Source organism: Delphinus delphis, chromosome 3, assembly GCF_949987515.2.
Source record: "Delphinus delphis chromosome 3, mDelDel1.2, whole genome shotgun sequence".
Taxonomy (NCBI): domain Eukaryota; kingdom Metazoa; phylum Chordata; class Mammalia; order Artiodactyla; family Delphinidae; genus Delphinus; species Delphinus delphis.
In genome coordinates, this window is record NC_082685.1 from 20,684,521 (window position 1) to 20,972,878 (window position 288,358).

The window sequence follows — 288,358 nt, forward strand, 5'->3', positions numbered from 1 at the left end:
TCGTTGTGAAATAGATCGTGTGGAAGTAGATGAGGTGAAGGGTAAGAACTTATTTTCTCCTCGATCTTTCAGGCTCACTCCCAGAGCTCTTCTCTGATCTACTATTAACTGTCTCCTGTCCCTCTCGATGTTTCCTGCGCATACACAGGTTAGGTGTTGAGAGATTGTTCACAAGTTTGACCAGGAGGTCTGAGCTGCCTTTCCTTTCCCTCACATGGGTCTGGGAGCTTGCTAATGAAGCCATAAGAGTAAACATGATCCTCATTAAAATATTTTATTGAGCACTTTCCTCAAAACAGTTTACCCTCTTGAAAAGTAGCTAACGTGGAGTGCTTACTATGTGCCAAGTGTGGTTCTAAGCGGTTGTTGTGGATTAACTCACTTCACTCCATGCCATTTACTCACGTGGAGGCAGAGAATCCTCTAGGGAGGGTGGCTCCGCCTCACCGAGCATCTCCCTCCTGGAGGGGAGCGCTGTGTCCACACTGATACACGTGGCCGAGACCTGGAGCTTGGAACCCTCCGTGGCCTCAGCAGCCATGTCATCAGGACCACACTCACCATACTTGATCTCCCCTGAATTTCTGAAATAGGCAAGTTGGCATCTGGTACTATATGGTTCTCACCCTTGACTGTGTGTTAAAGTCACCTGCAGAATGAAAGCGAGCCTGCCTCATTCTCCAGCTCTGGTTTAAGAAGTTGGTGGCCCGGGCAAAGGCAGTTTTACAGTTTTAAAAGCACCCCCACTCCCGCCCGAGGGTTCTCATGAGTATCCAGGCTTGAGAACCAGCAGGTGTTAAGGTACTGATTTGAAGGCAGAGGTTAAAGTGATGGTGCTGGTCTGTGCTTGACTCAGGGGCTTGTTTGCATCCCTTTCAAAGTTCACACCCAGAGGTGCTTCCTCAGAAGATTAGTTGGTTAGATGTGTGTTCTTAATCTGTCTTTTCACACATATGGGATCATGATGCTGTAACCTACATTTTTCCCAAGTGTGTTTAAAAATTGAATTATTTGATCGTTTGAAAGTTACATATAAATTTATATCCCTGGAGCTGCTGTGCAGTATGGGAAAAAACATTGCCGACATGCTTGCATACCTCTTTGTCCCCTGCCTTAAACCTGTGTCCTTCCCCCCAGAGGTGACTGCCCCTGGTTCTGACTTTTTATGTGCTTCTGAAAAATTCTACCATGGAAGTATGTATACCTAAGTACATAGTATTATTTTGCATTTTTAAAAATTATAAATGGCACACAGATGTATTCCTCAAAGTTTATTTATTTATTTATTTTTGGCCGCACAGCACGGTTTGTGGGATCTTAGTTCCCCAACCAGAGACTGAACCCTCGCCCTCAACAGTGAAAGCACAGGCTCCTAACCACTGGACCGCCAGGGAATTCCCTTCCTCAGCATTTAAAATTCAGCATTGTTTGTGAGCCTTTGGACCTCATGTAGCTCAAGATGTGGCCTGAGCAGACTCTAGTTCTCCATTCTGCACTGTTGGACATTTAGGCAGTTTCCAGGTTTTTCCCTTAGAGCGCTGCTCTAAACATTTGTGAGCAGTCTTTACGCACAAGTGTGCAGGAGCTACTGTTGTAACCCATGTGCGTTTCAGTTTTACTACAGGTCAGGGTGCTCTCCAAAGGGGGTTGCATCCATTCTGCACCCATCTTGGCTGCCAGCTACCTGCCACTTCTTAGCACTTGATGTCATCAGAGTGCTTAATTTTTGATAGTCTGCTGGGTGCAAAAGTTTTTTTGTTTTTTAACATCTTTATTGGAGTATAATTGCTTTACAGGGTGCAGAAGTTTTAATTTGTGTTTCTCTTCTAGTCAGTGGAGGATCTTTGTATCCTCAAAGAGGCATCAAGAGCTTGGAATGCCCTATGGTTGGTGCTCAGGCCTGTGAGAAGGTGGGAACTAGCAGATACTTGGACTCCAAAGGAGGCACAGCCTGGGCGGGGAGGAAGTGCAGTACAGACACTGATGGACAGGGCAAGGTCTGTGCCGCTGAAGAGGCTGGAGCCAGCTGGCTACTGCTGCCGGCCTTGGAGAAAAGGAAATCAGCCCCTTCTGCCTTCTGCTTCCAATCTGCATCTAGTACTTTCCAACAGCAGAACCCAGCAGGAGGCTGGCTGGTTAAGGAGGCTGTGAAACGTAATTTACATAGTTCCAGACCCAGAATCACAAAACAGTATAGAAAAGTGGGCTTGTGGCTTAGAGGCGATGATGAATAACCCGCAGGCAGCAGGCTGCTGGCCGCGAGGCTGCCTGGAGGGTGGCACACCAGGGTCCCTGGACCTGCCACTGCTGAAGCGGGCATTCACAAGGAGAGAAATCAACTTCCATGCATGTGTTGTTTCCTTTTATTCATGGTTGAACCTAATTCTAACTCGTGCAAGTGTAATCAGAGGGAGAATCTAATATGTAGAAGGAGGAAATACATTAAATGGCTAAGTTGGTAAATTTAGGAGAAATTTCACCAGTCATTGAGAATGTGGGAGGGAGTGGATCTCATGGAGAGGGAAGGTTAGGAGGGAAAGGGGCAAACCCTGCACTGCCTTGCCGGAAGCCTTGCAGGGGAGATGATGATTCATAATAAACTGGGTGGCTTGGGGCAGACCCTCCCAGTCTCAGCTTTACCTGAACCGGGGTCCTCTAGGGATCCTGTGGTAATAATCTTGCCCTCACCACCATCCTGGGAGGGGTGGAACAGAAAACCAACAGAAATTATTTGGGATTTTGGTTTTAAACTGCTACTTTAAAAATATGCACTGACTTGCCTTCCTTGTCTCTTTGCTCTCCAATTCTTGTGTCCCAGGTCCTCCTTTTGTGTTTTTGGGTTTTGTTTTGTGGCACATGCCCTTTAGAAACTCTCTTAGAGATGGTTCAGGGGAGGTTATCATTCTGAACTCCCCTCTGCCTGAAAATAGGTTTATTTTGATCTTATACTTGTGTTTAGTGTTGCCAACTAGAAGTCTGACGTCATCTTCTGATTCTTGTTCCTCTTGAGTAGGTTCTTCTTTCTGGAAGTTTTTAGGAGTAGTTATCTTTGGTGATTGGAAACATTGCCAGGATATGTCCAGATTTGAGTCTTTTTTTTTTTCTCCTACTTGGCACTGGGGAATCCTCTTTCGATTTGAAACTTGTGTCTTTTTTCAGCTCTGGGAAATTTTCTCCTGTTATCGTTTATTATTTACTCTTCTGATGACCTACTATGTTGGTTCTACAACACTGCCCCGAGGTCTTTGATGTTTCTCCCCTCAAGAGGTAGGGTCCATGTTCTCTTTCCCCCTCCTTGAGTCTGGCGGGTTTGTGATTGCTTCCATTAGTGGAGTATGGCAGAGGTGACATGCTGTGACTTCCAATGCCGGGCCATAAAGGCCAGGCAGCTTCACCTGCTTATCTGGGACACTGGCCCTTGGAGGCACTTTGGAAGCAGGCCTACCTTCTGAAGCCCCAGACCGGGGAGCCCTGGGCAGGCCTCCAGGTGACAGTCCCAGCTGGTCCCCTTCCTTAGCCATCGGAGCCCAGATGTGTGAGGGAAGAAGCCATCTGGGCTCCCACATCAGCTGTTGAGGTCATCCCAGCAGAAGCCCCAGACGTTGTGGAGCAGATGAGGAGCAATCTGTGCTCTTTTCATATCCCTGACCCACAGAATCCATGAGCATAAAAAAGGATTGCTGGGAATTCCCTGGTGGTCCAGTGGTTAGGGCTCCGTGCTTTCACTGCATGGGGCACAGGTCTGATCACTGGTCAGGAAACTAAAATCCCATGTGCCATGCGACACAGCCAAAAAAAAAAAAAAAAAAACATTCCAAATGCCCATCAATAGGTGAATGAATAAACAAATCGTTAGAAAAAAAGGGGGGGAGATTGCTGTTTTACACCACCAAGCTTTGGGTGGGCTTTTATGCAGTAGTAGATAATTGGAGCATACACACACCCCCACCCCTCCTCACCATCTCCTGATTCTCTCCTTCTAAGCTCCATTCGAGGGGAAAAAGTGTTGAAGTGGCCTTGGCCTTAATCATCCTGTGGTCTTGTGCTCTCGGTCATCTGATCGTTGGAAAACAGACATTTCCTACAGCAGATGTGAGCCTTTTGCCAATGCCTTATGTTGACTCTGCCGTTCAGATTGGTGATGTTTGGACTAATGTTGTACTGACCCTTGGAGACATGGCACCACCACTCTGGCCTCCTCCCACTTCTGGCAGGAAAGGGCAGTCCCTGCACATACAGGGCCACAGGGATGCATTATCAGGATAAGTGGCTGCTGACCTATCCCACCTACTTTAACATACCACAAGCATGCTGTGCAACTAGTAACCAGAGACGTTCTTCAGAGCATTGGGTGCCGAAGCCCAGGTCTTTGAGGACCGTGAGCGTTCCCCTTTCCAGTCTTGGGAAGGTTGGGTACAAAAATCCAAGCGATCAGCATAAGGTAGACTATGGCTCTCAGAGTGGGGTCCCAGAGGCACCAGGCCTACTGACCCAAACTGTTGGGGGCGGTGCCTGGGAATCTGCATTTTTAATAAGCATGTGAGGGGAGGCCTGTGCACACCACAGGTTGAGTCATGCTGTCCGAGTTAGCATTCTCTGGTGGCTTACACAAACCCACTACAAAACATTCTGAAAACCTATGATAATAGTAAAACAATCCAATAAAAGTAATGCTTTATCTGGTCTAGAATGAAACTGGGGAAATTTCAATATTCATCATCTTGGACACAAAATCCATTTGGTAATGGTATTCCCTACTCTCCCCCAGAAGGCAGACAAGCACAATATTGAAACTCTAAAGCCCATCCATCTCCTTAGCCAATCTCCACTTAAGGGTGGGTGCAAGGAACAGGGTTGGGATAAGCCCCAGAAAGCGCCCCCTGGTGGCTCATTCCTGCTAACACTCCAGAGTCAAATATGGAATCACTTACTAAGAAAATTTGCAAACTGAGGATGGAATCCAGTTGGAATTTTAATCTCATATTTTCTATCTCAGAGACCCAATGTCAGAGTTCTCTCAGTTTCCGAGAGCACAGCCTCCCTTGAAGGGAACTTCATTCGAGGGAGAGCCCCCAATTTTTCCTGGGCTGGTTTTTGAAGCCCCAGAGTTGTGGGTTGGAGCTACACTTTAAGCCAGCTCTGCAGCCTTGAGCGATCTGATTCAGGATTTTGATAAGGAGACTCTCTAAAATCTACTTATAGAAATTTCAACCTGGAATGCAAAAATAAACGTTTTTAGGATGCAGTCTAATTCTTAACATCATTACTTGAATTGCTTATGTTTCTGTTCATCCCTGCACATGATTTGGAAACAAATTTAATATCACCCAGAGTGTGCACAGCAATACAAGTTCCCTTAAATAAGCCAGTTCGCCATTTAAGTAAGAGGGTATCATCCCCCTGATGCAAGAGAGTCATGCCCCAGAAATGTTTATGACTGAAAAAGGATGAGACCCTCTCAAAGTAGAAACTTATCATATCAGGAACTGAAGTTTTCACCAAGGAAAGAAAAGACTGTGCTAAAAACAATCATGTGTGTTAATTGAAATAATTTATACGTAGTATCAATTCTGTTCTGTGTTTAAAAACAGAAATAATACATGCAGTTATTTAAAAATCAAATATACCGGGCTTCCCTGGTGGCACAGTGGTTGAGAGTCCGCCTGCCGATGCAGGGGACGTGGGTTCATGCCCCGGTCCGGGAAGATCCCACATGCCGTGGAGTGGCTGCGCCCGTGAGCCATCGCCGCTGAGCCTGCGCCTCCAGAACCTGTGCTCCGCAACGGGAGAGGCCACAACAGTGAGAGGCCCGCGTACCGCAAAAAAAAAACCCCAAAAAACCAAAATCAAATATACCACGCACCGCAATGAAGAGTAGCCCCTGCTGGCCACAACTAGAGAAAGCCCGTGCGCAGCCAAAAATAAATAAATAAATAAATAATAAAATAAAAATCAAATATACCAAAGGCCATAGCAGCAGCAACAAAAATGACCACTCTCCCATGATCCCAGTTCCCTCCAGGGACAGTGATTTTCAACTCTTTTAGCTCTCTCTCCTGGCAGTTACTTTTGTATTTCTAAATGATATGCCTGTTTTGTCTTAATTTGTAAGTGTTCAGCATTATATATTCACTTCCTTGTGTGATGCTTGAGGTTTAGCTCTTTTACATCCGCCTTCTCTCCAACCTCCAAGTGTGATTATGTCCCTATTTTTAGCTAAATACATGATAATTATCAAGATGCAAATGTATTCTACTCTCAAGCCAGGTAGAGCGCCCCAGATACAGCACCCCGATTGTGCAGCTTTGAATTTTTTCTTGAGTTGACACTTGCCTCATTTTTAACTTGGAATATTTCCCATGTACAAATCCTCAGTCCTTCCGAAAGCTCCTTCACGTCATCTCCGCCTCCTTTCCCAGTCGTTCCCTCTCCGGCCCAGGGTGGCTGCCCGATGCCCAGGTCTTGGTTCTTTGCCCTCCTGAGTTGGAGCCACTTCTCCAGGGCCTCATTCTCTCTCTTCCCAGGCACAGCTTCCTAGTTTTGCTAGAATCTAAACTCTGACTCCTGGTGTGACCTTGGGTTCTCTTTCTACTCCCAACTCTAGAATAACCATAGACAGAACTCTAATCAAGCATCTACCTCAGGCTGTTACATGCACCCAACAGCTCCAGGCCCCTCCTTCCCAAACACACTGTAAAGAAAGTACTTTAACCTATACAACGTTATGTCAATTGTACCTCTGCAAAGCTGGGGGGAATTACATGAAATTTTAGATTGAAATAGTGACAAATGCGGTGGTTATAGACATATGGCTGTGCTTGAATCCTTCCTTCATCCTTTTCCAGATGTAGGAAAGGAGCAAGTCCAAATCCTGTGTGTCTCAGCGTAATCTTAAATAGGGGGTCATGTTACTGTCTGCCTCAGGACTGCTGGGAGTAATGCATGCATGAACCCATTACACGGAGTAATGTCTGTCTGCTACAGACGGAGCCCCCAGTAACTGTTGCCATTATTAAAAATTATTCTCATGCTAATTCTTTCTATTTTGTAACATAGACTCTCCGGTTGTGCAGATTAGTTTTGTGTCCCTCAGAAAAGTTGGTAGTTTTCTGTTTAAAAATTTCTATTTCTCATTACTTTCTTTTTCTTTTTTTGGCTGCGTTGGGTCTCCACCGCTGCGTGCGGACTTTCTCTAGTCGTGGCGAGCGAGGGCCACTCTTCGTTGCGGTGCCCAGGCTTCTCATTGCAGTGGCCTCTCTCATTGCAGAGCACAGGCTCTACGTGCGCGGGCCTCAGTAGCTGTGGCACGCGGGCTTCGGTAGCCGTAGCTCACGGACTCTAGAGCACAGGCTCAGCAGTTGTGGCGCACGGGCTTAGCTGCTCTGCGGCATGTGGGATCTTCCTGGACCAGGGCTTGAACCCGTGTCCCCTGCATTGGCAGGCGGATTCCCAACCACTGCGCCACCAGGGAAGCCCTCTCATGACTTTTATTCTAATTATTTTATTGTATGTTGAACTCAATCTAGTTTATTAAATCTTTTCTGTTATATTTTCTCATTTCTCTTTTAAAAATAGGCGATTTTTGTTTTGAATTAATTGAAATCCAGTATCTTTTTTACTTTCTAGTCATATCACCCTCAAACAATAAAAGATTTTCTATCTAAAAAGTAAAAGAAAGAAGGGCTTCATACATTGCAGTTGGGAGACTGCTAGCTGTCTCCTGGATACGTACTGTCTCCTTCTTCCCTCCTGTCAAAACCTAGATTTAATCTGGGGTGACCTTTTCTATCTCTCTTCCTGATGGTGGTTAGAAGTTAGTGGGAGTCATCAGGTGGTGCTTCTAGAATGTTCTTTGAAGAGGCTGGCTCAGCTGGAAGATCAACCTTCTGCCCCTGCCCCTGCTCCTTCTTGGGATGCCCACCTAATGTTTGGAAGTGCAGTGGCCATCTAAGACCATGAGGTGAACTTCAGAATGGCATCCCATGCTAGGGATGGCCTAGCAGAAAGGCAGAAGGAGCTGCTGGCTGCAGCCGTTCAGCTCCGCACACCTGATGCTGAACACTTCCTCTACCTGAGAGAAAAACAATATATAACAAAACAGAAACAGACTGGGACTTCCCTGGTGGTCCGGTGGTGAAGACTTTGCACTTCCACTGCAGGGGGATGCGGGTTCCAGTCCCTGGTCAGGGATCTAAGATCCCGCATGCCACGCGGCAGCTCAAAAAAACAAAAAGAAAAACAAAAAAAGAAACAGACTCACAGATACAGAGAACAAACTAGTGGTTACCGCAGGGGAGGGGGAGGGGAGGGGCAAAATCGGTGAAGGGGATTACGAGATACAAATTACTATGTATAAAATAAATAAGATACAAGGATGTAATGTACAGCACAGGGGATATAATCACTATGTTATAATAACTTTGTATGGTATGCAATCTATAAAAATATCGAATCACTGTTGTACACCTGAAACTAATATAATTTTGTAAGTCAACCATACTTCAATTAAAAAAATTAAAAGCCCTATGTGATTAAACCACAGATTGGCCTCTGTCACCAGCAGCCTGACTCAGTTTCTAACGGATGCGTGAGAGACTTCAATTATTTAATGAAAAGACTGCTTTCCCTAAAGGATGATTCTGAAGAGTCCCAGTTAACTATGAAGTGATGTACATTTACCCAAAAATGTGTCTGGGAGCTAATTCTTAACTCAGAAAGATTCAAGCCCTATTTGTTTTTTATTTATTTATTTTTATTGAAGTATAGTTGATTTACAATGTGGTGTTAATTTCTGCTGTACAACTAAGTGATTCAGTTATACATATATATGCATTCTTCTTTTAATGTTTATTTTCTTATTAGTCATCCATTTTATACACATCAGTGTATACATGTCAATCCCTATATGCATTCTTTTTTAAAATATTCTTTTCCATTATGGTTTATCATAGGGTATTAAATATAGTTTTCTCGTGCTATACAGTGGGATCAAGCTGTATTTGAAAGTAGAAAAGGAATCGCCGCATTTTCATGAAAAATGTTTACGATTCTGCAGTTATGTCTTGTATGCTCTGAGTCTCACCTAAGGGCTCGCGCATTTTACTCAGCTGTGATACCCCTCATCCTGTGTGCAGGGCGGTGTGGGGAGATGGCTCACCTGGCTCTCCCGCAAGCCCTTCCAGGTGTGCAGGGGCAGAACCCTGCTGGCATTTCTGCTTCTGTTTCCCATGCCTTTCCCATTTCCCTGAAGTTTTTCAGTGCTCTCCCCTCTACTCCCCCGAATGTTTGCGGCCCAACTTACTCTGGTCTGCCCCTGGATCTGTTCACTATTGTAGAGCAAATTACACGCCCACCTCCCCAGACCACACAGATGGAAACCAGTGTCTTATTTTAGTTCTCTTTCCTTGAGTGCTATCTACTTCTGAACAGTCTTATCCTGTGGGTTTGGGGGTTTTGTTTTTTTCTGCTTTAGTTTTTCTGTTAGTCTGTACTCAACTTCCCGAAATTTCTCTCAACATTATGGGGTGTGTGTGTGTGTGTGTGTGTGTGTTTTCTAATTAATGGGGTTTTTGGAGAGGGGAGAATTAGACACACGTGCCTTCTGTTGGGATCTGGTCTGTATTATTCTTCTGGCAATCAGTTGAGCTTTTCTTTGTGATGTAAAATGTAGATAAGCTCTTGCATTGTGATTGTACAGTTGGTCTTCAGAGGTGGAGCTGATCTGTTTGCGTTAGATCAACCTTATTCTATTGCTCAGATACTCTATATTTTTCCTTTTTGTGGTTTGTGTGATGAACAATGAGAAAAAACAAATGAGGTTGTTTGTTTTAGAGTACTGTTGGTATTTCTGATAACTTTTTTTTTTTTTTTTTTTTGCGGTATGCGGGCCTCTCACTGCTGTGGCCTCTCCTGTTGCGGAGCACAGGCTCCGGACGCGCAGGCCCAGCGGCCACGGCTCACGGGCCCAGCCGCTCCGCGGTATGTGGGATCTTCCCGGACTGGGGCATGAAGCCGCGCCCCCTGCATCGGCAGGCGGACCCTCAACCACTGCGCCACCAGGGAAGCCCTCTGATAACTTTTTATTCATGCATAACCATAGGTGGTATTTTTTTAATGTTTTTTTTTCTAAGAGGCGTATGAAGAAGCGCTTGACTTTCTTCTTGTCTGTCTCTAGTCTTTAGTTTACCAGGCTGTCCTTATACTAACTAGAATGAAGCAGTCTTTGAGTGATTATATTGTTCCAACTGAATGAAAACAATCAGTACTAAGGAAAAATATCCATTGGGAGATCATGTAGATTACAGGCTAATAATTAGGGGAGATCTTAATAAGATATTGATTCTTTGAAAATAGGACATATTGACTTGCCTTTATCTACAAAACCACCCAGATTTGTGGTCAAATGTTAAACAAACTGCCTGTGCTAAGTCACTTTACTTAAAAAAAAATGTTTAATAAAATGTATATAAACATTAAATTGACCATTTTAACCATTTTTCAGCATACAGCTCAGTGGCATTAAGTTTTGCATTCACAGTTTTGTGCAACCATCACCACCATCTGTCTCTAGAATTTTTTCTTCATCCCAAACTGAAACTCTGTACCCATTAAACAGTAACTCCTCTTTCCCCGCTGCCCCAGCCCCTGTGAACCTCTATTCTACTTACTTTCTCTTAATTTGCCTATTCTAGATTCCACATTTAGTGGAATCATGTAATATTTATCCTTTCGGGTCTGGCTTATTTCATTTCACATGTTTTCAAGGTTAGGATTAGGGCTTCAATGTCACCAAGGTTAAAAAGTATCAGAATATGATGACCAAATAATATTCCATTATATGGATAGACCACATTTTGTTTATCTATTCATCTGCTGTTAGACACTTGGGTTGCTTCCACCTTTTGGCTATGGTGAATAAGGCTGCTGTGAATGTGGGTGGACAAGTGTCTGAGTCCCTACTTTCACATCTTTTGGGGATAAACCTAAGGGTAGAATTGCTGGGTCATATAGTAATTCTGTGTTTAACTTTTTGAGGAACCTTCAAACAGGTGACCTGACTTCGCATGGTGCTGTAACCACTGGCATAGGCCCAGTCAGTCGGCCCTCCTTCCTGCAGGGTATTGCTGGATAGACCAGACTTGTGACCATGCCGTGCCCAAGCCGTGTCCCACTCACTCAGGGCTGGCTGCCCTCCCTGGGAGCACACGTGGAAAAGATACCTGTAAAGTGTTTCAGGAAGCAGGCCTGCTGTTGGTTTGATGGTCCATGAATTCCCAGCCTATGGGCAGTAAGGAGGTCACTTCCTGGCAAGTCAGGCATGTTGGTGAACTTGGGATCTCAAGAAAGACGAGGAACTGCTGAGGATCTTAGATAATACTTCCTGCTTGACGGAAGTTGTGAAAACTATGACCATGGGGGCTTTACCAAGCCCCAGCCTCAGTGCCAAGGTCAAGTTTTGTCAACTGCCTAAAGAGACTCTAAGTATTAAACAACAACTTTTGTTCCACCTCTGTAGGGAAAACATGCCAAATAGTACTGCACAGCAAGGTAATTATACACATTGAAAAACATGGTGAAGGTTCTTACCTCACTGGTGGAATTATTGGTTCCCTGACATGGTCTCAGGATGAACGGGTTGGCTTTTCCAAGGAGCAGTGTTGTTGGTGATGGAGCTGTAATTGTCCGAGGTACTTGCATGTGCTTTTGGATCATAGTATCTCATTGAGCAAATTCTGTTCAGTCCAAGCCTCTACCTTGACAGGCACACGGTCCTAGGACAGACGGAAACCAAGCAACTCTTCGTACCGGATGCCCTAGGGCACCTCCTCCATCCTCTTGGCTATTTTGAACCTCAGTGGCCTACAGAGGTGACCAAGTCCATGACACCCCCTTGTATTTATTGACTTCCCTGCCTCTCACTCTCATTTCCTTGGCCTCCATTTCTGTTTCGTTGGATTGTTTCTCAAAATAACGCACTTGCACACAAGCCCTGGCTGCAGCCACCACTTTCAAGGGTGGGGAGGACCTGGCCTAGAAGCCCATCTAGTCCAGCCTAAACCCTGATACCTAATACTTGTTCCCATCCCTGCCAAATGCAGAATATGACCAAAAGGGGAAACTGAGGAAGGCCCTGACCACAGTAAGTGTTGGACTCCATCTTTGCTTGGTTTCCTGCTCTGGGTTGGTTTTGTCAACATCAGCAGAGAACAGACAGCCCAGCTTTCAGAAAAAACAAAGTGTAATAGACTGGATCAACCAACACAGTCCTTTGGAAAACCACAAGTTCACAGATCAGTAACCAGCCCAAGCTGTGCACTGCTGCACCCAACCAGTTCTGAATGGACCACCCACGGGCTTCACTAATGGACCATTCAATTTTGTGTGTGGATTTTGGTTTTTGATCTTTTGGCTTTTGTAAGCCTTGCCTTTGTGCTTTGTTCAGGAGAAAGTCTTAAGAGAGACTGTTCTCTCTGGCATGAAAAACATCAGTCCTATGGTCCCCATGCTCCAGCCTCAGGGAACCACTTTTTAAACTCCTCTAGTTGTTTCTTCCAACCCAGGATAATAGTGGTGGGAGGACACAGGCCCACAGAGAGGCAGAGACCTAAGGAGCACCTGGCCCAGATGAGAGCAAGATGACACAGGACTCGGGTTTGGGGCTTGGGGTGGGTGTAGATCTTAGGCGCAGCATCATATCCTGGGGACAGAACATTTGAGAAGAGAAATGTGTTAGGTTAAGAAAAATGCACACAGAATATATTTGGCTTTAGGGTTTATTAAGGTGTATGTACGTCATGAGATGAGCTTAGAAATAGTCTATGATATATCTGGAGAAACAGAATTAATAGATTTGTGAGGACATAGCTTGGTCCATGTACTGGTTTTCTTTTCTTTTTTTCATGTACTTGTTTTCTGTTGCTGCTGTAACAAATGTCTGCAAACGTGGTGGCTTAAACAACACAAGTTTAGTTCTTGCAGTTGTGTTGGTCAGAAGCCCAACCAACTGAAATCAAGGTGTCACCGGGGCCACAATCCTTTCTGGAGGCTCTAGGGGAGAACGGTGTGCTTGCTTATCCAGGTTGTGCCAGGATTCACTTCCTTGCGGACATAGGGCTGAGTCCCTGCTTCCTTGCTGGCTGTCAGCTTAGGGCCATCTCCCGCTTCCAGAGGCCACCCGCATTCCTTGGGTCGTGACCTGCTTTCTCCATCTTCAAAGCCCGCAATAGTGGACAAGTCCTTCTTACACTTTGAACCTCTTCCATCATCACATCTCTCCGACTTCTGCTGCTGCTTTTGAGAGCCCATGTCATTACATTGGGCCAACATGGATAATCCAGGATAATCACCCTATTTTAAGGTCAGGTGATTAGCCATCCTAATTCCCCTTTTGCGATGTAACATTAACATATTCACGTGTGTGATGCCAGGGATTAGGATGTGGGTATCTCTGGGGACCATCATTCTTATTACCATGGTCCATAAGCTGAGACCTGGGTAAAGGTCTCGCCTGGACTGCTGAGTATTTATATTCAACAACTGCTGGGAGGGCAGAAGCCAGGATCACAGAGTAGCTGCCCTGAGCAGAGGCTCCCCTGGGTCTGAACTGCACAGATATCAGGGCCTTTCCTACTGTTTGGATTTTTTTCCACCATAGTCTAGTCTTGCCCCCTTTAGAACTTCTTCTCAATGGAATCATACAGTATAATTTTTTGTGTAAGGCCATTTTCACTCAGAATAATGTTTTTGAGATCCATCTCTGCTGTTGTGTGTCTTAGCAACAACATGTAAAGATCAGCCACAGATTGGGAGATGGTTTTCACAGATACGTGTCAAAGAACTTGATCTAGAGCATATAAAGAGCTCTTAACACTCAATAATAATAGTGGTTTTTTTATATAAGTGGGGTGAATCTACATGCATTGTTCTATTGCTAGTTTTTATACTTAATAAATAGATTGTGGGTGTTGTAGGCTAAATATTGGCTTCCCCAAAGATGTCCACATCCTAATCCCCCAAAACCTGTGACTATGTTACTTTAGATGGCAAAGGAACTTTGCAGTTGTGATTAAGGATCTTGGGGATGGGAAAACTGTCCCAGGTTACCTGGTTGGGCCCAATGTAATCACAGTGACCTTAGAAAAGGGAGGCAGGAGGGTGAGAGTCAGAGGAAAACAGATTTGAAGACGTTACATTTTTGGCTTTGAAGATGGAGGAATGGGTTACAAGCCAAGGAACGCAGGTGGCTTTAGAAGATGGAAAAGGCGAGGAAATGAATGACCCTCTAGAGTGTGTAGAGGGAACCCAGCCCTGCTGTCTCCTTGATTTTAGCCTAGTGAGATTTCTGATCTACAGAACTATAAGATAATAAATTTGTGTTGTTTTAAGCCAATAAAATTCCACACAAAAGGCAGTAATAAGACAGTTGATCCAATAATACAAGTGCAAAAGATTTGAACATATGCTTAACAAAAGAAGACATACAGATGGCCAATAAGTACATGAAAAATACTCAACATCGTTGGCCCTGCCTGCTTCTCTGGGCCTTTCTCTCCAAGAAAAAATACTGAATCTTCTCAGTTTCCTTTCACTTTATTTATGATGTCCTTTGAAGAACAAAAGTGTTACATTTTTTAAAAATAAAATTTTAATTTCAGAACAGTTTTACAGAAAATTTGCAAAGATAGTACAAAGAATTCCCATATACGCTACACCCAGTTTCCTGTGTTATTAACATCTTACATTGGTATGGTACATTTGTTACAATTAATTAACCAATATTGATGCTTTATTCAGATTTCTTTAGTTTTTACCTAGTGTCCTGCTTCCGTGCCAGGATCCCATCCAGGGCACCACGTTACATTTAGTGATTGTGTCTCCTTAGGCTCCTCTGGGCTGTGACGATTTCTCAGACTTTCCTTGTTCTTGATGACCTTGACAATTTTGAGGAATACTGGTCAGGTATTTTTTAAAATGTCCCTTAGTTTGGGTTTATCTGATGTATTTCTCTTAATTAGACTGGAGTTAAGTGTTTTTCTGGAGCAAGACCACAGAGGCAAAGTGCCATTTTCGTTACATCGCATTAAGGGTACATACTCTCAACATGATTTATCAGTGTTGATGTTGAACTTGACCACTGGGCTGAGGTAGTGTTTGTCAGGTAAAGTTGCTCTCTCCCCCACCCCCTTTCCATACTGTCCTCTTTGGAAAAAAATCACTATGTGCAGCCAACATTTAAGGACTGTGGAGTTATGCCAACTCCTTGAGGGCAGAATAGCTACATAAATTATTTAGAATGCTTCTGCATGGGTGACTTGTCTCCTCTTCTCATTTATTTATTTATTTATTCAATCATTTATTTATATCAGTATAGACACATCAATATTTATTTTTATACACCAATACAACTTTATTTATTTTGTTGCTCAGATTGTTCCAGCTCTGCTTTGAGTTGGTCCTGGGTTCCTTTGACATTATTCCCATCACTCTGTGTGTGTGTGTGTGTGTGTGTGTGTGTCACTTCTTTACTTTCTGGCACTATAAGATGTTTCAGTCTCATCTTGTATAAATTCTACCTGGTAGTACTAGAATCAGCCATTTCTCCAAGGAGCCCTGGTTCCTTTTACTGGAGAATGGTATTTGAAACCAAGATCTCAGTACTAGATGTACACTCAAAATTTTAAATTTTTATGAAGTTCAATTTATTTGTTTTTTCTTTTGTGCTTTTGGTGTCATATCTAAAGAGGCTTCGCCTAACCTAACTTCATTCTAAGAATTTTATAGTGTTACTTTTTTCATCTAGGCCCATGATCCATTCTGAGTTCATTTTTATGCATGGTGTAAGGAAGAGCCTAGAGCCCGTGCTCCACAACAAGAGAAGCCACCGCAATGAGAGGCCCACATACTGCAACAAAGAGTAGCCCTCGCTCGCCACAACTAGAGAAAGCCCGTGCGCAGCAATGAACACCCAATGCAGCCAAAAAATAAAATAAAATAAATAAATTTTTAAAAATCAATTGATATTTCTTCAATTCTTTTTTTTCTTCATAAATTTATTTATGTATTTATTTTTGGCTTAGAGCACGGGCTCTAAGCATGTGGGCTCAGTAGTTGTGGCACATGGGCTCAGTAGTTGTGGGTCATGGGCTCTAGAGCGCAGGCTCAGTAGTTGTGGCTTGTGGGCTCTAGAGCACAGGCTCAGTAGTTGTGACGCACGGGCGTAGTTGCTCCGTGGCATGTGGGATCTTCCCGGGCCAGGGCTCGAACCCCTTTCCCCGGCATTGGCAGGTGGATTCTTAACCACTGTGCCACCAGGGAAGCCCCTTCTTCAATTCTTGAATGTATAATTGGAAAAGACACAGCTGGCAACTCGAAGAATGTTGATGTTGGCTCCCTGACCCATGGAGTGAAAGCTGCCATGGTGGGGAACTAAGTGTAAGCACCAGAAACTTCCCCTCTGTACCAAAATAAGAACACAGAAACAATACTGCATCCCAGGGGTAATTGCAGAGGTTAATGCCACATCCCCATTTAACTCAGCTGTTTGGATGGTGCAGAAGTCAGATGGAACTTGGAGAATGACTGGCCTGTCATAAACTTAATCCATTGGTGACTCGGATTGCATCTGCTGTCCCAGGTGTAGTATCTTCACTGGAGCAAGTCAGCACAGCTCCTGCCACTTGGTAGCTATTGATCTAGCTCATGCCTTTTTCTCTATACCCATTTGTAAGGACCTCCAGAGGCAGTTTTTTTCATCTGCTGCAACCAACAGCCCACCTTCAGTCTTGCCTCAGGGCTATGTCAGCTCTCCTGTTCTGCCATAATATGATCTATAGACCGCTTGACCACCTTGACATCCCATAAGACATCACAATGATCCTCTACGTTGGCATGCTGCTGATCGGTCTGATGAACAGGAAACAGCAAATACTTCAGATATCTTAATAAGATGTACACAAATCATATGCTGAGCAATAAACCTCATACAATTTCAGGGGTCCACCACTTCCTCACTTGGGGGCTTTGATGATCTGGAGCATGTCAAGATATCTCTTCTCAGATAAAAGACAAATGTACCTTACACAACCTACCACCAAAAAAAAAAAAAAGGCACAATTCTTGGTGAGTCTTTTCAGACGGGGGAGACAACACACACCATGTTTGTGTGTGATCCTTTGCCCAACTGCGAGCCACCTGGAAAGCTCCCAGTTTTGAGAGGAGACCAGAGCAATGGCAGGCTGTGCAGCAGTAAAATCTGCTCCAACACTTGGGCCTCATGATCCAGCAGAACCAAATGACACTTTCAATGTCTGTGGCAAATAGGAATGCTGTGCGGAGCTTCTGGAAAGCACCAAGAGGACAATTATAGCACAGACCTCAGGATTTTAGAGCAAATTCACCCCCTCCTTTTCATATAACCATTCTCCTTTTGAGAAACAGCTTCTGGCTTTGGGTCAGAAAGGCCAAACCATGGGACATCAGGTGATGATGCAGCCTGAGTTTCCCATGACATACTTGGCATTGTTTTCCTTATGTGTAAAGTTGGGTGCACACAGCAGCAATAGAGCAGCAGTGGCAATGGCAAATTAGAGAGTGAGCCTGGGCGTGTCCAAAGGTACATGTAGGGTACACAAGGAGGTGGCTTGGACTCCTTCACTGCCAATTCCTGCTGCGTTGCCTCCTGTCCCTCAGTCCAGGCCTGTGACTTTATGGGAATTCTTCATGGCCAGTTGACCAAGGGAGAAAGAACTTGGTTTACAGATGGTCTGCATGAGAAGCTTTTGGCATCCAGAAGTGGACAGCTCCAGTGCTACAGCCCTACTGTAGGTCAGAAATCTCACTGGCTAAATCAAGGGGACAGCAGGGCTGGGTTTCTCCTAGACACTCTAAGGGGTCATCCATTTCCTTGCCTTGTCCAGCTTCTAGAAGCCACCTGCATTACTTGGCTTATAACCTCTTCCTCCATCTTCAAAGCCAATAGTATAACATCTTCAAATCTGTTTTTCTCTTGACTCTGACCCTTCTGAATTGGGATCAGTGGTGAAGAGAAATCCTCTGGGCAGCACATCTGATTGTGCACTTTGTCTGGAGTGAGAAATGGCCAGAATAATGGGTGTAACCTGATGTACGGGCAGTGGCTAATGATTTGGCTGGATTCTCATGGTCTTAAGAGGATCAGAATGGGAAAATTAATAATGAGGATGTCTGGAGAAGAAGTATATGTATGGACATTTGGAAGGGAACAGACTGTGAAGGTTTTTGTGTTCTGTGTGGATGCCCACAAAAGGGCATCCGTGCAGAGGAGGCCTTTCATAATCAGGTGGAAAAAATGAGACATTCTGTGGGTGTCCATCAACATTTTCCCAGCCATAGCAGGCTCAATGGACCCATGAGCAAAGTGGCCAGAGTGGCAGCAGTGGAGCCTGGGCAGGGTTCAGTACCATGGACTTCCCCTGACCATACCTGACTGGGGTAATGCTGCCGCCGAGTGACCCATATGACAACTGCAGAGACCAGCCCTGAGTCCCTGATGAAGGAGGAGTAGCCATCCACCTGGTTTCTATTTGATTACAGTGTACGTCTTATCACAGAGGGGACAGAAATTCACCCTTACTGAAATAGACACAAACCCTCAATCTAGATATGAGACTAGATGTGTCTTCCTTGCCCCTGATACTTCTTTCAGCTCCACTATTCTGGACTCACACAGTGATCTACCCACTGTCATGGTACTCTGCACAGCGTTGCTTCTGACCAAGGAATTAATTCCACAGCAAAGAAGCAGCATTGGGCCCACTACTGGTCTTGTTACCAAGTCCAAGCTCCTACAGCTCCAATAAGTCGAGAGACGAGGTGTTGGGGCAAGGAATAGCAACTTTATTCGGAAAGCCAGCAGACTGAGAAGATGACTAGTGTCCCAAAGGACCATTTTACCCGAGTTAGAATTCAGGCTTCTTTTATTCTAAAAGGGGAGGGGGTGTGTGACTGGTTGCTGTACACTTCTTGGTGCCATATTCCCTTAATCCTTTGTTCTTGCAGCTCTCAGCATAAGTCTGGTCACAATGTTCCTGTAAACCTCCAACAAGACAATTGTTATTTTCTGTTCTGCAACTTTTTATCTCTATATGAATGGAAAAGTGTTATACCTTTAAAGGTCAAGCCTGGAAGGCAGAGCATTGAGAAAGGCCTATTATGTATATTTCAGGCTCTAGGCAACACTCTTTCAACAGGCAACAGGGCACAAAGGTTAGAGCTAAAGGAATAGATCCAATATGCAGTCAGGTTTGTTCTTCTCTGTCACAGCCTTACCACATACTCTGTCACCCAGGAGTGGCTGACCCAGTGGAAATGTGGAATAGCTCTCTGAAGACTTAGCTATGGTACCTTCTGGGAGACAACACTGCAAAAGAATGGGGTTCTGTCATACAGAATTCTGAGGCCATTATATGGTGCTGTTACCCTCAGAGCTATGAGTCTGAAAATCAAGGTGTGGAAGGGGCATGATTGTACCAATAATTATGCCCAATAATGAGGACTATAGTGGCTTTGCAAGTCTTCTTTTTGATGTCTATATGTGAGTGTTTATTTGTATATGCTACTTTCTTTTTTTTTTTAAGTTTTTTAGAAAGTTTTATTTATTTATTTATTTATTTAGGCTGCATTGGGTCTTCATTGCTGTGCGTGGGCTTTCTCTAGTTGTGGCAAGCAGGGGCTACTCTTCGTTGCGGTGCCCAGGCTTCTTACTGCAGTGGCTTCTCTTGTTGTGGAGCACGGGCTCTAAGCACGTGATCTTCAGTAGTTGTGGCTCGCAGGCTCCAGAGCGCAGGCTTAGTAGTTGTGACTCACGGGCTTAGCTGCTCCGCGGCATGTGGGATCTTCCCGGACCAGGGCTCGAGCCCGTGCCCCCTGCATTGGCAGGCGGATTCTTAACCACTGCGCCACCAGGGAAGTCCCTCTTGTTTTTCTTTATTCCAATTATTATGTCCAAATGGTTGGAGATTAAGTTTACAATTTACTTTTTAGGTAACAATATTCAGTGGGGCTGTGACCTGAGTTTGAGGAGTAATTACTATAGCCAGTAATGGATATGGTGATTGTTGGGACAGTGCTTCTTCTTGTGCTGAGGAAAGAGTGATAATAACTTCTTCCCTTGTAGAAAGGACAGCTGTATGTTGGTGGAATGCAGAGTTGATTTGTTGTCATACAGAAGTTTAATCTATATAGAAGGCTGCCTGTAGAAGCTGAGTAGCCAGGAGGTAGACTGTGTCAGTTATCAATTTATTGCATCTTAGCTCCGAATCCAGCCTTCATTGCCTTGCTTGGAATATTGGAGCTGGACCCTGCAGACATTTTTCTTTGCCCTCTGCCATGATAATAAGCTCTGTCAGTAGAAGGAGCTGGACAGATACTATGGGAGGAAGGGGCTTCTCTTCATGGTCAAGATGTGTCTTTTTTCTTCTGCTGCAACAGTGCAGCAGTTTGTGTGCAAGACATTCAGGGGTGCTCATCTTCCAGAAAATTTTGTAGCAAGTTACAGCTCACAGTTCCCTGCCTACCGTCTGTGGCCCAACAGGACCTGAGCATGGGCTTCCAGCTTGCTAGTTCTGGCCAGTAGTTACCTGCCTACCACCCTCGGTCCAGCAGATGTGGACCAGCTGTGGCCTGAGACAGGTCAATAAAAATTCTTCACCATCGAGTGAGCTGCAGTCACACCCTCTCCAAGGATGTCTAAATCCCAGCCTTTGATAAAGGATCCCCCCAACTAAGTTTGTTCCATCCATAGGTATTCTCTCTCAGCCTAGGGTATTCTTTAGAATTCTCTTTTATTTTCTATTAGTAGTTAATTCCCTGTAAATAGCTAATAATTCTTTACATTAAACTTTCTCTGTTCACATTTCCCTGTTTGGTTTTGGTCTTCTGGCCAGACCCTGACTGATACAGGCAAGCAACTCTCTTGGGCTTATAATCCCAAGAGATAGCAGAGGTCTACTATCACTGGGGGAGGGGCGGGAAAATCCTCCAAAGAACAACCACAATATTAAGCAGATTCTGAGTGCCACAGGGAGAAGGGCCAGGGATACTTAGAAGGTGCATCCTTGGGCTTCCCTGGTGGTGCAGTGGTTAAGAAACCTCCTGCCAATGCACGGGTTTGATCCCTGGTCCAGGAAGATCCCACATGCTGCAGAGCAACTAAGCCCGTGTACCACAACTACTGAGCCTGCGCTCTAGGGCCCGCGAGCCACAACTACTGAGCCTGAGTGCCACAACTACTGAAGCCCGCACACCTAGAGCCCATGCTCCACAACAAGAGAAGCCACTGCAATGAGAAGCCCGTGCACCGCAATGAAGAGTAGCCCCCACTCACCACAACTAGAGAAAGCCCGCACACAGCAATGAAGACCCAATGCAGACAAAAAAAAAAAAAACTTAAAAAATAAAGAAGCTACATCCCCAAGGCCCAAGCAGATAGGACCTGCCTAAGTCTGCATGTGGACCAGGACAACAGTAGAGCTCCCTGCCCCACCACAAGCATAGCATCCAGTCAGAGAAATAGCAGCCTATCACTGAGGAAGGGGCAAGAGGATAAAGAGAGACCGTCTCTGTGGCACAGGTGGGTAGGAAAAGATGAAAGCTCAGGGGGAATAAGGAATACTAAGAAAAACCTCTCTGGCATTTCAAACATTATCCTAAGCATTAGGCACCAGCAGCCCTCTGCTAGAAGAATTTGAAACCTGTGGTACACTTCAGGTAAAAAGAGCAACTGTAAAATGCAATCTCAGCCCAACTCCTGCCTAGCTGGACTTAAGTCACCATATTAACAGCCTGACTGAAGAAGAGGTGTGGCCATTTCCAGGTATAAAAACTATTTACTGCAGTTTCTTCTGTTTTACCCTTGATGTCTTATTATTCAATGAGAAAATTATTAGTAAACATAAAAAGTGAGAATAAAACAATCCATCGTTAAGAGATAAAGCTGTGAACAGACCAGACGTAGAGATGACAGGGACTCTAACTATGGTTAGTATGTTAAAGATATAGTGGAAATGTTATACAACGTGCAAGGACAGACGGGGAACTTCAGAAGAGACAGAACCAAAAGGATAAGTCAAATGGAAATACTAGAAGTAAAAACCATGAAATCAGAGATGAAGAATTCCTTCAGTGGATTCACTAGTCAGATTGACTCAGTGAACTTGAAAATCGGTCAATAGAAAGCATCCAAACAGAAATTCAAAGAGAAAAAAGGTAGGAAAAAAATCACAACAGAACAGAGTAACCATGAGTATGAGACAATATCAAGTGGTCTAACATTGTGTAACTGGAGTTCCAGAAGGAGAAGAGAGAAAAGTGGCAGAAGAAATATTTGAAGAGGTAATGACTGAGAATTTTCCAAAACTGATGAGGGACATCAAGCCACATATCCATAAAATTCAGAGAACCCCAAGCAGGCTAAGGCTTCTCCTCTTCAGAATAAAAAACAAATACAGAGAAACAACATAGTAAATCTGCTGAAAACCAAAGATGGAGAAAATCTGGAAAGCAGTGGGTAGGGGAGAGACACATTACATACAGAGGAACAAAGATAAGAATTATAGCATATTTCTCATCAGAAACTATGTAGGCCAGAATAAATGGGCAACACGTTTGAAGTACTGAAAGATAAAAAGCTGTCAACCCCAAATGCCGTACCCAGTATAAATATCTTTCAAAAGTGAAAGTAAAGAATTTTTCTGACAAGCAACAGCTGAGAGAATTCATTGCTAGCACATCTGCATTACAAGAAATATTAAAGGAAGTTCTTCAGGCAGAAGGAATATGATTATGATAACTGAAAGAGATATTGGTCAACCCAAAGAAATGAAGAGTACCAGAATGGTAAAAATAAATAAAGGTAGAAAATTATATTTCTCATTTTAATCATGTTAGAAAGTAAATAACTATCCAAAGCAAAAAGAGTAACACTATATTCTGGAGTTGATACCATATGTAAAAGTAAAATGTATGAAAACCATAGCACAAAGGATGGAAGGAAGGAACTGGAAGTATACTCTTGTAAGTTTCTTACACTGTATGTGAAGTGACACAATATTATCTGAAGGTAGACTGTGATAGGTCAAAATATATATATTGTAAACCCTAAGGCAACCAGTATTTTTTTAAGTATAATAGCAAGCCAATAATGAAACTAAATACAGTCATTTTAAAAACTCAGAAGTTAATTCAAAAAGTACAGATGGAACAAGTAGAAAACAACTTTCACGATGTAGCTTTAAATCCAGCAATATTATTAATTACATTAAATGTGAATGGTCTAAACAACACAATTATTAGCCCCAAAACGTATCCAATTATTAGATTAGATAAAAAAGCAAACCCAACTAGTTGCTTTCTACAAGAAATGCACTTTTTTTTTCTTTTTCTTGGCTGCACCATGTGGCTTGCAGGATCTTAGTTCCCCTACCAGGGATCAAACCCTCACCCTGGCAGTGAAAGCACTGAGTCGTAACCAGTGGACCGCTAGGAAGTTCTCAAGAAATACACTTTAAATATATAGACACAGGTAGGTTAAAAGTAAGAGGATGGAAACATTAATCAAGGGAATATTGGGCTTATATGTGGAATCTAAAAATATGGTACAAATGAACTTATTTACAAAACAACAATAGAGTCACAGATGTAGAAAACAAACTTTTGGTTACCAGAGGGGAAAGGGTGGGGGGGGATAAATTGGGAGATTGGAATTGACATATACACACTACTATATATAAAATAGATAACTAATAATGACCTACTGCATAGCCCAGGGAACTGTACTCAATACTCTGTAATGACGTATATGGGGAAAGAATCTAAAAAAGAGTGGATATATGTATATGTATAACTGATTCATTTGGCTGTACACCTGAAACTAACACAACATTGTAAATCAACCATATTCCAGTTAAAAAAAATTGGATTGGATATATAAATATTAGACCAAGTAGATGTCATTCTAAGGATTATTACTGGGGATAATTAGGGTCAGTGATAAGATGATCAATTTATCAAGAAGTCATAACAATCCTATGTGTACATGAACCTTCAAAACACATGATGCAAAACTGATAGAATTCAAAGGAGAAATAGAGAAATTCATAATTATACTTGAAGACACTCTTTACAAATTAAACAGAAAAAAACCAGAGTAATAATAAAGAAGACCTGAACAACACTATCAACTTGGCCTAACATTTATAGGACACTTTCCTGAAAACAGCAGAATGCATATTCTGAAAACAGGTACATGTGGAACATTTACCAAGATAGACTGCTGGGCCGTGAAACAAAGAATTTAAATCATGAAAATATGGTCTATGGCCACAAAGGAACTGAATTAGAAATAATTCACAGAAAAATATCTGGAAAATTCCCCAATATTTGGAAATTTGAAAAAAACTTCTGAATAAACATGCAAGCTTCTAAATAACAAATACAGCAATGTATAAAAAGGATAATACATTATGACCAAAGGAAGGAGGCAGTTATCCCAAAAATGCAAGGTTGGTTCAACATTATAAAATCAGTTACTGTAATTTGCTATATCAACAGACCAAAGAATAAAAATCATAGGATCATGTCAAAAGCTGCAGAAAATGCATTTGACAAAATTCATTATCATTTATGATTAAAAAACTAAGCAAACTAGAAATGAGATCTTCTTCAACCTGATAAAGGAATCTATGAAATTTCTACAGCTACATCATTCTTAATGGTGAAAGACTGGATGCTTCTCTACTAAGTTCAGGGACAAAGCAAGGATGTCCAGTCTCATGACTTTTATTCAGCACTGTACTGGGAGTACTAGCTAATGTAATAAGGCAAGAAAAAATAAAGTCATATAGATCAGGGGTCCCCAACCCCCAGGCCGCGGACTGCTACCGGTCTGCAGGTTAGGAACCAGGCCGCACAGCAGGAGGTGAGCAGCTGGCCAACGAGTGAAGCTTCATCTGCCGCTCCCTATCACTCTCATTACCACCTGAACCAAACCATCCCCACCTTTCCCCCCTGCCCGCCCACCACATACATGGAAAAACTGTCTTCCGCGAAACTGGCCCCTGGCGCCTAAAAGGTTGGGGACCGCTGACATAGATTATAAAGATACAAAACACAGACTACATGATTGTAGTCCTACCTAGAAAACCCTAAAGACTACAAAAAATTACTAAAATCAATGTGAGTTTAGCAAAGTTACAGGTTACACGGTCAAAATACAAAAAAAATCAGTTGTATTTGTACACACTAGCAACAAACACTTGGAAATTGAATTTTAAAATAAAAACCAGTACTGTTTATAATAGTGCTGAAAATTGTAAGATATTTAGGAAAAAATCTATCAAAATATATGTAAGAATTGTATGCTGAAAACTACAAAATATCTGTGGGACTAATCAAAGAAATGCTCAATATATGAAGAGATATATAGTATTCATGAATGAGAAAACTCAATATTGTTAAGATTTCAATTCTTTGTAAATTGATCTATAGATGCATACAACCTCACCAAAAAAATCAGCAATTTTATTTGTAGAAATTGAAAAGCTGCTTCTAAAATTGAAATGGAACAGTAAAGACCTAGAACAGCCCAAACAATTTTGAAAAATGAGAACAAATTTGGAGCACTCATTGCCCCTGATTTCAAGACTTATTCTAAAGCTATAGTAGTAGCCATAGTAGACACTGTGGTATTGGCTAAAGGATGGACATATAGTGGAAGACAATAGAATCTAGAAATAGATCCATACATATGTGATCAATTGATTTTTGACAAAGGTACAAGAGTAATTTAATGGAGAATGGATAGTCTTTTTAAAAATGGTGCTGGAACAACTGGACGTCCACACAGTTTTACATTTAGGTTGATGATCCATATATAAACATACTTTTGTATGTGGATTATCAACCTAAATGTAAAACCTAAAACTATAAAATGTCTAGAAGAAAATCTTTGTGATTTTGGGGTTAGACAAAGACTTCTTGGGAGTATCATACAAAGCAAGACAAATGGGAGCAACATTTTGTTTTGTTTTGTTTTGTTTTTTTGCGGTATGCGGGCCTCTCACTGTTGTGGCCTCTCCCGTCGCGGAGCACAGGCTCCAGACACGCAGGCTCAGCGGCCATGGCTCACGGGCCCAGCCACTCCGCGGCATGTGGGATATTCCCGGATCGGGGCATGAACCCGTGTCCCCTGCATCGGCAGGCGGACTCTCAACCACTGTGCCACCAGGGAAGCCTGAGCTGGAGACTTTTTAGTGCAGGGAGCAGGAGAAGGTGGGGAGAGCCTTCAGACCAAGTTGCAGGCCAGACACCTGTGCACAGAGAGAGGGAAGAATGAAGAGCCGGGTGGGAAAGTCTCAGACTGCAGCACGGTTCCAAGAAAGATTCAGTCAAGCATTAGAGGAGTTCTCAAGCCCAAAGGGAGACTCATCTTGCCTGAATGGGTCTGCCTTTCTACCCAAAGGTAGACTTGTGGTCAGGCTTTGGCTCGGGGACGTGGGGCTCTAGTGAAAGCTTGGCAGTGGGTCCAGAGAGCGAGAGGCAGGGACCATTTTCACACTCTCCAACCAGCATACACTCACAGCCACGACAGTCCACTTGTTGCACCACACAGATCTCCAGGCTCAGGAAGGACCTCCTCCATGGGTCCTGTTGGCCTCTTGTCTTGCAGGAGGATAACTTAGAAAAGGAAGGTTAGTGAGACAAACTACACTCACCGTTGCCTGCAGTTGGTGTCAGGGCTGCAGCTAGTTTCCATCCTCACCTTCTTCCAGTATCCACTGTAAGTTTTCCTCATCCTCAGCTATCACCTTAACAGGTCTTGGTGGCTTATCTGGTGATGTAACCCAAACCCTCATTTCTGAGAGATCTGGATTCCTGATAATCACACCTTTCTCAGGCCAGTCTTGCTGCCTGTGAACAGTAATTGGACTCCATTCTCAAGGGCTTGGGGAGAGCCAGACCCAGATGTTCCTGTTTCATTAAACGTTGAGCCACTGGTCTCCAGGGATGGCCCCTGACATCCCACTGGGTCAGGGGACGAATGGTGACAGTAACAAGCAGACAACGGCAAAGAGGTTTGCCACCCGAAAAATGACGTTTGTAGGGTGCCATGGTCCCTTGAGGAGTATACTCTCACACTGACTCCACGAATGGCCCGTGACACACGAGAGAGCAGGTAGTGGAGTACTCTCCCACTACTCCACAGAACAGGCCAGAATTTTGACTCAGCAAAGCTCAAAGGGAAAAGGGGTGGTGGTTTATCAAGTGCCCCAGGAGCATATAACATCCCAGACACTAGGCACTTTCTATAAATGACTCAGTCAGCCCCACCAATGGTCTGCTGCCTGGTCAGTGGATCAGACTTATCTCATGGCACCAGGAGTGAAGTCACTCTTTGTCCTCTGTAGGGACTATTTGTAGGGACTATAGTTATAGGTAACTATACAGTTACCTGTACACCCCCAGGCACTCTGTCCTGGACCCTGGGTGCTTTGCCTACATGGAGAAAGATGCCCCTCGGCACTCAGTCTCAGACACTTGACACTGTAGCCTATGCAGCAGCTCAGGGAGGACTCAGCTTTTCATGATCCACAATTTAGGTTGGAATTCCTTAGCAGCACCCCACAAAAACCAATATGGTGCAACAGCCAACAAGAGGCAGGCACACCAACAACCAGCAGTGCCTTCCTGGCAATTGCTGCTGCCTGTTGGATCCAGTTAGTAAGCCAAGAGCAGTTTGTAACTATCCTGCTCCAATTGTTAGAGTTCCTGGGATTTGTTTTAATCAAGTATTGTAAGACACACAGACAGGAAATGACCGTCATGAAGGAATAAGTTAATACTCAGAGTCCCTAGAAACTGGAGGCATGCCAGGCCATGAAGGGCCACACGGGGTTAAACTTCAGGTGGTTTCAGTCTCCTAAAATGGATTGGGAAGCATTCCCTCCTTGGTCAGGAGGCAGAGGGGGAAATATGGGCAAAAGCCTGTATTGCGGTTTCTGCAGGAGGGAATGGGTGAGGTGGGGTAAGTAGGCTTAGAATTGGCTAATTTGAATAATTTCAGTGGGCTGTCCAGCGCTGTCTGTTAACTGGCTCTGGGGTGATCAGGGAAGGGGAGGGGGGTGATCAGGGAAGGGGGAAGGTGACCCAGAGTGTAAGGGGGGTGGTGTGGGCTCCAGATTGGTTGGTTTGAGTATGAAAGGTGTACTCGCAGATGAGTCGCTCACTGTCTCTAGGAATTGGGAGAGACGGTGGGGTATGATGAAGCTTTCATTCCTGGAGGGCCATGTGTTCACCATGGTACAGAACTGCAGCTATGCCGTGATCAGTTACTGGAGGCAAAAGTCAATAATGGGAGTTAGAAATGATAGAATCCACTCCCAAGGAGTTGGTTCACTGGATGCATAGGGAAATGCAAAGTAACAAGAAATAAGTGAATTACACTCTGCCTTGTGTTATCTGTAATAGCTACAATGAAAGCAAAAGAGAGTGTTGAGGCAGATCCTGAGACTGGACCAAGCTTGGATTACAGTTGGTCTGAGCTATAGACAGTAGTCTTAGGGCCACTATCGAAGGGAAAAATGATACTGAAACAACAAACAGTGAAGATGGTTGGAATGAGTCACGAGAGACTGGGGAAAAACAAAGGGAGGGTCATGGGACGCATCCTAGCAGCATGGAAATCTGTCAATGATTATTTAGTGATGGGATGAATAAGGCAGACCTTTATGGGGGTCAAAACAAAGGTCATAATCCAGCACTCTTGGAAGTTTTGTGGACTGATGAGAGCCCTGATATATATATATTTATTTATTTAAATATGGAATGCTTCACAAATTTGCATGTCATCCTTGTGCAGGGGCCATGCCAATCTTCTCTGTATCGTTCCAATTTTAGTATATGTGCTGCTGAAGCGAGCAGGAGCTCCAATAATGAAGGGCCGTAAATAAGTCTGCTTTATTTACCCTCGTATGGAGGAATTTTAAAAGCTGGAAGGCAAAGATGGCTAGAGACCTCCAATTACCTGGGGCAATGGTCCTGCAGTTTAATCAAGATAAAGACTGACCCCTGCTGGAGGCCCAAAGCCATATGGACTTGAGTGAGTAAAATGGTCAGAGGATGCTGAAGAGACTTTTCTGGGACTCCTTGTTATGGGACCCCCCCCCGCCATGCACTGTGATTCCAAAATCTGTATGTGAAGTCCTAACAGTGCTATAGCTAGATTGTGAGGATATAGGAATGCAGTGGTTGATGGGATAAAGGTGAAAGTTTGGATGAAAATTGAAGGTGTGAACAGACTATGTGAAGTGGTTGCATCTTCTTTACCTGAATGTATTATGGGGATGGATATTGTGTCTGACTGCGGAAAGCTTCCCCTACCAGCGTTGTAAATCAGAAGGCATGGAAATCTACCCTTCCTCCAGTATTGATTGAACACACTCAGTGGGAACCAGTGAGATTGCCAGAGCCCAACAGGTTGTTAATTTGCTGTACCAAAGCCCGGTGTGGAGTGCAGACTGGAGTTTACAGCAAAAGCCTGTGAGTGCCACCTAGTGGCAACTTCTGGGATTTGGGACCAGAATATTTGCATTTGAGAGAAAATCAGTACTAACTAGCTTGCTTTTGGACTCTGAGATTTCCCCTGTGACTGAGGGACATAAAATAACCTTGAAACCTGAAACACCCACAATTCCTTGGGTGATGTTGGAGAGATGCTCTAATGGGGAGGGCAATGCCCAGGAGGGTCGCATCATACAATAGAAATGGTACAGGAACGTGCTACCAGAGAAGGGAAGGGTGTACTCACTCTTTTCCTCCAGTGCTGACTCTGGAACCACCTGAGGAACTGCTGGATCCTATGGCCACAGGGCTACTTGGCCAGTGCCCTATGAACAGCCCTCCACTGACCACCAAAGAGCTGCTTGGTTTGTGGATGGTAGTTCCATGGTGAGTGGACAGCTTCCTGTTTGGAAGGAAGATAGAAGAAAATCTTTGGTAGAAAATTTGACTTTCTTTGATAGAAGAAAATCAAAGCAAATCAACTCAGGGAGCCAGATTGCTTTTTCCCTAGCAGTGATGGAAGAATTGGATAATAGTAAAAAGCCCTTATATTTGGGTTTTTACCGACTCACAGACAGGGGCCAATGGCCTGACCATATGGTCAGGCAGAGGGCAATGCAAAACTGACCTATTAACAGGATGACCATATGGGGCACAGCCCTGTGGAAACCATTATGGGAATTTGAGGGGTGCATTAAAATAGTATGTGATGCCCATCAGAAGAACCCCTTCCAGGTTTGGAAGATGATTTGAATTAACAAGTAGGTTTCCTGAGGTGCTCACTTGAGGTGGCCGCCTGGGTTCATGAAGTGGGTGGACAGAGATGTCATCCTCAGAGTAAGTTTTATGGAGAAGTGAACAGACAATTCAAACTTTTTTAAATTGAAGTATAGTTGATTTACAATGTTGTGTTAGTTTCAGGTGCACAGAAAAGTGATTCATTTATATATACATATATAAAACTAAAATAATCTGAAAAGGAATATATATATATATATATATATTCCTTTTCAGGTTATTTTCCATTAGAGGTTATTACAAGATATTGCATACAATTCCCTGTGCTATACAGTAGGACCTTGTTGTTTACCTATTTTATATAAAGTAGTATGTATCTGTTAATCCCAAACTCTTAATTTATCCCTCCCCACCCCCTTTCTTCTTTGGTAACCATAAACTTGTTTTCTATGTCTGTGAGTCTGTTTGTGTTTCATAAATACGTTCATTTGTACCACTGTTTTAGATTCCACATGTAAGTGATATCATATGGTATTTGTCTTCCTCTGGCTTACTTCACTTAGTATGATAATCTCTAGGTCTAACCATGTTGCTGCAAATGGCGATATTTCATTCTTTTTATGGCTATATTCCACTGTATATATGTACCACATCTTCTTTATCCATTCATCTGTCAGTGGGCAGTTAGGTTGCTTCCATGTCTTGGCTATTGTACATAATGCTACTATGAACATTGGGGTGTGTGTATCTTTTCGAATTAGAGTTTTCTCTGGGTGTATGCCCAGGAGTGGGATTGCTGGATCATATGATAACTCTATTTTTAGTTTTTAAGGCCTCTATACTGTTCTCCATAGTGGCTGTATCAATTTATATTCCCACCAACAGTGTAGGAGGGCTCTCTTTTTTCCACACCCTCTCCAACATTTATTATTTGTGGACTTTTTGAGATGGACATTCTGACTGGTGTGAGGTGATACCTCACTGTAGTTTTGATTTCCATTTCTCTAATTAGCAATGTGAAACTTTTTTTTTTTGTCTAAAACGCGGAGAAATAAAGGCATGAAGGGCTGGTTTATACACCATTATGAGTGTGCACTCACAGTCAGCATGGGGGGGGGCAAGGGATAGTCCCCACTAGATAGATCCTCTGCTTTTGGGGGAGTGGTACTTGGGGAAGAGGAGGTGGGAAGGGTGGTATAACTGGTATAACTATACTTTTTTTCTTTTTTCCTCACATCACCTCAACCTCTTTTGTCCTACCTGATGCAGTGGTCCCGGGGCAAGGGCTGCAACTGCAGGTGCTGGAAGCAGATATGATCCCTAAGAAACTGTCACTATACCTTTAAACCTTTATGTCAGATTCCTAAGGATCTGATGGTGTGGGTTGTGCCTTCACCCCATCTGGCAAAATTGGCACTGAGAGTGAATGCAGCTATATTGCTTAGTAATTGGGATGGCCCACCAGTTCTGTACCCTTTTAACCCTACCCCACAGGAGTGAGAGTGGCCTGTGGGAGGGCAAGTGCTAGACTAGACTTGTATTTTTTTAAATTAATTAATTTATTTATTTTTGGCTGCATTGAGTCTTCGCTGCTGTGTGCGGGCTTTCTCCAGTTGCAGCGAGTGGGGGCCACTATTCGTTACGGTGTGCGGGCTTCTCATTGCAATGGCTTCCCTTGCTGCAGAGCACGGGCTCCAGGTGCGTGGGCCCCAGTAGTTGCAGCGCGCAGGCTCAGTAGTTGTGGCATGCGGGCTCAGCAGTTGTGGCTCACGGGCTCCAGAACGCAGGCTCAGTAGTTGTGGCACACAGGCTTAGTTGCTCCACGGCATGTGGGGTCCTCACAGACCAGGGTTCGAACCCTTGTCCCCTGCATTGGCAGGCAGACTCCCAACCACTGTGCCACCAGGGAAGTCCCATAGACTTGTATTGCTGCTGACAATCTGGACCAGCACAGTGGCCACCCCTAACGCCCTCTCCCAAAGTGGGAAAGTTAGGGTATGAATGGAGAGGAGGAGGAGGAATGGTAGCTGAGCATAAAGTTTAATGGTTTTTGCAATGAGAGAAATCCAATATTACACTGGTGCCTTGGGAGAGGCTCAGAGTGAGACGTTATTGTCTCTTAGCTCGGTTACACCAGAATGCCTGAAAGGATGATGACATGTTGCTGAGACCACTCCTGCGTTTGGAGCCTAAAATAATTGAATGGAAGTCTGCAAACCTGAATGACATCCATCACTCTGGGAGACATTTCTATAACCGGACTAATTGTTAATGGCCGAGTGGGACTCTGGTCATGTGCCAGAGCTTTTCAGGTCACGTCTGCTGCCACACTGAGGATAGGGTATAACACTGGCCTTGTTATGATACTGATATTCATAGTCAAATGTATTGGGAAATTGAGTTAAAGCCCCCTAAGGAAGTAAAACAGGTGGAAAATGACTGGCCTGAGGAAGGACTGGCTTTACCTAATCATCAGCTAATTTCTATGCTAAATAGTTCTGCACACGTTTATCATAAGATACAAGGGGGAAATTAATAATTGAATTAGTACAAAAATATGAAAATGTATGTACTGGCTTTATAGGACAGATAGTTGTTTTCTTAAGTCTATCCCTATACCAACACTGGCCCCCCAACTCTTAGGCAATAGGATCATTTTGCTGTAAGAGTCTTGGCCAAAAGCAAGGGGTGGCCTGTGTCCTAAAGAATTTAACTTTGCCCCAGAAGAGGTCTGGATTTTGCCCTCAGGTTCTGGGTGATATCTTTGTTTCTCCTAAATTATGCCTTATTCTCTGGGGGCCTTGGGCTAGCCAGAGAACAAGGCATAATTTAGGGTGGGTGCTGACTACACCTTAGGGTGGGGACAGGTCACACCAGAAAGACCACACAGGTGATTTAGGGTTACATGGTATCAGTTGATCTGGAGACTGAGATTAACCAATCAATCAATCGCGCCTAAGTAATGGAGCCCCTAAAACTGAATACTGAGGCTCAGAATAGCCTCCCTAGTTCACAGTAGTCTGTGTATATTGTCACATGTTGATACTGGGAAAGTAATATGTCCTGACTACACAGAAAGCAGGAGCAGAAGTCCCACATTTCTTTTTTTTTTATTTTTAACTTAAGTTAATTTTTATTTATTTATTTTTTGGTTGCATTGGGTCATCATTGCTGTGTGCGGGCTCTCTCTAGTTATGGACAGTGGGGGCTACTCTTCATTGTGGTGCACAGGTTTCTCATTGCGGTGGCTTCTCTTGTTGCAGAGCATGGGCTCTAGGTGCACAGGCTTCAGTAGTTGTGGCACATGGGCTCAGTAGTTGTGGCTTATGGGCTCTAGAGCGCAGGCTCAGTAGTTGTGGTGCACTGGCTTAGTTGCTCCACGGCATGTGAGATCTTCCTGGACCAGGGCTCGAACCCGTGTCCCCTGCATTGGCAGGCGGATTCTTAACCACTGCGCCACCAGGGAAGTCCCAAGTCCCACATTTCATACTTCCCCAGACTCATGAGCTTCTTCCCTTGGCTAATCTTAATCTGTATCCCTTCCCTGTAAGAAACTGTATAATACGGTGTTTATAGTGAGTATAATAGCTTTGAGTGGGTTCTGTGAGTCCCAGAAAACTGTCATCCCCAACAGTGGTTTTGAGAAACCCCTGAACTTGCAGTTAGGGTCAGAAGTGATGGTGGTCTTGTGTGGAGTGTGTTCCTTCTAACTGTACAGTTCGCTAAACTTCTCACAAAGCTCAGCTCAAGAGGAATCTGAATGATGGGCCTCTCCCTCTGACTGCCAGATAGGTAAGGACTTGCACTCTTAAGAAAATAACCAAAACAAAGCAAAACAATATATACCTCAATATGGTTATACTCCATTACATTTTCCCTCACTTTTATATTCTAGAATCAGTAAAAAATTATAAGACATGAGAAGAAGCAAGAAAATGTGCTTTAATTTTAAAGAGAAAACAGAGTCAATAGAAGTCCCCTCCACATAAAAAAAAAAAAAACAAAATGCCAAGTTATTGATATTAGCAGACAAGGACATACAACAACTATTATAAATATATAAAATACTTAATGGGAAAAGAACAATAATTGGGTTAGAGAAGGGGGAATAATGAGTTGAATAGTGTCCCTCAAAAATTCATGTTCACCCAGAACCTTTGAATGTGACCTAATTTGGAAATAGGGTCCTTACAGATATGGTTATAAAATGAGGTCAGCTTGGGCCCTAATCCAGTGACTGGTGTCCTTATAAGAAGAGGGAAGTTTGGGACTTCCCTGGTGGTCCAGTGGGTAAGAGTTCACGCTCCCAATGCAGGGGGCCTGGGTTTGATCCCTGCTCGGGGAACTAGATCCTGCATGCATGCCGCAACTGAGTTTGCATGCTGAAACTAAGAAGTCAGCATTGCCGCACTAAGAAGCCCACATGCCGCAACTAAAGATCCCATGTGCTGCAACTAAGACCCAGTGCAGCCAAAATAAATAAATAAATAAATATTTAAAAAAAAAAAAAGAAGAGGGAAGTTTGGACACAGAGAGACACAGGGGAGAATGCCTTGTGAAGATGGAGGCAGAGACTGAAGTGATGCATCTGCAAGCCAAGGAAAACCAAGAATTGCTGGCGGCCCCAGAGGTGAGGAGAGAGGCCTGAGACAGATGTTCCCTCAGGAGGGAACCAACTCTGCTGGCACCTGGAGTTTGGACTTCTCCAGAACTGTGAGAGAACAAATTGCTATTTTTGTAAGCCACTCAGTTATAATACTTTGTTATGGAAGCCCTAGGAAATTAACACGTGGGATAATGAGATATTCTGGGATATGGATAGAAAACTTTCAGAAAATGACTAAGTGGAAATTCTAGATCTGAAAAATATGATAGCTGAAATAAAAACCACAATGGATGGGCTAAACACCAAATTGGATGTTACAGAAGAAAGAATGAGCAAACTTGAAGACAAGTAAATAGAACTTATCCACATTGAAGCAGAGAGTAAAAAAACACATAAATACATTAACAGCATCAATTACCCTTGATATACTATGAAACTGGGAAACATACATGAAATTGAGGTCAAAGAGATGAGAGACAGAATAGGGGAGGAAAAAATATTTGAAGAAATAAAGATTGAAAAATGTTCCAGAAGCTCAAAACACACCAAGCAAGACAAACATAAAGAAAACCACACGCAGGTGTATCATATCCAACAGCTGAAAATCAAAGATAAAGAGAAAATATTAAAACAAAATAGATCTTTACAGACTCGCTGGTCCCTGACAGCACATGACCCACAAGAGGCCCTAGTATGCAGATGAGGATGTGACAGTGAGTTTGGAGTGGCATTCAACTCTGGAGGTAACAGAAGCACCAAGCAGAAACTCTTAGAGAAGCTGAAAGAAGCTAAAGCATTTAAGAACATATTAAATGGTTATCACTTCTTATCTTGGGATGTTCTCAAATATCATAGTATGAGATGGTGGCAATGTGGATATAAGATCAAAGAAAGATGGCGGCAACAGGCCATGGTGCACCTCTGCAGTCTGCTGTCCATCTCCACAGGCACCTCCTACCTCCACAGGTCCCACCCAAGGATTCTCAGAGCTGCAGGAATGATATTTTTTTCCAACTTCTTTCCTCATGTACCTTCTTTTTTTTTTTTTTTTTTTTTTGCGGTACGCGGTCCTCTCACTGCTGTGGCCTCTCCCGTTGCGGAGTACAGGCTCCGGAGACACAGGCTCAGTGGCCATGGCTCACGGGCTCAGCCGCCCCGCGGCATGTGGGATCCTCCCGGACCGGGGCACGAACCCATGTCCCCTGCATCAGCAGGCGGACTCTCAACAACTGCGCCACCAGGGAAGCCCCCATGTACCTTCTTGAGGGCTGTGGTAAACTATTTCTCTGTAGTAAAAAATATCCGTGATACTGCCTCTCTCTACTGCCTCTCTCACGTCTAAGATGGCAGTATTTAAATCGCTTATATTGGACTTTCCTGGTGGCGCAGTGGTTGAGAGTCCGCCTGCCGATGCAAGAGACACGGGTTCGTGCCCCAGTCCGGGAAGATCTCACATGCCTCGGAGCGGCTAGGCCCGTGAGCCATAGGTGCTGAGCCTGCGTGTCCGGAGCCTGTGCTCCACAATGAGAGAGGCCACAATAGTGAGAGGCCCGCGTACCGCAAAAAAAAAAAAAAAGCTTACATTTAATGTACTGTCATATTTCCAAAATTATTTACATGGTAAAATAAAAATATACTCTTTGAATCTGCAAAAAAAAAAAAAAAAAGAAATAGAGGAAAAAGACACATTACATATGTGGGGGGAGAGCGATAAGAATTCCAGCTGACTTGGAAAAGAAATACTAGTCAGAAGGCAAATGAGTGACATAACTAAAGTGCTGAAAGGCAGTCAACCTAGAATCTTATATGTAGTGTAAATATGCTTCCAAAATGAAGATGAAATAATACATTTTCAGTCAACAAAAGCTGGTAGAATGTGTTGTTAAAAGTCCCACACTATAAGAAACGCCAAAGGCAGTTCCTTTGGTTGAAGGAAAATGGTACCAGGTTAAACCCAGCTCTACAGGACAGAATGAAGAATGCTGGAAATGGTAAAGTGTAATGAAATATAAAAGATTGCTTATTCTTAATTTTTAAAAAGTCAATTGACTGTTTAAAGCAGGATTATAGCAATGTTTTAGGAATTTTAACACATATAGAAATAAAATATATAACAACAGTAGTAAAAATGGTGGTAGAGAGTAAAAGGGAGCATAATGGTATGTTTCTTACATTATGTTTAAAATTGTATAATATTAATTCAAGGTAGACTGTGATAATTTAAAGACATATATTATTATAGTTCTTTTTTTAAAAATTAATTTATTTTGGCTGTGCCATGTCTTAGTTGCAGCACTCGGGATCTTCACTGTGGCGTGCAGGATCTTTAGTTGCGGCATGCATGTGGAATCTAGTTTCCTGACCAGGGATCGAACCCGGGTCCCCTGCATTGGGAGCACGGACTCTTACCCACTGGACCACCAGGGAAGTCCCAAGATATATATATATATATATATATATATATATTTTTTTTTTTTTTTTTTTTTGCGGTATGCAGGCCTCTCTCACTGTTGTGGCCTCTCCCGTTGTGGAGCACAGGCTCCGGACGCGCAGGCTCAGCGGCCATGGCTCACGGGCCCAGCTGCTCCGCGGCATGTGGGATCTTCCCAGACCCGGGCACGAACCCATGTCCACTGCATCGGCAGACGGACTCTCAACCACTGTGCCACCAGGGAAGCCCAGATATATATTATTATAGTTGTTAAAGTGAACACTTGAAAGACCACTTGAAAGAGGTAATGATAAGAAGCCAATCGTAGATACACAATGGAAGTCTGATAAAGACAAATAATCCAAAAGCAGTCAGAAAAGGAAGGAAAAGGGGAAAAGGACAGATGGGACAAATACAAAATAAAAATCAAAATGATAGACCTAAAATCAACTATGTCAAAATAATTTTATTAAACACAATTCAAAGGCAGAGATTATCAGACCACAGGGGGTGAACTCCCCAATCATATGCTATTTGCAAGATAAACATATTAAATACTGACACTGTTAGGTTAAGGGTAAAAAGATGGGAAAAAACACACTATGAGAACACTAATCAAAAGCTGTTGTGACTATATTAATATCAAAATAGTATTAAAGAAAAGAAGATTGCCAAAGATAAAGAGGGATTTTTCAGAATACAAAAATAATTAGGTCAACAAGAAGATATAACAATCATAAATGCATATGCACCTAGAGTTTCACAACATATAAAGTAAAATGTGACAGAACTAGAGAGATAAATAGACAATCCACAATTAAATTTGGAGATTTTTAAAACTTATCTCTTGGGCTTCCCTGATGGCGCAGTGGTTGAGAGTCCGCCTGCCGATGCAGGGGACACGGGTCCGATTCCTGGTCTGGGAAGATCCCACATGCCGCGGAGCGGCTGGGCCCGTGAGCCATGGCCGCTGAACCTGAGCGTCCGGAGCCTGTGCTCCGCAACGGGAGAGGCCACAGCAGTGAGAGCCCCGCGCGTACCGCAAAACAAACGAAAAACCTTATCTCTCAGTACTTGATAGAACTAGTAGACAAAACAAAATCAGTAAGGATATAAACTTTTTCTCTTTTTTGCAACACAATGAACCAACTTAATTTTTTTAAATTAAATTAAATTTTTTGGTTTTGTTGGGTCTTTGTTGCTGCGCGTGGGCTTTCTCTAGTTGTGGCGAGCGGGGGCTACGCTTCATTGCGGTGCGTGGGCTTCTCATTGCGGTGGCTTCTTTTGCTGCGGAGCATGGGCTCTAGGGCGCACGGCCTTCAGTAGTTGCAGCACACGGGCTCAGTAGTTGTGGGGCGCAGGCTTTAGGGCGCGCAGGCTTCAGTAGTTGTGGTGCATGGGCTTAGTTGCTCTGCGGCAGGTGGGATCTTCCCAGACCAGGAATCGGACCCGTGTCCCCTGCACTGGCAGGTGGATTCTTAACCACTGTGCCACCAGGGAAGTCCAACCAACTTAATTTGACACTTTGAGAACACTACACATAACAACCGGAGGATGCACGTTATTTTTACATGCCTATGAACCTTCATCAAGATAGATCATGTACTGGACCATACAACCTTGATAAATTTCAAATGATCAAAATCATAAGAGTATATTCTCTAACCACCATAGAATTAAATTACAAACCAATAAAAAAAGACATCTAGAAAATTCCCAAATATTTGGACATTATGGAAAACACTTCAGATTACCCACAGGTCTCAGGTCAAAGAAAAATTCTGAAAATATCTCTATGTGGATGAAAAACAAAATAAAACAAAACTATAACACATCAAAGTTTTTGGGATGCAGTGAAAGCAATGTGCAGAAAAGAAGAAAGGAATAAAGTGAATTATGTACATTTCCATCTTAAGAAACAAAGGAGCAAAAGAAATCCAAAGTTGATTCTTTAAACAAATTAACAAAATTGATAAACTCTCAGAAAGACGGGCGGGGGAGAGAGAGAGAAACTACCTATATCAGGAATAAAAAAGTGGACATACTACAGGTCCTACAGAGGCCTTTTCCCGGTGACCTCATCCAGGGTAACTGGGACTGTAGTCTAGCCAGGCCTGGCCTCATGGCCTATTCCGCTGCACTTAAAGAGGGAGCAGCTAGCCTCCCTGACTCTGTCAATCACTGTGTTGTGCAGCTCCTGACAACATGCCTGGGGGGTGTGGCATTCCAACTGTGGCCTCCAAGTTGGGGGCCTGTTGACTGCTACAACACCAGCCTCTTATGCACATAGAGACCCAGGCCCACCAAGGCCCACAGCCCCCTGCTCCTCCACTATAGCCTGGCCAGGCCCCTTTCTTATCACTGGAAGCCACAGTGGTTATAGTCAGACAGAGGTGGCTGACCCTGAGGGACACAGGGCCACTGCTGCTTTCAGAAGGGTGCTCTGAAAACTGGAGGCCTGAGAACTTCCTGGAGGAAGTGACAGTTAAGCCAAGCTGGCAGAGGCAGGGAAATGGGCAGGGGCAGGGTGTGTGGCCTGACATGGCAGGAGGAGGGGCACAGCCCAGCTTGAACTTTGTCCTGAGGGCCGAGGGACTCCTGGTGGGCCTTTCAGCAGGGGTACAACCTGGTTAGCTCAGTGACAAAGGAATGCTACTCTCTGGGAAGAGGGGAGGATGAGTGAAGTGGGAGAGGCTGGGACAGGGAGCATAGGGAGGGGGCTGGGCAGGGTCGGGGGTCTGAGCCAGGCCCTAGCTCCAATACTGCCCCAACTCCCACCTCCCCTCCTGCTGTTACTCTCAGCTGCGGGGAAGGAAGTGAAAGGGTTCTAGGGGAACAGCAGGAGCCATCTCCTCAGGCATCCTGTACTTAGGGTGGGAGAGGATGGTGAGCCTGGTGCCAAGGCCCTGCAAGCTGCCCTCTTCAAGGAGTCCTACTGGGGCAGGACAGCAGGGTAGGGGTCTCCTTCTCCTCTCGCACTCAGGGCACAGAGGCAGACACTGTCCCTTGGAGCCCAGAGGATACTGGTTTCTGACAGAACCTGCACTGAAGTGCAGGCAGCATAGCCACAATTAGTGTAGGCAGGAAGGGCCAAGGGGTGGGGAGACAGCAGGGAGGCCACAGGCTGCAGTGTGCAGGCTGGACCATGCAGGACCTGGGGGTCTGGGGAAGAGGTTCTAAGACCAGTCACTGCTGAGGGGGCAAGAGCCTTGGAGGCCTCTGTCCAGCCCTGTGCAGATGGCACTAGCACTAGCATTTTCTCAGAGGGGCCCAGAAGGGCATCCAAGGGCTTGGGGCAGGAGCCCCATCCTCTCCACCTGCCTGCTCCCTGGGAAGGATTGCTTCCTGCTCCTCTGGCTAGTGGCCCTGGCCCAATTCATGGGAGCCCTGAGGCCATGTTGTTCCCTAGCTCGAATCCTACCCTCCTAGGACGAAGTCCAAACTCCTCAATGCGGTTACTTCAGCTCCCCTTGCAGCCCCTGCCTCACTTCCACAGCCTCCAGCTGGAGCAGCCCTAACTCTTTTTATAAGAGCTCCCTCCCTCTGCTGGGAGCTCTCCTCCTTCAGACACTCCCCCACAACCCTGCCCCAATCCTACCCCTGCTCCAAGGCTGGGCCACCTGGGTCCCAGATATCTGACTAGTGGGTTTGTGCCTACACTGTGTGGGTGCTGACTTTAGTGAAATGAAATTGGAAATTCATTCACAAGTCTTGTGACTCCTTTCTTCAGACGTAACTAATTGCAGGTGGGGGTTTGGGGAACACTTCAGCCTGTTCTGGGCCCTGCCAGCCTCTCCAGTGTCAGCCTGCTCCATGCTCTTTGATCTCTCTATGCTGGCCACATTGGCCTCTTTCCATCTGCATACATTCCTTTCAGCCTCAGGGACTTTGCACATGCTGTTAGTGTGACTGGGATTCTACATTCCTCCTATACATAGATAAAACCTACTCATCCACCTCCCCAGAAAAACCTTCTTTGACCTCCCTGATTAGGTCAAATGCTCCTTAGGACGTGCCCTTACATTGTGTCTTTTCCTGTGAGGACCTGTCAGAGCATATCTCTACTGTGTGATTACTATGTCGGTCTCTCTGCCCCTCACCTGAGAGCTCTGCAGAGGCGAGAACCCTGTCTGGTTTTGCCCACGCTTGTATTCTCCAGCTCCCAGCACAGTGCCTAAGGTCCAGCAAGTGCTCAGCAAATATTTCATGAGTGAATGGATGGGTGTAGGGGTGGATAGTCCCAGGCAGCAGTTCTGGCTGGGCATGTCAGTGACTCCTCTGGAATTGACTCTTAGAGAAACTCAAAGGTTTTTTTCCAAGGAACTGAGGACTGACTGCCATGTGCCATGTGTTTACCCAGGACTGTCTCTTTATAGAGAATCTAGTTCCTCCTTCTCCCTCCTCTCCATTTCCAGGTCACAGATTCAGCCCCAGCCTGGCAGTAATGCTCCACCCTGTAACAGCTGCTTTTATCTTCCAGTCTCCACCCTTAGACTGTCACTGTCCCTGAAGGTGTGGCTACACCTACTGGTGCTGCCCCTAGAAATCACCGCATCATCTTCTTTGGGAGGCTAGAAAGTCACGTTAGAGAAGGGCTCATGGGGACTTCCCTGGTGGTCCACTGGTTAAGACTCCACGCTCCCAAAGCAAGGGGCCCGGGTTCCATCCCTGGTCAGGGAGCGAGATCCCGCACACTGCAACTAAGACCCGGCGCAGCTAAATAAACAAATAAATATTGAAAAAAAAAAAAGAAGAGCTCATGGACTGAGTAAGGCATCCAGGGGCTCTGTGGGAGGAAGAAGCCTGCGTGAGGTTGCAACAGGCCTTGGAAATGCACGGCATAGGCGTGGTCTCTGATCTTTCAACGACGCTGTCTCAGGGCTTCCCGAGCTTACGGGAGGGAGGGCACTTCCCGAGTCACACAGCTGAGAAGTAGCGGTGACAGGACAGGAACTCAACTCTGTTGACTCCAGAACCCAGGACTCTGAAGCAAGCCAGTTCTCAAGTTGCTACCCTTCTGACGTTTTCGTAGCAACAATAGCTTCCCTGCAGATGAGGAGGAGGAGCCCAGCGGGGGCTACGGGGGCAGATGGCAAGCAGGCAAGGGCACAGACCCTGGAGCGCAGGAGCCAGGTCCGCGCCCCCTACCCCGGCGCTTGCGCACTGGGCCCTGTTCCCCGCTCAACCCCGCCCCCATAGCCAGGGTTTTCAAATTTGAAACCTGCTCCTTTTCCCGCCCGAACGTGTTGACCAGCAGCGGGAGAGGGCGGAGCCGCACGCAGCCAATAGTGCCTGAGAGGCCCCCTGCCCCGCCCCCAAGGTGACGTCCGCGAGCCTCAAGAGGCAAAGAGCAAATGGGCGAGGGTGCCCGCCGGCCCCACCTCCGTGGCGCCCACGTGCAGCGGCGGAGCCAGGGGCCTCCCCGGGACCACTGGCCCCCAGAGCACCACTCAGTGTGCGGGCCTCTTGCCACCAGCACGGGGCTGGAGACTGAGGCCCAGAAAAGCCAAGTAACCGGCGCTGGGTCGCTGAGCGAAGCGGCAAGACGCAGCACAACCCCACCCCCACCCCCAGCCCGGGAGTTCGCCCAAGGGCCGGGCCTGGATCCGGCGCCCATAGAAGCCCTACGGGAGTCCTAGGGGTTGGGCGGGCTCGCGGAGGGTGGGCTGCGGTTCCCGGGCGCGCTCCAGGGGCGGGGCCAAGAGCTGGGCTGTCCCGGGGCGGGGCGTTCCGGGGGCGGGCCGGGCGTCTGTGTTTGTTGCACCGTGTCAGTTACATTGTAACAAAAGTGGTGCAGCCGCTGCTCCGGCCAGCATCCTAGGCCCGCCCGCAGCCAGCTGTCGCCGACATGGAACCCGTGGCCAGCAACATCCAGGTCTTGCTGCAGGCGGCGGAGTTCCTGGAGCGCCGTGAGAGAGGTGAGGAAGAACCCTTGGTCGGACTCCAGGCGGCGACCTCGCTGACACTGGCCTGGCCTGGACTTGGCTCCCAACTTGGATGCATGGCCTTAGGGCAGTAGTCCTGGGGCACCCCCGCCCTCAATTTAGGGGTCCGCGGGCAGTGGGGCTGGAGGGGGTGGGGAAATGGCCCTGTAGCCAAAAGCCCCTCCCTGACCGTGCCGTGCCAGGGGATCCCGCTGGAACTAGCCCCAGCCTGACGTGGGCGGGGGCTGTCTCTCGCAGAGGCAGAGCATGGCTATGCGTCCCTGTGCCCACACCGAAGTCCGGGCCCAGTCCACAGGAGGAGGAAGCGGTCTCCCCAAGCTCCTGGCGCGCTGGACAGTGGGCGGTGAGGAGGGCCTGGGGCAGCGGGGAATGGGGGGGGATGGACGCCGTCCTTCATCGGACCCCTCCACTGCCACCTTCCTCCTTATTGCTCGCATCTTCTGGGCCAGGTACCCTGCTCTGAAGGCATTCAGACACCTCCTGCCGTTTCCCCATCCCCCAAACACACACTCTTCGTTCAAGGACTATTTCTCGAGGACCCCTGATGTGTTTGGAACGGTGAATAGTTCTGGGTCCTGCTTCCACTCACACTCCTAATACACCACATATCAAACCACTCGCTTTCCCCCACAGGCTTTCTCCTTTTCTCTCCTACTCTCAACCCTTTGCACACTGTTCCCCCCAATTTGAATGCCTCTCCCCCCACTACCCATTTTGGGCAACTTGTGTTGCTGGGCTCAGCTCACATGTCACCTGTTCAGGAAGCCCTTCCTGATTGCTGCTAAGGGGCCTCCTTTGGACCCCACAGTCACCTGGGCAGGCCTCCTGTCTCTGCCTCTGCCTGGGACTCAGGTGCCTGAGGCCAGCACAAGGTCCCCACAGTGGGCTAGTTTGGGATACACATCTGTAGTGAATTTTGAGGCCCTGGGAGCCCTGGGACTGAAGGTGTGGGCAGTAGCTGACACCCCCTCACCCCATCCTCCCTGGCATTGGCAGGTCTGTGCACAACGAGCTGGAGAAGCGCAGGTGAGTCCCAACCCTGCCCTGATAGCACCAGGCCCCAGGAACTGCCTCCCTCTGGCCTTCCCTCCCCTGCCGTCCCTCATCTGGCCAGCAAGCCTGGGCTGGCACTGCCCTCTAGACCCCTTCCCCCACAGGAGGGCCCAGCTGAAGCGGTGCCTGGAGCAGCTGAAGCAGCAGATGCCCCTGGGGGCTGACTGTGCCCGATACACCACACTGAGCCTTCTGCGCAGGGCCAGGATGCACATCCAGGTAAGAAGCTACTCTGGCGCCCCAGGGCCAGCTTGCCAGGATGCTTGGAAAGGGGTAGTAGGGAGGGGCTGGGTGGAACTGGGGAGAGAGGTCTGAGGTGATAGCCCAACTGCCTGACATTGGACAGTTCTCTGTGCTTTTAGTTTCCAAATTTGTTCAGTAGGAATAAAAGCAGAAAATAACTCAGGATTGTTCTGAGGCTTTAAGCAAGTTCCTCCAATAAAAGTTCACTTGTTATTACAGCAATTATTACTTGGATCCCAACTGTGAGACCCTGAGCGAGTTATGTAGTCTCTCTGGACTTCATTTCCTCCTCTGTATGGGGGGCATTCTGTGAGGGGTCAGGTGTAAGGGTCCCTCGGACTGGAGAGGGCTGTTTCTTGCTCTTCCTCTCCCCCATCCTTGAAGGCCTCCTGTTCTCGGCGGTTGGGTGAGGGGCGGGGGGGTGTCCCAACGCTGCTTTGGGAGGCAGCTCCAGAGGCCAGGAGGGGGAAAGTACCAAGAGGACGCCAGTGAGCCACCCTCCCAAGGCTCTTGCTGCTGCCCGGGCTGAGCTCAGCGCCCCCTGATGGATGGGAGTGGGGTGTGCTGACTCAAGCACAAGGCAGCTCCACAGAGTGGGGATTAGAAGGGACTTGGAAACAATAGAGGCCTCTTCCTGCTCTCCTGGCCCTTTTGACAGAGGAAGAAATGGAGGCAGAGCCGGCTGATGAGAGGCAGATTCAGAACCGAGGCCTAGGTCTCCTGACTTGCATTCTTTTCTTCAACAAGTGAGCACCTGCTCTGCCAGGCCCTGTTGTGGGCACAGGGGGCAGTGGCAGAGACAGATGGAGGTGCCATGCAGCAAATAAATCGTGGTGTGGAAACTGTCAGCACTGTCCCAAAGGTGCCTGCATTCTCCTCATTGTGGCTGAATAACACCCTGGCCAGATAGCCGGCTCCAGTTTCTCACATGGAGTTGCTGATTTGGTTCCTGGAGGGATGATGTGTGACCTTGGGTGCTGGCTGGCCCGTGGGCAGGACCTAGGGATTGCTCCTTCCTTGAAGCCCCATCACCCCTCTCCTGGACTCCCTGCTTCCTGTTTTGCCTCCACCTGGCTGCCCTCCCCACCTTGCCCTAGAATGTTCTCTTTTTTTTTGCGGTACGCGGACCTCTCACTGCTGTGGCCTCTCCCGTTGAGGAGCACAGGCTCCGGACGTGCAGGCCCAGTGGCCATGGCTCAAGGGCCCAGCCGCTCGCGGCATGTGGGATCTTCCCGGACCGGGGCACGAACCCGTGTCCCCTGCATCGGCAGGCGGACTCTCAACCACTGCGCCACCAGGGAAGCCCCCTAGAATGTTCTTTGTACCACATAGATCTGTCCAGGTCTGCCTCCTGCTGAAAACCTTCCATGGCTCCTGACAAGGACAGTTTCAGTTTCTTTCTTCCTGTGATACTCAAGGCCCTTCACAACACAGGCCTTGCCACTGGTCTCATCTTTCCCCATTCCGCACCAAAAAAGCTGAACTCTCCATGCTTTTCCCATTTTCTCTCTGCCTGGATGCTTCTTCCTCCCCTATCTTTGCCTGGGCAGCTCTTATTCATTCATCTACTCCCAGTCCAAATGCCCCCTCACCCAATTCTCCCCTTCTTGCTGACTGAATGCAGGCTTCCGTCCATTGAGGACCCTGATGGGAGAACCCTTGGTCCTCCAGTCCCTGGAACTCAGGGCTGGCAGAGCTTGCGTGGGGGCAGCAGAAGGGGACTAATGCTGAAGACTTAGGACTCCTGGGAGGGTCTTGAGGAGTTACAAACTGGTAGCCTTTGTTTGGTCTGTAGTTTTCTAAAAATTTAAATTAGTTGGCAGCACTTAAAAGGACATTTGACATGAAAAAATGTGATCTCCCTGCTTCTCTTTAAAAAACTGGGTGATCTGGCAACACTGGGCCTGTTTCCATGTGGCAGTAATTGGCCTGGGCCACTGCCTTGAGCCTTAGTATGCACTCGCTAGTGTGCCCCAGTCCCCCACAGTCCCTGTTGCCTGACACCAGACACTCCACTCATTCACATCATTTGACTGGGCCCCGAGGGCCTTTGAGATTGTGGTGCCCTCCCTTCCCCACCCATCTGGACAGACTTCCTGGGCCATTTACATGGGACAGAAGGGCAGGAGGGCCTAGCTTCCTGTAGGATGTGGGAGCGACCCTCTGGGGCCCAGATCTAGTGAGCCCGTGTGGAGCAAGCAGTCACCACGTGGCCAAGGTTCGCCGTTAAGTGGTGTTGGGCTGAGGCCCGAGACCCCAGGTAGCTGACCCCAGCCCCTTGCTCCCTCGGATCTGCAGAAGCTGGAGGAGCAGGAGCAGCGGGCCCGGCGGCTCAAGGAGAAGCTGCGCAGCAAGCAGCAGAGCCTGCGGCAGCAGCTGGAGCAGCTCCGGGGGCTGGCCGGGGCGGGCGAGCGCGAGCGGCTGCGAGCAGACAGCCTGGACTCCTCAGGCCTCTCCTCTGAGCGCTCCGACTCAGACCAAGGTAAGTGCCCTCAAGCGGAGGGGTCGAGTGGGCTGAGTGGCCCAGTCCCCTGACTGGCCTGCTCCCCGTGCAGAGGAGCTGGAGGTGGACGTGGAGAGCCTGGTGTTCGGGGGCGAGGCTGAGCTGCTGCGGGGCTTCAGCGCGGGCCAGGAGCACAGCTACTCACACAGCAGCAGCACCTGGCTATGACCCTCACCTCCTGGAGCGACCTCTGCCCTCAGCCCACCCTCTGCTCTGCCAGGCTGGAGCCCTCACCAAGCCTCCAGGGCTGCTCAGAGTACTGCTGGAATGGACTAAAAGGACCGTGTGGGAACAGGTGCTCCCCGTACCTTGCTGCTGGCTGCTGGCAGTCCCACCTAGGACGGGGCGCCGAGCCCTCCTGAGCCCTGCAGGGCAGGCAGCTTGGGCCCAGGCCACCCTTCCAGGCGTTTTTTGTAGCACTTGGCTCTGCTGTCCACAGGGGCAGGAAGCCTCTTGGGTCCTCATGTTCCTTCCTAAACAAGGGCCCCTGGCCTTTGCCCTCCACATACTATATTTTCATTAAAAGCCTCTTTCTTAACTTCCTGTCCATGGTCTTGCCTGGTGAGAATGGGGGAACTCCCAGCCACAAACTGGAAAAGAGGAAATGAGATCCATAGCCACCATAAACACTGCTGTCCACACCGGGCAGTGCCCCTTTACTCCTCACAACTCGGAGGCCTCAGTCCCTGTCTGTCACAGTGGGACTGAGGCTGAGTGACGTGACCCGCCTGAGGTCCAAAGCCAGGAAACAGTTGAGTCAAGATTTGAACCAAAGCTTTCTGACTCCAGAGCTGGGGCCAACTGAATTCAACAAGTATTTATTGAGTGCCTGTTATGTGCAAGATTTTGTTTCAGGTACTTGGGACACATCAGAAAATAAAACAAAGGTCCCTGCCCTCATGGAGCTTACAGTCTAGCGTTTATGACCACTTCACCTGGACGTGACCCTGCGCAAGTCACTGTACCTCTATCTTCAGCCACCTGATGCAGGAATAAGCAGGCCCAGCTCAGACATGGGTAACGGCCTGGTGTGCTGGAGAAGCCAAACAACACACCCACCCCCAGCCCACCACCCAGACAGTAGACAGGGCTGGAAGCTGACTTTTAATAATAAAGTACAAGGAGGAAAGAGCACAGGGACTGGAGCAAGTGGTCTGCTGTGCTGTGGCCCCAGGGCCTGGGCTGGCTACACAAACTGCTGCTGCTGCTGCTGCTTCTTGGTGGCTGCCTTGCTGGCAAGGTCCTTGGCCTTCTCTGTAGCTGCCAGTGCCGTTTCCTTGGCCTTCTCCTTGGCTTCCTTGGCTGTTTCAACAAGGGTTTTGGGAGGGGCCTCACCTGGAGCAAAGGGTGGGGACTGGTTTCAAAGAATGCCAAGACCCACCTAAATCACCTCCCAGGACATTCATTTCCTGTGCACCAGGCCCTGAAGGAAATACCCAGGGTACAGATGAGTTGCTCAGAGTAGGGTGGTGACAGCTCCAGGCTCCAGCCCAGGCAGGGCAGTTAGGACTTGACTCAGCCTCTGCCTGTGTGCAGAACCCTCACCTTGCAGCTTGGCCAAGATGTATTCAAAACCCTTCATAGTCTTGGTCACGTTGCTTTTGAACCGGGCGAGACCAAATTCCTGGCAAAAGATGAGAAGGGGAAGGATTCTGAGCTGCCCACTGAACCCCAGCCTGGACTCTATGTTACATGCCCTGGGCCCCAGAGCCCCAGCACCACAACAACGCTGCTCACCTGGACAGCTCTGGAGACGCCGAACAAGCTAGAGGAGACCCAGGCTTCCCGGCAGATTTCGGTCCAGCCGCTGTTATCAGAGTTCACACGGTAAACACATCGTTCCTCTACCACCTGTGCAGGCAGTCAAGCCAACCACAATTGTGTGGGAGTCCTTCACTTTGCCAGCTTGCACATAAATTTGATTCCCTGCCTCTTTTCACTAGGGAAAGCAATAAAATGAAAACCGATTCCTTTCCCTTACTGTATTCCCAAGCTGCACTTTGGGAAGAGAGTAAGAAGATGAAAAAAAGTCATTTTGCTCTCTAAAAACCTCTCTTCTGACCCTTCAAACGAAAAGCTACATGGACTCTTGAGATCAGCAGAGGGCCTTCCAGCTCCATCCTGGATGTTTTGTACCTTTACATCTAGACATGTGTGGTGTTTTCAACCTGGCTTCCACCCACTTTGGCCCTTGAGCTCCTGACAATCCAAAAAAAAAAGAAAAATCCGGCAACCACCACAGCTCATTATCAGAGAGGAGAAAGTGGACCTGCACTTCCAAGAGAAACACTTAAGACACCTGTCACAGCTGGACTGAAAGACATTTCTTAGAGCTGGATCTTTTCTTTGTAATTTACAAAACACAGTTGTAGTGCCCTCAGGGCAGTCAGCTGTGAGGCCCTCAGATAACTCAGGGGCAGAGCATTAAGCTGCCTACTCACTCTGTGACTTCCCCTCTCTGGACTTCACTTTCCTCTTTGCACAATAGAGAGTAATACCCACCTCCCTGTGTTATTGTGAAGATTAACTGAGAAAGAAAATAACAGTTCTCTGGAAGCTTTTAGGGTACTCACAGGTGAGAAGATACTGTAGGATGTTCCTTAAACCAAACCACAGGTTTTCAAGCCTTTTTTATTTTTTTTAAAGCAAAGGTATATGCAACCCTTTTCCCCTGAAATCTCAGGCAGAAATCCACTACATAAGACAGATAAAAGACTCTAGTCAAACTGGTGCAAGGGGCCCAGATCCTCCCCCTCTAAGGTACATGCAAGGTACCCTTTATGGCTTGACAGATTCCTATTTGAAAACCACTGCCTCCCTCCGTCCCTCAGCATTATGCCTGTGGCCCAACCTGCACACATGCCAGGCACAGTGTGAGTGCTCTGCATTTAGTACTTACAATGACTCTGTAAAACAGGTAACCCCCTCCACCACTGTATGAATGAGTCAAAACACAGGTCCAGAGAAGATGACCAGCTGAAGAGATCATCTGAGTTTGTACTCTAGCGCCAACACTCCTCAGATCTGCTTGGATCATAGAAGCTCCCTCATGGCTCCCTAGCCACATGTACCTGGAGCTCTCTAGTTCTGGGGGAACCAAGAGGGAGGGGTCTCACCATCAGCCGCGCATGGTTGATGTTCCAGGTGAAGGTGGTCATGGTCTGGTTCTGTGGGTCCACAATAGAATCCTCCAGGATGTACACTGAGTGAGCAACATTGGCAGGAAATAGTCGCTCAGCCCAGCGGGGCATCCTGTTCGTCTTGGTCAGGAGTCGCCGGGACAGGAGCTTCTGGTCAGGGGTCACCTCCCGGTGCACTATGTCTTCCGTCAAGACATGTTTGCTGCAGGTGTCAGGGTGAAGGTGACCCTCAGGAGCCTGGCCCTAAGAGACTGCCTGTTGCGGTTCCCATCTGGAGCCTCCAGGTCCAGAATGACCATGACTTTCCCCAAACTTGCAGAGTGATCTGTGTTGTGGCTCAGACCTGAACTAGAGTCCCTTGAGCCTAACCCAGGGCAAATTCCAACTCCCGCCTCCTCGCTGACCTGGATTCCTAGGCCTTCCAGCAGGGCTGGACCTCATGATTTATTGCACCACTGGAGAGCGTCATGGCAGAGAAGTAGACAAGCGCCCGGATTTCCAACCCCAAGATCCCTCCCCAGCTCCGGTGCCGCCGCCTCTTCCTGTCTCACCACCCTGAGATGAGAGAACCTTTCACTAGGGCCTCAAGTAAACTACTGCCCAGACCCAGCCTCCTTCCAGTACTAGCCTGGCCGCTTCCCCGATAGGTCCTCTCGTCCTAAACGTGGCCACGGCTCCGGCGATCCCCCCACTCGAGGTCGAGTCTTTCCCGGCCCCCACACTCCGATCTCCAAACAGCGAGGTGGGAGGGTTGCTCTTTCCAGGGCCACGTACCTATAGGGATTCGGGTACCGCTGCCAGAAGGCAGCGAACACTTGGTCCCAGGAACTCCGGAGCACGCTCTGGCCCAGGAAATACTTCACCATTGTCCAGGCCGGGCGGGCTCAGTGCCCGCGCAACATCAGGGGTGCGGAGCCCGGGGGGCACGCGGAGACCGGGCTGGAGCTCGACGCTCGGCCGCCAAGCTAGCAGCTCAGTCACTCCAGCGCCGCACCCAAAGAGGCGCCACCGCCGCCATGAGGATTTGTCTGGCCGCGCGCCACTTCCGGCGCAGCCGCGCACTGCCCACCTCTTCCGGCGCCTGCCCAAGTGACCGGGCGGCCCCGCCTCCCCAGCCTCTACCTCCTACCCCGACGCGGGAGTCGCGGTGCTCCGGGCCGGAGCCAGGTTGGAGGGACCCTTCCCAGGCTCTGTGGGGAAACCGTGCCGGAGCGGCCCCTAAGCCGGGCGGGCAAGCGAGTAGCGGAGCGAGCTAGCGACCCGGACGCCGGCGTTGAGTGCGCTTCACCGCACGCTCCCAGGCCGCCCCGGGTCCTGGGCTCTCAGAAGGAGGATCAGCACCCGGGGCCGAAGAGCGGGGGCGGACGGAGGCGTTGCTGTAGCTCAATATCGTCGCGGCGTCTGGAGCCTTAGATTGGCGGCTGGGGTCGGGGACTGAGGCTCGGGCGCTGCCTTTCGTAGTGGAGATCCGGTTTGCCTCCCGCCCCCGCTCAGGACCCTGAAGCGGGTGAGGCAGCCCCGGGAGCATGAGCGGGCAGCGTGTGGACGTCAAGGTGGTGATGCTGGGCAAGGAGTACGTGGGCAAGACAAGCCTGGTGGAGCGATACGTGCACGATCGCTTCCTGGTGGGGCCCTATCAGAACGTGAGTGCGCCCGACGCGGCCCAGCACGGGTGGGAGGGGGCTAACCCGCATCCGAGGCCCTGATTGCTTCCCCTTGGTTGCAGACCATTGGGGCCGCCTTCGTGGCCAAGGTGATGTCCGTCGGAGACCGGACGGTGACTTTGGGTATTTGGGTAAGTTCTCTGGGCAAGTCCTGGGAAAACCCATTCCTGAGGAGGCGTAGGTCCTGCCTATTAATGGCTGACTTGTGGCCTCACAGGCCATTTCTGTTCTCTAGACCACAGTTTAAAAACGGGGTCTGGAGAACGTGGCATTAGTTTGCAGTTTTGGGGAGTAGCTCAGCAACTCAGGCCAGGGCTGAGCCTCCCCCTGCCCTTCAGGACACAGCAGGCTCTGAGCGCTATGAGGCCATGAGCCGAATCTACTATCGGGGCGCCAAGGCTGCCATCGTTTGCTATGGTAAGGATGGTTTTGGCCTGTTTCTCAAACAAGAAGGGGAGGGTGCCAGGCTGGCATTACAGAACAGCTTCTGACCCTTGGTTGTGTTTCCTGCGTGTCCCACACCAAGACCTGACGGACAGCAGCAGCTTTGAACGGGCAAAGTTCTGGGTGAAGGAACTGCGCAACCTAGAGGAGGTAGGTGGCCCGACCTCACCAATAGACGAGACGGGCTGGGGATCTGGTGGTCCGAGGGGGGTGACCCTCACCTTGTCTTCTGCTCCAGGGCTGTAAGATCTACTTGTGTGGCACCAAGAGTGACCTGCTGGAGGAGGACAGGCGGCGCCGACGTGTGGACTTCCACGACGTCCAGGACTATGCAGACAGTAGCTGCTCCTTAGCTCCCTAGGGCTGGGGGAGGGAAGTGGCTACTTGGGTGGGTCACAGAAAATAGGGACTGCCTTGGCTACCATGGCAAGATCCTCCATGGGAAGACTTTCTCTGGCCTCCCTGAATCTGTGGGGTTCAGAAGATTCCCTGTACTGCTAGCCTTCCCCTTTGTCTGTGTCCACCTAATTCTCAGGTATGAGGCTTTAAACACTTCTCTTTACAGATATCAAAGCTCAGCTCTTTGAAACATCCAGCAAGACAGGCCAGAGTGTGGGTGAGTGCTGTTCTGGGCCTCACAGCAGAACACGCAAGGGCAACAAGGGAGACAGAGAAAAGCCTAGAGGGCTGGTTACTTGGGTGATCCCAGGGCCACTGGCATTTGATCCTCACCTATCACCCTTTTTCCTGCCAGATGAGCTCTTCCAGAAAGTAGCAGAGGATTACGTCAGTGTGGCCGCCTTCCAGGTGATGACAGGTGTGTCCTTCCCTAGCTCCTGTGGAGACTTCCTCTAGGCCCACAGCATCTGGCCCCCTTCATGAGTTACCTGATCCCCCAATAGAATGATGCTGAGCTGCCACCTCTCTCTCTGACAGAGGACAAGGGCGTGGACCTGGGCCAGAAGGCAAACCCCTACTTCTACAGCTGTTGTCATCACTGAGTCACCACTCACCTGGCCTGGGGGAATTAAAGGAATTCCCCCAGAGAGGCTGGACCTAGCTTTTGTCTGGGCTTGGGTGATCACACGTCTGAGCTACCCTGGGTCCCCATGGCGGCAGAGGTGGCACCTGCCTGTGCTGGCCCATGGAACAGAGGCAGCATTTGGGCTGACTAATGGGCACAAGGAGGGTAAGGGCTGATTTGGACCCCAGGCTTCTGCCCTGGACAGCACTTGTGTCTACAAATTATTTAAGTGGCTTCTGATTTGTAAATAAAATCAATGCACTGTGAATCACACTCAACCCCTTTCCCTGCTGTGTGGATTGGGTGTCAAGATACCTAGTACTTTCTGGGGCCACCTGGCGGCCCTCGCTTCCTATATCAAGGCTCCTCTTAGCTCTTACTTTCCTTTGGAAACCAACTGGCTTCACCCCAGGGTTGCAGCTGAGACAATGGAGAAGCAGAAGGGCCCTTTCCTATTCCTTAGTGGGGGGAAAGGTAGGGCGAGAAGCTGGGGTTGGGGCAGTGCAAAGCTCACACTTCCTTCTTGGTGCTAAGAGCAAGGAAGGCACTGAAGTAGTATCCAGAGATCAAAGGATCAAGCACTTCTACCTCAGACTGGTTGGCTCTACTGCACCTCTGTCATGTCTAAGTCCATGAGTCATGCCTGTGGCTCAGATCCTAAGCTTCCTAGCAACACCCTATAATGTGGCTTAACAGAAAAATCATAGGTTCTGCAAGACTTAGAAAGGTTTTATGGATCCAGATTGGGATCCAACTCAGCTACTCAGAAAAGGGACTTAAACTTGGCCTGTGTTTCTCATCCGTAAAATGAAGTGACCACTACCCAGTTCAGGACTTGAAGATCATGAGTGAAAAGTAACTGTAGGACTAAATGCTTGTCTTCCCACACTCTTCCCTGGGGTAGAAAGTTCAGGACTAAGTCAGAAGGGAAGCAGATTCCCAGGGGTTCCTGAAAGTGTATTTTTGGGCCTTGGACGTCCAGATATTTCTGAAGAATCAGATGTTACTGTAGACAGGACCAACCCTTCAACCAAAAGGAAGCATATGGCAGCCTTTTCTGTTATGGGATGCTCAGCCCCTTTGCCTCACTTTACCATTTTAGGCCTAGGCTGAGTCCTCTGCAGTGCCCAGCACCTGCTCTAAAAAACTAAAAACTTGGCCAAAATGTCTAGACTCACACTCAGAAAGTGCTTTGGTTCCACTTCCTTTTTAAAAACCTCAAAATACCCTTCCTTCGTGGGTGATGGAGGCTTCCTGTGTAGGGACTGAAACTGATGCCAGCCACTCACAAAAGCAGCAGAAAGACATTCTGACAGCTGTGGCTACTGGGAGGAAACCCACACCACTCCCATGAGGTGCTTGGAGGAAGGGCTCAGTTCCGTGTCCCTGGGAACTACCTCAGGGGCTGGCTTCTGCTCTCACCCCAAACCCATCCTCCCTCCTGTTAGGCTACATCTCCCCACGGACAACAAAACAAAACACAGGGCAAGGGCCATAAGAGTAAAGTTAAACTTTACTTTACAGTAATTTTTTTCTATATACAAAGAATTACAGTACATGTTTATGGGGACTCCTAGCACAGGGCTCCCCTCTTTTTCACTAAGAGTTCCACTTATCACTGACAATCTATTGGGGTGAAGGGGGGCAAAAAAAGTGATGGACCTCAGCTGACACCCCCTCTGCCCCTTTCTTAAAAATATAAAGATAGATCTCTATTGTCAGCTTGTTTTTTTGCCAAGACTTAGCTGCTCTTCCATGAGCTCCTGTGTGCTGCACTCGCCCGTCTTCCAACACTCTCACCTACATGCACACACAGGCAGCACCCACCTCAGACCTAGAGACCACCTGTTCTCTGCCCCTACCCTGGAAGTCTAAAGCACCAGAACCACTCATTTCTGCTCCTAACTCCCTAGGCTCACCTCCTGTCCAAAAAGCTTTGCTCGATTTCCAGGGTGTTACACCTGAAGCCCTCAACAGCCTGATGTTTTGAGAGTCATGGGAAAGTAGCTCTAGAAAAGGGACCATATGAGTTTAACATGTGCTATTTTTGCTTATGTTGATAGGAAACATTTCTCCCCAGGCTGTGGATTTCTAATTAAAATAAACTCTTTCCACTTCCTTAAGAAATATTACCCTTAATCTTCATAAGCAATAGAGGTGCTCCCATGAGAGTGGAAGAGGTAGAGAGGGGCAGAAGGTAGCTGAGGGAGACCCCACACTTGGAGCTCTCTACCAACCTGTTCAGGCAGTGTGGACAGAGGCTATGGACAAGGTGACACCAGCCCTGAGAAACTCAATGGCCACCCTCATCTGGAAACAGCATCTCTTCCACCTCTGGACTGCACTGGACTATTTCAGGGTCAGATGCAAGATTCACCAAGGCTCTACCTTCCCCTCCTCTAATAAAGCCTCAAGGAAACTACATAAGATCTCTTCTTCCCAAACAGGAATCTGGGTTTCTCAAGTCACCAGTCCCTCAACCCTTGGCAGTGCTTATTTATACCAGGAAATTAGCACCATCATTGCATTTTTTGTGTGTGTACAAAGCAATTACCTATTCTTTTTTTCAATTTATACTACAGCAACCTCTGGCCCTGCTGCACTAACTCTAGGAAGCTCAGCTGAGAGCTAACTGTCCACAGCCAAGGAAAGTCTCGTGCAGCAGCTACCCAGCTCTAAATGATCTGGAATGTCTAACACATGGAACAGCCCAAACATTATTCAGCAGGAAAAGGGGCTTGTGGCAGCTCCTTTCCTGCCATGATCTCAGAGAAGTAAGGACACTGGGCTACTCTGACCTCCTGACAGACCCCAAGAGGATGACAGTGTCCCCCAAAGAAGCCTTAGGAGAAAACCTGCTTTATAGGAGCTGATGGGGGGAAAAAAAATCCATCCACATTTAGTGCTCTCCTGATTCTTCTCCACAGGGGAAGCTGCCAGGACCAGCCTTCCTTCCTGCCACTCTGTTCTCACGAGGCAACCTGGGAGTCCAGCTCTTGTGAGTAGACGCTACCAAGCCTGGAAAAGGATCGCTGATGCACTTCATGCCCTGACTGTAGTGTGGGGTGGAGGATGTAAAGAATAGAATAATTATTTTCATCAATGCTAAAGATGTAGATTTGGTAGTTGTTCAGAAGAGGATCGACACAGTGATTTAAATCACTTCAAACTCAGTAACTTCAGGGGGAAGCAGACATTTAAAAACTTGGATGCTTTTGTAGCAGTGACAACTATTTTGCTATTAGAATGGGTTTGCTCCAGTAGAGAAGCAAATGAGGCTTTGAATTCAAATTTCAACAGTTTCCATAATTTTTTCTGACTTAACAGGGCCAGGACAGGTATTAGTTCTCTAACTACCTATGGAAGCTATGGCTTACCCCTCAGAAAGGCTTCCTGGGGAACTGGCTTAAAGGCAGACGCTCTATTGAGATCCTGATTTACAAGCACTTGGCCAAATGCCAAAATAGCATCCTACACAAAGATCAGGAGTTTCTAAGAGTAAAGATTTCCTTTTAACTGCCAAGTCACACCCCCTGGAGAAAAGGTCTCAGTATAGGTTCCAGGAGAATCCCCTAAGGATGGCAAGGTCACCCCCTGCAAAGGGTCATGCAAGAGTCTCACTTCCCAAAAGTCCTTCCGACTCTGCTTCTAATTGTATAGTGACTGCTTTCATGATGTTAACAATCTAGTATCAAATGCTATCAGTGGGCCTGAGAGTTGAACATCTAATTTCCAATCAACCTAAGAGAGTCTTACAATGGCCCTCATGAAAGCCAGGCTGGCTGTCCATCCATTTAAATAAACAGCTTCAGAAGTTGTTTCCTACGCAGGTCTGGAAGGAAGCTTTCCAGTGAATGGGAGAATGGAAAAAACTGAAACAAAACCACAAAGTGGCCCACCTTTCCCTCACTCCTTCCTGTCCTGTGAGACATATCTAGAGTGGCTGTCAAGTCAATTACCTACCAAAGCCTACATAAGAGAAGCTCCTTCAGGATCAAACTTCTCCACTTAAAAATTTTACATAGCCTGCACACCCCACCCCCCAACAAAATTCACAGTTTATTTCATGAAACAAAGAGCTACGGTAATTTAACACACAACACAGTGGAAAGAGATTCTGACAGCGCAGTGCGGATATCTTTTTCTGATCACAACTACAGATGACAGGAGAAAAAAAGGGCACAGGACTGGCACCAAGCAAATCCTACTCATACAACCTAAGAGAATAGGGAAAGGGACCTACTAGCTGCAGTTATATACTTATTATTCTCACACATGATAAATACTTAATATAATGAACTTTAATGTTCTGGGTGGATTTCTTTAAAAATATCTTTTCCATGGTTTAAAATTTTTTTAAAAGAAAATAAGATGCTTTGTTTTCTCTTCCTCTAAAACAAAGAGCTTTTCCTCTCTGATGATGTGGGAAGAGAGACAGGATGAAAGGGGAGAACTAGGCAGGTGGAATTTATAGAGGAGAGTCCGAGGTCTAAGTGAGATGCAAGAATAGGCCCCTAAACTCAGGGCAGCCCTGCCCAGCCTCATGCCTCTGCCTGAGTTCAAATGTCTCAACCCCAGAGACAGACTTTGGGAAATAAAAGCAAATTCTTTTTTAAATCTTTATATAAAGCGCAAATGCTTCTATAACAACAGTTGTTCCCTCCTTAGAAGTATGGGAGTAACCTCAATAGAAACTCAGGAGGAGGAAATTGGGACAAAATACAGAATCCTGTTGAGGGTGTAAAAGCCATAACTGAGACAGAAATGGCCAGGAGACCTTGGGGCCAGGAGATGGCCTGTTGGCTAAAGCTGCTGGCTAAGTTGGCAAAGCAGAGAGGTAAACATGTTTGGTCTAGGGACAAAGAGGGGGTGGGTGAATGGGAAGGAACTGGCCAAACAGCAATTCCTGTTGGCAGTCAGTGAGCTGGGTGAATGGTAGGGCAGGGTAGCACCAACAGATTTCCCAGCCCTTGGGCCCCAGCTCAGGGCAGCAGTAACAGATAATCAGCAGTTATGAGGAGTCATTTCTTGGACTGGACGTTGCTCTAAACGCCACATCTTGCCAGTCATGGGGAAGGGTTCTGGCTTGCCTTTGAGCTAAGTCAGCAGGCAGGTGTTCTCAATACAGAGCACAGCATTTCTCAGGAAGAGGGTGGTAGAATCCACTAGTGAAGAAGACTCCCTCCATTCAGGTAGGAGGGCAAAGGATCAGGAGAGAAGTAATTTCTTGCCAGGATCTGGCACTCTCCCTGAGCTGGTGGTGGATCTAGCCCAGAGCTTGCCAGAGATTCCCTAGGTCTACTGCCCGAGACTCTGAAATCTGAAAGCACCTGAGTGTTTGGGGGACAGGCATGGGGTGGGTTGATGTAAAAGGAGGAAAATCTGTAGAAAAGAAAGGTAAGCTTGCCAATTGCCTTCTTACACTGAGGGAAAGCTGTGTCCTCACAGAGCCCAGCCCCCCAACCAACTGCTCCACCAAGGACAGATCTTTAGACTCTCCAGAGCCCAGACAGAAGCAGCAGAGGCTGCCCAGCCAACAGGCCCTACCTGCCTATAGAGGAGACCTCTGCATGAGTGTACACGCATGCACATACACACAGGCACACCTGACCAGGAGACACTCAAAACAACCACTTCTGGGGCCACAAAGGGCATGACAAAATGAGCCCAGAGCCCCAAGGCCCCTCAAACTTCCTGTTATTTCCTGGTCAAAGGTTCTTTAAAAATAACCTGGGAACCCAGGCAAGCATGTTAGGCTCACAGGGATCAGGTCTTATTTATCTCTGTATCTCCTGCCAGTGACTAGCACCAGGCCTAGCACACATGAATGTTCAAGAAATCACCACCGATTTGAATGGGTATCAGTTCCTCCCAAGGGTTCATCAGGTACCCTCAGTGGGGCTTGGTAGGGCTAGAGAAATAGCTTTGAGAGCCCCGCTACCTTCAACCTGACCAGTGGAATCGAATCCCATGCTTGACTCCAGAGTGGACTTTTTATTTCAAGTTCACCATGAGTAACGGTTGGGGGAAAGAGACCCGAGTCTGTCTGTCTCCTTGGCTGGGGCCCACTTGGATTTCCATACATGGTTCACACAACCACAAGCCCCCACTGGCTAATGTAGCAAGAGTTCTGAATGTTGGGATATAAGGAGAGAATATCAGTGGAAAAGTGTTGGGGTCTGTTTTTTAAGAGGGAAAAATAAGATTTTTCCCTTCCCCAAGAACCCTGGGGGCAGCTGGTCTGGTCATGTGGCATTTACTGGTATTATTTCTGTTCTGACTCTGCACACTTGTGACTGGAAGGAGCCTGGTTAAGAGCTGGAAGGGTATTTTGCTCTGATTTAGGGTCTTGCCCTCTTCCAAGAGACCAGCAAGTCTGTGCCAATGTCTGTGTGCTCCCAGAGGACCAGCAAGACTGTGCCAGTGTCTGTCCAGCCACCATGGGCCAGAGCCCTGGCCCTGGTGAGGCCTTGCCCAAGGCCCAGGGACTCTGCTCTGTGGTTGCCAACTTCTTCTCTTCAGTGGAGAGGGAGGATGGGGCCTTCCCAAGAGGCCTGAAGGACTGCCCACTCTTGGCAGCAAGTCCAGGTAGTTGCTGGCCTCCGGCCATCTGCTTCACCTGCTTCACCAGGCCTGGTGCTTGGCTGGGAGGCCCTGGGGTCTGCTCAGCCCCTGCAGGTGCTCTTCCTGAGGCCTGAGTTGCTGGCTCATACAAAAAAGCCTTGGCAGGGGGCTGAGAAAGAAGTCTGGCCTGGGTGAGTGATTTAACAGCTTGCCAGGAGTGCTCTGAAGGGGCCGCTGCTTTGCCCGGTGGCTGAAGGACAGGATCTGACACAATGCCTCTCTCAATGGCTCGTGACATCTGTCCCAGACCTTTGCTGGCAGGCCACGAGCTCGACTCCAACACTGGCATCTTCTCATCAACCTGTGGTGTGATCTCATGGGGAGAAGCTCCCCGTTCCTTCTGGCGAGGAGTTAGGTCTATGAGATCCATCACCAAAGCAGCTCTATTTTTTGACTGAGTATTCTGGTCCACAGGCCTCAGTGCTTTTTCTTTAGCTACCAGGGTCTGGACCACAGCTGATAGTACTTTGTCAGGAGGTGGGAGTCTCTGGGACAAAGAGGCATGGGATTTTTCAGAGGGCCTGTCTGAAGTCTGGGGTTTGGGACCGCTGGTGACTAGCAGTTTGTCTGGCTGCGGAAGTCTCAGGCCAGTAGGGACAGGGGTTTTCTCCAGTGACTGGGGCCTTGGGCTGGCAGCACCTATGGATTTATCCAGCCTTGGGTCAGCTGTCCCCAGAGGTCTTTCCAGTGGTTGTGACCTGACTGAGGGTGAGGAGCTTGGGCCGGTCACTGGAGAGGGTTTGTCAGATAGTTGGGGTCTTGGTCCTGCCATTGCAGGTGGCCTGTCCAATGGCTTCTGGCTGGATACCAAAGATTGGGGTTTGGTCCCTGACCCAGCAAGGTCCCTGACCCTATCTACAGGCTGGGGCCTGGAGTCAGTTCTATCAGGAGGCCTTTCAGGCAGCGGTGGCCTCTGACAAGTCCCTGCCAGAGCTTTTCTGGACAGCGACAGCGTCTGGTTGGTGTCAGCAGATGGCTTGTCCGACATCTTGGGCCCCTGAGCAGCTACTCCTGATGATTGCTCTGCCAGGTGAGTGCCTGGGCCTGGAGGCAGCGGTACTGTAGGAGGTACATACTCACGGATCTCCCCAGGTTCCAGAGGGTTGGGCCCACAGGGATCATGCTCAGTACAAGACAGACGCCCATCCAGTTTGGAGATGAAGAGCATCCCTTCCCGATGCTGCTTACAAAAGGAGCTGGGACACATCTCACAGAAGGAGGCTGCTTCCTTTCCGCAGATGTCACACTGATGCCAAGGACACTCCCATTTCCCTGAAAACACAGGTGTGAAACAAAGGCTTAGGAAAACAAGACATGCATATGAGATGGGTCATGGCTCTGGAACTAAGTCAAAGGAGTGATTTCAAACTGCTGCCTTCTGCAGAGAGCTCATGCCACTTGCCCACCTCCCCTCCCCCAGGATCTCAGCTTTACTTTCTGCAAAATGCATAAAAATAACAGCCAACTATCAAGTAGCAACTGAGCATCAGTTAAAACCCAAGCAGGAGTAAAAAACAACAAAAAGAACCCAAGCAGGAGTAAACCCTGATTTCTACAACTATTTCCAACAAGGAGAAAAGCAACAACAATAAAACAAAACCCAAAGCTCCCCTTAGATGGAATGTGAAGATATTACTTTCATATTTTTACAAACTCCATTTGTCCTGTACAACCTTTAAATATTCAACCCTATGGGGAAAATCTCAGCCAATTAAACTGCTTATTTGGTTATTACTAGGAACAGGGAGCAGATACACAAAGGTGAAAAATGGAAGCAGATTTACCTTTGCTCAATGTTAAGTCTGGAAACTAGCACAAACTTTACCTGTGTTGTCCACACAGAATCAGCAGGAAAGACCCAAAGCCAACCCAAGCTGCTCTCTTTTACCCTCATTTCATGATACCCGAATCTCTGCCATGGACAGTGTTCCATCCCAGCTCCTTCCAAGTAAACTATGCTAGAGCTCACTCCTGGCTCATTGGCAAGATCAGTTCTATCACAACCTGTGCCAGCTACGGCCCTGAGTAATTGCTTCTGAAACAATTCCCCATTTCCATTTCCTGGCACTGAGGTCAGTGTTATGGCCTTGCCCCTACACTACCTTAGTTTCTATTATTTCATTACCCTGGCAACCACATATTGAAGGAAACCTAATTTGGGGACAAACTCCTGTCATTCCCACCCCTCTCTACGGGTTGCTGGGAGGATAAAATAACATAAAATGCTTGACAGAGCGAGTGAGTTTCTGTTCCCTTCTCTATAACCTAGGATTCTAAGCCTTTGTTGTCATTTATTTTGACACCTCTCAACACTATGCATGGAAAGACCAAAGGGCTCTGAGAATTCTGGCAGAGAACAAGGAGAACTCTAAATGGATTTTGGCACCAACCTGCTGGTCGCTTGGTTAGATTGAGACAGTCTGCATGGTAAACTTTGGGGCAGCCTGGCTTCTTACAGGAGACGAGCTGGCCAGCATCCCCACAGCTGAAACACTCATCCTCTCGCTCCTTTGTGATTTCACCCTGGGTCCTGCGCTTCCCCTGTTGCTTCTTCTTGAATTTCTTTGACTTTTCCTCTGTGGCAATGGGTTGATTCTAGAGGTCAAATATTGTCGACACATTAGTTGTATGATCTTGACCAGGTTAACTATCCTCTCTGAGCTTCAGACTCTCCTCTGGGAAGACACAGTCCTCATAGACTACTGTGAAGTTAAGAGAAAATGCAGGAAAAGCACTGGGCATATCATAGGTACCCAATGAATGGTAGCATGAATTTTATCTGGTATCAACTACTCCTACCACTTGAGCGAATTAAGAGAGAAATGTGCTGCTTTCTGTTGATACATAAGACTGGTATTAAAGATCATCCTTTAACAGTAAGTTTTATTTTTATTCTTATGTTTGTCTAATTTCAAAAACTAAGGAAGACTTCTCTGGGTGTATGTGTCACACACATTTCTTAACTTATTCAACAAACCTTCACTGAGCACTTAGTATGAGCCATGTGCTAGGAAGACACAGAAAACTAATTTGTGGCCCTTGCTCTTGACAAGCTATGCATCTTTACCTAAGTCAGTTTAGGTTCATGTCCACCACTCCCCAAGATAGATCCTGGTGCAGCCCACAGGTCTACTCTGTGCTCCCTGCAGACCACACTTGGTCATCAAAATGCATGGTTTTCATCACATTATTTATCTCAGCCTAGGAACATCCAGGACCAATCCAATTTATTGCCAGCCCACAGTGATCTCCTCCCATTTCTAAACTTCTGCTCCCGAATTTCCCTTTCACTGATTCATGTGTGAAATGCTACACAGACCCTAAAGATATAGAAACTGACATCCCTAGTGCACCTAACACCATTAAACTCTGTTACTATTTTAATTTATAGGGACTAAGTCAACCGCACATCTTAAGGAACAAGACCATTTAACCAACTAACTAAACAAAATACAAAATCCAATATAAATTTTCTTATTTAATAAATAAAAGAATAATCACTGGGTGTTCTTCATTTATTATAGCTCAAAATGATTACCCTCTTTAGCTAGTGGTTTCCATGCTAATTTGCATTTTTCAGTTCTTAATGTTGACTTCACAATCAAACAAGCATAATGGGAAATACCCAATTGGAGTCACGGTGTAGTCTACTTTGCATCAAAATTAAATTTCAATTTTCAGCATGCTGTTACTTACGATAGAGAAATCTGGAAGCATCCAGATGTTCATCTATTATGGTTCATCCATTATATAAAAATTTAAACAGTCACTAAAAATGATGGTTATGAAAATTATGTAACAGCAAGGAAAAATGTATAATATTTAAGAATTATAAACAATTCTTAACAGTTATAGAATTATAATTCAGTTAAAGTACACATAAAAAACCAGGAAGTTTATACTGGTACATGGTTAAGATTAAAGGTCCTTAAAAAAAAAAAAAGTTCTATGTTTATCTACAGTCTTATAGTACATTTAGAATCTTAAATTCAATATCAGATTCTTTGATATCTTTAAAAAGGCAAAAAGAGACACAGAGACTGAGAATCTTTCTTAGGAAATGTAAGATCAACTAAGACCAATAAAAGACATGGGAAGTAATCTACAGGTTCCTATTTTACAGTTTTATGTTTAAAAGGTACCTTTGGCCTTACACCCAAAAAGCCACTGCAGTTCGGAGCTCCACATTTGCAAACAGTCTTTCCATTCCCAAGACATTCTAGGTTGTAGTTGAAGGTAAGTTCAGTGCCTGCATAAAAGACCATGAAAATATTAATATCTATGGCTTTAATTACATTATTTCTCTATTAATCACAAAAGGCAGACTTCCAAGAGAACAGATGAATTTTTAAAAGAGGATTAAAAGGATTAACTCTAATCACACTGTATTATTAACATACTAATAAATCCTAATCATATAACATTATTAATGAGCTAATATAACTTAATAACAGAAAAACTTACATGACTTAACAAGTAATTTTTTTTAAGATTTTTTTGATGTGGACCATTTTTAAAGTCTTTATTGAATTTGTTACAATATTGCTTCCGTTTTACCTTTTGGTTTCCTGGCTGCGAGGCATGTGGGATCTTAGCTCCCCGACCAGGGATCAAACATGCACCCCCTGCACTGGAAGGCGAAGTCTTAACCACTGGACCTCCAGGGAAGTCCCAACAAGTAATATTTAAAATAACTTTTACTATAGATGTGTTAATCCCAAATTGTTTTTTATTTTTTTCTAACCATTCAGATTCAAAATATATTATTTCATTACCAAAAACAGACAAACAGCAATTTATTGTGCACTGATGTGCCAGGCACTGGGAAAGCAAGTATGAAGGAAACCTGTCATCTGTGCCAAGGTGAGTACATCTTACCAGGCAGCACTTAAGGGAGAGAGACATGTCAATACAGAATAATACCAGAGAACTCTAGACCACAAGACCTAAGCCCTGGCTATACATCCCAGTTACACCACAATCTAGCTGGCTGATTTGAGCCGAAGAGTCCATTTATTAAATGCAGATAACAATCTCACAAGCTTACTGAGAATGACATAATGTACATAGCAGAAATTTGTAAACTTTAATAGGAGATGTACAAATTTAAGGTAAAAAAGTCCCCTTTCTGTCACAAGTGCATTTCATCAAAACTGAGAGCAAATAAATCACACATTCAAACTCAAAGCATGTTAGGGAAAGCCTAACAAATAGAAGAATTTTATACAGACATACAAAGAGGTTATCTCTGGGTGGGGGTCATGGCTTACCGTTAATGTACAAAGTGATAATTGTTCAGTCAAAATTGTCAAAACTTAGGAAGATTTCCCTTTGCAGAATGACAAATCTTCTATCAGTGAGACTAATTAATATATACAGTTTTTCATCTAATATTGGAAACAATTATTTTTTAATTTGGTTGAGCAAATTATAAAGCAGCTGGCTTATATTTAGGAGTTCATATGGTACAAATGCTAGAATCATTTGTGGCCTGGTAAGAGGCTCACATTGTGAGGAGCCTGTAGGAACCAAGACTGACCAAGGTAACAGCAGGGTCACATCTCCCCTCCCCACTGTGAACTTATTGTACTGAATGATGGGTAATTCTATTCACACTAATCTTATTTAAAAATTTATGAGCATATAGCTGAATTTTCATATATTTAATGTGCTTACAGTGCAACTCAACCACAAGATAGCAAGATACTTGGCATAACTTGCTGCTCACTCAGCATCCACTGTGTAAACAAAACCACACAAGGAGATAAATCAGAAGGTATCATCAGTGTGCATACAGGAAAGCCATTCTAGAAAACAGTCCAAAATACAATAATCTGCAATCTGGGGGATGGCAAATGGCACTGGAGAAGAGATAAACAAGGAGTGAGTATGACACATTGAAGACAGAAAGTAACAGGTATGTGAAGAGCCCATGAGGTTGGATGTGTAAGGAGGAGAGCAAGCTTAAAGTTCTGATTCCATTCGCAAGGCTGAAGCTCCTATGGGCACTCTGCATGGCAATGAGCACATTCTGTCTCAATTCCCCCACCTACCCTTGCAGACTGGGAGGACAAAAATAAGGTCTGTCAATTCCCACACCATTCTACCTGAGCTGAATGAATATGGGAGAAGAGAAATTTGTGGCTAGACATGGTAGAAGAGGCCATCCCCATGGACACAGACTAAAGTTCAAAGTAGAAGTGTGGTACTAAAAGCAGTCAGGACAGAGATAAGAACTGAAGTCACATGGCTAACATTTAAGTAATTAATACAGAGGAACACTGCCCCTCCCTCCCCCAGTGTGGTTACAGAGAAAAATGGAGAAAAGAATGAGAGATATATCAGATCCAAGAATCCAAGTAACACAGATAATGCTACCAAATACTTTACAGTACTTTTGTAAGGATTAAATGAGACAATATGCTTGGAACAGTGTCTGGCATTGGATAAATGGTAGCTCTTACACACTCACTTGATAATTCCTGTTACAAAGCAGAAATCTACCCAATTTACTCTGAAGCCATCCATTCCAAAAATTTGATACAACTTACTGATTTTAAAAATCACTATCTTTTAGTCCAATAGAGCACAGTGCACAGTGATGCTCAAGCATTGTTACTTTCATCATTAAATACTTTTATGTGAAGCAATGCAAAACAGTGGCTCAATTTTTAAAATATGAAAACTGTCAGAGCCTTTAAAATTCTAAAGAGCCTAAAAGACTCCTGGGCAGCAGTATATTTAAATTATAGAGAAATAGATATATCGGGGCGGGGGGGCGGGGGGTGTTGGGTGTTATCCACAGATTGAAAAAAAGAAAAGGCAACAGACAAAAAGCTGACAAAATTGCTCTTTAATTACTTTATCTTGATTAGTGTTTGCTGAGGTAAACGACACTGACTGGGCAAAGCAGAATGCTCATATGGGATTTCTGCTTTGAAAGTCATTGGACTACGCTACTGTCAATTACAAACTACCCAGGCCAGTCTGATCTCATTTTGAGTTAGGAGAGTGATCCTAAAAATGCTTTGTTAGTATTCCTGCAAAACTTATTTTGAAAAATTATATACATCCTTATACATTCAAACTTATACAAGTCTAAATATTTTAAAAAATCATGCAATTTAGAGGGTGTCATATGTATATGTATATACGATATGCTTACAACTTTTTCATCAAAACCTTGACACTAAATTTTAAGCTCCTTTAATTGATGGAAAATATCCATCATATAACTTTACTTTCAAACCTCTTAGCCCTATCAGGTTTACTTTCAATTCAAATAAACATCTTAATATTGTGCTGATTACAACTACCTCACTTCTACACTCTGAATTCTCAGAGACGTAATAGGCATCTAGGCAGGCCACAACATAGCTGTGCATTCTCCAAATGTCCAGTTCTTTGAGACCCAAGAGGTGAGGGTTTTTGTTTTTCTTAGCCTTGGGCTCATAAACCATAAAATTCAGATGGGTAAGAGGTGGATATTTGGTTTATAAAGTGGATGAAGGGCAACTGTAAAAGGAGACCTGGACTGCTGACACTTTCTAAGGCAGACCAATTTTTTTAAAAAATAAATTTATTTATTTCTGGCTGCGTGGGGTCTTCATTGCTGCGCACGGGCTTCCTCTAGTTGCGGCGAGCGGGGGCTACTCTTCGTTGCAGTGCACGGGCTTCTCATTGCGGTGGCTTCTCTTGTTGCGGAGCACAGGCTGTAGGCGCGCGGGCTTCAGTAGTTGTGGCACGCGGGTTCAGTAGTTGTGACACACGGGCTTAGTTGCTCCGCGGCATGTGGGATCTTCCCGGACCAGGGATCGAACCCGTGTTCCCTGCATTGGCAGGCGAATTCTTAACCACTGTGCCACCAGGGAAAGTCCTAAGGCAGACCAATTTTTAAGGAGTTCATATAAAGGCTATGGAAAAGGTCTGGAAATTTATTCCTTTAAAACCATCCAGGAAATTCCCTGGTGGTCCAGTGGTTAGGACTTGGTGCTTTCACTGTGGTGGCCCCTGGTTCAATCCCTGGTCGGGGAACTAAGATCCCACAAGCCATGTGGCACGGCCAGAAAAAAACAAACAAACAAAAAAAACCCAAACATCCATGCCCAAACCTTGAAGACATCATGCTAAGTAAAAATGAGCTAGCCACAACAAAACAAATATTGTATGACTGCACTTACATGAGATTCCCAGAGTAGCTAAAAAAATCACAGAGACAGAAGATAAAATGGTGGTTGCCCGGGGCTCGGGGAGCGGGGAAATGAGGGAGTTATTGGTTAATGGGTATCTTCAGTTGGAGAAGATAAAAAGTTCTGGAGATAGATGGTGGTGATGGTTGCACAACAATGTGAATGGACTTAATGCCACTGAACCGTACACTTAAAAATGGCTGAAATGGTAAATTTTATGTAACGTGTATTTTACCATACCACCACCAACAAAAAAAATACCTGGTACATGCTAAGTACCACCTGGAAAGTCTTTTATGTATCCTTGGGAATTTGCAACCTCATTTTGGATTATAGAACATATGGGATTTTTAGATAATAAAAACTGAAATCCCATTCCTAGCTCCAGAATCCTTAAATAATTCTTACCTGCTTTAATGTCACTCAAGGCAAAAAGGCCAACACGGGTATCTCCATTCACAGACCACTTCTGTGTTTCACAGTTGGGCTGGCAGCAATGATTCATGAATCGAGCATAGTTTCCTTTGGGACCAGCATCAATAATACGATCCTAGAATTTCAAGAGATGCTGTTCAGCAGACCTCTACTATTATTGATTAAAATTAGAGTGATAATAAATAAGCTGGAGTTTCTATTTGTAAAGTTTGATTCTTCCAGAGGGGTGGTCTCAGAGTGTAGTCCCTTGACCAGCACTAGTATCACCACCTCGGAATCCGTTAGAAATGCAAATTCTTGGGTTGCACTCCAGATATACTAAAGCAGAAACTCTGAGGCCCAGCAATCTGTGTTAAGCCCACTAGGTGATTATGATATATGCTAAAGTTTGAGGACCACCATCCTAGAAACAGTAGCTTGTTCCATTCTCTAAATTAGGTAGTCCTGAACCCTGGCTACACATCAGAAATCACCTAATATTTTAATAATGACATCAAGACCCCATCCCGAATGAAGATCAAGAGTATCTTGAGGTGAGAATCTCACAATCCATAAAAGTACAACTCGGTAAATACAAAGTTTCACACCAAGAAAGGTCTATTATAAAAGTTAAAGGAGGGTGGGGGAGAGGAACCTAGCAGAACATAATACTCAGGTACAAAGAGGAATCTCAGTATACACAGAAACAAAACACATTAGGATGCTGGAATTAGAAATAAATCCCATAAACAACAAGGTCCTACTGTATAGCACAGGGAACTATATTCAATATCTGGTGATAAATCATAATGCAAAAGAATATATATGTATAACTGAATCACTTTGCTATACAGCAGAAATTAATACAACATTGTAAACGAAATATACTTCTATAAAATATTAAAAAATAAATTTAAAATAAATAAATAAAACATGTTGGAAACACACACATACAAAAAAAGAAATCCCAAATATAATTCTAGACACCAGTGAAATGTAACTCATCAGAAATTCCAATAATTGGAGAGCTGACTTGGGTTTGTAAGCTGAGTTCTATAGTCAATTTATATGACCTTCTCAATGCACTAATTAAATACGAACAAATCAGTGTCTCAATCTGTAAAATAAAAAGTAAAAGAATTATTATTTTTCTGGCTTCAAGTTTTAATCTTATAGGAAAAACACTAAAAGACATAATCACTTACATTGGACACTGAAAAATAATGCTAAAAGCAGCTGTATTGCCTTTTGCCATGGATGTACAGCTAGAAATGAGCAACCTTACCTAACTCCAGGACCCTGATCAAGCAATCCCTATGAATATGGGGGAAAGACACTGTTTTGGACAGTGTATGACATGCCTATGAACACTATAGCTGGGACAACACTAATTCACAATCTTATAACAGTGGAAATAACACTTTTCATTACTTACTTTGTCTAAAGTGAGCATATAGAAATTAGTGATATCGTGTTCTTGGGCATAACGGATTCGAGCTCTGCACTCTTCTTCATCTATTAGCTCACCCACATATTCATTGACAAATTCACCCTGCAACAAGAAATAGCTCTTCACTTAAGTGACAAAAAGCATAACTGTGTTCACAGGTATACCTTATTTTAAAAAATTAATGAAAACAACAGATTCTCCAAAGCAATTCATGCACATTTAACTAGTCACTTTAACAAAGGTTTATTCAAGAAACCACATAATATAAATATGATACTTCAACTATTTGAAAATATGAACCATCTCCCCACTCCTACCACAGCCAACAGCAGAAAACTTGGGATACACCTTAAGATCAACCAAAATAAAAGTAAGTAAACTAAAGCTCCACTATAATGGTGATATGGATAGTTGATCCCTTTACCTGTCCAAGAACCTAAAAGTCAATTTCGCTAAACTATCCTCTTTTTCCTTGGAGCATGCCCTGCCTACTGCCCTTCCACCACATTTCACATCACTGTCCTCCTGACTCACTATACAATAGTCATACTGGCTTTCTCTCATGCTGTTCCCTCTACCTGAAATGCTTGAACACTCAACCAGCCTAAGCCAACAATTACTTATGTTTCAAGCCTCAATTTAAAACATTCTCAGGGGGCTTCCCTGGTGGCGCAGTGGTTGAGAGTCCACTTGCTGATGCTGGGGACACGGGTTCGTACCCCGGTCCGGGAAGATCCCACGTGCCATGGAGCGGCTGGGCCCGTGAGCCATGGCCACTGAGCCTGCAAGTCCGGAGCCTGTGCTCCGCAGCGGGAGAGGCCACAATAGTGAGAGGCCCACGTACCGCTAAAAAAAAAAAAAAAAAAAAAAAAAAACCACATTCTCAGGGACTTCCCTGGTGGTGCAGTGGTTAAGACTCCACACTCCCAATGCAGGGGGCCCGGGTTCGATCCCTGGTCAGGGAACTAGATCCCACATGCATGCCGCAACTAAGAGTTCACATGCCACAACTAAGAAGCCCATGTGACACAACTAAGGAGCCCTTGAGCTGCAACTAAGGAGCCTGCCTGCTGCAACTAAGCGCAACAACAACAACAACAACAACAAAAAAATTAAAATTCTCAGAGACAAGCTAGTTTCAGGCCCTTTGCCACATGCCTCCAGAACCCTTTGTGTTTCCACATTGGGTGATTACTTGTTCAATGTCTCTCCGCATCTAGAATGTAAACTGTATGAAAGCATGGACCATGTCTCTCTTACTGAGCACTGCATCACACAGCAACATGCCTGACACACAGACAATATATAATGGTTACTTAGCAAATGACTAAAATAGACCACCCCATATTCACTTCCTTTCCTAGAAACAAACTTCAATAAAATTCTTCAGAAGGTATAACCAGAGTAAGGTTTATTCTATTAAAATGTCAAATATAATTTATTCTACTCAAAGACTGTACAATACCATCTATTTATTAGAAACCTGCAGGTCCTTCCAAGTTTCAAGTTGAAGATGTTACTGCATTTTCATTAGAGAAGACCTAATCCTCTTCTCCTGCATGTTCCATGAACCCAAACCTATTTTTCTCTCAGTAAAAATAGATTTTATTTTATTAGTTGGTGATTAACACCACTGTATCATGCTCTCACTATCCTAACTACAGGTTCCAGGATTTCCGCAAACGAGCAAACAAGTATCTCTATGAATTTCCCTCATTTTTATCATTCTCATACATAGTGAACATGATCAATACTTGAACTTTAGAAATAAAGGAGACCATCTATTTTCAAGCCTCTAATTTCTGGAAGGATTGGCAAGATATAAAAATAAGGTTAATCCTCACACAATATTATTTTCCTCCATGATCAATTTTCTCATATTCATCAAGAACAATTACTCATATTAAGCAACTGCAAAGAAAAAAAATCTGAAAATTAAGAATAGGTTTCTTCACCTTTTTGATATCTGTTTTTGTCCGGAGACCCCAGCCCCTCTGTAATGTGCGAAAAATTTCAACCTCTGGATACTGGCGCTTAGTAAAGCACTGGTTTTGGCAGCGCCCTCCAGCAGGACATACTGTGGGGTGACACTCATAGAGCAGCATGCGGTTGATGCACTCGGAGTCTATCCCACAGGGGTTCTCATCAGTAGCTTTACAGTTGCAACGGGGAATTTCAGACAAGTCTGCAGTGAAGATCTGTACCCTGCCAATAGGACGGTTCACCTGGAGTAGAAACACATACTATAGTATAGCAGGCAAGTCAACACAAGACAATTTAGGACCTATGAAAGGCATATTTCTTTCCTTTAAAGTCACATGCCACATTTTACATGATTTTGAATTATCAAGATTTAGCAGAATTATTCACAATAACTTAAATGTGGCAACAACACAAGTGTCCACCGACGAATGAATAAGCAAAATGTGGTAAAAATAATATAATCTCATTCAGCCTAAAAAGGAAGGAAATTTTGACACACGATATACAACATGGATGAACCCGGAGGATATTATGTTAAATGAAATAAGCCAGTCAAAACAGACAAATACTGATTCTACTTAGATACAAAGAGACAGAAAGTAGAATAATAGTTGCCAGGGGCTGAGAGGAGGGGAAAATGGGAAGCTACTGTTTACTGGGGTATAGATTTCAGTTTTACAAAATGTAGAGTTCTAGAGATGGATGGTGGCAACGGTTGCAAAACATTACAAATGCATTTAATACCACTGAACTGTATACTTAAATATGGTTAAGATCAAAAATTTTATGTTATCTGTATTTTACCACAATCAAAAAACTGGAGGAGGGCTTCCCTGGTGGCGCAGTGGTTGAAAGTTCGCCTGCTGATGCAGGGGACACGGGTTCGTGCCCTGGTCTGGGAAGATCCCACATGCCGTGGAGCAGCTAGGCCCGTGAGCCAGGGTCGCTGAGCCTGTGTGTCCGGGGCCTGTGCTCCGCAACAGGAGAGGCCACAACAGTGAGAGGCCCGCGTAGAGCAAAAAAACAAAAACCAAAAAAAAAAACCTGGAGGAAATAAAGATTTAGGCAATTTGACATAAAAATAAAGCCTCACTTGATACGCAAAATGTAAATACCACAAATTTAAAAAATTCATCTCTTAAAAAAAATCATAATTTCAAGGCTGGTAAGCCAAGTAAATTGTAAAATGAGTTTCTGCTATTGCCACATGGTGGCGCCACTTTAGCTGCTACATTAAAAAAAAAAATCACCATTCTCAACTGATATTTAACATGAAAAGGTCTCTGAGCAATCAGAGTCCTGTTTGTGAAGATGTATTTTAATATTGACTATCATAACTTGAAATCTTTTTAATAGACTATAGCAATGTCACCCAGGCATTCATTTTTAGTGGTGCTAGTACTGAAAACCACCGTGAAAATCCAGTGTGGTAAAACATAGAGGCCAAACAATTTCTGTGATTCTGAAGCCATTAGAATTTTCACAAATACTAACAACAATGTGGAGAAAAAAAAAAAGGATGTTCCACAACAGAGATGGATTTGTGCACTATAAGAATGGTCTCCCCTAATTGGGGAGGGAGGGAGAGGGGGAGAGAGAGAGGGAGAGAGAAGGAGGGAAGGAGGGAGGGAGGGAGGGAGGGAGGGAGGGAGTATGTGGGGGGCACTGGGGAGTGGGAGTTTGGGGTTAGCAGATGCAAACTATTATGTATAGAGTGGATAATAACAAGGTCCTACTGTATAGCACAGGGAACTGTATTCAATATCCTGAGATAAAACCATAATTAAAAAGAATATATATATATGTGTATAACTGACTCATTTTGCTGTATGGCAGAAATTAACACAACATTGTAAATCAACTATACTTCAATAAAATAAAATAAAAACGAGTCTCCCCTACTTGATATTATTTCAGTGGGAACAGTCAAACCACGAGTCTTCAAAAACCCATCCTATACATAAAATTTGACTCCTCAGGAACTGCATGATTTTGACAAGTCACTTTTACTTGCAAGACTGTTGTGGGGAATAATCTGTTTGTAGAAGTATACTGCCCTCAAACGTTCTCCAGAACAACTTAAAATGACGTAAGTCTCACTGCCAGATCTCTTCCCAGCTTCTTTAAAATACTGATAAACAGTATTAACTTGTTAATGGAGGAACACCCTCACCATATGCAACTGGAAGTCACAAACCTACTGAGTAAGGCAAATTCTAAGGCATAAACAACGGCTGAGCTCAATCACCTGAGACTACAGGTCCTACATAAGGCATCTGAATATTCACCTCTGATTCAAGGTGAATACCTTTACCTGACTGACACACTGGCATCCAAAAAAAGTTTCATCCTACTCCTTTTCTCTCTATAAAGGTATGTTTCAATCATTCCTCCTTGACATATGATCTAACCTGTTATTAATCCCAAATAAGTTTCTTGCCTAACACAACATAAAGCAAAAACAAAACCCCACACATGGTTAAGTTAAGAACAACACAGATATGTAATTGTAGTATTTACACTTGCTCTAGATCAGGGATTGACAAACTTTTTCTGTAAAGGGCCAGACAGTAAGTATTTTATCTTTTGCAAGCCATAGATCTCTGGTGCATGTTGCTCAACTCTGCCACTATAGCTCGAAAGCAGCAATAGACAATATGTAAATGAATAAGCATAGCTGTGTGTCAATAAAGCTTTAATTATGGACACTAATATTTAAATTTTATAAAATCTTCATGTGTCAGGAAATAGTCTGTAAAAAACAAATTTTCCCAACCATACATAGTAGGCCAGATTTGGCCCATGGACCATAGTTTGCCAACCCCTATTCTAAATCTTTTTCCTGGAAATACGTTTTTGTTTTAAAGGTGGAGGAAAGAAGTTGGTGTCTAAATTCTGTGATTAGATCATGTATGGGACGTTAGTTGGTTTCTCAATATACAGGTTCAATACGGTTGACGGGCTACTCTGAAGGGCCTAACTTCTGCTATATGTGACATCTACGACTGTGGAAACAAATTACTTTCCCTTTTTCTGAGGATGAACTACACCTCAGTGTTATGTCTCCATGCACAGTAACTCCATTTAACTCTCAGTTTTACCATCAGGGTCCATTTAGACCCAATTTTAGGTTTTGTTTTGTTTTGTTTTTTTCCCAACAGTTTTAACTATTCGTAAGGATTGATATTTTATATTTTATGACACTTTCTCAGAGGTCTTTCAAAAAATCAAGAAGAAACTTTACTTATTAAAAAAACTCATTCTATATTGCAACTACTAGGCAGGTCCATTAGACTTTTATAAATCTAATCTTTATTATGGAGTTTTAGTGTTCTTACTTTTCCTATATCTCATAATTCTTTACTAATTCATCATCACTCTTTGTTACTCATCAATGATTGCCAACTATGCTAAAAAAGAAAAAAATAATAAGTGGAATGACAGAATCATAAAAACATGATGCAACAGTGAAACAGTCACAGTTTAGTTTCTGCACTGCATTACCCAAAGTACTACATCTTCTCTCCAGAAAGTATAAAAGACTGGAGATAACATCTTTCAGTCTACTTTTAGTAGGGTTGCTAGATTTAGCAAGTAAAAATCCAGGATACCCAACTGAATTTGAATTTCAGATAAAAAACAAATTGATTTTTAGTTTAAGTACGTCCCATGGAATACTTGGGACATACTTAACACACTAGACTCTAAAAATTGATCTCTAAGTGAAAATCTCAGACTTCAGAAACTCGAAAAAAAAAATCAATGAGTACACAAATAATGCTTCTCTAATGACAAAAAATATATATATATATGGTCTTCCCAACCAGGAATGACATCATCACAAATATCTTGCAACAAGAACTTGGGCAATCTCATTTTGTTAATAGAGCTTATAGTATTCTTTCATGTGGTCTGATATTTGAGCACCAAAACTAACTTGATTAAAAGGTTTTTAAAAACGAGGTTTCAGTAAATACTTACTAAAATTCCTAATAAGTTTTTTCCTCACTATTCCTTTATTTTTACTTCTGTGAAGTATTTATAAAAATGACTTAACAATATAAAGGGTCTACTGGACCCAGATGAGAAATGATGATGACTGTTTTACCAGGTACACTAGCATCAGGTACACTTAACATGTATTCTTGTGACCTTGGGAATCCTAGTCACACTGGCCACCTAAAATATCTTTACTATTAGCCATTACGAGAAGACTTACCATGTGTATTATTCACACTATCTCAGGGCCATTTATCATTTTTTATCAAGGCTCTTTTTTCCCTTTCAAACCACAAGGTTCGTTGACTGTGAACAGAATCTATTCCAATCCACTTTATGAAAAGACTTTCGAAAGCAACAGGAACAACACTGTATCAACACACAACTAATTTTATAAAGTGCACACAATGTGCTAGAAATGGTGCTCTGGCACTTTTTTCTTATCTTCTTTCAAGCTCATACCTCTACCTAAAAGCAACTGTGCTTGCGCTTCCAGTTCTCCTCATGAACAGAGCGGGAAGCAGGCAAGCTATTACAGGGTCTCTCCTGAGGTCTTTTCTCACCTTTATATGTTTATAAGGCGGTGGCTTCTTGTCATTCTTTCGATCTTCCTGCAGCTGTCTTAGCTCTTTTTGGGCCTTTAACTCCTCAAACCTTGCTGCAGCTTCCTGAAGAGCTAAGAAAACATATAGCACAGTCACTTAATCTCTGGGTAGTGTTACTTATTTCGCTTTTTCCCCCTTTTAAATTGGAGAAAATTCACGTTTTAGACAAAAATCTAAGACATATATATGATTTCTATTTTCTAGTAAGTTACAGTCCCCAGAGTGTTCATATATGGCATTAAAATAAAACATAATCCATCATTAAATGGCACTATACAGACTACCAGTGTCAGAGGAAAACTTAAAACAAAAAACAAAGCTAAATAATTTGAAAAAGCCCACATATAACATCTCCTAACAACAACTAGACTGCATCTGCTCAGCAAAGTCACTGCCTTTAAGCCTTTTTCCTCAGTTTTGAGTTTTCTGCTTCCACAAATAATGTGCCTCCTAGGTGTCCAGGTAACATGCTGTGTTCCTTTGGAAGAAATTAAAATTAGAAGTTTTCCTTTCCTTCTTCCCTATTGTCTGGAGCACCTATCCTACTCTTCTCCTAAAGCTCATTCTGTAAATATCAGTTATTAGCCTAATACAAAGATAGATCTTTGCAGCTAATCTGCATACAAGTCCTGAACTTTCATATGTTTAAAAGATTGTAGTGTCTGAAAAGTCTGAAAAAAATCTTAATCTCATTCTTCTCCGCTTAAAACAAAATTTTAATTCATTATTCTTGACTCAGGTTAAAAACTCTTTAAAGAATTCCAAATTTTCCCACTTTCCTCTCTGTAGTTTTCCCCAAGCTGTGCCAGTTCTTTAAAGAAAATCTCCCCTCTAATCCACACCCCTTTCTCCATTTCCTTGTCACCATCTAGCAGACTTGATGTTGCCTGGAGTTGTTCCCTCCTTCATTCATCCTATTATTCAGCACGTCCTACCTAGTTTATCTACTTAATGTCTATCTAGTACCCATCATCCTCTCGACTCCATGCGCTATTCTCTGTGACAGTCTCATTATCTCTGCCTGAAATTACTAAAAACAGCCATCTCGCTGACATTCCTGGCTACAACCTCTCACTTTCTACGGTCCTGACATTCTAGTCAGACTGAGATTTCTAAAATCTGCTCTGACCATGTAACTTAGCCACCTTTTCAGTAAAGCAGTCCAGTGTTCCCCCAACCCCGTGCTTAAACCACAGCAAATACTTGGAGGTCACTAACTCATCACGTTCGACTCAATGTGTGCTTTCACATAGGCTGTCTTTTTGTTACAACATTTAAGTTGTTAACTTCCTCACAGTCAGTGTAGGGGTTAAGAGTTTGGATTCTGGAGCCCAACTATACTAGAGTTTGAAACCTTTCTCTATGACTTACTGGCACTGGAACCTTGTGCAACAAATTTAACCTTTTTTTTTTTTTTGGCCACGCCACGCAGCTTTCGGGATCTTAGTTTCCTGACTAGGGACTGAACCCGGGCCCTGGCAGTGAAAGCACGGAGTCCTAACCACTGGACCACCAGGGAATTCCCCAAATTTAATTTTTATGTGCCTCAATTTCCTCACCTATGAGATAAAGATAATGGCATCTAACTTATAGGGTTGCTGCAAAGACTTAAAGCAGAAAACACACTTTGAACGGGGCCTGGCAATCAACAACTGGCAACCGTTATTATAGTTCTTCTTCAAAGTATCACTTAAGAAAGAAGCCATCCATGACTTCCAAACCTTGATCCCCAGCACTGTTTTGCTTCCTCTTGGTCTGCTCCCACAGCATACCATGCACACTTCTGCCACAGCACTCTCGAAGAATGGCATTTTGACTACCTGTATCTGTGTCCAATTCCCCCACAAAACTGTGTGTTCCTTGAAGGCAGAGGCCAGCCTAAGGTCAAGGTACAGAAAGAGCAGAATTGCAGAGCTTCAGCAGGCTCAGACTTGCGATATTGCCTACACTCCACTTTCGTCCCCAGCCTTGACGGTGGCCAGCTCTGTGCAAAGATGTTGGTCATTTGGTCCCTGACCATCTGAGACTATAAGACTCAAGACCCAAACTCCTGTAGTATTAGTACTGATAGTGCCTATCTGCACAGAAAGCACACTGTCAACAGGTAAGTGAGGACCCCTGAAATAACATGAGGGCAACAAAACCTCTGTTGAACTTTTTTCTTATGGACATCATTCTCATTCCCCATCCAGGAAGTTTCACCTGCTTAGAATTTTATGGCACCTCACCAGGAAGTTTCACTTGCTTAAAATCCCCTCTTCACCTCACCATGCAAACAAAATCTTATACTTCAGTGTCCAAATATATTCAAATAACAAGAGATACCTGTATTGCCTTTCAAAGAACAGCTAAAGGAAGAAGCTAATTATCATTGATGGGATACCAACTATATGCCCTTCAGGATGATTTTTGTATTATCTCATTGAATTCTCAAAGCAACCCTTACTCGTTATATTGGCAGAGAGAATGCTGTCAACCCCTCCTGGCCTCAAATACCCCCTCTCTCCTTCACTGTTAGGCCAGCTTACAAAAACCTCTTTGATTAGAACATTTATGCGCCTTTACCATCTTACGTTGCTCTATAATTTTGGGTGAATTTTATTTCTTCTCAACAAACTAAACAAACAAACAAACACCTCCTTGGAACAAATGTGGCTCTGCTAGATATTCTTGCCCTTGCCTTGCAAACTGTAGTGTTTATTCTACAAAACAGTTTCAAAGTTCTGGTACCTACCTGATGAGACACTGACAAAACAGAATTGGTAAGATAAGGAACTTCCCTTAAGGAAATTCTAGTTAAGTAAAGGTTAGGTTCAAAACTAATGAACTACATGGGTCAACTTCTCTGTAAAATCCTGTAGCCACAGCCACATACTGCCCCGGAAGGCAGAACATAGCTGCTAACAGAGCATATATGAATTCTAAAACATACAATTCTAACAGAGAGCAGATACGTGGGCAACAGAGGTCTGTGTTGGCCTGAGAAACAAAAAGGATAGATAAAGTTACCTTTTTTATATGTACCGTCCACTCCTTTGCCCATCTTATCCTTGCTGCTCACATCCCCCTCCATGTAGGGAAAGACTCGGGCCTGGTGAGTCCACAGATAGTCATTAGACCCAAAGAAGAGCACAGGGAACTCGCCCACATCATGTCTCATCTTGTCAATATTGGAAGGTACAGCTCGAGGATGGCAGATCTCAGCTGGCCACCACCTGGGAAAGGTGAAAAGAAGGAAGGAAACCTCTAGAAGGCTGCAAGGAATGAAAAAGAATCCTACTTTTGGGACAGGAATAAGGAAAAGCAATGTCTCTCTAACCCACATTAATGTCCGACCCAGAGCATTCTTACAATCTAACTAGAGAAGAAACAAGCAGTATGTGCCAAAAGGCTGAAGATGCCCACCCTCACGCACATGCTCAAATATACACACACACACTCCCTTAGACCGTTGTTCTACTTCAAGGAATCTATAAAAGGAAATAATTAGAGATATGAACAAAACTTTATGACTATAATGTCCATTGAAGTATTATCTGTAAGAATGAAAACCTGGAAAAATTTTAAATGTTCAACAGTTAAGGGAACGACAGATGCTATACAATGAGATACAAATTGGCCTTTGAGAAGGAAACTACTACAACGACTTTTAGGAAGACAATTTGGCATTAGCTATTAAAGCTGGAAACCCTGACCCTGCTATTCTATCCTGAGAATGGCCTAGAGAAGCTCCCATGCATGTACACCATGAAACATTGATAAAATATTGATAGTCCAAACGTGAATGTGAGAATGGATAAATAACTACACCACACTGTATGACTATATAAAGGAACACTGTAGAAAAGTGAAGTACGAATGAGCTAGAGCACTGCACTAACCATAATATATCTCAGGAGTGTAACAGTGAATGAAAAAAGCAAGCTGCAGGAAAATACAGCAACAATTCCTTTATATAAAGATCTAAAACATACAGAACAAAACACACATGTGGTAAACCTATATAACCAGGCAAAGAAATAAAAAACATAAAATGCAGTACAAGGTGCCAGTAAAGTACTATTTTTTTTAACTGGGAGGTACATACACAAGTGTTTCTTTAAAATCAAGCACGTTATAATATTTTTTGTACATTCCATATCCAATAAAAATAATTTTAAAAAGAAAAAGCAAGAAACAAAACTGGGTACAAAGAACGATAAGGCTAATTAATTATGTTGAAGGTGCATGTATTGGTGTGTCTGCAAGTAAATATGCCAAAATGTTAGCGATGTCTCTTCCTTGTTTGTGAGATTATGGGTTTGTTTTAATTTATAAAGTTCCTACAGAGGATATATATTATTCCTATAATTGCAAAGCATAAAACAAAGTCTTTTTCTTCTATAATGGATATTCCTATAATTGCAAAACATAAAGCAAAGTTTTTTTCTTCTATAATGGAAAATTAATGGGGGAGGGGGTGAACCTTGTTTAATCAGACCATTTTTTAAAAAAAGTTAAGCACAAGAAACAGAGGCTGGTAAAAGAACTAAGTGCCAGTCTCCTTCATGCTTACTTACCTGTATCGTCCAACTTTTACCCAGACAATTTCCCTGTAATGTGGCTTTTTGCCTGCCTTACAGTCATTGCAATACCAGTTTCCTTCAGGGATATCAATGTTCAGGCATTCACGATGAAAAGCAGCAGGGCAAGAATCACAGCACAGAAGGCTGCCTCCTGTGGGAATCAAAAAATCTGGCACTAGCATCACAAGGCTGCATATAACGACCCAGCTGAAACAGCTCTTGCTCAGCTCCTAACCAATTATTTATCTCCCAGCCAAGGGCTTAGTAATTTAATTATTCAGAAAGACTTTTCTGCAAGAGTATTCCTTCTCCAATGTACTTGAACCACACCCCCGGGGGTCTGTCAGATTTTACCCTTATTGGCAAAATTAGGTTAGGGCAATGAGGGCAGAAGTAAACCTCTAAAAGTCATATATGTACACACACACACACCCCACACACACGTCTTCCTCTTCATTAAGAGACAACACACTATAAAGAGAATATTAATGATACACAATGCCAGAGTATAAAGAGCACAAGCTTTAACTGATGTCAGACTGGAGCTCTAAGATCATATGACTTTGGGGAATTCTCTTTCTTTGCTGAGTTTTAATTTCTTCAGTGGTAAGGTATTTTCTACAATGAACAATAAATAATCACACCTGTTTGAGAACTAAATAAGTTAAATAAATTGCCTAGTAGTGTCTGACACGTAAGTAGTCTCCACAAGGCCAGTTTCTTCCCTCTTTTTAAATTACATTTTAATCTTTTTTGTTTGGCACTCTCACAACACCTAAAGGCCCTCTGCAGAATAACATTTATAAATGCATAAACATAATACACAAAAGAACATAGATTATATTAAAATGATCAGAATGTTAGAACGAGAGATTAGAGTTATATATGTTTCCTTGTAATGCACAAATAAGAAGACGTAGCAGTAGTAATGACTGGAAACAAGACTTCAAGATATGTACAACAAAATTCACTGGTGACAAAAATCACAGGTACTAATGTTCTTTGTAGCCTAAACTTCAGTTAGGTATAAGATCTACCCTCTCCATCCAAGTTTTCGGATACCAGATTAATTACATATATTGCAGTGATGATGAATTTCCACTTCTTAAAAGATTTTTACCCAAAGTGCCTCACTTTACATATCTGAATCTGAAATCCTCATGGTTGCAGATAATAAAGAATTTCAGGTAAAGAGGTTTCACATTTAAGGAATACAATAAATGCCTTATTTATCTTATGCCAGAAATGAGCATGCTTCAAACATGCTAGACTCAAGCACGTAATTCCAAGTTTCATCCTGAAGAGACAGTGAGGGATAAAGTCATAAGCAAGGTATATACTCATGTCTATCTTCTTGGTTTCACTGTGCTTCTCTTTCCTCATAAAAACCTATGAAAAACTTAATTTTCATCCTTAAACGATTTCTACCGTGCCTTTTCTTTTTCTCAATAATCGAGAGCAGGCTCTTAAAACAAGCTTTGCGGTGTTTGTTTTGTTGGGGACAGGGATGTGCTTTTGAGACCCAACTCCTGCTTCAACTAGAGAAGCTCTCCTTTTACCTGTGTTGTACGCTGGAGATTGTACACCTCAGATTCAGAGTGAGGTTTCATTTGGGAAGAAGGTCTGTTGCTACAAGTTCCAAGAACTTGTTTACTCAATACATATAGCCTGTACTCTATGCTTTCAAAGTCATATTTTGCTATTCTTGTGCATTTTGTGGATGAGGTAAACAATCTTTGCATGGGACACAGAGTGACACACAGTCACATAAGTGACTGCCCCAGTAATGGGATACCTTCTACAACATTCCTCTCGATGCTTAGTTATCTGCTGAGTTCAAAATTTGATTAATAACAATTTGCCAACTACATGGCCTTGGTAGAAAAATCTTCCTTTTACTAAGCTGACATTCATGACAACTAAAACTATGTCATGTACAATAAGGCATTTGAATTAGGCCTTCAAAGAAGGCATGAAAAGAAATCTGGACAGAAGAATAACCAGTGAAGAACAGTCAATGGTGGCAAGCACAACAATTTTGCAGGGAAGGACATAATGGGATGAGCTAAGGGAGAATATGAAGAAAGAAATTGACAGGATTAGTCTGGGTGATGAGTGGGAGGCAGGCAGGAGGGTCTGTCTGGTAGGAGTAAAGGAAACATATAGGAGAAAGACAGGAAGACGAAAAGAGGGAAAACCACATGAACCATCATAAGAAACCAAAAGATGAAAAGGTGATATTTGGTAGAAGACAGTAAGAGAAAATAGAGTTTAAACATATTGTTGAATTCTAAGAAATGATTATTTCCAATTTAGCGATTTACCATACTATTACCATAACACTCTGATAACCACCTTCGGTTTTCTCCTATACATGAACAAACAAAATGTCCCAAGACTCTACTCTTTCCTTGTCTTCTAACAGCAAGATGATCCTAGATAGTGGGATCAACAGTTCTTAGGCTTTTTGGCCTCACGAACACTTTATAGTTTTGAAAAATAAGGAGATTCCCAGAGAGCTTTTGGTTTTTTTTGTTTTGTTTTGCGGTACGCGGGCCTCTCACTGCCGTGGCCTCTCCCGCTGCAGAGCACAGGCTCCGGACGCGCAGGCTCAGCGGCCACGGCTCACGGGCCCAGCCGCTCCGCGGCACGTGGGATCCTCCCGGACCGGGGCACGAACCCTTGTCCCCTGCATCGGCAGGCGGACTCTCAATCACTGTGCCACCAGGTAAGCCCCGAGCTTTTGTGTTTATGGGCTAAAAATACTGATTAATTCATTTAAAAGTAACAATAAATCTATTATGTTAACATAAATCACATTTTTATGAATAACTATATTTTCCAAAATGAACATTTTTAATAAGCTCAGTGTTCTACATTTTATTTTATTTTTGTTCTTCTTTTAAATTGAAGTGTAGTTGATTTAGAGTATTTCAGGTATACAGCAAAGTGATTCACTTATACATACACACACACACACACACACATATGTATTCTTTTTCAGATTCTTTTCCATTACAGGTTATTACAAAATACTGAATATAGTTCCCTGTGATATACAGTAGGAGCCTGTTGTTTATCTATTTCATATATGTGTACGTGTTAATCCAAAATTCCCAATTTATCCCTTCCCTCCCTTTTCCCTTTGGTAACCATAAGATTGTTTTCTATGTCTGTGAGTCTATTTCTGTTTTGTAAATAGGCTCATTTGTATCATTTTTTTAGACTCTCCATATTAGTGATATCATATGATATTTGTCTTTCTCTGACTGACTGACTTCACTTAGTATGATAATCTATCTCTAGGTCTATCCATGTTGCTGCAAATGGCATTATTCATTCTTTTTTATGGCTGAGTAATATTCCACTGTGTGTGTGTGTGCACATGCATGTGTATGTGTGTGTGTGTGTGTGTGTGTGTGTATATATATATATATATATATATATATATATATACACACACACCACATCTTCCTTCTCCATTCATCTGTCGATGGACACTTAAGTTGCTCCCATATCTTGGCTATTGTAAATGGTGCTATGAACACTGGGGTGCATGTATCTTTTTGAATTAGAATTTTCATCTTTTTTAGACATGTGCCCAAGAGTGGGATTGCTGGATCATATGGTAACTTTATTTTTAGTTGTTTTTTTTTTTTTGCGGTACACAGGCCTCTCACTGCTGTGGCCTCTGCCGTTGTGGAGCACAGGCCCTGGATGCACAGGCTCGGCGGCCATGGCTCACGGGCCCAGCCGCTCCACGGCATGTGGGATCCTCCCGGACCGGGGCACGAACCCACTTCCCCAGCATCAGCAGGCAGACTCTCAACCACTCTGCCACCAGGGAAGCCCTATTTTTAGTTTTTTTAAGGAACCTCCATACTGTTCTCCATAGTGGCTGCACCAATTTACATTCTACCAACAGTGTAGGAGGGTTCCCTTTTCTCCACACCCTCTCTTCAGCACTTGTTATTTGCAGACTTTTTGATGATGGCCATTCTGACCAGTGTCAGTGACGATCATATTTTTTTGCAGATATTTTTACTTAAATCTGTTGTAAAATGTTGTCTGGTTGATGTATATGAAGAAAATCTGGTCTCTCACAGATAAACAGGTGGAAAATGGCGTATTTTAATAACCTGTTCAATAACTACATATTCTTTGATACTATACACTAAAACTTCACAGGGTAAACCTTAGTTGCAGTGTCTAATCTGAAACTGTATCAATATACTATTGATATGTTACTAATAGCTACTAATGTAACTATTACATTAAAATTCTTTTATCTGTCTTGCACTTTGAATGGATCTTTTACATACGCATGGTTTTTAACATCATGCATTGTTCATGTGGAAAATATTGGTTTGCTGAGTCTGGTAATCTTCCAAATGTTGATCTATTTCGTTATGTAATACTAAAATGTCACATTTATTAATATCCCCATGATTTCATCAGTAAATACTAGGAAGCAGTTAAGCTCAGGGTGGGTAGATGACAGTTTTCCAAAATTCTAATTTTCACTTAAGAACTCAAATTTTATCATTGGCAACAATTTGCCAGTTGTTTTTCCTTGAATTGACAGGCTCCTTTTTATCCATTTTCAAGAAATGTCTGACAAATATCCAAGTATGAAGAGCCATAGTTTTTTAGTAATTTTTAAAATTAATTTATTTTTATTGGAGTATAGTTGATTTACATTTTTAGTAATGTTTAAGACTAAAAATGGTGTTCCATGAACAAGGCAGCCAGTTCAGATTGCAACTCAATTGCATGAGTGCTTTAACTTAAGATAACCACCAGTATGCAACAGAACTGCTTTATGTATACCTCCCATTTTATCACACCGAATATTAAAACAATGTTCACATGACAGTTGAGATTTAATACATTTTACTTACTTTTTAAAATCGAGGACATAGTTATGTGAAATGTCCAAGTTTTCACTGCAAGTGTGTGGTGACACAGAATTCAATGACTGCTATTACTTGTGCAGTTTAGAGCCATCACCCTGATTTGCACTAAGGTGCTAGCAGTTTTACTCACTATTGGCTTTGCACCATCTGTGCAAATGTCAACAAAGAAAAAAGGCAAGTAACATCTTGGTATTATTATGAAAAGAATTATGATCTCATGGAGGCTCCTGAAAGGGTCTCTGGATCTTCTCCACTTCCCAAAGATCAAGATCTGAGAGCCACTGCTGCAGCTACTAAGTTTTCTTGGGGACTAAGTTTTCATTATGAGTATCCATTATTATGCCACAAGTTAGGACTGCCAACACAAAGGAACCTCTACTCTGAAAACATTTCATTCCACTATGGAATGAAAAACAGTCTAATGCTGAAACTGTTTCATCTCCCCATCTTCACAAAACATGTAAAATTTTTAGAGCCTACATTTCAGCCTCCCAGACATCTATTTTCATTCTAAGAGCAGAATTATAGAATGTTGTATCTAAATGCTATTAAGTATCAAAATTCTCTTTAACTTTCTTCTAAACAAAAGACAGGTGGTATAATGATAAACAGGCAGCAGTGTTCACCACAGTTTTATAAGGAACAGATATTATAAAAGCAAAGAGGAATGTATGATACAGGAGAATCACAAAGCTAACATATCTAAAACCAAAAACAGCACAGTACTTTGTGCACTAAAACATCCCTAACTATATCAAAATTCCACCCACATGATTGCACTTAATACTCTATTTTATTTATTCTATATTAGAACTAGTTTGAGGATTACAACTATGTCCTGATGCAAACTCTAGTCATGTTACATAAATCTTAAGAGCAACAACAGCAACAACAAAAAAGTCCCTATTGACCATTTTCAATCATATAAAGGAGTCATAAAACTTCTTTTATGGCTTTAGCACTATTTAGTATATCCCAATTTCTCAAAAGGGATGCTAATTCAATTACACATGTTGACTCTTTTAAAATTAGTCCTTCAGAATGTTCATAACCAGCCAAATTTTTGTGAAATTGTATCACCAATAAGTAGATCTTAAAAAACAGAAAAATCAAGGAAATTGTTTCCCCCAAATTACTAATCAACAAAATTTAGTCAATTTGAAAAGGAAATGAAAAAACTGTATAAGAGAACTGGTGCCACCCTCAACACTAGAAAACAGGGGAGCAATGTCCACAAAAGTTTTGGAAAAAGAACAAGCAGTCTAAGATCTTATAGTAACCCAATGTGTGCTTCTAGAACAGAGGCAAATGAAGAACCGTCTCAAGCAGAGAAATGTAGGACCTGTGGGTGTTTCTCAGAAGTTCAGCCAACCAAGAGAAAAATTTAAATAAGGAATTCAGAACTACAAGCACCCCAGTAAATAGACTGGTGGAGTACTAAATCCTCCACTTAACAAAATAGCAAAAATCAGGCTGTGAGGAATGGAAAGGAAAGAAAATGTTTAAGAAGGATAATATTGACGTTGCTCTAAATTAGGAGAAGTATGTTTTAAGTAGGGGTTGGAGAGGGGGGAGATACAGATAAAGATATAAAATTTATTTGTCCTCCACTGAAGACCTTGTAGGAACTATTATCCCTTACAGTGAGAAAATATTTAACAGAAGTTCATAAATTCTTTTACTTTCACCTTGTTTATTCCCTTTAAACTAATATAAAATTGATTTTAGAAAAACCACACACAATTACCTGATAACAGCATCTTCTAGACTTGTCCCTATCCAGATATCTACCCCTTCTATCTGCTTATATGCACATATGTCTGGAGTATTATCACTTAATATTAAGCAATGGTTTTTTCTGATGTAGGACTTGGGGTTATCTAAGGTTTTTAAAATTTCTTTCTTATTTTATTTTTTTACCTCCAGTTTTTTTTTTTTTTTTTTGTGGTACGCAGGCCTCTCACTGTTGTGGCCTCTCCCGTTGCGGAGCACAGGCTCCGGACGCACAGGCTCAGCGGCCATGGCTCACGGGCCCAGCCACTCCGCGGGATCTTCCTGGACCGGGGCACGAACCCGTGTCCCCTCCATCAGCAGGCAGACTCTCAACCACTGCGCCACCAGGGAAGCCCTACCTCCAGTTTATTTTTTTACTTTTTTCCCCAGCTTTATTGAGATATCATTAACATATAATATTGTGTAGACTTAAAGTGTACAATATATATGTACTTGATATGTGCATATACCGTGAAGTGATCACCACAATAAGATTAGGTAACATATTCAACAACTCACATAGTTAAAATTTTAAGGGGTGTGTGTGTGCGTGTGTGTGTGTGTGTGTGTGTGAGACAGAGAGAGAGGGAGAGGGAAGGAGGGAGGGAGGGGGAGAGAGAGAGAGAGAGAGAGAGAGAGAGAACTTAGAAGATCTACTCTCACAGCAACTTTCAAATATACAATACAGTATTGTTAACTATAGTCACCATGCTGTGTATTACATCCCCCAAATTTATTCATCTTATAACTGGAAGTTTGTACCTTCTGACCACATTCCCCCATTTTCTAAAAACAATTTTGTTTCCTTTCTCTTTTCTTTAAGTTGCTTCAATTGTTTATCATTTTGTTAAAATTAAGTCATTATTCAAAATAACAAAAATAAAACCCTCTCTATTGGGGAACAAAACCACTGTACTGTTATGTTATCAATAATTAAGAACATCACTTCCCAGTATTTCTTCTAATGGCAATGTGAAGAAAACTATACTTTTGTTTCAATTAAAATACTGCATTCATCTCTTTTTAGACTATTCATACATCAGGAAGTCATGTCTTACCTTCTGAGCATACAAAACACCAGCTAACATTAACATGCTCATGATTTCGGCAGCCACGTCTGGGGGTAAAGTGATTGGGGCAGATGATGCTATTGGATGCAAGGATCTTTGACCCAGCAGCCAGGCAAAAATCATTGGCATGGTATGCCACTGGGCAGCGGACACAGCGCATCAGTCGACCTAAAAATAAGAAAAAAACCAGGGAGAGACAAAAGAAAAAGGGATTAAACATAAAAACGATGTGAGTTATTCAAGTTTATTTGCTAGCACTGGGAAAATGCCACAAACAAATGGAAGCACTACTAGATCAAGAGACCTTAAACACCCAATTCCCTAAGAAAAGCTCAGATGGGAACTATATGATAAATGGCCTTAAGGAGTCCAATCTCACAACAGTAAGTGAGTCTACCTCAACAAGAATAAGCCCTACTCAAACCACTGTCCTGACTGGAAAACAGAATCAGCTGCAGACGAAACGGTGGGGGTTGGTGTGTGTGTACAATCAGATTAAAAGACCAGATGGGAGAAACACTAATGCTTGCTTTCCTTGGCTGGTACTCTGTGATTCTTAAAGCCTTTTAGGTGAATGAATGAACCTCTCTACCTCCACCCCCCCATGAGATATATCCTCTAACATACTTTACAAACTAAAAACCACTACCCAAACCACCCCAATGCTACCTACAATAGCAGCTGAAAAGGAGAAGGTAGCTGATGGTTAAGCTGCAATTTTGATCAAGCATGTTACTGTACTTAGGACTGACAAGATCTATAGTGCCAGGAAATCATCTTACAGAAGATATCGCCAGTCTGATTAAAAGAAAAGTCAACACTGCCACATTTTTCCTGCCAAATCCCCTTTGGGAGAAGTGGGCTCTTTGGGCCTACAAGCATTTAATAGTAGAGATACAATAGTTGGCTTTCAGAGAAATCAGTAAGAGACCCACTAGTACTGAGCAGAAAGAAATGATTGGGGCTTCCCTAGTGGCACAGTGGTTAAGAATCCGCCTGCCAATGCAGGGGACACGAGGTCAAGCCTTGGTCTGGGAAGACCCCTCTTGCCGCAGAGCAACTAAGCCTGTGAGCCACAACTACTGAGCCTGCTCTCTAGAGCCCACGTGCCACAACTACTGAGCCTGCGTGCCACAACTACTGAAGCCTGCATGCGCCTAGAGCCTTTGCTCCACAGTAAGAGAAGTCACCGCAATGAGAAGCGCCCTTGCACCACAATGAAGAGCAGCGCCCGCTCGCCACAATTAGAGAAAGCCCACACGCAGCAACAAAGACCCAACGCAGAAATAGATAGATAGAATCCGCCTGCCAATGCAGGGGACACGGGTTCAAACCCTGGTCCGGGAAGATCCCACATGCTGCGGAGCAACTAAGCCCCTGCACACAACTACTGAGCCTGCACTCGAGAGCCCGTGAGCCACAACTACTTAGCCCACGCGCCTACACCCCATGCTCCACAAGAGAAGCCACTGCAATGAGAAGCCTGCGCACCGCAAGGAAGAGTAGCCCCCGCTCGCAGCAACTAGAGAAAGCCTGCACGCAGCAACAAAGACCCAATGCATCCAGGGGGAAAAAAAAAATCAATAAATTTATTTTAAAAAAAAAAGAAAGAAATGATTGTTTCCCCACTGGGAATGGATTTAGAAACTTGAGTTTATCTGCACCCACATAATAGTTTTGGAAACCTCAGCTCTCAAGCTAACCATGAAGCAGGAAAAAATTTTCTGGATAGGAATTTCCATTTAAAAAAATAAAACAAATCAGCACAAAACAAAAACCTCAATTCTGCCCTATATGCATGTCTGAATGATATCACATCTGATAACCATACATATAAGGGCCCACAGAAGAAGAATACACTTTATTCTGATGAAGGAAGACATCCAGCAGAGGAAAGTCCCTGGTGGTCCAGTGGTTAGGATGCTGTACTTTCACTGCAGAGGGCGCGGGTTCAATCCCTGTTTGGAGAACTAAGATCACACAAGCCACATGGCGCAGCGCAGAACAGAACAAAACAAAACAAGATGTCCAGCAGAACACCTTTTCAAACTAAATGTCACATGAATTCCAAATATTTAAAACTACCACATAATGCCGGGGGTTCCATAAAGCACATGTAAAAATGTGGTGACTGCTAAATTTGTCCATTACTCTCTTATCTCTCACATAAAATGCTGGTACTCTGACAAAAGCTAGAGGCTATGAAGAGATATGCCAGATAGCATCTGAAACATCCATTGCCAATGAGACTGAGGTTCTATAATTAGATTGGTCTACACAAACCCATACCTTTAGATGCAGAAACACTGGCTGGATTAGCAGCATGGCAGGTTATACATATGTGGAGGGAACACCGGAAGCCCTTGTTCTGCAAGACAGTGGGTGGGTATTTCTGGACACACTCTTCATGGTAAAACTTTCCACATAAGGGCAGAAGGCACCTTTTAACATCTTCCCCACTCTGCTTGCATACAAAACAGGTATGTATTCCTAGGAAACAGGAAGAAACAAATGAATACTAACTCAAGAATTCACTCAATGCTAAACCATTAGATGAAAAGTTAGTGAGTACACAATTCTGCACCAAATTCCAACATGGGGTGGGGGTGGAGGGTGCCCACACCACAAAGCAATTCTCTGATACCATCTGGTATCCTACAATTCAACTCAATTCTGACACCATCTACTTGGAGATAATATCAGATCCCACAGATTAAGTAAGGGTTCAGTCCTACAAGACTGCCTCCCACCCCAACCCTTACCAGTTCTAAGTCAAGGCTGTCATCTGTACTTCTGACCAACTGGCTATAAATCAGAGGTTGGGTTCAATTAACTTGCAAGAGTGGGTCACAGAACTCAGAGAAACACTTTACTTACTAGATCATCAGTTTACTAAAAAATGATGTAGTTCAGGAACAGCTAGTTAAAAGAAATGCATAGAGTAAGGTACGGGGAAAGGGCTCAGAGCTTCCAGGGCCTCTCCAAGCATGCCACTCTCCCCTAATCTCCATGTGTTCACCAACCCAGAAGCTCTCCAAACCCCATCCTTTTGGGTTTTAATGGAGGCCACATTACATAGGCACGACTGATTAAATCACTGGCAATTGAGGACTAATCCAACCTCCAGCACTCTCCCCTCCAAAAAGGTCAGGGGGAGATGGAACCCTCTAATCACATGGTTGGTTCTCCTGGCAACCAGCTCCCATCCTTAGCTAGTTCCAAAAGTCATCTCTCATTAACATAAAAAAAGATACATCTTTATAGCCCTCATCACTTAGGAAATTTCAAGGGTTTCAGGAGCTCTGTGCCAGAAACTGGACAAAGACCAAATATGTATTTATTAAAAATCAAATTTATTAAAAATCACATTGTTGTAAAAAACAAAAATAATTGGGTGAGGGGAATAGTACTGTTGTAGATTAAGAGAAGTTTAAGAGATGAATTTTTTAATTAAAAAATACGATACAGGGACATTATTTGGATCTTGATTCAAAACACTATAAAACAATATATTTTGAGACAAAGTGGGAAAATTTGAAAGTGGGACTGGGTAGTTGATGACACATAGGAGTCATTGTATACAATGGATATATATTTTTAAAATGTTAAAAAAAATATGCTAGTTACATATATTTTGAACTATATGAGTAAAATGAGGCAAGAAGTTGATAACTACTGAAGCTAAGTGATGAATATGTTGAGATTCTTTATACTGTTCTCTCTACTTCTGTATATGTCTGAGGATTTCTGTAATAAAAAGTTTAAGAGAAAAAAAAAATTCTACCTCTCGCTGGGAAGCAAAACAATGTAAGGGAAAGAGCCCAGGCTTGAGGGACAGACAGACCTGAACACGAATCCTGCCTTTGGCAGCTGCTGGAAATAGGAACACAGTAAAATAATCCACCTCATCTTTATAAACAGTGAGATCACCAACTAATAATAATTTTAGAAAAAAATTTTAAATAAGTATTTGAAAAGAAGCAATCTACTGCCTGATACTGAATAACTGGCAGCCAATACTTAACTGGAGTAGCCTAAATTATGGTGTGGTCATCCTACTATAGGAAAACAGGGTGACCCAGAAGAAATAGTAAATGACTCCTTTATTCTTACTCTATACACCTTTACTAAAACTAGGGTAAAATTTTCTACCCTCAAAAATAATAACCTCTCTTTACCTCACATAACATATAAAACTTAATTCAATATAGATCACAGACCTAAATGTGAAACTAAAATTAAAAAATTTTCAGCAGAAAACAAAATCTTTGTGACATTGGGTTAAGCAAGATTTCTTAACCAAAGTCCATTAAAAAAATTTGATAAACTAGACTTCTTCAAAATCAAAAACTTTTGCTCTTCAAAGGATACCATTGAGAAAATTAGAAAACAAGCCACAGATTGGAAGAATAATTTGGAAAGTATATATCTGATAAAGGACTTGTAGCCAGAATACATATAAAGAACTCTTAAAACTCAACAGTAAGAGAACAACCCAGGACTTCCCTGGTGGTGCAGTGGTTAAGAAGGCGCCTGCCACTGCAGGGGACACGGGTTCGAGCGCTGGTCCGGGAAGATCCCACATGCCGCGGAGCAACTAAGCCCATGCACCAAAACTACTGAGCCTACACTCTAGAGCCCGCGAGCCACAACTACTGAAGCCCGCGCGCCTAGAGCTTGCGCTCCGCAACAAGAGAAAAACACCACAATGAGAAGCCCGCACACTGCAATGAAGAGTGAGTAGCCCCCGCTCGTCAACTAGAGAAAGCCCACGCACAGCAACGAAGACCCAACACAGCCGTAAATAAATAAATTTATAGGGAGAAAAAAAACCCAAATTAAAAAAAAATTTTGAACACTCTTCCTCAAAGAAGACAGAAAAATAAGCACATAAAAAGATGTGCAACATCATTCATCATTAGTGAAATACACATTAAAACCACAATAAAATACCACTACACATCTGTCAGAATGGCTAAAATTAAAAAGACTGACAATACCAAATGTTGATGAAGATGTGGCAGAATTAAAACTCTCACAGACTACCGATGGGAATATAAAATGGTACAAACACTTTGGATGTTCCTTGAAAAGTTAAGCCTACCATATGCAGCCATTCTGCTGTTAGATATTTACACAACAGAAAAGAAAGTGTATCCATACAAAGGATACACAGTGCTTTATTTATAATAGCCAAACCTGAGAACTATCCAAATGTACATCAATAGATGAGTGGATAAACAAACTCTTATATCCATACAATGGAATACCACTTGGCAATAAAAAGAATGAATTCTCAATACCTGCAACAATGTTGTTTAATCTCAAAGTAACTAGGCTGAGTGATGGTTTCAAAGGTGTATGTACACAAACACACACCAAAACGTCACAGTGTACACTTTGTGTAGTTTACTGTACATCAATTACACCTCAATAAAGCTGTTTTAAGAAAGAAAATGAATTACTGATACACACATCAACACAGATGAGTCTCAAAAACATGCTGAGCCAGACACAAACTCTAAAAAAAAGGCAAATCTAATGTGCTCTGAACAGAAAGCAGGTCACTGTTTAACCTGAAATTGGTGATGGGGGTGAAGGGGTGAGGTGCAAAAAAGACTGACTGGGTCTGATCACAAAGGAACTTTCTGGTGTGGGTGTATACATTTTATCGAAACCTATCAAAACATACATTAAAAGGGGTACATTTATAGTAGGCAAATTACTCTTCAATTAAGTTGATTTTTTAAAAAAGTAGTTCTGCCTTAGATTAGCCTGGTTCAGAGAATATCACATCATAATAAAGATGAGACTAGCAAAACTGGATCACTGGTACAAAAGGCAGGAAGATCTCTCTAAATGGTTATCATCAAAAAATCCACAAACAATAAATACTGGAGAGGGTGTGGAGAGAAGGGAACCCTCCTACACTGTTGGTGGGAATGTAAATTGGTACAGCCAGTATGGAGAACAGTACGAAGGTTCCTTAAAAACTAAAACTAGAACCACCATATCATCCTGCAATCCCACTCCTGGGCATTTGTCTGGAGAAAACATGGTCTGAAAGTATACATGCACCCCAATCTTCACTGCAGCACTAGCAGTGATAGCCAAGACATGGAAGCATCCTAAATGTCCATCAACAGAAGAATGGATAAAGAAGATGTGGTACATATATACAATGGAATATTACTCAGCCATTAAAAAGAATGAAATAATGCCATTTGCAGCAACATGGATGGACCTAGAAATTGTCATACTGAGTGAAGTAAGTCAGAGAAAGACAAATATCATATGATATCGCTTATATGCGGAATCTAAAAAAAATGATACAAATGAACTTATTTACAAAACAGAAACAGACTTAGAGAAGGAACTTATGGTTACCAGGAGGGAAGAGTTGCGGGGAGGGATAGTTAGGGAGCTTGGGATTGACACTGTACTCACTGCTATATTTAAAATTTGAAAAAGAATAGATATATGTATAACTGAATCACTTTGCTGTACAACTGATATAACACAACATTGTTAATCAACTATACTCAAATATAAAATAAGAAGTTAAAAAAATTTAAAAAAAAAAGAAGAAGAAGATCTTTCTAAGAAAATTAGGGCAATAGAGATATGCACGTATCTAAAATTTGTTTCTAAATTTTAATTACAGGGCCGGGACACCATATGGCACATAATGATCAAAAGCCCAACGTGTGTAGAAGGCAAAATAACCCCACAACTATCTTGTCTTCCAGCTTTTGTACCTACACTGCTGAAAGTGGTAGCAGAAAGATGAAATAACTCAATCTGACATGGCCATCTATTTACAGACACAAGTTAATTTCACCTCTTATTTCCCACAGGGGCTAGTCTAAGCCTACACTCTTCCCTTCAGGTTATAAACAATTTTTTTCCACCATTCTCACCAAGCCAAGGAAAAACCTCAGTGTTCATCTCCCTCACAATTACATGGTACATTCCCTTTTAATCTTTTTATCTCTTCAAGATTATCCTCTCCTGTCCCTGTGACTGTACTCCAATTATTCCCCCTCCTGTTACGGAAATTTATTTCCCTACACAATTCTTAACCTTCATCCTACTCAAGATGTTCTTCCTCCTGACCCTCTAATATCCTCCCTTCAGCTACTGCTCCCTTTTCCACTGAAGTCAAGCTTCTGTAAGAAATAGTGTATACTGCTACCCATTCATCTTTCAGTTTGGATTAGTAAGGCACTCTCTCACTGCCAAATACAATAGATCCCCTTTTCACTCTAGAACCTCCTTGGTCTGTTTGCCCCATCTGCCTCTGCTGATGACACCCCATCCCCATGGCTTCACAGACATTCCTTCTTGAGTAGCTCCTCCTCACCCTCCAGTAGCCCCTTTTAAGTGGATATCCCCCAGTAGTGTCATTAGCCCTCTTCTCACTCTACAGACGCTTTCTCTTTGGGCAGCATCATGCTATGGTTTTTAATGACTTACGAGCATAAAATCTTTACTGTCAACCCTAATTTCTTTACTACTTTCATACTGTAACATCCATTCATAATGCTGAAAAAAGAGCAATCTCCTTGAGAGAGCACAGCTGTGAGGTGCTTTACAGGCTGGTCTCATCTGACCATTCCTAGTTTCTGACCCAATCCGTATATTGTAACTCTCACAAAATAGCTCTCTTCTTTTTGCTAAGCAGTTTTACTGATGTATAATATACACAGAAAAGTGCACACATTATAAGTTCACAAATAATCATGAAGTGAACATATTTCTTGATCACCACTCAGATCAAGAAACATAAAATATCATCAGTAACCCAGAAGTCCTCCTCGTCACTACCTATGCCTCACCTCTTCCCTAAAATATCTTAAAATATCTTAAACTCCAAACATACTGACCTATATGCTTCCTGTTCCCCAAATATTTCATACTTACTTTATTAGACCTTCTATCCTTCCCCTCCACACACCAATTTCTATTTCTCTCTTAAAAGCAAACTCAGATATCTTCCTCTGTAGCACTGGTGCATCTTCATTCACACAGCACTTTAACATTCACAACAACACGTTTTGCACTGTATTATACTATACATTCATTATTCACTTGAGTTTTTTTGAAGGCAAAGACCACAGAGCACCTATCTCTATGTCTGTAGGAATTAGCCCAGTATTGCCACAAAAAAAAGTGTCTCCAATAAATGATTTTTTCCTAAAAAACTTGAAACTCAAACCTTCCTTGGAAGAAGACCTTTCTCTAACTACTTTACCTGTGCGACATTCATTGCAGATAAATTTTCCTCTGGGCATTTCAGTTAATCCAAGGCACTCCAGGTGGAAAGCCCCACAGCACTGAGCCTCACATAATAGCAGCTCACCCAGTTTCTCACAGTTCTGTTAAGAGAAAGAAAACAGATCTGTCTATAGAAAAAGATTTTTAAAAATCCCAAGCAGAAGGTCTTCATTAAAGCAAAAGTTAAGAAGCAGCTTTGCCAGAAACAAAAAATCCCACCATTCATTCAGCTAGTATTTAATGATTACCTCCTCTATGCCAGGTACCACAGGTCCCTGGCTCCCATCATTCTTATACTCTAAGGATACAAAGATATAAGTAAACAATTAAACAAACAAAAGATATCAGAAGATGTAAGTATTTGGGTAGAGCCCTCAAACAACAACTTTGGATTGGGTGATTAGGAATGACTTCTTAGACTGGGCTCTGAATGACAAGTCAGCCACATGATCTGAAGAAGGGACCAAGAAGGCAGAAAGTACAGAAAGCCCACAGACAGGAAAAATCATGGCATTCCTATGAATCACAATGAAAGCCAGTGTCACTGGACAAAAGTGAACAAAAGTTAGAAGTGGTAGAAATGAAGTAAGAAAAAGGCAAGCAAGGGCCTGACTGTGTGGCCTTACAGATTACGGTACAGAGTTTCAGATTTTATTCTAATTGCAAAGGTGTGCCATTATAATGAGCGCTGTACCAAGGGAAGGCTGAAATCAGGTATTCATCTAAAAACAGATCCCTATGACTGCTACATGAAAAATTTCAAGAGTAAAAAGGTGAGAGGAAAAGCAGAGATAATCAAACAGGTTACTGCAATGGTTCAAGCAAGAGATACTGGCCAGCTGGGACTTGGGTCGTAACAGTCCAGAAGGGCCCTGATTAAGATTTGAACAATCCCTGAGATACACCTAGAACCATATTAAAATCAGAGAGATCACCTTTCTGAGACAATCTCACTAAAACAGGGTGTCAATGATGATACAGCCTTAGGAAATAAAGATCGGGATCTGTTGCTTTTGAAAACGTTGTATGATTTATGAAAATTCTGCACATTCCCAACATTTGTTACTTTTCACCCCTCTAATATCCTGACTTGTTTCCCCATAGTGATTAGCAGAAAAATGATAAAAATCAAAAAACTCTTATACTTATTCTGTAAGACAAGAAAGGGGGAAAGATGGCCAGGCAAGTCTAATATCCTCAAGAACCCAAAGAAACAGAACAGGTCTTGGCCACTTAACATCAAAGCTTAAATAAGCAAACGAGTAGGAGAGCTTTGGGAATAAAAGGCCAGAGGCAGCCAGGGATTAAAAGGGGACCCCAAGGGATTCTGAGCTAGTCTTTCATGTTTGGCTCTCCCATGATCTACTATTCATGACCAAAAATTGACAAATGCCATAAATGTTACATGTTTTGTTTTGTATATTCAGACTGCCAGCAACATCAGCTTTCCTGCACGATAAACAAATTCGCCTTCATCACTTAAACAGGAAAACTTCAATTACAGTATGTACTGAGGAATAAATTTTTCAAATTAACCAAATGTTACAGACTAACCCTTTAATTGGGATGAGCATGTAATTCATCCTTCAAACTAGGACACTTGAGCATGAAAGGAGGTGCTATTAATAAATTATACAAGCACAACAGATTTAAACAAAGACTGATCCAAACAAACCAGGACCATGGGTTACAATACCTTCTTATATGACAATCTTTGTGGGCTTAACAGTCTCTGAGGAGTAACACTGTTTGCGAGCAGGTCTGAATATAATCAACCTTCTTTATATAGCAGTGAAATGAACAGACAAAGAAACTGAGTTGAAATTATACTGACCATAATAATATTCTAGGCCTGGGGAAATTTTATTTTTTAGCAGTTTCAATTAGAAAAAAAAAAACACTAATATTTTCAACTTTTTATATGCCAGTTTTTAAGTATTTACAAGGTTAAATCAAGACCATGAAAAGAGAATATAACCAATGCATCCATTTAACTGACTCTACTCCCAAGTAAGATAAAGGCATTTGACATTAAAGTGGAGGCACATTTCACAGAGAAGCAAGACAACACAGTGGTTAAGACTCAAAACCCAGATTGCCTGGGTTTGAATACTGGCTTCACTGAGTGACTACAAGCAAGCTATTTAACCTCCCTGTACCTCAATTTTCTTATCTATAAAACAAGGATAATAATGATCCTCTATCTTATGAGATTGTTATGATAACTAAATGATGTAATATTTACAAAGTGAATGGAAAAACACTTGACACAGTAAAAAAACACTGTATAAATGTTTATTAAATAAATAGAAAAATACAGGTGGTAGGTTCTCTAAAGTCAGTACTTTAAAGCAGAAAAAAAACCAAAAACAACAACAAAAACAAAACACACACACACACACACACACACACACACACAAACCCAACAATCTATGTGAAAATTCTCCTTGAAAAATTCCTTAGAAACCCAAACATTCTCACACCATGAGAGATGCAGGAAAATTATCTTTGGCTGAGCAACCACAGATTCACCCCTTCCATCTCAGACCTACTTCAGGGCATCTACCCAGGGGCAACACTAAATATTTCTCTTCTTTTTTTGTGGGAAGAGAGAAGAGTTAAATCCTTAAAGTAAGTGATTCCACTGGAATCATCCAAGAGAATTTTTACTCTAACCATGACTAGGTCATCAAGAGACTGGAGAGGACTTCTCTTAAAAGATAAGCATGCAATTCAAATGCAAGTGGGCAAACATTCTCTACCTGACAAACATTCTCCTTGAGTGCAGCTCCTCCTCCTCGTTCACCCTGCAGTTTTTTAGATACAGGCATTCCGTGGTCATTTTCTACACCCTCCTCAATGGTTTCCTTGGGGCTTGCAGCTGTCCTGTGTGTCATCAGTTCTCCCTTGCAGAGAAAAAATAACGCCCCACATCTATATTATTGATGTCTCCTCCATCTGACCCCCTCCCTCTGGGCTGCTATTTGTCTAGCCATTAAGCACTTACAGATGTTCAGCCAATCACGTGGGCGGACTGCATGCAATGTTAGTTCTAACCCTGCTGTGATTGGGCGGGTAGTGGGCGCCTCATGCCCTGCCACTAACTGCTCTGAGGCTGTTCCACTGGAACTTTTTGAGCTGTTCCATTTTAAGGTTTCACTAAGGGAGAGAAAACATTCTTAAGTTTATTTGATTACTTATTTGTCCTTCCAAGATCAGTGTTTCCTAAATAATGCCCCCCTTGGGCATTCTATTCAAATTGTCCTGGAAAGAAACACTCTGCATCAAAATATGTGATGCTGACCTGACTTGTTCTAATTCTCTTTTAACCTGAGTTGGAAAGCTAGGGGTAGCATCAATGGCTGCACTGATGCTCTTCAAGAAAATGGCTTTAAACCTCTGTTTCCTAAAAGTCGCTGTTTACAAACATTACTCTAAAATTAAGCAGTTGGTAGTCTCAATAAATAAGCAAATGAGTTTTTCCCCTAACTGCAGTCTCAACTTTTAAAGGGCAATACCAAGTTCATCTGGATTATATAGTTACTTGATATTGTGCTCTCTGGTTTTAGAACAAGTTTACTTCATGATGAAACAGTTATGTATTTCATCTGACACCTAGAGCATGGGGTGTGATCTTTTAAAAAGGTCACACCTACAGCTGCCATAGTGCTTTGACTTATTTCTACTAGAATCAGATTCATCTTTTTCTCCAGGATTCCTTATCACTACTAGCTGTTTCAACAGAATACTATTTTTAGGTAAACTCAAAGGGAAAAGGGATGTGGCCTCTACTGTGAAAAGCAGCTTCGCTTTGGAAGGTCAAAAGATGAAGAACTGCATAATACCTCGGAGCTTGGAGTTTCTTTTGATGAGTTGTCATTTTTCACTTTTTTACAATGCACCTTGGCTGTAGCATGTCTCTGTCGTTTTCGCTTCCTTGGTTTATCAAACAGCTTGGTGGTGCCTAGGACAGGAAAACAGGTGTTACCTGCTGGCTGATTACATGCATATGTCCAAGAACTCCTATCCTCAACTAAAGGGACCTCACAGAATTATGGAATGTTAGAGTAAACACCAACCTTAATTTTAATTCTCCAACTTTGTAGATGAGGAAAACAAGGGCAGAGGAAAAAAAAAAAGACTTACCCATTAGTATATAACTAGTTGGGGAAATGGCTACATATATAAAAATTCTGCCTCATATGGATTAAATAGTAAACATACAGGTTATTAAAGCAATTTCATTTTATATGATTGAAATGAAAGACTTTCTAGTTCCACAAAGGACTTTAATATCCTACAGATGGAGAGGAAATGCATTTAGTAGTCAGGAAAAGATACTAAAACCTGGCCTCCAAGATTAAAGACAATAAATTATATCACTCTATGATTTAAGGATTAAGACAAAAACATGAAATACATAAGATCTGACTTATACGAGGAGAGAAAAATACCTCCCTCCTCCAACCAATACATTTTTGGCCAAAAGGATATTCATGCAGGGACTTCCCTGGTGGGGCAGTGTTTTAAGAATCTGTCTGCAAATGCAGGGGACATGGGCTTGAGCCCTGGTCCGGGAAGATCCCACATGCCGCGGAGCAACTAAGCCCGTGCGCCACAACTACTGAGCCTGTGCTGTAGAGCCCATGAGCCACAACTACTGAGCCTGTGAGCCACAACTACTGAGCCCGTGTGCCACAACTACTGAACCCATGCGCCTAGAGCCCATGCTCCGCAACAAGAGAAGCCACCGCGATGAGAAGCCTGCGCACCACAAGGAAGAACAGCCCCCGCTTACCACAACTAGAGAAAGCCCGCGCGCAGCAACGAAGACCCAACACAGCCAAAAATAAATAAACAAATAAACGGGGTTTTTTTAATTAAAAAAAAAGGATATTCATGCAGCGGTACTATAATCCTGAATATGAATGCCTAATCTTGACATATTTAGAAAATGGAATTTAGTCTCTCACTCATTTTTTATTATACGTATTTCAACTCTTTGTTATAGAAACATTAAGAGGAATCTTTAAAGAGATATTCTGTAAAATGTTCCAGGATATTTAAGCTAGGTATCAAATACTTTGGAAGACTGCTTTAGGGCTCTCTTCTTGATCTGCCTGATCGAGATGGAGAAGCTCTGCTATCAAAGCTGCTGACAGCCTAAGACTAAAAGGGAAGAGTTAATATGATGGCAGAATAAAGCTTCAAAATTCTCACAAGTTGAAACATTTAGATGAAATTTACAGAGGATAAAGTGCAGGTTGTAGGTTTTACAGAAAACTAAAGTACAAATGTATAGGGAAAGAGCTGATATTATTTTGAAAGCAGTTTTTTTTTTTTTTTAAATCAAGCAAACAAGTTGACCAACCTATATTATAATTGCATACAGGGTTAAAATAAGTTAACATATCGTTTAATTTACTTGCTAAAAAACTTAATAATCACAGATCACATTCAAAGAAGTGTACATTTAAGACCACATAAAATATAATCTCCCCTAATATCCTTTGCTGATAGATCATATCTGATGCAGCGTGCTCAAATCTAAGCTAATATTTCAGGAATGACACCAATCAATAAATGGCATAGGCAGACAAAATGATCAAAGGGATAGAAAGAATTGGTATGGAGAAACACAGGGTGGATAATGAGACAGTAGTGTGGCAATAAATTTGGTCATGTCTGGATATAGTTCCCCAACCCTTCCAACCTCTTTCATCTTCGTGCTTATTCTACAAGACAGGGATAATATGAGTAATATCCTAATTCATTGTAATGCTTTAGATTCATCAGAGGTAACAGTCCTTACACAAAGAAACTGGTAGAGTAGATACTTAAACTATGATTATTTTATCTGTTATTGAATGAAGGGCTGCCCATTCCTGCTGTGGGCAGAAATAAGATGACCAAGCAGAGGTTCCAGGAAACAGATTCCAATTTAATCTAGAAGATTCCCAAGGCCTTTGAAAGCAGCCATAATAGACTAGGCTCAAATGTAAGCTCTCTTTTTCAAGCATATGTTCATTGACCAAAGGTCACAGGTGTGATATAAGAAAGTAAGACTATGAAAGACTTGTTTAAGACGATTTGCAATTTCCCCCTCAACTCAAATTCTGTTATTTTCTGTCCTATAGGAATCAAAGCCAAGAAAGTAATGATGCAGTATGGAGAATTATCTAATAAGAAAATTAAGGAGCTGATTTTTCTTTATTGTTCCCAACATTTCCTTAACACTAATTCTAATTCCATTTAACTAACTTCAGTATAAAGTTGGAAATGAATCAATACAATTTTCTAGTGTCATATGCAGTTTTAGGAAGCATATATTGGGCAAACAAGTCTTAGAACTTGCAACCTTACTAGTCCTGCTTAGTAACTTTTCTCGTTAACTGACAGGGTACTTCACACTTATTTTTGCAATACAGTTCTTAAATCTCAAAAACACTCACCTCCACCAAACTCTTTAGAACGAGATGCAGCACATGATTCAGTAATGTCATTCTCCAAGTGACCAGCTTCATAACACTACAAATAAGTAAAATGCATCATGTTTTACAAAGGAATAGAAAACAAACCCTTTATACTATGTGCCAAAAGCTGAACTGTCTATTGCCAAAGATACAGAATCTTGGCTGTTTTTAACAATTAAAGGAACAATATAATAGTAAAGGGTTGAACAGAAACTTTGTGGGGAAAAGCATGAGATTTGGGTTTTTTTCATGCTCTAAAACTCAAAACCACCAACCACATACTCCAGTGGGGGGACTACGGACAACGACTGGCTTACTCAGAGACTCCCAATATATAAAGCAGATATAGAACACTGCTCTGATTAAAGTGGGAGAGAAAGAGAAAAAGTATGTGCTTATAGACCCACCAGCTCAATTCTGTTCCACACCACGGTGTATTTAAAATCTTCCTTCTTAATGTTATACTTACAGCCACTGGATTTTACACAGACTTATTTACTTGATGAATTCTAAATATTAAAAAGCTCTGAATCATGGAAAGTCTTTCTAATTTAAGTTGCTGCAGATTAATATAAATTAAAGCAACACTGAAACTAAAAACAAAACACTTAACATTGGGGATTCCCTGGTGGTCCAGCGGTTGGGACTCCACGCTTTCACTGCCAAGGGCCCCTGGTCAGGGAACTAACTAGGATTCCACAAGCCACGTGGCATGGCCAAAAACAAAAACAAAAAAACAACAAGAAAAACCTTAAACGTCAAGAGTAACTCACTACACATTTTATTCCCCTACTACTAATGCTTGTATGAATTAGTTCTATTCCAAGAAAATGTCTTCTCCTACAAGAATAATATTCTTCATCATGACTGTAAAACAAAATTTAGCGGTCACAAAAGTCAATATAATGGATGCTATTCTTGCTATGAAGTTCCCAAGTCTGAGGTTAAAACAAGATAAAATGCAGCTGTGAATTTCTGAACACTTATTATATACATTAATAAATCATAAGAATGTTCCTCATGTTCAGTGTAGATCAGAGTCTTATGAAGTCAAATAAAATGAAGGAGGAAATGTTAGGTACCTAGTTAAATGGAACAAAACACTAGTAGACAAACCCACAAAATAGACTGCATAATTTAAAGAAAACTACCATCTACATTACTTAGATAAGCAATTTATACTTCACTGTTTAACATTCACCCAAAAGCTGTGATGCAAAAACAATCAGAATGTTCCCAAAACTACAGAGAGTGATACAGAAAAAATTTTCATTTCTGATGTCAACAATTTTATAAGTTAAAATAGAAATAACAGCATGCACACGCACGCACGCACACACACCCCCCACACTACACTACATGAATAAAATTCCATCTGCTCTGCTTAGAATAAAAAAAGGGACCTCCCTGGTGGTCCAGTGATTAAGACTCTGTGCTTTTATTAAGATCCCGTGTGCCGCGAGGCACGGCTGAAAAATAATGATAATAATAATAATAAAATATATTTTTAAAAAAACCCACAGAACTCTGTAAGTGCCTTGGAGGACATGTCAAAGATGCCAGTAACTTACTTTATGCATAATCTGGTAGGATATGCATTAAGTCTGTGCACTCTTTTTTTCTTTTTTTAACATCTTTATTGGGGTATAATTGCTTTACAATGGTGTGTTAGTTTCTGCTTTATAACAAAGGTCTGTGCACTCTTAAGTTACCACTACCTCAACAGACAATCCCTCTTTCTCTAACCCACTGATTGATCCATCCAAAGACAAGGTGTGGCCTGCCTGGTAACCCATGGTGTAGTCCCAAGATGGAGCTGAATCATGGTTTCAACCTGATGGCAAAATATACCTCACAGTAAGCAGGACCTTAACTGTGAAGCTGACTAGGTCAGATAGCAGAACTCACTTCTAAAACAGAAAAGAGGTCACTTTTCTCCAGGGTCCAGGTCTAGCCATCACCAATAACTCTGGTTTTCTCTTGTTCTAGCACCAAATATGATGCCTATCTCCCTACCAAGAAAGGCTGAAATTCAACAGTGACAGTTATTAATTATACCTAATGCTTAAAGAGACCAAAAATATGAGAGACAGAGAACTGGATGGCTAACAGAGATTTTTAACTAATGGTGCTAAAACAATTGCACATCCACTTCAAAACTCCATCTCAAAAAATGAAGAACTGTATATAAATCAAAACCATAAAACTCCTAAAACAAAACACAGAAAGTATATCTCTGTGTTGATGTGGTAGGCAAAGATTTCTTGAAATAGACACAAAATATAAATAAAAGAAAAAACAAACTTTTAAAAATTCTTTCTCATGAAAGACTAAGGAAATGAATACGCAAGCATCAGACTGGGAAAAAATATTTAAAGCACATATATCTGACAAAAGACTTGTATCCCAAATATAAAGGCACTCCTAAAAAAGCAACCATAAAAACAATGAAGAGCCCAATCAAAAATATAAGTGTGCTTGAACAGTCGTTTGATAAGATATAGGAATGGCCAGTAAGCACATACTAAGGGGCTCAAAATCAATAATCATTAGGAAATACAAATTAAAAACATGATTAGATATCATTTCATATCCACTAGAATGGCTAAACTTAAAATGACTGACAATCCAAATGCTATTAAAGATGTGGAGCAACTGAACTCTGATATACCACTGGCGGGAACGTGAAGTTGTACAACCACTTTGGAGAAGTGTTTGGCAATTTCTTTAAAAGGGATATATTCATGAGCCAGCAATCCCACCCCTAAGTATTTACACCACCAAGAAAAATGAAAATATATGTACACAAACAGACTCAGAATATTCATACCAGCCTTATGATTAATAGCCCTCAAATGAAAAAATGCAAATGTGCATCAACAGGAGAAAGGACAAGCAAATTGTACTTGAACTACTACTGAAATAGCATCCTTGTGGATGTATCTCAAATACATGTGTTGAATAAAAGAAGCCAGTTAACAAAAACAAAACAACATATACGACATTCACGAACAAGCAAAACTTATCTATAGTAACGGAAGTTAGAAAATTTTGCCTCTTGAAGAGATGAGAATGGGGAGTTGAGTGAAAAGGGGAACAAGAAAACTTCCAGGGGTGATAGATATAGAGCATATTTAGTTTGGGTGGTACTTAACATGGTATATACAACTGTCTAGAGCCATGAAACAGAACAATTAAGATCTGTGCATTTTATTGGTGTAAATTAAATCTCAAAGAGTTCTGGGACACTTTCGCCTATATAAATTAAAATTATCAACTAAATCATGCTTTTTATCCCCTTAGGGAAAAAATTAACCCACAAACACGACAAGTTAAATTTCAGATTAGAAAACTGCACTTGGCAGAGCAAGGTCATACAAATTATACAATTTTAAAGGTTATACTCCATTTACAGTTATTAAAAAACAAATTAACACTATTTTTTAAGTAATCCAGTCTCAAAAACATGGAGGATTCAAAATTCATCTTATTCCTTCAAATCATTAACTTATATATGCCAATTATAGCTCCATAAAGGCGGGGGGGGGGGGTCATTCACTTAACTCGCCTGAATTCTTACTTTCAATGACATTTGCAGCACCTCACCTCTAGCAGTAAGACAACAGCCTCCCATGACTCACCCTGTAAAATACCATTAAATTTATCACCTGATTGCAAACGTCACTTCCACACTCAAAATGTGCAACTGAATCCCAGTTTCCCTGGCCCTTCCCATCTACCTCTGCCAACAATCTTGCGCAGTGGCTAAGATTTGAATAATATAAATCCAGGAGAGAAAGCACTGCAGAAGATGACCACAGCCTTACTAGAGTGTGGGGTACAATGAAAGGATAGTGAGTTAGAGACACATTGTCACTGAAGGTTGCACAAACTGCAGAGAGAGTTCAGAGGGCAGGAGATGAGTCTAAGAACCACCAAAAAGTCCATGTCATAAAACGGCTTTGAGAAGAACAAAGGAACTAAAGTACATAATGTGACTCTTTAAATAAGGTATAAAAACACAAATAAATTAAATTTTACATTTACAGATGTGTGACTAACAAAAACTAGGAGCCTTAATATAGGATTAAAGGATAGAAGTTTGCTACAGCTAAGGAAAGAATTCCAAAAACTCTATTTATGATTTGATTACAATCTGCATTTTTTCTTTAAAGAAAAAGAATTTTTTAAAATAGGAAATCTGTGCAACTTACAACTGAATTTATAACATATACACTGAGTTACTCCTCAAATACAAAGAGAGCAGGATGTATCCTAAGGAATCAATATCCAGTTATCATCCATTATAGAATTAGAAAATCATATTTCCAACTACAATTTAATGATGCCTTCTTGGCTAATGGAAACCACGTTTGCAAAACTGAAGATCAAGTGTTTCTGCCTGGATTATAGCTGAGCTAGGTCTTTTCTGAGGTATTATGCAGACACGGCAATGGCATAAGAGTAGGTTAGTGGCTTGTAGAGACAGAAGTGAAGTAGAAATCAGGTAAGAGGTTTCCAGCCCAGAAAAGAAATTACAACAAACACAAACTTTACTCAACTTTAAAGCTTTTTTCATTTTCACTTGAAAAGAAAATCTAAAATCAAGTGATACACATTTTCCGTACAAATGCAAAACAGCCTCTTAATGTAGGATCTCTCAGATCACCAAGTGTACTCTGACATTCTATAATTTCTATGTATATGTGCACTGATGTCATAAGTATTACTAAAAGATTTGTTTTTAAAATCCCCTATTTCCTGGATTAAACCCTATTTTAGAATTGACTAAAATAACATACCTTTTTAGTAAGGCCAAGTTCCCCTTTCTTGGGCATAAATCCAGGGTCTAAATCATTGGATTCAAGAAGTTTCTTAGTTGGTTTTCTCTGACGCTTACTTTCATAATTTCCTGAAATGCATGTATCTTTTCATTAGATGATTTAGAAACTGGGCACAAGCTAATTTTTTAAAAACCTATATATATATATATATAATTAGTCATTTTTTTATATTTTTCTCAAAATATAAAAAATAAGTCATTTTAAAATATTTTTCTCATCATCTTGTGGGGAGGGACAAGGTAAACATTATTCTAAAATACTAGTTAACATAAAACAAGAAAATATTTCTCAATACAGATACAAACTAATGTGAGGATGTTCTTATGTCAGAGTGTGTGTGTGTGTATGTATACACACTTACTAAAAACCATATATGTTGATACATTTTTTAAAAATCACAAATGAACTAAGGAGAAATCAAAAGGGCAAAACTCCCTTTAGAGCAATCAACTGGTGGTAAGAACAAAAGGAGAAGTGAGGTAAAGTAGAGCCTGAATTCTGGGCATAAATAGACCAGGATTAGAATTCTTGTTCTGTTCCTAAATAAGTAAAAGACACTTGTTTACTTTGTAGGACTGCTCTTAGCAATTATATAAAAGAGCCTAATAACACAGTTTGGCACATAATGGGCAATGAGGTGGTAACTATCTTTATTATTCTTTTTGATTCCACCTTACTTGATTATGCACAATTGGGATCCCTTTTTAAAGAATAACATCACAAGCCACTGTTGGGAATGTAAAAAAGTTACATCCAGGGCTTCCCTGGTGGCACAGTGGTTGAGAGTCTGCCTGCCAATGCAGGGGACACGGGTTCGTGCCCCGGTCTGGGAAGATCCCACATGCCGCGGAGCGGCTGGGCCAGTGAGCCATGTCCGCTGAGCCTGCGCGTCCGGAGCCTGTGCTCCGCAACAGGAGAGGCCACAACAGTGAGAGGCCCACATACCACAAAAAAAAAAAAAAAGTTACATCCAAAATTTTCCTTGGCTGACTACAATACTCAAGTCAGAAGGTTACTCCAATTAAAAAAAAAAAAAAAAAAGTCAGAAGGTGAATTAGAGACAGTATGTTGTTTAGATTCAATTCTCACCAGGTGACATGTTTATACAGAATGATAAAGTGAAAAGAAATTGGTAATTAACTTCAAGGGAGTATTCACACTCAGCTGCTTGCTATGTGTCAGGTAAATTTCTTTATACATTGCATCACAGTCTCCATTTTATACATCGAGGAAACAAGTTCAGAGGTTAAACAACTTCCCAAATAACACAAAGATTGGTAAAGTCAGCATCTGAAGTATAATTTTTATGTGTTTACTCCACTAGTATGCAGTGCCCCTCCCCCAAACCCTGTTACCCTGGGTGTTGATTCACACTGTGGTTGATCAATAATCATGAAGAGCAATAACACTGAAAGAAAGTAGTTTGTAAAAAATATGTCTTCCTGACAGTACACCAATTAATGGTCATTAACTATATCCAATTAGCCAGTATTAGGGATTTCCCAGAATCAAAGTGGGTAGTTCGCTGTACAGAAATACACTACTGGCTTTCCATCAAAACATACTAAAATCTCCTGCTTCCTCTAATTATATCCACTTATATACTGAGACCCATCCCCATCTTACCTGGTGTTTTAACTAGCAATTCCTCAGACTCAAGGGCAGGCCGTGGAGAGACTTCCGGAGCCACAGGCACAGACAAGGTCAGCTGTGGCAACTCAGCATGTCCACCTCCAAGTTCTGACTGAGCCAAGGGCCCTTCCAAAAACGGAGCCTCCCTTTCAAGAACTGGAGGCTCTTCTTTGGTTGATATCAAAGAATTCTCATCCACCTGTTTGTTCTGAGCACTAGATCGACACCGGGCTAAAAGGCTTTCCTCTTCACGGCGGGAACTTACCTATGGGCAAAAGATAAACGTGGAATCCATAGGCCAAAGTCATTATAATTTAAGTGTCAAAAAGAATAATGTACTTATAAAGGAATGAAATTCTGACACGTGCTACAAATGGATGAAACTTGAAGACAACATTACACTAACTGAAATAAGCCAGACAAAAAAGGACAAATATTGTATGATTCCACTTATATGAGGTACCTAGAATGGTAAAATTCATAGAGACAGAAAACAGAATGGTGGTTGTCAGGGGCTAAAGGTATGGGGAAGTGGGAAGTTATTTTTTAATAGACACAAGAGTTTCAGTGTGGGGCCATGAAAAATTTCTGAAGATAATGGGTAGTGGTGATAATGGTAGTGGTTGCATAATGATGTGGGTGTACTGAATGCCACAGAACTGTACACTAAAAAATGGCTAAAGTTGTAAATTTTATGTTATATATATTTTACTATAATTTTTTTAAAGGGTAAAAATGTCATTGGATTGAGATACACTGAAGCTATAAAAATTCATTAAAGCCATAGTGATAATCTTAAAAAAAAGAAAAAGGGCTTCCCTGGTGGCGCAGTGGTTGGGGGTCCGCCTGCCGATGCAGGGGATGCAGGTTCGTGCCTCAGTCCGGGAAGATCCCACATGCCGCGGAGCGGCTGGGCCCGTGAGCCATGGCTGCTGAGCCTGTGCGTCCGGAGCCTGTGTTCCGCGGCGGGAGAGGCCACAACAGTGAGAGGCCCACGTACCGCAAAAAATATAAATAAATAAAAGAAAAAAGAAAAAAAAAAAGATTCCCTAATATATCATCGATAAAAGCAGCTAATAATAAACTTCCAAAGTTGAGTTGGTAAATTAACGGGAAAGCAATACATGCCTTTCATGTATTTCAGTACTATAAAATGACAGACTGACAGATAATATAAGTAGAAGAAATAATAAAATCTGAAAATCTTCATTTTGTAACCCCAAATGAAATTATTCATATAGAAAAGGATGTACAATTGATATTTTTTAAAAAAACATCAGGGAAATGGCTGATGGGGAACAAGACATTCTCTTGGAGCCGAAGTAATTATACATATACTGCTGCTTGATCAAAAGAGGTAAAACGTAACTGAAAAGAGAAATCAGTTAGTCACTGTGGTGAACTATTGAAGGTTAAATACCTTCCAATGTCATACAACATATGAAACCTACCATATAATCTAGCCAAAAATGTTTAACTTGAATGTATCAAATTGTTACTTATTAACTACTACCTAAAAGGGAACATAGACGCAATCACACAAATCAAGAAGGCAGATACTCTAAATGTGTTGCTCTCATTGCTTACATACGGTCATGAAAAGGGGGGACTGTCCTGGATTTAAGGTGATTTAAGAAATGTAACAACCAGATATAATGTGTAGTCCTAGACTGGATCTTGGTTTGGATAAATTAAATGTAAAGGTTATGAAATAATTGGGGAAATCTGAACATGGATTTGTTATTAGATAAACTGACCTTAATAGATATGACCATGATAAATTGGTTGTGAAGAAAAATGTTGTTTCTTAGAGGTGCATGTTATTTAGGGACGTGGAGTCAAAATATCTCTAACTTACTCTAAAATACTTTGAGTTTAAAGAAATTGAATTTAAAAATAAAGCATATAAGGTATTGTAACATTTGTTTGTAGAATTAGGATCATACTATTCTTTTTAATACCCTGTATTTTTTACTAAACATTTTATCATAACAATATTCCTAAATCAAATACATTTTGAAAGCAAAGGGGGAAAATACACTATATATACACACACTATACACACATAGTACATAAACTCATTTATACATTTCCTGTATAACTAGTACAGGCTAAGTACTGTGCCAGAAGCTGGAAAAAAAACCCTGAAAAACAAGATCCCAGTTAAGGAAATTATTGTCCCATGAAGATAAAATATGATATTGAAGGGAAAATTGCAGTATCCTAAAAGAACTGATGAAAGGTTGTTGAAATGGTGGAATGTACCTTGTGCACCTGTTCCTGTACCTTCTTTTGTTTTTTCTTAGGAGCAAATATCTGATCATATTCTTCTGTATATTCCAGAAGCCACTTGCTTGGCTTCCTAAGGCGTTTCTTCTCTGACCGCACAGCTAAAAGAGGAGAAACAAGTTCAGTATTAACCAAAAAGTTTGAGGGAAACCCAACGTTTTCATGCAACTATCTCTGTGCTTCCAAAGGTACAGAAATAGGAAACTCACAAAAACACTATGGCTATTTGCTATGGTTTATCCTATGCAAAATTTGGGAGAAAGGAGACTTTTGTTGCTCTATCCACACACACACAGCCTATCCAATGTTAACGAAATTAAACTGAAACTAGTGTCCTACAGTTACAAAGCTAACATTAAAATATGGATTCTAAATCAGGTAAATTCATAAAAAACACAATGAATTAACATTTTAAATAACATCTCTCTGGACTATGCAGAATATTGGATGAATAGATGATAGAATATTTACCTAATCAGCACTACCACATGAATTTCAAAAGCATTTTACATATACTTTATATCATGGTTATAGTGAGTTTCACATTAGAAACATCAAAAATATATAATTAATAACATGTATACCATTATCTCAATAACATTAAAAAAATGTATGCCATGTATGCCAAAGACAGAAAAGATAAAAGAGTATAGAATTTTGGATACTTTCTTAAAACAACAAAAAACAAACAAAAAAACAACTCTTGTCATGTTTTATGATCAAAATATCAAAGTATCATGCCATTTTTCCTTGAATTAATGGTGAAACAAATATCTATTATTAATTTCCCTATAAAACTTCATCCCAGTTTTAATATACTTAACATGCTATAATCATTTTACTATACTGTAAACTCTTTGGGAACAGAGCCTAATGCCTATAGAACGCAGGATACAATCTACTCACGAGGGCAGTATTTCATCATACGATGACCTCAGAGAAAGCTATTCCTGCCTCATTTGAATGTGGCAACACTGGTGTTCTCTCAATAAAAGAAACACAAAAGTAGAGACCAAAAAGGAAAGGTAACAGGCTCAGCAAGCTTGGCAAAGGCTCTTACTCCCTAGCACATATGGAAACAAGCCATAAAGCCTTCATTAGGACAAGATGTGGAAAAGAATTTTTTACTAATTCTAACTGCTGTAATTTCACATTAGTAAACAGTAGTAACACATCATTTAGTTTATTTCAAGTTAATGTAAAAGGTGAAAACTTAGAACCACATAAAAACCTGAACATGGATTTTTATAGCAGCTTTATTCAAAACTGTCAAAACTTGGAAGCAACCAAGATGTAGGTGAATGGATAAATACACTCCAGTACATTCAGACAATAGATTATTATTCAGCACTGAAAAGAAATGAGCTATCAAGTCATGAAAAGACATGAAGGAAACTTAAATGCATATAACCAAGTGTAAAAAGCCAATCTAGGGCTTCCCTGGTGGTGCAGTGGTTGGGGGTCCGCCTGCCGATGCAGCAGACGCAGGTTCGTGCCCCGGTCCGGGAGGATCCCACATGCTGCGGAGCGGCTGGGCCCGTGAGCCATGGCTGCTGAGCCTGCGCGTCCGGAGCCTGTGCTCCGCAATGGGAGAGGCCACAACAGTGAGAGGCCCGCGTACCGCAAAAAAAAAAAAAAAAAAGCCAATCTAAAAGTTTACATACGGTAGGATTCCAACTATATGACATTCTGGAAAAGGCAAAACTATGGAGACTACATAAAGTGGTTGCCAAGCTAAGGTAAGGAATATCAGAAACAAAAGAAGAATATGGCCTTTTTGATACTGGAAGGGAATATTAAAAGCTAGAAAATTGCAAAAGCCAATGGAACGAGGAGCAGATCATTCAAACCTCAATACATGGTACGCAGCAAACATGAAACCGAACAGGAGCTAAAATACACCACCACTAACTTTCTTGGCAAATACACATCAATTCCAAGCACAGAACCAGGACCTACTGTGCAGAATGGAGATGAATTGTTCATATAGGACAAGTCTAGCAATAGCTTTAGACTAGAGTGGACACGTACCAGTTAAAATAATAAAATATCCAAAAAGCTGAATCAACCCCAAATGTTCACCAACTGATAAGTGGATAAGTAACATGTGGTATATCCACACACTGGAATACTATTCAACAATAAAAACTCCCTCTCTCTCTCCCTCTCCCCACCTCTACACACACACACACACACACACACACACACACACACACACATGTGTGTATACATATATAAAAATAAAATTCCCCACCCCTAGTTCTTGCCTTACCTCATGTATGTTACAGGGTCTGGCCCAGCACACAGGAACTAAACAGCCTGACACAGGATACCCAGGACCAAGGGCACTAGGCCTGAGGTAAAGGACTCAGAGCACTGGGGACAGTTAAGGGTGGAGGAGTGCATACCCAGGGTAGTCAAAGCGTGGGAGCCCAAGACATTGGGCGCAACTAAAGGCAGGCAAGGGTTGGGGAGCAGGGGACAGGTAAGCAGAGCCATCCATGTCTGAGGCCAGGGTGCCCAAGGTGCTAGGTGCAGAAAATATAGGGTCCCGAAGACAAAGGGAGCCAGAAAGTGGGGTGTTCTAGGCATGTGGCACCCTGGATGTGGGATTTTCTGGCACAGGGTGCAGAGAAAGGGGGGGTGCCCAGGCACAGGATGCACAGGACATGGGGTATCGAAGGCACAAGGCATGCGAGTCCCAAAATACAAGGTAGGATGTGCAAAGTGAGGAGCACCCTGGGAATAAGAAGTATGACATCTGGGACATGGGTACCAAACCATACGGTGCTGGCCACATGGTCATAAAGAACAAGATACAGCCACGTGCCATGATATAAATAAACCAGACACATTATGCTAACTGAAAAGACCAAGACACAAAAGATCACACATTGTATGGTTACATTAATATGAAACACCCAGAAAAAGCAAATCTACAGAGATAGAGAGTAGACTAGTGGTTGCCTGGGACTAACTATAAATGAGATAGCGTAATCTTATGGGAGTGGTGTAATATTCTAAAACTGATTTATGGGGGTGGATGCAGAACTCAGTAAATATACTGAAAACCATTTGTTGAACACTTAAAGTGTGTGAATTTTGTGGTATGTAAATTATACCTTGAGTGAGTTTTCTTCTTTTTTTCAAAACAGTGATGTTTCCCAGAAAACGAGAGTACTAACAGCAACATCACTCTGCCCATACATCTTATTAGCCCCTGTCATACCTCTACTCCCCTAGTTCTGGGACCTCAGAGGCAAAAGAACTTAAGGGGGGGAAAAAAGGCAAAAACCCAACCAATTCTTCATAATAATGGCAAGTTACTCAGCCCAAATTTCCTGTTGAAAGCAAATAAAAATGCTGTATAAAGTCTTCAAAAAACCACCTTAGGTACTTCCTCGTGGTGCAGTGGTTAAGAATCTGCCTGCCAATGCAGGGAACACGGGTTCGAGCCCTGGTCCAGGAAGATCTCACATGCCGTGGATCAACTAAGCCTGTGCACCACAACTACTGAGCCTGCGCTCTAGAGCCCGTGAGCCACAACTAATGAGCCCATGTGCCACAACTACTGAAGCCCATGCACCTAGGCCCCGTGCTCCACAACAAGAGAAGCCACTGCAATGAGAAGCCAGCACACCACAACGAATATTAGCCCCTGCTCACCACAACTAGAGAAAGTCCGCACGCAGCAACAAAGACCCAATGCAGCCATAAATAAATAAATAAATTTATTTATTTAAAAAAAATTAAAAACCACCTTAAAAGAAGCAAAAAACTGACAAAATTGTAAAGAACTACAAACCAAAAACTAATGGAGGGCTCCCCTGGTGGCGCAGTGGTTGAGAGTCCGCCTGCCGATGCAGGGGACGCAGGTTCGTGCCCCGGTCCGGGAAGATCCCACATGCCGCAGAGCGGCTGGGCCCACGAGCCATGGCCGCTGAGCCTGCGCGCCCGGAGCCTGTGCTCCACAACGGGAGAGGCCACAACGGTGAGAGGCCCGCGAACCGCAAAAAAAAAAAAAAAAAAAAAAATCTAATGGAAAGTAATAACCCAGGGAAACAAGTAGAGAGCCCTGAAACTGACTTTGTCCTGAGGGCTTTTTGGCCATCCTGTTAGGAGGCAGAAGAGTTATGGTGAAACAGAAGTAAACCATGTCGCAACCCCCAGGAGACCACAAGGAAAGGTGCCTCAGCACAAAGTAAAAGGGGAGCAGGAGTGAGAACAAGTCCTTGAGAAATTGTGACTGGTCCTCCTGTGGATTTACAGTCTGATAGGCCAGGAAAATTCAAGCCCCCAAAAGAAAACTGTAAATTAATATTTTCATGTTAACAGAACAAACAGGAATAATCATCTCAATAGGCATAGAAAAAACATCTGAAAAACTAAACAAACTAGGTACAGAAGGGAACTTTCTCAACCTGAAAGGCCACCTATCAAAATCACAGTTAATATCATAGTTAAATGGTTAAAAACTAGCTGCTTTCCCCCTAAGATCAGGAGCAACACAAGGATGTCTGTTCACTCTACTTACCCTCAACAATGCACTGAAGGATCTAGCTAGGGCAATCAGGCAAGAAAAAGAAATAAAAGGCATCCAGATTAGAAAGGATGAAGTAAAACTATCTCTTTTGGCTGATGGCGTGATCATGCACATAGAAAATCCTAAGGAATTCACAATAAAATGATTAGAGCTAAAATATGAGTTCAGCAAGGTTGCAACACCTAAGATCAATATATAAAAATCAACTGTATTTCCATATACTAGCAATGGGAAATCCAAAAATGAAATTAAGAGACCAATTTTATTTATAATAGCGTTGAAAAAGGTTAAAATACTTAGGAATAAAACGAACAAAAGAAGTGCAAGACTTCTACACTGAAAAGTACAAAACATTGTTGAAAGAGAACAAAGACAGCCTAAATTAATGAAGAGCCATCCCTTGTTCATAGTTTGGAAAATTTAACATTGTTACAGTGCCAACACTGCCCAAACTGACCTACAGATTCAGCACAACCCCTATCTAAATTCCAGCTGGCTTTTTGGCAGAAAAGATAAGAAACTCCTAAAATAAATACAGAAATGCAAAGCCGAAACAATCTTGAAAAAAGATAAAGTTGGAGGACTTGCACTTTCTGATTTCAAAGCTACAATAATTAATTACTACAAAGATTAAGACTTTGTGGTACTGGCATAAAGACACACATACATATCAATAAAAAATAACTGAGAGCCCAGAAATAAACCATCACATTTATGGTCAAAAGATTTTCAAATAGGGTGCCATGACCATTCAATGGTGAAAGAATACCCTTTTCTACAAATGGTGCTTAGACAACTGGATTAGGCAATGGGTACTTAGGTATGACACCAAAAGCACAAGGAATCAAAGAAAAAACAGACAAACCAGACTTCATCAAAATTAAGAACTTCTGTGCTTCAAAATATATAATCAAGAATATAAAAGGTAAACCCACAGGAGAAAGTATATGCAAATCATATCTAATAATGGACTTATATCTAGACCATGTAAAGAATTCTTACAATTCAATAATAAAAAGACAAATAGCCCAATTAAAAAACAAGCAGGGCTTCCCTGGTGGCACAGTGGTTGAGAGTCCGCCTGCCAATGCAGGGGGCACGGGTTTGATCCCTGGTCTGGGAAGACCACATGCCATGGAGCAACTAAGCACGAGCACCACAACTACTGAGCCCACGTGCCACAACTACTGAACATTCTGGCAGTTCCTCAAAACTTATACATATAATTACCAAATGGCCCAGGAATTCCACTCCTAGGTATACAGTAAAAATAAAAACACTTCCACACAAAACACTGCACACGAATGTTCATAACAGCATTATTCATAAAGGCCAAAAAGTAAAAACAATCCAAATGTTGATCAGTTGATGAAACAATAAATAAAACATGGTTTATTTGTACACTGGAATATTATTTGGCATTAAAAAGGCATGAAGCAAGAGCAGACAACAGCAAGCTGGCAGAATAGAAAGTCCCCACATTATTTCCCTCACAGAGATACCAAACTAACAATATATGCATCAAAATACCTTTATGAGTACTCTAGAAATCAGTTAAGAAGTTACAATACCCCAGGGCAAGTGCAAAGCCAAGAACAATAGCACTGAAATGGATTACAAGAGCCAATTCACTTTATCTGAGATTGCCACTCAGAAAGCAAGCACAGCTGACCTCCCCCTCAAAGCTGGGGAATGGAGGTGGGGATGTTCAAAATTCCAGCTTTTCATAGGGCTTCCCAAGGGGCCAGTTTCTGTCTAACCTGACTGGGAGCACAAAAAGAAGCCACACAGTTTGGACTCCTCGGGGCACTGAAAACAAATGAAAGACTGGACAGCATGTTGTGGAACCAGAGGGCCTGTAGTGACACAGATGGAGGCCAGCAGGGCTTGGTAAGATTGGGAGAAGGCACTCAACTCTTGGCTTCTCTCTACAAAGGGAGAAGAACGGAGCATTTGGCAATCCAGATTTTTAGAAAACTGCCCAAGGGACTAGTATCTGTTTTGCCTGCTTCTGGGAGCTGACAGAGCGCCAACATGCTTCAGATACCTAGGCACCACTGAGAATTAAAGAGAGTGAGAAAGCTTGTTGCAGTAGCAATGGCTAACCTTCAGTACTGCAGAAAAACACTAGAAGAAGCAAGAGATTACGAGCTCCTGAAAAAGAAATGGACAAACCTCTCTAATTAGGAAATTACACACACAGGCCCAGAGAAGCCCATCCTCCAAAAAAGGTTCCAGAGGTCCCCAGAATCTCTAGCCAAGCTGATTGGTGAGTCTTCCCCTGTATGAAGCCAGTGTCAAACTCACAAAACTCAGGGGAAGGGTACTTCCCTGGTGGTCCAGTGGTTGAGACTGCGAGCTTCTACTACGGGGGCACGAGTTCAATCCCTGGTTGAACTAAGATTCCTACATGCTGCGTGGCACAGCCAAAAACAAAGACAAAACCCAAAAAACTCAGGGGAAAAAACTCATGAAGTACATGAAGAAACTAGGAAACATGGCCCAAAGGATCAAAATAAATCTCCAGAAACTAACAGAGATCTATGAATTATGGGAAAGAATTCAAAATAATTGTATTAAGGAAGCTCAATGATCTACAAGAAAACACGGAAAACTAAAAGAAACCATGAAAACAGTAACATGAACAACTGAGAGTATCAACAAGACAGAAACTATAAAAAGGAACCAAACAGAAATTCTGGAGTTAAGGACATAATAATTGAATTGAAAAATGCAATAGAGAGATTAAACAACAGACTTAAGCATAGGACAGAATCAGCAAACTCAAACACAAGTCATTTGAAATTATCAAGTCAGAGAAGAAAAAAGAAAAAAAATTGAAGCAAACCAATACACACATTAAGAGAGTTCCAAAAGGAGGAGAGAATTTGAATAAATTATGGTCAAAATTTTCCCAAATCTGAAAAAGGAAATGGGCCATCCCATATCAGAAGCTGAAGATCTCCAGCCAGAATGAACTCAAAGAGGCCCACAGTGAGACACATTATAATCAAACTATCAAAAGACCAAGACAAAGAGAGAATCTTGAAAGAAGTGAGAAAAGCAACTAGTCAAGGACAAGGGAACTCACATTAGATTATCAGTGGAAACCTTACATGCCAGAAGAGAGTGGCATGATATATTCAAAGTGCTAAAATTTAAAAACTTCCAACCAAGATTACTATAATCTGGAAAACTGTCCTTCAAAAATGAAGATGAAATGAATTTTCTAAAACAAAAGCCGGGACTTCCCTGGTGGTCCAGTGGTAAAGAATCCGCCTTCCAATGCAAGGGACACAGGTTCAATCCCTGGTCAGGGAACTAGGATCCCACATACTGCAGGGCAACTAAGCCCACACATAAGAACTGCTGAGCTCGAGCACCTCAACAAGAGAGCCCGTGTACCGCAACTACAGAGCCCACACACAACTAGAGAGAGAAAACCCACACACCACAACTAGAGAGAAGTCCGGTGCCGGTGCCACAACGAAGAGCCTGCGTGCCACAACTAAAGATCTCACACGCCTCAACGAAGACCCTGCATGGCACAACTAAGACCTGACATGAACTTCCCTGGTGGCGCAGTGGTTAAGAATCCACCTGCCAATGAAGGACATGGGTTCGAGCCCTGGTACGGGAAGATCCCACATGCCATGGAGCAACTAAGTCCGCGAGCCACAACTACTGAGCCCCAGTGTCACAACTACTGAGCCCACATGCCACAACTACTGAAGCCTGCATACCTAGAGCCCATGCTCTGCAACAAGAAACCACTGCAATAAGTCTGCGCACAGCAACAAAGAGTAGCCCCCGCTCGCCGCAACAAAGACCCAGAGCAGCCAAAAAATAAAATAAATAAATTTATTTTTTTTAAAAAAGGACTTGACACAGCCAAAACTATAAATTAAATAAATTTTCTTAAAATGTAAAACAAAAGCTGAGTTCATAACCACTAGATCTGCTTTACAAAAAAATGCTAAAGGGAGTCCTAAAAGTTGAAACAAAAGGCCATTAGGGGGGCGGCTTCCCTGGTGGCGCAGTGGTTGAGGGTCCGCCTGCCGATGCAGGGGACGCCGGTTCGTGCCCTGGTCCGGGAGGATCCCACATGGCGCGGAGTGGCTGGGCCCATGGGCCATAGCCGCTGAGCCTGCATGTCCGGAGCCTGTGCTCCGCAATGGCAGAGGCCACAGCAGTGAGAGGCCCACAAACCACGTGGACACACACAAAAAAAGGCCATTAGGCAGCAACACCAAGGCATATAAAATAAAAATAGCTGATAAAGGTAAATATATAGACCAATACAATACTTTAATACTATAATGGTGGCATATAAAGCACTTTTAAGTCTGGTATTGAATTTAAAAGACAAAAACATAAGTAATAACTATAATTATAAAACTATGTTAATGAATACATGTAATTTGTGACATCAATAACAAAGTGGGAATGGGAAGATGTAAAAGAGTTTTTTGTTTTTTTGCGGTACACGGGCCTCTCACTGTTCTGGCCTCTCCCGTTGCGGAGCACAAGCTCTGGACACGCAGGCTCAGCAGCCATGGATCACGGGCCCAGCCGCTCCGCGGCATGTGGGATCTTCCCAGACAGGGACATGAACCCGCGTCCCCTGCATCGGCAGGCGGACTCTCAACCACTGCACCACCAGGGAAGCCCCAAGAGTAGAGTTTTTGTACACAATTGAAGTTACATTGTTACCAGCTCCAAACAGTTTGCTATAACTATAAAATGTTTTATGTAAGCCCCATGGTAACCACAAAGAAAATGCCTATAGAAGATAAAATCAGAAAGAAATCAAAGTATATCAATATAAAAAAATCAAAGAAATACAAAGGAGGGCTGCAAGAGAGATAGAGGGACAGATTAGCTGCAAAACAGAAAACAATTAAAATGGCAATAAGTCCTTCCCTGTCAATAATTTATTTGAATGTAAATGGGTTAAAATGCTCAATCAAAAGACATAGCGTGGCTAAATGGACTGAAGAAAACAAGATGCAACTATATTCTTTCTACAAGATAACATCACCTTAGATGTAAAGACATATAGACTGAAACCAAAAGGATGAAGGATATTACATGTAAATGAGAACAGAGGTAGCCATAAATGGAAAAAATAGACTTGAGCCAATACTATCTCTAGAGGCAAATAAGGACATTATATAATGATAAAAGAATCAATTTACCTGGAAAATAAACAATTATAAACATATTTTAAAAGATAACAATCATAAACAATCAAAAATAAATATGTATGTAACATCAGAACACACAAATATATGAAGCAAACAGTAACAGAAATGAAAGAAGAAACAGACAGTAAAACAATAACAGTAGAATTTAGGGACTTCTCTGGTGAAACAGTGGCTAAGACTCCACGCTCCCAACACAGGGGGCCCAGGTTCGATCCCTGGTCAGGGAACTAAATCCCATATGCATGCTGCAAATAAGAGTTCCCATGCCACAACTAAGGAGCCCGTGAGCCACAACTAAGACCTGGCATAACCAAAATAAATAAATATTTTTTAAAAGAGTTTAATCTTTCAATAATGAAGAGAACAACCAGACAGAAGATCAATATGAAAAACAGAGAACTTGAACATCACTGTAGACCAACCTGACCTAACAGGCAAATACAGAACACTCAACCTTATAGCAGCAGAATACACATTCTTCTCAAACACACAGGGAACATTTTCCAAGATAGATCACATAATAGATCACAAAACAAGTCTTAACAAATTTAAAAATACTGAAATCATACCAAGTATCTTTTCCAATCACAATGGAATGAAATTAAAAATGAAGAGCAGTTGGGAAATAAAAAATTCACAAATATGTGGAAATTAACACTCTTGAACGACAAATTGGTCAGAGAAGAAATCTCCTCCCTCAAATTAGAACATACTCTGAGACAAATGGAAACAATAACACAATATACTAAAACTTATGGGATGTAGCAAAAAGAAGTACTAAAAGGGAAGTTTACAGCACGAAGTGCATACATAAAGAAAAAAGACCTCAAATCAACAACCTAACTTTACACTCAAGGAATAAGAAAAAGAATAAGCACAAAGTTTATTTGCAAAGGGAAAGAAGTAATAAATATTACAGCAGAAATAACCAAAATAGAGAATTTTTAAAAAATACAAACAAAACTAAGAGTTTGTTTTTTAAAAATCAACAAAATTGACAAGCCTTTAGCTAGATGGAGAGAGCGAGGGAGACACAAATAATGAAAACCAGAAATTAGAGAAGACATTTCAATGGAAGCCACAGAAACAGAATTTTAAGAGACTACTATGAACAATTATATGCTAACAAATTGGATAACCTACAAGAGTTGGATAAATTTCTAGAAACATGCAATCCACCCAGACTCAATCATGAAGAAATAGAAAACCTATAGTAAGGAGATTAAATCAGTCATCAAAAACTTCCCAAGAAAGAAGAGCCCCAGGATCAGATGCCTCCACTAGAGAATTCTACCAAGCATTTAAATAAGAATTAATGCCGAGCCTTCTCAAACTCTTCCAAAAAATGGAAGACGGGGGAGCCAGACAAATACACGTTAATAAAAAAAATTTTTTTAAAAAGACATACCAATATCCCTTATGAACACTTACACAAAAATTCTCACCAAATTAGCAAACTGAATTCAACAGCAGCACTTTAAAAGGATTATACACCATGAGCAAGTGGGACTCATTCCTGGGATGGAAGGATGGTTCAACATACAAAAATCAATAAATGTAATACAACACATTAAAAGAAGGAAGAAAATCACATGACCATCTCAATTGATGCAGAAAGGCTTGACTAAATTCAACACATTTTCCTGATAAAAAACACTCAACTAGAAACAGAAGGAAATAATCTAAAATAAAGGTCATTTATGAAAATCCCACAGCTAACACGACAGTCCATGGTGAAAGACTGAAAGCTTTTTCTCTAAGAATGCCCATTCTTGACACTCCTATTTAACACAATACTAGAAGTCCAATTAGGCAAGAATTAGAAATAAAAGGCATCCAAATTGGAAAGGGAAAAGTAAAATGATCTCTGTTCATAGATGGCATGACCTAATGTAAAGAAAACCCTAAAGATTCCACAAAAAAGCTGTAAGAATAATAAATGGATTCAGTAAAAAAATCAACATTCAAACATCACTTGTGGGACTTCCACAGTGGTTAAAAATCTGCCTGCCAATGCAGGGGACACAGGTTTGAGCCCTGGTCTGGAAAGATTCCACATGCCGCGGAGCAACTAAGCCCATCCTCCCCAACTACTGAGCATGTACTCTAGAACCCATGAGCCACAACTACTGAGCCCACATGTCACAACTACTGAAGCCCACGCACCTAGAGCCCATGCTCCGCAACAAGAGAAACCAGCGCAATGAGAAGCCCGCGTACCTCAATGAAGAGTGGCCCCTGCTCACCGCAACTAGAGACAGCCCACACACAGCAACGGAGACCCAATGCAGCCATAAATAAATAAATAAATAAATTTATTTTAAAAATCAATAAATAAATTTATTTATTTATTTTAAAAATCAGTTGTTTCTACACACTAATAATGAACAATTCAAAAAGGAAATTAAGAAAACAATCCCACTTATAATAGCATAAAAAAGAATAAAAACGCTTAGGAATAAACTTAACCAAGGAAGTGAAAGAGTTGGGCACTTAAACTATAAAACATTGCTGAAAGAAATTAAAAACACAAATAAATGGAAAGACATCCTGTGTTCATGGATTCAAAGACTTAACATTAACAAAATGTCCATACTACTCAAGCGATCTTCAGATTCACTGCTCTATCAAAATCCCAATGGCATTTTTTGCAGAAATAGAAAAAAGACATCCTAAAATTCACAGGAAATCTCAAAGGACCCCAAATAGTCAAAATAATCTTGACAAAGAACAAAGATGGAGGACTCACACACTGTGTTTTCAAAACATGTTACAAAGCTACAGTAATCAAAACAATATGATAGGACTTCCCTGGTGGCGCAGTGGTTAAGAATCCACCTGCCAATGCAGGGGACACAGGTTCGAGCCCTGGTCTGGGAAGATCCCACATGCCATGGAGCAACTAAGCCCGTGTGCCACAACTACTGAGCCTGTGCTCTAGAGTCTGTGAGCCACAACTACTGAGCCCAAGGGCCACAACTACTGAAGCCTATGTGCCTAGAGCCCGTGCTCTGCAACAAGAGAAGCCACCCAATGAGAAGCCCATGCACCACAACGAAGAGTAGCCCCTGCTCGCCGCAACTAGAGAAAAGCCTGCGCGCAGCAACAGAGACCCAACACAGCCAAAAATATTAAATAAATAAGTGTAATTAAAAACAAAAAAAAATACGATATTACCATGAAGACAAACATATAGATAATGAAACAAAATAGAGGGCCCAGAAACAAGCCCTTACATGTATGGTCAAATTATCTTTGACAAGGGTGCTAAGACTTTACAATGCGGAAAAGACAGTCTCTTCAATAAATGGTGTTATATACAACAATGTGCATACAGTTAATACTGTAATATACACTTTAAACTTGTTCAGAGGGTGAATTCATGTGTTTTTTACCACAATAAAAATAAAGCGTTGATACACATGCTAAGTAAAAAAAACAAAGTACCACATATTGTATGATTCCATTTACATGAAATGTACAGAACAGGCAAATCTATAGATTGGGGAGAAATGAAGGGAGATTGAGAAAGGGTACAAGGTTTCTTTTTGGGGTGATGCAAATGTTCCAAAATTAATCATGTTTATAGATGCACAAGTCTCTGAGTATACTAAAAAACCACTGAAGTATATAAACTTTCAACAGGTGAATTTTATGGTCAGTGAATTATGTTTCAATAAAGCTGTTAGAATCTACTATGGTAAACAACATTGAAAACTTATGTTTAAGGAAAGGCAGTTTTATCCTCAATAACAATATTGTATAATATTATATTTTGAAAGACTCCTGCTGTTTTCCCTCTGCTGCTAAGGAAGGATACCCTGGTACTTCATATTTTTAAAAATTTATTCTCAAACCTCATTCCAGAAGGGATGCAAGACATCTAAGGCCTTCAAATAAGTACTACAGAACACTTATACTTTTTCAAAAGCACGTCCCCTTTGTCTACATAACAGGAGGACCTTCCTTAATACTTACAATACCAAATTGAGTCCCCAAAAGTTCACAGATTGAAAAAGGTAGGAAATGGGGAGCAGGAACAAAATGTTCTTGAGACTCAATAAAAGCAAAAGAAAAAAGAGCTTCTTGGTAAAACAATTTCTGAAAGTATATGGAAACCTGGTCCTCAAAATTCAGATCCTTCTACATAAAGTCCTTTCTTCACTTCAAGTGATAATCCTTCCCTCCCAACTTACACTTAGGCCTTCCATGAAAACAGACCAACTTCAGAAGGGTATCATTATCATCACTTCCTCTAGTCCCTTTCTTTCACAGTCAGGAGTCCTTACCTGGTTCAGGGAGCTCAGGCTGAGGGGTCAAACTGGGAATTCCTGGCTCCTTTTCCACCTCTTCATTGCTGGCACTGGATTTATCACAAACTTTCAACCGTGGCCCAGCTGAATCTAAGCAGTCGGCATGATTTGGATCTGTCAGTGCATCCTCTAGTATGTTCGTCGAAGGAGGAGGTCTCTGTTCTGGGAACTCATCTCCCTTCTTTACAGGGTCAGCGGGAAGCAAGACCCCAAAGGCACCCTCAGAGTTTTCTTTCTCCCTAAATCTGTTAGTGCGCTTACGAGGTTTAGTGCGCCTTTGGTTTAAACGCTGCCACCGCTTTTTAGGCACCACTTGATTTACACTAGTGGGTTCATCATTCTCACTAATGATTTCAGACTCCAGCTCTGTCCCTTTTCTGTTTTCAAAAGAGGGGTCTTTTTCAGGAACTTTATCAGGGTCAGACTGGTTGACTTTATTATCAAAATTAACACTGGAAAAATGGGTACCATCTTCACTTGTTAAATGGCCCATTAATTGAAGGGGTTCTTCTTTACCAGGGTCTTCTGCCTCACCTCTGGAGGAGCTATTCTCTGAACCCCTACTCTCTCTGTCTCCCTGCAGTGCAGCCTCAAGAGTCACAGCTGGAAGCTGGTTCAGTTTTCTTTTGCGCTCTGTCTTTAAGGCTTTACGGTTCACTGTATTCTTTCCCATCTGGGTTGAAAAACCATCTCTTAATTTGGATGGCTTTGATCGACCACAGTTGCGCCTAGTAATACAGTTTGAACGATTTTTGCCAGAAGCAGGGAGGTCTCTTTTATCGGACACCAAGCCAGGTAGGGAGGTAGATAGCTCCCCAGACAGTGCAGAGTCACCCCCACTAGGGCTAGAACGGACTGGATCCTGAGTGCCATCTCCATTTTTTTCTGAATTGTGAGTGGAACCTCCTGAAACCAAGACCTTAGAAGCCCCCACAGGACTACTGGTAGAACAGTCCCCAAGACCAGGACTCCGATAAGAGACCAAGTTCTGAGCAGTCATTAACCGTTGCTCCTTGGTCTTACTATCATGCATATCTTTCAACATCATTAGTAATGTACTGAATTTGTAGTCTGGTTCAATAGGTATATGATTCTGACCAGAGGCAGAAGAAAAAAGTAATGGTTTTGATGGCTTTGACATTCCGGAGTCACTGACATCTTCACTTAAGGATCTATAAGAGAGTTCTTTCAACTCTGACAGAACGTGTTTCACCACTGCTGTTTCTATGTCACTCGAATCCCTGGTTTTCTCATGCATGTTGCTCAGTAGTTTTAGCCCATCCACTTTCCCACTTTTGGAAATGCTGGCCAAAGGAGAGCCTTTGGTATCAGAAGAGCAGCATTTCAAACTGCAGTCCTCATCTGCAACAGGCGGTTCTACTACAACTGGGTTTTCTTTATGTTTGCACTTGATACTTCGGATCTTGGGCTGTTTGCTTTTCGAATGTAACAGAGCTTGATTTGTAGCCCCACCTTTTATTATTGAGTTCTCACTGGAAATGCTTGATGGTGTGTTAAATTTTGGAGAAAGACCATCATTTCTAAAATCTGATTGGGGTTTTCGGACAAGAGTTGATACTTTAAGATCAGAGAGATTAACCTGAGACGTCTCAGTTCCAGGCTCTACTGTCTTGGTACAATCCATCAAGTGGTCTGTGTGTGAGTTAGTAATGAGGGTCTTCTGCTTTGCTTTTACCTTAGTGTTCGTGGCAGGATACCTAGAATACTTTACCTTTTCATTTTTCTGCACAGGTAACATGTTCTCTGTTCTATCGAAAGCATCTGCAATTTCAAGGACACTATTATCAGACTCTGAACTATGATCTATGGGATCCAGATCACTGCTTCCATCATCATCAGAAGTGGTACAGATACTAATGGAATCACTTCGCTTTTCTTCATCACCTGCTCCAATATAGCAGAGCTGCACTTTTGAACTACACACCAGACCTCGCTGGAGTTTCTTCTTCTCCCCAGAACGTTTAGAGAGCAAGGCACCCTCAGACAAGCCCAGTAAAGAGTCACAATTTGAAGTCTCAAATTCTTTCTTTGCAGTGTTTTTTGCACAAGAAGAAAATAGGAAACTTCCTGGGGCAGAGCTGGGCCCTGTGAGGCTGTTTGCTATCCGGGAAAGTTCATTAGAGGCCTGCTTATCAGATACATCCCCAGAAATAAAGTTTAGGCCAAGGTTCTCTGGAATCTTTCCCCTCCGTTCTTCCTTATGTGCTTCAAATTGCATGTGGCCCTTTTTCACACTAGTCCTTTTTGGATTATCAGAGCTCTTTCTGGCTAGAGACTTAGCACAAGGTTTTTCCTTCTCATCTGCAGAATGTTCAGAGTCAAAAGCCAGAGATTTCAAGCAGCCATTAAGCAACAGGTCATGTTCTGATTCAGGGTCATTTGTACAGTCCTCAAACGGCATATCCTCCTCACTGTCCAACTTGAGTGAACTGGTGACACATTTTCGGTTCTTCGACCCTTTGGGAACATCATACTGCTCAGCAAGACCAACACTGGCTTCCCATTTACTCAAAATTTTCTGAGGAACCTTAAATTTAAAGAGAAAAAGATTATCACTAGTCTAAGAAATAGAAGGGGAAACAGGCAGATGATCAGTGAACACCTCTCAAATCAGAAGCTTTTCCAAGCCTTGTGCTTCTTCAAGGCTCTTTTATGGGACTGCCAGGTGGTCAACACCCACAGTTCACCCAGAACTTAGCTAATGGGGATTCCTCAACACTAGTTCTACCACTAAGATCTATCACTGGAGAAAGATTGATCCCATAAACCCTCCACTCCCCTTACCATTAAAAGCACAAAAGAGTGCACCATAAATTAGACTACAACATTACATTACTAATCAACATTATATTACTAAATCAAGGAATAACCAGACCACTCCTACTTACCCCTCCAACCTTAGAATAAAGATTTCCCTCCTGACTTATGAAGGCCAAGCACTTGCTCAGTTACATAAAAGAGAAAGCAAAAGGCTAAAGAAAGGAGATGCATGTGGAAAAACTAGGACTGGAGAAATGAGTAAGGCAGACCTGCCCTAGAAGAAATGAAATTTGGAACTCTGGTTATCACCAGGCCCTTGGCTAATCAAGATTCTTCTATACGTGTTACATACAATCTGGATTATAAGGACTTCCCTGGTGGTGCAGTGGTTAAGAATCCGCCTGCCAATGCAGGGGATAGGAATTCGATCCCTGGTCCTGGAAGATCCCCCATGCCGCGGAGCAACTAAGCCCATGAGCCACAACTACTAAGCCCGCACGCCACAACTACTGAAGCCCGTGGACCTAGAGCCTGTGCTCTGCAACAAAAGAAGCCACCACAATGAGAAGCCCGCACACCGCAACGAAGAGGAGCCCCCACTCGCCGCAACTAGAGAAAGCCCGCGCACAGCAACAAAGACCCAACACAGCAAAAAAATTAATTAATTAATTTTCTTTTAAATCTGGATTATAACCAAGCAGTGTCCTGGGCTTAAACATGTAGTCCAGAGACATCAATACACCCTGGATGTATGACAAGTTACATATGCTCTTTTCTTGATTCCTCACAGCATAAGGACATTGAGGCTCTGTGAAATATACCTAATTTTCAAGACACTTATTTCCCTCCCTGGCTTCATACAATAAATGTCAGTCAAGGTTCTATCAGTTAGTGTTCACAAACACTTTAATACTTGTGAAAGGTCATGTTCTGCTGACCATGTAAAAATTAAGGCCACTAGACAGGAAGCCTCCTCTTATAAAGCAATAAACTGATCATCTGGTTTACTTTACACACAAACACACACCCATTGACTTTCTAACTATGACCATAGTAAATCAATTTTCCAGAACCTGAAAGCCCTAGAGAACTCCTCTGAAAAGGGGGTTGGTTAATCTACATAGTTAAAGGCTTGACACAAAAACTCTGACACCTCCCCACCACCAACCACCCAAAGTATTAGAAAGGATAAAGTTATCCTCTTCTATTCTATCCTAACAATAGCACACACTAGTTGTTTCAGAGCATCAGATGTATGACATATAAAATATTTATTTCTAATCCTCACAACAGTTTGACAAGGTACATATTATTACATTAGCTTTACAGAGGAAGGAACTCCAGTTGTAAATAGCAGGGACTGCATACTGACCAAAAATTATCCTAACTGTGATTCTTATAAAATAGTCTAAAAGTCTGAAACACAAATCTAAGAGGAACTATTTCCTCTTCTAGAATAGACTATAAAGGAGTATCAAAAGAAACAGCCAAAACTTTAACACATCAAGCAAATGAAACAAAAACATCACGTTCTTTATTAAAACATAACCAGGTTTGAAACTGCTTAAGCCTTAACAACCACACACAAAAACCAAAACAACAAACAAAACAAAAATGTTTAAAGTCTTATCTTTCTCATTTTTAAGAGAAATAATTAATCCAGAGAGTGAAAAGTAGAATATTTCATTTTGATGATCATTTTCTTCTTACATCAGATATAACCAAAGATGACTGATCATGCCTTTTTTTACTATCACATCTAAGTGACATGGCAGAAGTTAACTGAAATCATTTCTCAAAAAATTGAGTATAAATATTTGGAAGGCTAGCCCCATCTCATCCCTGCAAAAAAACTTGCTTTCTGCCAATTTTTCTCACCAACATCCTACTACCAAAGGAAATAACTTATATTCCAAAAATATAATACTTCTTCCTTTGATTGATCCTGTAAACCCTCCCTACCTACACCCAAGAAGATAATTTGAGAGGCTTTTTTTTTTTTTAAATACCTTATGCCTATATCCTTTTTCTTTCTGCTTCCCTCTTCTCCTAAGGACAGGTAGCTCTTCAAATTGATGTCTGCCTTCAAACATGACGATTGCTTTTCCAGCCACCCAGGCTCTCTCAGAAGGATCTCCAAAAGCCTCCACGTAGTACTGTCGATAGGGCCTCCGGTTAGAAACTAGATAAAAATAAAAACCACAGTGTCATTGCTTTAAAAAACTGATATTCATCATCAAGAGAACAGCCACATAGCAGTGGCCAAAGAAGCCTCTTTTCACTTAAAACTAAAATAAAATAAAAACTCAACAAGCTAAAAAACCTACAGAACAAGAAACTCTGAAGTAGGTCAGATAGAAGGTAAATTTTCAATTTTCAATTTATGTGACATGAAAATGGTTAAGAGTGTAATGAAAGAATTTAATGGTTTGGTCTGATGATATGCTATATATTCCAAACCAGTTGGAGGATGATTAGCTAATCATATAACAAATTAATATAACAACTAAGTTTTTTCTACCATCAATCTATAAAATTTTATACCCTCATTACCAGAAATCACAAAAGGCATATGATAAGCCACAGCATCACAAATATAATAATCAACAAGAACTAACCACCAAATAAACTCTTAAAACATTATGCTAAAATACAAGGAGGAAGAAATGTTTCAACACCATGCCACGTATGATGTGCTAACATTTATGACACAGCTACTCTGGGCAAGGTACTATACTAGGTGCTTTGCATGTATTCTTCACAACAATGAACTCTAAAATATAAGTAGTATAATCTCCATTTTATAGACAGAATAATAAATCCAACGACTTCAGACAGGGAAAATTCAGAGTGAAACATTGGTTTTGCAGAGAAAGTGAAACTTGATATTTGAAACTACAGAATTTTTTTTTAAAAAAGGAAATCACAACAGCCCCCTCCCCACCAAAAATCCACTTATTCTATAGTTTCTTGGCTGTCCAAAGTTCTATGCATACAATTACCAAAAATAAAAATACAAATCTCATCCAGAAAAGATTATAATCAAATTTACCTAGTATGTGTTATCTTCTACACACTTACCATCTTTGCATTTTTCACACCAGTAAAAAATGTCACAAAAGAAATATAGTCAGGGCTACACAGATGTAATGATTTGTCTCTATTTAGAAAAGGAAATCATTTTATATAAAAATTCACTTTAACTCACACTGAATTACAACCTGGTAAAATTTTGTTTTATTGTACATTTTAAAAACAAGTTCTGTAAAAATAACAAACAAAAAAACCTGAACTCCTTAGTCTCTACCTACTAAATTAAACACATCAATAGAAACCACCTATAAAGGGGGATTAAATGTGTGTATGTGTATATATACACATACATACACACACACACACAGGTTCTTAAAGTCAGTCTGAAAAGTACATCATTCTCCCATAAATAAGTAAATTCAACTAACACAGACTGAACATTCATGACGTCCCAGCACTATACAGAGGACTGAAAAGAACTCATTGCCTGGTGGGTAAGAGATATACAGTATAAAGAGATTATGGTAAAACAGCATGCTAATTGCGATAACATGAACATTCATTTTTTTTTTAATTTTTCAAGTATGTCTTGAGTACACTACATTTTACTATTCGATAGTATCTATTGGTGATGGCATTTTTTAAAATTGAGATATAACTGACAAATAACATTAGTTTCAGGTATACAACATAATGATTCGATATTTATATATATTGCAAAATGACCCCCACAATGTCTAGTCAACATCCGTCACCACACGTAGTTATAAAAAGATTTTTTCTTGTGATGAGATCTTTTAAGATCTACTCTCTTAGCAACTTTCAAATATACAATACAGTATTAACTATAGTTGCCATGCTATACATTACATCCATGTGACATTTCTTTTATAAATGGAAGTTTATAACTTTTGACCCCCTTCACCCATTTTGCTCCTCCAGTCTGTTCTCAGTATCCATGAACTTGGTTTTGTTTTTTCAATTTTGGTTTTTTTAGATTGCACATATAAGTAAGATCATACAGTATTTATATTTTCTCTCTCTTATTTATTTCACTTAGTAAAATGCCCACCAGGTACATCCACGTTGTCACAAATAGCAAGGTTCGTTCTTTTGTATGGCTGAATAATATTCAATTATGTATATATACCACATTTTCATTACCTATTCATCTATCGATGGACACTTAGTTGTTAACATTCACTTTTTTCAAAGTGAAAAATCATTAACTGGAGGACAAATGGGACACCTGAGCAGAAAATTTAAAGGTAAACAGTTTGTTGAGGGGAGAATTCCTATATAAGGGCTCAGAACCCTCAAAGACATGAATGAATAAAACGAATGAAATAGCTAGGAACTGCAAGTAGTTCAGAACACTAAATCATAAAGTGGAAGGAAAGGGAAACTAAGCAGGTAAGCAGTGGCCAGACCTGAACAGCTTGGATACTATGTTAAGAGTTTGACCACTGGGACTTCCCTGGTGGTCAGTGGTTAAGACTGCGCTTCTAGACACAAGAGGGAAGAGATATGGGAACATATGTATAACTGATTCACTTTGTTATAAAGCAGAAACTAGCACACCATTGTAAAGCAATTATACTCTAATAAAGATGTAAAAAAAAAAAAAAAAGACTCTGCACTTCCAACACAGGGGGCACAGGTTCAATCCCTGGTCAGGGAACTGAGATCCCATGTGCCACACTAAGACCCTCCATGTTAAGAGTTTGACCATTATCCTGTTGGCCCTGAACCTCATTTAAACTGTGGAACCACAGGCTCAGTTTTCCATCCTAAAAAGATAAATCTCCTTGACCTCTGAATAACACATTTAACAGGAAACAGGAAACTCAGGAGACCAGAGATTACCAAAATAGTATATACTCAAGATGACTAAAACCTAAACTAAGGTGGTAGCAATGGGAATTAAAAGAACAAAATATGAAAGATTTTTTTTAAGAAGACAAATCAAAAGGACTAGATATTAATTAAAAGTCAGATAGAATGTGACCACCTAGAGGGGTGGGATAGGGAGGGTGGGTGAACCAAGAGGGAAGAGATATGGAAACATATGTATATGTGTAGCTGATTCACTTTGTGATAAAACAGAAACCAGTACACCCTTGTAGAGCAATTATATTCCAATAAAGATGTTAAAAATAATAATAATTAAATTAAATTAAATGTAAAAAAAAAAAAAGTCAGATAGAAAAGATACTTGAACACCAATGTTTATAGCAGCATTATTCACAATAGCCAAAAGGTGAAAGCAACCCAAATGTCCACTGAAGGATGAAAGCATGAACAAAATGGAACATTATTGAACATTATACATCAATGGAATTATTGAGCCTTGCAAATGAATGATACACGTAACACAACATTTACCAGGGACTGAAGGTTATTGTTAAATTGTTAACAGAGTTTCAGTTTAGGAATATGAAAAAGTTCTGGAGATGGCTAGTGGTAATAATTGCACAAAAATGTTAATTTACTTAATGCCACTAAACTATAAACTTAAAAATAGATAAAATGATAAAATTATGTTACATATATTTTTTACCACCAAAAAAATCAGATAACAATTGGTAGTAAGGATATAGAGAGATTAAAACCCTCATCCAGTGCTGATGAGAATGTAAAATGGTACAGTAGCTTTTCAAAACAGTCTGGCAGACCTAGCTCTTCCACTCCCAGGTATTTATCTGAAGAACACAAAAACTCTAATTCAAAAAGATAATATGTCAGCTTCCCTGGTGGTGCAGTGGTTAAGAATCCACCTGCCAATGCAGGGGACACAGGTTCAAGCCCTGGTCCAGGAAGATCCCACATGCCGTGGAACAAGTAAGCCCATGCACCACAACTACTGAGCCTACGCTCTAGAGCCCACATGCCACAACTACTGAGCCCATGCGCCACAACTACTGAAGCCCATGTGCCTAGAGCCCATGCTCTGCAACAAAAGAAGCCACTGCAATGAGAAGCCCGTGCACCACAACTAGAGAAAGCCCATGTGCAGCAACGAAGACCCAACACAGCCCAAAATTAATTAATTAATTAATTAAAAAAATATATATATATGCACCCCTATGTTCACTGAAGCGTTATTTATAACAGCCAAGATATGGAAACAACCTAAGTATCCATTGACGGATGAACGGATAAAGAAGATATGGTATATATACACAATGGAGTATTACTCAGCCACAAAAGAATAAAATCCTGCCATTTGCGATACTGATGGACCTTGAAGGAATTTTGCCAAGTGAAATAAATCAGACAGACAAAAGATAAATACTATAGGTTTTCACTCATATGTAGTATCTAAAAAACGTAACAAGTGAGCAAACAAAATAAAACAAAAACTCATATATACAGAGATCAGATTAATGATTACCAGAGGGGAAGGGGGATGGGCAAAATGGGTGAACGGGGGAGACTGTATGGTGATGGATGGTAATTAGACTTGTGGTGCTGTACACCTGAATTTATATAAAAAATTTAAATTAAAAAAAAGTCAGGGGGCTTCCCTGGTGTCGCAGTGGTTAAGAATCCACCTGCCAATGCAGGGGACACAGGTTTGAGCCCTGGTCCAGGAAGATCCTACATGCCGTGGAGCAACTAAGGCCGTGCACCACAACTACTGAGCCTGCGCTCTAGAGCCCGTGAGCCACAACTATTGTGCCTGCGTGACTACTGAGCCTGCGCTCTAGAGCCTGTGCGCCTAGAGCTCGTGCTCTGCAACAAGAGAAACCATGGCAATGAGAAACCTGTGCACCGCAAGGAAGAGTAGCCCCCACTCACCACAACTAGAGAAAGCCTATGTGCAGCAACGAAGACCCAACACAGCCAAAAATAAATAAATAAAAATTAAAAAAAAAAGAAGTCAGGGAATTCCCTAGTGGCCCAGTGGTTAGGACTCGGCACTCTCACTGCCAGGGTCCGGATTCCACCCCTGGTTGGGGAACTAAGTAAGATCCCACAAGCTGGTGCAGCCAAGGCGGAGAGTGTGAGTGTATGTGTGTGTGTGTGTCTGTGTGTCTGTGCGTGTACCTCAAAAAGTCAAACAGAGTTACCATTAGAGCCAGCAAGTCCACTCCTGGGTATAAACCCAAAAGATAGGAAATATATGTCCACATAAACACTTATACATGAATACTCACAGCAGCACTGTTCGTAATAGCTAAAAGGTGGAAACAGTCCAAATGCCCATCAAATGATAAATTTATAAATAAAACATGTATAATATTTCATACAATGGAGAGCCCACGTGCTCTGTACCCTGCGCACCACAGCTACGGAGCTCATGCACCCTGGAGCCCACACACCACAACTAGAGAGAGAAAAACCCGCAGGCCACAACTAGAGAGAAGCCCTCACGCTGCTGCAACAACAGATCCCGTGTGCCTCAAGGAAGATCCCATGTGCCGAAACTAAGACCCAATGCAGCCAAAAAAAAAAAAAAAAAAAGGAATGCAGCACTGATACATGGATAGATCTTAAAAACATTATGTTGAGTAAAAAAAGTAGTCACAAAGGACATATTATATGATTCCATTTATATTAAATATCCAAAATAGGCAAATCTATAGAGACAGAAAGTTGACTACTGGTCGCTTAGGGCAAAGGGGTACGGGAGGTAAAAAAGATTAGGGGGAAGGTAGGTAAAGGACATGGGTTTTCTTTTCCTTCTCCTCTTTTTTTTTTTTATTTTAAATATTTATTTATTTATCTGGCTGTGCCGGGTCTTAGTTGCGGCACTCAGGATCTTTATTGTGGTATGCACCTCATAATTGTGGCACGCGGACTTCTTAGTTGCGGCATGCATGCGGGATCTAGTTCCCCCACCAGGGATCGATCCCAGCCCCCTGCATTGGGAGTGTGGAGTCTTACCCACTGGACCACCAGGGAAGTCCCCATGGGGTTCTTTTTGGGGTGGTGAAAATGTTCTAAAATTTACTGGTTACACAACTCTGTGACTTACCAAAACCACTTAATTGTATACTTTAAAGGGGTGAATTGTATGCTATATGAATTACATCTCAATAAAGCTGTTTTAAAAAAAGGAAAAAAAAAAAAAAAAAAAGGAAAAAGACTTAATGGTATAGGACACAAGAAGGAAGAAAGGGTAACTACTTGGTATTTGGTTTAAGTGACTAAGTGGCAGTAATTTATTCACTAAGGCAGGAAATGAAACAGAAAGTACTGGTTTGAGGAGGAAAATAATTAGGTCAGTTTTAAACAAGCTGACCTTAACTGCCTAAAGGACCTCCTGGTGAAAGCTTCAAGTATAGAGTTGGGATGCAGATTTGAAGCCTGGGGAAACACTAGCACTGTGGATATGAATTCAGTTTACTGATGACAGTTAAAACTCAAGAGTTAATAAGGATGGAAAGAAGGAGAAGGAGAAGGAGAAGGAGGAGAAGAGAACATGAAAGTCAAGAACAAGATAGATAGTTACTACGAGGAAGAATTTTCCTGCACCAGACAACCAAAAAATTAAAAACTAGTATCCACTGTATTACCAGGTCACTAATGACTCTGCTTAGAACAAGGTTAGTGGAATAAAAGGAGAGAATGAGAAATTTCAGCGCGTTCAGAAACGAGTGGCCATCTGGAAGTGGAGAAAGTTGATGATTCCTCCAAGAGTGGTTATGAAGGGAAGGTGTCAGGAAGACAGAGTCATGGGTAGGAATTTTAGGACAATAGGTTTATTCAAATATTAGTTCCCTTCAGTACTATAAAGAGCCACACTAATTCTATGCTCTAATAAACCAAGTTAAGAAACATCTTTTTAAAAACTATTATTAGGGAATTCCCTGGTTGTCCAGTGGTTAAAACTCCACACTGCCACTGCAGGGGGCGTGGGCTCCATCCCTGGTCAGGGAACTAAGATCCCACATGCCTCATGCAGCGGCAAACAACAACAACAACAGCAACGCTCTAGTCACCATCAATACCATATTCTCCTGGTATTTCTCTTCCATCTCTGATTTTCCCCCATCTCTTTTGCACACTGAAGTCTCCTCCTTACAGACCTCAAACGTTGGCTTCCTCAGAGCCACCTTTTATCTCACCATATATTTTATCCCAAGGCCATCTCATCCATGCCCTACCCATGGCTTTGACTAATATCAACAAGCAGATGTCATCTCTAAGTTATAGATGTTCCAGTGCTCTCAGTAAATGAGGACACTATGTATGTACTGGTAAAGCTAAAGACTTGGGAACCTGCCTGAGGTATAGAAACCTTAGGCTTCATTCTCCCTCACTCCCCATTATCTGTCCATTAGCAAATCATATAGATTTTATCTCCTAAATAGTTCTTCATTCCCTATTCACAACTATAATCTCACCATAATCCCTGCAATGACCCTTTTGATTATCTCCTCTGATTTGTGTCCCTCTCCAAATCATTTTCCACACTGCACTCAGAGTGAACTTTAAAAAACACAAATCAGATCACATCTCCCTCTGCTCATAGCTCTTTAATGGTATCCTATTGTTCTTAGGAAAAAATACAAAATTGTTAATGAAGTCTACAAAATGCTGCATGATTTGACCCATATCTATTTCTCCAGCCTCATACTGTACCACCTTCCATCAGTCTATGGGCGGCAGCCCTTTCAGGGATTGAACATATACTACTTTCTGTGCTTGGAACCATCTTTTTTCCCTGGTTAATTCCTACTTGTCCTATCAGGTCTCAGATCAAAGATAATTTTACTAGCAAAATTGGCCCTGACTACCCCTGAACCAAAAGTCCAGGTTAGGTACCCCCACTAATATCAGTGACTGTACATCAATATTTTGCCTTGAACACACCTCTCAGTTAACTATCTAATTGTCTGATTACTTGCTGGTGCCTTCACCCTTTAACTGGACTCTAATTATACACAAAGGGAAGCAAAATGTTTTGCCAATTACTGGATCCCAATACCTAGCTAGCATAGTACCTATAGAATGTACTTATTACTTGTTGAACAAATGGCATAGACCCAACTAGTGCATATAAAGAATATCACAATGAGTAAGAAACCATCAGTCTCACAGGCATAGGAAGGGTAGAGGGGGAGGACTAAAAGAATTTTCTACAGTAGAATTTAAATGTCCAAACAGGTCACAAAGTTTGATATCATTTTCTTTAAACAGTGAGCTATAAAGGTCTTTGGGAACTTCACTATTAATATTCAAAATATAAAATAAAATCCAACATACTACTTTAGGCAAGTTATCCTACAGATAAACAGACATGAATACATGAAACACAGTTATTATTTATAGCACTGTTTTGTATGCACACAAACACACATGTGTATGTGTATACGTATGTATTTTATGTGTAATCTTTCTAACACAAGACTAGAAACAACCTAAATATCCATCAACAGGGGAATGGTTATATAAGGTACACCATATTCAAAAAGAGGAAAATTATAGAGCTGTTTAAAAAAAAAAAAGTTTTCAATGGAAAAATCTCCAAGAAGTGAAAAAACTGTAGAACAGGGGCTTCCCTGGTGGCACAGTGGTTAAGAATCCGCCTGCCAATGCAAGGGACACGGGTTCGAGCCCTGGTCCGGGAAGATCCTATATGCCGCGGAGCAACTAAGCCCGCGTGCCACAACTACTGAGCCTGTGCTCTAGAGCCCGTCAGCCACCACTACTTAAGCCCACGCACCTAGAGCCCGTGCTCCGCAACAATAGAAGCCACCGCAATGAGAAGCCCGCACACCGCAACAAAGAATAGCCCCCATCCACCACAACTAGAGAAAGCCCGTGCACAGCAACAGAGCCAACACAGCCAAAAATAAAAATTAATTAAATAAATAAAAATTTTAACCCCCCCCCAAAAAAACCCTGTAGAACATACATACAATATGCTATGTTTACGTTAAATTAAATCAAAGGGGGTAGGGAGATGAAACTATATAGTTGGATTTACATAAAGAAAGTCTAGAAAGAAACATTAATAACAGCTGGTTACTTTTTGAAAGGAGAGGTAAAGAGTGGGGCAGACCAGAGATTTTTTTAATCTTGTGTGTATATAACCAATTTAAAACCTAAAACATATATTAAAACTACAATAAAATCACAAACTATCTTAACAGGAAAGAGGGAGCTCAAAATGAAGTTTGAGCCCTTATCTTATACCATTTTTTTTTTGGGCGGTACGCGGGCCTCTCACTGCTGCGGCCTCTCCCGTTGTGGAGCACAGGCTCCGGACGCGCAGGCTCAGCGGCCATGGCTCACGGGCCCAGCCGCTCCGCGGCGTGTGGGATCCTGCCGGACCGGGGTACGAACCCGCATCCCCTGCATCGGCAGGCGGACTCTCAACCACCGCGCCACCAGGGAAGCCCCTTATACCATTTTAAAGTTAAGACACGTAAGATTCATACAGAACAACCAAATAAGTAACAAACTTTAGCAACTATAGAGAATAGTCTAAATCAAGACTTTAAAATTCAAAATGACTTATAAGCAATCTTTATAACTGTTTCAGCTTTAAAACTAACAAAAATGATACAAACCTGAAGACTGAAGTAGAAAAACATAAATATACTGAAAAGTGATTCCGGACAATGTAGACTTTAGCTAATAAGCCTAACATTTTCTGGCATCTACAGATAGAATAATTGAGAATTTTTAAATCATAGAGTAAAATAAAACAAACCTTAAAAAAAAATCCAGAAAAGACAAAATACATAATAACAATTCATTAACAAAATGCTCAAAGGTAAGAATGAATTATTACTAACGGAAACTGCAAGTTGACAATTCCGTACTGTATTTTATCATGTATAATCAACTGCAAGTATTACCTTTCATTTTTGAGTGTGTGTTAATCAACGGATCAGAACAAATCCTGCAGGGCCACCAAGGGCGTCTCTTGAATTTTGCCCAGATGAGATCTCCAACTTCATACTTCAGTGGCGTAGCCTTTTTCTTGGGCTGACACTTGAAACAGACAAAACATGGGGCATCAATAAAAATCAGAACCTTTTGAAACAACATATCATCTTTCCACTAGCCTTCTGAGAAAGCATTACCAATGAATACTAGATGAAAACACTCCAGCTTAACCACAATTACAAAATAAGTACAATTAAAAATTACTGTCTTAACTATTTATAACACAGCGCTTTATAAAGTCAGTAGTAGCTCTCAATTTACATTTGCTTTACATAAGTAAACTACCTACATTCTAGGAAAATAAATAAGCTATTTCAAATTTTTAAAGAGCTAAAAACTGAAATAATAGATAAACAGAATCATCCCAAGGAAAAGATATCTTTGCCCAAGTCCTTGGATCACAACACAACAGGGGTGGGGGGTAGGGGGTGGAAGAAATTTAACAATGTCAAGAGACTCTGATACCACTACATATGCCAACTTTATCTCAGTAAACTGGGGGAAGGGGAGACTGTGGTCCCTTCTGCAGGTGATACTCTACATCCTTCTCAAACACAGACATTCTTATTAATTAATTTACAATAATGGCCTACTGAAATAATCCTGAAAGCTACAGGCTAGATTCTGGCAATGTCAGCACAACTGACATATTTTTCCCAGGACATGCAAGAGAGGCTGCATCCAGAACAGTACACTGCCCAACTCCAAGGGATACCATTGAAGCACAACACAATATGAATCAAGCTCCCTGGACATATCCAATGCAGAGACCCTGGCTGCATCTTTTCTCCAAAAATAATACCTAATTAATCTGCAATCCAAATGCTTCCATCTCAGCTCTAAACCTATACCCATGCCTTTAACACCGCATCAACAGTACGGAGGTCTCCTGCCCTCTGAGAGGAAGATGGCTTTGTGTTTAGTAGGACTGAGCTCCCCCCGCAGCCATAAACCACACAAAGGAGTTCACATGTGCTGAGCTGTTTCTGGGTAGCTAAAAGCAGCACCTAAGGTACTTGGACAAAGGACAACCTACTCCATTTACTCCAAGGGGGCATACAAATATTATGATTTTCTATAAATGCTATGTCCTAAAAAAGGCTTGGTGAGTTCCTCCCTCAGACTCAGTCGTCCCTCCTTAATGCCTAAAACAGTACCCACCTAGTACATATTAAGTGTCCAATAAAGAATATGCTGCATGAATTGACTGAAATCATTCAAATAAAAATGATGAGTAATACCTGGGGCTCAAGGATATCAAAGTATTGGGCTCAATTCAATGATCTGTAAGTTACCATTCAACTTTAAGACTGTGCATTCAGAGAGAAGTAAATCTCACAGAATACCCTTATTGAAAATAGTGTCATTAGTTCTTCATGTATATAGAGTTACTCGGAAATGAGACAGAAACTACAACTTTTAAAACATTTTTTTTTGAAAAGCAAGCCCCAAGGGCCATTTTTGCCTGTTATCATTCTGTAAGTTGTCAGAAAAAAAAATTACTTCAGAGCTAGTTGGCTTTGAAACTTTAAAACCATGATACCAAGATGGAATAGAAAACTCTTTTCCATGCCCCTGTACTGAAAACTACAATTTAAGTAGGTTCCCATAAATTTCGGATATAATCTGATTTGTAATCATTTATTTGGCAATCATTGATAAATATGGACTTGCTTATTTATCTGAGTCCTAAACGACTTTAAATATACTACCATTTACTTGATGTCTGCTATATACCAGGCACTGTTCCTCCTTTAATCCTCTTAAGGTAGATACTATATTATTACTCCTATGTTACTATATGCCTATAGTCATATAGTTATGTAGTAGGTAGCAGAGACAGGATTCAAACCTGGGCAGTCCAACTCAGGATCCCAAACTCTCAACTACTATCCCAATAACAATAAAACCCCATGATTATTACATGCTTTATGACAAATTCAGCCATAATCAATCTATAACATGATACTGGTTCTGTCTTTGCCATATATTACTACTACAAAGTGACTGTAGTAGTAATATATCAGGAATATATCAGTGATCAGGAAGTAAAGCCATAAAACACAAGGCTTCAATAACAGATGGATAAGAAAGACCATGAGTGGTACTGCTTAAAGCCAGAAGCCAGAATCACACAAAGCAGTAATGAGCTGTCTTCTGACTCTATCACAAATTGTGTCACCTTAAACAAGTCAGTTAATTCAGCATCAGCACCCTAAGACATAATAAAACCAGGAAAGAAACACTTGCTCTACCACGAACCATGAAAATGAAAATAACTATTAATTCTACTCCCAATATCTTAACCCAAAGGAAATAATCCAAAAAAGTAAAAGAACTGTAAAAAGATATCTAAAGCAGTTATTTATGACAACAAAAAGTTAACATCCTAGACAACCTATGGAATGAGAGAAAATATTTGCAAACAATGTGACTCTATATTACAAAATATACAAACAGCTCCTACAACTCAATGACAAAAAACAAACAACCCAATCAAAAAATGGGCAGAAGATCTAAACAGACATTTCTCCAAAGACATACAGATGGCCAACAGGCACATGAAAAAATGCTGAACATCACTAATTATTAGAGAAATGCAAATCAAAACTACAATGACGTACCATCTCACACCAGTCAGAATGGCCATCATTAAAAAGTCTACAGGGACTTCCCTGGTGGCGCAATGGTTAACAATCCGCCTGCCAATGCAGGGGACAAGGGTTCGATCCCTGGTCCGGGAAGATCCCACATGCCGCAGAGCAACTAAGCCCGTGTGCCACAACTACTGAGCCTGCACTCTAGAACCCGCGACCCACAACCACTGAGCTCGCGTGCCACAACTACTGAAGCTCACATGCCTAGGGCCCATGCTCTGCACCTCCACAACAAGAATAGCCACCGCAACGAGAAGCCTGCGTACCACAAGGAAGAGCAGCCCCCGCTTGCCACAAGTAGAGAAAGCCCACACACAGCAATGAAGACCCAATGCAACCAAAAATAAATAAATAAAAATAAAAATTGGAAGAAAAAAGAATGGATCAGATTCTACATAAAAAATAATAATAATAATAATAATCCGCCTGCCAATGCAGGGGACACAGGTTCAAGCCCTGGTCCGGGAAGATCCCACATGCCGCGGAGCAACTAAGCCCATGTGCCACAACTACTGAGCCTGCGCTATAGAGCCCGGGAGCCACAACTACTAAAGCTCACGCACCTAGAGCATGTGCTCCACAACAAAGAGAAGCCACCACAATGAGAAGCCCATGCACTGCAACAAAGAGTAGCCACCACTCATTGCAACTAGAGAAAGCCTGCACGCAGCAACAAAGACCCAATGTAGCCATAAATAAATAAATAAATAAATAGTCTACAAATAATGAATGCTGGAGAGGTGTGGAGAAAAGGGAACAACCCTCCTACACTGTTGGTGGGAATGTAAATTGGTACAGCCACTATGGAAAACACAATGAAGGTTTCTCAAAAAACTGAAAATAGAGTTGCCATATGATCCAGCAATCCCACTCCTGGGCAAATATCCAGAAAAAACTCCAATTTCAAAAGATATATGCACCTCAGTGTTCACTGCAGCACTATTTACAATAGCCAAGACACGGAAGCAACCTAAATGTCCGTCGACAGATGAACGGATAAAGATGCGGTATACATATAAAATGGAATTCCATGCAGCCATAAAAAAGAATGAAGTAATGCCATTTGCAGCAACCTGGATGGACCTAGAGAAAGACAAATATCATATGATATCACTTATATGTGGAATCTAAAAAATGATACAAATGAACTTATTTACAAAACAGAAACAGACTCACAGACATAGAAAACAAACTTACAGTTACCAGAGGGGAAAGAGGGGGTGGATAAATTAGGAGTTTGTGATTAGCAGATACAAACTACTGTATATAACATAGATAAACAAGGTCATACTGTATAGCACAGGGAACTATATTCAATACCTTGTAATAAACTAAATTAGAAAAGAATCAGAAAAAGAATGTGTTTGTGTATAATTGTATCACTTCGCTGTACACCAGAAACACAACGTTGTAAATCACCTATACTTCAATTTTTTTAAAAAAGTTAACATCCAACAAGGGACCTGTTAAACAAATTATGCTGAAAACTCCATGAAATATGCAAAGTGCAGATGAAGTTAAGGAATACTGAAAATGTAATACACAGCCACACATATGATATACCAACTATTTAGAAACTATGCCAAAACTATGATTAAAAAAAGTCACTGAGAAACACAAATAAAAGTTTCATTAAATTAAAGGTATCATGGGTAAAGATTTTCATAAACCTGAGACATTAATTTCCTCCTTACTATTTAATTCATTTACCAGGATGACCAAATAAAACAATATATACAAACTTATTGGGGAAAAATGTCTATACAAATACATATTATTAATGAACAGCAACATCCATTTATATACTAATTTTTTAGTATATAAAAAATTAGAAACAGGCAAGAAGTCCAGACCAAAGTGAGGCTTCCAAACATGAAAATAGAGAAAATAACAAGGGAAAATTAAAGGTGGAAAAAAAAAAGGAATATGACTCTTCTCTTCAGAAGAGCTTAAAAATCTCACATGGGAAAGAAAGACTCCAAAATAACTCCTTGTAAAGCCCATAATTCAACTAAACACCTGCATACAAAGCTCAACAAGAAACACAAAGATGAATTCCTGTTTTAAGGCACTTGGAGAATATCAGGGAAGACTAGAGTGAACAAATGTCAATGTGAGCTTAGACTGGCTGGATAGGCGCATTTCAGAACAGCTTTCCCTAATATCTCTGTATGTCCAGTTGGATGAAACATATTGGTGCTAATTCCCTGGTCAGGGAACTAAGATCCTGTATGTCTGCGGGGCGTAGCCAAAAACCAAATTTTAAAAAAATACAAAATTTAAAAAAAAATGTTACACTAGAAAATGTTTAACACCAAAGAAGGCAGTAACAAAGGATTAGAGGAACAAAAATACAAGACATAAAAAACAAAGAGGAAAATGACAGATATCAATCCTACCTTATCACTATTTACATAAAATGTATATGGATTTAAAATTCAAAGGCAGAAATTGACAGAAGAGCTTAAAAAATATTATACAACTACACCGTCTAGAAGACACACTTCAGATCAAATTCAAAAAAGGGACTGAAAGAGGATGAAAAAGAAATAACATGCCAACAGTAACACACGGAAGGAAGTAACAAAAGTGGGGACATAAGTACTGATCCTATAGAAATAAAAAGGATTATGAGAGCAGTAGCAACAGTTGTACACCAACAAATAGGATAACTCGGATGAAACAGATGAAGTCCTAAAAACACAAAACCTACCAAGACTAAATGACATAGAAACAGAATATGTGAATAGACCTATAACTAGTAAGGAGACTGAATCAGTTGTGAGTAATCAAAAAATCTCCCCACAAAGAAAAGCCCTGTAGGGACTTCCCTGGCGGTCCAGTGGTTAAGGTTCTGCACTTCTAATGCAGGGGGCACGGGTTAAATCCCTGGTCTGGAAACTATGGTCCCGCATACCGTGAGGCGTGGCAAAAAAAAAAAAAAAAAGCCCTGGACCCAGTGGCTTCCCTGGTAAATTGTACCAAACATTTAAAGAACTAACACCACTCCTTCTCAAACTTTTCGAAAAAAACTAAAGAGGAATAAACTCTAACTTACTGTTTGAGGACAGCATTACTGATACCAAAGTCAGACAAAGAAAAAGCTACAGACCAATATCCTTTTTTATAAGTTATTTTTATTTATTTATTTATTTTTGGCTATGCTGGGTCTTCATTGCTGCGCGCAGGCTTTCTCTAGTTGCAGTGAGTGGGGGCTACTGCTCGTTGCAGTGCGCAGGCTTCTCATTGCGGTGGCCTTTGCTGCAGAGCACAGGCTCCAGGCATTCAGGCTTCAGTAGTTGCAGCTTGCGGGCTCCGGAGTGCAGGCTCAGTAGTTGAGGCACACTGGCTTAGCTGTTCCGCGGCATGTGGGATCTTCCCAGACCAGGGCTTGAGCCCATGTCCCCTGCACTGGCAGGCAGATTCTTAACCACTGAGCCACCAAGGAAGTCCTAGACCAATATCCTTTATAAAGACTGATGCAAAAATCCTCAACAAAATTCAGCAAAACAAGTTGAACATCATATTAAAAAACCATAATATAAATATCAATCATTGTTCTGAACAGCTGAAACTAATATAATGCTATTATGTCATTATATCTCAATTAATAAAAAACAACCAAAACAAAACAAAACACCATGACCAAGTGGGATTTATTACTGTAACACAGGACTGTTCAACATATGAAAATAGATAAATTTAATACACCACATTCACAGAATGAAGGATAAAAATCACATGATCATCACCACTGATGCAGAAAAGGCATTTAATAAAATTCAATGCTCATTCATGATAAAAAAAAATACTCAACAAACTAGGATTAGAAGAAAACTACCTGGGACTTCTCTGGTGGCGCAGTGGTTAAGAATCTGCCTGCCAATGCAGGGGACACGGGTTTGAGCCCCGGTCCAGGAAGATCCCATGTGCCTCGGAGCAATTAAGCCCGTGTGCCACAACTACTGAGCCTGCGCTCTAGAGCCCGCGAGCCGCAACTACTGAGCCCGCCTGCCCCAACTACTGATACCTGCGTGCCTGGAGCCCATGCTCCGCAACGAGAAGCCTGTGCAGCACAACAAAGAGTAGCAGCCGCTCGCCGCAGCTAGAGAAAACCCGTGCACAGCAACGAAGACCCAATGCAGCCAAAAATAAATAAATAAATATTTTAAAAAAGGAAAAAAGAAGAAGAAAACAACCTAAACATAATAAAAGCCATATATGAAAAATCCAGAGAGCATACTGCTGAATGGTGAAAGACTGAAAGTTTTCCCTCTAAGATCAGGAACACAGCAAGGACGCCAGCTTTCTCCACTTCTATTCAACATAATACTGGATGTTCTAGCCAGAGCAACTACACAAGAAATAAGAGGCAACAAAATTGGAAAGGAAAAAGTAAAAATATCTCTATTCACAGGTCTTATATGTAGAAAATCCTAAAAATTACACACACACACACACACACACACACACAAAAACCTTATAGAACTAATGTATGAATTCAGCAAAGTATGAAGATACAAAGTCAACACACAAAAATCAGTTGAATTTCTATAAATCAATAATGAAGACTCGGGCTTCCCTGGCGGCGCAGTGGTTAAGAATCCACCTGTCAATGCAGGGTACACGGGTTTGAGCCCTGGTCCAGAAGACCCCACATGCCGCGGAGCGACTATGCCTGTGCATTACAACAACTGAGCCTGCACTCTAGAGCCCGCGAGCCACAACTACAGAAGCCCACACGCCTAGAGCCCGTGTTCTGCAACGAGAAGCCACTGCAATGAGAAGCCCGTGCACCGCAACGAAGAGTAGCCCCCACTCGCCGCAACAAGAGAAAGCCCACACCCAGCAACAAAGACCCAACTCAGCCAATAATTAATTAATTAATTAATAAAAAAAAAAGAAAGTCAATGTGACCTACAAAATAGGAAGAAATAAAGTCAAAAAAATGATTCAGGGAGAGGAAGACATGTCTTTTTTTTTTTTTTAATAGTAATCTTTTATTTACTTATTTATTTATATTTTTATTTTTGGCTGTGTTGGGTCTTCATTTCTGTGCGAGGGCTTTCTCTAGTTGCGGCAAGCGGGGGCCACTCTTCATCGCGGTGCGCGGGCCTCTTCACTATCGCAGCCTCTCTGGTTGTGGAGCACAGGCTCCAGACACGCAGGCTCAGTAGTTGTGGCTCACGGGCCTAGTTGCTGCGTGGCATGTGGGATCTTCCCAGACCAGGGCTCGAACCCATGTCCCCTGCATTAGCAGGCAGATTCTCAACCACTGCGCCAGGGAAGCCCAAGACATATCCTATTATGCCCTTTTACTGTGAGTGAGATAGAAGTCTTTGAAGGGCTGATATTTTAAAAGGATCACTCTGACTGCCATGGTAAAAACAGCCTTAGGGTGCTAGGGTGAAAAGCAGAGCGACCACTCCAGATGAGATGTAATAGTTATGTGAACCTAGCTGGGATTGGGGGAGGGGGGGCACGAAGCAGGAAGAGCCAGTGAAATTTGCTGATGGATTGGATGTGTATGCTATAGAAACAGAGAAATCAAGGATCATTCCTTTATAACTTAAATACTGCAATGATGGAGTTCCCATTTATTAAAATAGAGAAGACTACAGGAAAAGCAGGTTTGGGGAAGTACATCCGGAATCTGGTTTTGAACAAGTATAACACTCCAATTTCACAACCTAATGAAAAAGTCAAGAAAGCCAATGTATATATGATTCTGGAGTTCTGAAGATCCAGACTAGAGAGAACTTTGCGGAGTCTTGATGACAAAAGATCATCAAGAAAGTGAGTACAGGGACTTCCCTGGTGGCGCAGTGGTTAAGAATCCACCTGCCAGTGCAGGGGACACAGGTTCGATCCCTGGTCTGTGAAGATCCCACATGCCGTGGAGCAACTAAGCCCGTGCACCACAACTACTCAGCCCGCGCTCCACAACTACTGAAGCCTGTGTGCCTAGAGCCCGTGCTCCAGAACAAGGGAAGCCACTGCAACGAGAAGCCTGTGCGCTGCAACAAAGAGGAGCCCCGGCTCGCCACAACTAGAGAAAGCCTGTGCACAGCAATAAAGACCTAACGCAGCCAAAAATATAAATTAATTAATTAATTTTTTTTTAAGTGAGTATAGTAGAGAAAGGTGCCTGCGAACTAAGTCCTGAGGGGTAGAAACAGGTAAGGATTCTTTTTAAGCTCTGCTAGAATTGCTTGGCCAACATATTCCCCAAAACTCCCTGGCTTGGGAACGGGCACTAAATTTGGGACAAGGATAGCATATCAGAATTTAGTCACAGAGTATTATATTTCAAAGCTATAGTTCTTAAAAAAAAAAAAAAAGCTATAGTTCTCTAAGCAACTTTCAGATTACCAGTTAATCTCCCACATATCCAGATTTTGGAAAGGGGGCACACTTTGGCTATTCAAAACAAATATTCTGGTACAATGGACGTGTCTCTTTCTCCAACATTTATCCGTCATGGTGTCATGAACTGCTGTTAGTCTATTCAGAAACTGGGTACGCTAACAAATTTGGTTTCATGAAAGCTATGGAGTTAACCCTAGGTTCTAGGGAAGGGTCACAGACCAACCTTCCTCTCTGCCTCCCTTGGCTCTGCCTTCAACCTTTCTAAGCACAAGTGAAAATGGAACCCACTTTTAATGTTTTATTACTGTGTGTTAGAAACATCCCCAGCCATTTTCGTTTTATTTTTTTTAATTTTTGTTTGTTTGTTTGTTTTTATTTTTGGCTGTGTTGGGTCTTCGTTGCTGTGCGCGGGCTTTCTCTAGTTGTGGTGAGCCCGGGCTACTCTTCGTTGCAGTGCACGGGCTTCTCATTGTTGTGGCTTCTCCTGTTGCGGAGCACAGGCTCTAGGCACACAGGCTTCAGTAGTTGTGGCACGTGGGCTCAGTAGTTGTGACTTGCAGGCTCTTGAACACAGGCTCAGTAGTTATGGTACACAGGCTTAGTTGCTCCGCGGCATGTGGGACCTTCCCGGGCCAGGGCTTGAACCCGTGTCCCTTGCATTGGCAGGCAGATTCTTAACCACTGCACCACCAGGGAAGCCCCCCCAGCTATTTTCAATTATTTTCGATGGAAGCATTCATAGTCATGTGTGAGTGCTCAAAATCATTCTAGGGTCCCCAGCCCTCTTCAAAGATAGTTTTAAAAAAAAAACACACAAAATAACTCTCCAACCCAGTCTCACAACAGTATTTCATTCAAGTCAGAATTGAAGAGGGTTAAAAGTGCATCTCAACCACATCACACACTGAGTAACTGCTAAGTAAAATTACTAAGTATAGTGATCTAGCCAGCTACATTTGGTTACAATAAAACTCAGGCACTCTGCTGAACACTTAATACTGAATTATCTCTGATGTCCCAGTAGCTTCTAAGAATAAAGTAGGAGTGTGTTTTTCTCCATATCATGCATGCAAAAACTGAGGCAGAAATTAAGTCATTTGCCCAGGTTCACAAAACTAGTACTAAAATATCAATGCAGGGATTCAAATCTGACTCCAATAAAAATGCTTTTAGGGCTTCCCTGGTGGCGCAGTGGTTGAGAATCTGCCTGCCAATGCACGGGACACGGGTTCAAGCCCTGGTCTGGGAAGATCCCACGTGCCACGGAGCAACTAGGCCCGTGAGCCACAACTACTGAGCCTGCGCATCTGGAGCCTGTGCTCCACAACAAGAGAGGCCGCGATAGTGAGAGGCCCACGCACCGCGATGAAGAGTGGACCCCACTTGCTGCAACTAGAGAAAGCCCTCGCACAGAAACGGAGACCCAACACAGCCAAAAATAAAATAAATAAATAAAACTTAAAATTAAAAAAAAAATGCTTTTAACATTGCACCAGTCTATTCCCAGAAGATAAACCAGAATTTTCTTTACACAGGATTCTACACTTTACATATGAATTTCCAAAATATTTAAATATAACTCACATCCCCCCAAATATCTTGGAAATCCAATATTCCCCTATCAAGAACAACTAACTTAAGAGAATTCCCCGGCGGTCCAGTGGTTAGGACTCGGGGTTGTCACTGCCAGGGCCCGGGTTCAATCCCTAGTCGGGGAACTAGTAAGATTCCACAAGCTGCACAGCGGGGCCAAGAAAAAAAACACACACACACACATTAACTAACTTTAAAAAGTCTATTCACACAAGCAAAGTCACTGTAGCTGTTCTGCAGCTGTCAACACATTTTCTGGTTTGCCAAGAGCCTTTTCTTCAGCCACGGAGGGCAGTGACTAAAATCTCAGAAACAAGCAACTATACTTGAATTTAAAAAAAAGAAAAGAAAAAATACCTCAGAAATGATTTGAGAGAACATGGCATACTTTAGAAAAACTGTACTTTAAATGTAACTTAATCTCTTCACTTTTTAAATGATGGAAGAAACGAAAATAATCTAGATGTTGGACACAGACTTGGCTAATTACAGAACACCTATACATTTGAATGCTATACAGAAATTTTATACATATATACTAAGGGAAAAGGCATGTAATACAATGATCTCAAATCTTACAGAGATACATTTTCATACACAAACATACACAAAAAATGTCTGGAAGGATAGAGGTCAGAATGATAAATGGATCTGTGGATACTGTCAAGTGATTTTTGGCTTATCCACATTTTCTAATTTTTGTACACTGAACATGTATTATGTGCATAGTTTTTTTAAAATGAGATAAAACTCACATATCACAAAACCACCTTTTTAACCACTTTAAAGTATCCAATTTCATGGTTTTTAGTATATCTTGCATACTATTTTAAAGTAAATTTTAACACACATTTCCTTTGAAGGGAAAAATAAAAATGTATAGAAATGCAGCAAGACAGAATTTCCTACCACAGTGAGAAAAGTGCACCAAAGAAATAAGCTTTTTTTTTTTTTTTTTTTTTGCGGTACACGGGCCTCTCACTGTTGTAGCCTCTCCCGTTGCGGAGCACAGGCTCTGGACGCGCAGGCTCAGCGGCCATGGCTCACAGGTCCAGCTGCTCCGCGGCATGTGGGATCTTCCCAGACCGGGGCACAAATCCGTGTCCCCTGCATCGGCAGGCGGACTCTCAACCACTGCGCCACCAGGGAAGCCCAAGAAATAAGCATTATAATCCTCTGAACTGCCTGCCTTGATAAATATCTGAAAGTGCTTTTGTCTCTGTGCCTCATTTGTATCATCTGTAAAATGGGGACAATTAATAATGCCTACTTCACAGGGCTACCGGAGGTATTGAATAAGCTAATATGTAAACATTATTTTATTTATTTATTTTTGGCTGCGTTGCGTCTTCGTTGTTGCGCGTGGGCTTTCTCTAGTTGCGGCGAGCAGGGGCCATTCCTCACTGTGCCGCAAGAGGAGTGGCTTCTGCTGTGGCTTCTGTTGCTGCGAAGCACAGGCTCTAGGCGCACGGGCTTCAGCAGTTGTTGCACACGGGCTTAGTTGCTCCGCGGCATGTGGGATCCTCCCCGACCAGGGCTCGAACCCATGTCCCCTGCATTGGCAGGCAGACTCTCAACCGCTGTGCCACCAGGGAAGCCTCCTATGTAAACATTATTAATATGTTAAGTACCAGTAGCTGGTAATGTGTTAGCACTATAGGTGTTAACTTACATTACTTCAAAACCCTGATATCAGAAACTTGTTCTTCCTCCTCTATTCAAACCTGATTCTACCCTAAGTTGCAACATTTAAGGGCTCTATTTATTTTTTATGTTAATTAGTATAAAGGTATCATTTTAAGAGCACAGTGTAATGGTTAAAAACCTAGGCTCTCTGAAATCATACTTCATAAAGTTATAAAGCGCCTAACACATAGTTACAACTCAAAAAGCAGCTGCTGTAACATTATTCACTGTATTTCTTTGAAAAGGTACATTTAAACTACTTTAAGGATTAATATGGCAGTATAGGCACTTAACCTCCATTTAACACTATGTTTACAAAAATATTTCAATTTCCAAATAACTGACCTAAAAATATTTAAGTAGTAACACAATTCCAATGCTGTTACATGATCTATATGGTATTATAACATTAAAAATGAACGTCCTCTCTGAGGGATAAACTATTCCCAAACAGAATATGAAAGACAGAGGGACCAAATGACTTGTCTAAGACTATGAGATAAAGCAGGGTAAGAAGATAAATATCTGGGCTTCCCTGGTGGCGCAGTGGTTGAGTCTGCCTGCCGATGCAGGGGACGTGGGTTTGTGCCCCGGTCCGGGAAGATCCCACATGCCGCGGAGCGGCTGGGCCCGTGAGCCATGGCTGCTGAGCCTGCGCGTCCGGAGCCTGTGCTCCGCAACAGGAGAGGCCATAGCAGTGAGAGGCCCGTGTACCGCAAAAAAAAAAAGAAGATAAATATCTATACTATTCTGTGCATTTGTAATTCACTAAGTCTTTAAAGTCTTAATCCCTTATATACATTACATTTGCTTACAATTAAATGAGGAATTATACACACTGCCAGAATAGAGAAATGCATGGGCTTAATTTCTGCTATGCTCTTAAACCACCTGTGAGACTCTGGACAGTTACTTTACCTCTCTGAGCTTGTTTCTTTGCTTGTGAAAGTAGTATAATAATGCCTCCAATTTTGTAGCAGGCTGTTTCAACTGAACAACTCTATTTTTAATTGAGTACAAGTTACCAAAAATAAATGATAGCTATGGTGGTCCAGTGGCTAAGAATCTGCCTTCCAATGCAGGGGACACGGGTTCAACCCCTGGTTGGGGAACTAAGACCCCACATGCCACAGGGCAACCAAGCTCACATGCCACAGCTACATAGCCCGTGTACCTCAACTAGAGAGAAGCCTGCGTGCCACAACAAAAGATCCCGAGTGCCGCAACTAAGACCTGACACAGCCATAAATAAATAAATAAATATTTTAAGTAAATAAATGATAGCTATTTTTAGTCAGTGATTACAATTCTTCTACCTTACAAGAATTGTGATTTCCTTTCCCAGTCTCAAACCAAAACTGCAAAGGAAATATTCAACTCCAGAATAGTATAAAAAGTAAAATACTATGTTAAGCATTTGCATTACTCCCACCTCACTCACAGCCACATAGCCTAATAAATACATGTGTGTATTCTAGTTGTCAAAGATCTTTTAACATCCATTATATCATATGAATCTCAAAAACAACCAAGTAAGGTAGGCAGCACAGATTTTATTATCCCATATTTATGGCAGACAAGGAAACAGAGGCTCAGAGTGACCCTGTCAGAAGTCTAGAAGCCTTCAAGAAAAGGCAGGGATTAGAGGCCAGCATCTTCTGATCCCTACTCCACCACACCAACCACAGAACAAAAGAGCGAACTAGAGTACTTGAAGTCTCCTCCCACCAATCCTCTCTACCTGGTAGATGGGAGTCAGAGCTAGGTCTATTAACTTGCACTGAGAAGAAAGGGGGATCTGAGACTGATGTAAGAAAATCTAGCAACAAGTAGTTAGATAAATGGTTTCTGGCAGCATTACAATTTTAGCCTGCAGCAGGCTAAGGCAAAAGACTAAAGACTATTGTGTAAAACTTAATTGTTACTGAGTAAGAAATGACCCTTGCTTATTGGCTAAATCCAGGAACAATATATCAAAGAGAAAGCATGGACAATAGATCAAAGGGAATCACTGAAGTCTTGGAAAAGGACAGCGTAAAAGCAGGGAACTGGTCCAATGAAAGCTGGAAAGCAGAGCAGCTGCTAGGTTAGTCATGGAAACTGGTGTACTGAGGACCACACGGTAAGGTTGAGGCTAAGGAGACTATTAGTGAAAGCCCAGCCTGTATGTAGCATGAAGCTGCTCACAGAGGGCAGCCTGCTCAAGAGGTAGAACAGAAACATGCAGGCCAAGGCTTTCCTGCTAGCCCAGGCCTTTGGCTTTATGCCGTAAGAATTTTCAGACCCACAATAAAACAGGGTTGGTGACAGTGCAGAACACAGGCCTGAAAGGGTGCAGCCCTCTACAACCCTAGAAGGTTTAAATTAAAGCAGGGAGGAGAGCTATACTCTCCAGCCTGACACAACAAAAGAAACTGTTGTATGCAGCTATGCCTGTATGTTATACTGGAACTGAATGATTTAAACATTAGTTTGGGGCTATCCTTGGGCTCTTAATCTGGAGAATTTCAAAACAATGACCATAGGCATTTTCCCTACAATAGAAAATCTAGTGCCAAATCACTCCAACAAAAATCAATTTTACTCTGCATAGTCTTTCTGGCCATAAATTTTTCTTTCAATGTTTGAGAATCTACTATGCACCCAGCAATTCTCATTTATCATTACATCATATCACCGTTGGGTATGACCTGGGGCTTATTTTTCCTCTGACTTCTGCTTTAGTCTGAGCCTTTCAGGGATTTGTTTCTGAGTGCTAGAGGAAGCAGATCAATGGTTCTCAACCCCGGCTGTACATCAGAATCACCTGAGGAGTTATAAAATACAGAACCTCCTACCCACCCACAGGCCTGGAGATTCTGATTCAGTATGTATGGGGGGAGGCTCTTGGCATCCAATTTTTTTAAAAAGCTCCACAGGTGATTCTGATGAACAGCCAGGGTTGAAAACAAATGCATCATATAGCTAGTTAGTATTTTATTGTAATTACAGGCCTGAGTGAGTTTGTTTTTGGGGGGAGAAGAGGTAAGACAGGATAACAAAAAAAGAGGTATCCTGACACAAGCAAGAGGTAACTGACTAATTTCAACAGTCACACAGGAAAAAGGAAGCATTTATCTGATACCCCAAGTACCAGAAACTGCTAAGAATATTTATATATTTTGTTTTTCTTTTAAACCTCATACTGACAATGAGGCAGGTATTAATTACTATCTCCTTGTTATAGCTGTAGAATCTGAGGCTCAGAAATGGGAAGTGAGCTGGCCAAATGACAAACAGAGCCATGTCTGTGTTCTGTTCGATCGCCTGTGCTCTTTACACTAGGTCACAACACAGAAAAATAAATAAAAACATCAGCCTTTAGTATTGGTAACTGTACTTAACCTCAACACAATTAGTGACCTTACTCTCTTCATTCAATAAGGGAATTCTGCTCATAAACTCTCATGAGGCAAATGTTCCTCACAACACCTTTACCGCATAATTCAATTAACAGAAGATGCCTGTCTCTTCAAAAAAAACCGACACATCACATACATCTATGCTCCTTACTGTACTTCTTTACCTGGGTCAAAACTAATCAATGCTGTTAAAAGGCAAGTCACCAACGGATAATATTAAACTTAAGTCTAGAGTTAGCTCATGTGGAAAACACAGATACTTTCAGAAAACACAGTAAAACAATTTGTATATAGTCTTTTGCAATTAAAAAAAGAACAATTTTTACTCTAAACTTTACATGTACCTTACAAAAAAAAAAAACAACAGCTCTTTGCCACACCTAAGTGATTTTCTCAAGAGAACAAAAAGGCTAGAACATCTGGCCTTCTATTCTAGTGTCTTTTCCCTAAAGCCATGCTGTCTTTCCAGTCTTAGTATCATACAACCCCATCTCTCATACAATGGAGAGGCCCAGGATGCAAGAATTTTGGTACAGGCTGTGGTGACCTACAGACTTCATACCTGGATTATTTTGAAGCAAATCCCCAGATACCATTCATAATATTTCAGTATGTATCTCCAAAGAAACTTTTAATTAACATTATCTACTACTAGACTATTCTAAAGAACAGAAATAATTTCATGACAGCCCAAACACAGGTAAGTGCCTTCCTTCCCCCTTGCCTCCTCCACATGTGACACCAACTTTTCTCCCCCTCTAACAATGTATTTTACATTTATTGGTTTAGGTGATCTCTCCCTCTGGACTTCTGAAAATCCTTCTCTTCAAACTCCATCCCAGGGACTTCCCTGGTGGTCGAGGGGTTAAGAATCTGCCTTCCAATGCAGGGGACGCAGGTTCGATCCATGGTATGGGAACTAAGATCGCACATGCCGCGGGGGCAACTAAGCCCGTACACCACATCTAGAGAGCCCTCGTGCCGCAACTACTGAGCCCATGCACTCTGCCACAACTAGAGAGAAGCCTGCACGCTGCAATGAAGACCCCATGTGCTGCAACTAAGTCTGGACACCGCCAAATAAATAAATAAATAAATATTTTAAAAAGAAGAAGAAAGAAACTCCATGCCAAAGGTAGTTTCCATTGTGTTCCTCAGAAAGAGTGTCCTGGAGAGTCCCCTCAGGTGCTGCCCAAGAGAGTGAGAAGAAAACCTGCCAGCTCTCTATCTCAAATTAAAGCAGCTCCATCTTTTTTCTGTTCTATACTGGTGTTCTGTATGAGATTCCATTTGAAGCTTAAAAGTAAAAACCAAGTCCAAGGGACTTCTTTGGTGGTCCAGTGGTAAAGAATCTGCCTTCCGGGCTTCCCTGGTGGTGCAGTGGTTGCGAGTCCGCCTGCCGATGCAGGGGACACGGGTTCGTGCCCCAGTCCGGGAAGATCCCACATGCCGCGGAGCGGCTGGGCCTGTGAGCCATGGCCGCTGACCCTGCGCTCTGCAACGGGAGAGGCCACAACAGTGAGAGGCCCGCGTACCACAAAAAAAAAAAAAAAAAAAAAAAAAAAGAATCTGCCTTCCAATGCAGGGGACGTGGGTTCGAGCCCTGGTCAGGGAACTAAGATCCCACATGCCGCGGGGCAACTAAGCCTGAGTGCTGCAACTACTGAGCCCAACTACTGAGCTCAACGAGAGAGCCCGCATGCCGCAACTAAGACCCGGTGCAACCAAATAAATATTTTTTAAAAAATAAAATAAAATAGATAGGGAATTCCCTGGCAGTCCAGTGGTTAGAACTCTGATCTCACTGCTGAGGGTCCAGGTTCAATCCCTGGTCTGGGATCTAAGATACCCTAAGCCATGCAGTGCAGCAAAAAAAAAAAAAGAAAGAAAGAAGAAAAAAAAAGAAATAGATTACCAACAAGGACCTACTATATAGCACAGGGAACTCTGCTCAGTGCTCTGTAATAACCTAAATGGGAAAAGAATTTGAAAAAGAATAGATACATGTATATGTATAACTGACTCACAACATCGTTTATCAACTCCACTCCAATATAAAATAAAAATTTTTTAAATCCAGTTATTGAAATCTTTTTATATTAAAAAACAGCAGAGGGACAAGCCTCTTAAGATAGCCTCATCCACCAGAGGGCAAACAGCAGAAGAAAGAAGAACTACAGTCCTGCAGCCTGTGGAACAAAAACCACATTCACAGAAAGACAGACAAGATGAAAAGGCAGAGGGCTATGTACCAGATGAAGGAACAAGATAAAACCCCAGAAAACAACTAGATGAAGGGGAGATAGGAAACCTTTCACTAAAAGAATTCAGAATAATGATAGTGAAGATGATCCAGGACCTGGGAAAAAGAATGGAGGCAAAGACCAAGAAGATGCAAGAAATGTTTAACAAAGACCTAGAAGAATTAAAGAACAAACAAACAGATGAACAATACAATAACTGAAATGAAAAATACACTAGAAGGAATCAATAGCAGAATATCTGAGGCAGAAGAAAGGATAAGTGACCTGGAAGACATAATGGTGGAATTCTCTGCCATGAAACAGAATAAAGAAAAAAGAATGAAAAGAAATGAAGACAGCCTAAACGCAACAACATTCACATTATAGGGGTCCCAGAAGGAGAAGAGAGAGAGAAAGGACCAGAGAAAATATTTGAACAGATTATAGTCGAAAACTTCCCTAACATGGGAAAGGAAAGCACAGAGAGTCCGAGGCAGGATAAATACAAGGAGAAACACGCCAAGACACATAGCAATCAAATTGACAAAAATCAAAGACAAAGAAAAATTATTGAAAGAAACAACGGAAAAACGACAAATAACATACAAGGAAACTCCCATAAGGTTAACACCTGATTTCTCAGCAGAAACTCTACAAGCCAGAAGGTAGTGGCATGATTTATTTAAAGTGATGAAAGGGAAGAACCTACAACCAAGATTACTCTACCCAGCAAGGATCTCATTCAGATTTGACGGAGAAATCAAAAGCTTTACAGACAAGCAAAAGCTAAGAGAATTCAGCACCACCGAACCAGCTCTACAACAAATGCTAAAGGAACTTCTCTAAGTGGGAAACACAAGAGAAGAAAAGGACCTACAAAAAACAAACCCATAACAATAAAGAAAATGGTAATAGGAACATACATATTGATAATTATCTTTTTTTTTTTTTTTTTTTTTGCGGTATGTGGGCCTCTCACTGTTGTGGCCTCTCCCGTTGCGGAGCACAGGCTCCGGACGCGCAGGCTCAGCAGCCATGGCTCACGGGCCCAGCCGCTCCGCGGCATGTGGGATCTTCCTGGACTGGGGCACGAACCCGCGTCCCCTGCATCGGCAGGCGGACTCTCAACCACTGCGCCACCAGGGAAGCCCATTGATAATTATCTTAAATGTGAAAGGATTAAATGCTCCAACCAAAATACACAGGCTTAAAAAAAAAAGACACAGGCTTGCTATAATGGATACAAAAACAAGACCCATATATATGCTGTCTACAAGAGACCCACTTCAGATGTAGGGACACACAGACTGAAAGTGAGAGGATGGAAAAAGATATTCCATGCAAATGGAAATCAAAAGAAAGCTTGAGTAGCAATATTCATATCAGATAAAATAGAGTTTAAAATAAAGAATGCTACAAGAGACAAGGAAGGACACTACGTAATGATCAAGGGATCAATCCAAGAAGAAGATATAACAATTACAAATATACATGCACCCAACATAGAAGCACCACAATACATAAGGCTAACAGCTATAAAACAGGAAATCGACAGTAACATAATAATAGTGGGGGACTTTAACTCCTCACTTACACCAATGGACAGATCACCCAAACAGAAAATTAATAAGGAAACACAAGCTTTAAATGACACAATAGACCAGATAGATTTAATTGATATTAATAGGACATTCCACCCAAAAACAGCAGACTACACTTTCTTCTCAAGTGCACATGGAACATTCTCCAGGATACATCATATCTTGGGTCACAAATCAAGCCTCAGTAAATTTAAGAAAATTGAAATCATATCAAGCATATTTTCAGACCACAACACTATGAGATTAGATGTCAATTAAAAGGAAAAAAAAAACACAAACACATGGAGACTAAACAATACGTTACTAAATAACCAAGAGATCACTGAAGAAATCAAAGAGGAAATCAAAAAATACCTACAGACAAATGACAACGAAGACACGATGATCCAAAACCTATGGGATGCAGCAAAAGCAGTTCTAAGAGGGAAGAAGTTTATAGCAATACAAGCTTATTACCTCAAGAAACAAGAAAAATCTGAAATAAACAATCTAACATTACACCTAAAGGAACTAGAGGAAGAAGAACAAACAAAACCCAAAGTTAGCAGAAGGAAAGAAATCATAAAGATCAGAGCAGAAATAAATGAAATAGAAACAAAGAAAACAAGAGCAAAAATCAATAAAAAGAAATGCTGGCTCTTTGAGAAGATAAACAAAATCGATAAACCATTAGCCAGAATCATCAAGAAAAAGAGGGAGAGGACTCAAATCAGTAAAATTAGAAATGAAAAAGGAGAAGTTACAGGATTCCCTGGTGGCACAGTGGTTAGGAATCTGCCTGCCAATGAAAGGGACACGGGTTCAAGCTCTGGTCCGGGAAGATCCCACATGCCATGGAGCAACTAAGCCTGTGCGCCACAACTACTGAGCCTGTGCTCTAGAACCCGCGAGCCACAACTACTGAAGCCCACGCACTTAGAGCCCATGCTCCACAACAAGAGAAGCTACCACAACGAGAAGCCCCCACTCGCCACAACCAGAGAAAAGCCTGCACACGGCAATGAAGACCCGATGCAGTCAGAAACAATAAATTAATAAATTAATAAAATAATAAAATAAATTTTAAAAAAAAGAAGTTACAACAGACACTGCAGAAATACGAAGCATCCTAAGAGACTACTACAAGCAACTCTATGCCAATAAAATGGACAACCTGGAAGAAATGGACAAGTTCTTAGAAAGGTATAACTTTCCAGACTGAACCACGAAGAAATAGAAAATATGAACAGACCAATCACAAGTACTGAAATTGGAACTGTGATTAAAGATCTTCCAACAAACAAAAGTCCAGGACCAGATGGCTTCACAGGTGAATTCTATCAAACATTTAGAGAAGAGCTAACACCCATCCTTCTCAAACTCTTCCAAACAATTGCAGAGGAAGGAACACTCCCAAACTCATTCTATGAGACCACCATCACCTTGATACCAAAACCAAAGATACTACAAAAAAAGAAAATTACAGACCAATATCACTGATGAATATAGATGCAAAAATCCTCAACAAAATACTAGCAAACAGAATCCAACAGCACATTAAAAGGATCATAACACCATGATAAAGTGGGATTTATCCCAGGGATGCAAGGATTCTTCAATATATGCAAATAAATCAATGTGATACACCATATTAACAAATTGAAGGATAAAACCCGTATGATCATCTAAATAGATGCAGAAAAAGCTTTTGACAGAATTCAACACCCATTTATGATAAAAACTCTCCAGAAACTGAGCAAAGAGGGAACCTACCTCAACATAATAAAGGCCATATACGACAAACCCACGGCAAACATGATTCTCAATGGTGAAAAACTGAAAGCATTTCCTGTAAGATCAGGAACAAGACAAGGATGTCCACTCTCGTCACTATTATTCAACATAGTTTTGGAAGTCCTAGCCACGGCACTCAGAGAAGAAAAGGAAATAAAAGGAATACAGATTGGAAAAGAAGAAGTAAAACTGTCACTGTTTCCAGATGACATGATACCATACATAGAGAATCCTGAAGATGCCACCAGAAAACTTCTAGAGCTAATCTATGAATTTGGTAAAGTTGCAGGATACAAAATTAATGCTCAGAAATCTCTTGCATTCCTATACACTAATGATGAAAAATATGAAAGAGAAATTAAGGAAACACTCCCATTTACCACTGCAACAAAAAGAATAAAATACCTAGGAATAAACCTACCTAGAGAGACAAAAGACCTGTACGCAGAAAACTATAAGACACTGATGAGGGCTTCCCTGGTGGCGCGGTGGTTAAGAATCCGCTTGCCAATGCAGGGGACATGGGTTCGAGCCCTGCTCTGGGAAGATCCCACATACCGTGGAGCAACTAAGCCCATGCGCCACAACTACTGAGCCTGCGAGCCACAACTACTGAGCCCAAGTGCCACAACTACTGAAGCCCACACACCTCAACTACTGAAGCCCACGCGCCTAGAGCCCATGCTCCACAACAAGAAAGCCACCGCAATGAGAAGCCCGCGCACTGCAACGAAGAGTGGCCCCTGCTCACCGCAACTAGAGAAAGCCCGCGTGCAGCAACAAAAGACCCAACTCAGCCAAAAATAAAAATAAATAAATAAATAAAATTTAAAAAAAAAAAGACACTGATGAAAGAAATGAAAGATGATACCAACAGATGGAGAGATATACCATGTTCTTGGATTGGAAGAATCAATATTGTGAAAATGACTGTACTACCCAAAGCAATCTACAGATTCAATGCAATTCCTATCAAATTACCAATGGCATTTTATACACAACTAGAACAAAAAAGCTTAAAATTTGTAGGAGACACAAAAGACCCCGAATAGCCAAAGCAGTCTTGAGGGAAAAAAAACAGAGCTGGAGGAATCAGACTCCCTGACTTCAGAGTATAACTACAAAGCTACAGTAGTCAAAACAATATGGTACTGGCAAAAAAACAGAAATATAAATCAATGGAACAGGATAGAAAGCCTAGAGATAAACCCATGCACCTATGGTCAACTAATCTATGACAAAGGAGGCAAGGATATACAATGGAGAAATGACAGTCTCTTCAATAAGTGGTGCTGGGAAAACTGGACAGCTAGCTACATGTAAAAGAATGTAATTAGAACACTCCCTAACACCATACACAAAAATAAACTCAAAATGGATTAGAGACCTAAATGTAAGACCAGACACTATAAAACTGTTAGAGGAAAACATAGAAAAACTCTCTTTGACGGAAATCACAGCAAGATCTTTTTTGATCCACCTCCTAGAGTAACGGAAATAAAAACAAAAATAAACAAATGGGACCTAATGAAACTTAAAAGCTTTTGCAAAGCAAAGGAAACTACAAACAAGAAGAAATGACAACCCTCAGAATGGGAGAAAATATTTGCAAATGAATCAACAGACAAAGGATTAATCTCCAAAATATAAAATCAGCTCATGCAGCTCAATATTAAAAAAACAAACAACCCAATCCAAAAATGGGCAGAAGACCTAAATAGACATTTATCCAAAGACATACAGATGGCCAAGAAGCACATGAAAAGCTGCTCAACATCACTAATTATTAGAGAAATGCAAATCAAAACTACAGTGAGGTATCACCTCACACCAGTTAGAATGGGCATCATCAGAAAATCTACAAACAACAAATGCTGGAGAGGGTGTGGAGAAAAGGGAACCCTCTTGCAGTACTGGTGGGAATGTAAACTGATACAGCCAACTAAGGAGAACAGTACGGAGGTCCTTTAAAAAACTAAAAATAGAATTACCATATGACCCAGCAATCCCACTACTGGGCATATACCCAGAGAAAACCATAATTCAAAATGACACATGGAAAAAAAAAAAAAGACACATGCACCCAAATGTTCATTGCAGCACTATTTACAACAGCCACTACATGGAAGCAACCTAAACGCCCAACAACAGACAAATGGATAAAGAAGCCTGCACACCGCAACGAAGAGTCGCCCCCACTCGCCGCAGCTAGAGAAAGCCTGCGTGCAGCAACAAAGACTCAATGCAGCCAAAAATAAATATATAAAAATAAATTTATAGGGCTTCCCTGGTGGCGCAGTGGTTGAGAGTCCGCCTGACGATGCAGGGGACACGGGTTAGTGCCCCGGTCCGGGAAGATCCCACATGCCGCAGAGCAGCTGGGCCTGTGAGCCATGGCCGCTGAGCCTGCGCATCCAGAACCTGTGCTCCTCAACAGGAGAGGCCACAACAGTGAGAGGCCCGCGTACCGCAAATAAATAAATAAATAAATTTATAAAAATGGCCCACATCAAAAAAAAAAAAATCTTTAGGGACTTCCCTGGTGGTCCAGTGGCTAAGACTCCGCACTCCCAATGCAGGGGGCCTGAGTTCGACCCCTGGTCAGGGAACTAGATCCCACATGCCGCAACTAAGAGTTCACATGTTGCAACTAAAGATCCCACGTCCCGCCACGAAGACCCAGAGCAGACAAAATAAATAAATAAATAAAAATTTTAAAATCTTTTAAAATAAAACATGTAAGTGTTACAAATGTAATAAGTAATACCATTTTCAAGCAGGAAACAAAAAAGAATGACTCTAAAATCTTAACTGAAATAAATATTTCTTTGGAAGACATCTTGAGAGAGTATAATTAGAGCAGAGAGGAAAATCTGGGCATTCGTATAAAGAGTTTCCTCTCACCCTAGTCAGTGTGAATGCACAATCTAATACTGAATTTAAATAAAGAAGAAGAAGAAGAAAAAAAGAAAGGAAACCTGAATGGCAGACCCTCAGGATGTCCAGGATTCAATCATAAGCTCACAGACTTTGCACAATTACTGAAACTACTGTAGCCTTTACTCAAGCTGGTTCCTCTGCCTAACATGCTCTTTCAATTCCTTTCTCCCCTATAAAAAAGAATGAAATAATGCCATTTGCAGCAACATGGATGGACCTAGAGATTATTATACTAGTGAAGTCAGGCAGAGAAAGACAATCATATGATGTCCTGTATATGTGGAATCTAAAAAAAAAAAAAAAAAAAGGATATAAATGAACTTATTTACAAAACAGACTCAGACACAGAAAACAAACTTATGGTTACTAAAGGGGAAAGGGAGGTGGGGATAAATTAGGAGTTTGGAATTAAAATACATACACTACTACATATAAAATAGATAACCAACAAGCACAGGGAACTACCTTGTAATAATCTATAATGGAAAAGAATACATGTATAACTGAATCACTTTGCTGTGCATCTGAAGCACATTATAAATCAACTATATTTCGATAAAAATTTAAAAAATAAAAAGATATTAGCACATGCCAAGAAAAAAAATTCCTCTCTCCTACTCTCATCACCACACTCCCAGCCCCTTTTATGTCCCAGTTAACTTTGGATTCCCAGTCTCCACATCACTTTCTTAAGGAAGACTCCCTGAGCACCAAACTAGATCAAGTCTCCCCAGGATGCATGCTACGAGTTCCCTACACTTCTCCTCTTCCTCTCCCCCGCCCCTGTGATGCGGCTTGAGGGATCTTAGCTCCCCAACCAGGGATCGAACCAGGGCCCCTGGGAGTGAAAACTCGGAGTCCTAACCACTGGAGCACCAGGGAATTCCCTACTTCTCTTCTTCCTAATCCTCAGTTTAACTGCTGTTACATAAGTATTGTGGAATATCTTATTAATTGTTTGTCTTCCCCACAGGACTCGGAAGATCCATGAGGGTCACTTTATTCCCAGTGCTTAAAATACTGTCTGGCACACTGTTAATGCTCAATATTTGTTGAATAATGAACGAATAAATGAAAGATTTAAAAAATAATGAGATACTGTAAAAGTTTTTATCTTCTACTTCAGTCCTTGCAACATAAAGCAACTTTAAGTCGTAATTACATGTAGGTGGGAAAACAGAGCATGCAATGCAAAGGGAAAGTCTGAATGCACAAAGGTGCAAAGCATCTGCTGAAGTGTCACACATATTTAAAAATCATAGCCAGTGTGCACTTTCTCCTCCAGTTGCCAGTAGTCTACTAGGAATATTCCAGAAATTTAACTAATCTCCTTCAGTGGTGTATGGTTTGACTCCCACAAAGAAATAGGAATAACAAAATACAAAGAGCAGTTGAGAAAAGAAAGCCATAGCATCTGCTAAGAGGCTCCTGATACAAATATGAAGGGAACAGAAAACAAGTCTCACACTTTATGCACATTTCTTAGATCCTCAAAGCTAAACCTGCTGGATTTATGGAAATTGTGTATCCAAAGTTTCTGGTGAACAAACAGGCTCAAACACCAATTTGAATGATGAAGGAAGAGCCCAAAGGTCTTAGGTCTACTGAGTCAAGTAAGTATGTTGAGCTAATAGGTAACATTCATAACTTGAAAACCCAATGTTTGTGGGCCAGTATTTGAATTTTTAAAGAAAAATCTTGACATTTTAAAAACTGGGACCAAGTTGAATCTCAGGTTTACAGGAAAAAAACATTTCTGAGAACCTTCAACCATGTGCCAAGCCTTTTTACATATAATATAAATGGAATTACAATAAATGCTAATAGGTGGGTATTACCTCCATTTACTACTGAGAAACCCAAAACCAAATTTCCAATGTGACACCATTGTCAAGCTCAATTCTGACTAATCCCCAAAGTTTGGGTACCCATCATCTTGCTCTATGCAAAAAGTTGGGCCTGGGCTCTGGACTAAGTTCTGGAGTTAAAGAATCCTGAGCTCATCACCAGAGGATTTTTTGCAAAATAAACATTTAAAAAAATTTTTAAGTTGTTATAAGCTCTTCCAAGACAATCCTTTTAGATTTATACTGTACTAATCAGGAAAAGTAATGACAAAACCTATTTTAAACATTTCAGGTAAATGCACACAGTGTTCTGGATTTGCAATGATAAAAACTAAAAGAATAGTTTTTAACAGTTCAATTTCAAAACACTGAGTTTGAAGACAGTGAAATGAAGAAAAAGTAGAATTTTCTAATTTGAATGTTCACGTCGCAAGTAAGCTTTACTGTAAAATGCAGACAGGATATATCACTTGCCATTCTGGAGATTAATTTTTTAAAACTTTACCCTGCCTATTATTTTAAATGACATACAAAATATCCTTTTCCACGTGGTTTAAATGATATACTACATATTACTGTCAAAGCTTTAAGATTATTTGCCCTTGCAAGAATTACCCCGAATGAGACTTTTTAAATGCTATTACTTTCTATAACATACATGCATTCAAATTATCTTTCTACTCACCACAGAAAACTAATCTTAATCTTTTGTGACCATATAGTTGATGACACAGCCCAAAAACAAAATCAATAAAATAATAAATATGTACAAGCTATACACTGATAAGTTAAAAACCAAATAACCATTTTGGCTATTGGTGCCTTGAATGTATAATAATTTCCTACAACTGACTCAGTCTCTGGAAAGTCCCTACTTATTTTAATTTATATCTCTAAAGTATAAATCTAGCTTTCCTCTCTGCAGGAGGATCAAGATGAGAAATGACCTAGATATTTCTCTAACAATACTCATTCTTTCCTCCTAAAAATATTTGCTGCTTACCTACTTATGAGAAACTGTAGTAGGACTCAAGGATACAAAATAAAGACAACACAATCCCAAGCTTGAAGTTGTAAGTTTACTCGGGGATACAGGACAGAACAATAATCAAAACATATTATGAAAAATGCTGTAACAGTATTATGGGAACACAGAACTTTTTATCCACGTTTCTGAAAACCAAGGAAAAGTATTAAGAGAGTAAGAAGAAATGCTAACCAAATGACAATATGAATATCAGACTACCTATAAACATCCTTCCGATTAACCAGAAAAGTTGTATTTGTAGTTAATTTAACTAATGAATTACTGTTTTCATTCATTAAAACTTAAAATATGAGATGCGCTTATGAACAAAATAATATTTTGACATACACACCAGAACTTGTAAACAAGTATTGTCCTTACAAGACCATTTAATAACTCTTAGGATAATATACACAGTAGAGCGATAAACTTTTTCTGTTAAGGCCAAACAGTAAATATTTCATAGTCTTTTTCCCAACTATTCCAACAGACCTTCATACATGGTCACTGAGATTTGAATTTCATATTAGTTTAACATGTTATAAAATATCTTCCTTTTGATTTTGTCTCATCCATTCAAAAACATAAAAACTGTTCTTGGCTCAAGGGCTGTTACAAACACAGGTGGTGGCCAGATTTATCTGCAGTTTGTCAAAAACTACCATTAACAAGTCAATTCTACATATTACATGATAAAAACCTTTCATGTTAATTCCAAACCACATGTAGAACCTAAACTGCGATCTATTAGTTTAACTTCTTCACCAGATTCAATCCTTACTTGATTTTCCCTAATAAAAACAAGGTCTGAAGACTATTACAAAAAATAAACTCCAAAAATATTTTGAGGAAAGGTTCTAACAGTCAAACGTGTCTCGAGTGACAACATAAGAAATGAGGGAGTAGGGAACTTCAAGGGCCAGTACCTCCACAAAAATAGCAGATGAACAAGGGAAAAACTATCACAAAGAACTACACAAAAAACTATGAGAACTGGGGAAACTACTAAAAAGGTCTGGAACAACCAAGCAAATGCTTAATCAAGAAAAGGGCAAAGAGGGGCTTCCTTGGTGGCGCAGTCGTTAAGAATCCGCCTGCCAACGCAGGGGACACGGGTTCGAGCCCTGGTCCGGGAAGATCCCACATGCCACAGAGCTACTAAGCCTGTGCGCCACAACTACTGAGGTGCTCTAGAGCCCGTGAGCCACAACTACTGAGCCTATGTGCCACAACTACTGAGCCCGCATGCCGTAACTACTTAAGCCCACACGCCTAGAGCCCGCGCTCTGCAACGAGAAGCCACCACAATGAGAAGCCCATGGACTACAACAAAGAGTAGCCCCTGCTCACCACAAATAGAGAACGCCCGCATGCAGCAACAAAGACCCAACGCAGCCAAAAATAAATAAATAAATAAATTTATTTTTAAAAAAGAAAGAAAGAAAAGGGCAAGGATAGCTAGCTAGTGGGAAGCAGCCACATAGCACAGGGAGATCATATCGGTGCTTTGTGACCACCTAGAGGGGTGGGATAGGGAGGATGGGAGGGAGACGCAAGAGGGAGGAGATATGGGGATATATGTATATGTATAGTTGATTCACTTTGTTATAAAGCAGAAACTAACACACCATTGTAAAGCAATTATACCCCAATAAAGATGTTAAAAAAAAAAGAAAAGGGCAAGGCTGCTGGCTTTGTAAACTCGGACTGTGGGACATGAGTAGACAACGGGTGCCCCTGAGGCTGGGACAGGTCTGGCCTTAGCAGCTGTGGGCTGTGCGGGAGTATGCACGCGGAGGCTGGGCCGGGGTCCAGGCTGCTTCCATAGCTCACATGGCGCGACTACTCCAGTCCTGGTACCTGACTTCACTGGATCTGAGCTGGTGGATCTGTGCTGGTGGCTTTGTAAACACAGCACCTGAGGGTCACCAGGGTCTATTGCCAGCATTCCTAAGGTTGAGCAGGGAACAAGGACAGTGCCAACAACAGTGTACTTTGTGAGCCCACACAATGGGTTTCAGGTGACACCACAGAGCGCGCTCCCTGGTGGACAGTTCCAGTGGAGGAATACTCAGTAGCTCCTCTCCCAGTGGAAGCGCTCCAATCCTGCCGACCTCACACAGCAGCTTAGAAACGGATCTGGGACCTTCTACTCCAAAAACTAAGGAGCGGATTCTGCCCCTAACAGGGCTGTGACAACCACAGAGCAAAGAGGAGGCCCCGCTCAACTTCCAGTGTGGGCTCTGGTCACCACAACACCAGTTACACCCCCTATCAAGGGGATATCGGCCAGCACACATTGAGGAAAGAGGTGGCAGGCATCCATACTAAAAACAGCCCTCACACCAAAAAATACTAAACCTATGCAGGCTACACAGGGACACTCCCACATAAAAATACCCCTCTAAGACCACAGCAGACAACTGTTTTCCTAAACTCATAGAGTAAGAGAAATATAAGTAAAATGGAGAAGCAAAAGAACCACTACCAATTAAAAGATCAAGAGCATTCTCCTGAAAGAAGGAACAATGAAACAGATCTCTTCAGTCTAATAGACACTGAGTTCAAAAAAGAGGTAATGAGGGCTTCCCTGGTGGCGCAGTGGTTGAGAGTCCGCCTGCCGATGCAGGGGACATAGGTTCGTGCCCCGGTCCGGGAAGATCCCACATGCCGCAGAGCGGCTGGGCCCGTGAGCCATGGCCGCTGTCCGGAGCCTGTGCTCCACAACGGGAGAGGCCACAACAGTGAGAGGCCTGCGTACCGCAGAAAAAAAAAGAAAAAGAAAGGCTATCAATAGAAATGTAGATTACCGTAAAAAAAGAAAGGCTATCAATAGAAATGTAGATTACTGTAAAAAGGAACTAGAAACTATAAAGAGGAGCCAAGAAAAATTAGAAAACTCACTTGCTGGATAAAACCTGAGCTAAAGACAATAAACTGCAGACTGAATAATGCAGAAGACGGAATAATGGAAATCACCCAATCAGAACAGCAGACAGAAAGCCAGATAAAAAAACTGAAAGCAATATAAGAAACCTATGATAATATAAAGCGTGCTAATCTAAACATAACAGAGATTCCAGAAAGAGAAGAGAAAAGGGGAACAAAAGTATATCTGAAGAAATTATGGCTGAACACTTCCCAAACCTCAAGAAGGAAACAGATATCCAGGTACAAGAAACACAGAGGGTCCCAAACAAGATGAACCCAAACAAATCTATACCAAGACATATTATAATTAAAATGACAGGGACTTCCCTGATCGCACAGTGGTTATGAATCCGCCTGCCAGGGTTTCCCTGGTGGCGCAGTGGTTAAGAATCCACCTGCCAATGCAGGGGACATGGGTTCAAGCCCTGGTCCGGGAAGATCCCACATGCCATGGAGCAACTAAGGCCGTGCACCCCAACTACTGAGCCTGCGCTCTAGAGCCTGCAAGCCACAACTACTGAGTCCACGTGCCACAACTACTGAAACCCGCATGCCTAGAGCCCGTGCTCAACAACAAGAGAAGCCACCGCTCGCCACAACTAGAGAAAGACTGCACGCAGCAACGAAGACCCAACACAGCCAACAATAAACAAATAAATATTTATTTTAAAAAAAAGATTCTGCACGCAACAATAAAGATCTCACGTGCCACAACTAAGACTCGATGTAGCGAAATAAATAAATAAATCTTAAAAAAAAAAAAGGACATATAAATCGACAGAACAGAACGAAGAGCCCAGAGATAAATCTATATCTGTTCTCAACAAGGGTGCCAAGACCATTCAATAGGGAAAGAATAGTCTTTTCAACAAATGGTGCTGGAACAACTGGGTACCCACATGCAAAAGATGTTTGGCCCCTACGTCACATCATGTACAAAAATTCAAAATGCATCAAAGACCTAAGTGTAAGACGTAAGAACATAACTTTTAGCAGAAAACACAGGAGTAAATCTTCTTCATCTTGAATTAGGCAATGGTTTCTTAGATATGACACCACAAGGCAAAGAAAAAAAATAGATATATTGGACGTCATCAAGATTAAAAATCTTTGGAATGTCCCTGGTGGTCCAGTGGACTCTGTGCTTTCACTGCTGATGGCCAGGGTTCGATCCCTGAACAGGGTACTAGGATCCCACAAGCTGCACGGCATGGCCAAATACAAAAACATTTAAAAAACAAGAAAACAAAAAAAATTTTGTGCTTCAAGGATACCATCAAGAAAATGAAAAAACCCACAGAATGGAAGAAAATATTTGCAAATCATATCTGATAAGGGACTTAATCCAGAATATATAAGGAACTACAACTCAACAATAAAAATAGCCCAATTTTTTAAAAATATGCAAAGGATTTACAACACAGACTCCAAAGTAGCTATACAAATGTCCAAAAAGCACATAAATGGATGCTCAACATCATCAGGGAAATATAAATCAAAACCACAATGAGATAACATGTAACACTCACCAGGATGGCTTAAAAAAAAAAAAAAAGCAAATGTTGGCAAGAATATGAAGAAATCACAACTGTAAAATGGTACAGCCACTGTGCAAAAACAGTCTGGCCATTCCTCAAAATGTTAAAACAGTCCCGTGGGGTTGGGACTCCACACTTTCACTGCTGAGGGCACAGACTCAATCCCTGGGTGGGAAACTAAGATCCCACAAGCTGCATGATGCGCCCCCCAAAAAAAGAAGAATCCCCACTGAATCCAGAAGAGGTATTTGTACACCTATGTTCATATCAGCATTATTCACAATAGCCAAAAGGTGGCCATCGACTGATAAATGGATAAAGAAAATGTGGTATACAGCAGAAAATCTTTAAAAAGGAAGAAAATTCTGACACGGACTACAACATGGGTGAACTCTTAAGGACATTACATTAAGTAAAATAAGGCAATCACAAAAAAGATAAATACTGTATAGTTCTACATGAGGTATTCAGAGCAGTCAAATTCAGATACAGAAAGCAGAATGGTGGTTACCAGGGGCTGGGAGGAAGGGGAAAGTGGCAAGTTGTTCAATTGGTAAGTTTTCTAAGATGGAAAGAGTTCTGGAGAATGGCTGCACGAAATGTGAACACACTTAATGTTATTTAACTGTACACATCAAAATAGTTAGGATGGAGAGTTCCCTGGTGGCCTAGTGGTCAGGATGCCGGACTTTCACTGCCACGGCCCTGGGTTCAATCCCTGGTCGGGGATCTGAGATCCCACAAGCCACATCACACGGCCAAAAAAAAAAACAGTTAGAATGGTAAATTTTATGCTATGTATATTTTATCAAAATTAAATATAGAGGCTTCCCTGGTGGCGCAGTGGTTGAGAGTCCGCCTGCCGATACAGGGGACATGGGTTCGTGCCCCGGTCCGGGAGGATCCCACATGCTGCAGAGCGGCTGGGCCCGTGAGCCATGGCCGCTGAGCCTGCGCATCCGGAGCCTGCGCTCCGCAACGGGAGAGGCCACAACAGTGAGAGGCCCGCGTACCGCAAAAAAAAAAAAAAAAATTAAAACTATGACTTCCCTGGTGGCGCAGTGGTTAAGAATCTGCCTGCCAATGCAGGGGATGGAAGATTCTACATGCCGCGGAGCAACTAAGCCTGTGCACCACAACTACTGAGCCTGCGTGCCACAACTACTGAAGTCCAGGCACCTAGAGCACATGCTCCGCAACAAAAGAAGCCACCGTAACGAGAAGCCCGCACACTGCATGAAGAGCTGCCACTGATCACCACAACTAGAGAAAGCCCACGCACAATAACAAAGACCCAACGCAGCCAAAAAATAATAATTAATTAATTAATTTTTTAAAAAGTTAATGGGGGGACTTCCCTGGTGGCACAGTGATTAAGAATCCACCTGCCAATGCAGGGGACACAGGTTCGAGCCCTGGTCCAGGAAGATCCAACATGCCGCGGAGCAACTAGGCCCATGAGCCACAACTACTGAGCCTGAGCTCTAGAGCCCGTGAGCCACAACTACTGAAGCCCACATGCCTAGAGCCTGTGCTCCACAACAGGAGAAGCCACTGCAATGAGAAGCCTGTGCACCGCAACAAAGAGTAGCCCCCACTCACTGCAACTAGAGAAAGCCTGCACACAACAACGAAGACCCAATGCAGCCAAAAAATAAATAAATAAATTTATTAAAAAAATAAAATAAAAATAAAAAGTTAATGGGGTGGGCTTCCCTGGTGGCACAGTGGTTGAGAGTCCGCCTGCCAATGCAGGGGACACGGGTTCATGCCCCGGTCCGGGAAGATCCCACATGCCGCGAAGCGGCTAGGCCCGTGAGCCATGGCCGCTGAGCCTGCGCATCCGGAGCCTGTGCTCCACAACGGGAGAGGCCACAACAGTGAGAGGCCCGCGAACCGCAAAAAAAAAAAAGTTAATGGGGCTTCTCTGGTGGTCCAGTGGGTAAGATTCCATGCTCCCAATGCAAGGGGCCCAGGTTCAATCCCTGGTCAGGGAACTAAATCCCACATGCATTCCACGACTAAGAGTTCGAATGCCGCAAGTAAGAGTCCTCATGCCACAACTAAAGTTCCTGCATGCCACAACGAAGATCATGTATGCCGCAACTAAGACCCAGAGCAGCCAAAAATAAATAAATAAATAAATATGTTTTTTAAAGTGTCACTACTTTGTATACTTAAGCTTTCTCCTTTAATTAAAACTACTTATTTCTTATTGGGTGGGCGTGGTAACCAGTTGCCCTAGATGGCCCCCAGTGATCCACACTTCAGGGTATTCCCCTACCACATTGTATCTCCTTGGATCTCCTTGCTAGGTCTCTCCTCTCTTGGACAACTCACTCTGGGGGAAGCCAGCTACATACTGTGAGCAGCCCTATGGAGAGGCACACATAGCAAGGAACTGAGGCCTCCTTCAGCCAACAGCCATATGAGTGAGCCATACTGGACAAGGATCCTACAGCCTTCAGATGACTGCAGCAGTGATGGACATCTTGCTTGTAATCTCGTGAGAGACTGAGCCAGAACCATCCAGCTAAACCACTCCCTGATTCCTAACCCTGTGTGAGAGAAATGTTTATTGTTTTAGACTGCTCAGTTTGAGGGTAATTTGTTAGGCAGAATAGATAACTAATACAGGATTTCCCTGGTGGTCCAGTGGTTAAGACTCTGCACTCCCAATGCAGGGGGCCTGGGTTCGATCCCTGGTCAGGGAACTAGATCTCACATGCCGCAACTAAGAGCCTGCATGCCACAACTAGAAAAATCCTGCGTGCCGCAACTAAGACCCAGCTCCGCCAAATAAATAAATTTTTTTTTAAAAGATAACTAATACAAAGGGAAACATTCCTTGCACAGCTATATGAATTTGTTTTCAAAAAGAAAATTAAAGACTATAAAAATTATCATCAGCACAGTGCTGGATATTAAAATAAAATCCCTATTAGATCAATTTAAGGCTGTAGCAGACAGAATTTCTTCAAATTTTTACAAGTGTGTAAAGTTGGTTTATCCAACATAAAGAAGCTTCGAATCGATAAAAGAAACTACTCCAAACAGATCTGGATACATGAAAAATGAAACTTCGAGTCTACAACTATAGAAAATTAACTAAAATGAAAAACAGACTGAGAAGAAATATTTATGTCTGTAAGATAAAAGGATAATGGCTATAAAACACTACAATCCAGACAGATAAGTCAGCAAAGGATATGGACAGCAAAGGCCACAGGAGAAACACAAACAAGAAACAAAGAAATAATTTTCAACAATAAAGTTGTATTAATAAAATCAAACTTGCGGTAGAAGTATACACCTACTTAATGAAGTAAAAAACTTAAAACATCAATGCTATCAAAGTTGGCATGCTATCAAAGGGAGGAAAATGCTGTACTCGTATATACACTATTTAGAACTGTGTGAAATGGTACACTCCTTTTGGAAAGCCATAAAGAAGTAGGTACATCTGAGACAAAACATTTAACCCATTGCCCTGATAATTCCCCTACCAGCAGTTTATCCTTAGGAAATAATTCCACAGACATTACTATGAAATTAATAAGGTACCTACCAAGACTTTACTTAAAACTCTAATATCTGCTCCACCAAAGAACTAATTTCAGTGGTTTAATTACCTGCACTATAACACTTCTGCCTCAAAGCTCTACTATGTTTTAAAAAAAAAAAGGAAGCACTTCAAATGTAGAACTGTATTACCTCTCAACAACTGCTCTGCAATTCTTTACAGATCATGGCATGGTGGAAGTGTTTTTTCTTCATATGCTGATTAGATTCAATACATTGTCCATTGAACCAACTGAAATGTTAAAAAAATGCCTTTGGATATAATAATCCAATAACAATTAGCATGGCATTGATGTCTATTATTTTTACTGGATATAGATAAAACTTGAACATTGCCGACTTTCACCAGGGATCCCCAACAGCTCCAATTACCGCATCAAGAGAAATTAGAGATGCCAAGAGGAATATACCCTCAGTAATTTACAAAGAAAGACTACCTTCAGATTCTGCCTGGTATATGGGGAGACATCATATAACCAGTAATTATTTTTAATTTAATCTAATGTATAAATATAATTGTTCATCCTCCAAAATGGATTTTATCCTTCCAACAATCTTTAACACAGTACTATGGTATTGATATTTTATGTAAGGTCACTGGACATGTAAAAAGAACTTTAGAGGCCTTAATAAAGTAATTTCACCTAAGAACAGTAACGAACACTAAAATCTGTTCCAATTTATTAAGGGGAACCCACAAGTCTGTATGATTTTATTGTTTCTTTAATAAGTTATCTAAAAGTAGAAACAATACTTAAAAATTATGACTTGTGTACAGGTATTATAACGAATGTAGATCATCTAGAATACATAAAGAACTCTCAAAACTCAACAATTAAAATCAAACAATCCAATTAGAAAATGGGCAAAAGACATGAATATATTTCACCAAAGAGGATATACAGATGGGAAATAAACACACAAAAAGATGTTCAGGGTTTCCCTGGTGGCGCAGTGGTTGAGAGTCCGCCTACCAATGCAGGGGACACGGGGGTCCGTGCCCTGGTCCGGGAAGATCCCACATGCCACGGAGCGGCTGAGCCTGCGCTTCCGGAGCCTGTGCTCCGCAATGGGAGAGGCCACAACAGTGAGAGGCCCGTGTACAGCAAAAACAAAAACAAACAAACAAACAAAAGATGTTCAACATCATTAGCTATCAGGGAAATGCAAATAAAAACCATAATGAGGGCTTCCCTGGTGGCACAGTGGTTAAGAATCTGCCTGCCAATGCAGGGGACATGGGTTTGAGCCCTGGTCCGGGAAGATCCCACATGCCGCAGAGCAGTTAAGCCTGTGCACCACAACTACTGAGCCTGCGCTCTAGAGCCCGCAAGCCACAACTACTGAAGCCCGCATGCCTAGAGCCTGTGTTCCGCAGTAAGAGTAGCCCCCGCTCACTACAACTAAAGAAAGCCTGTGTGCAGCAACGAAGACCCAACACACCCAAAAAAGAAAGTAAAATAAATAAATTAAAAACAAAAACCATAATGAGATATCATTACATAACTATCAAAATGGTTAAAACAGGGCTTCTCTGGTGGCGCAGTGGTTGAGAGTCCGCCTGCCGATGCAGGGGACACGGACTCGTGCCCCGGTCCGGGAAGATCCCACATGCCGCGGAGCGGCTGGGCCCGTGAGCCATGGCCGCTGAGCCTGCGCGTCCGGAGCCTGTGCTCCGCAATGGGAGAGGCCATAGCAGTGAGAGGCCCGCGTACCGCAAAGAAAAAAAAAAAAAAAAAAGGTTAAAACAAATAGTGAAAACACTAAATGATGGTGAGGAGGAAGAGAAACTGGATCACTCATACACTACTGGTGAGAATGTAAATAGTACAGTTACTCTGGAAATCAGCTTGGCAGTTTCTTATAAAAGTAAACATGCAGTACCATATGATTCAGCAATGGTACTCTTGGGCATTTATCCCAGAGAAATGAAAATTTATGTTCACACAAAACCTGTATATGAATGTTCACAGCACTTTTACTTCTAATAGCCAAAAGCTAGAATAAACCCAGATGTCCTTCAACAGGTGAATGGTTAAACAAACTGTGGTAGATACGTATCACGGAATACTACTTAGTAATAAAAAGATATAAAATATTGATATACTCAATAACTTGGATGACTCTCCAGGGAATTTTAAATGAAAAAAACCCAATCCCAAAAGGCTATATATATACTGCATGATTCCACTTACGGACATTTTTGAAATGACAAAATTTTAGAAACAAAGGACAGGTTAGTAGTTGGCAAAAGTTGGAGGAGGAACTGCCAGGAAGAAGATAGGTGTGATATAAAAGGACCACAGAAGATATCCTTGTGGCATTAAAAGTGTTCAACATCTTGAGTGTGGTAGTGCACATACAAACCCACGCAGGCGATAAAAATGCAGAGAACTTAACATAGTACATACACACAAACAAGTACAAGTAAAACCAGGGACATCTGGAATATGTCCTTATAGAACTATAGAATTTTCTTTAAAAAAAAAAAATATGAAAAACATAAACTGGGACACCTGAATAAGATTGGTGGATTATACCAATGTCAATATCCTGGTTGTGATATTAGGTGTTTTTGCAAAACATTATCATTGCAAAATCAAGCAAAACATACATGGGATCTCTCTGTATTATTTCTAACAACTAACAACAGCATGTGAACTTAGTGATTTCAATAAAATTTCAATAATAAAAAAATGGAGATCTACCTACATGCTCATATGAATGGATATCCTCAACGCATCAGGTATTCAAAAATACGTTTATCAGGCCATTCGTGTTACCAAAAGATAAAAAAAGGTACATAAACACAAAGAAAATTCTAATAAAATATAAAGAATGAACATGAGTGACAACTGGGAATTCCCCGGTGGTCCAGTGGTTAGGACTCTGTGCTTTCACTGCAGAGGGCTGGGGTTCAATCCCTGGTCAGGGAACTGGGATCCCACAAACTGCACAGTGTGGGCCCCCCCGCCCAAAAAAAAAAAGAGGGAGCATATGAAGGGTGACAGAAATAAAGTTCCTTTTTGTTTTAATGTTCCATTTTTCACTTTTACCATGAATTTATATTACTTTTCTAACTAAAACTATTCATAGCAATTTCTTCAAAAGCCTACATTTTGAGATCATTAAAAAAGTTTCAGAAATGATCATTCAGTGAAAATCAAACCCACCACCAGAAAAGACGTGGTCTCTCCTGAAAACCAGGGGGTGGAAATGAAACATTTATATCCATGACAAAAGAAAACCGGCAAAAAGCAACAAGTAATAAAGTTAAACTACTTAATAGCTGGAGTGCAGAGAGATACTGATCCTATGGCCCAAATCAAATTCTCCTGATTACCAAACAAAAAAATGGATCAAATTCTCCTGATTATTAAACAAAAACAGAAAAAATACTTAATGCCTTTATCTTACCGATTAAGGAAGAACAGTTTACAAGAATAGAGAAAAAAGCAAAAGTGCAAAGATACGTTTCTCAAAATTCACAACTAACTCTTCCAAATGTCCATTTGGCTCTTGGCATATAATAATAATAGGCATCACTTACTGAGCACCTACTTCAGAACTAGCACTGTGCTAGCTGCTTCAGATAAATTATCTTGTTGCATCCTTTCAAACGCGTAGGCTACACAGTATTCGCCCAATTTAGAGATGAGGAACTGGGCCTCAGAGAGATTAAAGGGACTTCTACTAAACAGGTAGCACAGTACATTCTCAAGGGATCTATCCAAGTTAAAACTATTATGATTTAATATCCTTAATTAAGAGATTAAATGTGAGAATGGAGAGAAAAATGAATGCTTGAGATACAGGGAGCACAAATTCAAAGCCCTTAGAAATTAAATGCATGAGGAGATAAAGTCAAAAAAATCACTGAAGTTTTGAAATTTGGTACATTGAAGATGAGCATTCACAGTCTACTCATCACCTTCCTACCTAAAATTTACTCCCATTCCCAACTTGTATCTCTGGAATAGCACCATTCATTCTTTTTTTTTTTTTTTTTTTTTGCGGTACGCGGGCCTCTCACTGCAGTGGCCTCTCCAGTTGCGGAGCACAGGCTCCGGACGCGCAGGCTCAGCAGCCATGGCTCACCGGCCCAGCCGCTTCGCGGCATGTGGGATCCTCCCGGACCAGGGCACAAACCCATGTCCCCTGCATCGGCAGGCGGGCCCCCAACCATTGCACCACCAGGCAAGCCCCACCATTCATTCTTTTACTCCATAAATATATAAGTGTCTACTACAAAGAAGGCACCATGCTACACATCGTTAAGATGCAAAAAGATGAATCACATCAGGGAGACAAAGGCTAACAGTTCAGCCTGGCTGAACCCTGCCAGGATTCCCTGGGTGTAGCATATGAGATTTGGGAAAGTCGGGATGAGGTCCTATCAAAGAGGACACTGAATTTGGGCTTATTTGTTAGGCAAATGGGGAGAGGAGTGAGGCACTGAAGATAAAGCTTTAACCAGAGACCTAGTTTTCTCATTTTGGAGGTCAGAGGTAATTTTGTCTGTCTCTCCAGACAGACTGGAGAGAAAAACTATATGAAGACCAGTAATAAAGACATCATAGTAGAATGGAAATAGCATAAAAATTCAACCCTACAGCATGGAATACAAGGCCTATATTTACACTTTATCTCCTGACAACCCCACTCCTCTCAGATTCCTATCAAAGAATTTCCTGCCACTTGCATATGCTATTCCTTCTTACTTACTGGCATGTCTCTGCTCAAATTATATATAACCCTCTATGAAGTTCTTCCAGAGTACTCCAGGCATGGAGTAATCTGGAAGATTATATATAACTGCTCAAATTATATATAACCCTCTATGAAGTTCTTCCAGATTACTCCAGGCATGCCTTCCTCCACACTCCCATAGTACCTATAACACCTATCAGACCACGTGGCATTCTGTTATTGTCATTGTTTACACTTGTTTTCCACAGTAAAGTTCCTTAAAAGCAAGTCTACGTCTTTCCCTTTTTTAATACTAGCAGTGCATAGCACAGAGGAGGCACTCAAATGTATTATGAATCATATAAACAAGTAAGTGACTCCAAGGTTTCCAGCCTCGAGAAGAAATGGAGGATGATGCCATCATTAAGACAGAAGGAAAAGCATGTTTGGCAATAAAAGAGATAGGGTCAAAAGTAAGTAAGTATGGGGACTTCCCTGGTGGCGCAGTGGTTAAGAATCCGTCTGCCAATGCAGGGCACATGGGTTCGAGCCCTGGTCCAGGAAGATCCCACGTGCCGCGAAGCAACTAAGCCCCTGCGCCACAACTACTCATCCTGCACTCTAGAGCCCGCATGCCACAACTACTGAAGCCCCCACACCCAGAGCCCGTGCTCCACAACAAGAGAAGCCACCGCAACGAGAAGCCCACGCACCGCAACAAAGAGGAGCCCCTGATCGCCACAACTGGAGAAAGCCCACGCGCAGCAAAGAAGCCCCAACGCAGCCAAATAAATAGATAAATAAACAAATAAAAATAAAAAAGCAATGTCAATAATTTTTTTAAAAGCTTTAAAAAAAAGTGAGTATGATACAGATGGAAGAGAAACTCGGGTGGCAGTTTGAGTTTCTTGGTCTGAAGCTCAGAAGTCAGATTGAGAGAGTTTTCACACAGTAGAGAAGCAGTAAAGTGAATCAATGAAAGCGGATGAGGCTGCAGAGAATGAAGGAAAGAGGAAGAAAAGAGAACAAGCAGTCATAAAAGGAGTCGTGGTCAAAATGCTGCACATCTAGTAGGATAAGTATGGAGGTGTCATTTGTGACTCTGAAAAGAACAGTTTCAATAGAGTACAGAAGCCAATTCAGGGCTTCCCTGGTGGCGCAGTGGTTGAGAGTCCGCCTGCCGATGCAGGGGACACGGGTTCGTGCCCCGGTCCGGGAAGATCCCACGTGCCGCGGAGCAGCTGGGCCCGTGAGCCATGGCCGCTGAGCCTGCGCCTGTGCTCCGCAACGGGAGAGAGCCACAACAGTGAGAGGCCTACGTACAGCAAAAAAAAAAAAAAAAGAAGCCAATTCACAGAGCTTAAGGAGACGTAAACAAAGTAGACAACTTTTTCAAGAAATTCACCAGTAAAGAGGAAAGATAATCGGAGAGGTTACAGGATAAAGGAAGATTCCTTTAGAATAGGAAGATGTCATTCTGTTTTTAGGCAGAAAAAGTGATGCAGTGAAGGTTGAGAATAAAGATCCCAGAGGGAAAGAGGAAAGAGTAATGAATAAAACCAGGGCCTCCAGCAAGGACAGAGTCAGATAAGGAGCAGAAACTGAGACGTGTGGAGACAGAAAAGCAGGGAGTAGAGAACTGCTGGGATGATGAGAAGGGAAGAGGAGAAAACCCCTGAGGAATCATTTTTGTCTCAGGCACCAACATGACAAGCCGTGGACATCGTCTGCACTTATCTCTTTCCTTCATTCCTTAAATCCAGGCTCCAATTTTGCCTCCAATCCAGGCAACCCTAAAAGGGCTGCCAATTTTCCCTTCTCTGAAATAATCTTTTGGACTTACCCCCTTTCTTTCTACTACTGACTCTGATCAATTCTAATTTTTAATTACTACTGCAACAGACTCCTACATCCTAACATTGCCTCTACTCTCTACTAGCCAAAGTTTTCCAAACACAGATTTCATTGAATCACTTCTCAGCTGAAATTGCTCACTGGATCCCAGTTCCTATCACATCAATACCAAATGCCACAGTCTGGATTTCTAGGCCTTATTACCTGAGGACACCCATCCCACCCAACCTTCTGAAAATACTATGTTCAATTTAGTTCTCTTTATCCAAAGTACCCTTCTAAACCTAACCAAACCTAACCCAGTCAAGACTAATTCAAGTCCCACTTCTTCCTTGAAGCTCTAAGTTTCATTCATCTCTCCATTGATCTCCTTAACCATGTAAACATCCATAGCACAGAACTTAGTACACGGAGTGGTTTTTGAGTATTTTCTGGATCTCCAAGATTGTACCGGGTGGATATTGTTACAACACCAAGATACCTTTTTTTTTTTTGGCCGCACCACGCAGCATGCGGGATCTCAGTTCCCCAACCAGGGATCAAACCCATGCCCCCTACAGTGGAAGCTCGGATTCTTAACCACTGGACCGCCAGGGAAGTCCCAAGATATCTATTTTTAAGTGGCCAAGAAAAAGTCTCTATACAAACATCCATCCCATGTACGATACAGTGTCTGTCACTACCTAATGAAGCACTAACTAGTATTACATTGCAAGTCAATTACAAGGTAAAATTGCAAACAAATCTGGCAAAAAGATGCTGTGTTCCTTAAAGTCAATGTAAATAATAAAGAAGAATCACCCCAATTACAGGCAAGGAAAAGCTGATCTAGGTCAACCAGTAAACAAGTGACAACTGATAAGGATACAGGACAGGAGCTTCAAAGAGTGATATGAACATCAAAGGGTTAAGAAATGTTAGTGAATGACACAGTGGAGAGAGGATAGAACAAGACTGGCAAAATATCAGTGATTCTTTTTTATTGCAGGGGGAGGGGAGTAGCTGCACCTCGCGGGATGTGTAACTTCCTCAACCAGGGATCGAACCTGTACCCCCTGCAGCGGAAGCGCGGAGTCTTAACCACTGATCCACCAGGGAAGTCCCAATATCAGTAATTCTTGAAGCTAAGTGAGGAGCACATGGAAATTCAACTATTTTCTCTTTTTCGGTATACACCTGAAATTTTCCATAATGGATATTCTTAAAACAAAAACCTCAGTAAAACTGATTAAGTCCTTAAATATTTTTAAAAATTTATCCTCCTTATGATCATAATGAGAAAATGAAGCAAAATAAAGTATGCCATCTCCTATGGTACAATTTTGCTGGACAAAATTTTTAAAAATCTATTTGATTCTTGCCTTATTATAACAAATAGTTGCCATCATAATAAAAAAAATTTTTTTTTAGTATTTATTTATTTGGCTGCACCAGGTCTTAAGTTGCGGCATGTGGGATCTTCGTTGCCGTGTGCGGGCTCTTAGTTGCAGCATGTGGGATCTAGTCAGGGATCAAACCCAGGCTCCCTGCATTGGGAGCATGGAGTCTTAGCCACTGGACCACCTGGGAAGTCCCATAATCAAAATTTTGATAAAGGTTTAAAACTTACTTTTAAAGACTTCCCTGGTGGCGCAGTGGTTGGGAATCTGCCTACCAATGCAGGGGACACGGGTTCCAGCCCTGGTCCACGAAGATACCACATGCTGCGGAGAAACTAAGCCCATGCGCCACAACTGAGCCTGCGCTCTAGAGCCCACGAGCCACAACTACTGAGTCCATGTGCCACAACTACTGAAGCTCACGTGCCTAGAGCCTGTGCTCCGCAACGAGAAGCCACCGCAATAAGCCCGCACACCGCAAGAATAGTCCCCACTCACAGCAACTAGAGAAAGCCCGCGCGCAGCAACGAAGACCCAAGGCAGCCAAAAATAAATAAATAAAAAATAATATTTAAAAGATATATATATGTGTCTTTTCAAAAATAAATAAATAAAACTTACTTTTATAATTCTTAATTTTACTTTTCAATATAAAATCCTAAATAAACCTTTTTCTCCTTATTTACTTATGAAATTTTAGTCCTCATTTTGAGTGTATTCATTTTTAGCAGTCTTTAAATAAAGAGGATCACTAATATAAAATGTATATCAGACCATCCTGGAGGCTGGCTACATCCTAAGAACTTTGAGGATCCCCAAATTCATGAATACCACCATAGCATAAATTAACTCTATTCATATTTATCTCCATAAAATATCTAAGTGAGGAAGAGTAGCAAACAAACAACTGCTGCAATAAGCCTAGTGAGAAAACCATGAGTCACTTCAGGCCCAGGCAAGAGTGTCAGAGACCTTCAAAAGTCACTAAAGAAAACCAAGAGTACTCAGATAATTCTATGGTTTCAAGGGTTTCAGTCTTGTCTCCAATAACATCAAGTGCCTTGAAGGTTGATCTATGTCTTCTATGACATCTGTTTTTACTACAAGGCTATGAAGACCCAATAAGATAATACAGACCAAAGCACTTAATAAACTAAGTTATTGACTGCTTTAACTTGGAGCTCTGGGGACCAACCTTCCTTGAAGATTTTTTCCAAGTATCTACAATGTACAAAGCACTGTACATTGTATATGTACATAGGCAGAAATTAAACAGTATCAACACAATTAAATATAAAAGCACCAGGTCAGGATTATTAACTGTAATGACAACCATTTCACATCACTGTACACAGAAAAAACTGAAGGACATGAAGGTAAACTGAAGAGGCTGCTCGTTTATGACAGGAGGCGAAAAGTCTGCTGATAGCTAGTTGTACAAAACAACTGGCAATATGATGCTGAACTATGTGTCTTTCCCTAATTCCAGACAGAGGGCTTAAAACCCTAATAACTACTCTTAATCTCGCCAGGAGAATCTCATTCTATCACAATATTACAGACAGAAAAAAAGACAAATAGCATTTGCAAAAGATTTTCTAATTTCTAGCCCTGAACACAGGATCTAATACAGAGTAAGCACTCTGTACCTGCCACATCAACCAATCAACTGTGAATAGTCTCAAAACATCAAGTGTGTGGTTTATTGTTCAACTACATTTGCATTTTGAGATTGATTTCGCTTTAAATCCTCAGTTAAAAAATATCAAAGGCAAAAAATATATATATATACACACATCAAAAGCGAAAATCAAAGCAATAGATTTCATCTACAACCGGAATGAAAGAATAAAGATGGGAATTCCCTGGCGGTCCAGTGGTTAGGACTTGGCGCTTTCACTGCCGTGGCCCGGGTTCAGTCCCCAGTCCGGGAACTAAGCTCTCGCAAGCCACGAGCAGCAGAGCTGGGTGGGGGGGGCAAAAAAAAGAATAAAGATACTTGCTTCTTCAAGTCCATAATCTTTAAGCAATTTAGATTTTCTACCTGAAAAAAGTTTTTCTACATTTATATAAGTTTGTTAACTCTCATTTTAGATGCATAACATACTTTCTATAGGCTCCAGTATTTTCAACTGTTTTTAATAGAACCTATACTCCACTGACATTTCTTTGATAGATTTATATTTGTATGCTTCTAGAGAAATATGTATCTCCACCTTCAGATCTAAGTTTTTTTATGTAGTTCAAAAGACAAAACTATATACATGTAAAATAAATTTCAACATGAACCCACGAAGAAGGATTTGTCTGAGCTGCCAATAGGCTGCCAATACAGCCTATCTACCCTGAAAAATACCTCGGACAATACAGACTCTAGATTACTACCAAAACAAATTTTTTAAATCTGCAACTGCAAGCTAAGAAATCAAGGAGTACTAAAGCATATTTAAGATATGAATCAACAGAAACAAAAGTGACACACCCACATTCTCACTCTAACTTTAAAGAACAGCAGGGCTATACAGTAAAATGAATGTTTAATGCACTCATAACTATCATCACACACCATAAAATTTTCTCTGATTAAATCTTTACATAGTATTTCGGCAGTGTGTTGGGAGGAAATGGGATCCTCTTTGGTGACATTACAGGTGACCATGACAATGTGTCTGGACAGAAACAAAATCAGAATCAAATATTTAAAGCTGAAAGGAATCTTTTAACAATCAAGTTAAAACAATCAGATTTTAAAGGTGATTAAACTGAAGCTAAGAGAAGTCAACTGATCATTTAGCTAACTAGGAATAGTCAAAAAATTCTGCGTAAGATCAAACTTTTAAAAAAACTTTATCATTTACCACTATCTAACAATAGTATGTAGCACTAATGAGTAACTCAAATTACATTTTTTTCCATTTCTATACACATACACCCATACCACACATTTTTATACACTTCAAAATTTAAAACTTGGAAAGGTTTTAATGGTGGCAGGTACCTGAAGCATAGGATGCTGTACAGCAGGTAGTTCAGGAAAATCAGCCCAATTTAAATTCTGACTGATGTCCAAGAAGGCCTTCTCATCTTAGCTACTATGAATGTTTACCCCAAATGCACTTCAACCTGCAGCAAAAGTCACCCCATCAACTAAAAATATAAGCCATGCCTTACGCAGAAACAGGACTCCAGGTAATTAACTGGTTCACCTGTACTCATGATACCAGCAAGCCAAAGCCAGGCTCACTTAAAAAAGAAAAAGCTAAACAAATGTATACCTCCACCTTGAACATTTAAATCTGAACTCAATCAAATGCCCTTAAAGTTTAACTCTTAGCCAGTCCTCAATGGAGAGTTAATTGGGAAAAATCAAAAAAGAACCAAACTCGTATAATAGAAGATGATTTTTTAAATCAAAGTAAAATTTCCCCAAAGAGCTTATCGTTAGCAATAGGCTTTCATCTGTGAACTGATAAACAACAAAAAACCAATTAGTTATAACTGGTTTTTATAGTTTCCCTTTAAGTTGCCTGTATATATACATTTATGTATATATTTAAGTTGTACCAAAAACTGCTTACAAATGGCAATTCCTGTGAAGTAGATGATGATGAAGTTCCAGGTAATTCTAGCATGTTTCCTAATGTACTGGTACTGGAGTCTGGATCATCCTGAAAAGATAAATTTATCGAGTTTAATTGCTCTTCTATGGTAATGGTTGTATCTCCTAGTGAAAGGGGGGCTGGGAGAAGGGCTGCTTTTTCATTGCTGCCGTCCACTTCATTTCTTTGCTTATTTTTCTGTGTTTCAGTTTGAGGAGCTAATGGCAAGAATGGCGATTTGACTGCACCGTGTCTACTGTCTGGTGTGCTGTCTTGTTCATTTCCCATGGCCACGTCTACACCATTCTCTGATTTAGGCTCATAATTGCAGGTGGCATTGGTCTGAGTTTCCTCAAAGATCTCCTCTATACTCTCATCCTCTGTGACTGGCTGTTCTGGGTCCATTTCAGAATCTACATCTGCATCGTCCACACAAGTAAAATTCTCAAAGTGCAGAAAGCCATTCTTGATAGTCTTTGTTACTTTTACCTGGAGTTCAGGGGAGTTATTACAAGAGGGCTCCTGTTTCATAGCAAGTGCTGTTGGACCACCAGGACTCAAGGAAGTGCAAACAACTGGCGACTGAGCTCTTGAATCACTTTTTTCAGGGTCTTGAAAGGATTCTGATCCATCAGCAGACCCATTTAAATACTCTACATTGATCATGGAGGCCAAATCCTGTAGTCTCCGCAGTGGAATGTAACAAGATGGAGAATCTTGTCCATAAGCATTTTGGGATGTTCCACTGGCAGTCGATAACTGCATAGTACACCCATTAAGTGGCTCAGAAAAATTGGATTGACCATTACCGAAAGGGCTGTCCTTGTCTTCAGGGGCATCTAAATTCACTGGATTGGAAAAGGGCAGCAGACAATTTCTTCTAGGTAGTTCACAGGTCTGATCCATCCTGGGCCAGCATCAACCTGGAATCCAAAAACACAGCAATTAATCTGAGTTAATAGGCCATTTGGCTCTTATCTTCAAAATGGCAGCCACTTCAAGAGGCCTAGTGGCCTCGAAGCCTAGTTCTACTGCACTTCCATGGGCGGAAAAAGTTCCCCAGCTGACGATGGAAAAATGGCCTCGGAGAGACTCCGCAAACTCCATCTTCCCGGAGATAGGCAGATCTTGCCACATGGAAACAGCCGTCCCTTTTTTCTGCACTGCAGACTGGTGGACAGTTGGGCTGATCTAAAATTAAAATCCCTTTGGCAGTAGAAATTTCCAAATCTCAAACAGCAATAGTCCTTCCATTCCCCCGCTGGGGGTCCTGTGGCCGGATCTCCCGAAGGGAGGGGGCTGTAGGGTTCGAGGGGGGCTCCGGGACGCTGCACAAAAAGGTTATCCCCCCATCCTTTCTGGCTCGCTCGGGCGCAGCGGTCACAATAGCGCTGCACCCTGCGCCCCAGCCGGCGCCGGAGCCTTTGCAGCGGCCGTGCTCTGGCCGCAGGCGAGTCGGCCGAAGCGGGTGCACCCCGAAGCTCGCCTTTCTGACTGCAGGCCTGCTCGGTCCACGGCTGCAGGGCCCAGAGGCTGGAACGCGGCAGGGGGAGAAACGGAGGCAGCCAGTGAAGCCGAGTCAGGGCAGCAGCAGCTGCTACAGCTTGACAAACATGGCTGCTGCCGACGCCGCCGCCGCCTGCCCGGGCCGCGCTCCTTCCCGCAGCGCCGGCAGCACCTCCTGGCCGAGCCGATCTCACTCATCAATATTCAGCAACAAGCAAAGTTTGCTGCAGGAGGGCAGCCGGCCCCGTGCCCCCCAGCCGGCTACCTGAAGGGAGGCGGAGGCCGAGGTGCGCGCGGGAGGCCGGCGGGGCACTGGCCGCGCGGGGAGGAAGTTCGCGGCGTCCCGGCCGGCTAGGCCTGAGCCCGGCTGGTAGTGATGGAGGGGGAGGGGGCCTGCGGCTGCAACGCCGCCGGCCACCAACCCTGTGCCGCGCCCGGCCCTCCCCCGCGCCCCTCACCTCACGGCCACCACCATCTTCCCCGCCCGCCCGCCTCCCCCCTCCGCTCGCTCCTGCCCGCCGCCCACCCCAGCGCACTAGTTACCGTGCCCCGTGCCCCCTCCCGGGCCGGCTGGGGGGAGGGGGTGACCCTCATTACACTGGGGCGCGAGCGGAGCGGTGGGGAGAGCGCGGAGCCGCTCACCGCACCCCCCTCCCCCCGCGTCTCTCTTCAGGGTAGAAGGCAGCGAATGCGACCTGCCCCGGCCTATTCCGCCGCCGCCTCCTCCTCCTCACACCCCCACCGCGCGCGCCCCCGCGGCGGCGCGAGCGACCGAGCGCCTCGCGCCGGCCCGCGTGCGGCTGGGGCCCCGAGTGCGCGCGCACCCCTTCCCCCAAGGCGCGCGCTCCTTTGCCTCACTCTTCGGGGTTCAGGGCGGGTGAAGTCGGGCTCGCGAGCGCGCCGCCCAATCAGCGGAGCCGCCGCTGCCGCCCCCTCTCCTCCCCCTGCGCGCCAGCTCGCGGCCCGGGCCTACGGGCCGGCCCGGCTGCCCGGGCGGGGCCTGAGGCGGGCTCCCCAGGGGCCTCGCGCGCCTCACCGGAGTGTCGGGGCCTGCGGGCGTCGTGGGTGGCACTCCGATCCCCTCACCTACCTCAGGGAGCTGCGCCGGCCCCGGGCTGCACACGGTTCCAGCACCCTACCGGTCTCGAGCCCCAGCCCCGGCGGCACCTGGCCGGGCTGAGGCCTGTCCGACCGCCCCGCCAGCCCCGCTCGGGCCCGCGTCAGTCCCGGCCTCCATCTTAGGTTACAGCCCTGGTTCCCCATCCACTGGGCACCTGCCCTCAGCCCGCTCCGCTCGGCCCGAGGCCAAGGCAACCCCCCTCCTACCGCGGGGCTCACCTGGGGGCTGGGGCTGGGGTCTTCGAGGCCTCAAACCCCGAGCAGGCGCGGCCGCAGGTGAACCCCCTGCCCGGCCGCACCCCAAGCCCACACCACCACCACTACAGACCAAGCTGAGCAGGAAACAAAATGGAGGCAGCAGCTCGGGTCTGCCTCCCCGAGCCAAGCCTGTACAGCCCCAGGGCTCCCTTCTGCCGCAGGCCCGACGCCCGCGAGGCAGGGGGCTGGCTCGTCCAGGCACCAAAGGCAGCCACCCTAGAGCAGCGCAGACAGGCCGGGGACTCGGCCCTGCGGTCCCCACAGCCCCTCACCCACCACCCCTTCCCTTCCCCCTCCCCCCCATTCCTCTCCCTCCCCCTGCCCGGCCGTGCGGGGTGAGCGGCTCCCGGGAGCTGGGTCGGGTCGGGTTACCGGCCCGGGCACTGCCCGCCCAGCCGTGGCCTCGGCAGGGGGGATGAGGCCGGGCGACCCCCGCGCTGAGCCCACCGCCCCCCCCCCCGCACCCGAGCCGGGCAGCAGTCTGACAGCGCGCCCGCACCTCGGCCTGCCGCGGTGCGGCCCCCGCCCAGTGAGATCGAGTCCCCAGCCCGGGCACCGCGGGGACGAAGCTCCCTCACCACCCCCGGGCCCAGGGGTCCTCGCAGCCTCGGGCGGGGCGAGGGGAGTGCTGGGGGAGGGGTCCACTAATCAATCCCTGCACCGCCTCCCGCGCCTAGTCCGGGTCTGGGCCTGGCACTGGGACTTGGGCCGGGGGCGCGGGCGGGCGTCAGTAGATGAGTGCGCGCGGGGCAGTGGACGCGAGCTGGGGGCCCGGAGGGGTCGCGCTTCGCACCGCGGACGCTGCAGTTCTCTGCACCCAGGCAGATGGCCCTCTCGTGCCACCTCCGCCCGGCGCAGGCCGCCTGCTCAGCAACCCTGCTCCCCGGGGAGCGCGCGCCTCACCCCCGCGGGCTGAGCATCGGGACCCCGGCGGAACAGCGCTGGGAGGGCGGACCGCCGGGCTGGCCCCGCCAAGCCTGCTGGCCTAATCCCTGGCCTGGGGCGCTCTGCTCTCGGGCGCCAGGCACCTCGAGGCCTGCACCCAGTGCCCGGGGCCCCGTAGCACCGGCCTAGCGCGGCTGCAGCGCGTCCAATCACAAAAGACAACGTGAAGGCAAGCGGGGGAACGCAAACAACCTGACCCCGCGACGCCGACCCCCCCAGGTCCTTCCCCTAACCCGATCCAACTCCGACCCCCGCCCCAGGCTTGCTCCCCGACAAAAAGCTCACCTCGGGACCTATCTGGTCCCTAGAGTGCTAAACTCATCCTCGCTATTCAGAGAAAACCACAATCGACCGCCATAAAAATTCCGCCTCCTCCAGAAAGCCTTCTGTGATTAGAGTTAACTCCATCTCAAAGCTGAGGGCGGCGCCCTCGAGAGCCACGTGACTACCATTCCTCCCAGGGCTTAGTAAATGTGCATAATTATTGCCCCAGTGGAGTGTTTACCCGCCATCCTTCTATCTGTTAACCGTGAGACCACCTGGGAGAAAGGCCACTTTTGGCGTTGCTCTGCGCGGTTTTGGCTTTGGCGCGGAGCTCTCTAAATTTCATCCTTCGGCCTTCTCCAACCTTCACCCCAAAACTGGCCCCAGTTGGCTTGGAGCTCAGGATACCCTTAGCCTCCTGTCCTCCAAGGCCCACAGACCAGCCAAGGAGATACACAACAGGTCCTTACCACACCTAAGTGCTGGGATGCAGTTCCTGCCAAGAGAGCAGCAGGCTGTCTTGAAGGAAGGCGGCCCCTGGAACCAGAGTGATGAGGGGAGCACTGTGACCCCAGAGGGCCTCCTTCTGTTGAAGAGATGAGGTACCCTGACTGTTCCCAGGTGCGAAATCAAGTTGACAGTGTTCTCTGTGCTAGGACCAGCCAGAGAAGAGCTGGGTCTACACCCCAGGGTACTGCCCTACAGGGACCTGCCCTTTGTTCTACTAAGGAGTGACTCCTGCTAATCCCTTCTAGGCAGTTCAGTGGGGGAGCTCTGACTGGTTCCTTCTTCACACCTAATAATTTGAGCCAATCATTTCTGACTGACAGTTACCCCCTGCCAGTTGCCCCAATTCATTAAGTTTACTCTCAACACTTTACTTTCCCACGACCATCCTGAGGGCCTGTGAGCTGCCACTGTATGGCCTTGAGCCAGTCGATTAACAGCCCCAGGCCTCAGTTTCCTCACCTATGGCTTCCAATGCACAGGGTGGCTGTGAGGATCCTGCAAGGTGAAAGTAAGTGTTAGGGGCCTATACAGACTAAGCACTTGATGAATGCTGAAATGTGTTTCACCGCTTCATTCAGTAACCATTTCCTGCATTCCAGGCAGTATTGCTGGGTGCTGGGTAAACAAAGGATGAGATGCCTGCCTTAGGAAGCCCCAGGCCTTAGGAAGAAACAGTTAAATAAAGGTGCTAAGGTGTGAAGAGGGGCCGGGACAGTGGTTCCCCCCAGGGCTGACCTCTACACATCCCTGCCATATAGGAACCCTGCTCTCCAACCTCCCAGGCCCCACGGAATAGGAGTAGGGGCTAAAGGGGGACAGGCAGCTGGGGATGAACAGCTTACTGATGGTCTCGGGGAAAAGACTGGAATCCCAGAGAAAATCTCTTGGACTTTCCTGGAATGACTCAAGTGTCCCTTCCTGCCTCTTAGAGTGGAATATGGCTGCAGAGGTCTCATTCACAGCAGCCCCTACTGGAGCCTCCCCAATCCAGCAGGCACTGGCCAAGCACCTCATGTGTGCCAGATCTGGGCTGAGGGAACCCACAGGACCTAATATTCTCACAAGGACACTGGCTTCTGAAGTGGGGGAAGAAGGCATAGGGCTGGCTGTGGCTGGCCTTCCTTGTCTCAGCACAGGGAAATTTTCTGGGCCTGCGCCTCCCATCCTTAAGACAGAGATTAGCATCAATAATACTCTCTGAGTCTATGCTGTGTACTGGACACCATGCTGGGCACTTGCACTTGACACACATGAGTTCCTTTAACCCTTTAGCAGCCCTGTGAAGAAATGAGGTCCAAAAGATTAAGCCCTTCTGCAAGGTCTCAGCATCCTGTCATCTGGTGTGATCAGCCTCAAATCCCTTGCTCTTAGCCAGCACACCTTCCAGATACTGTCTGTGAGAAGGCCCAGCACAGTGTCTTGCCCACAGGTGCTCAGGAATTTGAGTGGCAGGCAAAGTGAGATTACCTTAGCCTCAGTTTCTTCATCTGTAAATTACTGTTACTCCTAACCTGCTGAAAGAGATACCTGTCGAGACATTCCACCAGTGTACTTCTTTTTTCTTACAACTGCCCCCCCTTTCATTCATTAATTCAGCAGATAATTATTGAGCTCCCCCTCAGAGCCTTGTGGGAAAGGCAGAGAATAAGTAACAAGGTAGAGAGCTGAGTACTGAGAGAGAAACCAGAGAGCTGCTGGGGGAGCTGGGGTGGCCTCAGGGACAGTCAGGGAAGGGCTTCCACAGAAGTGACATCCAGAGGGAGTCCAGAAGGACTCACAGGAATAGTTTGGAAAGAAGGGGATGAGCTAGAGATTCCAGCAGAAGAGCCCAGAGAAATACCTTGCTTTGGAGGAATTGACCACAGTTCAGTGTGACCAGAGGGTAGTGCGTGGCGGGAGCAGTAGAGGTGATGAGTGCAATAAGAGGCCTCAGATGAAGATGGGGAAAGCCACAGGGGCCTGACAGTGGAGGGCTTTCTTGGTCAAGTTAAAGAATTCAGGCTTTATCTGGAAGGCAGCAGGGAGCCATGGAAGGTTAAGAAGCCGGTTAAGAATCTCACTTGTGCAGTTGAAAGCTCACTCTGCCAGCAGTGTCCAGAAGAGATTGATACCTCCTCTAGAAACACAAGGGCCTTACCTTAGGATATGCTAGGACTGTTAGGTTATAATAACAGTGTGACTTCTCTTCTGTGCCAGCTACTCTGTAAGACACTCTCTCATTTAATCCTGAGATGGGCACTCTTTTTAGCCCCATATTCCAGATAGGAAGCGTGACCTATTCAAAGTCAAACTCCCAACCCCAACTCCCAGTGCAAGCTCTTCATCCTCACTGGACAGGAGCAGCATCTGCTTTCTGATGAAACAGCCAGGTTTGGAGGCCTTTGGTGATTAGTCCCAAACTAATCTGGTGAACACCACAACCATCCCTGTGATGGGTCCAAGAATTGTTTTCTTTCTCTCTCACCGAGTGGTTTCCCCAGAACTGGATCAGGAACTTAAGATCGAGGAAGGTTTGGCCACATTTGAAGCCATGCAGCCCTCCAGTAGTTTCCTTCCTACCCAAAATGTCAGCTAATCTGACCCTCTAGCCCCGGCCCTAGCCCCCACCCCAGGGACTCAAATTTTCACCTTCAACTGTTCTGTCTCTCAGACATTCTTTTTTGAAAGCCCTGTGTGTAGTGGCCACTAATCCCTGCCCTCCTGCCCTCGTCACTTCCCCAGCTGCCCAGTATACTCACTGTGCCAGGACAGGCCACATCCCTTCCAGCCTGCACTCATGCTGGTCACTCTGCCTTTTCCCCTGTCATGCAAACTCCTACTCATCCTTAAGGGCCCAGTTTAGAAGATTCCTCCTCCTGGCAGTCTCCCCTGATTCCACCCTTACAGGCAGTCATTTTTTCCTGAATGAGCCCCTGCAGTAACTATTGGCTTTACATTTCTGGTCCCAGCCAGTTGGTGAGCCCCTTATACAAGACAGAGCGCATATGCTTCTCTGACCTCCAGTGACCAAGCCCAGGACTGTGAGGATCAGGGTAAGTGCTGGAGAAACATTTCCTAATGCTTCATCTATCCCCTCCCCTCTTCTCTAAGTCTGTGTCTCCAAAAGACAGAAGAATTATAGCTCAAATTGTGGACTAAATGATTGTGTAAAACCATCCCTAAAAGGATTCAGGGATGTTTGAGGAACACACAAGTCTCTGTGCCAGACAACAGTTTCAGAAAGTGTAAGAGAGCCTATAGGACCTGGAGTTAGATAGATGTCGGTTCAAATTGCAGCCGGGGCCACTTACCAGCAAGTCCCATCCTCTCCCTGAGCCTCACAAATGGGGTGGTTGTGCAGATTAAATATGTGAATGTAGGCAGGGCCTACACAGAGCAGCTGCTCACAAGACACCTCCTTCAGATGCCACCAGACTTCCCAGCCCGACAGGTCAGTCTTCCCTCCCCAACCCCAAACCTCTCCTTCTCTGGGCACTTGGTTTTTCAGATGTACCCTTAGCCTCCAGAGGAGCACTTCTGAACATACTGATTCCCAGGGGAAGAAGGGGAAGTTGAAGAATGCTGGGTTCTGGGGGGATGCAGTCAGAGGAAGGGGGAGGTCTGTAGCCTGTGGCCAGGAGAGTGGCTCTACCTTCTGCCTGCCTAAGGGTTACCATTTTACACCCAACCACCCATCTTCTCCCTGCAAAAAGAGGATATTATCCTATTTTACAGATGAAAACAGAGGTTGAGAAAGAAGCAGTGGCTTATAAAAGGTCCTGCTCTGGCAAGTGATGGGGTGGCTCAGAGTTTATACCCAGTAGTCATTCAATAAATACTAAAAGGAGCTCAGGTAATATAAAGGCAGGGATGAGACTCTGGGGTAAGGGTTTAGTAAAGTGGATGGTCTTCCAATTTTTTTCTTTTCTTTTTTTTTTTTTTGGCCATGTGGAGCAGCATGAAGGATCTTAGTTCCCCAACCAGGGATCAAACCTGGGTCCCCTGCAGCGGAAGTGCGGAGTCTTAACCACTGGACTGCCCAGTCTTCCAAATTTTTTGATCAAGTACCCCTTTAAAGAATTTCAAGAGGGGCTTCCCTGGTGGCACAGTGGTTGAGAATCTGCCTGCCAATGCAGGGGACACGGGTTCGAGCCCTGGTCGGGGAAGATCCCACATGCTGCGGAGCAACTGGGCCTGTGAGCCACAACTACTGAGCCCATGTGCCACAACCACTGAAGCCCACATGCTTAGAGCCCGTGCTCCACAACAAGAGAAGACACTGCAACGAGAAGCCCACAGAAGAGTAGCCCCCGCTCGCTGCAACTAGAGAAAGCCTGCACGCAGCAACAGAGACCAAACGCAGCCAAAAATAAATAAGTAAATAAACTTATAAGAAAATAATTTTAAGAGAATATGTATATACCCACTCATCTTTGAAAGTCGATATCTAATTTTAAGTCATATATTGCAAATAATATAATTTTTGGTGTACTACATGTGTGCTTTAAATATATCTTAATCAAAACCTTGGGGCTGTAGATTCAACTCTATCAATTTATAGAAAACGTCTCTCATGTGTCTGAAATGCCAAAACCAGGCCCCATCATCAAATCCCTCAGCCAACTGACTGACTTTTTTTTTAATATAAGAATATGGAATGCTTTATGAATTTGCATATCATCCTTGCACAAAGGCCGTGCTAATCTTCTCTGTGGTGTTCCAATTTTAGTATATGTGTTGCTGAAGCAGCACTCAGACTGACTTTCAATCGGAAAAGATTTGACTCCACTTCTCAATTAAAACCAGCATGTTAATATGTCTCCCCATGACAACCATCCCCCTGCTGGGTTCTAATTCTAGGACTGACAGACAAGGCCAAAGCCTTGCCCTGAGTTTACTGGGTGAAGTAAGTCCTTGGGAAGCTCTGAGGGCTCTCCAGCACCTTCCTCTCCAGAGGTGCCCATTCAGGGAGATTCATCTGGGTGAGATGTGGCTTTTCTCTCATGAGTGGGAAGCCATCTGAAAGAACTAGAGAGAGGTGTTTTCTCAGGCAGATCAAGGAGTTCAGATGGAAGTTAAAGGTCTGGGAATTTGTACCCTTAACTCCAACTATGCTCGGAACAATCTGGAAAGTCTTCACATCCCCCAGGTGAAGACTTTAGGCAAAAACCATGGAAAACATGTATCTGTGTAGAACAGGAGGCAGCAACTGTTGGAGAGGGGCTAGGAGGGAGGGCTTTTTTTAAAGGCAGAAGGGACTTGGTCTTGTGTAAACCATTCCACCTCAGGGCCTGTGTTCCTATGTCTGGAAGATTCCGCTCCCAGCTCTGCCAGGGCTCTTTCCATCTATCAGTTCAAGAGTCCCTCTTCAGACAGGCTCACTTGGCTTCTCCCTCACCTTGAGGACCCCTAATTGACCCAAGGTCACTCTATTACATCTTCCTGTTGAGGTAACTTATAGCAATTACCATTCTCTGAAATGATCTGATTTTTCCCCACTTATTTCTTTATTTTCTTCTTATTGAGATACAATTCATATACCATGAACTTCACCCTTCTAAAGTGTACAATCTGGGAATTCCCTGGCGATTCAGTGGTTAGGACTCTGAGCTTCCACTGCAGGGGGCCGGGGTTCAATCCCTGGTCAGGGAACTAAGATCCCACAAGCCATGTGGCGCAGCCAAAAAATAAAATTTAAAAAATAAAATTAAATGTACAATCCAGTGGTTTCTTTCTTTTTTTTTTAATTAACTAAAAAAAAAATTTTTTTTGGCCACACCTTGCATTTGTGGGATCTTAGTTCCCAGACCAGGGAGTAAATCCCAGCCCCTTAGCAGTGAGAGGGCAGAGTCCTAACCATTGGACCGCCAGGGAATTCCCCAGTGGTTTCTAATATACTCACAAAGTTGTGCAGCCATCACCACTATCTAATTCCAGAGCATTTGCATCACTTAAAGAAAAACCTTGTACCCATTAGCAGTTGGTCATTCCCCATTCCCTCCCTCCCCCCAGGCCCTGACAACCACTCATCTACTCTCTGTCTCTACAGATCTGCCTGTTTTGGATATGTCATATACATGGAATCATACAGTATGTGGTCTTTTATGTCTGGTTTCTTTCACTGAGCATGATGTTTTCCAGACTCATCCATGTTGTGGCATGTAGCAGTACTGCATTCCTTTTTATCGCTGAATAATACTGTATTCTATGGATATACATTTCACTTATCAGTTGATGTTTCGTTTATCAGTGATGGTTTCACTTTGGGGCTACTATGAACAATGTTGCTATGAACATTTGTGTACAAATTTTTTCATGGACAGAGTCCTAACCACTGGACTGCCAGAGAATTCCCCAGTGGTTTCTAATATACTCACAAAGTTGTGCAGCCATCACCACTATCTAATTCCAGAGCATTTTCATCATTTAAAGAGAACTCTTGTACCCATTAGCAGTCAGTGTGCATTTCCCTAACAACTAGTGATGTTGAGCACATTTTCTTGTGTTTATTGGCCATTTGTATATCTTCTTTTAAGACATGTCTATCCAGGGACTTCCTTGGTGGCACAGTGGTTAAGAATTTGCTTGCCCATGCAGGGGACACAGGATCAAGACCCGGTCCAGGAATATCCCACATGCCGCTGAGCAACTAAGCCGGTGCGCCACAACTACTGAGCCCACGCATCACAACTACTGAAGCCCGCGCACCTAGAGCCAGAGCTCCACAACAAGAGAAGCTGCCACAATGAGAAGCATGTGCACCGCAATGAAGAGTAGCCCCTGCTTGCTGCAACTAGAGAAAGCCCGCGTGCAGCAGTAAAGACCCAACCGCAGCCAAAAAATATAAATTATTTTTTAAAAAGACATGTCTATCCAGATTCTTTGCACATTTTTTGATCTTTTATTATTATTTTTTAAAGAGAACCCATTTAAAAAAATTTTGGGTTGTGTTGGGTCTTGGTTGCGGCATGCGGGATCTTTTTTGCGGCTTGTGGGATCCTCCACTGCGGAGCGCAGGCTCCTCATTGCGGTGCGCAGGCTTCTCTCTAGTTGTGGCCTGTGTGCTCAGTAGTTGCGGCACGTGGGATCTTAGTTCCCTGACTAGGGATCAAACCCGCATCCCTCGCACTGGAAGGCGGATTCTTAACCACTGGATCACCAGGGAAGTCCCCTCTTTGCACATTTTTTTAAATTGGGTAATGTCTTTTTTAGTTGTTGAGTTATAAGGATGCTTTACGTATTCTGGATACAAGTCCTTTTTGGATATAAGATTTACAAATATTTTTTCCCATTCTGTAGGTTGTGTTTTCACTTTCTTTTCTTTTCTTTTTTTTTGCGGTACGCGGGCCTCTCACAGTTTGTGGCCTCTCCTGTTGCGGAGCACAGGCTCCGGACGCGCAGGCGCAGCGGCCATGGCTCACCAGCCCAGCCGCTCTGCGGCATGTGGGATCCCCCCGGACCAGGGCACGAACCCGTGTCCCCTGCATCGGCAGGTGGACCCCCAACCACTGCGCCACCAGGGAAGCCCCGTTTTCACTTTCTTGATAGTATCCTTTGAAATACAAAGGCTTTTAATTTTGAAGAAGTCCAATTTATCTATTTTTTTCTTTTGTTGCTGTGCTTTTGGTAATATCTTAGAAAGCATTGCTTAACCCAGGTCATGAAAATTTATCCCTATGCTTTCTCCTTAAACTTTTATAGTTTTAGCCCTTATATTTAGGACTTTGGTCTATTTTGAGTTACTTTACTATAGTGTGAGATAGGGATCAAACTTCACATTCTTTTGCATGTGGATATCCAGTTGTTCCAGCACCATTTTTTTAAGAGACCATCTTTTCCTCTTGAATAATGGTCTTGGCACCCTTGTCAAAAAATCAATTGACCATAGAAGCATGGGTTTCTTTTTCATTTCTCAATATATTCCATTGATCAATAGATCTATCTTTATGCCAGTACTACAAAGTCTTTTCTTTTTTTTATGAAGAGGCATTTTATTTTAAATATAGCAGTGTGTACATGTCAATCCCAAACCCCCAATATATCCCTCCCCCCAACTTACAAAGTCTTAATTGCCTAATTTTTTTTTTGGTCCACACCTCCATCTTTCTCACTGTCTAGAATGGAAGTACCAAGAAGTTAGGACTTGTTCACTGCTCTGTTCCCAATGCCCAGAACAAGGACTGGTGCAGAGTAGATGCTTGATAAATATTTGTGGATTGAATGAATAAATCCTCGAATAAGTACAATGCTTTTGGGAAGAAGCCAGTTGAGAGGGGAAAGTTGAGGGTACAATAATGAGAAGTCACTGAGGTCAAGGAGGTGCAGGGTGTATGAATGGGGTCATAGGTGGATGGATGGACCACAGAGCAGAGGACATGTAGGGAAAGGCAAGGGGCCTCAGCTATGTTTTAAGTGGGAAGGGAAGGAAATTGAGAGAGGTCCCACCCAGTACCTCTGTTTTCTCCAGAGATAGGAAGTGAAGGGGAAGGGAGGGGCTGCAGGCTCAAGGAAGCTGAGGACAGCTGAGTGACCTTGGGGCTGGAGCCCAGTCTTGGGCCTAACCAGTGGGCACCCTCCACTCATGATTGGATCCCCTCCAGGGTTCTAGGGTGAAAAGGTTATCAGATGAAAGGTCAAGGGGGGAAGTGCTAGAGAGGGTGCATGTGAAGTTGGCCTTGGGCCCCAGGCTGGCAGAGGCAGGAGGGAAGCCATAGCCCAGGGCCCCTGACCACAGGCAACATTTCCTGAGGAGAATGCCAGGGAGTTTCCAGAGGAGTCAGTGATAAGACAGAACCAATGAGATGAACAACTAAGGCATGACAGTCAACAAAAGCGCTTCCCTGCTCCCACAAATCCTGGGCCCCTTGCCTGGAGAGTCAGTTGATGTGCCTAGAGTTCATAATAAGCCCCAGGGATACTTGCAGAGGCCTTAAATAATAGGGCATCTCAGGGTTTGTATAGTAGCCAATGGGAGGATGCAGGTGATTTCAGAAGGCCTATCTAATTAGTCATATTAATGAGCCTAAGGCAATTAAGAGACCAGAGAGGAGGAGTTGAGGGGGCCTCAAGGTGGTGGCATCTCTAGCCCTGCCCAGGGAGGGGACCCTGGAGGACAGCCAGGTGACTTAGGGATATGATAGGCCCTGGATCTCCAGGCTGGGCAGGGACTGAAGCTAACAGTAAGAGAGAGGCCCTTGCTGCCTTGTGCATCTCAGGTCTGTGGCAACAAGGGATCTGAAATGCCCTCGGAACACCTAGTCACATGCTTCCACTGTGCTGACACCAGCTCCTCACTGTGGCCTAGAACACCGTGCAAGATGTGAACCTGCCTGCAAGTCCAGGCTCATTGTCTACCCTGTTCCCCTGCCTCTATACCCTTCAGCCATACTGGCCTCCTTTGGTTCCTGGATGCAGAAGACTTTGCCCTGTTAGCCCTAGCCCTCTCCATAGTTCTGTGTAGTGGGTCTTCAGTGTGCCAGCTGCCTGTGCTGGTGCCTGAGAGGTAGCACACAGTGAAGTTATGGGTACAGCCTCTGGCCCAGATGCCTCGCTTGAACCGCTGCTCTACCGCTTAATAGCTGTGTGAACTTAAGGAAGTAATAGAACCTCTCTGTGCTTGTGTGTCCTCTGTCAAGTGATGTTGTTGAAATGTTAATATGAGCTTCAAATAGTGTCTAGCACATGGTGAGTCCTGCAGTTGTTACAGTCATGATTATTGTTCTCACGAGGCTCAAAGAGGTCAAGATCTGCCTGAGCTCACAGAGCTGGTACTTGGCAGTTTTCTAAGATGTTTTTTTCCAGTACATCACTGTTGCATTATGAATATCCCCAGCTAACTGCTGAGATTTTCCGTGCTATATATTCCATGATTTTGTATACTTTGTCCCGCTACTGTTTCTGTAGGTTAAATTTACCCTTGTCAGACCAAGTGAAGGAATAATGGAGTTGGAAGACTAAAAAGGCATACAGGCACATTCCCATGGACAAGCAGTTTACATTCTAATAAGAGAAGAGGAATAAAAAATAATGAGGATTGTGAATTCCTGAAAGGTAGGCATATCAACAATCATAAAAAATATAACCTATGTTTTTGGGAGCTCACGGTGTACAGGCACTGGGCTTTACAATCCTCACAAAAACACCTCAGTAGGCATTAAGAATCCCATTCTACAGATGAACGTCAGCAATGTTAAACACCTGTCGTAGGTCACACGATGACTGGAACTTGGGTCTGTCTTCCGCCAAATCACCACTTTGGACCAGTCAAGGCAGTTGTACAGGGATGACCATACCGCGGCTTAGCCGCAGTAGCTGGCAGGAGAGAAGGAGATTCAGCAAAAAGGACTTGGGGTCGTAGCAGTCGGATAGGCAGGAACCGGGCGGAGTTGGGGGAGGCCGGGCCTCAACTTCTGAGTTCCGCAGGGGCTGAGAATGGCTGTACCCACGCCACCCGCACAGCCCCGGTGTCCCACAACAGCTCATCTTCCGCTCTGCCCCACACGTGGGACCTCATTCCTGGGAGAGCGCCTCTGATTGGCCGGCTCGGTCAGGTGTCTCCCGCGGGCCAATCACCAGAGGCCAGGAGGTGGGCTGGGCGATCTGCTCTGCCTGCGTGGAGCCTCAGAAAAGGTTGTGTTATGCGTGGGGCCGCGCTGGGAAAAGGCTTTCAGTGTCTGGCATAACCCAGTTCCAGCCGGCGGTTGCCTTTTACGCCTATTTATCAGAATTTGCCCCTAGCCCTGCCCCATCGCTCAGAGATAGAAAAGAGGACTGGACCAGCCTTCCTCTTGGGCTTTGGGTCCCGCCCTAATGCTTCCTCCCGCTTTTGTGCATCTTTCTCCTTTTGCTCCCCTGGAGCTCCAAGCCTTCCTGTCTTTTTGCTCCTTCCTGGCAGACCACAAACCGTGTAGTCTCTTCCCCTGTTAAGAGAAAGATTTCAACGCCTCTACAGCCAGACTCTGCCTTTTTTTTTGCCTCCACTGACCCTGGCCTCCCTTTCTCATCTCCCTCCTCATCCCACTTAAGTCTGGCTTCAGATCACCAGCAGTCCCACTCTGGCCAAAACCGGTGGTATTTCATAATCTTTGTTGCTCCACTTTGCAGCATTTGACTCTGCTGACCCTTTTGGAACCGACAAGATTTCCTGGAGCTCCCACTCTTGTCTGGTCCCTTCCTACCTCTTTCCCAAGCCCTTCTCTGTGCCACCCCATCATGGGCATGCCTCCTCTTTTTCCTGTCTTTGCTGATTGTTTACCCAGACTCCCTGAGGGATCCCATCTGGTCACTGGCATCTCCTAAATGCCAGTAATTTCTGAGCCTCAGTCTCTAGCTTGGATTTGTCCTTCAGCTCCAAACTTGCTACCTGAATGTCTCACTGGTGCCTAAGGCTGAAGGCAGGTGTTTCATTCAATAAATATTTGTTAAACGGAGGGCTCATTTACAGTATAAATATTTAAAAACATATCTTTACATATAAAATAAATATGTAAGTATTTACTGCTGTGTGCCAAAAGCTTGGGAGTACTGTGTCACCTGTGACAAGCACACAGTGGGTTCTTCATTACTGTGTGCTGAATTCATGTAGGAATGAATGTCGGCATAGTGCCTGGCACAGAGGAGTGCTCAGTGTTAGTTGCCTCGTCCCTCAGCCTAGCTCCTCTCTATGCCAGGGATGGGAACTGTCCCATCACCTCACCTTCAATGCAGAAGCTACGTAAGTGAGGTAAACAAGGTAAACAAGAAATAGCTGAAGTGAAAGTCCTCCTTGTCCTGTCTAATATTCTACTCCCAGGGCAGTCTACTCCACAAAGGCAGCACTGCTCAGTGATGGGGCAGGAGAGAGAACCAGGAGCTGCCATCCTAGGACAGGCAACTGCTGCAGGCAGACTGGGAGACATACAGACCAGAGTTCAAATCCTGGTCGGGTGATAATATGGGTCCTACTGGACTTCTGTGAGCCTACATTTCCACCTGTAAGTTGGAGATATGAATAGACTCTACCTCATAGAGATTTGTAGGGATTTTCCCAGAGCTCTTAGAGGCATCTAGCAGGCATTGGTACTTAGCTATTGTTTTGGCCCAGAGACAGCAGGTAAAGATGATTTTCCCAGTGGTGCACTATCGCCACCGTGTGACGAGATGGGAAATTACATAAGGGAGATTCTTTGGCCTGAAAAGGGCTACTTAGACTTGGGCTTTCTGAAACCTGACAATTTGCTCCCTGCTGCCAGTGCTCTGCTGTCTAGGCTCCGTCAGGCCTCCAGTGTCAGTGCTATCACCTGTGGAGGAGAAATCATCCCACCCAGGTTTAGGACACTGGCTGTGCCTTTTCTAACTGTAGAACTTTTGGTGGTTCTGCGCTGTGTCATTCAAGCCTTTTCAGAGCTGGTACCCTTGACACCTGCTCTGTGCTTGGAAATCAGGGCCATCTAGCTCCAGACCTGACTCGAGATGATCCCTCTGTTTTCTCCTCCCTTCCCATCTCTCCTGAGCTCCCTTTGTCCTCCCCCTGATTCGGGACCCTGAAGTACATTTCCCCAGTAAGCATGTTAAGTTCCTGGGACTGTATTCACGTGAACAGCAACCTATTGATCACCTACTGTGTGTCTGGTGCTGGACCCCTTATGGGCATTTTTTCCATATACTCTTCACAAATCCTGTTGGGAAGTTTGCTATGATTGCCCCTATTTTATAGAAGAGGACACCAAAGCAGAGAAAGGTAAAGTGATCCACCCAAAGTCGCACAGCCATCAGGTGACAAAGCCCTGCCTATAACTGCTAGGACACCTAGTATGGTGGAGAAGGCAGACAGACCTCACTTCAAATCCCACCTCTGTTGCTCACTACTGACTCCCCAACTTTGAGCTCAAGCATCCTGTCTTCCTCTAAATGAGATGGCAGCCCCCACAAGGCACAGGTGCTGGCTCCAGGGGACAGGCAGTGTTTGGAGACATAACACCAGGGATGAGAAGTGGGGAGGGTATCACAGCTGGCAGTCAGAGCTGGTATGGAACACAGCTGGGGTAAGTCGGGGTCCCATTAGGGAGGCTGGAATCAATGACTGGGAGCCCCATCTCAGGACCCGGCCAGCAAAAAGTAGGGGCTCAGGGGACCAAGCTCCCATCAGCTATCACCTATGTAGCCCCTACCTGTTCTCCTAACACCCACTCTAGCCTTTCCAGTGCCTTTCTCACTGGGCAACCTCGTGTTGACCTTTCCAAACACACATCTGATCATGTCCTTTGCTGCTGAAGATCTTGTCCTCCCACTGCTCGCTGGGGACTCAGCCCTTAACCCCTGCCCGTGAGCCATGTGTGGTCAGTTGCTATAGCCCTACCAGCTCTGTCACCTTCTCTGGTCTCTGGCCCTTCCCATCTCCTTGAAGCCACCTTAGACCTTTGCAAATGCTGTTCCCATAGACTGAAACACTCTTCCCTCCTCTCTTTGCGTAGTTAATGTGGAGGTGCTGGAAGTTCTAGTGGGTGGGGAGAGGAATGGAGAGTTTGAGACCTGAAAGAGGAGTAGAGTTTGGAAAACCGGTAGGGAAGAGAGAACAAACCTGTGTAAAGGGATGGAGCTGCATGTGTTGGGGGAGGGGAACAGGTAGGGATTGAAGCTAATAGGAACAAGGCATGTCTAAGGCCAGGGTCAAATCCTTACCCCAGTTCCGAGGTCAGTGGGAGGGTTTTGAGCAGGGGCGGTTACAGCGGTTCCCCTGGGTAGGGTAGAGAGGGCATATCAGCACCGCTCTGAAAAATGGAGCACCCAGAACTGAACAGTCCTCCAGGAATGACGTGATCACCAGCAAGGAAAGTCATCTCTTCACAGGATTCCCACCTGAAGCCTCTATGGGTACAGCCCAAGGTCCCAGCCACACCGAACACGAGGCTGAAGTGGGATGCTACACTTCTTGTGGCCTCCAGGAGGTGGCACCATCACCACAGCGTGTCCCCTCCACCCTGTTCCCTGCTCTGGAGACCCCTCCCAGGGTGCAGAGACCAAAGAAGAAAGAAGAGGTGAGTGAGGAAAGGAGAGGAGGAGGCCAAGGGCCCAAGGGGTGGTTGGGATGCAAGTCACAGGACGGAAGAGTTGGGGTGGTACTGGCTCCCGTTTGATTTTTTTCAGGGTCAAGCAGGTTACGTTAGTCTGACTTAGATTTTCACCATTGTGTGCCTCACCCTCCTCCATGCAGCCCATTGTCAGGCCCCTGAAACACTCACAGGGACCCAGCCTGTTCACCCAGCTCCTGGCCATTGCCCAAGAACCTCCAAGTTCTTGACCACCTTCCTCTCCCCCCCGCCACCGTTAGCAAGCCCTCTTATTCTAAAGACATCCTTCAATTTCCACTTCTTTCCATCGCCTGGCCACCATGGGGGCCTGCAATGTGGCTGTGCAGGATGGTGCTGGTCCCAGGCCAGAGGATGGGAGGGGAAATGGACAGTCCCTCTGTGGATGCTCTGGGACTCATTACTTCCGTCACCTTGGGAGACCACGTGTGTCCTTTGGGGGTGCTGTCCCAGTTTCCAGCTCTAACCAGGAACTAAAAAAGTCCACTCGCCCATCTCCCCACATCTGCGCTAGCAACCCCTCACTCTCTGGTCTCTACACTCCTCTGGGAGTGAAATCCGAAGCCTGCAAGGCACTCTGTGGTGTGGCCTCATCCGGCAGCATGTCCTCCCTCACTCTGTCTGTGCTCTGTCCCCTGGCTGAACTGGAGTGGCCCAGATTCTCCCCACTCCTGCCTGCCTCCAAACCTCTGTGCAGACAGTTCCCTCTGCCTGGAATGCTTTTCCGTACAGTCATCACAAGGCCAAATGCTCCCCTCCCTCAACTCACATATCACTTCCTAATGGAGCCCTTCCCTGGGTCGGACCAGGATCAGTCCCCATGGTAGACATTCACAGCTGCAGCCAATCGATCTTCAGAGTCTGTGTTAATTATAGTCAATGCTTTCCTGGGTGTTTTTTTTTGTTTTTTTCGGTACGCGGGCCTCTCACTGTTGTGGCCTCTTCCGTTGCGGAGCACAGGCTCTGGACACACAGGCTCAGCCGCCATGGCTCACGGGCCTAGCCACTCCGCGGCATGTGGGATCTTCCCGGACTGGGGCACGAACCCGTGTCCCCTGCATTGGCAGGCGGACTCTCAACCACTGTGCCACCAGGGAAGCCCATGGGTGTTTATTTAATGTCTGTCCCCACCTCTAGATTTCCAGCTCCTCAGGGCAGGGGCTTGTCTTCATCACAGGGTATAACCACTGACTAGAATGGCACCTGGTATATAGTAGGTGCTCAATAAATGTTTGTTGATTTACTGTGCCTCCCAGCCCTCTTCTGTGGTTTCTTCTTCAGCTTGGTCACCCACGTCACCTCCTCTGGAAAGCATCACTGACCCCTGCCCTGGGTGTACATTGCTCCTGGGCTTCATTTCGGGGCTTCATTCCTTTGTTTGCTTTTCAATTCCCTTTGGGCCTCATTCCCCACTCTTATCTCCCTGCGCCCCAGGCAGCCTTGCTAATGGTTTTGTGTGCGTTCTTGTGTGTTCTCTGTGTCATCATTTCTTTTGTGCAAATGGCTTTATGCTTTTGAGCTCACTACATTTCTTACCCTTTCCACTCAGCACTAGGCTTCTGAGGTCCCTTCACATGGCTGCGCATCCACTGGGTCTTCTGCACATGTAGTCCATCCATCTCCCAGTGATGGACTCCAGATCGCCTCCAACCCCTCCTCCAAACTTCCCCATGTGGTCCCGTGTGAGAATTTGGGAAAGGGGGTGGTATATATTCAGGGAAAAATTGCTAGATCATAGAACACTCGTTTATATAATTAGCTGAAAGCTCCCAGGTGGCTCTGGGATAGCTGCACCCACAGTCCAGGTGGGCCCCCCATATCCCTGTCAACACCTGGCATTCTCTAGCTTGCTAACTTTTACCAGTCTGATAAGTGAAAAAGGAGAGCATCTCTTGCATAATTCTTGAGTTTCAGGGTCTCTTCATAAGCTTGCTAACCTCTGATTTCCTTGTCATTCAATCACCTCATCATACCCTCACCATAAAATTTTTTTTTAATTTTTGGCCACACCGTGCAGCTGCTGGGATCTTAGTTCTCTGACCAGGGATCGAACCCGGTCAGTGGAAGCACAGAGTCTTAACCTCTGGACCACCTGGGAAGTCCCTGTAGTATTTTGAGGTGTCTTTTCCTTGTGGATTTGTAGGCCCTTCTTAGGTGCCCCATGCTGTCCTGACACAGTGTGGGAGAATGCTGGCTTATAGGCAGACACCCTGTAGGCGCCTAGGTGCTGTAAGGGCAGTGATGGTCCTGAGCCCTCTTGGGGTTCCCAGCCCCACATCACAGGGTGAGAGGAGGGTCGACCATCCCTCGGTGGACACTGTAGGGCTCATCACTGTGGTCCAAGACTATGTGTGTATTTTGGGGGGCACTGTCTTAGCTCCTAAAGGGGCTAGGAAGCCTCTTTGAGATCAGCTCACCAGCCTGGAATTTAAATTTTGAATCTGAGAAATTCATTCAACACGTATTCATTCTGTGAACATTTAGGGAGCACTTACCATGCGCCAGGCCCCGTTGTCGACATTCAGGTACAACTGTGAATAGGACAGTCCCTCGGCTTCTCAGAGCCCGCCTTCTAGTGAGGTGGCAACCAGTAAAGAGTGAGCAAATAAGATAATTACAGAAGAAGACAAACAAGGGGCTAAAATATGGAATAACGGGGGGGGGGTACTTTGGCCAGAGCGGTCAGGAGAGTCCACTCTTAGGAGATGACTTTCATTCTTTTTTTCTTTAATAATTTATATCACTTTTAAAAATATTTATTTTTATTTTATTTATTTTTGGCTACATTGGGTCTTTGTTGCTGCACGTGGGCTTCCTCTGGTTGAGGCAAGCCGGGCTACTCTTCGTTGCAGTGTACGGGCTTCTCACTGCGGTGGCTTCTCTTGTTGCGAAGCACAAGCTCTAGGCACACAAGCTTCAGTAGCTGCGGCACGTGGGCTCAGTAGTTGTGGCTCTCAGGCTCTAGAGCGCAGGCTCCGTAGTTGTGGTGCACGGGCTTAGTTGCTCTGCAGCATGTGGAATCTTCCCGGACCGGGGCTCGAACCCGTGTCCCCTGCATTGGCAGGCGGATTCTTAACCACTGCGCCACCAGGGAAGCCCTATATCACTTTTTTGTGTTTGACTTTTTAAAAAAAAATTGTTTATTATTTATTTATTTTTGGCTGTGTCGGGTCTTAGTTGCGGCACGCAGGATCTTCGATGAGGCATGTGGAATATTTCGTTGCGGTGTGCAAGCTCTTCGTTGAGGCATGCAGGCTACTCTCTAGTTGTGGCATGCAGGTTTTCTCTTCTTTAGCTGTAGTGCACAGGCTCCAGGGCATGTGGGCTCTGTAGCTGTGGCACACAGGCTCTCCAGTTGAGGCTCAAGAGCTCAGTAGTTGTGGTGAGCAGGCTTAGTTGCCCCATGGCATGTGAGATCTTAGTTTCCTGACCAGGGATCAAACCCACGTCCCCTGCATTGGAAGGCGGATTCTTTACCACTGGACCACCAGGGAAGTCCTGATGACCTTTGTTCTGACAGCTAGCCAGAAACACCAGTGGACTAGCATTCCAAGCAGAGACCCGCAAGTAAAAGGCCCGGAGATTCTCATGAACTTGGGGTGGTGGAAAAACAGAAAGAAGGTCACTGGAGGTGGAGAATCGATGGGGGAGGGGTATGCGAGGAGTTTGGGGAGTGGGCAGGGGTCAGTTCAGGCTTCGTCCCGTGGGCCTGGGTTCAGCCTGGGCTGGTGTGTGAAGTGGCAGGAGGAGAGTGTGGCTGTGTAGGAGGGTGCTGGGCCCTGGAAACTCTGAAACTGGCTCTGGGGCAGCCTGAGGTTTGGGCCAGGCAGCCTTGGAAACTGGTGTGTACTCAAAGGGGATACTTTTCTTCTCTGGTATTTTTTCTTTTCTTTTCTTTTAATTAATTTATTTTTTTGGCTACGCCGTGCAACTTGCAGGATCTTAGTTCCCCAACCAGGGATCGAAACTGGGCCCACAGCAGTGAAAGCACAGAATCCTAACCACAGGACTGCCAGGGAATTACCTCTTTTTTTTTTCAAAAAAATTTCAAATTTCAATTTTTGTAGATAAATAATACACGTATCAGGTACAAAAATCAAAAGAAACAAAGGTCTCCTCCCTCCTTGACCCCAGCCACCTAGTTCCCCTCCCGAGAAGCAGCCATGGTGACCACCTGCCCACCCTTCCCAAGTGATTGCATCCCTACAACTGCAGGTACATGTTTCACAGGGACACGCATGTGCTGCTTCATCTTGAATTTTCCCCTCAGTAGTGTAACGCAGAGCAAATTCCCCATCAGAACACTTAGAGCCCCTTTGTGAAGGCTCTAGAGCTGTCCTGTCAATACACAGCTCCTTAAACTTATATTTAAATTAATTACAATAAAATAATCCCTCAGTCACACAAGCCACATTTCAAGTGCTCAATAGCCATGCATGGCCAGTGGCTACCATATTGGACAGCACAGATAGAGGATATTTCCATCACTGCAGACGGTTCTCCTGAACAGTGCTGCTCTAGAGAATTCCATGTTATCCATCATTTATTTCTAGCCTGTCTGCCTTCAGGGGGTGGCTTGGAAGGGGCCACACCATAGAGGCAGAAGCTCAGCTATGTGAGGTGAAGCCTTCCTCAGCACATGCAGTGGGTCCCCCAGCAATTACAATAATCTCAGTCCCCCAGGATCCAAGGGCTACCCCTTTTACAAGGTTGTAGAGCTGTGCTGTCCAATATGGGTCTGGCCATCTCAGCCTTTTGAGCCAACCCTCCTCTCCTGGGACCTGATTTCCTAGGGGTCTCAGCTGTTAAAGGAAAGGACCTCCCTGACCAGGAGCCTTATCATCGCCCTTACCAGGTCATTCAGTCGTTTGAGAAAACTTTGTGGGCCTGCCCTGCACTGGACCTGACTTAAAGGGGGCGCCCATGAGGCCCCTGCCCTGAGTGAGACAGAGAGAGCCATAAATGGGTCATTCCAGTTGTGCATAGAGGCAGAATGCCTAGGCAGTGCTGTGAGATTAGCGTGGGCTTCCTGGAGGAGGTGATAGCTGAGCCAAGCCCTGAGGGGAACAAGGATGGTCTGGAGGTTCAAAAGCTGCGAGAAGCCCACAGCCATATGCCGCAGGGTCAGCGGGTGCGATCAGTAGGGCCAGGTCAGGCTGGGCCCCAAGTACCAGCACAAGAACATGAGGTTGGCACTAGGGGGCCTGGAAGGGGCTGGTGCTGTGGCATGTGAGCTGCGACTGGGTAGGAGAGGAAGCAGGGAGAGGCAGGGTGAGTTCAGCTGTTGGCAATTTCACGCCATCTCCTTAGCCACTTCTTGCGGACAGGCCCCAGCCTTGGGGCCCAGGTGCCGATGAAGGTCAGATTTCGGTAGCAAGAGAATAAAAGGAGATTTCCTCTGGAGGGGGGCCCTCTCCCCCCAGAGAGAGCTGCAGCTGCCTCACACACATACTCTGGGATTAGGCTAAATCCAACAGCAGGTGGCAGGGTAGGAGGGGGGCTCCCAGTTAGGGTTCCGTAGTGTGGGAAGGGGCGGGCAGTGGCAGCGCACACCTGAGTGTGTCTGTACCTGAGAGTGGGTCTCCTCCATCCCTCCCTTTGTTCAACTCTTTACTTTGCCTCACTTCTGCCTGGTGCTGCCCTGAGTGGGAGTTGGGAGGGCAAGGACAGTAACCGCTAACCTGGATCAAGGGCTACATGAACATGGGCAGGGGAAGGGGGGCAATGCAAGACGACTTGGAAAATGGGGGCAGTTTTCCCTGGGGAGCAGAGAGAGAGAGAGAGAGAGAGAGAGAGAGTAGGTACAAGGGGGTAGTTTTTCATTGAAAACTTTTTGTGCCATTGAAGTTTTTGTTTCAATTATTTAAACCATGAACACGGAATGCCTCTTTAAAAAGTGGTTCTCAGGGCTTCCCTGGTGGCGCAGTGGTTGAGAGTCCGCCTGCCGATGCAGGGGACACGGGTTCGTGCCCTGGTCTGGGAGGATCCCACATGCCGCGGAGCAGCTGGGCCCATGAGCCATGGCCGCTGAGCCTGCGCGTCCGGAGCCTGTGCTCCGCAATGGGAGAGGCCACAACAGTGAGAGGCCCGTGTACCGAAAAAAAAAAAAGCGGTTCTCAAAGTGTGGCCCCAGCCCAGCATCTGCATCCCCTGGGAACTTGCTAGAAATGCAGATTTCCAGGCTTTACCTCAAACCTACCAAATACAAAATTCTGGGGTGGGACCCAGCAATCCAACCCCTACAGGTAATTCTGATACATGCTAAAATCTTAGAACTACTGATTAAAAAACTACCAAAGCGGGCTTCCCTGGTGGTTCAGTGGTTAAGAATCGCCTGTCAATGCAGGGGACACAGGTTCGAGGCCTGGTCCGGGCAGATCCGACATGCTGCGGAGCAACTAAGTCTGTGCACCACTACTGAGCCTGCGTACCACAACTACTGAAGCCCGCGCGCCTAGAGCCCGTGCTCCCAACAAGAGAAGCCACTGCAATGGGAATCCTGGGCACCGCAACAAAGAGTAGCCCCCGCTTGCCACAACTAGAGAAAGCCCGTGCACAGCAACGAAGACCCAACGTGGGCAAAAATAAATAAAGTAAATAAATTTATTTTAAAAACACAAAAACAAAAAAAACTACCAAAACAGTGGTTGCTTCCTGGGGATCACACTTTGTGGGGAGGAGACTCTTGTGGGCATCCTTCTCTATAGCAATGAGAGCCTCTGAATAGGAGGGCTCAGCATGAAGGGGGCGCCCAACTTGGAAGGGGCCCTTGGGAGGCTGACCCCAGAAATGAGGTTTAAGTGAGATCTAAAGGGCACGTGGGGCTTAGCCAGGTGAGGGGGTGAAGAGGAGTGTCCCCCAGAAGGAACAGCCCATGTGAGGCCCCTGAGGTGGCAGGGATGGAGGCCATAGGGCTGGAGCACAAAGTGCTGGACCAAGCAACTCTGTGCTTGGGTGTCACGAATGACCATCCACCAATGTGCATGAATATTCCATCAACAGGTATCCTCTTCTTCATGGAAATCCAGAGCTTCTCCTGGTCCTCAGAATGGCTGGGCCACCAGGGCTCTGGGAATGATCCTCGCAGTGGGATAGGCACCTGGTCCCAAGCACCAACTCTCCCATTTGCCCCCATGTAACCTTGGGCCAGTCACTTCCTCCTGAGCCTCAGTGTCCTCATCTGGGCAATGGGGACAAGAATGCCTTCCTGGGAAGTGCTACCATGAAAAGGGCATGAGATCATGGCAACCCAGGCCTGGGGGCCATTCCCTCCTAATCCCCATGCAACAGCCATTTTTGACTGAACATTTACAACCACTCCTCAAGGCATGTTGTCATTCCTGTGTTTCAGGCTCAGAGAGGGTAACTTCAGTCACAGCAACACACACACACTGTGGCCAGCTTGCCCCTCCCTCCCAGGCGCTGATTCCCTCCCAGCAGCCTCTTGCCCCTTGGCTCTGGCTTCTGACATCTGAGTGGCTGTCTATCTGTTGCTCCCACCAGAGCCTTGAGTGACACAAGCAGCCAGCAAGTGGTAGAGTCCGGAGGTGACCCAGTGCTTTTCGGAAAGGCTCCTGAGGCGGGTGACACTAGCTAGGAAGCTGCTCAGAACCCAGGCAGACCAAGGGGGTCAGGCTCCACATGCTGCCATGATGCCCAGAGCAGGCCTGGGGGAGGGGAGATGGAGCAGCAAAGCTTGCACAGGGGAATTAGTAGCATCTGTCTCATTCTGACATGGGCTGTGAGGAATGTGGAAAGGCCCCAGTAAGCACGTGCCTGCCAGGGATGCTAGCAGGGAGGGGGCACAGGGTGGGCAGCTGAGCCCCTCTTGGACCCCAGGATCTACCAGGCGGCAGCTGCTCCTGTCACTCTGATGAATCTCCCATGTATACAGGACCTGCTGGGAACCTGGGGTTGGGAGATCAACTCATCTCCTTCCTTAGACCCTAACCCTTGTGACCCTGTGCCCATCACATCCTGTTTCTCTACCATTAAATTGGGGATACAAATCTTTATCTGGCGAGGCTGTGGTGAGGGAGAGTGGTGGGTGGCTGAGCCTGGCACAGCAGTGGGCTCACAGTGGGAAAGTGGAAAGTGGGGGTTCTCATTTGTCACCCTCTTGTCCTTACACACTGTTCTAGCCTCCCAACCCTTTTCCTCCCCAGGCAGGCTGTGAGGGATCTGCCTCTCCTGTGATGGGCTAGGCTGGTGAAGAACACAGTCACTGGCCAGTGACCCCAGTGGGGACTGGGGCTCAGTCAGAAAGTTTGGGGGACTCCAGGGAGCCAGAGGGGGTTCTTGAGTGCAGGGGGAGCATAAGCCAAGAGCTGCTTTTGGAAGCTGCCTGTAGAGCCACCCGCAAGGGAATGGGAGGGAAGGGGATGGAGGAGACCTTGGGCGGGGAGGGGGACATTCAGGGCCGCCGCAAAGGCCAAGCACCTGTTTGGTTTTTTTAAATTAATTAATTAATTAATTAATTAAATTATTTTTGGCTGTGTTGGGTCTCCGTTGCAGTGCACGGGCTTCTCATTGCGGTGGCTTCTCTTGTTGCAGAGCATGGGCTTTAGGCACACGGGCTTCAGTAGTTGTGGCGCATGGGCTTAGCTGCTCCGCGGCATGTGGGATCTTCCCGGGCCAGGGCTCAGACCCGTGTCCCCTGCATTGGCAGGCGGATTCTTAACCACTGCATCACCAGGGAAGCCCCAAGCACCTGTTCTTAGCGAAACACTTGGCATGACCCATGTGAACTCTTCAGGGCGTCCTTCCCTAAACATGTGCTCATCCAAGACCTATTTCATCCTAAACCCTAAGCCCTGGGAGGTAGGCAAGGCAGGAGCACCCCATTCATATAGGCAAAGAAAGTGACAATCAAAGAAGTGAGAGCACTGGCCTTGGGACACTGGAAGTGGCAGGCTTTGAACTTCCTGGCTCCAAGTCCAGTGTTCTCTCCATCCATTAGGGAACAGGGCTCTTAAAGGAAAGGAAGTGGTCAGGGATGACTCCCTGGGTTTAGGCCTGGTGCTTCCTCTGAGATGGAGCGTCCTGGAGGAGGTACAGTTTTGGGGGGAAAATGAGTAGTTCAATTTGGGACACGGTGAAGCAAAGAGGGCACAATGGGTGTGTCAGGAGACCTGGAGTAGGAAGAGAAGCATGGCCATGAGCTGCTGCTCAGTCTTCCAGGATGGCCCCAGTCCCAAATCCTTATATCCAGTCCCTTCTGACCCTGTATGTACTTTCAGCCACCACCCGCTGACAGGCCATGGGTGCAATCCAGGCAGCTTCCACAAATGATGTGTCCTGGATGGGCACCCCTGTTCCAGCAGGGCAGGGCAGAAGAGAACACCAGGCACTGGGTCTGGTACCTCTTCCTTGTGATTCAGGGGCCGAAGAGCAGCAGTAACCACTGGGATGGGGCTGGAGAAGGTTCCAGGCTCAGAGCCCTGGGAAGCTGATCCCTCCACCCCCCAGAGGGTGTTTGAGAACAGGGCCATGATGGCCTCCCCAGGCAAGGACCAGGCAGGCAGAGACAGCTGCAGCCCAGCCAGGCGGCAACCAGCTGTTGCCTGGGAGACTGGCCAGGGTGGGGCGGGGCGGGCACAGCCCCCACAAGCCCCCAGCCTGAGCCGCAGAGCGTGGGAGCGGGCAGCAGCCTCGAAGCTGTGTTTCAGGCTTTCACGCTGTGTTAACGGTCAGCTTGGTTAATGCTGAGCAGATGGGGGAGGGGTGCTGCCAGCTCCCTTGGGGACAGTCCCAGGGTACGCACACACATACGCATATGCAGAGGGTACAGGAGTCCTGCCAAGTGGATGGTGCCGTGTGGACTCTGCTGCCCGTTAGCACTCGTTCACACTCTCACATATACAAGATGGTGCTGGTAAGACAGACAGACTAAGACAGAGGTTCACACAGGCTCCTGGGTCCACCCTGACGCAGCTGGAGGTGGATGTAAACCCAGGGCTGGGCATGGAGCTCTCAGTCTGTGTCACCCAGGCAAAACTCCCAGCTCGGGGATCTCTCCACCCTGTTCCCCCTCCACCCGCTGCAGGGAAGACACCAGGCAGGCACACAGTGGTTTATTGCAAAAAAAAATAATTTATAAAAGGCCATTTGCTTCTGTGTTTTGGCAGGCTTCCAGCCTCTCAGCTAGCAAAGGGGCCAGTGCTCCTTCCGCCGAGATGCTGGGATAAGCAGCAGAGGGGAGGCAGGGGAGGCCTGGGGACATGGGGTTCAGAGGCCCAAGACCTTTCTTGGTGTAGGGAAGTGGGGAGATTTAGGACAGCCCTACAGCCAGGACCAACCAAAGCCCTGGAACAAGGACCGAGTGCCCAGGCCCAGGAGGCCAAGCAGAACCTTAACAAGCCATTAGAACACTGGGGCCATGACTCCAAGGCAAGGGCAAGGCCTTGAGACTGGGGTTGAACTCTGGCTTGAGACCCAGAGGCCAGAGCAGGAGTCTCAACTGGGGACCCCAGGACCAAAGACAGACCTCCCCAAAGCAGAACCAGAGATCTGGGACAGTACCTTTAGGTCAGGGCCTGGGGGTGCCAAGGTCAAGCACCACCAGCTTGCAGCTCAGCCAGGAGGCCCAAGGCTGATGGCCGGCCTGCCCATACAACTTTGTGCCGCTCTCATGTCTGCACCCCAGGGAAGGAGAAGGGGCTGGGCCCCAGGGGCAGGGGGTCGTGGCTGAAGACAGAGTCGCTGGAGGAGCAGGTGCTGCTGGCGTCCCCGCCAGCAGGGGAGTAGGGTCCAAAGGTTAGGCGGAGGTCGAGGTACTATGGGGAACAGTGCTGGTCAGCCCTGGTGGTCAGGTGGGACAAGGCCCAGAGGGCAGTGGGCACAGGGGGGTCATGGGACAATAGGGGCACAGTACCTCCTCAGAGACGGCCAGCAGGACTTTGTCCAGTGCCTCTACCAGCTGCTTGAAAGTGGGCCTCTGAGAGGGTGCTGCGTGCCAGCACTCACGCATCAGCCCGTACCTGGGAGAAGTGTGGGGGAGGGTCAGAAGGAGCCTCAGGCCTGGGTGAGCGGGGACCTCATGGCCCTGGGTGGGGGGTGTGAGGAAGGGGTAGGGTTTGATGTGGGGTAAGTGAGGCCATTCAGTGGAAGGGTACCAGGCCAGGACCTCCCTGCTGGGCTGAGGAGGAGGTGGAGACAGTGTTAGTGCTAACCACTCTCTATGGCCAGGCCCTGAGGTCAAGGTCAGGGCAGAGGGTAAGGACTGGAAAGTGGGGGAGAGTGGGGTGAGGCCTCACAGCTCTGGGGGGCAGTGTGGGGGCCGGTCCATCCGATGCCCCTCTCGTAGCAGCGAGAACAGCTCCTCCACTGGGATGCCGGGGTATGGGGAGCCCCCGAGGGTAAAGATCTCCCACAGCAGGATCCCAAATGACCACCTGGAGGCAGAACCCAGGCTCAGCAGGGCACAGCTTCACTCCCTACCCCTGGGACTAGGACGGGGGACCCCACAGCTATGATCCACCATGGGGGTCAGGATTAGGGTTTCTTTTAGAGTCTAGTCCCATTCAGGTCCCAGGGCTGTGCGACCCTGGGCAAGAGCTTTGCCCTTTCTGTGATCGCCTGCAGACACCCCGGGCCCCAGCTTCTAGGACCCACACGTCACTCTGGTGTGTGTAGACTCTGTCAAACAAGGCCTCAGGTGCCATCCACTTGACAGGCAGGCGGCCCTGGAGGGGAGAAGAGGGCACATTGCTGCTAAGTCCCACAGGTCCCGGTGCCCCGCCCCTACTGAGTTCTGCCCTGCCTCCCTTACGTTGCTAGTTTTCTTGTAGTAGTCAATGTGGTGGATGCCGCGGGCCAGCCCAAAGTCAGCGATCTTCATCACATTGTCCTCGGTCACCAGCACGTTGCGGGCAGCCAGATCCCGGTGGATGCACTGGGGGCAGGGCAGGGGTCTTGGGTTTATGAGGACAGAGCAGGAAGCTGGGCACACAGGACCTCACAGTAACCCTCGGGGTAGGGATCATCCACCCGTTTTACAGAAGAGGAAGTCAAGAGTCACAGAGAGGAAACCTAAGCCAACTAACTTCAGGGCCCACACCCTCTCTCCTGCACTGCCTCTTCCTACCTGTGTGGTAGGGAGTATGTGAGGAAGGAATGGGGATATGCAGTTTCAACTGCGTACAGAAGGACTGAGGGACACAGGCTAATGAAAAAGGGGAGGGAGAAGTTGGGGCATTTAATGCAGGGCATGAAAGTGTGGGGATGGGGCAGTTGGAGTGGTCCAGAGTGCTGCCCGCTGCTGGTACCTTCCGCGACTCCAGGTACTGCATGCCCCGGGCCACCTGGTAGGCGCAGGAGACCAGGGCAGGGAAGGAGAGTGGCCCCTCGCTGCTCCGAGGCCCGTCAGGGCTGAGGTCAGGGCCTGGGGGGCGGCGGGCCCGCAGGAACTCCCGCAGGTTTCCCTTGGCGGCACACTCCACAATCACGTACAGGGGCCCTACAGAGGCGAGGGGGGACAGGGAAGCTACTGAGGCTGTGGCTCTGCATCCCAACCGTCCCCGTCCCTAGCCCTGCCCCACCCCACCTTCCTGGGTGCAGACACCCAGCAGGTTGATAATGTTCTTGTGTCGGCCAATCAGCTTCATCACCTCCATCTCAGAGACCAGGTCTGCCAAATCCTTGTCGGAGGCATTGTCTGTAAGGATGACAGCCAGGGTGACTACATAAGCGAGACTTTGGGTTGGGGACAGGACACGGAGCCCTGGACTCATGAGTCAGGAAGGTCTGGGCCTGAATTCCTGCTAGGCTGTGTGGCCTTGAAACAATCTCTTAACCTCTCTGAACCTCAGGATTATCTTGTATGAAACGGGACAATGGATCGTGCCCTACTCTCATAGCAGTTGCAAGGATGCAACAAGATCAAGGATCTAAAAGTGGTAGGCCTGGGCTTCCCTGGTGGCGCAGTGGTTGGGAATCTGCCTGCCAACGCAGGGGACACAGGTTTGAGCTCTGGTCTGGGAAGATCCCACATGCCGCGAAGCAACTAAGCCCGTGAGCCACAACTACTGAGCCTGCGCGTCTGGAGCCTGTGCTCCGCAACGGGAGAGGCCGCGACAGTGAGAGGCCCATGCACTGCGATGAACAGTGGCCCCCTCTTGCTGCAACTGGAGAGAGGCCTCGCACAGAAACGAAGACCCAACACAGCCAAAAATAAATAAATAAATTAATTAATTAAAAAAAAAAAAGTGGTAGGCCTGCCAGTGAGTGGGACCAGGAAACAGGAGAGAGAGGGAAGAGCTCTGAACAGGAAGGAAGCTCTGTCTGGAGGGCTTGGTGTTACTCCCTGAATGGGGTGAGAATTCCTGGGGGCGGGAAGTGGGCTGGAGACCTGAGGTCTGTCTGACCAAGGCCTGGCGTCCATCTGGCCTGGGAATTCAGGGAGCTGCCAGTGGGGTGCAGACGGGGAGGCCAGGAAGACACTGCTCCAGCTTCTTTTGAGAAGGCTAAGGACCAGGGGCTGAGCCCCTGGGGCTGACCTGTGGCCCTGGGCCAATGACATACCCTCCCCACCAGACCTCACAATGCACATTTCTCAATCCCTGCCTCCCAGAAAGTGCCAGGTGGCCCCAGCTGTGCAGAGAGGAGGGGCCGGGGGGAGCAGAACAGCGGTTTGGGCTGCTCTTGAAGAGGGGGCTGGGGAACAGCAGCAAGAGGCCCCGATGGTGGGTCCCAGGTATGCTCTGAGCCCCTTGGGATTGCTGCCTGGGCTGTTCTCTGAGACAGTGGTGAACACAGGGCAAAAGGGCCCGGGGGAGGCTGAGGGTGCAATTTGTGGGGGAATCGTGGGGGAATGAGGTGGAGGCCTTCAAGGCTGACAAGGTTATTTGAGGCCAAGGCTGACACGGGGTATCAAACCCATCACCCTAAACCCTTGTAGTCATCATCATCCCAGTGGTTAAGACTTTAGGCACCAGGCACTTCCCACAAAGCTTGGGCTGGGAGGCAGGGACTATTATTTACTCCACGTGACACGTAAGGAAACTGAAGCTCAGAAATGACTTGCCAGGGTCAGTAGCAGAGTTGGGCCCCAGGCCCTCGGGTGGGATTGGGTGGCCTCTCTTGGCCCTCAGTGCGCACCCGCTAGCACTGAGAGCCCCGTCTGTTACTCCCAAGGCCACTGGATCTCCCCCAGGCTGCCACACTCACCCTTAAGCATCTTGACGGCCACAGTGCTGGCTTGGTCAGGCCGGATGGGGTCCATACCAAAGGCCTCTGCACACACCACCTGCCCGAAGCAGCCCTCGCCCAGGGGCTTTCCCAGGACCAGTCTGGAGATGAGAGAGATGAGGTCTCAGCCGTCAGGGCATCATTCCTGCCCAGAGTCTGATCCCCACCGTCACTCAGCACCGCATACCTGTCCCGGGGGAACTCCCACAGTGGGTCGAGAGGTAGGTCTAGATTCACGAGGCCCGCAAGCAAGGGGGGGCCGCTGGAGGAGAGACGGACACCCCGCACCAGGGACGAGCTTGACTTGGCTGAGGAGCCTGACTCCAGGGAGAACTGCAAAGTGAGAGACTTGGTCTGTCTGCTGAAGCCCAGCTGAGGCAGGAAAGCAGGCCCAGAGCCTCACGACGGGGACACAGAGGTGGGGGACAGCATGGGTGGTACCTGTCGGGCCAGAGGGAAGCGGGACAATTTCTGCACAGTGGCAGGCTGCCGGGGGTGCCGGCCGAGGAGCACCTGCCTGCGATACAGCCCGGCCAGAAGCAGGAGCACCATCAAAGCCAGAGAGCCTGATGTGTACAGGATGATGTCCGTGTACCTGGCCTCAGGCGCTGTTGCCGACCACATGAGATCCTCCTCTGCCCACAGGGAGACATACAGACAGACAGAAACTGACCAGTCAGTGATCAGATGGCTGGCCCCATTCCCTCTAACTGAGGCCCTCATAGCTCCCAACATACATAGGGACACACACCAAGGAAACTGCATTTACACCCCATCCCTCATACCAACACCCCAGAGAGTCACACGGACAGTCACATGTGGACACGCATAGAGGGACTGCTACAAGCAGAATCAAACACACAAATCCACACACCACATCCCAAATCCAGACCCCACAGGCCAAGGAAGACTATCTACCCAACAGGTCACAGCCCACTGTGGAACCACAGCAGAATCCCGCAGCCTCTCCTGGCCCCCTCAGGAGCTCACCTGTCAGTACCGTGAGCCAGGCTGACTGGTAGGAAAGGCCGATGGAATTGCCCGCCAGGCAGGTGTACTCGCCTGCATCCTCAGCAGACACATTCCGAAGGTATAGGACCTCCACCTCCGAGCTATTGATGTCTGCTGTCTGGGGAAGGGGGACACATTCAGGGGTCACAGAAGGGCCTGGGGCCACACTGCGGCCAGGAAGGGAGCTGGGGACCACTCCCTACCACCCGTGGGAGAATGGTAGAGTCAGGTGCTGGCAGGGACTGGACCTTTAAGACTTGCACATAGGGGAAGCCATCGGCACCGAAGCTGCTGCCGTTGATGACAATGTGCTTCAGCCACTGGATGTGGGGCTGGGCGTCGCTGTACACCTTGCAGAGCAGCTCCACGTCGCTGCCCACTACAGCTGTGGTGTTGGCTGGGAGCCCCGCCTGCAGGATGGGCCGGTGCGGGGACCGCTCTGGGGCGGGGCCGGGCCGTCAGCCCTGACCAGGCACCCACAGAAGCACCCTGGTCACCTGCCTCCAGCCTCCCCCCCAGCTCAAGGGAGGGACCTTCCTGATACTCAGCTCAGACCTCGTTCATCCCCTTCTTACACTGTTTAAACCTTCCATGGCTCCCCATTGCCTTTGGGGTCAAGGACAACTTCTCAGCCTAGCACTCAAAAACCCTCCAGGCCTGGCTCTCTGCTTAAATGCCACACTCTAGGCATACACGTCCCCACAAATGCATTGTGTTCTTTATGCCTAGGGCCTTTACTCAGCCTGTGCCCTCTGCCTGGATGTCTTTCCCATGTTTCTCCTCAGCCCAACCCTGCTCCTCCAAGCCCACATTATCCCCTGTGCTTCTCTTGGACCCACCTGGATAATTTGAGTAGCTTGAGTGAGTCATCTAAAAGTCCATCTTGCCTGCCAGACTGGGTCCCACCTGAGGGCAGGGTCAGGGCTCCCACCCTGACACCGCCTTGCCCGCCCGCCCGCCCGCCCGCTCACCCAGCACGTCCAGCAGATAGCTGTAGCGGATGCTGCCCAAAGAGTTCTCCACAAGGCAGGTGTATGTGCCACGGTCCGAGGGCACCACGCTTTCCATCACCAGGCTCCAGTGCTGGTGGCGCAGCTGGGAGCAGGAGAAGTGTCCATGAGGGGCCACCGAACCATGCCCATCCAGGGGACCAGAACATGAGGAGGCTATATTCTGCCCGCGGGGGTCTTCTCAAGCTCTCTAGGCCCTGGGGAGGCCACGCCAAGGCTAGGGACCTTGGAACAAAGGAGAAGGCCCCAAGAAGTATCTGAGCCGTGAGTTCGAGTCCTTGAGTTTTAGCTCTACTTCTTCTGAGCTGTGCCCCCTTGAACCAGTTTTTGCCCTCTCTGAGTCTCAGCTTCCTCTGAGACTACAGCCTGGAACTGACCCTGTAGGGTCTTATGAGAATGAACTGCTAAAACATATTAATACCTGCTGGTCAGTGATCCTTCCCACTTTACACATGGAGTTGCTAAGGTCGAGAGGTTAAGTCACTTGCCAGAGAGTGGCAGAGTGGGAACTTGAACCAGAGCTGTCCAAGTCCACAGTCTAGTGCTCCTTCTGGGGCCCTGCAGCTGCCTTTCTCAGTAGAGAAAGAACTGTGGGTTTGACTTGAGGGGACCGGTGGGGGAACCCGGAGACTCACCCGAATGCCTCCAATGCGATGCTCCCCATGGAAGTCCTGTCCATCCTTGAGCCAGCGGATGGTGGGCATGGGGTTGCCTGCAGCTGGACAGCGGAACTTGATGGTGTTCCCGGCAGGCACTGCATGCAGTTTCTTCTCCATGCGCTGGGGGTGTGTCCAGTAGGGTGCTGGCGGGGAGGGGAAGGGAGAACTCAGTGCCCTCAGGAGGACCACCTGTTTACACACAGATCTCTTCTCAGTGACCAGCTGGAAGACAGGGGAATGAGTCCTTGAGGAGTCACACTGACCTTGCTGGGGGTAAATGTGCTCATTCGAGGGGCCTCTGTGGGTCTTGGGGTCCTCATCACCATTGCTGGATGTCATAGAGTCTATGTCAGGGACAGAGGGAGGCATTTGAGGCCCAGGACAGAGTTTCTCTCCCCAGGGACCCCTTAGCCACTGCCAGACCCCCTTACCATCCACAACCAAGGTGACATTGTGCAAGACAAGCATGGAGCCTCGTGTCAGGCAGAGGTATCGGCCAGCGTCTTCGGGTAGGAAGCTGGCGATCTCCAAGCGGCCTCTCCAGCCTCGTACCCGGCCAGCAGGTGCCAGGCGACTGCCCTCCTTGTACCAGTGGCCACTGCGCTCAGCCCACCCACAGCATAACCGCACAGGCTGCCCAAGCGCCACAGTCAGCTCCTGCTCTTGCTGCTCTGGGCTGGGGGCCAGGCAGGGCTCTGTGGGCCGAGGGCAGAGGTCAGTGAGCTGAGTCAGCCCCCTGCATACAGAGAACATGCTGCACACTCATGGCAGGAGCAACCCCTCGACACATGCTGGACACTGTTGCTCTTGCACATACACACAACCACATGCACAACCACAGACGGTATGTGCAGGGCAAATGCCATGCCTCTGGTGCATATCACACACATGGTGCATGGCACACATGCTGGACAGGACATGCCACTGTCCCAAGAAACACATACACACACAGGCACATGCTACAGGTGCCACATGTAGGGCACACGCCTACACCTCTGGGGCATATCACACTCACAGTGCATACACCACACATGCTGGCTGGGCCTCCCAAGCCACACACCCAGTGCACAGAACACACACACACACACACACACACACACACACACACACACACACAGCCAAGGGGCTCACCACCAGCTCTGCGGCCCACCTCAGGGCCCTGCACCCTGCAAGTCCAGTCTCTCTTGTGGACACAGAGATAGGTGGATGCTTGCTGGGAGCCAGACACTGAGTCTCAGTGGTTGGTCCTGCCCTGCTGCCACTTCCTCAGAGCCTGGGCCAGGATCCTCTCCAGCCTTGCTCAGCCAGCAGCCCCCTCCTGATGCCCACTCTTCCCAACCCCTGCCACCCTCTCCCATCTTAGAGGCCATACCCAGCTCTGCTTCCTCAGAGGCCTCAAGGGACAAAGCTGGAGCCCCAGGTGCCCCCAGCAGGATCCCCAACAGGGCCAACAGCAGCCGCATCTCCTTCTTGCTGCTCGCAGGGACCCAGGCTGGGCCTCCCACTGACTGCCTTCCTGAAACAGAAAGGGCGAAGAACTCCTGCTAGACGTGCACCTTTGTTGGCGCTACGCCGCTATCTTGCAGATGAGGAAACTGAGACAAGAAATGCTGACTTGTTCAAGCCCCTGCTAGGCAGCGTCAGGGCAGAGACTAGAACCAGCTCTGCTGTTGTCAGAGCCCAAGGCCTCCCCACAGTAGGTTGTGTGGTGCGGAGCTGGGGCTGGGCTTCCTGCTCTCCTTGGGTCCTGCTGAGACTCCGGCACAAGTTCACAAAAAGGGAAGGCTTGGGATTCTTTCCTTGGAAGGAAGCAGAGAATGGAGACACGTATTCTGCTCTCTCTCAGCACACATAATTTATTTTTTGCTGAATAAATGAATTTATTACTGAAAAAAATCTGAAATATAATACAAGGCCAAACTTCAGCATCTGGATGTTATCTGATCTGACCCCCACTCCTTACAGCATTGCTGACATTTCCATGACCAGCTTTGGATACCTGCAGTGGCAGGGTGCTCACTACTAACAAGGCAGTACATTCTACGGCAAGCAAAAGCTCTTCCTCATTCTGAACCAGAATTGCATTCTGGGGTTACCTCTGTTTTTTTGTGTCCCCACAGCTCCGTCAGAGGCACACAAGCTCTTGTAAAGAATGTAGACTCCAGTGTCTGACAGAGTCAACTTCAAATCCTGACTCTTACCAACTTGCAAGTCCCTGTCCTTCTCTGGGCTGCTGTCCTCACAGGACTGCTTTGAGGAGAAAAGAGAATGTATGTAGGGCTGGGCACACAGAATGTTTTCTTCCCCTTCCCCGTCCCCATGACTGTCACCCTTGTTCAGCTCTCGGCCAGTCACCTCCGCTGCGGGTGCTGTTCCTGTCAGGTGTGATGTACACTCCCACCCCATCTAGTTACCCTCCTCCAAATGCCACCAACGATGTCTCCATCCTCTGAAAGGAACACTCAAAACTGAGCCTCAGCTGGCAGGGGAAGAGGGTGACTAGTGTAGTCCCAGGGGCTTACTGGCTGTCACCTGGGGCTGGGTAACAGTCAGGTGGCACTGGTGTCTCTGGATCCACCTTGCCCGGGAATTCCACTGCACACTCTCTCCTCAGCCACTGCCCCCCTGTCCAGCTCTGGTTCTGAGGCAGGGGACACTTAGCCTGTCCTGGCCAAAGCCATTATCTCCCCCTTTGAACTGCTTCTTCCCTGGGTTGCCCCTACAGCTGGAGCACAACCTGTCCAATCCCCCTCTAGTCCATCTCACCTTCCCTGCCTGAACCCAGAGCACGCTATGGTCATCTCTAGCTTGGGCCTTTGCAAACGTCTCCCTGGGTTCTCCAGCAGTGTTTTAAAAATTACAAGTCTGCCATGTTCCGCCCCCCACCCCCCAACACCCACCAGCTTACAAGCCCTTAATGGCTGCCTGTGTGCAGCAGGATCCAGTCCACACTGTTTATCCAGCATCCAAGGCCTCCCTCCCTGCCTTTGTCAATCTCATTGGCTGCACAGTCAGCTTCTTCAGCACTGGGAAGTCATTGGCTTTCCAAACCGGGCATGTCTTCTCTCTTGCCCATACCTCTCTGTCCCCACTTCTCCAGCCGGTTCAGATGCCACTGTCTCTGTGCCCACCCCCGGTTTCCATTGCCCCGTCTCTGTGAAATCCCCTCACTCTGCTCTGCTCTGCAGGGAGGGCAGTTCTCTGGGTTGGGAGTGGAGTGAGAGGCCCAGGGATTTTATTCCCACCCCCAGGCTACCCTGACCTCAGAACCTTAGTCGGGTCACCTGCCCGCAGCTGACCGACTGACTGCCCTGCACGTGGGGTCGAAGGGCCTGACTCTGGCATCAAGGAGTCCTGTGTTCTCCAGCCTCTCGCACTCAAGCGCTTGGGGAGCCTGGGCAAATGACTGCACCTCTCGGAGCCTCAACTTGCTCATCTCTATTCGGGGCGCGCACACGGTCCAGCAGCAGAGGGACCAGCGCGCTGTTCCTCCTCTACCCCTACCCGGCCACCTTGAGGGGAAGTGCCTGTCAGCGGGTCCTGAAGGGAGCTGCAGGGACAGCTGGCCCGCCCCCGCCCCGGTGGGCAATGAGTAACCAGCTCCGCGGCCAGGGTGCTCTTTGGACGGAGCGGGACAAAAGGCCCTTGTGTGCGCTGCGGGTTACTGATTTACCGTCCCCTTCACCCCCTCGCCGAGCGGACGCCCAGGTTCCCAGTGCTGGGAGGGGTCAGCTCCCGGAGCCCCGCCGCCGCTCGCCTCCTGGCGGCTGGGAGCGCGGCCTGGGCCTGCACAGGGTCCCAGCTCACCTCGAACCTCTAGATGGCCCCGCTCCCGGCACAAGGTTCCGACTCACCTGGGTCCTCCGTGGCCCCGGTCCCAGCTCCCGCCAGCCCCTACCCCCGCGCCCAGGGAGACCGAAGACTCCGCTCTGGAGCTGCTCAGCCCCCGGCCAGAGAGCCAGGAAAGCACCCGCGACAGCGGCGTGCAACGCCCCGCCCACCTCGGGTTTCACCTACTTCGGGCCCCGCCCCTCCTGGACCAGCTCTATCCTGACAGCTGCTTGGCCTGCAAAGGCCCAGCGCCCCGCCCATCTCTGGTCCCGCCTGGCCTAGACCAGCTCCTGACAGCGGGTGGCACAGCGTCTCGCTCACCTGGAGGCCACTCCTCAAACCCAAATGAGCCGAGCACCCTAGGAGGCCAGCCCAATCCCGGCTGGGCACACCCCTTCAGACTCCGCCTCTTTTGCCCCACCCAGGCCTGGCTTCCAAGTTCTAGTCCATCGCTCCATCCCCTGCTTTTCACCTCCCAGGGAACAAGACCCAGCAGTCCAGAGCTGCCACCTCCACAGACCTTGGCTTAACCTGGCTCCTCTGTCTTCTGCGCAATCGTCATACAGACCACCCCCTCTGCCCCCACCCCCATCCGTTCTCCTCACAACCTTCAGAGTGATATTTAAAATACAAATCTGGCTGTACCGACCACAACCATCTCTTTAAAACTTCCCAATAGTTTCCTATAGAGATTCTTAGCATGACCTGGCCCCGCCCACGCCTCCAGATGAAGCCTTCATTCACTTCTTCCTTGCTCCCACCCTACCTCTGGGCCTTGCACATGTGGTTCCACTTCCTGGGATGAGCTTTCCGCTCTAGGTCTGGATAGTTCCACCTCATTCTTAGGTCTCAGCTCATCCCCAGAGAAGCCCTCTTAACTTGCCAGTTCCTCTTACACGTCTTCTCTCCTGTGAGCATGGGGAAAGAAGCAGAGAGTGAAGTGATTCAGATCACTAATTGCAGGACTCAAATCTCAGCACCATCACACGTGGCCTTGTCAAGTTACTCCATCCCCGTGTCTTCGTTTTCTCATCAGTAAAACAGGTATAATGATAGTATCATCCTCAAGAAGTGGTTGCAAAAAGTAGACATGTTTCCCTCACACACTGTTGGTGAGACTGTAAATTGGTGCAGCCACTGTGGAAAACAGTATGGAGGTTTCTCAAAAAACTAAAAATAGAACTACCATATGACCCAGCAATTCTACTCCTGGGTGTATATGGAAAAAAATGAAAATACTAATTTGAAAAGGTACATGCACCCCAATGTTCATAGCAGCATTATTTACAATTGCCAAGATATGGAAGCAACCTAAGCATCGTCCATCAACAGATGAATGGATAAAAAAGATGTGGCATATATATATATATTCGATTGTATAGCAACTATACCTCAATAAAAAGAAAAAATAAAGTAGATATGTTCTTATGTGTAAGCCTTTAGAACACTACCTGACATACAGCACTTGCTTTGTAATGTTAGCTGTGATTATTTAGGACTTGTTAATTCCTCATCACATGTTCCAAAATTGTAACTAAACAGTTAATTCTGTAAATAGAAGGCAGGAACTGCCTGCAGGCCATACCATTATATCTCAAGTGCCTGGTACACAATAGGTGCACCCGGAATAGCTCTACCACGCTCCTCTAGGCTCAGGTCTGTCTCACCTGCACCCACAGCTCTGCTGAGCATGTCCTAGGTTAGCCGACCCTTGACCTCTACCCAACCCTCACATTAAGTCCAAGCCCCGTGCTCCTCTGAAGGCTTCTGGAGGAGAAAGGAAACCCTTCAACTGGGGTCTCTTGCACGCCTCCTGGTCAGTGCTCTGGCTGGTGGAGACACTGCCCTAGGGGAAGCAGCTTCCTTTTCCTTTGTTATGCGGAGAAGTCTAGCCCTCTCTGCCCTTACTCTCAATAAGATAGAGGCTTTTCCTTTGCATAACTAAAAGGCCCATTAAAGTTATATTTTCCCTTTTCCTTCTCAAACAAAAGAATGGTCTCCTCCCAAAGATAAATCAGAAAATAGTTGGTTATCTTTCTATTTTTTATTTTATTTATTTATTTATTTATTTTATTTATTTATTTTTTTGCGGTACCCGGGCCTTTCACTGTTGTGGCCTCTCCTGTTGCGGAGCATAGACTCTGGACGCGCAGGCTCAGAGGCCATGGCTCACGGGCCCAGCCGCTCCGCGGCATGTGGGATCTTCCCGGACTAGGGCATGAACCCATGTCCCCTGCATCGGTAGGCAGACTCTCAACCACTGCGCCACCAGGGAAGCCCAATTTTTTATTTTATTTTATTTATTTTTACTTTATATTGGAACATAGTTAATTAACAAAGTTGTGTTAGTTTCAAGTGTACAGCAAAGTGACTCAGTTATACATATACATGTATCGATTCTTTTTCAAATTTTTTTCCCATTTAGATTATTACAGAATACTGAGCAGAGTTCCAAGAAAATAGTTTGTTATCTTTTAAAAACGTCCTGATTCCCCTCCTTCCTTACTGGAGCACCCTGGAAAGATGAGGCTCCTGGCACTGGGTATGCCCAGCAAGTGGGAGCCTCCTGCCCAGAGAGGGCCTCACCAGACCTCCTGGACTCCTGGAGAGACTCAGCTCCCCACCGCTGGTCCTCTGCTGGCTCCTCAGTGAATGTGGTTATTGGTGGGGTGGGGTGAGCTGCCACATAGCTTTCATTCAGCTTCCAGGCACTTCCCAGGTTTACCTGAGCCAAAAACAAAATAAGGCTTCCATAGTCCAAGTTGTGCAATCTCTGTCCCCTGAGATGCCCAAGTCCTTCAGACTGACAATCCTGCCCCTACCCCCCACATCTGCACACATTTGTCCAGCCCCCCTCCCAAACACACAACCTCTCACTCTGACCCTCTGCAGGGTCTGACCATCTCTCACAAGGTCGTTCATTCATTCATTCACTCATTTACCAAACGTTTATTGAAGGTTCATTATACGGCATACACTGTTCTAAGTCTCCGGGATAAAGGGGCTGACATTGTAATGGGGAAAGATAGATAAGTAAACAGAGAACAGAAGGAGACATGCGGAGGGGGTCTGGGAGAAACATCCAAACCTGTCTTGCCTTCATGGTCTCACTCTCTTGCAAACAATCTATCACCAGTTACATTTGCAATCTCTCTCAAAGACTTTCAAGCACACACACACACACACACACACACACACACACACACCACACTCCTAACAGAGGCCCAGCAGCCTGCCATCCTGTGATCCTGTCCTGTGATCCTGTCTTTAACTGTCTCTGCCTCAGTTTCTTTATCCAGAAAATTGGGCTCACCCCTACTTCCTCTTTTTTTAAATTAATTAATTTATTTTTGGCTGTGTTGGGTCTTTGTTGCTGTGCACAGGCTTTCTCTAGTTGTGACAAGTGGGGGCTACTCTTTGTTGCAGTGTACGGGCTTCTCATTGTGGTGGCTTCACTTCTTGTGGAACACAGGCTCTAGGTGCACAGGCTTCAGTAGTTGTGCCTTGTGGGCTCTAGAGCGCAGGCTCAATAGTTGTGGCACACGGGTTTACTCGCTCTGCAGCATGTGGGATCTTCCCGGACCAAGGCTCGAACCGTGTCCCCTGCATTGGCAGGTGGATTCCTAACCACTGCGCCACCAGGGAAGTCCCCCTACTTCTTTTTCCTCAGGGGTTTTGGAGGAAATGAATGAATTAAGAGAATGGGTTTCACCAGAACAGGAAGTAAGGAAGAAGTCCTCACCTTGGCTGAGTTCCCACTGTATGCCAGGAAACAGGCTAGGCTAGGTGTTATCCATTCATTGTATCTTTGATCCTTCCCTCAAGCCAAATGGGGGTAGGAATCCTTAGCTCCCTTTTGCTGGTGAGAAAACAGAAGCTCAGGCAGATGGAATGACTTGCCCTAAGTCACATAGCAAGTGAACAATGGAAGTGAGACTTGAACCCTACTCTTTTGGGAACAAAAAGGGGAGGGAGAGCTCAGGGTGACTCTCCGCAGAGCTGGGCTGGTTGGTGCTAACACATCAGACTACTTTCTGCCCCCATCCTTAACTGTGGCCCAGAAAGGTGGAGATTCACCTGAAGGTGAGTGTGTTTGTGGGTGATAGGTCTGGGTGATGCTCCCTCTGCCCATTTGGCCAAGTATTGATGGGGCACTTATGAAGTACCAGGCACAAGGCAGGGGTTGGCAGGCTCTGGAATCTTGGATTGCAAGGCTGGGCCAGGAGGGACTCCTGAGGCCAGGCCCTACCCCCCACCTGCCTGGGAGCAGAGTCGTGGGGAGGGGGTAGACACTGCCTGGTGCCGACCTTGTTGTTCTTGGATGGCAGCCGGGCCCAGTGAACACTGGGGCTCTTGTGCAGAAGGGCTGCCCTGAGCCCCTGACCAGGCCCCACTCCAGCACAGGCCTGGCCCCAGCCTCTGACCCAGTCCTGCGCTTTCTGCTTCTTTCCTTCATTTCTTTCTTTTAAAACAATTTTTATTTTGAGGACATTTTAAAACATAGAAAAAGCACACAGGGTAATAGCATACAGTTGCTACTCAGAATTGACAGTTATTATTACTTTGCCATTTTTTCCAACCCTTTTCTCTTCTGGTTTCTCCCACAGGCTCTGGGGAGGTCTGGCGTGGCTTGCAAAATGGAGGTGACACTGAGAGAAACTGAGTGGTGAAAGGCTGGGTGTTAGAGCCAGACAGATGAGGGTTTGAATGCTGAAACCTTTGTGACCTTGGATAAGTCACTTAACATTAAGCCTCAGTTTCATTTTCCGTAAAATGGGAGTAACAGCTCTTCTGTGAGGACTCAGTGTGATAACGATGTGTCTAAACTGTCATGCACACAGCCCGTATTCAGGAAAGAGTAGCCAATACTAATACTAGCAACTATGGGCCTAGATAGGACCCGCTCCAAGGTATGGGAAATACACTCCTGTGACCAAAAGGGAGGGACTGTGACTCTCCTCCAGCCCTCATATCTCCTCATTCCCCACCCAGTGGGAGAATCTACATCCAATTTCTACTCTGGCAACAGCAAAGCCAGGAATTGCAGGCTGCCCAGGCCCTTGGTGGTGGAAGCAGGGAGCCTGCCCTTGATGTTGGCAGTCTGGGAGTGCTCTCAGGAAGGCCCCCTTGGACCAAGTGCGATGGAGGGGAATGCGCTACGAGGGATCTGAGGCTCTCTCTGGGCTAGTCCTGCTACTTCCCCGAATCTCAGCAGCACCCCTGGTCCCTCATTCCTGGTCTCAGATACTGTGAGCCTGTGTCCTGGCTTATTAGGACACAGAATGTCTGGGAGTTTTCATGGTTTGCCAGACTCAGGTCTTTATAGACTTGGGTGTACACCCTCTAGGTCTTGGAATGAACATTTGTTTGGAGAAAAGAGGAGGCCAGGATAGCTGGAAAGTGGCAGAGTCTGGGCAGGAAGGGTTAGAGGGTTGGTGGTCTGAAGGGAATTAGGAAACAAGTCCCAGAGGGACCCTCACCCTTTCCTACCTTGCCTGATTACTACCTAGACCGTGTAGGATTTTGTTTCAACACAAATAATAGAAAACCTAAATGACAAGGGCTTAAACAAAATGAGGGTTTATTCATCCCCCACTTAGCCCCAAGTCTGGAGGTGGGTGAAGGTGGTTCTGAAGTCATTAGGATTGTGGTCTCTTCAATTCTCTAGACTTTTCCCTCATGGTTGCAAAATGGTACCTTCAACTCCTTCCATCACATTTGTGTTCAGGCAGGAGGAAGGAAGAAGACCCAAAGAGTTGAATCTGCACCAAGAAACTTCTGATGTTATCTCTTTGACCAGACAGTGACACATGGCCATGCCTAGCTGCAAAGGAGGCTGGGAAGTACATACATTCATTCTGGTGGACACATTGTCTCCCCTAACAAAACCTGGGTCTATTTTATTTTTTAAATATTTTTTTAAAATTTTATTTTATTTAGTTTTTGCTGCGTTGGATCTTCATTGCTGCACGCTGGCTTTCTCTAGTTGCGGCGAGTGTGGGCTACTCTTTGTTGAGGTATGCGGGCTTGTCATTGTGGTGGCTTCTCTTGTTGCGGAGCACAGGCTCTAGGTGCACCGGCTTCAGTAGTTGTGGCACGTGGGCTCAGTAGTTGTGGTGCATGGGCTTAGTTACTTCGTGGCATGTGCGATCTTCCCGGACCAGGGCTCGAACCTGTGTCCCCTGCATTGGCAGGCGATTCTTAACCACTGCACCACCAGTGAAGCCCCCAAAACCTGGGTCTATTAAAAAGGAGTGCCTGAGCATTGGGCAAGCACATGATAGCCTCTGTATCACCAATTTCCTCATCAGCCCCACAATGACTTATTTAAAACACAGACCTAACCAAGTCACTCCTCAGCTTCAACTACTCTCTCCCCAACACCCACTGGCAACCCCAGCTCCTCAGCCTGGCACTCAGGACCCTTCAAAACTGGTGTCTACTGCTCTCTCCTGTCCCATCTCCCCTCTCTGTTTTCCAGCTGCACTGAGCTCCAGGCAAGCCCTCTTGACAGGTCCGATTTTTCACACCTTGGTGCCTTTGCACTTGCTGTTCTTGTTGCTGGGATTGTCCTTCCTGAGTCCTTCTTGTCCCTCCTTCCCTCCCTCCAGCTATCCCACCAGATGCCTGCCATTCAGCTTTCTGAACTCCTCTCAAGCATTCCTTCTTCTCTGAGACATTTCCTGACCATGCTGATCTGGACATTTAAACCCTTTTCTTCTCTTTGGAAACAGCCTCTTAATTTTCTTTGAGGTCCTGGCCCTCTCTTACTCTGAATTCATGAGATGTTTGGGTAGAGCCAACACTTCTTCCTGGCTCCTGTGATGGGCATGTGCCCCTGGACCTGGACAATGAGAATATTCCATCCCAGCCTATTGTGACTGGGTTGGGGTGAGCATGCATGCGACTCAAACAGGGCCAGTAAGAGCCAATCTGGGCCTTTTATTGGAACTAATGGGAAACTAACACTCTCAGAGGTTACTGAAGTATGAATATGGAAGCCTAGAGCTGTTTGAGTAAGCCTGCCTGTGAGTGAAGCCAACAGAGGAAACAAGAGGGCCAAAAGATGAAGTATGCCTGGATCCAGCCATGCCTGAAGCCATTACCTCTTTGAGCATTTCATTTATGTGAGCCAAATACTTTTTTCTTAAGTTAATTTGACTTTTAAAAAAATTTTATTTACTTTTATTTATTTATTTTTGGCTGCGTTGGGTCTTCGTTACTGTACACAGGCTTTCTCTAGTTGTGGCAAGCAGGGGCTACTCCTTGTTGTGGTGCACGTGGTTCTCATTGTGGTGGCTTCTCTTGTTGCAGAGCATGGGCTCTAGGCATGTGGGCTTCAGTAGTTGAGGCACGTGGACTCAGTAGTTGGGGCGCATGGGCTTTGTTGCTCTGTTGCATGCAGGATCTTCCCGGACCAGGGATCAAACACGCGTCCCCTTCATTGGCAGCTGATTCTTAACCACTGTGCCACCAGTCCCTAATTTGTCCCTAATTTGACTTCTTTTTCCTCAAAACTCTTTACAAATAAGAGGTTCCTAATAAATATCCTCCTCAGTAGAAATTTCTCCTCTCCCTTTTGTGTCTCCACCATCCTCTGTTGGCTCTTAGGCCATACTACTCATCTGTTTACATGTCAGCAAATTCATGTCACTGCTCCAATTTGTTTAAAACCTTTCAATGGTTTCCCATTACTTTTAGAATGAAGACCTGTATTAATTATCTGTGACTGCATAACAAATTACCCCCAAACTTAATGGCTTAAAATAACAAACATTTGGCTGACTGTTGGCAGGAGCCCTTCACTTCTCTCCATGTGAGCCTTTCCACAGGGCTGCTTGAGTGTCCTCAGGACATGTCAGCTGTTTTTCTTCAGAGCTGATGATCCAAGAAAGACTGACTGCATGTCTTTTATGATTTACTCTCAGAGTCATACTCCGTCATTCCTACGTTATTCTAATTGTCAGAAGTTAGTCACTAATTATAGCCCACTTGGGGTGGGGGAGAGGAAATTAAACTTGACTTCCTGAAGAGAGGACTATTTTAAAAAAAGCATGGACATATTTTAGAACCACCATAAGATCAGATCTTACTCTGGTGTTTGTCATCTGAACCTTTTTCTAAGGTTTGGGCAATACCTCCATTTTCTGTGGCAGAGTTCACCTCTTAGAACAGGAGCAGAAAATGCTAGCTATTCCCCCAGTTTCTCTTCCAGCTAAGGCCCACGTTCTGCCAATTTGAGCCATCCACTCCAGAGAGCCAGTGATACCCACAAGTGGGGCTTGGGAGCCCCAGGAGGAATGTTCTCTGGTGGGGGCTGTGGTGACAAGACTGAGCTCCTGGGAACAGGGCAGTGAAATCTTGTCCCATGTCTGAGCTAGCTGGACTAGGGACACAGGCAGCAGTGTCCAGTGCTTAGTACTGGTGGGGACAACGTTGTCCTCTCTGTACCTGTTCTGTGATGTGATACGGGCAGGATGCTGTCTATATAGCCTGAGCCCAGTTCTTTAGTGCTCTTGGTAGTTCCTTGAACTTAAACTAGCTAGAGTTTATTTTTGCTGCTTTCTGCTGAAAATCTTGATACATCCTCAGGGACGTGGCTCCTGCTAGTCTCTCCCCTTACCTGGTGACACACTCTCCCTCCTTCAAGGTGACAAGCATCTTCTTGCCTCAATGCCTTGGCACATGCTGTTCCCTCTGCCTGGAACATCACGTACCCCTCCCCGGCACCTCTCCCCTGTCACCCACAGCCTAATTCCTATTCAAACCTTCCAGTCTCAGCGTGAATGTCACTTCCTTAGGGAGATCTCCCTTGCCCCACCCCCAGTTCAGTCTCAGTCCCCCTATTATATGCTCTGGCTGTATGGGCATTTTCCTTCCCAGCATTTTATCACAATTGTAATGAGTCACTTGTACCCATTAGGTCCTCTAGGACAGGGATTGTGTCTCATTCCAGGATCCTGGCATATAGTAGGCACTGAGGAAAAATAAATTCCCTTTCCCATACACTCCAGAGACCTCTCTCCTACCCTAACAGCCCTCTGCCAGGAACTGCTCAGCTCCTATCCAACTTCCTGGCCCTCAGGTGCAAGTTACAGATATCCCAACTCTAATGGGCTTAAGCAAAATAGTGAATTGATTGGCTTTTGCATTTTAAAGTCCAGGGGTGGACAGTCTTCAGGAACAGCTAGATCATGACTCATTCTCTCTTCTCTTTTCTCCCTGAGGGCTCCTTTCTCCAGCAGATGCTCCCCAAGAGGTGACAAAGAAGGTTACCAACAGCTCTGGGCTCAAGACCCTCCTATTTGGCAACTCTTTCCCAAAGCTTCTGGCAGAAGCCAGGAGGGTAGAGGTCATCCCCACCCAGACCACAGGAGCTGAGGGTGAGGCTCCTCCAGGAAAATCCTATTATAGGAAGACAGATAAATAGATAGAGGAGGGCAAAACAAGGTATGGATACTTGGTGATTCTGTGATCCTTTACTGTGCAATAAACCATCCCAAAACTTAGTGATTTAAAACATTATTATTCCTCATGATTCTGTGGATTAGCTGGGCTCAGCCTGGCAGTTCTGCTGGTACCTCCTGAGATCGCCTATGCTGGTGACTCCACTTAGACTGGACAGTCTAAGATGGTCTCCTTCATATATGTGGAACAGACTGCTGGCTTCTCTCTCCACGTGGTCTCTCACTTCCACGCAGTCTAGCCCAGAATTCTTTGCACGGTGGCAGGAGTGGAAGCTGCACGGCCGAAGTCCTAGCCTTGAAAGTTGCACAATGTCACATTACTGCATTCTCTGAGCAAAGCAAGTCTCGAGGCCAGCTTAGATTCAAGGGGTTGGGAAATGGACTCCCCATGTTGATGCCTAGAGTGACAAAGTCACACTGCAAAAGGGCACAGACCCAGGGAGGCAAAGAATCATGAGAGACCATTATTGAAACAATCTACTATACCCCATAACTTCTGTGTCCTTTCACTTTCTTCCCACCCAGCAGCCTGGTTCCTTTGACCCTGATAATCACTAGAGACTCAGCTCCTTCAAGAAGTTTTTGTGTAGGGACTTGCCTGGTGTCCAGTAGCTAAGTCTCTGTGCTCCCAGTGCAGGGGGCCCAGGTTCAATCCCTGGTCAGGGAACTGGATACCACATGCCACAAGCAAGACCCAGCACAGCCAAAAAAAAAAAAAAAAAAAATTTGTGGAAAATTCCAGCAATGGTCCACACCAACCCATATCCACTTTTATTCACTTATCCATTAATTTACTCAATCACCAAGCAGTTATTAAGATAATCACAGTCCTATGCTGAGCACCAGGGACCCAGGGTAATGCATAAGACCCAGTTCCTGACCTCAGAGGGTTTCTGGTTTAAAAGAGGAGACAGGGAATTAAACAGATCATAACACAGAATATTAAAAGTAATGCTAGAGGGGGCACAGGGCATCTGGGAGCACAGAAGGGCAGCCAACTCAGCCTTGGGGTGAGTTGAAAAAGCTTCTCAGGATGAGTAGAAATCTCTAGGTTGATAAGGGGAGCTGGAGCGTGTATTAGGCAGAACTCTTGGTTGTAATGATAGAAAGTCAATTTAAACTGACTGACCCATAACTAAAAAGTCCCAAGAGTATTAGCTTCAGGCATGGTTGGATCCAGGTGCTCATTAAAAATCAGTCTCTTCTCATCTCTCAGCTCTGTTTTCCTCTGTGCTGACTTAATTATCAGGCAGACTATCCTTATGTGTTAGCAAAGATGGCTACTAACAGCTCCAGACTTATGATTCTGATTGCCCAGGTCTGGGCCACAGGTTCATCCCTGCAAACAGGGAGTAGTTTTAGTCTCTCAGAACCACAGGGTCTAAGAATGGAGCAGAGATATTACTCAAGCAAAAAGAGTAAAAGAAATGCTGATAAGCTGGCTAGACATCAGGTGTACTCCCAGGCAGGTGACTAAATTACAGTCCTCAGAGGTATCTTCCAGAGGGACACCTGGTAAGTTATGCTAAGACTTGGGAGCATGGGGGGTCATTATCTCGCCATGCTATGTCTTAGTTGTGTAAGCTTTGCAAGACTTTGCCTCTGAGTTTCTCCTGTTAAATTGAACCTTTCCAAGTAGTCTTGAGAGCTAAATGAAATATCAAATACAGGGGCTCAGGAAAAGTCATCCTATGCTCTTTGGCATTAATTCAAACAGCAGGTCCTGGGGCTTCCCTGGTGGTGCAATGTTTAAGAATGCGCCTGCCAATGCAGGGGACACAGGTTTGAGCCCTAGTATGGGAAGATCCCACATGCCTTGGAGCAACTAAGCCCGTGTGCCAAAACTACTGAGCCTAAGCTCTAGAGCCCGCAAGCCACAACTACTAAGCCCACGTGCCACAACTACTGAAGCCTGCATGCCTAGAGCCCGTGCACCACAACAAAAGAAGCCGCGACAGTGAGAAGCCCGTGCACCACAACGAAGAGTAGCCCTCGCTCGCTGCAACTAGAGAAAGCCCGCGCGCAGCAACAAAGACTCAATGCAGCCAAAATAAAATAAACAAACAAACAAACAAATCGTAGGGTCCTGAGGCTGGTTTACTATGTCCCACCAAAAAAAGGAGCTTTCTCCACCTAGTGGCTGGTGGGGTCATTGCACTATAGAGTTGACCCATTTACAGAACCATAAGGTTTCTTCAGGGTTTTGAAGCTCCTGGATGGATGAAGCGGCATTAATGGAGGACAACGAGACTGGGAGTGCCAGAGCAGGGCCGTGTCTGCCCTCTCTGTAGTATGGGCTTAGCACAGGGCAGAGTAGGTGAGGTTGTTAGGTGGACAGATGGTGAGAGGGAGAAATTGTTTTTCCTATTCTTTTGACACTATTGACTACCCATCAGAAGGCCTGGTTAGGGGTTGGAGCAGCTCATTTGACAGGGGCTGCTATAAGGGAAGGTCTTTCTTCTTTACCATCTCTGGGAAGAACGCCTGCCCATCACCACCTCTTTAGGACTTTGGCTGAGAACTGTGATTTCTTCCAATTTCTAGTTCACAAGAAAATACCTAGGCCTCAGGTCACATGAAGCTGGTGACAGGTCTCAGACCAATGCCCAGGGATCCAGAATCCCAGACCAGTGTCCTCCATGACATTCCTCCTGGCAGCTATATGGGTACATACACAGTTCTGTGTCTGCATTGAGGGGCAGTTGCTTGCCAACACTTGCTGTGCACCCAGCTCTGAGCTAAGAGCTTTACCTGCACGATTCCATTTCATCTTCTCCTCAGGTGTCATTGGCTGCAGCACCTGGGGTGCCTGAGATAAGTTGAAGTTCCGTATCAGTGGAAGATGACTTCTTGCTGGAGCCCAGGGAAAAACCCCCTTTGGTCAACATGTTGCCTTTTTTCCTCCCTCAATCAGACTGAATTATGTTCTGGCATTTCATAAATCACTGAGCCTTAATACAGGGGGCTGAGCCAGATTTCATCTGCCTATAGACTTACCTTCCCAGGCCAATGACAGAAACAGTAGTCATCATTTACATAGCATCTCTCATGTGTCACTGTAATTGTTTCATATGTACCTATTCTTTTAATTCTCTCAGTAACCCTATAAGGTAGGTAAGTACTAATGTTTTACCCTGAGGCACAGATCAACTAACCAAGATCACATAGCCCAGCAGTGGCAGAGCTGGGGTCTGAACCTTGGCTGCCCCATTCCAGAGCCTGAGTTCTTTGCCACTGCACTGGGCTGCCCCTCCAGGGCTGATGCCTTTCCCTCTGTGAGAACTCCCTTGGACACAGAACCATGGGCAGGAACTTCCTCTGATGTTTACCTTCTGGATTGTGTATTGTGGGTCTTGGGCCACACTGGAGAACATTCCAGCCTACAGAAATTCAAACCTGATCTCAGGGGTGCTCAGAGTAAGAGGAGCCCTGATATGAAGACAAGACCCTTGGATTCAAATTCCTGGGTGCCACCAGAATGGTCAAAATTAGAAAGATACCGAGTGCTGACAAGGATGTGGAGCACAAACTCTCCTACATTGCAGGTGGAAATGTAAGTTGGTAGAACCACTTCGGAAAAGTATTCAGCATTATCTAGTCCAGCTAAACACATACCTACCCTATGATGCAGCAATTCCACTCCTGGGTATATGCGTGCACATGCACACCAAATGACGCATACAAAATTTTTTACAATAGCTTTATTTATAATAGTTCAAAACTAGAAACAACCTAATTGTCCATTAGCAGTAGAGTGGATAAATTGTGGTATATTCATATAATGGCACACTATACAGCATGAAAGAAATGAACTTTTTTATTTCTTTTTCTTTTTTTGGCTGCGCTGGGTCTTCATTGCTGTGCGTGGGCTTTCTCTAGTTGCGGCGAGCGGGGGCTACTCTTCATTGTGGTGTGCGGGCTTCTCGTTGTGGTGGCTTCTCTTGTTGCGGAGCACGGGCTCTAGGCACGTGGGCTTCAGTAGTTGTGGCACGTGGCTCAGTAGCTGTGGCTCACGGGCTCTAGAGCGCAGGCTCAGTAGTTGGGGCACACGGCCTTAGTTGCTCCACGGCATGTGGGATCTTCCTGGACCAGGGATCAAACCCATGTCCCTTCATTGGCAGACAGATTCTAAACCACTGCGCCACCAGGGAAGTCCCTGAAATGAACTTTAAAAAAAAAAAATGAACTTCTGATACACACAACACAGATGAATCTCACAGACATAATATTGAGCAAAAGTGGATGTATGTATGAGTCCCTTTTTATAAAATTCAAGAGCAAGCAAAACTAATCTATGGTGATAGAGGTCAAGACAGTGTTTATTTCTGTGGGATACTGACTAGGAAGGGAAACAAGGCAACCTTTTGTGGAACTGACAATGTTTTATATCTTGATCTGGAGGGCGACTGCCCAGGTGTATACACTATACTCATCAAACTGTACTCTAAAAATTGGCTCACATTACTGAATGTATGCTGTATCTCAAAAAATTAAAGAAATGGTCAAGTAAAGATAATCACTGAGTACGGCTGACGACAGTTATTTTTTCCCACCCACATCCACTCTTCTCCCCTGGTACAGAAGGAGCTCCACACTTTCTTCTTTTAGGGATGCACATCACTCCCTCTTTCAGTCAATGTGCCACACTTTCTTCTTTTAGGGATGCACATCTCTCCCTCTTTCAGTCAATGTGTTTTAGGTGGAGGATACTCCTTCCCAGGCCCCAAATCAGAGCACCATTTCCCCTAGCTGCAGCGATTGGTTTAGGGATGGGAACAGATCCAAACCAGCTAATGAGTCAATTCCAGAATTTTTTGTTGGAACCAAGAGAAAGATGTTCTTTCCACTGCAGTTACCAATCTATCAGGATATAAACCGGAAGCTGCCAGTGGCCATCTCCACCTTCTGGAGAAAGTCTGCCCAGGAAAGAGGCCACACAGGAAAGCAGAGTGAGATTAAATTCCTCCTGATGATGGTGTCAGAACCTGAATCTAAGCCGTCCCTGTACAAGGATTTTTCATTAGGTGAATCAGTAAATTTCCTTTTTTAGGTAACTGCTTTAAGTTTTTTTTTTAATTAAAAAATTTTTTTGGCTGCGTTGGGTCTTCATTGCTATGCGCGGGCTTTCTCTAGTTGCAGCGAGTGGGGGCTACTTGGTGTGGGACATTCTAATTCTGAAGATGATTTTGTCTGTGCTTTAAATTTTTCATCTTTTTCTTATTTTTCATGCAGTCTCTTAAGCCTTCCCTTTCTCTGTTCTGTGTACTCACAGACTTGCAGCAGCAGTGGGAGCTCTGTTAGAATTTGTTGTTTATTTCTCTGCTCGCTGGTCATTTGAAGTTTGTGGTGTTTTGTCTCCTAATAATGCTGAAGACATTGGTCATAGATGGTGTTATTTCTGGTCCTGTTGGTCTTGTGGTTTTTTCTGGGATGATATGTGGAGAGATTCAGATTTAGGTGATTACCATTATCTTCTAGACCTTTCATTTTCAGACATTCTGGATCACTTTATTATAACACAGTCTCTTATATATAGCTTTGAGTTGAATTTTATTAGATTCTGTTATATTCACTATATTTCTTCTTCTATATTCTTTGAGTTTTGGTGCTCTGCTTTTGGCCTATTTTTTGGTATATGTTTTTTGTTTTAGAGTTTATCTTTTTTTTCTTTTATTTCTTTTATTTCTTTTTGGCTGTGTTGGGTCTTTGTTGCTGCGCGTGGGCTTTCTCTAGTTGCAGCGAGTGGGGGCTACTCTTCGTTGTGGTGCACGGGCTTCTCATTGCAGTGGCTTCTCTTGTTGCGGAGCATGGGTTCTAGGCATGTGGGTGGGCTTCAGTAGTTGTGGTGCGCGGGCTCAGTAATTGTGGCTCCTGGGCTCTAGAGCACAGGCTCAGTAGTTGGGGCGCACGGGCTTAGCTGCTCTGCGGCATGTGGGATGTTCCTGGACCAGGGCTCGAACCAGTGTCCCTTGCATTGACAGGCAGATTCTTAACCACTGCGCCACCAGGATAGTCCTAAGTTTTTTACAGTTATAACTAGAGTCTAATATACCAGGAATCTTGGGTAAAATTATGAGAGGTGTGTGTGGGGCTTGGAATATAGAATAACCATTGAGCCCTGTCCAGTCTGTTTTGTGGGTTCTGCTGCTGCCCCTGCTGAGTGGCTACTTGCTCTGTGAGACCATGGCCATGCCAGATGAGTGAGGCAGGCCCAGGGGTCATGTGGGAAGTACTCTGTCCTTGTCTGTAAAGGGCTCTTGACTAGGAATCTAGAGAACCAGATTCCACCATGTTGTTGCTTCTTAGCAGCAAGACCTTGGGCAAATCAGTATACCTCTTTGAGCTTTGTTCCTTTCCTATAAAATGGAATGTCATCACCTAGCTCAAAATGCTGTTATACAGATCAAATGCTAGTTTCCCAACTCCTTCAGTTTTTTCATACCCTTGGCTAAGTTAGTGCCTGCATCTTATGCATTCCCACAGCACCCTGTATACCCTCTAATTATTGCCATAATCATCTTTAACAGTGTATGAGCTCCCCAAGGGCAAGAGAGTGTTCATTCCTGCATCCCCAGGCCAACAGGGCTGGGCACACAGCTGGCAGGGACTCCTGAATCCAGACTAAGAGGTCCTGGGACTTCCCTGGCTGTCCAGTGGTTACGACTACGCCCTTCCAATGCGGGGGGCGCAGGTTCGATCCCTGTCGGGGAACTAAGATCCCACATGCCATGGGAAGCGTGGCCAAAAAAAAAAAAAAGAAAAAAAATTTAGACTAAGAGATCCTGCAGGTCAAGGGCTCATAGTATGGCAGTTCACTCACCTCTCTGTCCTTCACTTCCTTGCCTGGTAGACGGGGCTGATTGTGACATCTTGGGTGGGGTAGAAGGACTCTCGGGAAATTGCTAAGGCAGTCTAGGCTTTAGAAGCTGAGAGCTGTGTAGGGTCTTTCCCAGCTGGCGAAGAGCAGGTGCCCAAGAACGGCTTGCTGAGTGAAGGATGGGAGCTGAGGCTGCCTGGGCACCTTCCTCAAATTTGGCTGTCTGGAACAAACGTTGTACAAAGGGCTTCTGATTCCATCACATGCACTCCTTTCCCAGCTCATTTCTGGGTCATGGAAAAGGTTCTTCCAAGAATCACCAGGGCTATGATAAGTCCCATGGAACAAACCTACTGTTGTGTATTAGCTGAGTGGGAAAAGGCCATCTCTTCTTATGCATCCTCATTCATTCTTTCATTCAACAAACTATGTGACACACCACTCTGTACATTAGAGGAATGGAGATGAATGAGGCTAGGTCTCTGCCCTGAAGGAGTTAGCCTGGAGAGAGCCATCCTGGATACAGCTGCCATTCTGGCCTCCCTGTATGTCTGTCTCCTTTCCTGCTCCCCTGCATTCCTTCTCCACACAGCAGCCACATGAGCATCTCGAACAAAGTAGACTCCCAGCTTAAACCTTCTAAAGACCTCTGTGAGGCCCTCCAGGACAGGGGGGAGGTGGATGAGCAGGTGAGCTTGTATTGAATTTAGGGCATCTGCAAGTTTTCTACAGAGCTGCCAAGCAACTGGACGCCTGTCTCTGTCCCAAGTCTTCAAATCAGTATTTAGGGTGCTGGGAAGTCTGAGCAGGGTGAGGGTAAAGGTAAAGACACACATACTAGATCCAAATCCCAGGTCTGTTAAGTTGCAGTCTGGCTCATTGGAGAAATTGTTTATTTAGATGCTTCAGTGACCAAGAGATAGAGCATAAGCACCCTCCCCCACACACATACACAATACATAAAGGCATTTACAGGCGAAGGGACAGGAAGTGTGGGGAGGAGATCACGAGAGCAGCTGCAGGCTTCTTTGACCCAGTGAAGAGGGACCTCAGATGGTAACTCTCCCTGGAATTCCTGTTTGAAAGCTACAAGGTAAAGTCCACTCCCAGTGAAGTGCCAGGCCATAAAACACAGCAGTGTTAGAGAAATCTAGGTGTGGGGTCAGGGAAAAGTCTGTTTCCTCACTGCAGAAACTTACACCAGCTTTTTCTTCCCTTAGGGGCCCATCCTGCTCCTCGGTCCCCAGAATCTCCTGGGGGATGATGGGGGAGGACTAGCACCACAGCAACCTGGGCAGATGGTCTGCTGCACAAGGGGAAGGAGAGGGCTAGCAGGGCTGAAGGGCAGCAATTAACCTCTGAGCTGGCTGGCACAAGGCAGTTTCCTTTTAAGGGTACAAAACCATCAAGGAAATTTGCATGTGGGGACCTTCCCACGTGACCCTGTGTCAGAGCACCTCTGATGGAGGAGGGGAAAGGCCTCTATTGGAGGTTTCCAGTACCCATCCCACTGGGTACTGAGGCCTCCTTCGGCTCTAGCTTGTCCTCACTTGCTGCAGATTCTTAGCACCATTCAGGAACTGTGGAGAATGGGGGGTAAGAGGAATAGCAATGCTCTGCCAGGACTGTGTCATTGCTCTAGGAGGAGACTTCACAGTCGGCAGAAATCTGTACAACTGGCCAGCATCTGATCCCAGGCTCAGGAAAGCTTGCACTCTTTTGGGGGAGAGGGAGTGTCATATTAACTCCAAGTTTCCATGTGGCAGCCACTTCCATCTGCCCTTTCCTGCCTAGGCCAAGGTCTGGCGTGAAAGCTCCAGGTTTCACTGGAGATACCTAGAGCCCAGGGAGAGCTCAGTTCTTCAGCTGCAGGGACTGGTCCAAAACTGACCTGCAAAGGAAAGATAGGCCTGGGGCCTCATGACATATAGCCCAGAGGAGCTGGGGAAGGGGAAAGGCCGTCCTCCAAACTACCATCCTGGGATACCCCAAGTCCTGTCAAGATCTCTGCTTCCCTCATCCTGACCTACAGGGCCCATTCCAAAAAGGGGAGGAGCAGGGGTGGATTTGCCTGGACCAATCAGACGCTCTCTGTGGTCCACTCCTGCCTCAGGCCTGTGTATTCTCCAGGTGTAAGAAAGGAGGAAGAAGGAGCCAAGGGCTGACCATAGTCACAGAAAGTTGGCTCATGGCTGGTTCAACCTGGAGTGCTGGACAGAAACACCTCTAGTTTTCCAAGGTGGCTGAGTCTTTATGAATGGGTTGCCTTTGCATGGGAATCTGGCCCAGAGGTGATGCCATTGTTTTTGGTGACCTGTAATTTGAGAAGGAACAAAGGCACAGGGTTAGTTTGTAGTGGTTGTGATGGTATTCCAGGTAGCTTATTCCAACGGTAGTACAGCTCTTCCAGGGCATGGAGTAATAAGCAGGGCAGCTCTCCTTTACTGAGGGCCACTGCATGCTAGGCACAAGGCCGGGTGTCTTGCTTCCAGTATCCTATTTCATTCTCATGCTAATTCTGCAAGGGGGGGACCAGCACCCCCATTTTACATATGAGGAAACTAAAGTTCAGAAAGTATAAGTGACCTGCTCACAGTAAGCTTTTTTTGTGTGGTAGATTCAGGACTGCAGCGTATGTGTTTCCTCTATACCAAATCATTTATTCTGCCTACAGGGCCCTACGTGACCTGGACGGTACAGAATGACCATTCTCCCCAACACATGGAATGAAATGTAAAGTGGCTCTTCTATCACTATCCCACTAGCACCACCTGATATTGTCTTATATGCTTATGGATTTGTTTAGGATCTGCTTCTACCACCAGAGGGGGATCCAAAGGATCAGGGAACAGCATTGGTCTTGGTTCCTACTGTAGCCCCAGTGCTCAAAACAGGGCTTGGCACATAATAGATACACAATAAATCTTTGTTGAATGAGTGAAAGCTTATCTCTAACAGCTCCCCTTATCAGGACTAGAACTTCACATATATTATCTCTAACCCTTATATCATCCCATAAGGTGAGGATAATGAGCTCCATTTGGAAATGGCAGAGCAAAATGAATAGACTTTGAAGTCAGAGGTTTGAATCCTGGGTCTGACTCCAAGTAACTATGAGATTGTGGGCAAAGTTACTTAATCTACCTGACATTCAGTTTCCTTGGGTTGTAAAGTGTGTGTGTGGGGTCCTAATTTGGAGCTGCTGGTGCAAATTAATGAGTTTGAATTAGGTGTCCAACAAATTGTACTATAATCTTACAGAAAAGGAATTGGAGACTCAAAGAGGTTTACTGACTCACCCAAGGTCACACAGCTGGGAAGTGTAGGAAGAAAACAGTAAACAACACTAGCATTTTCAAGTCTGGGTAGTCCCAGGGTAGGGCTCTGACTGGTTCCATGTTATCTGACAAAATTGCCACCAGCCAAGCTGCAAGGGAGGTATGCTGAAACAGGAGTGAGATGCAGGCCAGGTTTCTATGGCTTGTCTCAAGTCCATATCTAAGAGGAACCTCAAGAGTCCTCTCAGTTAAAGACATATCTATCAATAAAGCCGCAGTGTAGGAGAGGAGACTTCAGGCAGAGCAGAGAGGACCAGGGATGTTTTGACACCAACACTCTGTACTTCTACCACTTTTATTCATTTGGCTCTGTAAGCAATGCAGAACCAATCACCAAAGTCAAAGCAATCATTTTAGCAGACTTGCCTGACTGAAACTGTTTCCTCATCTGTAAAACGGGGATAATTCCTATCTCAGAAGGTTATGTTGTGGCACACTGCCCACACTGCACAGTTCCCTTCTGAGAGGCAGGGACAGAACCATGTGGGCCCTCCCCGGCAGGACCTCACCTGTTTATATCATATGGCGCCACAACCCCCTTGTCAGCATGATGCCCTGGAGCAGCATGCTGTGAGCCAGACAAGCCTCAGTGTGAATTATGGCTCTGCCTCATAATACCACTCTGAACGGTGGTTGCCATATCTGTAAAATCAGAGTAATAACCCCTTCTTCCCAGGATTGTTGTGAGGATTACCTGAGAGAATTTGCTTGGCATGTGGCCTGCAACAGACCAGGAGCTCAAACAAAGAATGTTAGTCATTTTCAAGATTATCATGAACAGATGACTCTGCTAATCTCGTCCCTTCAAAGAACTTATCACAATTTGTAATTATTGGTTGTTTACATGCTTACTGTTTGTCTCCTCCCATCAGAATGTTGGGTACAAGAGTAGGGACTGGGTCTGTTTTGGCTACCGCTCAGAGGGTGTTCAATATTTGATGAAAGAACCTGGTCATATTTGGTAATAACCAGTAGAGGGAGCTCTTGCCACATAATTGATGGCAGTGAAGACTAAGGTCTTCAGGCCAGTGGTGCGTGGGCGTGGGGGAGCTTCCCTAGTCAGACTGCTGACAGCCAAAAAATCTAGGAGACCACCAAGGGAATTGTTTATGTTTCTCTACTAAAACCTTCAGCCCAACAGGTCTAAAGGCTGGGGAGAAGCTGATGGGAGAAGAACTTTCTGTTAATGGATTGAGCTTCTGTTGACTGGCAGAAAAGACTGCCAGGATTCCCTTTTAGCCAAGGAGTACCTTGGCTTTGTTCTGCTTCCAAAGCCCTGAGCTCCTGCTGCAGGCTCTTGAATTTCAAAGTATGATTACTCACTGGTTCTTGTGTTTGAAGCCGCTGACATGAGCTTGGTACTGTTCTATGGAGTTCAGCACTATCTTACATGTCTTGCAGGCGTAGCCCTTCCCGGCTGAAACACACATAAAAGTCAAGATGCTTAGTTATCCAATAAGAAGGGACCTGGGGACTGCTGCTTTCCACAGCATGTGCAAATGCCCTTCTGAAGATGGATGGGTGGGGTGAGGTTAGGTGATTGGCCCTGATAAGAATCCCAGTGGCCTCAATGCTCAGGGGGCACATGTATGCCTGGGGCTGGGAACCTCCTCGTTCCCCTCTGTGCCCTCAGTCCCAGCACTGAGCCTGGTCCAGAGTAGCTGTCTGTTGAGTAAATAAAAGATTGCTAGAACAAAGAGGTGACATTTGGTGTAACTGTCTTTTCCACCTTGACTGTGCTAAGTAGCCTCATTAAGGATGCCTTTAGCTAAGAGATCTCTGGGAAGGTGCCACTCTCTTTGGGCTTGCAGTAACAGTAATTTATGAGGCCTGTTAGCAAAATCAATCTCTCTCTCTCTCTACCGTGGGGCTCACAGACACCCTGTCTCACTACCAGGGCTGCTCCAGTGACAAAGTGGCCTTTCTTCACATGGTCTAGCAGAGAGAGCATGGGCCAGGAACCAAGATATGGGGCTGGACTCCTGGCTCTGCATTCACGTGACCTTGGCTAAATCCCTTCCCCTTTCTGATCCTCAGCTTTACTCAACAATAAACCAACTATACCACAACCATCATACTTACAATAAAAAGCAGCTATTGTTTACCAAGTGCCTGATATAGGCCATGCACTTCATATAATTTTGATTGGTGCTCATAATGATTCTGTGAAAACCATTATCATTATTCTCTTAGAGATGAGGAAAATAAGGCATGGTTACATGTCCAAGAACACAGAGTTAGTAAATGGCAAGCAGGCTTGGCTGACTGCCAAGGCTGTACTTATTCAGCATGCCAGGTGCTAGCTGCGCAAGACAGGCAACTGTACACATGACTTCAAGAGTCCTCTGACACCTTTTTTTTTAAAAAAAAAATGTATTTATTTTTGGCTGCATTGGGTGTTTGTTGTTGCACGTGGGCTTTCTCTAGTTGCGGCGAACAGGGTCTACTCTTTGCTGCTCTTGTTGCGGAGCGTGGGCTCTAGGCGTGCAGGCTTCCATAGTTGTGGCTCACGGGCTCTAGAGCGCAGGCTCAGTAGTTGTGGCGCATGGGTTTAGTTGCTCTGCGGCATGTAGGATCCTCCCCGGCCAGGGCTTGAACCCATGTCCCCTGCATTAGCAGGCAGATTCCTAACCACTGCGCCACCAGGGAAGCTCCCCTCTGACACCTTTTGAATCATCTGCCATCCTAAAGTCTCACAGCTCTGGAGTGAGATCATCTAGGTTCAAATCCCAGCTCTATCATTTCTTACTTGTAGGACCACAGGCCAGTTACTTAGTCTCTCTGGGATTTGCTTTCCTCATTTGTAAAAGTGGGGCTTCTCTGAGACTTAGGTTCCTTACCTATAAAATGAGGTTAATACTAGTATCAACCTCATAAGGTTATTGTAATGATTCAAATAAAAGCAACTGGGACCTAGTAAGTATCCAATAAATGTGAACTTTTGGCTTATCATCACTCTTATGAGTTCCATGAGTGATGCTGGCAAAGAAGTGGAGAGTATCTTTTAACCAGCCTTCCATGGCGGTTGCAGCTACTGAGAACACCAACGATCTCCTCTAATCCAATAAACTAGCAGACATTCCCAGCTACATCTGTTTCTCTTGTATCTTCAGGTATTTCCTGGAAGACACATCCCTTTAAAGCATTTAAGGGGAAAATTACTGCAATCAGAATTCAGGTCTTTTTTTAGACACTGAAGGCCAGAATTAATGGTTCAATACTAACAGGGAAAAGATGCATAATGGACTAGCAGAATCACCCTCCCCACAAAGTCCAGAGTTGAACCTGAAGCTGGTGTGGGGGTGACAACCACCCATTCTTATCAGTTAAGGGTCACTGATGCCCAGATTACAACAGCCCACTCTTATCATCTATTAAGCACCAAGCACCATGCCAAAATTCTGGATACTTATGCCCTTGGATTTTTACAATAGTGCTGCAAGATAGGTGATCAGCTCCATTTTTCAGAGCAGGAAACAGGCTCAGGGAGGTTAAGTGGTTGACCTGGGGTCAGAGCTGGGATTTGCCCTCTGGTCTGTGAAGCTCCCGTTTTTCCTTCTGCACCACAGGTCTCTGGACTCTCCTATGTGAGGTACATCTCAGCACACAGTTTACTGATCTGTAAGCTAGATTCAAATCATCATTTGGGGCAAGTGAATAATTCATTGGTGCTTCTAAAAAACCAGCTTTGTCCAGTACCCACACTAATCCATTTTCATTTTACATGTTTGATACTCTGGTTTACCCCTGTGATTTTATGAAGTATAAGTCACTAGAGTTGATTTTTAAACATCTGGTTTATTTGGAAAAGCACCTGTATCTCCTCCCCTTTACTGCCAAGACTTTTGAAAGCCCTGTCTACAACTGCTTCTCCATTTCCTTGTCTCTCAATTACTTTGCAACCTATCCTCCCACACACACACACACACACACACACACACACGCACACACGCACACACGCAGTTTTTCTGAGGCCAATGGAGGCTTCCCTGTATCTGAATTTAATGGACAAAATGAATGCTTATGTGGCCTCTTCATATTTGACCTCTCAACAGCACCTGACAGAACTGGTGACTCCTTCCTTCTTCAAAGTCTCCCCGTCCTTGGCTTTCAGCATGCCGCGCTCTTGATTTTTCTTCTCTGGTGGCTCCTTCTCAGTTTCTTTTGCTGTCTCATGTTTGACCTCCGCCATTTAATACTGGCAGTTCCAGAGGGCTCAATCTTGGTTTTCTTTCTTTCTCTCTTTAAATTTCTTTTTGTTATTTTAAATTGTGGTAGAATACAAATAACAGAAAATTTACCATCTAATCCATTTTAAGTGTACAATTCAGTTAATTGTAAAGGACAGTTCTGGGTTAGAGAAATTTGTGTTTTCATCATGTTAAGTATCTTCACATTGTCGTGTAACCAATCTCCAGAACTCTGTCATTTTGTAAAACTAAAAACCTACACCCATTAGACTCCCCATTTCTCCCTCCCCCTAATCCCTGGCAAACCACATTCTTTCTGTTTCTATGAGTGTGATTACTCTTGATATCTCATACAAATGAAATCATAGAGGATTTGTCTTTTTGTGACTGGCTTGTTTCACTGTGCAGAATGTCCTCAAGGTTCATCCAGGTTTGTAGCATGTGCCAGAATTTTCAGGGGGCTCAATCGTAGATCCTTTGCTCCTTTCTCTCTAAACTCTAAGGGATCTCATTCATTTCTCTGACTTCAATGACCACTTATTAGTTTAAAACATATGAAACTACCAATATTTAACAGTTTCTGACCTACCAAAATGGCAATATCTCTAACCCAGACCTCTCTTTTAGGCCTAGACCTATATATCCAATTGCCTCTTGAACATCTCTACTTTGATATCTCGTGGGCATCTTAAACTCAAGCTGCCAAAACCTGGTTATTCACCTAATGGCTTCAGACTAAACCTGGGCACCATCCTTGCCTGTTCCCTTTCCTTCATCTCCCACACTGGATGGCCAATTCTACTTCCTACATACCTCTTGAATCTATCTATTCCTGTCTACCTCTACCACTGCTATCTTAGTCCAGCCTCCCATATTCTCCAGTATGAATTATTGCAATAGTCTCACTGCTGGTCTCTCTCCACTACCCTTCCTCCCTAATTGCAAGCCATTCTCCACTTTGTAACTAGAATGATCTAATAATGCTGAAGCTGTGAGTAGCTTCCCAATGCTCTTAGGATAAAGGTCCAAATCTCTAACATGACCCACAATGCCATGACTAGATACGCTCATCTCGCCAGCAGCATGTTGCCCCACACTATCTCTCTTGTCCCTGGTCCCCCATCTTAAGTTATCTTCATAGCATCCTGTTTGTTTCCTTTTCTAAAGCTTGCCACACTTGTAGTTCATTGCTCAATGCCTGTTTTCTCTGCTAGACTCTAAGCTCCACAAGAATATGGACAATACCTGTCTTGTTTATGTAACCCAGAGGGGATGCTGAGAGCTCTGGCTGCTGGAAGGATTTGGCTACCTGAATGATATGCAGGTTTTAGTTTGGACATTCTTGAGTGAATGAGAGGAATGTGAGCTTGGAGTATAAAGCAAACTCCAAGTCTTGTTTAATCTGCTTGGTAGATGCTGCATCCACCCCTGGTGGGAGAGATCTGGACACTCTGGATCAGATACATCTCACATTTGACCCATACTCATCATGAGACACTTGCCAGGAGCCCCATGGAAACTGTTCTCTGGACCTAACACAGAACCCTGACTTGGGTTTCAATGCTGGCTGCCACAGCCTAGTGTGGGACCCAGAACAAATCATTTCATCTTTCTGATCCTAATGTCCTCATTTGTGAAATGGTGATAATCAAATGTGCACAACAGAGTTGTTGTGTGGATTAAGTCAGGTAATTAAGTGTGAGAGCATCTAGCCTAAGGCCTGGACTACAGCAGCCATTGGTAAGTGCAGGATGACTGACTGTCTGAAAGAACAAATGAACAAGGGTTGACTGAAGCCAGCAGGGAAAAGCCAAGCTGCTAACAACCTAAATCCTTTGCTAGGGCAGAACCCCTGTCAACAGAAGTCACTGCTTGCATACCCTAGGTCAACATCCCACCTCTGTAAGAAGGGGGTCAAAGAGAGCTCAGTGTCTCTGCTGACATCCAGGACTCGGAGAGCCTACAGCCAAGTACACTCAGAGCTGAAGGCAGGGAGAAGGAGTGTACGTTTTGGAACCAGACAGAGCTACAGACCCCTACTGATGCTGTCACTTATTAACATCAGGTCATATCAGCTGTATGACCTGAGCAAGTCACTCTGAGTCTCATCTTCTTTATTTGTAAAGTGGGAAAATCACAACTATTTTATAGGAATGCTGTGGGGATCAAATTATAATGTATATATAAATATCAAAGTAGGATGTGATACCCCTTCCCCCCACCTAGATTTTCATGAAAGAACTTAGTTGATCTGTAATGAAGTCAAATGATTTAAGCCAGAAAAAAGGATCCAGGATACAGTTCTAGGATTAAATATGGTAATTTAGCTTAGACAAATGGAGGAGGGTAAATACAAGAAGGAGGCTTTGGCTTGAGATAAAAGAAAAGAATGGATACAAGTTAAGATAAGCAGCCTGAAACACTGCAGTGCCTCAGTCCTGCCAGTGGAAAAGAGATAACGAGGGAATGACCAGGGCAGGACCGAGTAAAGCTGGGGCAGGAACTGGAACACTGGGTTGTGCTAGCTGGATGCTATGTCGTGAAGCAGGGCTCTGAGGAGCTTGGTTCTGAAGTTTCCAGATGCCTCAGCATATGGAATTGATCCTGTTAAAGGGAAAGGCACTACCTATATGTAGGACCAGTAAATAAATATTAGTCATTCCTTTCTGATTTTGAAGAGGTTTCTAAAAGAGGGTCTTTCAAAGGCTTTGGAAAGGTGATCCTTGGCACCCTGCTAAAGGAATCTCCCCCTTGCTGCATAGCCACCACTTTGCACCTTCTCATCAGTCAGTATTGCCCAAGGACGGCCTGTGTTGTATGGTGCTTTGGGGTTTGGGGGGTTGTTAGAGAGGCATGATCGTTCCCCTTGCCCATATGTGGTCTGGAACATCTATGGCATCTGGGTGTTCACCTCTCCAGGATTGTGGGAAGAGCACAGATGGCTCTGAGCAAGAGCTTCCTTGCACCTGGATGCCATGGTGCTCTCTGTCTGGTGCTGCATCTCCATGGCCTGGGGAAGAAGCCCTGGGGACCCACACCAATGCTTAAGTGGGCGCCACAAGACAGAGACTGTATCAGATTTGGTCACTACTATACCCCAATGAGGGAATGCAGCAGGTTTTCAATAAATATTTGCTGACTGAAAGAGAAAATAATAACCTCCCCCTCCCCACCCTTACTATAAGCTGTGAGTAGTTACTGTGATGGGAAGGGCTCCTAACTTTTTATGAATGCTCACTGCTGTGATGCTGACTTGTATCTGGAGGTCAGGGCAGTAGCTAATGTTCTGAGTCAGAGTGGTCTCCTTCACCACTCTATCCCAGGGACACAGGTGGGCCTTAGCTGCTGGGAGACGAGGGATTCTGAGGACGTTATAAAATCTGGCAGAGGCTGCTGAGGCCCTCACACAAGAAACGTGGATGACAGGGAGTTTAAATCAGAGGTTACAGATTGGTGGCCCTTGCCCCAAATCTGGCTTGCAGGCAGGTTTGACTCACATACGGTTTAAACTTTTAAAAATTTAGTTGCACATTTAAAAATCAGGAGAATTCTTATTCAAATCTGGCTTCTAGATTCTTTTGAAAAACTGAAAGATATGGTAACAACTGGCTGGAGCTGTCTAGGAGAGGCACATACCCTCAGCTGATCATATCCCCTACTGGCTCTTTCACATATTGAAATTTCCTGTCCAGCCTCTGCAGGCATTTGAGTTTGCAATGCCTGCTTCAGAAGACCTAAGGAGGAAAAGCATAGCCTTGGTGGTCCAGGGAACCCCAGCAGTCAAGCCCCGATCCAGCTCTGGGTGTGAGCTGAGCCCCTTACCTGATGAGTCAGTGACAGCAGGGTCGGCCAGCCGCCCGTAGTGTGCCATAAGTTTGAGCTTGGTCTCCTGTTTCCTGTGTTTCTTGCCCATATAATGTTGCTGAGCCATGACAGGGTCATTGAAAGTCGCGTGGCAGAGGCTGCAGAACTTGTCTGGGTCTATCATCTCTCTATTCTGGTGCAAGGCTAAGGTGGAGGCCACAAGGAAAGGGTTTGTAAGGCGTTTCGACAGAGCTGCGGTGAGAGAGTTCAAACAGAAACAATGAAAAAACCCAGAAGGTGCCAGGCTTTCGTGTATGCTGAATGCAAAGAAAGGCTGGGTCACTAGTTAATCACACCTGCAGGTGTGGCACTGCCTGTGTGAATCACACAGTGAAAATCTTCTCTAATTGAGAAGATATGGGGAGCCCAAAGACCGCCTACTTTGTTTGGCAGCTTTAACTACTTCAGGCACATGAATCCTGATTTTCTTATATTCAGAGAGGGATCTGCACTTCTACTATCAAGTTGACAAATTACAACAGATTAGATATGTACATGCTTGCAATCTTCTCATCCCTCAGAATTCCCCAGAACTTCACAGCAAATAGGACAAGAAGTTTGGGTGTTTTACTCCCATCCTCAAAGTATCCCAGTTATAGATTTGGAAGTCAATGCACAGATGTAGAAAATGAGGGCCTGAGGGCCTGGAGGGTCATTTAGAAAAGGCACTATACTAGGGGGGCCTTTTAGGCTACACTGCCTTCTAGGCTGAGTGGGGGAGCGGAGGATAACATTGACATTTAGTTATGAGATTTGTATATATATTTTCTCTTTTGGTCCTCAGAACTATGCCATGAGGTAGGTGTCATTTTGCCACAATACAGAGAAAAACCGAGGCTCAGATGGGTGAAATGACTTACCCAAGATCACCCAGCTAATGAGTGAATACAGGCCTGTGTGACCCTAAAGACCATGCCCTCTCCTCTATGCCAGGCTGCCAGAGCGTGGCAGGGAGATCTGAAGGCTACAGTCCATGCGTTCACCTTCAGAAAACATCCCTGACTGTGGTCCATGAATTCAGTTAATCAGAGCCTGGTATGGGCATATATGTAAGCCTCCCGTGGGCCAACAAATGTCCTGATGCTGACTGCAGGCTGCACTGCTGCTTTATAAAGTGGATGTCATGACTCACTAATGAGTCCACGTGGCTGGAATGGTGTCAATCTAGTAACCACTGCTTTAAAAATGTGGTCTAGAACCCCCACCAATGGTGGAGGAGAGGTGAGGCTCAGCAGCACTCACAGACAGATGTTCTTTCATCTCTGTACCACTTCAATGGGGGAAGTTTTGAGGATTTTCAACAAGCCAGAAGTAACTTGCTGGCTTTTCCCACAATGGTTTTCCAGTATAGGAAATCTCAATTTCCCTGGCTACTTGATTTTCCTTAGCCATTGTTTCAGCAAGTCACTGGAAAAGTAAGGTACATGTTGTAGAATATTCAGTAATATTAGAAAATATTCAGTATGTGGTGTTGAGTTAAAAAAAAAAAAAGCAGGTTATACAGCAAACTGGTTCTTATGTCCTCGGTTCTGTAAAACAACAAAAACCATACTGGTGATGTGTGGAAAAAAGACCAAAAGCATTGAGCAGAAGTGTGCTTTTCAGTCTTTTCCAACTTTTCTACAATGAATGTAGATTCTTGATATCAGAAAAGAAATAATCATGACCACTGAAACATAAGGGTCTTTCTTTAAAAGATACTGAAGAGAAGCATCAGAGGTGAATGGTTAAGTAAAGTTGGAGGAACCACTTAATAGACATCCAGTAAAAATGAGAGCTACAGGAGTCTTCTCTCAGGAAACAACTTGAAATATGGAAAGAGAATTCTACAGGAATGTTTGCTGTAGTGTTATTTACAAACATTAATAAAGGAGAGGGGGAAAACGTAAATGTTCACCATTAGAGGACTGGTTAAATAAATGTGCTGTGATGGGATATTGTCATTAAAAATGTTTATGAAAAAGTTTTTAATAACATGGGGAAATACAAATGTTATATTAAGTGAAAAGAGCATAAAAGAAAATTATACATATGATACGATCATGTCATTATTAAAAGATATAACGTGCCATCTATATGTGTATACTGGTATTTTGAAATGTTACCAACATATTAACAGTGTTTCTTTCTTGATGGCAGGATTTGGGTGGTATTTTACTTTCCTCTTTGTACCTTTTGCATTGTTTGAACTAGAAATAACAATAATGAGTATGCGTTGTTTTTATAAAAACAATAAGGTTAAAGTATTTTACGTTTATATACATAATCTAGACATACATAAAACACATATACGCACAGATATACACACATACACATAACAAAAGATTATAGGAGAAACAGTACTCCAAAATGTTAACAGTGGTTATCTTTGAATGGTAAAATTATGAGTATTTTTCTTTCCATTTATCTATATTTTCCATATTTTCTACAACATGCTTGTATTACTTTTACATTAGAAAAATGTTTAATTTCAGAAATATAGTTGTAAACTCATGTAATAACATGGAAATGTGCTTAAACTACAAAATCAAAAGTTAAAGCAGGATACAAATGGTACATGCACTATGATTATAACTATATAAAAACATACCTGTTATGTGGCAAGGGCCAAAAGTAAATACAAAACATAAACCCTTGAATATGGAATCTTTGGACCGGGCATATTCCAGGGAATTTTCCCATTTATAGAAAGTTAAGCTCATATAAACCTAAAGATAAGTGACCATATAAAGTTCTGTTCTTAAGCTAATTTCCCTTGGTCTAATGTTTAATCTTTTTGGTACCATAAATGGTACCAACACTGACTTTAAACAAAAGCAATTAGTACTAGTATAACTTAATGATGAACAAACCATAAGCAAAGCCAGTGACACGCTCCAGGTGGTGGATGCCTGATCAACTACTGCATTTTATGTGGGGATTCCATTCACTGGCTATCTTGATGATGGTGATAATACTAACAATAGGAACTGTCGGGAATTCCCTGGCAGTCCAGTGATTAGGACTTGGCACTTTCACTACCAGGGCCTGGGTTCAATCCTTGGTTGGGGAACTAAGATCCTGCAGGCCACTTGGCCAAAAAAAAAGAGAACTGTCCTTTACTGAGCATTTATTACATCCTAGGTTCCTTGTATACCTTATTTCATCCTCAAAACCTATGAAGTAGTATTATCAACATTTTATAGGTGAGAAAACTCAGGCACAAAGAAGTTCAGTCATACAGATGGTAAATAGCAGTGGCAGGATTTAAACTTGGGCATCCATGACTTTATCTCTTGTTTCATAGCAGGAATACTAGATTGGGGTGTAATAAGAGAGTATAATTATGAGTGATTTTTTTACCCTCTCTTCAAAGTCTTCCAAAACATCACTGTCTTGTTTTTATAATACAGCAATTCAAAAAAGGACAAGTATTATAGATAGTATAGTCTACTTCTTGGTCCAAAATAAAGACAGAAGCAAAAATTACCAAGAAAAAAATAAAATAAAGATCAAACAACTTTCAGTTTTGACTAATTGCAGTTAGCAGAGGTTTAAAATCCCAGAAAGTCATTAGTTAATGAGATGAAAGTGAAGGCTGAGCCCCAGTGGTGACAAGATAAAGGGGGCTATTTTAGAAGTCACTGCACTGGGAATGAATTCATGGCAGTTGCAAATACAGTTTGCTGGGCAGTAGTGGCAGCACTGAAGTATTCAGCTTCGAAAGGCAAGTCCCTGTCTTGAGGAGAACAGGCAGCTTTGAGGATTAAAGTGAGCAGGGCATAACCTGAGCACACGAAAAAGACACGGATTTAGCTTTTAACTTGGAATGCATGGCAACAGGGCAGGTGGATGCTAGGAGGGAAAAATCTAAGTGAGAGAGGTAGGAGATGGAATGCTCTCCTGGTGTGCATAGCCTGGAGGACTCTGGCACTCCTGACTTATAATTACTTTTAAGGACAAAAGCTCAGGGCTAAGAAGCTTCTATAGAGAAAAACTGATGTAACCAAAGAAAGGGAGGTTAGGTGAGTACAACTCCGAGGATGCATTTCACTGAAGCTGGGTCTACTTTGATATTTTTAAGGGCTCTCAAAAGCAGTTCAACCTCTTCAAGTCTGTGGCCCCAGTGAGCATTTCTGGGAGCACCTGGCATTGGTGCCTTGAGGACGGGAGGGGTCCCGATACATAGCACCACTCAGGAAAACCAGTACCTTCCACCTTAGTGGATTGCTGCTTCAGCTTTAAGTTCTTTGCGTGGGTCTTCCCCAGGTAGTGCGACTGGGCCACGACAGGGGAGGAAAAGGTCATGTTACAGATGGGGCAGCACTGGTTCTTGTCTTTGCTTCTGCTGCTCTTCTGGTTAGGAGAAAGAACACAGGTCTGATCACGCCACTGCCCGGCCAGAAAATCTTCACTGGTTCCCCACTGCCCATAGGAGAATGAGCATTCAAGGCCCCCTTCACACACTAACCCCAACCTACCTTTCTGGATTCTTTTCCAGCTACTTCATCCCATGCTCTACTCACCATTCCCCATTTTGTTCTCTGCTACTTCCTTGTTTTACTTGGGCCATTCCTGCTGCCTAGAATGATCTTCCTTTCTTTACTGCCTGGCATATGTCTGCTTAGCCTTCAAGGCCCAGATTAAATATTACCTCTTCTGAGAGACTTTTACTCAAGAAAATTACTCAGTAAACAATTATCAAGCCACTTTGTGTGATTATTCCAGGAAGGAAGAACTAATCTTGTTCTTCCTCTGTACTCCTGGAGTGCATTAAATAGACCTCTATCATATCACTCGCTTGTCACCCTAAACTGACAGTGTCACAGCTTAGGAGACTTTTCTGTGAACTAAAGTGCAACATTTGGGCAAAGACTGTTGGATTCATCTTTGTTTCCTATCCTTAGCACTCTGCTGGAGTCTGGCACACAGCAGATGTTCAGGGTTTGATGAACAAGCAGATCATTGGGTTTTATTTCATGATTATGATTAGGCTAGAAAACAATGTACTTCAAGTCTATATTAAGAGTTCCCAGCCTCTCTCTTATGTCTGATTTCTGAATACAGTATTCATTCTAATATAGCATTTTTCAACCTTGGTACTATTGTCATTTTGGGTTGGATAACTCTTTGTTGGACGGGGAGGGGCCCACGATCTCATTAGAACTACTGGGCCACTCCGAGAGAAGTGACTTGCCCAGGGTCACAGAGTTGATCTTGTCTTTCTGGATTCTAAATCACAAGAAGGGCAACCAGGGGATGAGCCAGTGAATTTGGAGAAGGGATAAGCAAGGCCCTTGCAAACCTGTGGTCCCTATGACAGGGAGGCACAGTTTGTAGTGTAAGCTCTCACTCACTGAGCATCCACTAGGAATTGGAATTTTACCTCACAATACCCTTAAGAGGTAGGAACTATTATCTCCATTTTATGGGTGAAGTACAGAGAGGTTAAGTGACTTGTCCAAAGTCACCCAACCATTAAGTTGTAGAGCTAGTATTGGGCCCTAGTCTGCTGACTTTTCATCCCATGACATTTGCACAGCCTGCTATGGAACAAAAATAATGGTACACCTGAGGCACTGGGGTTGTTTCAGCATAATTCTCACAGTATTTCTAAGGCAAAAAGCAAACATGCTGGAAAAGTGTTTATTCCACTTGTTTATTCCAAATATTCAAGTATTGAACTCAGCTCTTTCCCCCAGATCTCAAGAAAGCAAGCAACCTGGCTTTCTTCCACTTTCTCTTCTTGAGTAGGGAATGGACAGCTGTCCTACTCTAACAAACCACTGACAATGGCTCCATTTACTGAGCCCCTACTATGTGCCAGGCTCTGTGTTGGGTGCTTTAATAAACCTTCCTTCATTTTAGTTTGGAAAAATCCTGAAAGGTAGTTGACATTAGCATCCTCATTATTATAGAGGAAGAAATCAAGGCTCAGAGAAGTAATAAGACTTGCCCAAATCACAGAACAGGGCCAGGATTTGTAGCCAAGTCAGTCTGACTCAAAGCCCATGTTCTTTCCACCACACCAACCTGCCTGCTGGCTTCATCAGAAAGTGAGCAGTCTCAACATGGCAGCTGTATTACCTGATCTGAGTCTAGCTTCTTCGTGTCCCCCTTTAATGTCTCCATTCCATGGATTGCTAGGTATCTCTTCACTTTGTTGGCATGTTTTTTGCTCTGCAAGAACCCAGGAAAAAGATCAAAGATAGCTAAATGCCATTTCATATCTAAGGCACTCAAAAACACTAGATTTTCATCTGATTCATCCTCACAGACACTTTTGAGGAGGAGAGGGTGGGGGAAGAAACCTAGTTTATTGAGTTCCTACTCTGTATAAAGTACTTAAATGCTGTCAAATCTAATCATCACAATAATTTATGAGAAAATTATCATCATCTCAATCTTATAGATGAGGAAACTGAGGCTGAAGATAGTGAGGTTTCTTGCCCAGGATGAGTAGCGGAGATGTGATTCAAACACAGGTCTATTTAAAGCCAAAGCATGTACTTTCTACTGTACCAAGCTGCATGGGAACATGTAAGTATAATGATCCTGATTTGGATGGAAGAAATGAGACTCAGAAAAATTAAGTCAATCTTCAAGTCACAGCCAACATGCATGGAGGCAACACCTGGGTGGCTAAAAAGGAATTCACTGCACAAGCCAGGGAGAAGTGGGGGTTTGACACTGGGTCTGGAAAAATAAAGCAGTACTAAAGGTACAAGGGCATACCTGGTAGTGTGCCAGCTTCTGGGACTCAGAAATTAGCAAGGCGCAGCAAACCTTACACTGGGTGCTGGTGAAGAGACACTGGTTCTTCTGGATCATGTGTTCCACTACAGAGAGGAAAATAAAAAATCTTTGAGTTAAAAACCTGCCTCAACAGCACTGTCTTTGAACCCTGCCTCAAACACATGAACTGAGTAATGGAATGCCATACTATTAAATCGGCAAACCTCAGCCACCCCTGCCCTACTGCTTTCATGACTCACGCTATATTCTCGTGCCACCTCACCTGTAACTTACTTTATACTTTTATGTACGCCAACTTTCTTTCTTTCTTTCTAAATGATTATTATTATTTATTTAGTTATTTTTGGCTGTGCCACATGGCATGTGGGATCTTAGTTCCCCGACCAGGGATGGAACCCAAGCCCCCTGCAGTGGAAGCGTGGAGTCTTAGCCACTGGACCGCCAGGGAAGTCCCTATGCCAACTTTCTTTACTAAGTAAATTCTTTTAAAAAGGAATCTTTAAATTATAAACTTAAGTAAATACCAATAAAAATAAATACAATAAAAATGAAACAATTCTAGCCAGATACTGGTGTGAGAGGCTTGCAGTTCTCTCTAAAAAGAACATTAAGAAAGTGGCAAATGCAGTCTCTGCTGCTGTCACTGCCCCAGTCTCTTCCCCCGGCCTCTTGTTGCCACTGAATTGCCAAGATGTCACTTTCTAACAAGCTGACTCTGGACAAGCTGGACGTGAAGGGGTAGCGGGTCATCATGAGAGTGGACTTCAATGTTCCTAGGAAGAACAACAAGATAACAAACAACCAGAGGATCAAGGCTGCCGTTCCAAGCATCAAATTCTGCTTGGACACTGGAGCCAAGTCAGTTGTTCTTATGAGCCATCTGGGCTGGACTGATGGTGTCCCCATGCCTGACAAGTACTCCCTGCAGCCAGTTGCTGTAGAACTCAAATCTCTGCTGGGCAAGGATGTTTTGTTCTTGAAGGACTAGAAAGCTTGTGCTGACCTAGCTGCTGGGTCTGTCATCTTGCTGGAGAACCTTCGCTTTCATGTGGAGGAAGACGGGAAGGGAGAAGATGCTTCTGGGAACAAGGTTAAAGCTGAGCCAGCCAAAATGGAATTCCGCTAGGTAATTTTAGATATTTCAAAATCAGATCAAGAACAGTGAGAAGGGACTTCCCTGGTGGCGCAGTGGTTAAGAATCCGCCTGCCAGTGCACGGGACACAGGTTCGAGCCCTGGTCTAGGAAGATCCCACATGCCACGGAGCAACTAAGCCCATGCACCCCAACTACTGAGCCCACGAGCCACAACTACTGAAGCCTGCACGCTTAGAGCCTGTGTTGCGCAACAAGAGGAGTCACCGCAATGAGAAGCCCGTGCACTGCAATGAAGAGTAGCCACCACTCGTCGCAACCAGAGAAAGCCTGCTCACAGCAACAAAGACCCAATGCAGCCAAAAAAAAAATTACCTAATGTGTCACACAAGTTCCACACCATAGGAATCTATAGTATTAACCTGTGCTTAATTGTTGGGCCTGGAAAACAAAGCTTTACTTTTTGAGGAGGGAGTAAAATCTCACACAAGGCATGAGTTCTATCATGACATCGACAATCTGAGGCAGGGGTAGAATCTGGCAAATTCATGTGTTTTATCTTCTACTCTGGACCAAAAAGTGGGCAAGATTCTCTGGAGGGAGGTTCTTGGGGGGGAACTGTTGTTTTTTTTTTTTTGCGGTACGCGGGCCTCTCACTGCTGTGGCCTCTCCGGTTGCGGAGCACAGGCTCCGGACGCGCAAGCTCAGCGGCCATGGCTCACGGGCCCAGCCGCTCCACGGCATGCGGGATCTTCCCGGACGGGGGCACGAACCCGCGTCCCCTGCAACGGCAGGCAGACTCTCAACCACTGCGCCACCAGGAAAGCCCGGGGGGGAACTTTTAAGGTGCCTCTCCCTACTCCACAAGATATAAAGCTTATTTATTTATGCCAGCCCTTTTGGGAAGAAGGGCTGTTGTCTGGCTATATTTCTGACCCTGAGGGTCTTTTGTTTATTTCCCTATTTTTCTCCTACAGTGTTTGGTAAATTTTTGTGAAAGACTGTGGCTGCCTCAGTCGTGTTCAGAGAAATCAACAGACGTGGGTCTGTGAACACATCTGGGCCAGAGCTTTTTTTTTTTTTTTTTTTTTTGTGGTATGCGGGCCTCTCACTGTCGTGGCCTCTCCCGTTGCAGAGCACAGGCTCCGGACGCGCAGGCTCAGCGGCCATGGCTCACGGGCCCAGCCGCTCCGCGGCATGTGGGATCTTCCCGGACCGGGGCACTAACCCGTGTCCCCTGCATCGGCAGGCGGACTCTCAACCACTGCGCCACCAGGGAAGCCCGGGCCAGAGCTTTTTAAATGGAGGGTGAGAGGCTCCTCAGAATGCAAAGCCCATAAAGGGAAAATGCTACCCAGGAGTCAGGATCCAGCCATTCTCTCCTCGCATGGAGATGATGGATTTTGTTTTATTAAAGGAGACGGGGTTTCCTTTCAAGGATATTCAGAATCTGACTCCCAAAGACTAAACAGGGCAAGGACCATGTCACTTATGACTTTGTATACCCAGTATCTAATAAAATGCCTGACCCAGAATGGCCATCACTAAAAAGTCTACAAATAACAAATGCTGGAGACGGTATGGAGAAAAGGGAACCCTCCTATGCTGTTGGTGGGAATGTAAATTGGTGCAGCCACTGTGGAAAACAGTATGGAGGTTCCTCAAAAAACTAAAAATAGGGCTTCCCTGGTGGCGCAGTGGTTGAGAGTCCGCCTGCCGATGCAGGGGACACGGGTTCGTGTCCCGGTTCGGGAAGATCCCACATGCTGTGGAGTGGCTGGGCCCGTGAGCCATGGCCACTAAGCCTGCGCGCCCAGAGCCTGTGCTCCGCAACGGGAAAGGCCACAACAGTGAGAGGCCCATGTACCGCAAAAAAAAAAAAAACAAAAAAACCCAAAAAAAACCTAAAAATAGAGTTGCGATATGATCCAGCAATCCCACTCCTGGGCATATATCCAGCCAAAACTATAATTCAAAAAGATACATGCACCCTTATGTTCATAGCAGCACTATTCACAATAGCCATGACATGGAAACAACCTAAATGTTCATTGATAGATGAATGGATAAAGAAGATGTGGTACATATATACAATGGAATACTACTCAGCCATAAAAAAGAATGAAATAATGTAATTTGCAGCAACACGGATGGACCTAGAGATTATCATACTAAGTGAAGTCAGAAAGAGAAAGACAAACACCATATATCACTTACATGTGGAATCTAACACATGACACAAATGAACTTATCTACAAAACAGAAACAGACTCACAGACATAGAGAACAGACTCATCATTGCCAAGGGGGAGGTGGGAGAGGGATGGATTAGGAGTTTGGGATTAGTAGATGCAAACTGTCATATATAGAATGGATTAAACAACAAGGTCCTACTGTATAGCACAGGGAAGTATATTTAATATACTGTGATAAACCATAATGGAAAAGAATATGAAAAAGAATATACATGTATATGCATGTATATATATGAAACTGAATCACTTTGCTATACAGCAGAAATTAACACATTGTAAATCAACTATACTTCAATAAAATAAATTAAAAATAAAATCCCTAACCCACAGGAGGGGCTTGGTGAATACCTGCTGAATAAATGAAATACACATCTTTGGCTTCAGAGAATACATTCACACAGTTCACAATTATGTATTCAGAATGCCTTCTACGTGCCAGCAATGGGTTTAGTGCTGGGGCCATGTCAACAAATAAGAGAGAGTACAAAGTAAATAAATAAGCAAGATAGTGACAGAGAGTGAGAAATATTATGAAAACAAGCAGACAAAGTAAGTGGTTGAGAATGTTGGGGCAGTATAGTCAGTGAAGACCATGCTAGGGAGGCGTTAGCCACAAGAAGGTCTGGGGGAAACTGTTCCAGCCTGAGACAGTGTCAAGTCTCTGAGGCAGGGATGAGTTTGGCATATGCAAGGAATGAAGAGAAGGACAGTGTGGATAGAGTATGGTGAATGAGAGAATAGTGGTAGGAAATAAAGTTGGAGAGAGTTTGAGGCCTACCAGATCATGTGGAATGAGTATAAGGCCTCATAAACCATGGTATGAACTACAGATTTTATTCTTAGTGCAATGAGAGGTGACAAGATATGGCTTATGTTTTGAAAAGATTAGTCTATTCGTTGTGTCAGCAGATTGTATGGGAATAGGAATGGAAACAGGAAGAACAGGGAAGAGGCTGTTGCAGTCTTCTAGGCAATAGATGAAAGAAATGTGGACTAGGCAGGTTGTCAGTGGAGATGAGAAAAGTGGATGGATTTGGAATTATGTTCTGGAAGTAGATCTGACATCCAATTTCTTTGATTGGATGTAGGGGGTGAAGTAGGAGAGCATTCAAGGATAACTCCTAGGTTTTGAATTTGAGAAACTAACAGATGAGAACTGGAGGAAGACAGCCTTGGAGGAGAAATTAAAGACGTTTCCTTTGGCTATATTAAACATGAGTGGTCTATCGCATACATGGGTAGAGATATCAAGTAGTCAGCTAGAGATTCAGGCCTAGAGCTTGAGGGAAAGGTCAGAGCTGGGGATACAAATTGAGACTCCTGGGACTGAGTCTTGGACCCTCCAAATTTAGAAGTCAGGCAGAGGAAGTGAAGTTGAATATAAAATGAGTATGAGGCGGGACTTTGGCTATAGCAGAGTGAGGAGATCCTCTTCACCCAAGGCAACTAAAACACTGAACAAAATTGACAAAAACAATCCCTTCAGTACCCTGGAAATTGACCAAAGGCACTTAACAATCTGGGAAGCACTTATGCTTGTACATCTGCTGAACTTTGGGTGAGAAGAGCGGGAATCTGGGACTGCTCTCATCCCCTCCCACACTCAGTCAGTGCAGAGGTTCTACCAGGAAGAGGTAGGATGTGAGAACCAATAGCTTCCCTGTGGAAGAGGAAATCACTTGATTTGGAGTGGTGGGCAATGCCCCTATCTAGTGATAATATTGGTGGAAGTGATGGTCTCAGAGGTAGGTGAGGAGGAAAGGCCAAAGGCTCTACTATAGCCTTTGCTGTGTCATGTTTGTGGTTGAGACTGTGTGGCAGTGGGGACCTAAGAGGGCCCAAGTTAGTCACATACTCCTGGCCAACTCTGAGGTTGTACACATGCACAGAAGAGATGCAAAAGGCCCTGACAGAAAGTAAAAGCCAGGGCTGACTTTAAAATGGCCTGAACTTTGAATGTAATTTCCTACCTACCTACAGATCCAACCGAGGCCTTTACTGGCTCCAGGTGTTTACTGAATCACTGGTTGACTACTAAGCAACATATAGACACATGGAAGACAGAAATTATAAAAACGAACCAAATTGGGAATATTTGCTCTTAAAGTCTTCAGCTACCATGTAAGCGATTTTCTTCCAGGCTGTGAGGAAGCCTCAACTATTCCATGCATGAAATCACATGGAGAGACCCTGAGACTATGTGAAAAAAGAGATGCCCGGCCAGCCTCCAGAAGTTCCATCCCACTGCTGTTTCAGCTCTAGCCACTACCTGACTGCAACTGCATAAGAGACCTTGAGTCAGAACTGTCCAGCCAACCCTTTCTTGAATTCCTGACTCACAAAATCTGTGAGAGATTCATGAGGTTGAAGGAAGCTAAGGTCCACAGAGGGAAAAAGAACTTATATGAATTATCAGAATTCTGAGAAGGTGGCCTGAATGTGAATCCCTGTTTCCCAAATATCCACATACAACTCTAATCCAATTACCAGAGGGCATAGGTTTGATACAGGAAATTAGATGCTTAGAAAATCATTGGAAAGGCTGAAGGTACTAGGTTGAGCCTTCCAGAAATGTCTCTAGGAACAATGCATAACTGTTCCAACAGGTGAGCTATAATCTCTGAGGCCTCCACTGCAGCCTTGCTGGAAGTAAGAAGCTTCCATTGTCATTGAACATGCCTCTTAACATATGAAGCTGGAGAATGGATGCTGGAACACTGATGTAAGAAGATCTCATAGTTCCACAACCTTTCTTGACAGTAACAATAGCTGTAGAAATATGATCTTCACTGCATTTCTGCCTTCCAAATCTTACGAGAAGGCATCTGATTGGCAGGATTTATTTTGTATCCATATTGTAGACAATCAGAAGAGGTATGGGGCAGAGGCTGAGAGATCTAGAATGCGACATAGAGGGCTGATTTTCATAGGGTCATGAAGTAGGGACAGTAAGTCTAGCCATATCAACAACTAAATTAAATGTCAATAGTTTAAACAGCCCACTCAAAAGGCAGAGATTGGGCTTCCCTGGTGGCGCAGTGGTTGAGAGTCCACCTGCCGATGCAGGGGACATGGGTTCGTGCCCCAGTCCGGGAAGATCCCACATGCCGCGGAGCGGCTAGGCCTGTGAGCCACGGCTGCTTAGCCTGCGCATCCGGAGCCTGTGCTCCGCAATGGGAGAGGCCACAACAGTGAGAGGCCCACATACCGCAAAAAAAAAAAAAAAAAAAAAAGGCAGAGATTATTAGAGAATAAAAAAAACAAGATTTATACAATGGAATTCTATTTAGCAATAAAAAGGAATGACGTATTAATACACACTACAATTTGGCTAAACCTCAAAAACATGCTGAGTGAGAGAAGCCAAATGGAAAAGACTATATATTATAGGATTCCATTTACTGAAAGGTCCAGAAAAGGCAAATTTATAGACAGAAAACAGATTAGTGGTTGCCGAGAGCAGGAGGTAAGAGTGGGGATTTAATGTAAAGGAGCACAAATTGGAGTGATGGAAATATTCTAAACTGGACTAGGGCTATACAACTCTATACTTTTACTACAATTAATTGAATTTTACAGTTACAATGGGTGAATTTTATGGTATGTAAATTATAACTCAATGAGAAAACAAAAATTATAACTAAGAGAAAATAAAAAACCAAGGTAAGTAGGACTCGGTGTTTTAGGTATCTACCTAGACCTCAAATAAATTATTGGACAAAGTGAGGAGAGCAGGGAAGTGAACTGGGTTCTAAATGACTGTGGGCATTCATACACACATAAACAGTTCACTTCCCAGAGCAAGCTGCTGTGTTCTCTGCTTCAATGTCCAAGGCATGCCTTCTGTATCCCCTGAGGACAAAGGGCGCTTCCTCTTTGTGTACCCTCAACTCTTAGACTTCCCACTTCACTGAACCCACTACATTATACTGCAACTGTCTTGGTGTCTGCTTCCTGGATTAGACTACAAGCCCCTCCAGGGCAAGGCCAGTATTATTCTCAACTCTGTAGCTCTGATGCCCAGCCAATCCTGGGAACAGAGCAGGCATCAGTGAATGTTGGTCAAATTAATGAAAGGAAAATTGCAGGCGGTGGAGGGTGGAGGAGAGGCAACTTTGTGCCAAACAAGTTTGAAAGTATGGGGGTGAGGGGGATAGGAGCCTCTTATTAATTTAGGAGTCAGACTAGACTAGTTTTTAAATTGGAGAAATATACACCAGGGTATAGGTATGTATACCACCCCAAATTTAAACATATCTTCCTTGGATGTGGTCAAAAATTCCATTTTATCCCAGGACAATCAGTTCACAAGCAACATATTAACTTTCCAAGATTAGTCTGCTCAGCAAGCAAACAAACCTTTAGAGAAATCTGATTTCCCTGCAGATTACCTGACAGGATCAGCACAAAAGCCCAGTTTGTGTACTTCTGGGTTAGAGTTAAGCAGCTAGCTCTGCTAAGGACTGTGAAGGGGGTCACAAAACGGGGTCAGAGCAGCTCTTTCCATCCTCCTCTTTCTATCTCCATCTTACCCGGGGCTAGGTCAAGTGCAGAACAAGCTGGGAAGCTTCAGCCCAGAAGTGCCCCCCTAGAGAGACTTGTATATGCTGTTCTCCACAACCTTGGGTCAAGCGTGGGATACAAAAAGCTGGAGCCATAGTATACCCGTCCAGGCTCCCGGGCTCCTGGCTCCCATATTAGAAAAGGGATTCAAGTGGTGGAAACAGGTGACACCAAGAAACAGGGGTAAGCCAGGGCTCAGTCTCCAAGTTCAGGAGGCACACTGAGGTATGGAGAAGGCCTTCGAGAGCCCTCGGAAGTGTGGGGCATGAGAGAAGGGAGGCAAGAGACACTAGGGGTGGGGGAACCTGGAGACTGGGATGGTGAAGGGGTTACGAGGCTGGCGGGGAAGGTTCTGAGGGTCTCCGAAACGGCGTGCACGGCACGCCCGGAGGATTCCAGTCCTCAAGTTTAGGAAGAAGTAAGCTCTCGCGGGTGAGGAAGGCGGGGTAAAGAACCACGCGGCCACAGCGTGAGAAGGCCCTTGACCATTTGCGCGCGCTTCTTGTGGCGTACAGCCTGGATTTTCAGGGGAGCTGGCACAACGCGCCCAGGTCTTGGTGAGGTGCACGAGTCAGGGAGTCCCGGGGCGCATCACGCCAGGGGGCGGGCCGGGCGCCAGAGGGTGTGACCGTAGACCCGGGGGCTGGTCCGCGTCCCCGCCCCGCGCTTCCGCCACTCTCCGCGAAAGGAGCAGGCGGGCGAGTGTCTTCCTGCCTCTGAAGTCCCCGGACTCACCTTCCTCCCTCCCCACTGGTTGGGCCCCGGACACTGCTTCCCAGAGGCGGCGCGCCCTCTCGCGGTCGAAGCGCAGCCCGTCGGGTTCCCGGCCCTCCCGCTCCTCCGAGTTGTTGTACGGCCGGGCCGCGCCGCTGTCCGCAGCCTCCGCGGTGCCCAACGCGGAATACTCCATCTTCCCCACAAACCCTAACCGGCTATAGCCGCTCATGAACCTTGGTCTCGCGAGATGTGGGTGGGAGGATGGCTTTGCCCGGCCAACAAATCTCGCGAGGTTTGAGTACTGCAGGCTGCGTTGCGGTTCTGACCCTGGCCGTTCTTTTTCGTCGACGCTGCTGGGACTTCGGAGCTTGTGCAGTGGATTCGGAAGTCGGTCGCAGGTTCCACCGCATACCCCTCCCTCCGGGACAGGCTCGTGCAGTCCTTGGCTCAGGGTTCTCACCTTGTTCCGGTCAGCATTTGACACCTCACTTCTTTCGCATGAAGGCTCTGTTATGTGGGAATATCTTCTTCATTTCACTAGCAGGGCAACATTTGTTGCCGTTTGAGTTCCAGATGCTGACCCCCAGCCTAGACCTCGCCCTAAACTCCACTCCAAAGTAACTGTCAAAAGCCAAAATTTAATCTTCCAACCCCGCACCTGCTCCTTCCCCAGTCTTCCGGAGCCACTATGTCTTGGCTGTGGTTATTGTAGCATCCTTACTGGTCTCTTCGCTTACCTTTAAGGTATTCCCAAAACAGTGGCCCCAGCGATCCTCTTATAACAGGCCATATCATGACACCCCGGTGCTCAGATTCTCCAAAACTTTACCATCTTACTCTTTTTTTTTTTTAATTTATTTATTGTTGTGTGCGTTGGGTCTTTGCTGCTGCACGTGGGCTTTCTCTAGTTGTGGCGAGCGGGGGGCTACTCTTCGTTGCGGTGCGTGGGCTTCTCATTGAGGTGGCCTCTCGTTGCGGAGCACGGGCTTTAGGCACGTGGGCTTCAGTAGTTGTGGCTCGTGGGCTGTAGAGTGCAGGCTCAGTAGTTGTGGCGCATAGGCTTAGTTGCTCCGCAGCATGTGGGATCTTCCCGGACCAGGGCGCAGACCCGTGTCCCCTGCATTGGCAGGTGGATTCTTAACCACTGCGCCACCAGGGAAGCCCTCGGTGGCTTCTCTTGTTGTGGAGAATGGGCTCTAGCCGTGTGGGCTTCAGTAGTTGTGGCATGTGGGCTCAGTAGTTGTGGCTCACCAGCTCTAGAGTGCCGGCTCAGTAGTTGTGGCACAAAGGGCTTAGTTGCTCTGTGGCATGTGGGATCTCCCTGGACCAGGGATCGAACCCATGTACCCTGCATTAGCAGGCGGATTCTTAACCACTGCGCCACCAGGGAGGTCCCCTATCTTACTCTTTGTAAAAGACAAAGTCCTTGGGTTAGCCAACAGGGCCCTATACAATCTGACTTCTCTTAACCTCCCTGACGTCATCCTCTATTTTGTTAGCCTCCAATCCCTTCATTCCTGTCCCAGTTACCCTGGCCTTCTGGAATGTATTTCTCCCATATAGCCTCATGGCTCAGTCTCGCATTTCTGTACGCGCCTCCAAACACACTTCATATCCTCCTTTACTGCTTTATTTATTTTTTTCTCCTTAACACTTATTATCAGATATAGTATGTACTTTGCTTTTTATCTTGTTTATTGTTTGTTTCCCCACTGGAAGGCAAGCCCCAAGAAAACAGGAATTTTTGTCTGTTTTGTTCTCAGCTGAATCCCCAGCACATTGATATAGAGCCTGAATCCTCATAGGTACATACAAAACATTTGTTGAATGAATGAAACTTTTGATATTAAGTTATTCCAACCTCAGTTATTCAAACACTTGTTGAGAGTTTTCTATGAGCTAGATGTTGTCTTAGGCATTGGAATACAGTGGTAAACAAGACAGACAGAGAATCTCTAGTAGAGTGTTTTTTATTCTAGTGAAGGAGAGTGTAATAAACAAGTCAACAGGAGGAGAAAATAAAACAGGAATATATATTGGGTGAATGATAGGGGAGGAACATTAGTCAGGGTGGTAAGAGAAAGCCTCTGAAGAAATGACATTTGACCTAAGACCTGACTGATGAGAAGGGGATGGCCATGCAAAGAGCTGGGGAAGAGTGTTCCAGGCAGAGGAAATAGCAGAGGCTCTGAGGCAGGACTGAGCTTGCTGTAATAGGAGGAACAGGAAAAAGGACAGTATGGCTGTAGTGCAGTGAACAAGGGGGACAGTGGTATCAGAGGAGGAGGAGAGAGATTTTTCTTGCCTGAGATCACAGAGCTCATCAGTGGTATTTACTCATTTAGACTACAAATACTGAGCACCAGCTCTGTGTCAGGCCTCATGCCAGGCTCTGGAGCTTCCAATGCCATAGATGACTGATGTTTGTGAGTGCTTTATAGTTTATGAAGCACCTTTAACATACATTATAACGTTTAATCCTCAGGGTGGTTCTCTTATGATAGATTCTTATTTGACGATAAAGACAGAGAGGTGAAGGTTTTTATCAGGGTCACACAGCTAGTTAGTGACAGAGCCCAGTCACTAGTGTGCTTGAACACACCAGTCTTCAGACTGCAAATCCATGTCTTTTTGCCAATACCAGATGACCAGCCTAAAAACCGATGACTATATGTTACTTATTTATCTTAAAGAAGATTTCTAGTTACTCATATTTGCATAGCATGAATTGTTCAGGTAGAAATACGAAGGGATAGAGGGCATTTTTGTCAAAGTCCCAGAACTCAAGCATATGTATTTTTTAAGCATGGTGGAGCAAATCTTGAGAATGGGATACTTAAGATGCTATACATTATTGGAAATAATAATAAATAATCCCCAGTTCCCCACTCCCAATCCAATTAGATGCTCAAAATAACTTCCATTTATTCTCCAATGAATGCTGTCACGATTTGTCCCCTGTGTCACTGAGGCAGAGTCCTGAGCTACAGCACTGAGTGTCTGAACAGCCCGTGTCACCATTTTTCTGCTTTGTGTAAATGCTTCTAATATTGGTCCAGGCCTGGACTCCTTATTGGGATCCAGCAGTGCAGGTGATGCCTTGTATTTGTGGGGCTTTTTTATTTCTTCCCTGTGGAAAATGAGAACCACTTCTCAACATGTTCTACTGTGTATTGTTGCTATGGGAGAAGAACAATCCCCGGGAAATGGCTTTGTGAAGGGACAGAAATTGGCCACAGTTCAGCAAACATTTCAGTTGAATAAACAGTGACTGTGTGTGTGTGTTCTTGGGCATGCAAACCCACACTACAGAGCTTTTTATTTGTTATTTAGTTTTAAAATTTTATTTTATTTATTTTTTTATATTCCTTTTTTTTTTTTTTTTTGGCTGTGTTGGGTCTTCGTTGCTATGTGCAGGCTTTTCTCTAGTTGCGATGAGCCGGGGCTGCTCTTCGTAGTGGTGCGCAGGCTTCTCATTGTGGTGGCTTCTCTTGTTGTTCTAGGCGCAGGCTTCAGTAGTTGCAGCACATGGGCTCAGTAGTTGTGGCTTGTGGGTTCTAGAGCACAGGCTCAGTAGTTGTGGCACACGGGTGTAGTTGCTCCTTGGCATGTGGGATCTTCGCAGACCAGGGCTCGAACCCGTGTCCCCTGCATTGGCAGGCGGATTCTTAACCATTGCGCCACCAGGCAAGTCCTACAGAGCTTTTTAGTAAAATATGGTTCCTACTCTCAGGGAGATTAAATTCTGGAGATGAAAGTATCTACTTATACATGATATCAGAGAGTATATGTTAACTGCTGTAATGGAAGTGACAAGTGTTTTGATTGTGCCCAGGACTTAATTTATAGAGGTGACTGAGTGATGACACAGGAGTTCAATGCCATTGAAAGTTTTATTATGTGCAGTTCCCAAGAGGCCCATGCAGGGCCATATGGGGAAGCACCAAGGTTGGTCAGGAGGCAGAAGGTGTGAGGGGAGAGCATTGCCCAGAGCCTTTATTGTGGTTTCCCCAGGAAGGAATGGGTGAGGCAAGGTAAGAGGTTGGGTTGACTAGTTTGAATAATTTCAACAGGGCTCTGGGCCATAGGAGTGGTCCCTGGTTTTCTGGTACCTGGCCCTAGGGTGATTTAGGGTAGTGAGAATATTGGTTTGGTGTATGAGAGTCCATAAAGGAGGTGGTTAGGGATACTGGTTTGGATTGGTTGGTTTGCATATGAAAGGTGTGCTTGAAGGCAGGTGGCTTTCTATCTCTAGGAATTAGCAAACCCTGAGAGGGGCAGTTCCATCCTGGTCTGCAAGGTCCCAAGATGTCAAAGCATCATAAAATAAAACAGAAAATTAAAACAAAACAAAACAAAACATGAGTAATACAACAACCAAGGCTAGTGTGCATAGGGTGGGACAAAGAAGCCACAGTTGTGGGGATCATGATGGTTTCTGGGTTACCCCATATGATGCTTTCTACTTCTCAGCTCTGCGAACACATCTCCAGCTGTTACAAGTGGCCATAGATTAGGTTTTACTAACAGGATATGAACAAGTGTTATTCGATTCGAACCTGAGATTAATCCAAAACAGCATGGGTGCTCCTGAGGGAAATTGTGGAAAACAGTTGCCTGTAGAAAATGACTTGCCTTCACTCTGCGGGGGTACATCTTTGCTACAATTCTAGTCTATTTCTCAGGCTAGGTCATTTTTATTACAGTGTCTTCAGGGCTGCATACAGGGAAGCAGTGTCTTCAGGGGATGCCAAGTTTTAATAAAGTGACTTTCCAAGGACAGATTGAGGATATAGTGGAGTTTGCTGATCATAGATTGGGATTTCCAGAGGATTTTGAGAGGAGGAGGATTAGACTGGATTCAAGTAGAGCTTCCCAACTTTTTCCATGTAATAGCCCACTTAAAAAATGAGCATATCTGTATGGCAAGTTAGGGTAAACAGATAAGACTGCTTCTTCTCATCACTCTAGTGGCAGTCTAGGGATTTCAACCATTTTAGGCCCTGCCAAGTTGCCTTGGGGAAGAAGGGGTGAATATTCAGAGCCATATGAGATGCAGCGGTTGGCTATGATGTTCTGGACCCGGATGATGTCTGAGGCAAGCAGGATGGGGATTAACCCCAATAATCTCTGAGAAAAAAAACAGGCAGTCAGTTAAAGCCATGAGGTACTCAGCTTGACATCAACTGCTCCATTCTGCACCCATGATCTATGTGACCGTAGGTAAATTATTTCACATTTGTGACTCTGCTTCTTCATCTGTAAATGAGAAAATGATACCCATCTTAAATGGTGGTTGTGAAGATTAACGAAAACAATCTCCATAAACTACTTAGCACCTTGCCTGGCACATAATAAATGGTAGTTGCTACCAGTTTATTCTGAAAGCTACATTTTCCTGGTAATTTAACAAATTGATACTACGTTTTAGTCTCCATCTTGGTGAAGACCCTATCACCTAAATCCTGCTTTTTAAAAAAAAATTTATTTATGTTGTTTTTTTAGTTTTGTCTGTTTATTTTTGTCTATTTATTGGATCTTCGTTGCTGCATGCGGGCTTTCTCTAATTGCGGTGAGTGGGGGCTACTCTTTGTTGCAATGTGCGAGCTTCTCATTGCGGTGGCCTTTCTTTGTCGCGGAGCACGAGCTTGTGGCTCGCAGGCTCTAGAGTGCAGTCTCAGTAGTTTTGGTGCATGGGCTTAGTTGCTCTGCGGCTTGTGGGATCTTCTCAGACCAGGGCTCGAACCCGTGTCCCCTGCATTGGCAGGCGGATTCTTAACCACACTGCACCACCAGGGAAGCCCCCTAAATCCTGCTTTTTTAGAACCAGTTTTAGATCCCACAATTCCTAGAACCAGGTTCAGTTAATAGTCTGTGCATTTGATTATGGATCAGAGTGATGTAGTCTAGTTTAATGTATCTAAGGAAATCTAGAGTGGCCTAAAATGATCGATGAAGTTCCACCATCTCTGCTGAAGAATTGCCAAGAAATCTGTATAGATTTTGAACTGGCATAGTAGTTTAAGTCACATGAAATCAACAGGATTTACTTAGGACCTACTACATTTTGTGCCAGTGTCTTAATCCATTTGGGCTGCTATAACAAAATACCATAGATTGAGTAGATTAAATAACAAACATTTGTTTCTCATAGTTCTGGAGGCTGGAACGTCCCAGATTGAAGTGCTGGCAGCTCTGGTGTCTGGTGGGGACCTTTTTCCTGGTTCATAGATAGCCATCTCCCTCCGTCCTCACACGTTAGAGAGGGTGAGGGAGCTCTCTTAGGGTCTCTTTTATAAGGGCACTAATCCCATGAATGAGGGTATCACCCTCATCACCTATTCACCTCCCAAAGGGCCCACCTCTTTTTTTTTTTTTTTTCACGGTACACGGGCGTCTCACTGTTGTGGCCTCTCCCGTTGCGGAGCACAGGCTCCGGACGCGCAGGCTCAGCGGCCATGGCTCACGGGCCCAGCTGCTCTGTGGCATGTGGGATCCTCCCGGACCGGGTCATGAACCCGTGTCCCCTGCATCGGCAGGCAGACTCTCAACCACTGCACCACCAGGGAAGCCCAGGCCCACCTCTTAATACCATCACAGTGGGGTTTAGGATTTCAGCATCTTAATTTTGGGAGGACACAAGCAGTCTGTTTCAGCCAGGCGTTGTACTATACTCCCTCACCTACAGTACTTTAATGACTCCCCATCGCTTGCAGGACAAAGTTAAAATGTCCCACTGTGGTGTAAGAGGCCCATTATAGCCTGACTCTTTCCCTCTACACTTCCTTCTTCTGATATTTTCCCAAGTGCCTTGTGCTCCACCCATATTGAAAGGACCTCAGCGCTGTGGTTTGTTCCCCGACTGGGGCATCTTTTCATACCTCTTTACCTTTACCTTTAATGCCCTTCCACCACATTACCTTGTCCATTTGACATACTTCTTGAAGTTTCACCTCAAATATCAGCCGCAGTATTACTTACTATGCAGAAAAAAGTTGATAAAGCAGGACTGAGAGTGCTATCCTTTGAAAGTCCTGCTTTCAAGGTTGGCCTTTGGCTAGCATCTGGGAATTTGGATTTCAGGAGGGTTCCTAACTACCCTAACATATAGGAGTGGATCACTGAGCCTAAACTGTGCTAGCAACATGGTTTATGCTAAACACCTTCTTTCCTTATGGGAGCCTGAAATTTTGGTACATGGTAGGCAGAGAGTGCCTACACGACTAACCCCTGATAAAAACCCTGGATTTCTAGGCTCTGGCAAATTTCCCTGGTAGACAACACTTCACAAGTGGTATTATAGTCATGCTGGAGGAATTAATTATATCCTGTGTGACTCCACTGGGAAGGGACTCTTGGATGCTTGCGCCTGGTTTCCTTTGGACTTTGCCCCATGCCCCCTTTCCCTTCGCTGATTTTTATTTGTATCTTTTGGCTATAATATATCATAGCTGTGAGTGCAATTATACTCTGAGTCCTGTGAGACCTTCTAGTGAATCACTGAACCTGGGGACCCCTGACACACCTACTAGATGAAATTCTCCTTAACTTCTCCTCTCTTCTAGGAAGAAGTAAACAACTCATTTCTCCATGCTTCTATCACCCTTTCTACTGCTTTTTCCTTATTTAAAAAATATTTTAAGTTCATATTTAATACATATAAAACATTACATATAAATTATAAAGAATGAAGATATGATGAACACTCATGAAGTCATCATCCAATCTGAGTTAGAACATTATCTATTACCCCATCTCTTCCTAACCATTATTTTGAATTTTGTATTTATAATTTCCTTGCTTTAAAAAAATTATAGGGACTTCCCTGGTGGTCCAGTGGGTAAGACTCTGTGCTCCCAATACAGGGGCCCGGATTTGATCCCTGGTCGGGGAACTAGATCCCGCCTGCATGCCGCAGTGAAGAGTCTGCGTGCCGCAACGAAGATCCCACCTGCTGCAACTAAGACCTGACGCAGCCAAAAATAAATAAATAAATAATTTAAAAAATTACGTATATGCCTAAACAACATATTGTTTAATTTTGTTTGTGTTTTTTTTTTTTTTTCGGTACGCGGTCCTCTCACTGTTGTGGCCTCTCCCGTTGCGGAGCACAGGCTCTGGACACGCAGGCTCAGTGGCCATGGCTCACGGGTCCAGCCGCTCCACGGCATGTGGGATCTTCCCGGACCGGGGCACGAACCCGTGTCCCCTGCATCGGCAGGCGGACTCTCAACCACTGCACCACCAGGGAAGCCCCCTAATTTTGTTTGTGTTTGAGCTTCATAAGCATGGTATCATACTGTTTGTATTTTTTTCTGTGATTTTCCTTTTTCATTCAACACTAAGTTTCTAAGATCTATGTTGTTGCAAGCAACTATGGTTCATTCATTTTCACTGTGGGTTAATATTTTACTGTGTGGATATACCATAATTGCCTTATCTTTTCTACTATTGATGGACATTTGAGATGTTTCCAGTTTTTGCTATAGTGAGCAGAGCTACTATTAACATTCTTATAATTATCTCCTGGGGCACTTGGGCAGGAGCTTCTTAGGGTTCACACCTAGGAGTTGAATTGTCAGGTGGTAGGGTATGTGAATGTTATACTTTATAAGCTAATGCCAAATTGTTTTCTAAAGTGGTTGTATCAATTTATATTCTTATCAGCAAACTGTAAGAGTTTCCATTGATTTTCATTCTCTCCAGCACTTGGTACTGTCCGACTTCTTTAGCTTTTGCCAACCTAGTTGGTGTAAATGGTATTAGAAGTATGTTACACCTTCTCATTCTATCCTTCATTTTGCCCTACTTTTTAAATTCATTAAACATTTATTAAGCATCCTCCATGAAGTAGATATTTTTTAGGTACTAGGGAATTTAATGTCTTTTTTTTATATGCTTTTTTTTCTTTGTCCACATCACGTGGCTTGTGGGACCTTAGTTCTCTGACCAGGGATCGAACCCAGGCCCCCTTCATTGGGAGCTTGGAGTGTTACCCACTGGACCACCAGGGAAGTCTCCTCTCTTGCTTTCTTTAATTTCTTATTTAATTTATTGTGATCAGAGAACATACTGTATAAGACTTCAGTCTTTTGAAGACCGTTGAGATTTGTTTTACGGCCCAGCATGTGGTCGAGTTGGTGAACATTTCATTTGTATTTGAAAAGAATGCGTATTTTGCAGTTGATGGGTATAGTGTTATATAAATATTCAATTATGTCAATGTGATTGATAGTGTAGTCAGATCTTCTATATCCTGAGTTTTGACTAGTTCTATCAATTACTGAGGGGCGTGTGTGTGTGTTCAAGTCACTAACAATGACTGTGGATTTGTCTACTTTTCTTTTTTTAATAAATTTATTTATTTTATTTATTTGTATTTGGCTGTGATGGGTCTTCACAGCTGCGCGGTCTTTCTCTAGTTGCGGAGTGCGGGGGCCACTCCTCCCTGTGGTGCACGGTCTTCTTATTGCAGTGACCTCTCCCGTTGCAGAGCATGTGCTCTAGACACACGAGCTTCAGTAGTTGTGGCACGTGGGCTCAGTAGTTGTGGCTCACAGGCTCCAGAGTGCAGGCTCAGTAGTTGTGGTGCACAGGCTTAGCCGCTTTGCGGCATGTGGAATCCTCCTGGACCAGGGCTCGAACCCTTGTCCCCTGCATTGGCAAACGGACTCCCAACCACTGCGCCACCAGGGAAGCCCTACTTTTCTTTTTGGTTCTGTTATTTTTTGCTTCTTATATTTCATTTTATTAAAAATTAATTATTTCTTATTTTTGGCTGCGTTGGGTCTTAGTTGTGGCGGGTGGGCTCCAGGGTGCGTGGGCTCTGTAGTTGTGGCATGCGGGCTCCAGAGTGCATGGGCTCTGTGGTTTATGGCACATGGGCTCTCTAGTTGAGGTGCGTGGGCTTAGTTGCCCTGTGGCATGTGGGATCTTAGTTCCCTGACCAGGGATTGAACCTGCGTCCCCTGCATTGGAAGGCGGATTCTTTACCACTGGACCACCAGGGAAGTCCCTTGCTTCTTATATTTAATTTCTAAATATACTAATAGGAAAGTCATATTTTTCAGCCAAACACTTTTATCAGTGTGTAATGCCTCTCCTTATCTCTAGTAATACTTCTTATATTAAAGTCTGTTTTGTCTGATATTAATTTAGCTAAGCCAGCTCTCTTTTGTTTGTATTTGTATGGCACCTATTTTTTCATCCTGTTCTTTTAACCTTGATGACCTTATATTTAAAGTGTGTCACTTGTAAATAGCATATAGTTGGATTTTTAAAATCCTGACAATCTTTGTTTTTTATTTAGTGTTTTAGTTCATTTCGATTTAATTTAATTACTGATACAGTGTGTTTATTTCTACCATTTTGCTATTTATTTTGTTTGTTCTTTCTGTTCTTTGTTCCTTCATTCCATTTTTTTACCTTCTTTTGTATTGAACAATGATTTTTTATCATTCTACTTTTTATTTTTTTATTATTATTTAACTATTTAGATATTTGATTATTATTTGATAACTCTTTTAGTGGTTACTCTAGGGATTATACTATGCATTCTTAACTCATTACAATCTATCCTAAATTAGTATTTTTCACACTTCCTGAACAATGCTAGAAACTTAAAATAGTTTAACTCTAACACTTTGTGCTTTCTGTGCTATTGTTGCTATGTTTTATTTCAGTGTATATTTTAAATTCCTTAAGACATTATTTTCTTTGTTGTTTTAAACTGTCAATATTCATTTCCAATATTCATTTGTATTTACCTATGTAGTCACCCTTACAGGGGTTCTTCATTCTATTTTGCAGTTCCATGTCTCCATCTGGCTTATTTTCCTTCAGACTAAAGAATTTCATTTAGTATTTCTTACAGTGCAGGTCTGCTCGTGATGAATTCTTTCAGTTTTTTAACATTTTTAAAAAAATTAACTTGAAGTATAGGTGATTTACAATATTAGTTTTAGGTGAACAGCCTGGTGATTCAGTATTTTTATAGATTATACTCCACTTAAAGTTATTACAACATAATGGCTATAATTCCCTGTGCTGTACAATATATCTTTCTTGCTTATCCATTTTATACATAATAGTTTGTATTTCTTAATCACATATCCCTACCTTGCCCCACCTCACTTCCCTCTGTCCAGTGGTATCCACTAATTTGTTTTCTATATCTGTGAGTCTGTTTCTGTTTTGCTATATACATTTATTTGTTTTATTTTTTAGATTCCACATATAAGTGATGACATACAGTATTTGTCTTTCTCTGTCTGACTTATTTCCCTAAACATAATACTCTCTAGGTGTATCCATGTTGTTGCAAATGGGAATTCACTCAACTTTTATTGTCAGAAAATGTCCTCTTTTGCTTTTATTAATTATTTTTCATTCTGGTAAAGTATACAGACCATAAAGTTTACTATTTTAATCATTTTTAAGTGTACGGCTCAGTGGCATTAAGCACATTCATGTTGTATACAACCATTACCACTATCCATCTCCAGAACTTTTTCATTATCCCAAACTGAAACTCTGTACCCATTTACCTCTCCATTATCCCCTACTCTCAGCCCTTGGTAATCACTATTCTACTTTCTGTATTTATGAATTTGAGTATTCTACGTATTTCATATAGGTAGAATCATACAATATCTGTTCTTCTGTGTTTGGCTTATTGAACTTAGCATAATTTTTTTTTGTTTTGTTTTTTTATTTTGGCTTCATCAGGTCCTAGTTGCAGCATGCGGGATCTTCGTTGCAGTATGAGGGTTCTTTCCTTGCTGCGCGTGGGCTTCTCTCTTGTTGTGGCACGAGGGCTTCAGAGCACGTGGGCTCAGCAGTTGTGGTGCATCCCACAGCATGTGAGATCTTAGTTCCTGCCAGGGATCGAACCCATGTCCCCTGCATTTGAAGGCAGATTCTTTTTTTATTTTATTTTTTATAATTGCTTTACAATGGTGTGTTAGTTTCTGCTTTACAACAAAATGAATCAGTATATATATACATATGTTCCCATATCTCTTCCCTCTTGCGTCTCCCTCCCTCCCACCCTCCCTATCCCACCCCTCCAGGCGGTCACAAAGCACCGAGCTGATCTCCCTGTACTATGCGGCTGCTTCCCACTAGCTATCTACCTTACGTTTGGTAGTGTATATATGTCCATGCCTCTCTCTCGCTTTGTCACAGCTTACCCTTCCCCCCCCCCCCATATCCTCAAGTCCATTCTCTAGTAGGTCTGTGTCTTTATTTCTGTCTTACCCCTAGGTTCTTCATGACATTTTTTTCATTAAATTCCATATATATGTGTTAGCATATGGTATTTGTCTCTCTCTTTCTGACTGACTTACTCTGTATGACAGACTCTAGGTCTCTCCACCTCATTACAAATAGCTCAATTTCGTTTCTTTTTATTGCTGAGTAATATTCCATTGTATATATGTGCCACATCTTCTTTATCCATTCATCCAATGATGGTTGTTTCCATCTCTGGGCTATTGTAAATAGAGCTTCAATGAACATTTTGGTACATGACTCTTTTTGAGTTATGGTTTTCTCAGGGTATATGCCCAGTAGTGGAATTGCTGGGTCATATAGTAGTTCAATTTGTAGTTTTTCAAGGAACCTCCATACTGTTCTCCACAGTGGCTGTATCAATTCACATTCCCACCAACAGTGCAAGAGGGTTCCTTTTTCTCCACACCCTCTCCAGCATTTATTGTTTCTAGATTTTTTTGATGATGGCCATTCTGACTGGTGTGAGATGATATCTCATTGTAGTTTTGATTTGCATTTCTCTAATGATTAGTGATGTTGAGCATTCTTTCATGTGTTTGTTGGCAGTCTATATATCTTCTTTTGAGAAATGTGTATTTAGGTCTTCTGCCCATTTTTGGATTGGGTTGTTTTTTTTTCTGTTATTAAGCTGCATGAGCTGCTTATAAATTTTGGAGATTAATCCTTTGTCAGTTGCTTCATTTGCAAATATTTTCTCCCATTCTGAGGGTTGTCTTTTGGTCTTGTTTATGGTTTCCTTTGCTGTGCAAAAGCTTTGAAGTTTCATTAGGTCCCATTTGTTTATTTTTGTTTTTATTTCCATTTCTGTAGGAGGTGGGTCAAAAAGGATCTTGCTGTGATTTATGTCATAGAGTGACCTGCCTATGTTGTCCTCTAAGAGTTTGATAGTTTCTGGCCTTACATTTAGGTCTTTAATCCATTTTGAGCTTATTTTTGTGTATGGTGTTAGGGAGTGATCTAATCTCATACTTTTACATGTACCTGTCCTGTTTTCCCAGCACCACTTATTGAAGAGGCTGTCCTTTCTCCACTGTACATTCCTGCCTCCTTTATCAAAGATAAGGTGACCATATGTGCGTGGCGTTATCTCTCGGCTTTCTATCCTGTTCCATTGATCTATCTTTCTGTTTTTGTGCCAGTACCATACTGTCTTGATTACTGTACCTTTGTAGTATAGTCTGAAGTCAGGGAGCCTGATTCCTCCAGCTCCATTTTTTGTTCTCATGATTGCTTTGGCTATTCGGGGTCTTTTGTGTTTCCATACAAATTGTGAAATTTTTTGTTCTAGTTCTGTGAAAAGTGCCAGTGGTAGTTTGATAGGGATTGCATTGAATCTGTAGATTGCTTTGGGTAGTAGAGTCATTTTCACAATGTTGATTCTTCCAATCCAAGAACATGGTATATCTCTCCATCTATTTGTATCATCTTTAATTTCTTTCATCAGTGTCTTATAATTTTCTGCATACAGGTCTTTTGTCTCCTTAGGTAGGTTTATTCCTAGATATTTTATTCTTTTTGTTGCAATGGTAAATGGGAGTGTTTTCTTGATTTCACTTTCAGATTTTTCATCATTAGTGTATAGGAATGCCAGAGATTTCTGTGCATTAATTTTGTATCCTGCTACTTTACCAAATTCATTGATTAGCTCTAGTAGTTTTCTGGTAGCATCTTTAGGATTCTCTATGTATAGTATCATGTCATCTGCAAACAGGGACAGCTTTACTTCTTCTTTTCTGATTTGGATTCCTTTTATTTCCTTTTCTTCTCTGATTGCTGTGGCTAAAACTTCCAAAACTATGTTGAATAAGAGTGATGAGAGTGGGCCACCTTGTCTTGTTCCTGAGCTTAGTGGAAATGCTTTCAGTTTTTCACCATTGAGGACAATGTTGGCTGTGGGTTTGTCATATATGGCCTTTATTATGTTGAGGAAAGTTCCCTCTGTGCCTACTTTCTGCAGGATTTTTATCATAAATGGGTGTTGAATTTTGTCAAAAGCTTTCTTTGCATCTATTGAGATGATCATATGGTTTTTCTCCTTCTATTTGTCAATATGGTGTATCATGTTGATTGATTTGCATATATTGGAGAATCCTTGCATTCCTGGAATAAACCTCACTTGATCATGGTGTATGATCTTTTAATGTGCTGTTGGATTGTTTGCTAGTATTTTGTTGAGGATTTTTGCATGTATGTTCATCAGTGATATTGGCCTGTAGTTTTCTTTCTTTGCGACATTGTTGTCTGCTTTTGGTATCAGGGTGATGGTGGCCTCGTAGAATGAGTTTGGGAGTGTTCCTCCCTCTGCTATATTTTGGAAGAGTTTGAGAAGGATAGGTGTTAGCTCTTCTCTAAATGTTTGATAGAATTCGCCTGTGAAGCCATCTGGTCCTGGGCTTTTGCTTGTTGGAAGATTTTTAATCACAGTTTCAATTTCAATGCTTGTGATTGGTCTGTTCATATTTTCTATTTCTTCCTGATTCAGTCTTGGCAGGTTGTGCATTTCTAAGAATTTGTCCATTTCTTCCAAGTTGTCCATTTTATTGGCATAAAGTTGCTTGTAGTAATCTCTCATGATCTTTTTTATTTCTGCAGTGTCAGTTGTTACTTCTCCTTTTTCATTTCTATTTCTATTGATTTGAGTCTTCTCCCTTTTTTTCTTGATGAGTCTGGCTAATGGTTTATCAATTTTTTTGATCTTCTCAAAGAACCAGCTTTTAGTTTTATTGATCTTTCCTATCGTTTCCTTCATTTCTTTTTCATTTATTTCTGATCTGATTTTTATGATTTCTTTCCTTCTGCTAACTTTGGGGTTTTTTTGTTCTTCTTTCTCTAATTGCTTTAGGTGCAAGTTTAGGTTGTTTATTCGAGATGTTTCGTGTTTCTTAAGGTAGGATTGTATTGCTATAAGCTTCCCTCTTAGAACTGCTTTTGCTGCATCCCATAGATTTTGGGTCGTCGTGTCTCCATTGTCATTTATTTCTAGGTATTTTTTGATTTCCTCAGTGATCACTTCATTATTAAGTAGTGTATTGTTTAGCCTCCATGTGTTTGTATTTTTTACAGATCTCTTCCTGTAATTGATATCTAGTCTCATAGCGTTGTGGTTGGAAGAGATACTTGATACAATTTCAATTTTCTTAAATTTACCAAGGCTTGATTTGTGACCCAAGATATGATCCATCCTGGAGAATGTTCCATGAGCACTAGAGAAAAATGTGTATTCTGTTGTTTTTGGATGGAATGTCCTATAAATATCAATTAAGTCCATCTTGTTTAATGTATCATTTAAAGCTTGTGTTTCCTTATTTGTTTTCATTTTGGATGATCTGTCCATTGGTGAAAGTGGGGTGTTAAAGTCCCCTACTATGAATGTGTTACTGTCAATTTCCCCTTTTATGGCTGTTAGTATTTGCCTTATGTATTGAGGTGCTCTTATGTTGGGTGCATAAATATTTACAATTGTTATATCTTCTTCTTGGATCGATCCCTTGATCATTATGTAGTGTCCTTCTTTGTCTTTGTCTCTTCTAATAGTCTTTATTTGAAAGTCTATTTTGTCTGATATGAGAATTGCTACTCCAGTTTTCTTTTGCTTTCCATTTGCATGAAATATCTTTTTCCATCCCCTTACTTTCAGTCTGTATGTGTCTCTAGGTCTGAAGTGGGTCTCTTGTAGACAGCCAATATATGGGTCTTGTTTTTGTATCCATTCAGCCAATCTGTGTCTTTTGGTGGGAGCATTTAGTCCATTTACATTTAAGGTAATTATCGATATGTATGTTCCTATTCCCATTTTCTTAATTGTTTTGGGTTCGTTATTGTAGGTCTTTTCCTTCTCTTGTGTTTCTTGCCTAGAGAAGTTCCTTTAGCAGTTCTTGTAGAGCTGGTTTGGTGGTGCTGAATTCTCTCAGCTTTTGCTTGTCTGTAAAGGTTTTAATTTCTCCATCAAATCTGAATGAGATCCTTGCTGTGTAGAGTAATCTTGGTTGCAGGTTTTTCTCCTTCATCACTTTAAATATGTCCTGCCAGTCCCTTCTGGCTTGCAGAGTTTCTGCTGAAAGATCAGCTGTTAACCTTATGGGGATTCCCTTGTGTGTTATTTGTTGTTTTTTCCTTGCTGCTTTTAATATGTTTTCTTTGTATTTAATTTTTGACAGTTTGATTAATATGTGTCTTGGCGTATTTCTCCTTGGATTTATCCTGTATGGGATTCTCTGTGCTTCCTGGACTTGATTAACTATTTCCTTTCCCATATTAGGGAAGTTTCAACTATAATCTCTTCAAATTTTTTCTCAGTCTCTTTCTTTTTCTCTTCTTCTTCTGGAACCCCTATAATTCGAATGTTGGTGCGTTTAATGTTGTCCCAGAGGTCTCTGAGACTGTCCTCAGTTCTTTTCATTCTTTTTTCTTTATTCTGCTCTGCAGTAGTTATTTCCACTATTTTATCTTCCAGGTCACTTATCCATTCTTCTGCCTCAGTTATTCTGCTATTGATCCCATCTAGAGTATTTTTCATTTCATTTATTGTGTTGTTCATCGTTGTTTGTTTCATCTTTAGTTCTTCTAGGTCCTTGTTAAATGTTTCTTGCATTTTGTCTATGCTATTTCCAAGATTTTGGATCATCTTTACTGTGATTATTCTGAATTCTTTTTCAGGTAGACTGCCTATTTCCTCTTCATTTGTTAGGTCTGGTGGGTTTTTATCTTGCTCCTTCATCTTTTGTGTGTTTTTCTGTCTTCTCATTTTGCTTATCTTACTGTGTTTGGGGTCTCCTTTTTGCAGGCTGCAGGTTCGTAGTTCCTGTTGTTTTTGGTGTCTGTCCCCAGTGGCTAAGGTTGGTTCAGTGGGTTGTGTAGGCTTCCTGGTGGAGGGGAGTAGTGCCTGTGTTCTGGTGGATGAGGCTGGGTCTTTTCTTTCTGGTGGGCAGGTCCACATCTGGTGGTGTGTTTTGGGGTGTCTGTGGACTTATTATGATTTTGGGCAGCCTCTCTGCTAGTGGGTGGGGTTGTGTGCCTGTCTTGCTAGTTGTTTGGCATAGGATGACCAGCACTGTAGCTTGCTGGTTGTTGAGTGAAGCTGGGTGCTGGTGTTGAGATGGAGATATCTGGGAGATTTTCGCCGTTTGAGATTATGTGGAGCTGGGAGGTCTCTTGTGGACCAGTGTCCTGAAGTTGGCTCTCCCACCTCAGAGGCACAGCCCTGACTCCTGGCTGCAGCACCAAGAGCCTTTCATCCACACGGCTCAGGATAAAATGTAGAAAAAGAAGAAAGAAAGAAAGAAAGAAAGAAAGAAAGAAAGGGAGGAAGGAGGAAAGAAAGAAGGAAAAAAAGAAAGAAAGAAGGTAAAGTAAAATAAAGTAAGATAAAATGTAATAAAGTTATTAAAATAAAAAATAATTATTAAGAGAAAAAAACAGAAAACAAAAAATGGACGGATAGAACCCTAGGACAAATGGTGGAAGCAAAGCTATACAGACAAAATCTCACACAGAAGCATACACATACACACTCACAAAAAGAGGAAAAGGGGAAAAAATCATAAATCTTGCTCTCAAAGTCCACTTCCTCAATTTGGGATGATTCGTTGTCTAAATGAGGGAAGGAAGGAAATAAAGAACGAAGATAAAGTAAAATAAAATAAAGTTATTAAAATAAAAAGTAATTATTAAGAAAAAAATTAAAAAAACAAAAAAGAAACGG

At 44.1% G+C, this 288,358-nt stretch overlaps 7 protein-coding genes and 3 non-coding genes across 26 annotated transcripts in view; 4 read left to right on the forward strand and 6 right to left on the reverse strand.

Annotated features, from left to right (window-relative positions):
• Nucleotides 1-28,846: 28,846 nt before the first annotated feature.
• On the reverse strand, nucleotides 28,847-28,953 carry LOC132423828 (U6 spliceosomal RNA). The gene has a single exon (XR_009519130.1). It is a non-coding gene; the product is annotated as a U6 spliceosomal RNA (small nuclear RNA).
• Nucleotides 28,954-43,126: 14,173 nt separating this feature from the next.
• On the forward strand, nucleotides 43,127-47,635 carry MXD3 (MAX dimerization protein 3). 2 transcript variants are annotated; one of them, XM_060008306.2, is made up of 6 exons: nucleotides 43,127-43,285; nucleotides 43,550-43,655; nucleotides 44,309-44,338; nucleotides 44,470-44,584; nucleotides 46,907-47,090; nucleotides 47,164-47,635. In XM_060008306.2, exons 1-6 carry the CDS (start codon nucleotides 43,216-43,218, stop codon nucleotides 47,277-47,279), a joined length of 621 nt encoding a protein of 206 aa, XP_059864289.1. In that variant the 5' UTR covers nucleotides 43,127-43,215; the 3' UTR covers nucleotides 47,280-47,635. The 2 variants fall into 2 exon arrangements, with proteins under 2 accessions (XP_059864289.1, XP_059864290.1); XM_060008307.2 differs by having other exon boundaries at nucleotides 43,556-43,655.
• A 567-nt stretch (nucleotides 47,636-48,202) lies between these two features.
• Nucleotides 48,203-51,283, reverse strand: PRELID1 (PRELI domain containing 1). 2 transcript variants are annotated; one of them, XM_060008304.1, is made up of 5 exons: nucleotides 51,026-51,283; nucleotides 50,228-50,453; nucleotides 48,849-48,962; nucleotides 48,657-48,735; nucleotides 48,203-48,446 (listed from the first exon to the last, which is right to left on the reverse strand). In XM_060008304.1, the coding sequence occupies exons 1-5, from the start codon at nucleotides 51,115-51,117 to the stop codon at nucleotides 48,298-48,300; spliced, it is 660 nt and encodes a 219-aa protein (XP_059864287.1). In that variant the 5' UTR covers nucleotides 51,118-51,283; the 3' UTR covers nucleotides 48,203-48,297. The 2 variants fall into 2 exon arrangements, with proteins under 2 accessions (XP_059864287.1, XP_059864288.1); XM_060008305.1 differs by lacking the exon at nucleotides 48,849-48,962.
• Nucleotides 51,284-51,380: 97 nt separating this feature from the next.
• RAB24 (RAB24, member RAS oncogene family) lies at nucleotides 51,381-53,656 on the forward strand. The gene is made up of 8 exons (XM_060008308.1): nucleotides 51,381-51,894; nucleotides 51,978-52,046; nucleotides 52,254-52,332; nucleotides 52,442-52,509; nucleotides 52,598-52,697; nucleotides 52,925-52,975; nucleotides 53,114-53,176; nucleotides 53,296-53,656. Exons 1-8 carry the CDS (start codon nucleotides 51,778-51,780, stop codon nucleotides 53,358-53,360), a joined length of 612 nt encoding a protein of 203 aa, XP_059864291.1. The 5' UTR covers nucleotides 51,381-51,777; the 3' UTR covers nucleotides 53,361-53,656.
• Nucleotides 53,657-53,868: 212 nt separating this feature from the next.
• NSD1 (nuclear receptor binding SET domain protein 1) lies at nucleotides 53,869-190,887 on the reverse strand. Of its 7 annotated transcripts, none has more exons than XM_060008303.2 (24): nucleotides 190,824-190,887; nucleotides 188,789-188,902; nucleotides 187,959-188,048; nucleotides 141,180-141,315; nucleotides 131,340-131,512; nucleotides 126,526-129,097; nucleotides 112,463-112,587; nucleotides 110,192-110,462; nucleotides 108,524-108,633; nucleotides 103,701-103,776; nucleotides 101,094-101,212; nucleotides 100,011-100,154; nucleotides 97,226-97,349; nucleotides 91,261-91,461; nucleotides 88,960-89,139; nucleotides 81,207-81,363; nucleotides 79,657-79,862; nucleotides 76,606-76,718; nucleotides 72,016-72,285; nucleotides 70,046-70,162; nucleotides 68,605-68,746; nucleotides 64,150-64,256; nucleotides 62,398-62,602; nucleotides 53,870-61,279 (listed from the first exon to the last, which is right to left on the reverse strand). In XM_060008303.2, exons 2-24 carry the CDS (start codon nucleotides 188,816-188,818, stop codon nucleotides 59,649-59,651), a joined length of 7,299 nt encoding a protein of 2,432 aa, XP_059864286.1. In that variant the 5' UTR covers nucleotides 188,819-188,902; nucleotides 190,824-190,887; the 3' UTR covers nucleotides 53,870-59,648. The 7 variants fall into 7 exon arrangements, with proteins under 7 accessions (XP_059864283.1, XP_059864282.1, XP_059864279.1 ...); XM_060008301.2 differs by lacking the exon at nucleotides 190,824-190,887 and adding an exon at nucleotides 190,029-190,233; XM_060008302.2 differs by lacking the exon at nucleotides 190,824-190,887 and adding an exon at nucleotides 189,751-189,940.
• TRNAG-CCC (transfer RNA glycine (anticodon CCC)) lies at nucleotides 175,518-175,590 on the forward strand. Its single transcript has one exon. It is a non-coding gene; the product is annotated as a tRNA-Gly (tRNA).
• Nucleotides 190,888-197,206: 6,319 nt separating the features above from the next.
• LOC132423725 (U6 spliceosomal RNA) lies at nucleotides 197,207-197,312 on the reverse strand. Its single transcript, XR_009519047.1, has one exon. It is a non-coding gene; the product is annotated as a U6 spliceosomal RNA (small nuclear RNA).
• Nucleotides 197,313-216,702: 19,390 nt separating this feature from the next.
• On the reverse strand, nucleotides 216,703-227,443 carry FGFR4 (fibroblast growth factor receptor 4). 7 transcript variants are annotated; one of them, XM_060008314.1, is made up of 19 exons: nucleotides 227,348-227,392; nucleotides 225,590-225,740; nucleotides 224,866-225,009; nucleotides 223,925-224,188; nucleotides 223,757-223,837; nucleotides 223,470-223,636; nucleotides 222,796-222,919; nucleotides 222,073-222,263; nucleotides 221,804-221,942; nucleotides 221,255-221,448; nucleotides 221,001-221,146; nucleotides 220,793-220,914; nucleotides 219,171-219,281; nucleotides 218,893-219,083; nucleotides 218,397-218,519; nucleotides 218,240-218,310; nucleotides 217,882-218,019; nucleotides 217,500-217,605; nucleotides 216,703-217,401 (listed from the first exon to the last, which is right to left on the reverse strand). In XM_060008314.1, exons 3-19 carry the CDS (start codon nucleotides 224,954-224,956, stop codon nucleotides 217,255-217,257), a joined length of 2,406 nt encoding a protein of 801 aa, XP_059864297.1. In that variant the 5' UTR covers nucleotides 224,957-225,009; nucleotides 225,590-225,740; nucleotides 227,348-227,392; the 3' UTR covers nucleotides 216,703-217,254. The 7 variants fall into 7 exon arrangements, with proteins under 7 accessions (XP_059864297.1, XP_059864298.1, XP_059864295.1 ...); XM_060008315.1 differs by having other exon boundaries at nucleotides 225,590-225,743; nucleotides 227,348-227,376; XM_060008312.1 differs by having other exon boundaries at nucleotides 225,695-225,743; nucleotides 227,348-227,374.
• Nucleotides 227,444-240,640: 13,197 nt separating this feature from the next.
• Nucleotides 240,641-270,592, reverse strand: ZNF346 (zinc finger protein 346). 3 transcript variants are annotated; one of them, XM_060008318.1, is made up of 7 exons: nucleotides 270,382-270,566; nucleotides 261,715-261,818; nucleotides 261,067-261,159; nucleotides 259,191-259,335; nucleotides 254,959-255,192; nucleotides 248,270-248,363; nucleotides 240,641-240,957 (listed from the first exon to the last, which is right to left on the reverse strand). In XM_060008318.1, the coding sequence occupies exons 1-7, from the start codon at nucleotides 270,554-270,556 to the stop codon at nucleotides 240,903-240,905; spliced, it is 900 nt and encodes a 299-aa protein (XP_059864301.1). In that variant the 5' UTR covers nucleotides 270,557-270,566; the 3' UTR covers nucleotides 240,641-240,902. The 3 variants fall into 3 exon arrangements, with proteins under 3 accessions (XP_059864301.1, XP_059864300.1, XP_059864302.1); XM_060008317.1 differs by lacking the exon at nucleotides 240,641-240,957 and adding an exon at nucleotides 244,490-245,922 and having other exon boundaries at nucleotides 270,382-270,592; XM_060008319.1 differs by lacking the exon at nucleotides 240,641-240,957 and adding an exon at nucleotides 244,490-245,922 and having other exon boundaries at nucleotides 254,959-255,144.
• A 150-nt stretch (nucleotides 270,593-270,742) lies between these two features.
• UIMC1 (ubiquitin interaction motif containing 1) overlaps nucleotides 270,743-288,358 on the forward strand; it is a 179,968-nt gene continuing 162,352 nt past the window's right edge. Inside the window, exon 1 of the mRNA XM_060008323.1 lies at nucleotides 270,743-270,832. The gene's annotated coding sequence lies outside the window, so the exon portion shown is untranslated. The remainder of the gene's footprint in view (nucleotides 270,833-288,358) is intronic.

What these genes read in the sequence shown, in the direction of transcription:
- MXD3 (XM_060008306.2), top strand. Translation starts at nt 43,216, where the DNA reads ATGGAACCCGTGGCCAGCAACATCCAGGTCTTGCTGCAGGCGGCGGAG. An exon ending in GGCGCGCTGGACAGTGGGCG is followed by an intron (nt 43,656 to 44,308) that starts GTGAGGAGGGCC and finishes TGGCATTGGCAG; the next exon opens with GTCTGTGCACAACGAGCTGG. An exon ending in AACGAGCTGGAGAAGCGCAG is followed by an intron (nt 44,339 to 44,469) that starts GTGAGTCCCAAC and finishes CTTCCCCCACAG; the next exon opens with GAGGGCCCAGCTGAAGCGGT.
- PRELID1 (XM_060008304.1), bottom strand. Translation starts at nt 51,117, where the DNA reads ATGGTGAAGTATTTCCTGGGCCAGAGCGTGCTCCGGAGTTCCTGGGAC. An exon ending in TCAACCATGCGCGGCTGATG is followed by an intron (nt 48,963 to 50,227) that starts GTGAGACCCCTC and finishes CTGCCTGCACAG; the next exon opens with GTGGTAGAGGAACGATGTGT. An exon ending in GCGTCTCCAGAGCTGTCCAG is followed by an intron (nt 48,736 to 48,848) that starts GTGAGCAGCGTT and finishes ATCTTTTGCCAG; the next exon opens with GAATTTGGTCTCGCCCGGTT.
- RAB24 (XM_060008308.1), top strand. Translation starts at nt 51,778, where the DNA reads ATGAGCGGGCAGCGTGTGGACGTCAAGGTGGTGATGCTGGGCAAGGAG. An exon ending in TGGTGGGGCCCTATCAGAAC is followed by an intron (nt 51,895 to 51,977) that starts GTGAGTGCGCCC and finishes CCTTGGTTGCAG; the next exon opens with ACCATTGGGGCCGCCTTCGT. An exon ending in CAAGACAGGCCAGAGTGTGG is followed by an intron (nt 52,976 to 53,113) that starts GTGAGTGCTGTT and finishes TTTTCCTGCCAG; the next exon opens with ATGAGCTCTTCCAGAAAGTA.
- NSD1 (XM_060008300.2), bottom strand. Translation starts at nt 188,885, where the DNA reads ATGGATCAGACCTGTGAACTACCTAGAAGAAATTGTCTGCTGCCCTTT. An exon ending in TCAAGGAGAATGTTTGTCAG is followed by an intron (nt 97,350 to 100,010) that starts GTAGAGAATGTT and finishes TTCTCTTAACAG; the next exon opens with AACTGTGAGAAACTGGGTGA. An exon ending in CAAAAACAGATATCAAAAAG is followed by an intron (nt 70,163 to 72,015) that starts GTGAAGAAACCT and finishes TTCTTGTTGCAG; the next exon opens with GGTGAATTTGTCAATGAATA.
- FGFR4 (XM_060008309.1), bottom strand. Translation starts at nt 225,899, where the DNA reads ATGGGGTGGGAGTGTACATCACACCTGACAGGAACAGCACCCGCAGCG. An exon ending in CTCTGAGGAAGCAGAGCTGG is followed by an intron (nt 224,189 to 224,865) that starts GTATGGCCTCTA and finishes CTCGGCCCACAG; the next exon opens with AGCCCTGCCTGGCCCCCAGC. An exon ending in CCACACTGCCCCCCAGAGCT is followed by an intron (nt 217,606 to 217,881) that starts GTGAGGCCTCAC and finishes CACTTCTCCCAG; the next exon opens with GTACGGGCTGATGCGTGAGT.
- ZNF346 (XM_060008317.1), bottom strand. Translation starts at nt 270,592, where the DNA reads ATGAGCGGCTATAGCCGGTTAGGGTTTGTGGGGAAGATGGAGTATTCC. An exon ending in ACCAGTGGGGAGGGAGGAAG is followed by an intron (nt 261,819 to 270,381) that starts GTGAGTCCGGGG and finishes TCCTCTCTGTAG; the next exon opens with TGGAACACATGATCCAGAAG. An exon ending in TGCTGTCACTGACTCATCAG is followed by an intron (nt 248,364 to 254,958) that starts GTAAGGGGCTCA and finishes TGTGTGTTTCAG; the next exon opens with CCGGGAAGGGCTACGCCTGC.